We start from the raw sequence: 261,819 nt of genomic DNA, 5'->3' as shown, positions 1-261,819 counted from the left end.
TTTGGTCTTAGATGTGTGCTACTTCAATGCAAGTCTTCACAAGAACACCCTTTTTACCAATTGCTTCTGACTGCAGAGAAACAGGTTGAAATAAAATTGGAGACAGAATGTACAAAGATGGCATAAGAAGAAATGTGGAATACTACAACATGGTGCTGCAAATGTTTTTGATCTTAGTCATTAACAATATTGCCTTCTCAGTTTCCATGAACTTACTGACATAGGTCTCAAGAAACAATAAGGAAAAGTCTAAGCGCAATTTATAGCTCATATCTGATGCCAGGCAAAAACAAAGCAACATCTGAGACACTAAAATATGCTGGATTAAAGTAAAAGGCAATATAGGCTTTTCCTCGTTCTCCCTGTGACATTATCATTGGAATATATATCTAAGTAATATAATGAAAGGTCTTTTAGAGGTAGCACAGGTATTTATAAAACTCAAAATTGTGTAAGGAAGAATTTCATGCTGGAAGCAGATAGTAAAGCAAGATCTGACTGAACAGCACCTGACATGCCTGCACAGAGATAAAAACAAATATTTGGATGATGGTATTGCAGCTTTTGTATTATTAAACATATCTACCCTTTAGAAAAAACATGTCTTCCACAGTGGAGGAGTCTGTACTTCCTAGGGAATCCAGCTGAGTTTACTTCAGTGTCTTCCTTGAACATTGTTAGGGCAGATTTTTGTGTTACTTCTGTTGGGAGAGAGCATGGGATGTTGCATTGTTGAGAGGGTAGGCATCTCCTTTGAAGATTCCTTTTTTGTTGTTTTGGGGCTTGAGGGGTTTACTTTGAAGGCTGGTGCTAAATATGTTTGTGCGCACGCACCCTTGTGTGTTACATTGATCTGAGTAGTCTTGCCTGGGCTATTTGAATGTCAATAGCTTAAGGAAAGAATGAAGCAATTCTTTCAACCCTCAAATGTCTGCACAAGGGTGGGAGCCATGGAGATACCTCCTACAGCATAGGGGATATTGTGCAAGAGGGAGGATTTGTGGAAACAAGGCAGCACATGCATATCCTCTATCTTGTGATTAGTGTGGAGGGGCACTCGTGCCGGGGACAAATGGGTGGAGAGGAATGTGTGGCTGAGTATGAGGAGCATGCCTCATATCAGGACTCCATTTTGCCACGGCTGGGCATCCTGCCACATCTCCATGAGCTGCCCATCAAAATCCCCACATGTCCTCGAGCCACAAGATGAGCGTGTTGGAGGGCAGGGAGAACTCCAGGAGGTACTTGCCCATGGAGAATGGCCATGACTTTCCTGGGCCACCTCTGCTCACTCCTTATGGGAGAGTCCTGGCATGTGGCTGGGCCTCTGGGCATCTTAGGCATGTTGACCTTGGCAACTCTTGCCGGCTCACCTTCTGCAACAGCTTGAGATTTGGGTTGCTTGACTATTGCTCTGCTGCCATGCCCCAGCTGCAGCATGACTGACACTGCAGGTTGTGCAACACGGCGCGGGCACAGGAACTGTGCATGTGTCATGTATGGGTCTGTATGGAGCTCAGGAGGGCCGTAGGCACCTTCAGGTCTCGTCATCTATGAGAAGATTGCGTGAAGGGCACTAAAATAATTCTCTTTCATTTCCACTTTCATCAGCCCTACATCCAGCCCAAATATCATGTGCAACAGGGAGCTCTCAGCCCTAACTGAAGAATTATTTCCTTCTATCATTAAAAGAATTTTTTATGCACAGCAAGCTCCATTGAAGTGCAAGTGAAGTGCCCATTTCATAAAAGATTTAGGCACCATCTCCATGCATACTTTTGATATGTACAGCAGGGAGCTCACACTTGGGAAGAAAAAGGTGGTGGTGGGGATTTGCTTTAAATGGCAGCTTTTTTTTTTCTTACTCATTTTGCATTCAAAAGCCCAAATATATTTTCTCTCTCTCTAGCCTTGATTTATGACCTTATAAAAATGAGATAGAATCAATCCTGAAAGAAACAAAGGTTAGGTCTTCCCACAGCCTGAAGCTTTTGTGCATGTCCCTGAAGGACAGCTGTGCAAATTACATTTGCTGCTATCAGATAAAGTGGAGACAGAGCATTTTTTTTTTCCAGCAGGATCCGGATGAGATTCCATTTTATTTTGTCATTCTGAACGCAGGTTTGGTTTTGTTTGCTAGTAATTATGGTCTTTAATGTTACCTTCCTAAAAATGGCTATTGCGGGAGAACTTGCATCAATATCGCATCGGTACAGGCAGAAAGAGAAACATCCTGTTTATGTGAATGTCCCTAACAAAAGGAGTCAAGATCCGAACAGATAGAAGAGAATGCTAGTAACCATGAAACAAACTATGTGCCAGATGTTAGTCATGTTGCTCAGAGCACTACTATAAGTTGATCAGATATTATGTTGATGAGTGCAGCTTATGAACCTGTATAGAAGGAAAGCAACAGTTGCCATTTGCATAATTAAAGGCTTGTGTAGTACTTCTACGTTAAATCACAAGCAGTTTCATTTTACTTGATTGTATGAATTAAAAGGTTATATTTTAAGGCATTCACTGTCCTTTCTTCACAAATAATGCAAAGCATTTTGTAGAAGGAAGAAATTACCTTTATTGTATAGATGAAGAGAGTCAGAGAACTGGAGAAAAATTGAAGTTGCAGGAGGCTGAGGAAGCTGTTTGATCCTAGCCCCTGCTCAGAGCAGGATAGCTTGAAAGTTAGATCAGGTTGTTCAGAGCCTTGTCTAGTTGCATTTGTGCAGATGCTGCAGCCCCTGGACCTGAGCTTGGGCCAGGTTTTTGATCTGTTCTTTACTGGGGCATGTACAACTGGATGTACTGACTTCACAAGCACAAAGAAGAGTAATCGTCTCTCTCAATCTGCCGAGTACATTGGTTTCATCTCTGAACTAGCCAAGAGTGCCCTCCTGCCCTTCATTTAGGTTGTTGATGAAGATGTTAAACAGTAGCAGTCTGGGTATCAACATTCATAAACAGCTGCCAGTGAGACCTTACCTGTTGAACACTGTCTTTTGAACCCAGTGGTCCACAGAACTTTTCATCCATCTTGTATTTATCCTCTACTAGGCTACAAGATTAGTTCAGGAAACCATGTCAAAAGCCTTGCTGAAGTCAAACTAAACAATGTCTACATGCACACAGGATGTTTATGCATCAGTTGAATCGGCCTTTTTTGTCAGTGGTGGTTTGATGGTTTTATTGTTATCAGAAAAGAAATTTCTTTTATACTTCAGTTATTTCAAACACATGTGTAAGTTCTATTGTTGTTTCTCTCCCTGTGATGGAGATACTTGGTGCAGAATATTCTACACTTGCAGCAGATAACCAGCTCTCTGAATAATGATCAAATTTGGATTATTCATCCTTCTTTCTGTTCTGAGACTCTTTTAAGAAAGCAGCTACATTTCCCAAAGTGTAATAGGAGTTTCTTTTTCTTGTTTAAGTCTCCCTTGGCTTTCAAGACAACTTTGAGGAAGTGGAGTGTGGGAAAGACCCGAAGCAAAGGGACTGGGGCCAAGACCAGCAAAAGCATGGTGAATTTGTAGAGGAACTTGACCAGTAGCATCATAAATGTGCTTGTAGCTAGCAGACACTAAAAGTGTTATTGCTACACACAGTATGTACCTTCACTGTTTGAGCACAGAAAGAGACATTTGCCCTGCAGCAGTATTTGATTTTTTAATGAAACATTTTCAGAGAAACTTTTTTGATTTTGATAGATCTTTTGATGAGGCTGAAAAAAATAACCATTGTGCTTAGTTTCATTGATATTAGGTAGTTTGTTTCAATAGTGTCAGATACTATGCTTTAGTAAATAAATAAATAAATGAAAAGTATATTGTGGGAGCTTTTGAAAGTCACTTTTCTGTTTCAGGCAGTCTTAAAACTTCCTGAAACTAAAACTTCCTGTTGAGAGCTGGGGCGGACCTCACACTTCTAAGACTCCTAATTCATTGCAGGGTGAGATTTTACAGTTGTGACTAGCCAAAAGTGGTGGACATATACATTTTTCTTGAAGCAGCATTGAAGCAGCTCTTTGATCCCTACTCTCTTCTGTACCTTAATCCGATAATAATGAACTGCTGTTCCAGCTCCTTATTGCCTGGCATGGAATAGTGGAAGTCTCCAAGTTACACCAAGGTCACAGTTAAGCCCATCCTTAGAAGCGGTGAGGATGGTAAGTGGTAACAACCACATCACATCCTATTGACTCTTTGAGGGTGCGGGCACCTTCATGGTGGTTTAAGCTAACACATTTTACTTTGCAATTGGGGCGTGCTGGGAACACACACATGGTCAATTATTGTGATTCAGCTGATGGGCAGGAACTGCCTATGCCACAGAAGCTCAGTTCTTTTTAACCTTGTGCCTCTGTTGTACCATTTTATATTTAGCACTTGGCACTGGACAGTCCTTTAAAAGGTTACCTATAGCGGAAGATAATTGTCTCTAGTGACATAATCCAGATTGATGCATATATTGGAGTCAGAGTGTTGAGATATTCTGTAGACACTTTACAGGAGCTAGTCTGCTCCACAATCTTAGAGACTGCTGTAGCAGATACTTTCTTACTACTGTTATAAACCTGTGAAGATGTGTGTAATGAGTTTAAATAAGGGAACTTGCCAAGAGACAACAAATACATCTGAACACTCCTTACACTTTTCACAATCTTGTCTGAGCATGTCTGTACACTATCAGTGTGTTCACTGCACTTTTTTTTCTCAAAAACTTTGCCATCCAGAACAGACAGAGGGTGACATTTTGGTATGGCGTATATATGTATTTATTTTTTTCCCCTAAAACACTTCTCTATGGGGGCTTAGGTTTTATCTCTTCTTTCTGTCAAGACCCTTTTGAACACAAACTGATTCCAGGTTGGGTTGTTTAAAAGATACATAAAGAAAATGAGGTACCTGGGTGTGACTTATCTGTGAAACTTTAAGTGAGGGAAAAGAGAGCCTGCACCAAATTACTAGCAGGAAAATGTATGCCAAGGGATTAGAAAACCATTTACTGAATCATCCAGAGCAGCCCATACAGTGACTGTAAGCACCGCAGCAATCATGTTGTACTGATCCCACACTGATATTTTACTACTGACCCCATATTCACCAGAGCAAAAGAGATTACAGACATTTGTAGAACATGATGAACTAAGTTTTTGAAAGCCAGGATGCAGAGTTCAGATCTTTCTGAAAACAAAACCTCAGTGGAAGGCAGTGGTTGTGCTGTACGCCACACGGAAGCAGAGCTGAACACATGCTCGATCACTCAGAGTGCCGAGCCAGCACCAGTGTCCTGTTCCTGATTTTGTCAGTGAGATGTGAAACTGAAACAGTCAGGTTGTTTGTGATACAGAATCAATCCAGGCAGTCTACTTGCAGTGATGAATTTGAGGGTCCTTTCTGCCTCCTGAAATAATCGTGTTCAGTCTACGGTTCTTTTCTGTTGAGGCCTTGGGTGGGAAGGAAGCAGGAGATGGAGAAGGGTGGGCGAGAAGGGGACACAGGGGGCACTGTGGGAACTGCAGCATCTGAGATGGCTCCTGGCCTGCCTGGTCACACTAGCATGCACTGGGCTGGTATCAGAGGAGAAATGTGTCATTGCATGTCTGGATGGCAACCCATGGAGTTGCCCCAGAGTTGCACAGCATTTAATATGCTGGAAAACAGCTTCAAAGAAGAATACAGCTCAAGTTTTATGACTGTAAGAGTAGCCACTGAAGTTAGTACAGAACATGAGGCAAACCTTTTCTAACTTTGCCACATGAAAATAGGAAATAAAAAAGGGTTTTTTCTTTTTTTTTTTTTTTTTTTTGCTTTTTATCCAATGGTCCTGATTGTCTACATGTTATCAGAAATAAGGAAAAACTCTGAGAGAAGAGAACAAATGAAACTCCTTGAATCCTTTGCTCTGGAAGACAGGTTGACGGAGATACAGGAGAGATGGTTGTGATGCTTCAAATGTTTTAGGAAACAAGCAAGATTATGGAGAAATACGAAAGATTGGAATTCCTCATATGGATGAATGTCAGTGTAAAAAGCACTGTTATAATAACTGAAATCTGTTTCTATAGGTCCTATTGAGCAAAGCTTAAGTAGGTACTTAAGTATATACCAAGCCAGCAAATCACGTAAGTGTGGGTTGAAGTTCCAGCTGTGTTGCTGATTGTATGTTGCAGTGTTATGATTCTCACTGCATTCACAAGCAGATTTGCTTTGCCTTAACAACTCTCTGCTATATCAAAATCCAGTAAATAAAGGTGACAAACCTTAGCTGGAACATGATTTTAGGTTATCTTGAACTAATGAAGGTAAAGATAGATATTTATGCTGTCTGATTCTAGACATGCATTTTGGTGCTGTGAGCCATGCGTTAGGCTCCGTATCTCTCCTTTTGAATATGCAGGGAACTTACACTCCCATGCTTGCCTGTTCTGATTCATGGTTTAATTAGATGACTAAAATACATGTTATAAATATCTTTCCAAAGAGCAAAGTTTTAACTGTAAGCATGATTAACAGTTGGGATCAATTTCAAAAGCAATTTCAATTTGTCGTGACTCAAAGTCTTTCAGTTGAGCATGGAAGTTCGTAAGCACTTATCTGCCATCCATTTCGGTAAGGTTTTTGTGCTGCATGGCATTGCACACTTGAGCAATGTGCTGAGCGAACTGAGTCCTGTCACCAGTATGTTTTCACTTTGTGTTCTCCCTGAGAGGACAACTACGTACAACAGACTGGCTTGTTGTGGTAGCAAAGTCTGGCATGCCTGTGGTAGTCTGTATTTCTGAGAAGATGCACTGCAGTTTTTTATGCTCCTACTAAAATGGTTTCACATCCATGTCATAGTTAAATGAAGCAACACTAGATCTTTGTGGGTTTTTTTTTGTTTGTTGTTTGTTCGTTCGTTTTCTTCCAAAGAATGGAGTGCATATGAATGGAATGGAGAAGGGTTGACTGTGGTCAATAGCAGACTGTTATTCACATACTTTGGGTACTATGAATGTTCCAGGTTCTTTGGAGAAGAAAGATTTCTCCTATCACTTCGTGTCAGCTATTTTGGTCCTATGGGGAAGGAAGAATTGTTGCACTCACAGTTCTTGGTTCTTGTCTTCTCATGGGTGTGTAAAACCTTATACTGATTGAAGGTATTAGGCCTTGAGGGCCTTGATGGGCTAGGGTATGGTTGATGCTATTTTACAGTGCCTCACATTTCTGGCCCTCATTCTATCACCAGATCTGTCTGCTTAGAACTGATTATATCTTCTGTGAACCAGAGAAAGGCTTGTGGTGAAATCTAGCAGCATCAATGGAGGCAGGTAGGTAGGAAGGTTTTGTGGAAGAATGGAAAAGCCTCAGATATGTTTTCCACTACTCGGCCCTCATGTTTCTTGCCTCTCACAGGGGAGTCTCACACCTGCAGCGCCAGAAAGTTAGGTAAGTATGTGTGGAAGAGTATGTGTTCAGTGGGAAGAAAAAGACAGGTAGTAGTGTGCAGACTGACCGTGGTTTTAATGGCAGTACCCCACCATACTCTATGGCTTTCTTCCTGTGGAAAACATGCTGTGGTTTTAAACAAACTTTGGCACCTTTTGATGTCTTTGTGGTAAAGTCAAAGTCTCTGGCCTTAAGACCATTGTCTTCATGAAATGGTGGTCTGTCAATGTAATGACTGGTTGTGAGGTCCTTAATCTTGACAGCCAGGCTAGAAAGCAGAGTGTGACTAGCTACATCAGCTGGAGATTTTCTGGGACACTTCTACTAAAGAAAGAAAGAAAAACTGAGGGGCTTTATATCAGCATTCTCACCAGTGTTGTTGAACTGTCGGAATTATTTCACTGTCTTCAAAATACTAGGGGATTCTTATATTCTGGAGTCTCTTACATTCAGTATTCTGTGTGATTAATTTCTGTTTTTGCCCCCGCTCCCCTCTCTTGCTGCGCCTATTGGCTGTAACTGAAAAATGTAATAAATCAAAAGTGTCCTCAAACTAAGTACTATTTATTCAGCAATAGAAACACATATGCATTGTATGCAGCTTTCCTTAAAGATAGTGTTTTGCTTGTAACTTAGGCCCAAGATTTCAGGTCTAGAGTCTGTCTTTTGGGTCTTATTAAACATTTTTCTAGGTTGATATATATAATTTTCATGAAAGATACAGCCTACTTATTTTATTAAGATGTTATTGATATCCAAGATAATAAACATGTAGGGCATGTGTAGTATACATTTACATGAGAGATTTGTTAACTTTGCTTGAAGTTATTCAAACATGTTTTTGTGTGTGTATGTAACCAAGCCAGAAGCTGATATACTGATAAACTGTCAATCACAGCTGTGGTACAATGTATACGAAATCCGTACAACTCTTATTCAAAATAATAAACTTCTTGGCACATAGGTTTGTATTATGGGATGTTCAGTGACAAGGAATTAATGACAATTAAGGGATTTTTGGATTGTGGAAAAGAAAAAAAACCCTAAAACCAGCAATAAAAATAATAAAACTACCTAGGCTCTTCTCTTTCCGCAAATCTGTGCAGGTCTTGGTTGGAACTGAGTAACTGTGGAACAAGCCTAAATTGCCCAGTTTGATAATTCCTTGAGCTGTATATGATCAGTCTGTATTACCATTGCCAAGTTGGTTGGGCTAGATGATCTCTACAGGTCCCTTCTTCAGCCGTTCTGCGATTCTGTGAGATAGAGTAAAACAATTGCTCCTGTTTTAGTTATATTTTATCCTCGTTTTGCAGCAATATGAATGAGAACCCACAGCAAAATTCATCTGACCAAACCTAGGTGTCTGCAGTGCAGATGTCTACATTTGAGCTGCTTGTTTTAGTGAGCTTTATAGTCAGTGGAGAAAAACAATTGTTTGCAAAATGTGTTTCTTGCAAAATATATCAGCTGAATCCAAACCTGTAAATACCCAATTCTCTCCTTTGACAGTAAAGGGAGCCTGGCCAATCAGTTCATATAGAGATGCATTAATGATAAACAAAACTCAATGTGGTGATTCCTCCGCAAAGGTGAAAAATCAAAATGATGAATCTGTACGAGCCTCTGAAAAATCAGGCTGCTGGGGCCCATCCAGTGCCAGAGGAGCTGTGTTAGGCAACCACAGAAATCGTGTCACAAAAATCTCAACCCTCTCCTTAAAAACTGTTCCCTTCTTTCTTCCTGTACTGTTGCTAGCAAGACTCTTCCAGAGCTTCTCACTTCTGATGTAACCATCACCTCCAGCTCTCCTGCTTAAGGTGTGGGGAAGTAGCTCTGGATGTTCACAGCCCTGGTTGCTTGTCCCTTAATTAACTGATTCAGCATAGAAATAACCCACAGGAAAAAAAAATGTCCACAAAGAGCTTTTAACAGCCCAATTGGGGGCCACTGAACTGTGTCATATGGAGCAGGGAATAAGTGGCTGAGGACAGGAAATCTATCAAAGTGATTTCAGAGATGAGGAAAAAAGATACACTAAACTCAAGCATGAAAGCTGTACAGGAGAGGGCTGATGCTGCTCACTTTTGGCTATTTTACATTTATAATCATGGAGTCTGTACCAGGTTTTTACAGCAGTAGGAGTGGTTGGAAGCATGGAGTTCTGTTTAGCCACCAGATCTTTCCTGAGATAAAATACTTTTCCAAAATATTTAGGATGAGTGTAGTATCCAGTGGGATGAGGAGAAGACAAAAAAAACTTGATGGTTTTATAGTAAGAAGCTATAGTTCTGTTCAGTCTGAGGGGCCAGGAAGTTAATCTTTGAAAGTTTTTGTCTATAGGAGTAAATGGGAAGTATCTGAAAAATAGATTAAATTGGAAGAATCTGAAAAATAGATTAGTTCTGTTCCATTTTTGTCAATTTTGCGCTTCTGAAATGCATTTATGTAGTTTTTAGTGAGATTGGATGTGCAAAGAAGTTCTCAAATGAGAGTTCTTACAATGTCTACAAGTTGGCTGAACTTTGCTTGCAGAGCTCACAAAACAAATTGTCTTATTTTACAAGACCCATTTGGTTTTACTAATTTTCCATGCAGCCAGTATTCTACCTTGCCAAAACAGAATTTTTTGTGAATTACTTAATCAGGACTTACTGAGTGGGAACATTAATGTAGGCTAATAGGAAGGTTTTCTTAGTCTGTAATACTAATATATTAGTAATACTAATATAAGCCCTAATATAAGCTTAGAGGAAGTCATTATAATTGATCCTGTTTAGATCAACCTATCAACCTTCTCTAGCCACTTATATTTCCTTTTTTCAGCACTTCTTTTTAATTATGTTGAAAGATATTGCCTGAATTAACTTGTCAAGGGACTATAGGAAGAAAAATGCATGAAACTCCAAAAGATTTGAAGCAGGTATTTTCTCTCCTTTAGTAGTGCTATCTTCTCCTCATAAACTATATGTGAAGAGGCCTGGGTTTCTTCTGGTATGACATTAACAAGCTGGAAGAAGCCAGCAATACTGGAAAAGAGTCACAGCCAACAGGTAAAACAGGTATCAGCCCATTAGTTTAATATTACCAGAAAACCACCTATATCTTAACTGAATAGCAAGTCAATATTATTGAGACAAATGCAATCTCACAAGAACTGGGAAGCAGAAATCCAAATGTCTGATGAAATATTTTTCTGTTTACTTTTTTTTAATGTCTGTTACAGCTTTTTTAGAATCACTGCTGAAGACACTGTTTAGCAATGAGTTGTATACATCTGACTGTCTTGAGGAGGTCACTTATATGGTTGGTGAAAGAACACACTAGTCTAATTATTAGCTTAAAGGTTTGAATGCTAATTACAACATAGAATGCTGGGCTGGCATGTAAGTTGTGCACAAATTGTGCTGTAAATGTGTAAAAATGCTAGAAGAAAAGGAAAGAATTGCTATTACCTAACCACAACAGTCTAGGCAAGCTGCCATAAGAGTATTAAAGCTGTAATTCAAAAATTAGTCTCAGCTACAGATGTATTAGTTCAGCCAAGTCCTCTAGCTGGCAGAAAGTCTGTGTTAAATTTGTTTAGTTACATGCTGTTGTTTGGGCTGTTAGCTTAACAGTTTATTAGATAAAGCTTAGGATTTGCGGGTCCAGAAGGTTAATATGTTAATACTGGTATCAACTTGTTAACTGGACTAATTGTTTAAACTAATGGTTTAACCTTTGCATGAGTTTATAATTTGATTTCATTACCATCACAGATATAATGTTGTTTACAATCAGCACATCCAAGCCTTAGAAAACACTAAAAATATCACACAGACGATGGAAAAGGTCTTTTTTCTCCAGGGCTTCAGTGAAAGGGATTCATTTTTTTTCCCATGGGCAGGAAAAATTCATCTTACATATTTCTTGCGCATAGATCCAGAAAAATGCTGCAAGGTTGTTGTGACTGTCTTCCAGATGGTTTTGCATGGATGCTGATGTGGTTTGCCAGGAGACTGGTCCACAAATGCCCTGTTTTACAGTTCTACATGCTCCCTTGTGACCTTTATGCATTCCACTCAGCTAAATGGACATACACCCCAGAGCCAGCACTGTACAGATCAAAAAGCTGTTTTGACATAGAAGTACAGCTGAAAGATCAAAACTCATGCATTAATAGCCTCTTAAGCTGATGCTCTCATGGAAACCCACTCCTCTTCACAGCCCCATATTCAGAGCTTTCCATGGATCATTTCTACTAGTCCCACTAGTTTAAGTCCTAGGGTAACTGTTTGGTCCTCCTGATTTCTTTAACTCCCCTGAATCCTCCTGCCTTTCAGAAGGATCCTGTGGTGTTTGTGAGCAGTTAGAGGAGGCCAAGGAGGGAGGAGACTGGGAAGATGGGATGTGGCTTATTTCTTCTTCTCTACAGGCGCTCTGGAGATCTCATTAACTGCTCTGCACGGGGGTAGCTGTGTTGGGCATCCACGCCTCCCTTCCCTTCCCTGCTCCTGCCTTCTACCACTTCTGTGAATACCTCTTTATAGAAACTTTTTACCTCTTTTTACCTCTACTGGTGTTAGTGTGCTTAAATCACTGTGCTTTTAAAACTGTACCAGTAGGAGGTTTTATCCTGAACAAAACCTCTCTAGTCACTGAAGGAACCGAAATCATCCCTTGGGCACATGAAAACGCTCTTCTGAACATCCTCTCGGAGGGGAGCTTCTGTTTCAGCTCCCTGTCTTCATTGGCCTGGATCCACGGTTGTGGTCTCCCTATTCAGCATGAGAAATCGGGCACATTAAAAACACAATGCAACACAACACAAACAAACCAAATTTAAACCCAATGTTTTAAAACATTTCATTGCTTACAAGATCTTGTGAAATGACTTGATGTTCAAAGTTGCAATATTATTTCTGGCAATAGGTCGCGCACTATCTTTCTGTTGATTTTTCCAACCTCTCAAGAAATTGGAATGAAAATATTTAGCTCATGTTAATGTCCCTGGGAAAGGCTTGTCAACATAAGTCCAGGTTAATGTTGAGAACGTTAAATATTTGGCATATGGTTTTGTATTTACTTTTCATCAGAGAAATGATATGAGGATAAGTTCTACTCGCATAAAGGCTGTGAAAAATATTGAATGGAGGAGGCCTTTGTATATATTGTGTGCTCATATATGCAAATACCTTTTTAAAAATTATAACATAATTGGATGAGAAAGTCATTATTGTGACCTTAGGGCAGGTTGCTAATATGAGATCTGGTTGGATACTTAGGGATGTATATGCTTTAGAAACATGTCAAAGTTCCAAAACAGTTCTGTGAGCAGGGAATCAATGATTCCTGATTTTCTATGCATTTGTGTCTTGAGGTTGAGACCCTATCTGGACTTTCTGAGGCCTGCTAGGATACTGAGCTCTTTTTGCCTCAGGTAAGCATCAATCATAGCTCTAACCAGCTGCCTATTGAAAAAAAAAAAAAAAAAAAAAAAAAGGACATATTACTTTGAGGATTTCTATACCCCTGTGAACTGTGGCTCACATTTCAAGGACATAGGCTAAGTGTTCGAAGATTCATAAAGAGGACTCCCATGTACAAGAAGCCAGCGCAGTGTCTCAAATTCTGTTGCTACAAAGTCAGGCTAAAGCATCTTCACACTTATACATATGGAATAGAAACATAAAATATGAATTAAAGCAGAAGATATGAATTTAAACATAAATATGAGATTGAAGAGCTAAAGAAGAACAGATAAATATGCAGATTCCCCATCAATCATGGGGAGATTTTTCATTGACTTTCAATGTGAATTTTGCACCTAATTGCAATTTGTGTCTTTCAAAATCTCCTACGCAATATCTTCTGTAAATATATGTAAAACTTACCACATTATACACTTAAAAAGCATCATGCATGTGCTCAGGTACCCAGGGGTAAATGAACCTGAATTCTGGTTGCAGCTGTCAGAAAAATGTCCAGATTACATTTATGCATTTCTTTTACAATTTTTAATTAAAATACATTGATCTGTCATTTTGAGATTTTTGTGTTTTGTTTAAAATAAAGAAACACATAAACTCCACTGAGAATCTTACTGGATTTGGAGTTTAAATGTGGCCTGTAAGAGAAAGAGCATAGTTCAGTGACAGCATTGTTTTGACAGAAAAGGCCAGACATGAGAGCTTTAAGAGTTTTAATTTCCCTGAGGGGTCATAAGGTCCCCTGCTTCGAAGTATGTTAAAAAGACAAATCAAATTGAAGAGCTGAGTCAGGTTCATTAGCTCTGGCAAATCATAGCTGCCATAGCAAATGCATTGTTCCTTTTATTTTTATTAAAACAAAAGTCACGTTGTGAACCAAATGATGCTTTGGGCTGTATTTACGTTGTTTTGCTCCTGTCGTCATGGCCCAGGCAGTCTTAAAAATGATCAAATGACTAAAGTAAATGCAAAAAGATAGGCATTTAAGATTACAGTCCTCCTCCTGCATGTATACTAACTCCTCCTGCCCAGTGCAATAATTCCGACTCAAATAGCAGCATTAACAAATGAGGTGGCTCAGGGTGATTTTGAGCGCTCTCCTTGCTGGATGCTCTGGAATCGCTCGGGGAGCAGGTGCCGGAGGAGGCACAGGCAGGACCCAAGCTGTGCAGTCACTCAAGATGCTTTGGGTTTGAAGTGCTGAGCGGGAGGTGGGGGCAGAGGGCAGGTCCCTATTAGCACGATGGAGGATGGGAAAGGCTCGGAAGCTGAAGTGAATGGACTTGGGCCATCGAGAGAAAAATGGGGGCTGTATGAATAGAGATAGCTTCAACCTCTTCAGCTATGAGCCATACGAAACACAGAACTACTTGAAATATTTCACCTACTAATACATCTCCTTTATCTTTCACCTCTTTCCCCTTTTTTTGTAGTTATTCTCCTGTTCGGCTACCTTTCAAGTCACACCCAGCATTGATCTCCTGCTTCCTGGCCCCCCATTCCCACTTTGGTATCTTTCCATTGCTGAGCTTACATTACATCTTGCAGACTTTCCAAGGCTCTGAAATGCTACAAGCAGTGCTTCTGAGTTTAATTCACTGATTTTTTTTTGGCCTGTGTGATGACACCATACCAAAACAGCTGGAAATCTTTCTTTTCAAATAAATGTATTGGGAAACTGAATTAGAGATTTAAAAAATATATATGGATATATGCTCCTGATATGTGCACCTCATGTACATGCCCCCAATAGTTGATTTATATATTTTATTTGCAGTAAGTTGGCATTATCCAACATTTAAAATGTAATCGAGATCCCACTCTTTGATCAAGTGAAAGGAAGCTAACAACTTAAAAACATGGAGCAAGTTATTCAGCCAAAAATAACATCTTTGGCAGCTCTCAGCATGAATAGACTGATTTTGTTTTGTAGTTGGATGAAGCAAAAAGCACTTTCCAAAGCAGAGAGCCATGTTTGGGTGAAAGAAGCCCACTCTTTGGCAGCACGTGTCTGCAGCTCGCAGCATCGTGCTTGGATGGTCATTGGCCATGCTTGTGCCATGCGCCAAGGGGTGAGGTGTATGTATCTCCCTTGCTTCTTGTGGTTGTGGAAACCACCTCAGAACCCCTTTGAGGCACCAAAGCAGTAGCATGGTGCAAAGCCATCCCATGCATGCTACTTGCCCCATTAGTTGTGTCTACTTCAGAGAGAGGATGAGTGAGAGACTGCAGTGTGACAGGCAGTGGTGTCAGAGTAGCAGTTGTCAAATTAAAACCTGTAGGTTATGACTCTCGAGAGAGCTGGGGACAAGGCCCACGGAAGAGGACCTCTCTTGAGGTCAATGAGGATGTGGTGCAGGGAGGTGGGCAGCACATGGCTTGCCTCTTCCTGCATGGCAGAAGATGAGGCAGACATGACGGTTCCTGCAGACATGAAGCACAACCTGATTGCATGCTTTCTTAGGAGATGGGAAGAAGAAAACAGACACGATCTCTAATAACGTAGAAAAACATTCCCCCACCCACCCACCATGCTCTGGCAGGGCTGCCTGGGAAAGAGGAAGTGATGTTTGGCTGCTCGTACATGGGTTGTTTTTGCTTTGGAAAAAATACTTTATTTTGAGCAGCTCCTGCCAGGCCAGGGAAAGTTTTTGAAAGCAAATGGAGCAAGTAGCTAGCTCAGGATCACAGCCTGTTACGTAACTTATGTGGCTTCCTCATATCTGGCTCTTGCACTCCAATATGCACTAGATCTCCTAGATTCCTGCACAATCTGACTTCACTTTACAGAGGCAAAGACCACAGCTGCATTTATTGATTATTTTGATAACGTCAAGAAGTTGTAATGCTTTAAGTCCTGAGTGAATTATTACACTTTTTTTTCCTGCCTGATCCCAGATAATCCTTTTTGCAATTATCTACTTAAAAACTGATATTAAACACTCTCAGGCATGAAATGGCTTGTACTATTTTTACTGCGTTTTTTGACTGCATTACAATGTTAAAGAAAAATAAACACATATATAAAAAGCAGACACTCCCAGGCCCCACATCTGTAAAGCCGTAGTCTACTTGCATAGTCTTAAAGACTCCATCCTGTGATTTTAAAACATATATGTTCCTATATAGAGAGAAACTTTCCTGGAAGTGAGAGAACGGCACCTTGTCCTGACTCTGCTCTGGGAGGAGTATCCAAGTCTAGGCATTCTGGTTGGACTATCTGGAGACAGTTTATATCAGATGAAATGAAAAGTGTTAAACTGTGGAGAACTGGCTGTTCCTCAGCTCTGGCAAAGGGTCAATAGGGCCGATGTCCTTTTTGTCCTCACTGCTGATGCCTGTAAGGGGCAGGAAATCATGCCCCTGTGGGGCCAGCTCTGCCAAGAACACAGAGCAGGTTCCCTCTGAAACCCTGTGCTGGGTTCACTGGAAGTTCATTGAAATCCAGATATTTTCAACAAAACATTTTGAGTGCAACATACTGACTTTTTTAAAAATAAAACTGTTCTGTCAAGTACTTCCTGACCAGATCGAGTTTTGAACTCCCTTTCCCCTTTTCTCTAAGGAAAAAGAATGAGCATCATACTCAGTTGTCAAACTATAAAAGGTCTTCTCTGGTTTTATAAAAAAGCAATACGAGATTTTAGACAAATGCTACCAGGATCTTCCAAAAACTGGAATGATCCAAATTGGAGTTAGACAGACCTAACTACTATCTAATCCCTTTTGCTGACTTTTTTTTTTGCCTGAATTATGTTATTCAGTAGCTACTCATTTTTAAATGCTAAGGAGCATATTTGTTTCTCTTTAGACACCATTCACAAGTTATATTTATCTTGATTGGCAAAAAACAAACAGCGATTTCTGAGCATGAGCATAATTTTACCCTTTCGTAACATAATCACATTACTTCTGGTTATACTCCAGTTTATCACATTAAGCCACACTTTATTGAATTGTCTTGTTGCTGCTTGTATTACAGCAGCGCCTAGAGACTTGAGCAGAGAACATGGTCTTTTTGTGAAGCCTATACACTAAAGATCCATTATCCTTTCGGGTAGTGCAGATACATCTCCTTCATAATTGCATCTTGAGCTGTGACAAAGTGGCTGCCAGGCAACACAGCTGTCAAAAACACATTGTGGGGCACTTGGAGGCACAAATCAAAAGAAATAATAGAAATATTTGGGACACAAAGCATTGCGCAGAGAAACCAATATACTTTGTGTTCCTTGTATCTGATTATGCAGTACAGCCTTGGTGTTTTTGGTGTAATTCCACTAGCTTTTGGAAGTGGAGCTCGAGTTATGTTGCAAATAGGGGCTCACGGATCCTCTGGGCACTTTGGTGGTTGAGGAGCCTGCAGTACGCTTTTGATCTAACTTATGGCGGCCACTGTCCCTTTTCTATCTTTTGTGTCTCAACAAATATGTCTCATGTGATCCCGCATTTCAGTCAGCTAACACAGATTTTTTTTTTTTTTCTTTTGTGGTTTAATTTCAGCTGGATTAGTTCTCTGATTTGGTTCATGTTATGTCCTGTGATTGTTGGTGCCAGTCAAGTTGATCTAATGATATAGTGGTTCTGCTTTCTCTCACTGTCTAGATTCTGCCTCCCTAGATCTTGCAACTGTGGGGTCATGAGGTGGACCAAATAACCTCTGTGGGCAGTAGAAATCACATTTTTTTTTGTGGAGTTCTTTTTTCATCAGATTGTCCATCAGGTCAGATGGTCACTAGATCCCAATAAGAGATGGAAAGTGAGTACACATCTATTGGTTATGGGAAGGATTTTAGCAGCTGCCTCCTGTGAGGTCAGTGTAGCCAAAAGGTCAGGTTACAACTACTTCATTCATTTGACAGATAACCTAATCTAACGCTGATGCTGAAAAGGTCCCTTTTCTTTACAGGGTTAGCTTAGTGAATAAACTAACTCACTGTGGATATTGATGAGTACTAGGGTCAATACCCTGAAACTAGAGAGACTAGAGCTAGGGACAGAGGGACTGCTTTCTACAATGTGTCTGTGAGACTGGCTTGACTATAAAGACACTTATGGAGATTCAGGCACTGGTGCATTCAATCTGGAAGAGCAGGTCAGCCTTATTTGTAGCTCTGAGGCAGAAGATATATGTAAGGAAAGCCACACCGTGCTGTCAGTTCTCTGATTTAAATTGCGAAGGATAGTCTGGTTGAAGGGAAGCAACACCTATATCACAGAGGTAAGAAAGTGATGCTCGCAGAGATCAAATAAAGTCCATATAATTAAAGATACTGAATCTTTGCCTAGTGCCTTGAGCAGAGGGATACTTTCCTTGTTATACAAAAAAATGAAAGAATGGGTCCCTGGCATCTACAGGTACCTTCTCAGCTCTTCCAGTGATCACCTGAAAGAATATAAGGGAGTCATTCAGCTGTGAGGAATAACTCAGTTTCTGTGGTATTAGTTGTGATAAAGAACAAAACACCTTCCTGAGCCAGGACCCCATTGTGAAGTGAGGAGGGAAGAACTGCACCTCCGAAGGCCATAAATAAGATGCAGGGATGATAGGCTAACTCATCTGGAAACAACCACAGAAGGTCTCTAGCCCAATGTTGTGCTCCAAGCAGGATCGACTATGAGATGAGAACACATTGCTCAGGCCTTTATCCAGCTCGGTCTTGGTATCCTCCAGGAATGCTGGAGACTGCCTACCTAGCCCTCCAGGAAGCCTGTCCCACCACTCGCCGGACCCCTCAGTGAGAGATTTTTGCTTATACCCGGTGTGAACCTCTCAGGTTATACTCATTGCCTCTTGCCAAGCACCACAGCAAAGGTATCTTTTCCATAGTCTCCTTGCAGGTCCTGGGGGGCTGCTGCTGAGTCCCCTCAAAAGCCATTGCTCCTCCAGGCTGAAGACAAGCATTTATCATGGATACTGGGAGAGTGAAAGAGTGAAACCCGTTACAGTGCTGTGAAGCATTTGGGTCTCCTTCCACCTTACTTTCCAGAGGCAGATGCTGGAAGAGGGGACGGTGGCTCCGTCCCAGGGCAGGATTGCCAGGAAAGGTGGGGATACTGCGGGGGGTGGGGGCACAGGTGGGCAGCTCTTGCAGGCCGGGCTGTGCTGAGGGGGCTCCGGCCGGCCCATCCCCACGCGTGTCCGCGGGCGCGGGAGGGCGGGCGGGAGCTGAGGAGTTAACAGGACTTTCTGCCTCTTCCCGCGCGCGCCCTCCCCGCCCTCCTCGCTACCTGCCCTGCACCAGCGGCGCCGGGCGGGCCGGGCCGGGCGGAGCGGGAGGGAGCCCGGGGGCTCCCTGCGCCGCCGCCCGCGGGGCGCCTCGTGCCCGCGCGCAAGGTGCGCGAGCGCGGGCGGCGGGGCCGGGCGGCGCGGGGGGCGGCGGGCGGCGCGGTGCGTGCGGCGGGCGGGGATGCGGCATGGCCCTGGGCTCCGTCAAGATGCCGCCGCCGCCGCCGCCGCCGTGCGAGGGCGCGGAGCTGGCGCGGAGCTGGCGCCCCGCCGGCGGAGCCCACGAGCCGCCGCCCGTGCAGCTGCGGCAGAAGCTGCGGGAGCTGCCGGCGCTGCTGCGGAGCGGGCTCACGCTGCGGAGGAAGAGCAGCGCCGCCGCCGCCGCCGCACGGGTGAGTGTCCGCGCTCCCCTGCGCGCACCCGCCGCGGGGAGGCCGGGACGGGCCCCAGCACCGCGCTCCGCTGCGGGGGCGGTTAGGAACGACCCCCCGAAGCCCTGGCCCGGCCTTCGGCGCTGCCTTTGCCCGGGTTCCTCCTCCCGCGTTTTGCTGTCTGCGCGGGGCGGCTGCCCAGGTGCCCTCGCACAGGTGCGCCAAGTGGCGAGCGGCCCCGCGCCTTGGCGCCCACTGCACCCGTGAGCCCTGCACCCGTGAGCCCGCACGTGCGCCCAGCCATGGGCGGCCCCGCGCGCACATGGGCAGCGGGCAGGTGCCCAACAGCATTTCCCTCCAGTTCACTCGTTTTTGGAAAGGTTCACGGGCAGCCTGACCTGTGCAGTGGGAAGTTGGACCCCAGCTAAGCACTACGTGACCCCCAACAGCTGGAAACTGGTGAGGAGGACAACGAACCCTCCCACTGGTGACTGCGCGGTGTGGGTGGCATGTTGGTACCACTGAGGCCAAACTTGCTTGCTATTGAAATCTGGTCTGAAAACGCACTGAAATGATGGGTTTGGGTTTATCGAGCAAGGGCATAAAGTAATCTGCCCTGTGGCGTTGGTGTGCTGATAAATAAATGCCCATGTAGGGAGTTAGCGTGGAGCAGTTGGCATGATGTATGTTTGTAACCGAATCAACTTTGCAGTAGTTTACCTGTGTACACAAGTGCTGTATGCAGGGGAAGTTCCTACAAAATGTGCCTAGGTGTGAATTTAAAACTTCCTGTGTGAATGTTTTAGTCTAAAAAAATAATATGCCAGGAACTTAAATAGGATGGAGGTGGTGTGTAAATTTAAAGCAGAATAGCTATTGCTGCATAATATCTTGAAGCAGAGTAGTATGCTAGCATAAGGAGCTACCTTTTATGAGTTTTACCCTCAGGATAAAGACTTGTCTATCTGGAGATACATATATATATTTTTAATATCCTGGTTGGTGTACATTTTAATTCACTTCTTGAGTGTCCATATGATATGAAGTGGCCTGAACTTGATTTGCTTGATTTCATTCCAAAAACTGAAGCTAAGGAGTTTCAGTAAATTTCAAACAGTTGAGTCTGGTTCTGTTCTAACAATGTTTGAGAGAGCTTCCAGGGAAGATAAGACCTTTTTGGAGTACTTTTTGTAGGTTAATTCATCCCACTTTTAAATCATTCCACCAGAAAAGTTCAATAAAAGTGTCTAGTGAGGAGGTAAGAAGTAGTGCAGGATCGCTGCTGGGAGCTGTTCCCATCTGTGGACCCACTAAGGTACCGCATCGGACATAACCAGTCCAAGATGCTTGAGGGAGATGCCGTGTGGAGGATGTTTACGTTTATGCTTGCAGCTAATGCAGTATTTGATCAGATGAGCAACCTGAACGTTTGCTCCTTTCATATTTGAGGTGGGTGAGTTGACAGCCCAGCGAGAAGCCTGAGTGGATCTCGGCACGTTTTGCAGGAGCGCTGACTGAAGCCTTGGGCCATGTCACTGGGTGCTGTCCCAGGTGAGATTCTCCATGGGCCAATGCCCATGTGCAAATTTAGTGGTGGTGTCATTAGTGTTTTTGCCTTGCAGTACCCCGTGATAGACCTGTGATAAAGCTTTTGTCTGGCTGTCCCTACTGGCAGAAAGAAGGCTGGAGAGTTAGATGCTCAGTTTGTAGGTCTGTCCTAAGTGGGTGCAGTAGCTTTCAGGTCTGTGGCGAGGGTTGTGCACAGGTTGTGTGGTCTGAAGGTTGTGCATGGATGCTGCACGGCTCCAGCAGGAGCTCCCCGGCCCTGGTGGCCAGGCACTGTCTAACTGTGTCTGCTAGAATAACAGAATTGATCAATTATTTCATATTCTCCAATTTAAGCATAAATCTCAAAATAAAAAATGCCTAAGAGAAACTTGGACAAAAGGTTGAGTAGCACAGAAATGAAACAAAGCATTGTATTTTCACCTCAAGATAATACTGCAGGTTAATCCAAAGTTAATTTTTGCAGGTTCTTTTGTTTGCTTATGAAATCTCTCCCTTCCTCTTTAAATTTAAGAGCGATCTTAAGTCTCCGGTGACTTTTTCTTTGTGCTTTTTTGTTTGTTCAAACACCAAGCTGAGTCTGTTATTTGTCCAGCTGGATCCATCAAGAATGTTGCTCACATAGGTGAGCTATTTTGAACCAAATGCTGACCAACTGAAATTCTGGTTTATTTAATTTCCTAGAAAAAATATTATGACCTCTGAACAGGGGTTCTGCCTCTCTGACTTACGGAGGGACTGCCTGCAATTTGCTTCCTCATCTATAAAATAGGGGTAATATGCATGCATGCATGCATGCTTGGAGACTGTGCATAATAAAACATAATGGAAGTGTTAAGGGTGCTATAATTATTTTAAAGATACACTTCAGTGCATGCTGTTAGAATATTTTCCATAGTGGGGGAGAAAAGCATTGTGTGGGAGAGGGTAGTGCACAAAGAATGGAATAAATTTTGCAAAGCAGCATGCGGTGGAATAAATTTTTTAAATCTGCTTCGGCCTGCCAGTCCTTTGTGGTCCTTAGCACTAGAATATTAGAGAATTTGTGACTAGAGATGGGAGTGATTGAAGAATGTAGACTAAAATTAAATGGTGAAACAAAACATGCATTTTCCTCTCAGTTCTGTGAATGCAGAAACTGGATTACAAGTGGGCGTCTGTGGCCTTCTGTATCAGGATACAAGTGATTTTAATACAGTCAAGGAACTTAGAGGTGGAAAAAAAGTCTTGCAGAATAACTGCAATAACCCATCTATGGGTCCATAGACCCATTTGCCTGTTGTTAAACACCAGCACATTCTGCTGTTCAGTCATTTAGATAAAACTAACCTCTAATTCCCTCACCAGGGAATTTTTTTAAAGCTCCCGAACTTTGAACCTGATGTTGGCCTCGTCCCCAACAGTGGAGTTTCCTAACGTCGGTGTAAGGGCAGGTCTGTCACAGGTGTCTGGGCCTGCTCAGGGAGTTATGCTGCGCTGGCAGGGACAGGTTTCCCTGCTCTTCCTCTGCTTGATGCGGCTGCTTTCCTAATGCAGAAGACTCATCTTTTGTTGTGTTGGTTTTATTCCTTTTAACAAGGGTTCAAGGTAGTCCCACAAACCAGAGCTTGTGCAGAGGTAGAGAAGTGATCTGGCTCCCTGGGCCTGGTGCATCTGTTCCCCTCTGTTGTGTCTGTGTGTTTTTCCGAAATCCTTTGGAAAGCAGGATCCTTGTGGTTTCCAGTTTGCCTCTTTGAGGTATGCCCTGGAAGTACATGTAATGGGCATGGCTGTTGAATTTATAAACTGCTTTTGCTCTCCTCCTCCTCCTGGATGTCTTTCTCTCCTCCTTTTTTTTTTTCTTTATTTTTTTCTTTTCTTCAATAAGTAACAGAATATAATTCAGTTTTTGTGTGTTTACAACAGCAAAGTCCGTGCCCCTGGAAGCATGGAGGTCCTGCCGACACATCAGTACCGCAGTCACTGCGTCTCACAGATAGCCCTTTTCTCCTGATAGAGCTGATTTTGCTTATGTTCCTAAGCAAAAGGAAGAAGCTCCTGGGAACCAGAGGAGGAACTACCTTTCTCTCTTTCTCTCTCTCACTCACACACACACACACATTTTTAATAACCTCTTCTGCTTTCTAGGATCACATTTGCATAGAAGCTTTGTGTGAGCCTGGATGCTGCTGTTCGTCAGGCAGTGGTGTAGCTGCCGTGCCTTTTGTACACGGTGGTGTCAAACCCCATTGCTCTGATCTTGTGAAATACCCTGCTGGCCTGTACAAGCCTTTGCCATGCTGTTTGACTTGCTCGAAGTAAAAGAGACACCATAAAGATTTTGTTTTCTTAGATCCAACAAAGGCTTCTCGTGCTGTTTCTAGATGTCTTCAGCCAGACAAGTGTGCTCAGGCTCTCTTTGCACAGAGGGAACCTTACTTGTGTTTTGGGTGACAGCTTGGCCACATGTGGGTGTTGGAATGTAAACTTATTTCTGGCCGTGGGTTGCAGGTTGAAAAGCATGCACCAAAGGAGTGAACCAAACCAAAGAGTAAACCTGAACTGAAGGAGCTGGATGAGAATCATAGGTGCTGAAAGTTTACATGAGTTCAGCGGGAGACTAGAGAAGTTCATGGAAGAGAGATGTATTGAACCTACAGAATCTACATGAGACATAAAGTCCCTGGGCTGAAAATAGTTGGAAGATTGTACAGTATTAGAGAAAACTAATTTTGGCATTGGTGGCTGCCATGGTGTTGGAAAAAAAGCTATTATTTGGCAGAGGAAAAAGAAGTTGTATGCAATCTATTTAAATTAAAGGAAGCGCTGTCAGCCTATGCGCTCTTACCTACATTTTGGTAAACTTTTAGTCACCTCTCCTACAAGGCTTTCAGTGGCTTACATCATTCAGGTTACTTTCCTTCAGTGAGTTCATGCAATTCCTGTGATTGGGGAAGCTGTAGTATTGCAGATAACATTTTGCCGGGACATTAGAAATTGGTGGTTCATAGTTACCTTTTGATTGCCCTAAACATGCAGGTTTGTTTTATCCTCAATTGCCTCCCCGCATCTTCTGACATTTTTAGCAGTCCCTATTCTTTGTACTTCCTCATCTCGTTAGTGCCTAAGTGCAATGACCTTGTATTTCATGCTATTGAACTACATCCTTTTCCTAATATTCCAGTTCTGAGAGTCAACTAATTTTCCCATATGTCATTATGTTTACCTTTGTTTTGCCAGTGTCTCCAATCTTGTGTCATCAACTCATTTCATTGGCCTATTCTGCTCCTTTGACTGTTGTTGTTGATGAGAAGAGCAGAAACGTGATGTGAAGGACAACTAGTCTGATGTCTATGCTTATACATACTATAGATATCTATCCACTGTAGACTTTCCTGCCTTAAAAACATATGGGCTCTGGTATGTGGCCACTGTTCTAACTGAAATCTGTGCACAAAATACTGGACTGTTCCAGTGGATTGGAAGTTTTATTGGCAGCGCTGCTATCAAAGCAGGCTGATTGATATTGGTGACATTTTGCTTTAAAGCCTGCCACAGTGCTTTTACTCAGTAACTTAATACACTGATCATCTTGGCAGTTATTATGTGACTAAAAATAGTCTTGGTAAGTAGTCTTGAATTTTTCCCATTGTAATCAGGCTTATTATATATTCCTGCTAAATGTATTTGATTAAGATAATTGTCTTTCACAGTATCCTTTAACTTGTCAGGTCTGTGACTGATGACACATGAAATGTTGAGTAATGAATAAAATAGCTTAGCGACAGTGACCACAGTAACTGACAGGGAATCTCAGTGTCTCTTTTTTGTTTATTTGCATAATAATTTGTTTCACAGTCAGTGTTCAGTGAACTACTAAATTGAGAATACTTCTTAATTAGACCAAGCCCTGTGTCTTTGGAGAAATTGTGCTGGGTTTGATGAATAACTGCAGCTGAATGAAATCTGAGGCGATCTATAACTCTGTCCTACTGAGTAAGCTCTGGCAGGATGCAATGCCATTTTTCTTCCTGAGGCTGGGGATGGATGCAGGTTGATGCCCACTGCCTGTGGTCTTAGCCTGGCAGTGCCTGGCCTGACACCTGAGCTGCTTTCCAGGGTGAGTGTGTAGGCCCAGGTGCCAGCACCTGTGAAAGAGATGCCATCCATTGGCGTTAGCTCATGGGAGATGCATAAAATTCACCAACTCCCTTGCTCGAAGTCATAGGGCAGGGCATGAGCTTCTGAGTCGCCTGCCTTGGTCCTGGCCAGACAATAGCCTGTGAAGTCGATATTTTCATCCACAATTTGCTGGTATAAAAGACAGTCTTGTCCTTAATCCTTCCTGCAATACAACTTGAACTTGAGCTAAAAACATCTTGAATAAATTTAGCCCATGTTCAATCTTCAAGTGCTACTTTTCTTGTGTTGGTAATAACATCTTCAGTTAGTGGCTTTGAAGGAAAACATCTTCTTGTCCTGCACGTTTTTGTAATTCTGATTGAACAAGGATATTGCTTTCACTTCTCATTTTGTATAGCCCACAGGTTGTCAGAGGTGATGCTGCAGTATGTCACCTGGAAACCTGTCCAGGAAATGTGTGTATGAAACAAGTTCAGCTCCATTGAAAGTAAAAGGAAAGTAGTTAAAATTCTGCACGTGTTGCATCTTGATAGACGAAGGCTTGATTTAAGTGTGAGCTAATTGTATCCTGTTAGTTACGTATTTTATAAGTAAACAAAATTCACTTGGTAAAATTGTGTACTTTAATTGGCTCTCCTGCAAACCTGCATTATTGGGTAATGCACACTAGATTTCTCAGATCCCACGATGAATGAGCGAGTGCTGTACTGTACTATTATGACAAACTGTGTTAAGGTTTGTATCCAACTGCTGTTATTTGTATAACCTTAGTGATTTGAATTCCATTCAAAAAAAAAAAAAAGGAAAAAAAGGAAAAAAAAAAAAAAAAAGGGAAAGCAGAATATGCTACCTTTTCAACCTGATTCATGGAAAGCAGTTGCAATAAGACAAGATGTTTTATCCTCTCATTCGACCTACAACAATTAGACTGGAAAGGAAGTTGCTGTTTTTTTATGGAAACAGCAGGCCTTATATTTAAGATTCTTTATCTTTAAGGTGGTTTGTATCTCCTTTTCTGATTTACTCATTACAAGCATCTTTGAGAGAACTAGGATTAAAGATGCATATCAAGAGATGGAATATTCACCACTATAGAGTTATTGCACTAGTAGGCTGAATAATTAGACAGAAATTGCTATTGCTTGTACAGTGGTATCTGATCCATTCTGTCCAGCCCAGATTTCTGATTTCCCATCAGGCTGGGATAGGAGTAGCAGCTGCTGCAGGAAAGGCTGAAATTCAGGGCCTAGGCTTTCGGTGTGGCTCTGCTGAACTGCTGCAAGACCCTTGACAGGTCACTGTGTGTTTCTGTAGCAAATCTGTGTCTGCTTACCAAGTAAACAGATGTGGTGCATGTGTTTCCACAGCACTCTGTAGGATGCGAGCTGCCTTTTATTACGGGTTCATAACAGCGTTCAGCATAAGAGCCTTGTGTTGGTTGGGGATCAGTCTGGTGCTGTAATACAGGAAATAAATATTGGACACCTTTTAACCCTGGCTGGTATGAGAGTGCCCTGCGAGCCTTCTGTGCTGGGTCACTTTTTCCCCAAGTCAGGCTGCCTTGCAGATCTCTTCAGATCTATGTGCATCATGGTTCATTTTCTTTAGAATATTTTGCATTGGCCTTTGGGATCTGTAGTATATACTTTATCCATGTGAAACCTTTTGATTTAAACATTTTTTTTCATCGTATCCATGCTTTTGGCAAAAGTTTAAGGATAAAAGTAAAGGCAGTGGGGCTCTAAAGTTAAAAGCCATAGAAGCAAGATCTGAGTATTTTCTTTTTAACTTCCAGGTGTAAAAGGCAGCAGCTATTCATAAGTGTCATGATGTCTTTTATCTCAGTTAATTTATGGTTTGACTTGGGTTAGTCTGACCTTGTAAAATGATCTACCTGTAGTTGTTGGATTAAGCTATTGTCAGTTACTAAAATTTAAGTCCTACAGTGTACTTCCTATTGTGATTAATTTTAACAAGGTATTTTTGGAGAGGACTTAGAAAGCAAACTGAATAAAGTCTATACTTTTTTATAGTGCAAGAAGAAAATATTTCGCTGATTGCCAGACAAAAACTTCGGTCTATATAAATACCAGTAGAACTGTATCCATAGCATCAATAGCAACTTTTGCCTTCTGTTTAGAGATGAATTAACCTGTTGACTTCAAATGTTGGATGCTTTCCAGTTTGCCTTTTTTTTTGTTGTGACTGTGCCAAACTATTCAAAGACCCTTTACCCACCGTGAAGTCTTGGACTTCCTAATTACTTTTCAGAAGTAGTTTGTTTGTCCCTGGCCTGTATTTCTTAAGCAAGTTGGTGTTGAGAAGATGACATGACACCAGGAGTTTGGGAGGAAGGGAAAGGGATTCCTGTTAAGGGAGCACTCCATGGCTTGCTTGGGTCAAAGACATCTATCCTATCCCTGCTTCTGCACCTCTGAACAAAATCCTCATGTGACTGAGATGCACATGCATTACCTGACCTGGAGAAGTAAGGGAAGGAATATTTCAGTGTTGTTGCTTAATTATAGGGTGAATGCCATGAAGATGTGTGTCTTGGTGGTAGCTTCTCTGCTGCTGGCTCCTTGCTGTGTCTCTGTGGGTGTCCTGGCAGCATAATCTTCATGACTGAGCAACAAGCAACACCGACTTGCTTGTTTACATTGATAGTGCTGGCCAAAGAAACATGTTGAACGTGCCCTTCGTAATGCAAAAGATGGTCTGTAGCCTGCAGGTGAGCATTGAAGAGCGGTGACTCAGAGGAAGCACTGCATGTTGGATGAAATATGGAAAATTGAGGCCCAGACCACTCGTGAGCATCACAAATTCACGAAGCCCTTTTTTGGGCAGGGAGGGATGATGATTTTTTTTTTAAGCTGATAAGCTTTTTTTTTTTTTTTTTTTTTTTCCTGGCCAAATTATGGCTTAGATAGCTAGAGTCAATGATCCTAAAACTCGCTGTGATTTCAGATGGATATGGTAATCATTTACTGTCACAGACTGTTACTGCACGCTGTTAAGCAGCTGCTCCATTTCATCCCATAGGTGAATGCACTTTTGTGATGCATAAATTGATTTTTTTTTTTAATATGGAAAGAAGAGGAGAAAGCAACGAGCATGCATGGTTAGCTCTGCAAGTCCCAGAGCATTTGTTTGCTTACTGGATGACTGAGGAAAGGAGCTAAGCAAGTCCACTAGATGGGCTCTGGATCCAGCTTGTGGCCAGTCCAGTGTTTCGCTGTGATGTGTCATTTCTGCACTGCCTGAAGCCACATGGCCACTCAAACTGATCTGGGGTGCGTGGGATGGAGGTGTTGCTGAATCCATGCTGCAGGGAAGGCCAGGCTTATGGGAGATCCGAGTCCTAAATGAACAAAGGCAGAATGGAATAGCTGACAAAGAAGAGAGGTAAGGACACAGCGTATCCCAGGCTTGTGTGTGTTTTGGCACGAGAGTGATACACTGTGTAACATCTGGCCAGTCTAGCACTGAACTGTGCTAAGTAAAATCAGTGCAGGAATTCTTCAAAGCTGTGCTTTGACACGGCTTCCTCGCTGCTGTGTGGAAAAATGTGCTTGAGAAACAAAATATAAATAATCCTACTAGATTTAATTATTATAAACAGTTTGGAAAGCCTAACTGGACTTTGACTTTTATTCGCAAAGAATGGCATAGTTATGTCCAAAAATGGAACTTTGGCGCGTCCAACGCTTCCAGCCTCCATGCTGTCCTGCAGCTGCCCCGTGTCGGCTTGGTGGGAAGAGTGTTTGCAAATGATGAAACCGCCTGAGTGCAGAGAGTGTCAGAGAACTGGCAAAGTTAAAAACAACAATGAACGATCAGTCAAAACCAAACTAAAACAGAAAACCCCAAAACATTTAAGAAAGGGAGTAACTGATGGGTTTATACTTAAGTTAAGATTACAGAAGCTTGTTTGAGCTTCCCAAGATACAATTACCATTTTTAGCAAGTGATCTGTGCTGTTTATACCTCAGTATCCACATGTATGGAGAAAGTGGATAGGACTTGTCTGCCTATTAGAACAGAATCATTCATAAATATTGTCGTCGTAATTGCCCATGACATTGGTTGCAGGAATGAAATACATAAAATGCAAAAATAATAATGACAGTTAAATTAACACCTTTATATTTATATTTATATTTATATTTATATTTATATTTATATTATTGTGTTGAAGAAGAACATTCAGCAGCCATTTAATTTCTAGTTTTATCTCATTAAGCAGACAGTCCCAAAACAAATGGGTTTCAGATTGGTTTTACCAAAGCCATATATCTAATTATGGCTTTCACTGCACTTGAATGAATGTCTGCAAATCAATAGGTCCCTCAGGTTGCCAGGGCATGCATTAAAGCTGGTGGCTCTCCAAGCTGAATAGCAGCAGTGCTGTTTCCTGTTTTTTCCACTGAGATGTCTCTTCTGCCTTCTTACAGTGTATGCAGAAACTGAGAATTTGCTTGAAGTTCTTGCTTAAAAGGTCCCACTTTCAAGTTGTTTATTTACAATTCGGTGTGGCAATAAATATTCACATTTTACTGGTAAAGGTTTTATTAATTGCAGTTATTTTGAAGGAAGATAGCTTAGAAATAGAGTATGTTGGAGTGGGTCAAGATGATGGTTCATCTAAACCTTTGTTTTTAAATTTTATGGTTAATTAAACAGCTAATTATTTTAGCCGCAAAAATAAAGCTTGTTGTACTCTCAAGAGAGCCTTAGAGTAAATGTAGTATAGTCTGCGTTGTACATTCCCTTTTCCTGGATTTGAGTATCTGGAGATGCCTTATACTCTGATGCTTAGGGATTGTTACCATTAGCCATTTTAATTATAGTTGTTGGTGTGATTCATATACCAATTCATCCTTTTAATGAATCTGGCTAATGTTTTGTCTTCAAACCCGTATTGGAAGGAAAATTATGTTTCATGTTCTTCTCTTGTTAGTTAGAGCATTTCTTTTTGATCAGTTTTAAATTTCCTACTTTTAATTTCAGGATCTAGTCTGCTGTCACCAAAAAGGCTTCCTAAGTTATTAGGCAGAGAACTTTTAATTTCCCTCTTCTGCACAGCTGTTTTTATGCATTCCCTTTTACAGCTACTTTTTACGGCAAGCAATCTCAGTCTTTCTAGGTGACTCTGTAATCATCTCTGTTACCCTCTCCTGAACTCTATCTGCTTCTGCAGTAGCCTTTTGAACTTGTGATGGCTTGTGCTGAATGTAATATTCCAGGTGAGACTGCGCCACCGATTTATATAAATCATGCAGTTTCCTCCCTGTCTTCATCATGGATGCATTTCATCCTAACAATTTGCTGTCTTCTTAGAATTCCTGGTGGTGCACGTTAGCCCTTCACGGAAACATCCTCACGGCTATGCAGATTGCTTTTTTTTTAGGTTGATACAGTTAATTTAAATTCGTATAAAGCGTCAGCATTATTTTCCTTTCAGTGGGCATCCCTTTGGATTTAATGTTAATGAATATTATTTAACTTGAGTGTTCACTTCCCTGGCTGGGTTAGGTCCATCTGAGGTTGCTTATAAACTTTTGATTGTGACTAACCAAAATACAGGCAAGACTTCCTTATCTTGATATTCACATCACAAATATGTTTCATTAAAGAACATTAAGCCCAGAATGTTACAATGAGGCATCTACCTATTTTCGTTGTCATAAAGAAAACAGGCTGTTTAATCCTGTTCTTTTCCCTCATCACTTTGCTCTTGTTTTAACAATTACCATGTTTTGTCTCTCAGCCAAAGACTCCTCTAATATCTTTAGAAGTCCAAGTGTTAGGGTGAATCTCTACTATCTCTGTTAAAGTTAGAGTAAACCTGTAGATTATCACTGTGTAGGGGGTCTCTGAGCATAGAAGAAAAACAGATAATATCGTATAAGTCTTGACCTTGTTGCATTGTATGGTGTCAAAAGATTTATTGTTCTCATATGAAATTTGAGCATATTCATGACTTGTAAACTACTATTAAATGAACACACAGCTATTTGGAAGACTCTACACAGATAAGTAGCCAATGACTTGGTCAAGTAATCACAGGATAGGGTTTTGCAAGAGCATCTTCTGGCTACCAGTGTTTCCTTCCTATCTACTCTCTGTGTTTCCTTACAAAGTGCAATGAAGAAACAGAGATTATGCTCATTAAGGTTAAGCTATCTAACAAATCAAAAAAGGAAGAGAGGAAGAAGAAGATTTTTTTTTTTCCTTTCTATTCTGCTATGGCTACCTTAAGGCAAAACTGCTACTTGGAACAAAACTCTAGCATACAAATCACTTACCAAACGCTTTCTAAAAATGGATATATTGAAATGTTTGTATCGCATTACACACAACTGTTCTCTAACCTTGCAAAGCTCTTAATTAAAATCAAAAACACAAAATAAATATCCCCGTAGTGGAGTGCTGTGTGTAAGAACAAAGTGTAGTTAATAGTAGAGGAATATTGGTATTAAATACAAGTTGTATTCTTATTAAAATAATGCAAACGTTGAGAATTATTCTCGCCTGTTGCTTCACAAAACAGCACTTTATGAACCTGTTTATTGTGGCTGTAGAAAAAGACCTAATCCTTTCTAAACATGAAAACACATTTCAGGAAAAATTATGGAAGGATGATAACAGTGGGAAAGGAAGTATAGCATTTTACTGTTCTGTAAATAAAAATAATTGTTAAAAACTTGTCCAGAGACGGTAGCAGTTTTTCTTTTTAAGCCTGAGTTGAAAACTGCTTGTATGACACTGACAGGCTAAAGATAAATTTTGTGAAACTTCCAAAATAGGAAGAATATATATATATTTTAATTAAGATTATTTGAAAAGAATTTACACTTACTTTGAGTTAAGCAAGAAAACAGACAGAATGTTTATCCATTGCTTTAGCAGTGCAGGGTGTTATCTGACTTTCAGAAACAAAGCTCAGTACTGGGGGTCTATGAGTCATCTCTGTGCAGCTTGAGCCAACTCCAGTTCCCATATGTGTGTGTGCTTGTTTCTTTATACTGTGACTTTTTCCCTCCCGGGTTAGTCATTGTTATCTCTTGGCACAAACGGAGAAGTTAAAAGCATCAACAAGCATGAGCTATGATAAAAGCATGCAAACAAACCTCCCAAGTAATCTTCCAATCCTCAGTGTGCTCCCATTCCCATTTCTTTGCTCTTCATAAACCCATCTGATCTTTTCATGAGATCCCAGTGGACAAAGCAGGGACATGAATTCCAGAGTGAAGGGGCTCTTATAAGAAATGCTGTCTCAGAGGCCCCCTGCAATTAACTTGTGCTGATCTGTCCAATGCCTAAAATTGTAAATACTGTGATGTTGTGTAGAGAAAAGGAAACAAAGAGATTAAAGATGAAAAATAAGTTGTTAGTCCCTTTGCAAGCTCTGCTCTTGGTAAACAGTATGTTTCCTGGATTCAGCTTTGATCTTGTGCAGTCCTGCATGGGCTGTGCTACATTTCTTAGGCTTGGACTAGAAAAATGTATAGGATTCAATAAAGCAAGTCAAAACTCAAGGAGTATAGCGCAGGTCTTTAATTTGTCTCTTACGTGACAGTGGGGCTGGAGGGAAGTGTCCTTGTTAGGTTCACACAACATGATGACAGTCATCTCAGCACTCTAAAGTAAACCAGGCATTTCCCAGTTTCACCCATCTTTATATTCCATTCCTGTTCTCTTTCTTCCCTTTCTCCACATAAGAAGTCTCTGTGTGTACATCTCCATGGCAAGAAGGTGCTGAAATTCTGTTTTGCTGTAGTCATCCTGGCACTTGCGAGACAGTTGAGTAGACGTTACCCCTGCTGTACTGTGTGAAGTCAGAGAAGCCTGTGTGGTTCATGGTGGTGATGCCACTGAAATAACCATCTGTTTGAAGGCATCTCTAAAGAGCTGGTGTGGGAAAGGACGGAGCAGTCAGCAAGTCAATGTAAGCTGAGAATAAACCAGTTAAGACGATGTATATCAAAGTGAAGGTCGCTTACAACAAGCCTGGCAATTTGGCATCACTCTGCCCTAGCACAGGAGCTTAACCAAAGTCTTACGTATGGAATGGGTTGTCAAACTGGTGGGGTTTTGGGAATTGCCAGGGTGAGATGTGGTGGGAATGTGAGCAGACCCAGCCTGTTTTCGTAGGGCGTCTAGAATGGCCCAGTCCTATTTGATGAATTGATTAGGCCAGAATGGGTGTCACAGCAGACTTAAGATGTCACTGACATCTCACTTTTTGTGAAAATATATATAGCTAGAATATCTATACTAGTTTCTGTCAGAACTATCACTGCTATGGGGAATACTATAGTGTATGAATTATCTTTTGGTTCACTTTTCATCCCTGCTTTCAGGCTGAATTCACAAATGCACTAATAGCATCTTTCACAGGCATAGTGCTTGAATAACTTTTAAAGTCAGCGGTTCCCCTTCTCCCCCCACCATTTGTGTAGATCAGAAAACATGTGCTGACTTATAATGACATTTATTACTGACTTTTTGAATGTGGGTGGGCTGGTAATCAAGATACAGCAGGCAACTGGGAAGAGGGTAACAGCATGTTCAAGTGAGCAATGCTGCAAGCACCGACTATAACACAGAATAGTAGAGAGGAGGAAAGTTAATTCTCTCATCCCCTTTTCCTGAAAAAAATATGGTCGATTGCTACCTCTGAACCTTTTATTCCCATGGGACAAGCATTTTGGGGTGAAGACTTAATCTAGCGAATCAGAAAGTGGTGACTGATTAATGATTTCGTGCTTTACATGGATGTGCAAAGGAAGACCCCAGATGAGTCCTGGGATAGGGAGAGGATGAAACAACACCAAGCAGCACAGAGACCACTCTGCTGGTTCCCGGAGGTTGGGTTATTCAGTCCATGCTGTAGCTATAATTTGGCTGTGAATAATGCATATTCAACTTGTGTTCGACTTATATCAATGGTGATATATGAAGCACAACTGATAATTGTGTTCATGTTCATATTAGGCCCTTCTGCTTGTCTCTTGCATGTCCTGATGAGTACAACTTTTTCTAAGGAAATTATATCATTATACCTCAGAGTGCTACCACTGCTGTCTTTAGTGAGAGGCAGAATAATTCCTGAATTGTTATTTCAGATTTTGCAAATGCAGGCCATGGTTTTTGCCTTATATATGCTTTGAAACAGCAGTAAAAGGATGATCCACAACTATCACGGCAAGGGACTTGCTGTTTTAAAAGAGAATCTTAGAATCAGCTGATTGGGAAGGGCACACAAAAGAGCTTTCAGTGGATTCTTCCAACCGTGGATGAACCCTTACATGCTACTTATTTTCTGAACTGTCTCTATATTTAATTGATTATGTCTCCCATGAGTTCTGGGGCCATAAAGGTCCAGGCTTCCAAACAGTTCCTCCATAGAAGGTAATCTTCCTTACACCACCTGTTCTGCAGAGAGCTTATTGCAGTTGTGGAGAATTTGAACTCTATGTCAAGATATGTCTGATACAGGAGTGTATGTTCAACTTCATAACATAGAATTAATTTCAGATCTCTATATTGCTGTAAATTGCTTGGGTATATATAATTTCTGCACACATGGTTCTTATGCTAATTTACACTCTGGCACTGTTTTTTTTTTTGCATAAGTCTTTGAATGCTGGAATGATATCGACTAGGATGTAGACATCATATGGTGGCACTTATGTTGGGATGTAAAGCTACATAATAGTTCTAGTTGCAAATGCAGTTAAAGGTTAATGAATTCAGATAATTTAATCAGACGTAAAAATAGAGAGATCTTTGAATCCTTTGACTCTCAAGCTGTTTTTTGTGTGTGTTTAAGGAATGGAATCTTTCCTGTAAAAGAAAAAGAAAATACATTGTCCCTTTATACTTGTGTGATGTTTAAAGGACACTTAAAGCATACAAGAAATGAACCAAAGAGAGAAACTTGATGCTGTAAATACCAGGTCTTGTTTTGCTGGAGGGTTTTTTTTATCTATACTGTGGAAAATTACCGGAGTTACTGACCTCATGTGGGACAAGAGCAACATGGGACTGGCTGAGGGAAGATACATTTATTTATTTATTCACTTTTTTATAGTTAGATTTCTAAAATAACTTTTTAGAATGTACCTTCATTAAAGAAGTTCAGTGCAAATCTTCCCTTGCACACAGAGGGCATTTATCTCACAAGAACAGCTTGTCAAATTTTCAGCCCTTAATTTGTTCAGGCGCCTGAATTCTTAAGGCTGTGGGAGGAGCAAGGATCAGGTGATCCTGACCTGACCCACAGTGCTCAGAAAATGGTGAATATGGAGAGCTATTATAAGTACCGATTCTGTTCATTTCCAATGTCTAGCATTGAAGCAAGGTCCTGTCCTCCCAATACTGTTGTCCTAAAGGGGAGAACTTCATGGTGCTGACTCCCTACTATCAGCTGGAAAATCACAAGAGATGAAAAGTCCCCCCTTTTCCATGGAAAGATTGAACTTCCACAGCAATGCAAGGACTTTTTCTTTAAGACTTAATTATGCATCACAAAGAGTACATGTGGAAAAATGCAATGCAGATATGATGTGACTTATTCATGTGCTTCAGTGGCATGAAATGTATGCAAACAATTGTTATATGAATAAAGAATGGAAATAATGATAAATGCAAGGAGAAAGGCAAGTTATTAAAATAAAAGATAAATAATAGCAGAAGGGAAATCTGTTTCTTTAGGGCAGAAATCTTGCCAAAGTTCAGAGACTGTGTTCCTCAGTCTTCGAACCTATGTTCATACAAGAGGTTTCTATCTAAAGATGCCCGGACTCTTGGATACAATGGGGGTCCTGGGCACATCTTTTACTTTCTTAGTATCTTAATCTATGTAAGATATATTATATGATATGATCATACCATGAGAAGTAAAACTTGTACCTTTTGGGTATGTGGCAATTGAGCTGCTTTCCCCTTGCAAAAATTTAGAAGACTCATCTATGATATTTTCTAATTCTACAGTTACACAATCTAGTGAAATCTAAATTTACATAAGTTGCCTGTACTAGTTGTTCGTATATGATGAATTCCTATTCAAGTTCTAATCCTATCTTCTATATCTAATGGTTGGTGTATACTGCTTCCTATGTTACTGTATGTATCATACCTAGGTCAACTAGTACAATCCTGATTAAATGAAATGGTCCCGGAGACACTGGCAGAGAACTTTGGACTGCCCTCTTTCTCAAGTCCCTCCTCATCCCAGTGGAAACACATCCCTCTTTGGAGCTGGAGTGCACTTGAGTTCATTTGTTCCTGCTTCAACTCCCAGACCAAAAGTTTTCAAGTGCAAAAAAAGATGTTATCAAGGTTGAGGTGATCATATTCTGTGGAGTGCTTGAAGGTGCCAATAGCTGACCTCCAAAGAGAGTACAAGCTCTGCTGAGAGCAGATGAGGAGTTCTTAGATCTACTTTTCCTAGAAATTAGTAGTGTGATCCAAGGGAACAAAATTTTCTTTTCCTTGCATTCTCGGTGCTACTTAAACTCTTTGAACAGTGAGACCTTGACTCCTTCACCAAAATGAAATGGTTAAATTTTGATAGTTTTCCCACCAAAAAAAAAAAAAAAAAAAAAAAAGGTAAATCACAGCATTACAGCTGTTCTTCTGGGAGTAGTTAAAATTCCCACTGTTCAGTCCATAGTTGGTTGGCACTGAGTTGTGCCAAGAGCTACTGTCAGAGAATTAATGCTGTTCCTAAGAGGTCATGCTGGAGCCCTGCCAGTGCAAACTCTACATCTGCAGCTTCTCACACTGCTCAGGTGGTAAGACAAGCTTCTGAAACGAGACCTTGCTCCTGCAGCACAGAGGCCACTCTCGCTCTCTGGAAAGCCAAGAAAGGAAATGGAGAGTTCTACTGATGATTGACTGTTTTTTAGATGTCCAGCATATACATATTTGAGCTTAGATTTGGGCTACTCTGGGGATTTGGCGAATAACCACAATGCTTGTAGCCCTTAGGGTAGCCAGTGGGTGCAGATGAAGGGGACCAGCCATTGGCATTTCCATTGCAAAGAGAAGCAGATTGAGCTACAAGAAGGCAAGTTACTTGCTACCAAACCTGTGAAAGATTGAGCAATGAAACTGAGAAACACCAAACAGTTTGGTACAATGCCCAATGGGTCAAACACTCTCCACAAAATCATACAATCTCTCTTTTCTTTTTTTCCTAGAAAGAAATGCATTTTTCTTTATAAATTATGTTCAGATATCTCAATTTGCAAATGCAGAACAAGTCTTGTACCTGCAAGGAATAAATGTGCTCTCCTTCAAAAAAAAAAAAAAAAAAAAGGTTTGGGGAAATTACCAGGTGACTTGTGTTTTGTACAGACAGTAAAATTGGAGCTCTTTGAAAGAGATAAGAATAGGTACATTAAAAACATATCTTTGCACATTTGCAGTTCATGGACTATTTATGTGCAGCTCACACAAACAAAAAAGTTCCCACAAGTACAGGCATATTTCAAATAATAAACTAAACTGATGGAATTTACTGCAAGGTGTTTACATAAATTATAAAGAAACACTGCATTTTAAATTTGTCTTTTTCTGCTTCAAATACTAAATACACTATAATTATTGAAATCTAGAATACTGGGTCTTTATTTTTGAATTGCTTCTGAATAAATTATTATTTTAATGACTTTTCTCATTCAACCATACATAGTTCATATTGACATTTGATCTATTTGTTCTGCCAGGACTGCTCATAGCTAATTTGCGGAATATTTGCTAGTGTTAGAAGTTTTATGCCTATGGCGGCGGGCAGGTCTTCACTTGAAGAGCGAAGTGATTGTAGATGTTTCTGCCCTTCAGCTGGGTGTTACAGCTCTGCTGTCCGAGGTCAGCGCCCTTCAGCAAGCTCACCGGGGCAGCGCACATGTGAGCTCCCGCGCCCGCGTTGGCGAGCATCGGCTAACTAACTACGTGGATTTTTCCTAGATATGATTTTGCCTATCAAATGTGATTTACTATAGCTGTTTTGAGGGAGGCAAAGGAACTTTGCGAGGTAAGAAACTTGTGTATGAACACTTTGGGGTGTGCAACTTCCCCAGAATTTTTACGAGTGTGTTAACTGGACTGACAAATCCTGTACATTGGTAAGCCTTTGTCTTCCTCCCGCACCTGTTTACTGTAAATTTGTGATTAGAATAAATTCATCATCTTCATTATTATTATTATAAGACTTGCAGCTAATTAGGAAGTGTAAGGACTGAGAAAGTGGAAAGAACTTTCTCTCTGAAGAGAAAGAACAAATCAGTGCTGCTGGGTAAGCTTTGTGTAGCTAAAGTGGTTCCATAGGTTCTATATATATATGGCAGAAATCATGCTGTATTTTTGATGAGTGACTTTTTCTTCATACTTGTCTTCCATGATGCCATTTTGCTGCACGCTACCTTGTTTTGCCCAGATTTGTTCTAGTAGTGTATCCCTGTGATTCAGGCTGCCTGGCCCAGGTTGCTTTGCCAAGCTGGGTACCGTGCTGCATTCGCTTATTTGGAAAGATGTCGTAAGAAAATATTTCTGTGCCAACACAGGAAATGTACCAGAGGTACTTTGAAAAGCTTGTGAGTGTGCAGATGATCCACATTTTCCTTCTCCTGATCTCCCTTTTCACTGTTTTGTTAGTGTTTTTATTTAGATCCATATGATAAAAGATTGTAACCTGTCATTGGGAATGTCTGTTTAATTACAATGTGAAGAGTCCAATGTGCATTCCTTTCAAAGGGCCAAATAGTTTATTATTAAAATTAATCCATATAATTAGAAATATTAATTGTTGTGTAATGTTTTTAATAATCCTTAAAAAAAAAAACAGCCGCTGTTTCCTGGTGCCCTGTAGATCAAAACGAAACCAGGTGGTCAGGAGGAGGGGGTAGATTACAATTTAGATTGTAGATTTATTAGGTGCTGAGCTTTAGAGGAAAATATCTGCATATATTTTGCAAATTATGTACTGTGACAATCTGTAAGGGGCCTATTTTGCACTGAAAAAAATGGAGGATGCTTCTTGGCTGGGAAATGTTGACAGCCCAGAAGAGTGAAACGTTGTGGGAAGTAACATTAGGAAAAGCATGACAGAAAAAGCCAGCTAAAACACAAATATGCAAGAAGTGAATCAGATGGAGGACCACAAATAGTTTAGCATTAAAAAAGATAAAAGCAGTAAAATCCTGATCCTTTCTGCTTTTGATATGAATAAGTTCTTATTGCAAGCATTGTGTTGACATAAGAGTTAAAAAAAAAAAATCCATCCTATTTTTAAAACAGAACAGAAAGCATGTTTGAGCGCTCTCCCTACTTGGTCAGTTATGGCTGCAGCCTGTTCACTTTATAGGTCTTTGGTGTTAACGGAGATGGGACTTTGTTTTACTTAACTTGATGCCCTTACGTGAATATGCAGGTGAGAGGTGAAGTTTCCTTTTGCTGGTCTTCCCTGGAACACCCCTGAGCTTTGCCTTGTCATCTTCTGTGGTTATAATTCATCCTCTCCATGTTAACAAAGGTAAAGATTTATTAGGCCTATTTCATGCCATAACTCCTCGAGTAGCTGAATTTAGCATAAACAAGTGCTTCCCCTGAGTGCAGCTGTCCCTTCCTGCCCTGCTTGCCTTCCTGCTCGTGCCCTTCTTGCTTGCGTGTGACCTGGTGGGTTAAAACTGATGGCTCTTTGGCGAGGAGAGGCCGGACCCTCTCGTCAGCAGCCTCATCTGGGGATTTTAAGCAGGTCATGGAAATGCATCGTTAGCCAGAGCCTCCTTCGCACTGAGAAACGTAAAGTTTCTTCAACCCAGCCACCCCCCTCTAGCAGTTCACTTCTCCTTCCTTGCTCCTGAACTCTTTGGGTTTCAAGCGTCAAACCTGTTTTTCTCTCTGTTTCAATCCGGCCTCTCTTGTTTGGAACTGGACATATTCAGGGCTTTCCTGGGGAAAAAGGAGGAGAAAAGAGGGCAAATGCTGCTGTAGTTTCATCTGTGAAATTATTTATTTATTTATTTAGCCAGTCTTAGCGGAGGGAAAATAGGGACTCACAAACAAAATTTGCTCTTGTCTTCTAAGTTCCACTTTTAGCCGCGGTACAGAGGCTTTAAAAGTTTTAAAGCATCCATCATCTTGCTATGAGTTAACTAAAATAAGATTTTTCTTTTACGCATCAAAACATGCAGATACATTTTTTTTTGTTAGGTCCCGGAAAATACTGAAATGCTCAGAATGTGCCTGGCTTTAGTGTCTGTTTTTGTCTCAGAAATAGGTCTTTTAACCAGGGAAACGTTGCTTGTCTTTGTAAATAACAGCCGTTCCCTTCTTGGCTGTCTCTGTTCTGGTGGCAGCATGAATAACTGTCACTAGCGAGCTTCTCTTTTGTGAAATAACTTACTCAGATTCGTTGCAAGTCCTTTTTGTACAGAAAGCAGGAGAGAACACGTTCTTCAGTTTCCTTCCACTAATGACCCACTTAGATATCTCCAGAGAGCTTTTTAGTCTCACCTGGGAACCCAAAATTGCAAACTGTGATGAATATGTATTTCTCATTTTATAGCTTTTTTCCCCTTTTATGCTACATCTAAGTGTGAGAAGTTTAAGAGGACCAAATAATTTCCTGTATAAATAGTTTTGTATTTAACCTTAAATAAGTATTAATGGAGAAACCTGTTTTATTGACAGTGCTCCATTATCCTTGAGTTCGGGGGATGGGTTTTCGGAGGAGTAATGGGGAAAGGTTGTTTTTTTCTGAATATTATTTGGCAGAAAGTCAAGCAGATTCTACAATTTCACATAAATTATATCATCTGAAAGTCAGCTAGCTTCAGAACCAACTCTACTTGCTGTACCTTAGCAACCAAGAGCAGAAATCTGTTGCCACATGGAAACGGGTTGGGATTCATGACAATACTCCTTACATCCAGCCACAGTCATACAACGGGAGCATTGCATGTGTTATACACACACCTGTATCCTATTTCTGCTTAGAAAGCCTATAATTTTGGCAGTAGCAAACAACAGTGAGTGCAAAAAAAATTGAAGGTGGTTGAGTGACAACCCAAATTGTTCAGTAATTATTTTTCCCTATCCCCCACTCCTTGTTTGGCATGACTAAGAGGTTAGAATAAATGCACATTTAGTCATGCAGAAATCACAGCCTCCTTGGGTTGCAGGTTAAGAAGGGTGTGTTGGGAAGGTACAACAGAGCCTTGTTTCAGAATTCATTTTCAGAGCAGGGCTGGAACGGAAACTCTCTGATTATTTCAGCTCCGCGCTTGCTATTTGCAAATCCAGCAAATCTTTTTGAAGAAAAGGCACACTGACATCCATTGGTCCATCAGTTATGATAGTTTCCGTCATTATGGCATTATCATTTTCATGGTTTGTAATGATAGAAAGAAATCTGTCTAGGAAAAAAATAATTACTTTTTGATTTGTGTGTGGAGTGGGAGATGCCTAAGGGAAATTAAGTAAACAGCCCTGCTGGATTTTTGTTTGTTTGTTTGTTTGTTTTTCTCCTTAGCTATGATATTATTAGAGTTGAATGCTGAGCAGAGAAAAGAGAAGCACATTTGATTGTACTTGAAAGTGAATTTGAATTGAACTTTATTTGTGATCTTTCTATGTGTGTCTCTTGTGGTTGGGATGTGGAAACCCTACCAGCATGAATACTTGGAAAAGTGCACTTTAGGCTTGGATGCCTAAATGCTTCTCGGAAATCGGTCTGAATTCCCTTGCAGCTGTATTAGACAGTTCAGGGTGTGTTGTGTAGTCGCTGAAATCCCCCTGCCAGGGAACAGAAGCCATCTCATTAGCAGGTAGCGAGTGTTATACCATGTGCATTTCACAACTTGATTTTTCAGTTGAGTTTTCAGTTTTTCAGTTTGAGTTTTCAGGCTATTTGTATTAAGGGAAAGAAGCCCTGATGCAGCACAGTGCTGAAGCACTTGCTTAATTGTAAGTGTACTGAGTAATCCAACTTGGAATGCATAAATGCTATATTAAATCTTTAGGGAAGTAGTGATAGTGCCCTGAAACTACAAATGCTTGTTTTCTTAGTTATACACAAAATGTTTCTGGAATTGCTTGTCGGAGTGAATTTGATTGTGGTCATGTTTGAAAATTAAGCCCTGTTTAAACAAACAGATACATGAATGTGTTGTATACTGACACCAAAGTTTGACTGCCCATTACAAACTTTCCATATAGCCTCATGTACACTTTTGGATAAAATAGTCAGTTAAAAACCTTGTTATTAAAAAAAAAAGAATAAAATGGAAGCTTAAACAATTTGCTGTTTGGATAAGAGCGCTGATTCTCTCCTTGTTTCACTGAGATTTAAAACAAATCTTCCTATTCCTTTTTTATAAACCTTTTACATTCTTAATTAAAAAAATCCTTACTTGCCTATTTTTCCAAAGCTTTCTTTTCTTGTTAAATGCTCAGCAGTATCAGTTATCTTAGACGAGGGGCAAAATATTTAGATCCTGTATTTGAAATTGCTTTGAATTGGTTGCTGTCTGCTACCACTGTACTAAATCCCAGCTGAGAAGATGCCTTGCTGAAGCAGAGCTCTAAGCACTTCAGCTTTGTTGTTGTGGCTGTTGATTATCTTTCTATTTTTACTTTTTTTCTGAGCATAATGACTAAACTGTTGGCAGTTTGGAGCTTTGCTGATGCTCCTGTGCTTGCAATGCTGGCAAAAGCAGGAATAGTAGCAGTTGTTGGAATGTTTTTTGGGGTAGGCAAAGCACAGGCAACTCAGGAGCAAAGTCATCCTAAGTAGAGATAGGAGCAGACTGAAATACTATCTAAAAACTAGGAGAAAATTCAAATATATCTCAAAAAAGTGTGAATAAAAACATGCTCTATAATTTCATTATCTGTTGATTAGAACATTAACTAGTTGGTAATAAATGCAGAGGGAAGAGCCATAGTGGAGCCAGTTCAGTACTCTGAAGAGTAAAGAACGTAACATCTCACAGGAACGTAATGCTTGATATTTCAGATGAAGATCAAAATATCCTCATTAGTGCACTTGGCTTGTTGTGTTGTATAGTATGGGAACTTATTTCCAAGCCTTTCAAAAATCAGATCGCAGTCCTACATTAAAATATTACCATTCTTATCTTTGCATGCTTAGCTGAAAATACTGGCTTGACTTGATTAAAAAAAAATTGTTCAGTTGAAGCAATACTAATTGAAACCCAAGTACAGATCTGGCTCACTACGCGTTAGTCATAAACTAGCTGTCACTTCTAAAAATCTAGCGGAAGTATTGGACTCTCTGGCTAGTAATTCCATAAGCTGGTTTTAGGGACTGTCAAGAAGATTTCTATCTAGTTGTTTTCAATTACCTGCTGGTCATTTTATTCTAACCCTCTTATTCTTTTATTCTGCATTTCTAGTAAATCTAAATATTGCAATGAAATCCTGTGTGAGGATGGCGGTGCCTGGGAGGCTGTACGTGGCACAGACACCTTTCTTCCTCCACTCCACCTTCCTGTCCTTCCCCTCCAGCTCTTCCATGCGTTTTCGCTGGCTCCGGGGAGGAGCAGGGAGGTGTGGGGCAGGACGGCAGTGGGGCTGGTGTCCCCTGCCCTCACCGCTCTTGGCAGCCCTGCTTCCCCTGCTCGAGGTGTTTCCTCCAAAGTGGGGCTGTGGCTGGGCCAAGGGCTTGCAGTTGACTCTAGCGTCCCTGGAATGTGCTTGCTGGTGGCAACAGTGTTACACCAGCCCAGGAATTGAGTGGGGAGGGGGGAAATCTGCTGACAAACTGGAGCTGAGCTGAGGCAGTTAGGGAGGCTTGTTGAATAAAAGGCTTGGAAGCAAACTAAGGGCAATGTCACAACGAAAAGCTTCTGCAGACTGAGGTGTGAGTGACGTGCCTACTAGATGAGGTGGGAGCTGAAGAAACATCATCTTCCTGGGCCATGTTTGTTGGCTATGAGTGAAGGGAGTGAAGCTTTTGCATTGTGGTATTCCCATCCTGGGGCACAGTTACAGGTGGGACTGCACTAACACTTGTAACGAGCACAGAAGTGAAAACAGTGATGAACACTCCCATGCGTCGTTGCTGTTTCCCTTTTGTTCCTAAAAATACAAGAACAAGTGTATGGGGTGGAGGTGGGGGGAGCAGGTGGTGTTGCTGAAGTATGGATTCTATAATTCTTACACTGTACAAAGGACTTTATATATATATATATGATGACAACATGCAATGTGTGAGTCGGATCCTTCTCAAAGCAAGGAATTAATTATGTTGCCTTTAAGGAGGGTTCATGTGAACAAGCACCTCACAGTCTCCCTGTTGTTCTGCCATTGCACCTGAACGTTTTTCTTCTATTTCAATTCCAGACTTCTTTTAGGAGGTATTTGTTTGTGTGTTGCATGACTTGTAGTAAGCTAGAATTTGTCAATATGCATGAGGATAGACGATATCTTATCTTTTGACACGGACAAGATACAGAAATTCGTAATAAGGAAATATGAAACAGTCGGACTCTTGTATTGGGTTTATCCTATCTCTGTTTGACTTTCAGAGTTCTTGTTCATTGATAATTTTATAATGAAAACCACAATACTTATTGAACACCAGTAAGGTTTTGGCATTTAAATTTCCCTGCAGTGAAGAGTTATGTCATTCTCCTTTCCATCTCTTCAAACATGGAATTTCTTTAACTTCATTGACTGGTATCTTATTCTCCTGCTATATGAAATAGAGAACAGAAATCCTGTCTTTCCTCTGTGCCACTCATTATTTTACATACTTGCATTGCATCCCTTGAACTGTTTCCTTTTTAAGGCAAATAGTCAAAGTCTTCTCTACCTCTCCTCATCCTCGTGCAAATCCTTTGTTGTTCATATCATTATTATTATTATTGTGTGAACCCAATCCAACTTCGGAGTACCATATGTGAGATGCTGTGACTATTGCAACATGTGGTGTGCCAGAGATAAAGCTGATCTTCATTAAAGCAATATTACCTCCCTGTAACTCACTTAGCATGTTATTGCTAATTTATTCTAATACCTGGTTTCTTTCTCTGCTTTCTCTGCTTTCTCTGCTTTCTCTGCTTTCTCTGCTTTCTTGCTTTCCTGCTTTCCTGCTTCCTTGCTTTCTTGCTTCCTTGCTTTCTTGCTTTCCTGCTTCCTTGCTTTCTTGCTTTCCTGCTTCCTTGCTTTCTTGCTTTCTTTCTTGCCTTCTTGCTTTCTTTCTTTGGTAAGAGTGATCTTCCTTGGGAAGTATTCTGTGACACTGAGGTGGCTTTACAGAACTAATAGAGTTTGTTGTGTAATTATATTTCCCTCCACCCCTAAGACAGGCTGCTTTTGATGCTGAGCTCATCTGGATACTGTCTTTTCACCTAAAGTTTTTAGGTTTCTCTTGAAATTATTCACTGTTGTTTCTGGTCCTTACTGAACCAGACAGTTAATTCTGTGTTGTTTATCGCCACCTTAATACTCATAACCTTTTCTAGGTCCAGAAAAAATAATAGGACCAAGGAAATAATATAAGACCAAGTTTGATAAAATATCGTTTTTCCCGATGTGATAAAAATCTGATTTGAAGACTTTGGTTATACTACTTGGATCATTTGAAAAATGATTTTTATCCAGATTCTGATATCTAGGAGTCCTACATTGCTGCAGCTTTTGTTGTTGTTGTTTAAAAGCATAAAGAGCAGAACTAAGAGTGTTCCAACCTCTCTTACAGACCCTGTCCAGAAGAATTTCAAATCCATATTTGGAAACACCTTCAAACAAGGTACTTGTCAAACTTTAATTCAATTTTATAAAACAATATAGCAGGAATCTTTTTATTTTGGTTCAATTCCTTAATCACAGATTGAAGACATTTCTGAATGTGGCCTACAGTTAAATCCAATTAACATTATAGTTTTTGTGTGTTAAAAACCTGCTTATTTCTATTATATAGTTAAATAAACTGAATTGTATTAAATCTTCATGCACACTTACTTCAGAGCCATTTAAACAGTTTTGCGTAGTTTTGTGATTTTGTGGAGTTTGAGAGCTCTGTTTTTGCATTTCTCAAGACTTTAGTGTCTTCGGTTTATTTCATGTTCCTTGAAAGATTCCAAATCATAGGAACCAGAAAAGGTGAAAGGAAAGCTTTTTTTTTCTTGAAGTTATTTTTATTATTGCTACGTTTGTTGGTACCATCATAGGTTGGGACATCATTACAGAAATTTAAGTTAATTTTCTCAGTATCCTTACTAATAATAGTAATATAGAGAGTCCAGGTAGAACATATGTAAATGGAAGATGGGAGAAGGAGTCATTTTCAGCCTTAAGGTTCAAGGTATGAATCAGGTGTGAGGAAACTCAAAGATGTGTCCACTCGGAAAGACAACATCCTTGCAGCAGGGTGTAGATGGGCTGACCTCCAGCTGTCAGAAAAGCTCCACGGTTTCTAAAGAACAAGAAAAAATGATGAAGTAGCAGCTCAGGATGTTTTAGGCTTGTTTTAAATGGTTAAACCAAGATACATATAGAATAATGTTTGCTTTTTGTTGTATTTCTGGTTTTGCAGTGATAAGACGGGGTATGTCAGACATCGGGGTGCACTGAGTGCTTATTGCTCAGCAGGGGAGGAAGCGTTGCCCGGAGGGAGTGAGAATGGGAGAGTGTACAGGGCAAGGTCATTTACTACTTTGGGAATAAATAATCCCTGTTTGTCACAGTTTACGATTTCTCTTTTCATTTAGATATACGGAGAAAGCTCTTCCTGTGCTGGGAGAGCTCTCAGGAATATTTTTACACTACAAGCTTCCGACCTGATTAAGGACAGGGTGTACCTTACTGGAATATGCAGGTAACCCCAGCATCGTTCCCTTTAATCAACTGGATATGTTTTTGTTTACATTTGTTTCGGCTCTGATTTGACAGCACAGTAAATGCACAGGGTAGGGGGTTTTATCTGTGTTTCCTAAGCATCTAAAATATTTTCTAAATTGTTTTTCTGAAAGTCTCATGTATTTAATGTTATTTCCTATGTTATTCTATCAGCTGTCAGAAAGCAGCAGTGGCCTGATTGTATGTCCATTAATTTATTTGCTTATGATTTCATATACAGTTCTGTTTGTCTATTCTTTTGTTAAAATGAATTTTGTTAAAACATAGTGCCTTTGCACATAACTTGCAGAATGTTTTGTAATGAAATTTACCCATTTTTTGTTACATTGCAGGATATATATTTCCCCCAATTTTCAATTATGCCAAGTGCACAAGGGTCTATTATGGCACCATTCATTCATATCCATATATAAGAACAAGCCCAAATTCTGATTTGATGAATTAAAGAGAGATTTATCAATAATGTGCCAGATGAAGTACATCCTAGAGAAATATTCAAGGTATTGCATTTGTATTGTGTAGCTGTACTGCCTGTAGAAAGTAAATAAAATCCAAAAAGTTGGATTTTATTTAGTCATAAACATCTTTGGATGACTGCATGGAGCACATATTGATAAAGAAAAATCTATACTGTCAAATATGCCATGCAAATTAGGTATGTAAAGGAGTATAACACTGAAGTCCTTTGTAACTAGGGTTATCCGACTGAGATTTTCCAGAACACTTTCTTCCTTGAAATGATCAAATTACAAAAAAATGGAGTTTGCTTTGGTGAACGGAGGATTCCCCTGGGTGACTTATAATAACTAATAATATCATTAAATTGCATGGTAACGTTACTGATTTTGCATGTTTTCAGGAGAAGCTGCATTGGGTCGGAGCTGGTCGACTGGCTTCTGGAACAATGCCCTTTTGTTAAGTGCCGATCGACAGCCGTGGGTGTGTGGCAGCTTCTGCTGGATATGGGAATTGTGCTGTCAGGTCAGTGCTGGTGGTACTTCTAGCATAAGAAAAGTTGGCAGATTCTTCCCGAATATTTGAGAGTTACATTTTTGATGGAAAATGAAAAATGGGAAGAAAAAAAAATGTGCTGATTGTTTCATTTTTTGTTAGGGAATAGTTTATTTTAGTATCTATTCTGCAGGGTTACCTCTGTGACCTTTCATTTCATAAACATCAAGATCTCTTTTTTTTTTTGATTGATTTCCTTCTTTTTACCTCTGCAAATGTAATTGACTATTGCCGAGTTGCAGACTCTGTGTGTCTATTCCAGCCTTCTTTCCCCTTGAGCTCTTTTAGGTTTTCCGCAAGACAGTGGATTCCATTGCAGCTCCTGGATTCACCAAATTACTTCTCTAGGAATTAGTGATCTTTCCTAATTTTCATAATTTTAGAATACAATGGTCTGAGAAGGGGATTCAGCTCCTCGAGAATGTTGTGATGATGGATCCTTTCCATCTGTCCCCTCTTTCCTCCTAAAATTCTGGGTCTTGGTCCAGACTGTGTGGTTGATGGTCATTGCACTGCTAAGCAATCTCTGGAGTTCTGTTGTAGCTGGGACCACTTTGGTAGTTTAAGTCAGTGCATATCCAGCCCTAAGGTAGGCATTTACCTTTTCTCCTTGCAAAAAGGTGAGGTGTTTTGGAAGACTTCCACTTACCTGAGGAGACATTGAGCAACTTAAAAGTATTGCTTATTATTGACCTTTGTGCATCCTAGCCTGGAATGGATTAGATGCTAATGAAAACTGAAGCTCAGAAATCTGACAAGTCCTTTATCTTACAGGCATGTCCCCTAATTCTAAACGCTTCTATTGATCAAATTGATAGTTTTAATGCTTGAGTCTCAGAAGGCTGGAGATCTTCAAACTGAGATTTTTGGCTTGAACTGTTTGGAGTTAATACTAGAGGACAGGGTTGCTACTGTCTGTTTGAGCTCCTTTTGCTCTGTATGGGGTTGCAATGCAGGGTTCGGGTCAGGTGCAATATGGAATGCAGTGAGACAAAGAACTTCTATTTGCTAAAGGGATAACAGATGTCTAATATTTATTTCAAACAGTGGACAGACAACTGTATTTTCAAGATACCCATGCTTTCTACCAGTTCTCAGCAGATGAATGTACCTACCTATTCTGTGAATTTGAGAGAGATGAAGGATGGAAGAATGGTGTAAAGCTCCTACTTCAACTACTGCCATTATCTCCTCAGAGAATTGACATGTGCAATCTGTAAGTATGTACATACACCTCTCTTCAATTTCTGCTGACTAAAAGTAAGTCATTGGCCGATAATGACATTGTTCTCCCCTGAGCCACTGTACAAATGAGACTGTTTTCTTTCCAGCATTGGCAAGCTTTGTAGAGATGAACTCTTCTATGATCTGCATTAGCACTTGCAATTAGCACTTGGGAACGTCAGTGTCGCTAGATGGACTGTGGCACTTCAGTTGAGTCTCTTGGAGTTTCGTGGCTCTTACACAAGCTCTGACTCTAGCTTGCTGTATTACCCGAGCAAGTTGCTTCACATTTTTTTGTCTCTTGCATTTGAAGGTTTGACATGAATTTGGCTCTATGCACGCTGTGGAGCTGATTGACTAGCAGATCAGATGCCTGTGTCCTGGGTCAGGACCAGCTCTCAAGTGGATATAGAAGGCTGCTAGGAATTTTGCAGCTTTTGTCACCTGATTTTGTTTGTCACTGCATGTTTTTCAGAGATCTGTAGTTTCAAATTATTATTCTTTTTGCAGACTATGCTATTTAAGAGTTTCCCTTCCTGTGTGCCTCCTCTGCCACCTGACTGTTGGATGTTAACATCCGCTCTGCGCTGATCCAGCTGTGCTCTAAGCTTGGTCTGTTTAGCAGCTAGAAAGAAACCATAGCTATTTGTACCACAGTGGGAAGCCAAAGTACAGAGAAAAGGTGTCAGTGAGAAGTCTGAAGGCTAGTGACCCCTCATGCCCTGGAAAATCTTCATGGGCTGGCAGTATAGAAAAGATAGTGTGAAATCTGTTGTTCCTAGCATGATAAAGCCTCAAATCTCTTATTTATATTGTAGAGAGTTATTCTTGCAGTAATAGGATTTATCCTCTTTCATGTCAAAGACAAACCTGTAAGTGCTTTACTTTCTACTGCTTAGATTTTAAAAACACATTCTGACAAGTAAATGCCTAAAGGGCATATTTTAAGTGAGTGCAGAGCCAAATTCCCTGTAAGCTGTTTCCAGTTTCTTAAATTCCGACATTCAATCTGATTTTTAGAGGTACTCATTGAGAATTTTTCGGTAATTTCCCTGCATGACTCGGGGCAGAAACTTCATAATTTCTTGTGTTGCTGAGGACCATCAGCAAACAGAAATTGCCAGTTCTGGAGTGATGATTCTCTTGGTCAACTTGATGTTTCAGGTTTGAGTTAAAAAGGTGTCTTGACCTTGGTCAGAGAGTGGCACTATTTTGTAGTGTGCTTTGCTGTTTTATTATTTCAGTACAACTGTCATTTCTAGTGCAGGATTTTCCCCATTGTATGAATTTAACAATTATTCATTAATGTACATTTCTAGCTCCTTCCTGCCTGCATTATTCAAATTTTGGTTGAAGTTGGATTTCTTTTGGGAACATTGTCACTGAAGAATTATTTTCTGGAGGCATTATGTGTCAGATTGTGAGGGTGCTTTTTTCTTTTCGTATATGTTGAAGGAATATAATTTTAAATAAATCTGCAGCCTCTAGGGAGTGTGATCTTAAAGGAAAAGAGGTTTTTTCAGTTTCAAAATTCTCTATGCTCGATGCAAATAATAATAAACTGCTAAAATGCATTCTGAATAGGAAGTAGATGTGATGAGGTGATTGCTGAAGTTATTGACCAAGTTAAATAAACCCATATATTCTCTTTCATGAGGCAGAGAAAGGCAATTCCAAAAAGCTCTGTCTTGGAATGAATGTTTGCTTTTTCTCAAATAAAGATATAAACTGTTTTTCTTTATGCTCTAACACTTTTTTATTCATTTTCACGTCTTTCAGTTTTTCTTGTAGCCTGTGTATTCTTATTCACACGAATGTGCATATGGACAGAACGGTTCTTACTTTCTTTATTCATGAGATTCCCTGCTTTGATAAAATCTGAGGAAGCGGCCTGCTTGTGCCCCAGCAGGCCGAGCCGGACATCCCAAGCGCATCCTACCAGACCGGCTCTGCCTCCTGCGCAGCTAGAGGAAGGTCTTGCACATGGGCAGCCTCCTGGGTGTATCCGTGATGTCTGGGATGGATCTGCAGACAGGAGGTTGTAGCTGCTTTGGGGACTTCCCTTCAGCAGGTCTTCTAGAAATGAGCAGGTCCCCTTACCATTAAATACGTGTGGCAGTGTCTTGGCTCGACGTATGTATTTTTAACAGATTTGTGCTTGTTTGTTTCTTGGCAGTGGCTTCTGACCTATCTTGATCTTGGTGCTTCTGGAATCAACCCAAGCATTAAAAATTCTCAGCAGAAACACTATAGTAAAGATCAAATCCTGGCATTTGGAGTGTGTGTATAACATTTTGTCTATAAATATCTTCTCAGAAGCTATTGGAAAACCCATTTCCAGCAATACCAGCAACCCCATATTTTGTTTCACTGAATATATTTATATAAAAGCTAGCGTGAAGGGAATCCAAATAATACTACAGTAAGTTTTATATTTAAAATGGTGTTCTAAGGCCAGAGAGTTGCTTGCAATTCCTGAAGAAATGTTCCCTATTCTGGGCTTCAACCTTGCACTGAACACAGCCTTTCCTTTTTTGGGTGGAAATCTACTATGAAAAGCAAGGCGGGACTCTGGGGGCTTTCCCAGCTCATGCTAAACTGGAGGTTAGTGTTGGTGCACTCTTCCACAGGCTGAAAATGGTGCTGGTTGAAGGATGTGGAATTGATACAGTAGCCTTTTGGGATCATAAAACGCTCTCTGTTAATCACAGCCCAATTCTGCTTGGATATAAAAGAAGTGAATATTGCGTGAGCCTGGGAAAAGATCTGTGCTTAGAGCTCTGAACTTCCTTACAAGCTTGGGCAGTCGCTCAGGCTCTCATCCAATGCATTTTGAATTCTTTTTCCAGAGATGGCAATGGCATCGTATCGGACTTTTAATCTTTATGTGCTTCTATTTCCTGCTCTGCAAAATGGGGGTGTTTATAATAACACCTAACTCCCAGGACGAGCGCTAGACCCAGTGGATGCAAGTAAAATGCAGTGAGTGCCTCAGCCTGCTGGACTGTGTCTCACAATATTTGTTTAGTCATTGGAAAACATGTTAACAGGGAACAAGGATTATTTTCCTTTTGCTAATATTTCTCATTGTTTTCTTTTCAGAAGTGTTACACTGTATTCTGCGTCTTCTGCCCCGAAATAATTGTTTCCTTGATGTCTAAAAACCAACCCCTTTCAAGAGTGAATTGTTTTTAATGTGAACATCCAGGAGTGTTCATATAGTTAGTGCCTTTGGGACTGCCTGGAAAGCTTTTGCTGGAAGCAGACATCTCGGAGATACTCTTGGGTCTTTCACTCAGGCTGCGGTGCTGCCTTGGCACCTGGGCTCCCGTGTGGAGCCCGTGCAGCCGGTGGCCCCTGGGGCAGCTGCTGGGGAGGCAGCGCGGGGGCTTCGGAGCTCCGTGGTGGAGCGCGTGCCACCCGGCTGCAGGCAGGTCTGACAGGCCGCTGCATCTTGTCCTGCTCAGCATGCTGCAGAGCACAGCGATCGCTGGCTTTGTGGCAGTTAGACCTGGCCTGCGTTTTGGATCTGCTGTTGAGTACCAGCCCTGCTGGGTCTTGGCTGGCTCCTTTGGAAAGATATAAGGTGGTACCTGTCCTGGTTCTGCTCCTTGATATCTGTTCTACCTTATTTTTCCTACTAGTTTTCTGTTAACTTCAGTGTTCCAACATCCTCTTGGTCTCTGATGTTGGCTTGATGCCTGAAATCACTTTTTCATTAATATTTTCTTAAGTGTTTGATGCTTATATGCATAGGAAGATTGGGAGTACGAAGAGATAAAAATCTGGGATGGAAATAGCTGTGCTGTATGCTGTTCTGGTATTGTAGATTGTATCTGTAGCTGTGTCTGCTCAACTGCTATTTTTTGGCCTTCAGTAAAAATAAAAATACACATTATCCTGATACTGAGAAATCATGGGAGATCAGAACAGATCAGATGTGTGAGAACATAGGCATCTAAAGAGGTCAGCCATTTTTATCGTGTTTCAAATTGTAAGGAAGAAACTGAATCAATCGGTCTTTGTAAATGAAGCAGTGTTCATTTAGTTCTTTTGACTGTTTATAGCACTTAAAATGTTAAATCACATTTTTCTTTGAATAGAAAAGTCAGCCATGAAAATAATTATGATTTAAAATCCAGGTTACCATTTTGGTCTGAATATGCTTACCCTACAGTGAAGGCATGTGTCGTCTTATGCTTTCTGACCTTAATTTTTTAATTAGAGGAAGAAATTTTTGGACATGGCATGTAAGAACCACAGTATACCAGCTGCATATTCCAGACGTGTTGTGTGCTGTCTCTCTAAACACATCAAAGCTTATAAGCAATTAAATAATTTAGTCAAAGATAGAAGCTTCTGCTAATACCTGGGATTTATGTTTATCACAACAGCTGCAGTTTTGCATATCTGCTCAGCTTGCTGGCACGCCACACTTCTTGAAGAGAAAGAAAAGGAAAGATCTCAGGACTTTTTTCTTCTTCCTATTTATATAATCCTATCATACTTGTATCTTTCTTCCTATTATCAATAACTCTTTCAAAGGATTTAATGTTTTGGTGATGGGAATTAGACTGTTTTAAAAGACAATTACAGTTTTACTCCATGCTGTCTGCAGCAACTTTTGTTGGGGTGTTTTGTGGGGTGTTTTGATTGTTTATTTTTTCCTTTTCTTTTCTCCATGTGGGTCGGGGTTCTGTGACAGTTGCTAGAAAGGTTCTTCCTACACTTCCCTATTTTTGCAAAAGGCACAGAGAATCACTGTCCTTTATAAGCTGGTGTAAGCTTAACCTGTAAGTTTAACTTTGTACTTAGTTTGCTAGTTTATGGCTTGTTCCATGTATTCATTTCATTTTCATATTTTCCTTTAAATATCAAGATTCACAGGTCCCATAATGATTTTCATGATGTTTGCTTTTATATAGATGAGCAGGCAGTCTATAGAAGGTGTTGCACCACACGTCATCGAAACTGAGTAGTCGGCAGATGGAAAACTCTATGCTCTGTTGACAGATGTATTTTTAGCAGAGCAAAACGTACATTCTAATATGCAATTCGGAGTTAAGAAGGTCCTGCATTCCTCAGTTCTGCATATTTTAGAATGGAAGAATTGTCATCACTGTTTTACATCAATCCAATCAAAAGAGGTCTTGACAGCAAGGGACAAGGGGTGTACTCTATTGTTACTGACACAATTAATTACTGTCATGCTGCAGTTATCTTTTTGATCAGAATCTCAAAAATCCTTTTGCTTTAGTGCCTTTGGCCATATGCTTCTTTGCTTTCTAGGAATCAAAAGATGTTGGAAGAGAATGACAGAAATAATGTTTTTATTTTTTTTTATTTTTAAGGCCTGATCAAAAAATAGAAGATAGAGCAGAAACCAATGCTGAAATTCTCGCTCGCCTCACTTCTGCGGTAAGGTCAATGCATCAAAGTTGGTACTGATCCTATTTGAAATATTACTGTGTTTTGTATCCTATCAAATAAGGGCTAGGTCTCAGTGGAGCAGATGTTTGTAATGCAAACTACTTTTTCTTTTTTCTTTTTTTTTTCCTCTGAAAAGAGGAAGCTTTACTGGTGTCTTAGTGTGTGGTTTTACAATTATTTAAATAAATAATTTGTAATCCATGCTATTCCTGACCCAGGGAATACCAATTTGGGTGATCACAGTGACTTTTTTTGCTAGCTCATGTTCATTCAGTCAAGCGAACATCAGTGTAAGCATAAGGTTGGGTAGCGGGCAAAGGGAGAGGAAGAGCCTCAGTAGCCTTGGCTTAGGGTGTTGTTAGCTTCTAAGGAGTTGCACCTGGTAAACCTGGGTATCTGGCTTCCCTCCTATGTATTGCTTCAATAAACTACATTGAAATCAATGACAGCTTATCCTGTCTGTGCTGGATTTTGGGGTATCTTGTTTATCTTGTTCTAAGAATTGGATAGGACTAGTGAAAGTGAAGCTGGACTGACTAGGTTTAACATGATCTAATGACCTGGAGGATGGGATGAAGTGTTTACCCTGCAAGCCTGCAGGTGCTACAAAACTGGGAGAAGTGGGTGATACACCAGAGTTGTGCTGTTATTCAGAGGGATTTCAACAGGCTGGTTAGATGGGCAAAGAAGAATCATGTGGAGTTTGCTGAAAGGCAATGAAAAGTCCTGCCCCTGGGGAAGAATAACCCCAAACATCAACACACACTGGGGCCAGGCAGCTGGTGAGCAGCTTAGCAGAGAAGACCCTCCTTGGGTCTTTTGGTGGGTAATATGAGCCAGCAGTGTGACCTTGAGGTTTCCCAGAGGGTTTGTGGAGTCACCATCCCTGGAGATATTCAAAACTCATCTGAACACAGGTACCTGTTCTGTGGAACTGTGCTTTAGGCAGTGGGATTGGCCTGAGTGATCTCCACAAGTCTCTGCCAAGCCCAGCTATCCTGTGCATCTGTGAACACCACCCTCATGGAAGAGGGTGATGCACTATCGTCACTAGCACATGGATTCAGTTCTAGTTCTGTTCTGGGTACGTGAGGTAAAGATTAATCAAGCAGGGTGAAGAAATGGTCATGAAAAAGGCATGAAGGTAAGAGCTATTTAAGTAAAATGAATAAAGTACCCTTTGGAGCTTGCTGAAAACTGAGAGGAAAAATGAATTTATGTTAAATTCTGTCAGCCATTTTTATTTTGTGGCTTTGGAAAAATAGTGTTTTTATATGTCCAGAATCTTATGCAAAAATAATTTAAAATGTATGAGGTTATAAAACTTTGTGTTTTAAAATTATTTTTTATTTTCTGCTTTCCCTGTATTCATTCCTTTTTTTTCCTCTACTTTTTTTCTGACACTGAAAACAAAAGAAGGGAGAACTCGAAACCTAGACTTGCTTCATTTTAAAATGTATTGAGAAGAAGTAGAAAAACATAAAATACAAACCTACCAGCTTGATAATGCTAAAGTATTACATAGTTGCCTATAAAGTTTCCTTCCTCAAAACTAGAAGTTAAGAAAAAGGTAGGACAACAAATTGACCTTAAGAACTGAACCTAGCTTTTGCTAGGTTCACTTTTTGCTAGGTTTACTTTTGCTAGTAAAATGCTTATCCCTAAGCACATGAGTAATTGTCACAGAGTTCATAGTGCTTCACATCTGTCTTGCAGGGTCAAACATTTGAAATGTGTCATTAGTGATTCCAGCAGCAGGGGACATGGATTTTTTTTTTAAATTGAGCCATTTTACAGCTGTAAAGAAAAAAAAATAGTCCATTGCATTTCCAGATGGTCTGAGAGCCATCCATTGTCACAGAATCATAGAATCATAGAATGCTTAAGGTTGGAAGGGACCTCTAGAGATCATCTAGTCCAAACCCTCTGCACACTCAGGGTCACCTAGAGCACGTGGCACAGGACTGCGTCCAAGCGGGTTTTGAAGATCTCCAAAGAAGGAGACTCCACAGCCTCTCTTGGTCATGGCCAAGTCAAGACAAGTGATCTTTGCTCCTGGGTTTTCTGTTTGTCCACAGAATTGTAATTGGTCTTTGTTCCCAAAGAGACACATTCAAGCTCTCTGTAACGATTTTCTAGTCTAACCCTACAGGACAAAAAAACCGTACAGACAAAAAACTCCCCTAGTCCAGAGTCCTTCAAATATTAACACCTGTAAATGAACTTCTCCCTCTAAGAAAAGCTGAAACATAATCAGAAAACATGCTTTCCTGCTATCTATCTATGTAGCACAATAAGTTTCTGTTATTTTGCTAACAGCCTCTGCTTGTTTTCTGGAACAAACTGTGCTCAATAATTTTAAGGCATAATAGGTAATAATTACTAGAATATGAAACATGTATATTTTAAGCTATTTAAATCTGCCTTCTTAATCAACATATCCATTATTTTCTGAAAGGTTACTTAGGCTCCATTGGTAAGGCATTCCCTTGCTGTAAAGAAAATATAGAGTGGTTAGCACCGACATATGCATTTGTGCAAGTTGGGTAAATTCCTCCCTCTACATTGTGTATTTTTTGTGTGTGTGTGTTTTTTTTGTTTCTTTGCTGATTTTCTGTGTAAGCCTTTCTCTTATTACTTGTTCTCTATATTTGCTCATTCTCAAGTGGTGCTTCTTTTGTACACTTGCACTTTTCACATTCCTTGCACAATTTGTGATTCTCTTAATGATTCAGCCAGTCTAGAACAAATTAGTTGGAGAGGTGTGCGCCTGGTTTTAAACAACAGTGATGGAAAAAATAGCAATGGTTGCTATGAACGATGCCAAGTTAGTAGGGCAATAGGAAACAACTTCAGTTTTTCTTTTCTCGTCATCTTATTTTGTAAATAATGTATAGACTATGTATCTTGCAACAGGCTCTGTTCTTCAAAAAGATGAGAAATTAACTTTCTGAGGGTCTCACTTTTTATCTACACTCTGTTCTATGATGGAAGAAGCAGAATCTGTCAGAATAACTGAATGTAGCCTATCGAATCCCTTGCTTATATCCTCCAGTACAGCGAGGCACTGACAACACTGCCAAACTTAATTTTGTAAAGGAACTGACATGCAAGCAGTGTGAAGTGCCATTTGAAATGCATTTTGCATTGGATAATCTTTTTAGTCATGAATTCTCAAGAAAATGTAATGATCACTTCTGGGTTTAAGGAAATATTCCGAGGCTCCAGAGCATTTCAAAAAGCAGCTTCATAGCCCATATCTTGTTGTACTGTCTGCTAAAACCAGAGCTCTGTGGAATGGCTATGAGTTTACACTGCAAAACTCTTCTCTTGCCTTGTGAGGGAATAGAATATCGTGATGTTTATGCAGTATATCTGGGAAATACAGTTTCCAAATCCTTTGGGAAGTCACCCAGTACTACCATTGTTTGGAATACATAAAACTGTCATTAACATATAAAAATGTGAATTAAATGTGCTTTTTTTTTTCTTTTCACTCTGAACTCTGCTGTTTAGAGCTTCCTGTAACAGGATTTTTGCTTTGAGATTCTGTAAGGACTGCCACTTTGTCCATAAATTTCCAGTCATGTTTGGCACATTAAAATCTAGAATATTCTTTCATAAAGGACTACTACAGGCCAAAAAAAAAAGAGAGAGTGGAAAAAAAGTGGAGATTAATATGTGTTTCCTACTAGATGCACATCTATGCCTTCTACGATAAAATGACTGGATTCATGGACCACAGGAGATCAGTAGATGTTATTTTGCTTTAGCAAGGTTTTCTATACCACCTCCTGTAATATTCTTGTATTGAATGAGCCAGCAATGTGCCCTTGTGGCCAAGAAGGCCACTGGTCTCCGGGTCTGCATTAGAAGGAGTGTTGCCTGTAGTTTGAGGGTGGTGATCAGCCCTGGTGAGGGCACATCTGGAATATTTTTTGCAGTTCTGGGCTTCCCACTACAAGAGGACATGGAGCTGCTGGAGAGAGTCCAGTGATGATTAGGGAGGGGACCGGAGCATCTCTGCTATGAGAGGTTGAGAGAGTTGGGCCTAGTCAACCTAAAGAAGAGAAAGCTGAGAGATGATCTTATCCTACCTTACGGAGGATGTGGCCAGACTCTTTTTAGTGGTGGCCAGCAATAGGACAAAAGACAACATCCACAAACCAAAGCACAGGAAGTTCTGCCTGAATTTGAGGAAAAACTTCTTGACTTTTCAGTATCCTGGAGGAGGCGACTATGGTGCTTGCTTCTCATGTTTCCAGGTGAGAGCAAGTTGAGGAGTGCAGTCCATATTCTGGGGGATAGAATAACCCAAAAGGGCTGGGGGAAAGGACCAATGGGAACCACATGAAATTTAGCAAGGACAAAGTGCTGACTGGGATGTACTGGCATGGTCCAGGCTGGAGACTTGCCTGACTGGGGAGCAACTCTGCAGAAAAGGATCTGAGGGTCCTGGTGAACACAAGCTGAGCAAGATATGAGCCAGTACTGTGCCATCACAGCAAAGAAAGCCAACAGCATTGTATTAACCAGGCGATGTTAACAGGGTTATATTAACAGGATCATAGCTAGTAAAATGATGGAAGGGATTTTTACCCTTTACATGAAACTTATTAGACAACATCTAGAATCTGACACCCAGTTTTGGGCTTCTGGTATAAGAAATAAATCGATAAACTGAGGAGCTGGAGCCATCTGTGCAAGGCGGGGGATGGCAGGCAGCAGGGATAAGGTGGAATAGGGGAGAATCATAGAATCATAGAATGCTTAAGGTTGGAAGGGACCTCTAGAGATCATCTAGTCCAACCCGCTTGCACACGCAGGGTCACCTAGAGCACGTGGCACAGGACTGCGTCCAAGCGGGTTTTGAAGATCTCCAGAGAAGGAGACTCCACAACCTCTCTGGGCAGCCTGTTCCAGTGCTCTGTAACCCAGATTGGATATTAGGAGAAGGTTTCTCAAGGTGAGGACATGGTAGCAGCGGAACAGGCTGTCCAGGGATGTTGTGTCCAGTCTTCATTTTGGGAGGTTTTCAAGACCAGATTGGAGAAAGCCCAAAGCAACCTAATCTGCTTTCATAGCTGCTGCTTTGAGCAGGAGATTGGTTAGAAACATCCTGAGGTCTCTTCCCACCTGAATTATCATACGATTCTGTGGAAACAGAACTCCAGTTCCCCGGTTTTCACATTTTTATGCCTTTTAATTGTAGTGAAATATTTTTGGGAAAATCTCCACCTCTATCCTTTGAAGTTGGGAAGAATCTCCATGTAAATATGCCATTTATTTTTAGTTAAGCACAGCGCTGAACAGCACTATATATACATACTTTTGCTGTTTCATACTGCAATAAGAAAACTGAGTAAGTTGTGGTAGCATACTAATGTACTCGGTCTCTTTTAGACTGTCATATTTTTTCTGTAAATTCAATATGGTAAGCTGGCTTTTAAACTACATCAGTTTTGACATTTGCATTGTTACCAAAAATGGGATACTACTTGCATAGTATTTGCTTTGTAGCGGCAAATTAAATGTGTTAACTGATTTTTTTTTAATATCTATTATCTCAATTTATTATGTTAGGCATAGCTCTTTGAATGTATATTTTACTTTGAGTTCAGATTATTATCTGCAATGTGATGTGCAACCATCGATTTTGTCAAACAGGCAGTAACTGAAATCCTATTAGGAAGAAGCATGATAATGTGTAGCATGGGTGCAGTGAGGGATGAATGCTGTACACAGATTTCCATCGGTGTAATGGTGCATAGGAATTGCCCATACAGCAGAGATGTCAAGTGCATTTACGCTAAAATAGGCAAAAGCATATAGATTATGAAATCTAGGGGCACCAGGCAAATCCAGGAGGATGTTCAGCAGTATCAGTTCTTTGTGATTTGATTGAATCCTATGAGAGAAGCTCAGACAGAGAGGGTGAAACCCTTTGATGAAGGAAAATTTGCTTAATACTAAGACCAAAGAAAATCTTTCTCTCGCTTTTTTAATTTAGAAGTTTAACTCTGATTAAATAGTATACCATCTACATTCCAGGCACACAACAGAAAATGAGGTATTTTACATAACGCAAACAAAAAACAGAAAAACAACTTTATTGTGACCTGTGACCATTAGCACTCTCTTTCAGGCTTAAAGCAGGCTAGCAGCAAAATTGATCCTGTAAATATAATCCTAGAATTCTACAAATGCTTTTTTTTTTCCAGTTACTAAGAATATGATCTTATCTAGTTTTCTCTACACACATGGAGAGATTTGCATTTTTTCAATTCTGTTTGATTTGTTTGATTGGTCATCATTTGTTTGATGTTTACAACTGTTGCAGATTATAGTGTTTTGTAAAATTAATCCTGAGGGAATATATTTATTAAATACTAAAAGATGAAGGTGAGACATGACTGCACTGTTTCTTATTGTCAGTAGTCTGTGAGAATAGACCAGGTTGGGAGCATGGACATCCTCTTGGATTGATACCTCCTCTAGTGTTTAATGCTTGCATCTTGAGAGGGGTCTGTTTAACAAAGTCTGAGCAATTTAACCAAGAAAAGTACTGGTGGTGTCATCCAGAAACAACATGTTGGATTTCTTTTTTTTTGAAAATTCACTCTAACTCTGAATAGCTTGTATGTGTTACTACTAGGGTGTAGTAATTCCTGCAAGTAATCTTGTAAATTGTTTTACCAAAAAAGGACCCTTCTTTCCCATAGTATTTGCAGTTTATGATTATGTTAGGCATGATTAACAGCTCTCAAGACATGGGAACGGGTGTGCAGGAAGGAAGGAAGTGAAGGTAATGCTGCCAGCTTGCACAATTGTGCTGGAAACAGGATGGCGTTTAGGAAATCTGTGGCACTGCCTGCGTACTCTACTGCTCCGGGTAGCAGAAAACCCTGTCCCTCACAGTGGGGCAGTGTCAGGGAATAGCAAAGATCCTTGTGCTTTGCAAGGACAGCAAAAATGCTCCCAGGGCAAGACCCAAGGAGAGATGGGAATGTATTTGCGAGGCCTGTGGTAGGATCTCCATCTGCCACAGACAGAACGTGTTGTGCAGTGGCTGCTGGACAGCCTGTCCGCGGGCTCTGGGGTTATCATGGCACAGAGATGTCCCAAGCTATTTTGTCTTCTCCTGACACAGCGGGGCCCATCTGCCTCTGCTCAGACCAATATAGTATTACATATTCTTGTTTCACTTTTTAAAGCTTTTCAGAGACGACAGGGTGAGATGTGGACAGTTGTTTGTAATTGTGTTACATCAGGGACTTTTCCTGGGCCAGTGCCTTATTCTGACCTGTATTATAAGTCTTATGATTGATGCTGTTTTAAATTTCACATGCTCTCAGAAACTGGATATCAAAAAGTGGTATCTCAGAAATTGGATATCAAAATTCCTACTTCCTTTTACCATAGCTGCAAGGTGATAGTGAGGAGGTATAAAGCGTGAATATGAAATATTGGACAGCATAGAATTTTAGGGATAGGAATAGGAAAAGACCTATGGAGAGAAGTGGATACAGGGTTAAAGAGCCTCTGCCTGATAATACAAAAAGTATAGGGAAAGCACAGAGAATGCAGAAATGCAGACAGGAGGTTGAGGAAGGCAGTTGACTAGTATGGCAGCATTATTCTGTCACAGGCTAGCAAGATAACCTGTAAATCGGATAACTCCAATTGTGTGCGTTCATCTCAAGTTAGATTTTGGTCCTGAAATGCTCAGCCAAGCTCTTAGGAGAAGTTGCTTCCCACTGAAGGCACAAAAATAGAAATGTCAGTTATATACATGAACCTCAGCATGGCGAATTTGCCTTAACCTGGAGCCAGACAATAAATCCAGCATTATAGTGTGTTCAGCAGAGGGAAAACAAACATTTAACATGAAAAGGAGGGAGTGTTAAGTGTGTGCTTGTGAAGGAGACACACTGAGCAAATAAAGTACAGGTCAGGCTACTGAATTGCTCTTTCCCCAAGGAATGCACAGTACTTGCATGAAATTAAAGTTAAAAAATATTTGTCATAGAATTCCCAGATGAAAAGAAAATAGATTTAATAAGTGTAACAATAAGTGTAGTTTAAAAACTATCTGTAAAAGTTCATATGCACCTGACTGCTCCATATGATTCATATCCTGTATCTTACCAGTGTTGCATTTTTTCCCGTTTGACTGTATATTGGTAACTATAACCATCCTCTGTCTTCCTGGTATTTTAGGTACAGAGAGAACTGGCTGCTGTCATTGCCTTGAAAGCAAGGAAGTCAGGTGAGTCAAGTTGGACTTGAGACCTTTTGTTATAGGGTTCCCTTTTGTCATTTACTGAAGTATTTGATTTTTCATTGACGTCTTAATAACATTAGGAAGCAAAGAAAGCGAACATTATTCCTCACTGAGGGCATTGTTTAATGGAGAATGTGTGTATACAGCACAATGCGATTACTGTTCAAGATTTTCTTTCCTTAGCATTTCACATCTAATGACCTAGCTGATAAAATCTTAGTGTTGCAGTTCCAAATGTGAACTTGGGTCTTTTTCTGGGCAGCATCATTATTTTCTTTCAGCTTGTATTCAGCAGGTACTTACATTTGAGACAAGTAAGTTGATAAATTTGATATATTTTATTTTACAGCCTTGTATTTCATGCTGTCTCCAGTGCATTTTAGCTGCCCAGTCAGGTACATTGCTAAAACTAAAAAATAAACATTAAAAAATGTAATTTAATTAATGTAGGCCTGAAATCTTGTGTTATCTTTATCAGCATCTAATATTAAAGAACAGATGTTCAACCTCGATTATTCTGTTGAATATGAACTACGATTATGCAATTTTTTTCAAGATTTAGACCAAGATGGTGGAACGATCACCTGTAGGAAATAGGATCATCAGAAATTTAATTACCAAGTCAGGGTGTATTTTTCTGACCTTGATTTGCCTATCCATAAAGGTACAATGATGTGTACCTATAAGTATAAACAGATGTGCCTCGGAATGAATCTCTGCAAATGGTTGTTATTCTTCTCCTAGGTTTAGGTGAGTCCAAGTGATATTTTTTCTTTCTTTCTTTCTTTCTTTCTTTCTTGACCAATAAGTGCAATTTTCAGTTGAACACATTGTGTAGTTCTATTTTCAGAAATTTGATTTTCATGGAGATGCTCCTGGGAGAAAAGCAAGAGGCCTCACTTGCTTTTTACTCAGTAGACCAATTATCAGTATTTTGCCCTAAGGTGTTGGAGGCATTTGAATCACTTCCTGAATTTATGGTTTCCATATTTGTTTTAAATTCTCTAAGTCCATAAAGGCCAACTTTATTCTGAGGACTTGTTTAGCATATCCAGATGACTGAATAGGCAAGGTTGTTTTCAGGGCAGTAAAAGGGAAAGGTGAACAGAAATTGAAAAACTATGAGAATTTGTGTTACAGCAAATGCTGGCAATACAGTGCAAAGATAATAAAACCCTGAAAATACTTAATATACTTGCAGACAATAAATCATTGCATTGCTGCACACCTGCATTGCTGCTGGTGTGGAAGCAGCAGAGCTGGGTTTGCCTGGTGCTGAGCAGGAGCTGACCAAGGCTGCTAGAGCAGAGCTAACTGCACAGGTTGACTCTCTGATGTCTTCATCTGTATCCGTTAGTTTGCAGCCAGTGTAACGTGCCTATGGCAAAGTGAGAGTTGAATGTATTTCTAGAGTAAAACAGAAGTGGAGTTGACATACTGGCATGTTCCCAAAGTCATTGAGGTCTCTAGGAGTATTTTCACTGACTTCAATGAGCATCTCTTGTGAATTCAGTGGTTTTGATGGGAATTGAGATTACAAATGACGCATTTCAAGCTGCTTGCCTGAGATGTTGTTAGTGCTAAGTGGTCATATCTCTGTCTAGATATCTACATCTGTGGCTTACAAATATAGTAGAAAATTTATTACATATACACCCCCTCCCATGAGATCTCAAAATGAAGGCATCAAATGCTACGTGGCTTGCATGTGAGCAAATATAAGTGTTACAAAAATATGTGGGCGCAGTTTGATACACGCTCATCTGGAAATAACAGTACTCATAAGTTATATCCACAATTGACTGTAAGTGTAAGGTTACAGAAAGTATATTCAGATCTAAGGGTGAATTCAGACCTAAGCTGTTCTGTGAGGGTAACAGAGTTGTTTCTGAAACTGCTCTAGTCGTTTATATGCTGCTACCCCACAACTACGTGCTCTTAAGTGCTATAACCCCGATTCTACCTGAATTTAATAGCCGACCATGGAAATGGTTCTGTTTTGTTTCTGAGAAAAACAGGTTATTTTAAGAAATGCTTCAGCATGACCTTTTGCTTTGTGGTAAAATGGCCTTATTTCTTAGTGTTTATACAGTTCTAGAAAATGCCTTTGCCTAATTTTTCCCTTTAGTTGTGTCAGCAAATATTACTACTACTGCTAACAAAAAAAAACAAACAAAAATATTCCCTCAAAGGGGTTGTTTTTAACCTGAATTAACCTCTCACTTCTTTTTGGTGGATGGCTACATGGTGGTGTTGAGTGTTGGTGGATCAGGAATGAGCTGCAGGAGATAAAAGTGGAAAAGGTAGATAGTTTTTGGAGTCACCTTTACACCAGGATAATTTTTACCCAGGTTGAGCAGATGATAGAAATATTTTAGTTAAAAATCACCCCCTTAAATAAACAAAACTCTGTATAGAACTTTGAAGTGCTGTCCCGTCCTTCCTAATACATTAATGTAAACACTTGCAATAACAGCTTAGATTTGAACAAAAGATATCTCTTTAGTCAGTTTAACCAGTGTACACTTGTTTTTGAAATTTGAATTTCTTTATGCCTCATGTTGGGATTCCTATGTGATAAATGAGTACATGGTAAGGCATAACTGTAAGGTCTAATTTAACTTAATGTCTTTCCTACAGTAGGAGCAAAGTGAATTACAGTGGTTGATTATGCTTATTTATTTTATTGCTGGTGGTTAAGTTCACAGCCTAACAGTTACAGTTAGCAATGAAACTATGGTATACCAAGCCTGGTGAAATGAAGCATATTTCGGAGAAAAATACTTCTGGAACTGAAAGCCACAATATCTTTCTAAGACAGTATTTTTCCAGCCCTGTCCAGGGCTATGTATAATTCCAGGAAATAAACCAACAAAGGCCAGAGAAAGCATTTATTTTGGCATGAAAGCAGGGGAACATGGCTTTGGGGCCAGCTGCCCTGATGTGCTTGCAGGCTCGTGAGAGTATCAAGGGCACCTGGCGTGTACGCCTGGCACCAGTGAGAGTGGTGAGTGTGGACAGGCAAACTTCCTACCCTGAGCAGGACTTGGATGTTAGGGGGAATATCTCCATTAGCTGAAAGCTTTCCTAGGGGTTAGATGAACCCCTCTTGAAACAAAGCTGTTGTGTAGAAGTTCTTGTAACATTTTAGTGGTTCATTGGCTTTTAAAACTACAGTATTTCACAATATTTCCTCTAGATAACTGGTTAGCACTGACAGTAAAAGCAAAACTTAGTATTTTTTTCCTGATTTAAGGACTATGTAATTTGTTCCTGAATTACTTTACATTCTGCATCTATCTCTGCCTACTCTAAGAGACACATTGCAGTGATTTAATTCCACTAAAAAATCGGCTGATAAAAACTTTTATTTTTTTTTGTCTAGGACAGAAATAGTAATCACTAGGTTACATGGCTTAAAAATTACTATGTAAGCACACAAACACTGCAGCTTCCTTTGCAAAAGGTGAGTAAGGTCAAAACAGTGAGGTCTGCTGTGCTTGGAGAGGGGAAGCATTGCCTTTGGCTACCTGGGTGAATTAGTTTAGCTTTTTCAATGAAACATGGGTACTTAGTAGTCAAAGAGGTATATGAAAAGTGGTAATCACAGCTATTTCAGTTCTTGGACCAGAAGGACTGTTTCAGTTCAGAGATTTATACATTAACGGTGTCTAATGACAAAATGCTTTGAGACATGACCCTAATGTGGATAGGGCAGAGTATCAAATTCTTGCTAGTGCAGGACCTAACTTGAGGGAGGATGTCAGAAAATACAAATTCTGCAGGGTGTGGAGGAGAGAGCTCTTCTTCAAGAGGTTCTCTTTCATTTTTATTGTATCTGTGAAGATGAATATGAGAGAAATATAAAACTGACAGATGGCTGAAGGAAAAATGCAATACCTGAAAAATGAATAAATTCTTTCCTAACCACAGTGGAAAAGAGCTCCAGTTTCATGTTTCAAATGTATGTTGCACATACACCACTCCTATCCACAAAGTATAAGCAAAGGTGTAAGATAGGGACCTTGGAACCCTCCTTCAAGAGGGAACTCAATCTTGTTAGTTTCTAAAACTAAAAATATAAAACCCAGTAAAATTAATGCTTGTAATCCTGAAGCTTTGGTAGAACTCAGTAATGCCGTGGACTGGAAAGTTATATTTATTTAAAATAACGCCCTCGTGATAATGTGGCCTAAGAGGGGAAAATGAGCTTCTGCATTTCTCTATGGCATATAATTAAAATTCTCTCGCTTAGTCTTAGAAATAATGCACTTGCGCCTTCCTTGGAATGGGGAAGCGTTTTGGGAAGGCGAGAAAATGGAGCAGAATATTGTTTTAATTTGTTATTATTTGTTTTTAATAGTTGACTCTTGGCATTACAGTTGTTCTGTTTACTTGCACCTTGCTGGTTTCTGATAGCTGCCGCAGGTATGTGCGTTGCTTTGTGCCCATAACAGAGAAGCAGCCTCTCTTTAAGCTTTACGAGGGCTGGCACGCATCGTGCCTGCTTGTCAGGGCTCACATCGTGGTTGTCTGCTGGGCCGCCCGTGAGCGAGGAGGCCGCGCACTGCTATTTCCTCATGAGCACGTATCAAACTGTGTCCGCATATTTTTGTAACACTTGTGTTTGCTTGTATGCATTAACTTTATATGACAGGTCTTTTAGGTGACCTCTCCCCTGTCCTGGCACCTACGTGTGCATGTATACCCTTTCTCCCTCCCTTTTCATTTAGTATTGTTTCTGTCAGGCAGCACTTAACAGGCAGTGAGTATTTTTATTTGAGGGCAAAAGATGCAGTCTGAAACAGTCACTGGGGCTTGAGCTTTGCTGACATGAATGAGCAGCTACTCCTTTTCCAAGCTGCTGTGCTACCTCTCAAGCATCGCTGTCAGAGCTGATTGCGTGACTATACTTTAATGCACTCCAGGCAATGTCAGCCCGGTTAAAAACATGAGAACAGCCAGGCTAGGTCAGGGTAAAAGTCCACCAGCTCCTACCCTTCTGTGCATGATGAGTTTTGGATGCTTTAAGTAGAAAAACAGAGTAAGTACAAACAACCCTTTTGATGGACACACTCAGCTTATCACCAGTGTGGGGTAGAGGGATTCTGCTGTATGCACACTGTTGTGTTGGGTGGACCTTTCTTCCAGGTCCACCCTGCCAGGACCTTTCTTCCATTAATTTGTCTAATTGCTTTTTGAAACCACTTTTATTTCTTTGTCATATTGTGTGGTTGTGCTCCTAACTTATATGTGTGTTATGTGAAGACATATTTTTCTTGCCTGTTTTAAACACATTCCCTGCTGCTCCCCCTGCTTGGTGATACGTCTTGTGTTGTAGAATACAGTGAATAATCAATACCCAGATTCATGGTTTTGTAGATCTCTGTCATACCCCTGGGAGTTGTCTCTTTTCCGAGCTAAAGTGCAAGTCATTCCTAATACAGAGTCCCTCCCATTAAAAATCATCATCCTTGCCACATCTCCTAGGTCTACTGGTGTTTTTGAGGTGGTGCAGCAGGGAGACCATGCAGTATTCAAATGTGGAAGCACTCCAGTTTAGACAGTAATTTTCCAGTAAATTTTTCTGTGTTTTCTGTTTTAGAATGCTGCAAGTAATTACTAATCCTCCTCTCTGTTTTAAACTATTTATCCTTTTGATCTGTGCTGAGTTTTGTGCTAATATTTTGGAAGATTATCTATAGTTACTCTAAACCTTTTTTGAACAATAATTTTGAACTTGTTCTTGCCTACATATAGCTGGTTCTGATTTATCTTACGTGCATTATTTTGCATTTATCAGTATTGAACTTTGCTTAATTTTTCCTTACAGCTATGCTGTGTTATCAGATCTTCATAGATGTCTTTATATTCGGCCATCTGAGGTGGACTTTGCATCACTGAAATCTTGTGTATTTGTGTGCTTTACAGCAGAGCAGGTTTAAAAGCTTGCTGTTTCCACAGGAGCTGCTGCTGACCCCAGGAGCACACCCCTAACTGCTCTCCTTGCTCTTGCTCTGGTGTGAAAGTTTATAACTGTGCAAGCTGAGCGTGCTTAACTGTCTCTAGGGCTGAAATGTGCTGCAGTGGCTCAGAGGCTGGGGGGATGTGTTAATACACCTGACCTGAATAGCAAGATGTTGAGTTGGCTAAACCGATAAAACAGCTTAATGCTGCCCAAAAAGTCTTAGTCCTCCATCCATCCTTCCATTTTCCCAAGTAGCACAGATATTTGTAGGACTTACCTGTAACTTCTCTCCATAATAATTAGCAAAAGCTTGCTGCTACATAAAGGCCCTGTGCTAACAGTTTTATTTGCTTGTAAAACAGTTGTTAGGCAGTGCATCGAAATCATTATGAATTACATTTGTACCAACACTTCAAAAATGAGTTTATAAGAAATTAGTCCAAACTGTACAAATAAAGACTATTGGATAGTGGAGAAATTCAGTATTTTATTTAAAACTGGAACACATTAAGTACGCTTTGAATTTACAGCTCTTGTAAGCAAGTAGATGTGCAGTACCTCTGGTGTGAATAAGCTTATTATTGCTTATCTTAAGCAACTGAAAACGTTTAGGGCCTGAAAGGACACGTTCCACTTTGCAGAGTAAAGTGTGACTTGTATGCCATAAAGGTGTGCATTTTCCCCTATGGAAACACTGAGAAAGCCTGGGAGTTGAGCAGAGGTTAATGTACAGTGTGGACATCTGTAAGACCTGCCTGCCTTTGTATGGCTTTTATATCTCTTTTCAGGGAGTTGATTTACTGGATATGGGTAAGACCTTATTTCATTACAACATCCAATTCCTCCAAGCATCACGTTCTTGAAAGCAAAGATTGCCGAAATGTGTGGAATAAGACAGAGCTCTTTTATGAGTGTTAATACCATCATTCATCCTGCAAAAATAGCCACCCAAATCGAAGACATAGGGGTGTTATGTGTGAGGTAGGTCTCAGTAACACTGGATCACAAGTAGCCCTTGAGATAGGTTATATTTTTTTTCTTTCTCAAAAGCTTTGCCAAATTGTGGTTCAAAATAAAAGTTATACCTAAAAATATAGCCAGTAATAATTTAAAGGCCACATTGTGTTGTAAGGCTTTCATGCCTTGAAGTAAGAGGGGTAGTCATATTGGCTTCTCTAACTTACCATTGTTAGTGTTTTGTTCTTTATTGAAAGCCCACCCCTAGCGACTAATGCCTTGTGGCATCCTTGGAGATTCTTAGCCCAGTCCTGGGATCAGGCTCTCCTGTGCACCTGCAGCACTTCAAAAAGAGTGAGCAGACTGCTTCCAGCATCAGGGGATGGAGCTCTGTGCTTCTGCAGTGAGGAGCAGCGAGGAATGATGCTCTGTGCCTGTCGTGTGTCCACTGCGGGCAACGCCGCTGGTGAGAAGTGCCCTGGACAACGCTGATGTACAGGCTCTGTGATTGTGCTCAGTGGCCTTTGTATATTCAGTGGTTTACATAAATCACGATGAATTCTAAGCCTTGGAAAGAAAAATACGAGCTCTGGAGAGCTCTCTCTTGGAGTTCTGATGAGAGATTTTCACAGTTCACTGTCTGCTATTTGCAGTTATTTTGAAACTTCTGGCATAGGTCTTTCTGTGCAATTTATAAGGTACTTGCACCTCAGAAACAAGCAATGCAAAATAACTGTATGGATGATTTGTCTTTCACCTACATAAAAATTGATTACGCAGTGAGGTCAAAAAGGCAGGAATTGTGCAGAAATCAGTTCCCACATGGATATTCTGTTTTCAGTGAATGGGGGGAGGCCTTTACAGAGAATTTGCAGAATATGTTTATTCAGAGTCCTCTCTGTTTCCTGCTCCTTTCCTGGCCATGCCCGCAGGCTGTTTCCGTGGAAGAGAGAGCAGCGTTTTGCTTTGCAGCAGCCTGCTCAGGCACCTTCCTTTCATGACCAACTTGTACCTCCGTGTTTGAGCGGTTCCCAGCTCTCCCCTCCTGCTCGTTGTGTGAAGGTCTCTTCTCCACCCTTCCAGTGTGTAGCTGTCGGGCTACACTGTTAGAGATGCATTCATTACTGCTCACTTTTTAAATTTTTAAATACCTTGCACGTGAGAATTAATGTTTAAAAGCATGGGTGAAAGGCAAAGCTTTTTTTATTCAACCATTGAATACATTTCTGCAAAAGATATTATTGCTACAAAGAATATTGCTCTCTTTCATTTCTGTAATAATCCTATGTTGTTTGCAGCTGATTTACCACTTTTTCCTCCTTGATGAAAAACTGCATGATTTCATATTTTGCCTACCTTGTTTATCCAGAGAGGTTTTACAAATGATTTTCTTTTAATGCCCCACTGTCTTATGTGGACTCTGACCTTCAAACTCAAATGAAAGGGTTCAGTCCAGATAAATAAAACAAACACAACTTGGCAAACAATAACAGTTGCACTAGGAATGTGAAAAGAAGACCAGTGAAGCCGTTTTCCCGTAATATGAGAATACTCATTCTTTAATTTGCTATGGTGTTATTTAAAGTGAGGTTTGTCCTTCTTATGGTCATCCAGATGCAGTGGAAAGGAGCAGTGCCTTAGCAATATGTGGATCAGAAAGACCAAGTCCACATCTGTTAGCCTCCTTTCTTCGCACACTGGCTTTGCTCTGTTTAGATTTCAGATTCCTACCCATACTGTTATCTGTTCCTTTTGATAAATTCTGCAATGAGAGGAAATGTTTTTGCATAATTTTCAGGAGTGCTGTTTCCCATTTGAGATCTGAGAAATGGCTTCCAGCACTAAGACCCCTGGGAACTTATTTTTCTGTGTGGAAGCAAGACTGGCATAATGAGTGCCCCCTGTGCAAATTCAATATTAGTTCTACACATAAGGTCAAGCAAAAGTTAATGACCATTTTTTTTACGTGACAAATGTGAAACCGACATTGCATTTTATACTCCTGTCATTTTAAAAGAAAATAAAATGCTGGAGTCGATATTGAATTGATTTAAAACACAGAGCATAAAAATCAAGAATACCCATACGAGTGCTGGAGAGAAAACTGTCACCATTGTCACTTGTGGAACAGTTTGTTGCCCAATTTACAGGCACCTCTATGCTCTCCCATGCTTGCTGCGCACTCCTAGATGCAGAGGTGCTCAACAGTGCTGCGAGCAGGAGTCCCTCTTCAATAATTTTTGCATTTTCTTTGTTTCTTTAATTAGCTGATTTACTCAGCTGATTGCACAGCTGTCTGGGCAACACCCCCCCAAGGGCCTGCCAACTGTTTCAGAGATATGTAGGGTACTCAGTGAAGGGAAATCTGCACAGTAATTTGCATATATATATGCAGAAATAGTGGGAAAGAATGAGGAAGCTCTGAGGCAATTTTTGTGTTGTGAATAAAAGGAAGCATGTTAAGGATGAGCTTAAAAACCTGTCTCTTTTCAGTAATTTCTAGGAAAAGATTACAATTTCATGGTAAATAAGGAACCAGTTCTCAGTTGGAGGGTTTTATTTCTGGGATTCTCACTGTCTCTTGCATACAGCTTTTCAGGATGTGTTCAGATGCGTTCAGCACTTGTTATTTTGTTTTTACTCTCTTATTTGGAAACAGCACTGGAGAAATATAGAAGTATGCAATGGAGACCTGGTCTGACTTAGAACGGTCCCTATATCTGACATTTGTAAAGAATTTAATCTTTTCTCATCCTCCTCCTTGTTGCTCAGCCTTACTGCCTTGCACAAGCTAGAGGATATGGTGTTCAGTTTCCCCAGGAGTAGCAATATGAGCCATTCATTTTTTTTCCACTCTGATAAATTAATAGGCATCAGCAAATATTATAACACTGTCAGACATCTCAGAGCTGCCATAGTAACCAGCCTATGTGGAGCTCACTGTATAACCTCCACAAAGAATAACAAGGGGTATCTCAAGCCCCTTTGTGGAGAATAATAATAAAGTTTTCAAAGATCATGAAACTGGCTTAGAAGCATGCGATTTAGAGAGAGAGAGAGAGAGAGAGAAAAGCTTCTGCTGTTGTTTGCTTCTTACAAGCTTCATCCCAGAAACTTTGTTTTGTAAAGCAGGAAGAAAATAAAGGTGCCTCTCTTGAAAAAATTGACATTTAAGGAAGCTCACAGCTTCTGTCCTTCTTGGAGCTGGTGCCAGTCAACTGGTGCAGGTGGATTGAGGGGGCAGAGAAGCGTCTATAACTACCCAGCAGAGAAGAGGCCGTGAGACTGTTGGCTTGACAAATAAAGCCAAATTCTAGTCCACAGTGGCCCCTTGGGAGCCTCCCATGGGACGTGCAGATGCCCTTCACTTGCTGCCTATGAAAAAAAAAAAAAAGTTTTTTTTTTTAATTTTGTGGTAGTGAAAGGATTGAGATTTTGCAGCGGGAGGAGTTTGCCATTCTAAGACATGAGCAGGTTGAAGAAACTCAATAAATAATAAATGAACATCCTCATTGCCCAGAGAAGTACCGCAGTGCAACATAAGGAGCTGGCTCGAGCTCTCTATTCTGTGATGGCCAGAGCAGCCCTTGGGGCCTGGCCTGTGTTTGAGGCTGCTGTTTGGCACCAAAATGGTTAACGGAGACAGCGGTCCTCCCTTCGCCATTTAAATAATGAGCTTTCAAAGCTCACACCCTATTAAGCCAAAGGGAGGAAGTTCACACCTCTGCGGGAGTTATTGTTCTGGTGGGGCCGGCTGCCGAGCGCCGGGGTTTGTGGCGGGAAGGTTATCTCTGCGGCCAGAAGGGAGGAAGGAGAAACCGCGTTTGTGTGGAAGGAAGAGCCGGGGCAGCCGCACAATGAGGCAGAGCCGCTGGGAAGGCGGCCGGGCCGCCGCTTCCATGGGCCGCTTTATGGGTGCCTCTTACCAGCTCCCTTCCACTGGCACTTACGTAGGAGATTCTGCCATTTTGAACAGAAAAAAAATGTATTAAAAATAAAACAACGTGCATTGCATTTCGAGGGTAAGTTTTTTTCCTCAGACATAATTAATTCACCTTCACATTTGGGAATGCACAGACTCGTGTATCACAGAGGCATGTGAGTAATCCTGAACCGCCTCATCCTAGCTTGGCAGGGTTCTCTGCAAGCAGAAGGAGGTGACTTCGTTATTTCTCTGCTGGCTTAATGAGCTTTCTTCTGTCCCTGCCCCAAATTTGGTCGCATACATCGGGAAAAAAATCTTAACCCTAAACAGAAAACGCTTTCTTGAGAAAGACTGATGATATCTTGATTCCTAAATTGCGACTCTGCAGTGATTCTGCCCTTGACTGGAGGAACCAGGCAGAGAAGAGGTTATAAGGGAAACGCTGGATCAACCTCAGTTACAGTCACATTTATTGTACATATTGTACACTTATTATACACATTTATTTATTATAGAATTGTGCATATTCCATTAGGGTTAAAATGAGTTACTTCTCCCTGTAACGAAGATCAAAAGAAATTAAACAAACTCTACTTGTAAAAAGTGATAATCCCTTTGCATATAAATACTCAGTCTCCCTCCTAGAAGGTTTCTCTACTCCAAGATTAGTTTTTTAGAAAAATCTTCCAGCAAATCCCCTCTCTGGTCCACAGGGGAGCGAGGAAATTAGATCAGATGATAGCCCTTATGATCCTTAAGTGACCATTAAAAATCAACATCTTGAATTCCCCAAGCTAATTTGCAAATGGACACATTTGAGTTGCTCTTTAGCAAGCTAATGTGCTTTTTATGTCTTCACTTTCTTTCATTCATAGTGACCTTTTTTTGTAGGTCAAAGGAAAATAAATGCTGCAGTAAAAAAAAAGAAAAAAGCAATTTACTTATATTTATTTTTGTCTTTGGTCTCAATGCTGGCTCCAACATAGCATTGAATAGATTTGTGTAGGTCAGGGTAAATCAGCTTTGCCTTTCACTACTGTTGCGGCTTTGTAAGAAATCCTGAAATATTTCTATCCCAAGGAGAAAAGCAGGGTTTCTGCTGGCAGAAAATGAAGTATTTGGTCAAGCTCCAAAATTCACAAGTTTTTCTATGTACATTTTACAATTCTAGGGAACTGTCCCAGAATCAACGCTTGCCTGGGAAATGCTTTCCCATCCCATCCTGAACTTCCGTTTAGTTTTCTTACAGTTGAATTTGCAACATCAAGCCTTTTTATTAAAAAATAAATAGCCAACTGACAATAAGCGGGAGATTAACCTTGTGTTCATATATTTTATGACTGAACTTAGTATGCGTGCACAGAAGTATGCTTAGTACGCTGCTAGGGCAGCACCTAGGCCACAGCCATACATTAGTTTCCAGTGTGAGAATTCAAGGAGATATTTGCAAGTTGTTCCTTTGTTAGGAATCACACTGTGATACAGGATACGAACTGTAGTTTGTTTCCTAAGGGTATGTGTGAGAATGTATATATACATAATTTTCAGGACTACGTAGGAATACTAAAAAATATTATTTCTTTATTTTTATAGACAAAATATTCACTAGTTTTATATAGAAACCATGAAAATATAATTAAGGACTTTTATTCCTTCATGTGGTCACCTCAGTCTTCAAGGGGATATATTCTTGCGATGAAAAAAATGTATTTGATGGTGTGGTTCCTTATGAATTGCTCCCCGGGTGTTGTTAAAGGGTTCAAGTTGTGGCTGGTTCTTCTGTGTTTGGAGAACAGACAGACAGAGAGGATGTAGAAATGAAGGTGCTTGTGATGGAAATTTCGTGAAGAGAAAGCTGTTTCTGCTCTCTCTCCCCCAAGGGGTCTGGGAGGACATCAGTGTGAGGTCTGGGATTTTCTTTTCTGTTTCTTTTTCCTTTAAGAAAATATTTACTGGTTCTTTTCTGCATTCCTTGTGCAGTCTAAACAACACTGAAGCCAAGGACAGCTGGGTTTGGATTATGAACTTTGGGGGCTTTTTTTTTTAGTGTTGAACTGTTAAATTGCTAATAAAAGCAGCTTCTTAATTTCTTTTTCTTGAGACATTCGTTTAGGCTGAGTCTGAACTGGAGTGGTTTCCTCCTCGGTTTTAAAACTGCTCCTGCCAGCATTTTCCAAAACCCGAGCTGCCTGCTACCATGGCAGGCTGTGGACAGCTTCCCTTTTCCCTTGTGCTGGGTGAAAGATGTTTCTTCCCTGGGTGGTTGTTGCTCATCGCTTGCATTTCTCCAAGGTCCCCAACTCACAGCCGCCCCTCCGGCTGCAGATGCGGGTTCAGGGCTGGAAAAGTGCCCCCCTGGAGCAGGGGCCATGCCGAGTTGCTGGGAATGGTCATCAGCATGGCTTTTTGCAAAGTGCCTGCCTGCCAGGGCTCCTAGCACAGGCTGGTGGGCTCCTTGTAAAGCACTTGAGCCTGGTCCTGTGGTCCTGCTCCTGCACTTGCTGAGTGCTGCCTCCAAGCAGCGTGATTAATAGCTGGCATTTGAGGGGATGCTTTGGACGTCCGTGGCAAGAGCAAATTGATTATAGGAGAAATGGGGAAATGGAGAGTCGGAGAAATGTTGCACTTCTGCTGCCTCTTTAACGCAGCCACGAACCCAAGCATTTTTTGGTGGCTCAGACAGCTGATAGATGGGATTCATTATTGCCTGCTGGTATTGCAGCACTGCTGTTTCACATCTGTCTCTGGAGCTGGATTTGGTGGGGGAGAGGGGTTGTCCAAGGAAAGCCCAGCCTTGGATCAGCAGTGCACTTGGGGCCACACGCAACTTTAAAGGTTTTGACTCTAGTTGCTGCTTTGTCGAATCTGTATTTTTGCTAGCTAGATTGGAGATGGGTTGCTATACTTTCTCATGTCACTGTTGTGTTTGGTTTGCCGCTAGCTTTAAATGCTGCTTTGATTTAACCCTTATTATAAACCCTTGCTGTTGTAACTATACATTGACTTTGTGTTTTCAGCATCACCTTGAACTTCAGAGGCTGTCTGGGAAAGTGAGGCCAGCAAACCCAATAGTGAAGATTTATGCAAAACCTCTGTTCTCATATGATAAAGGATTTAAGAAGTTCCCTGAATGCAGGGACTGCATTCACAACACCGCATTCACAAAACTGCACTGACAAACTGACTTTTCAAAAATTTTTATAATTACATTTGTACTTTTTGTTTTTTCTCATAGCATAGCTGCATCCTTCAAGGGTGAGGCAGGAAGAAGAATTATTCTCTGTAGGGCATAGCAATATCAGCAGAAATGCTGCAGCAAGTAAATCTCTGTGCATTACTTAAGGGCTCAAGCAAAGTTTACAGTAGCATTCCTTAAAAGTTTCCTGGATAGTGCCCGAAGTTTAGGCTGACTTTATGTCACATCTGCAATGGGCTCAGAGCACATGTGCAGATACCCAAAGCCAGATCTCATGGCCCAAGTGATACCTACAGCATGGCAACAGTAATCTGGGTGTACAGGTGGAGCATCAGGCTGAGGCTGGAGGAGAACACTGGTGAGGATGGGTCAGCCCTTCTCCTGCTACATGGAAACCTGACCCGTACAATAGTCAAATCCTGGGCTGCCCAGCTTGAAGGCAAGGCAGGTGATATTTGTCTTGAAGCACAGTTTGCATGCAGATTGAGGACCTGCTGAGGATGCTGGGGTGAACGAAAGAGGAGGTGAACACGAGCGAAATCCTTTTTCTCAGGCTCCTAAGCTTCAAATGTTGCAGTGGCCAGGAAGTGGATGATCAAGTTGCACTTCAAATCATTTAATGATTTGAAATAATTCTGTAACAAGACCAATAAGGTTTGAATAGTTGTAAGGAAAGTTGCTTCTCAGGCTTTTCATCAGGTCTGGCATACCCATCCTCTCCTGTGTCATGTTTTGGGGGGCCTGAGGGACTTACTGCCCCCCTTAAAATGCAGCAGGCAGGCACTGCCAAAAGGAGGGGGAAATCCTGTGCTCTCCGTGTGGCTCTTCTGAATACAGAAGTCTGATGGGTTCCTCCAGAAGTGGCCTTTTCTTTTAGTTAGGTAATTTCATAATGCTGGTGTAGACCCTTCCAGAGATAATGTGTTCGAGCCAAATCTCCAAAATTAGTGTTAAACAGGGTTAATTGAGTAAGTGACTGGTCTGTCTTATTGTACCAGTACAAAGCAACCTTCAAGAGCTTGTATTCTGCCAGCATTTATTTCTGGAGATGATTTTTATGGAAAATGATGCTCTTTGTTAAGACTGAGATCGCTTTGCTTACACACAACTTTCCAAGGCTGAGGTGTGGGATAAATCTGCTTATTTTGCTTAGTTCAAACTGACCTTCACCATTTTATGCTGAAAGTAGAGGTATTTCTGCTCTTTCCTTCTGTATGAGTGATCAAGTCAGGGCTTGTTATAGTGGAAAAGATTGGAATTTCCTTAAATTCTACTATTTTATCAGGAATAAATTAGTGGTAGGAATACAACTATTTAGTACATTTATTTACTACTATTTACATTTTTACAAACATTTTACTGCCTGGGAAAATGACATATACAGGATTTTATCTGAAAACACTTAATGAGTTAGTTAAAAAGTTAAAACTGGAACCATGTTTCCTGTATGGGAATCCTGCTTGATCTAGGCTGGGCCATCCTGCATTACATTTTCTTATGATTTGAAGCTGCCTATTTACAATACGTTCTCACTTTCTTTAAGCAATTCATCAAAATGAAGAAAACAGCAGTCAAGAAATAGGAGGGCTAGAAGAGCTCAAGGATACGTCTGATACTCAGGTAAGTGTCTAAGATTAATAGCATATCAGAGACTTTTTCAGATCTGCAAGTTGAAGGTTTTACTCTCGATGGCTCTTCAGCATTGGGAAATGGATTTTCTTCAATGTCCTCAGTAGGGAGCTTATAGGAAGCAGAAAGTCTACTGGATCTCGTCCTCTGTGGCTATTCATAATTAAATTGATGATCATTCTGGGAATTAAGCCCATGATGCTGAAATTGGACAGCATTCTTAAACTACCTCTGTTCTTTCTAGATAGTACACATAGCATACACCAGATGTGATATGTTTTAGGAGGCAAGGACATGTGACATTTGGATTTAATCTTAATCACTGTACGTAGGCATGCTATGAAATGAGGATACTTATCAGTCACTTGAGTGCAAGCAACTTTTTTCTTTCCTTTCCTGTCTGCCCCCATTTGCAACCAAAGCATGCTTTTAGATATAGCTGAGCAGAAATGTAGCTTTCTTGAGTATTTTACTGTGGATTTTCTTACCATTTTGATTCTGTGAATCTTTTTGGATTAATCTTCAACTCATTTATGTGCCGAAACTCTGCAGATATAGATGTATGGCTCATTTTATTGGTGCTGATTGCCATTTTGAAAAATCGGTTTCTCCCAGTCTTTGTTTTTTACTTCTCTGTATGCATACAACTTAGCGTTCCTATCTCTGATTCCTCTTCTAACACCTTGACAGCTAAAATGCATTATGTGAGAAAAACAGGGTTTCCATTGGTGTATATGAATGTGCCTGTTCTAATGGGTACAAGCAAATCCATACGGCCAAGGTACATGTGTATTTCTGTGGGTAGACTGACTTGACCAGGAGCCGTAGGCAGCTTTGTTAGCAGACCTGGAATCAAGGGAGCTCCGAGAATGCTGGGAGAAGACTTGAGGTAACATATGGATGTAAATCGGTATTTCTAGCATTCCCTTCACGGTAATGCTTGAGTAACGTGTTTGGAAATGGCCTGTTATTCTACTTTTTTCTTTTATTATTATTATTATTATTATTATTATTATTATTATTATTATTATTATTATTCCAAGTAGTTACAAATCTTTTTAAAAAAAGAAAAACAAAGTGTAGAAGGAGTCCTAATATATTAAAATGTTGTTATCTAGTTTTAATTCCTGATTCACTGCAGTGGAGAAGAGATTCAATCCTCTTAAGTGTCCATTCCAGACCCAAGGGGAAATCCTGACGTCACTACAAAAAAAAAAAAATCTGTTTTCTTCTTTGCATTCAGTATCTGCTTTCTTCTACATGATTATCGTAGCTGTTATTATTTTTTTGAGAATGTTTGTTCACAGTTATATTAAAATCTAAAAATAAAGGCAATAATACATGTGCTTCAAACTAATAAGCAATCAGCTAAGAAGATTATATAGGCAGATTAGAGATAAAAAGTAAGACTTTATCATCAGGATATTAATTCACTCATCTTTTATTTGGCTACAAACCATCATCTAAAACTTGGAATAATGTGAAACCTATTTAAAATTAAACAGTCATTAAATGGGCAGTGAACAAGTGTTCAAATGTACAACTGCGAGGAGGGCAGAAGCATTATCAAAGTGGCTGCTGCTCTAATTTGTTTGTCAGTCCTGTAAAGATGACATCCTACAAACACTGAACACAATTTGCAGTAAGTGTGTCAATGATTTTTTTTTTTCTTTAGTGAGACTGTGCGTGTGACTGGAGTAAAGCAAATTATTTTTCTAGACAGTGACATATGGTTTTTAGTCTTCTGGTTGATCAAAGGTGAAACCTGTAATAATTATATTGTTTTCAGCAGAAACAGAAGGAGGCAGAAGTTCAGTAAAAAAAAGGAGCTGTCCTATTAGCAGATGGAGAGGGTTTGGAGCCTGCTCTGAATGCTGGACAGGGTATTAACTTATAGTGATGTTACGTGCCAAAACAGGTGGAAGTCTAAAGAAGAATCAGTGCAAAGCTGTTTAAAAGGAAGCATACCATAAATAAGATGCTGTCCTGTCTGCCTAGGCATCTCTTATTTCGCTTCCATGTTACTTCCAGCATATTAATTTATCAGTGTAACGGCCTTTCCAGAGGGAATTTAAGAAATGGATGTTCAGAAACAGAAATTGTGTTGTCAGCATTCTTGCTTTTACAAATCAATTAATTTACTTTTCTTCCCATTAATCCTTTTTATGCTGTTTTGAATATTGCATAAACATCTTTAATGTAATTTTGTAATTTTGTAATTTTGTTCTGTGAATGGCAGTAAAGTCTTGCTATAAAACTTCTACATTCTTTAACCATTCATTAAATTAAAACCAGATAAAATATGCAGCTTTATAATTTTAGCCTTCAGATAAGTTAGTACTTGCATATCTGTCTGCATTCATGAGTTGCAGCAGTAGGCGCTAACATTTGGATGTGCAGGATTTTGGACCATATGTGCCAGTGCAACATATAAACGCAATTGCCTCTTGCGAGTAGGGAGGCTTGTTTTTCCCTGTTCTCTTAAGAGCTTTAAAGGCATTGCTTGAGAGTTCAATTTATACTGACAAGTGAAAATGACCAGTGATATGAAACTCCAACAACATCTTCTCAAACAGCTTTTAGGGGCTGTCAGCAGTTAATTAATTAGCTGAACTGGATGGTTTCTTACATTACTTGGCAGAAAGATGTAAAATGTGAAAGCCAGCATAAATGATGAAATCAGAATTACATGTGAAGAATTCATATTTTTGTTTTAATTTTGAAAAAGGGTATTTAGCCTTTAATATTTTAAGTGCATTATTTATTCACAGAGCCAAGTTTTAAAAAGCCTGTACATTTAACTTGATAATAGCCCAGCTTTCCCAGGAGGTTTTTAGTTGACCTTCTATCTTCCAGAAGCCCCAAAAATACTTCTTTTTTTTTTTTTTTTTAATGTTCCCTGCAAAAGATTGGGGAAATGGGGATTTTAAAAAGCAAGATTTCTTCTTGGTGATTGTTTGAAACAGGGCAATGAGATTCTCTCATATAAGTGCTGATTTGAATGAAGACAGTTTTTGTGTCAGGGATAATGGGATTGTGTCTAGAGCTCTTTGTTCCCTGGGGAGCTTAGCCATGTAGAAAACCATAATACATTCCCTCCTAATGCAAAGTGTAATGGTGAGGTTGTGTTTTTGAAAAAACATCTTTTCCAGGAAGTTGTTCTCACTCGGTTCTGCTGAAGTAGGTTCAACGCAGGTGAAAAGGGCTTCCAAAGTAGGCAGAACCTCACAAGATTTGGGGTCTAAATCATTATGGTCCCCAAGACCTAACAGGTCGCAGCAATTCGAATATCCTTAGCCGAGGAGCCCGTGGGGATCACAGAGCACAGATGCTGTGCGCTCTGCTAGCAGCACCGCTGAGCCGTGGAATAGGCAGACTTGGCTCTTGCGGATGTCCCCAAGCAATCCAAGTATTGCAAACATCTGTCCGCAGCCGAGTCCGTGATAGTTCCTAGACTCCCTATGTAAATTACCGGAGAAAAATACGAGTTCCAGGAAACAATTTATTTGGCCATTTTTTAATGTCTGTTGTAAAGTTAAATATATTTTTTTCACTTAGTACCTCTTTTCACTTTTGATTTTGAGAGGTTCTTGCCAAATAAATTTAGTAAGATTGGTCTGCAGGTGATAACAGCATGCTGGTACTGTGGTTTACAAATTCGTACCCTAGAGATGGAAAATACTGATCTTATAGAAAATGTAAGGATCTTCAAATTAGGTGCTTCTATTCCTTATTTCATCATGGATTTCTAACCTTTAAACCAGTGTTTATGTTTCTTATACAGCATACGGAAAAGCTGAGAAGGTTGATAACTAGGCGCAGGAAATGGGAAGCTTCCCACTTTCTTGGAGAAAATACCAGACTGTAGGATAACCTGGATGGGCACCCTGCAACCTGTAGCTGTTGTAGAAGGAGATGCTGAAAGCCGAAGGGAATTGAAGCTGGTGCAAGAACCTGCTTGACTTGAGGGGTTCATGTTCAGGATACCCCTGCTTTTTGGTCCTGGCTCCCAAGAGGATTTATGGATTTTAGGGTTTTTACCTAAATTTTTACCCGTTTTGAGGGATTTTACTAATTGAGTAAAACTCAGGATGAGCAGGAAGAAAGAAAAGGGTGGAGGAATTGAGGAAGAAGGTTCATTTGCAGATTGCCCTTCAAGTAATTTGGCAATAAGAGAGCCATACCACATCCCTGGCCCTCCCAGGACAGATGCCATTCCCATCAGGAAACACCTGGGCTAATAAAGGCCCTGTCAAGCAAGGTCTCGGTTATGCAAAGGCTGTATCCATGATAAAGTTGTGGACAGTGTTATTATCCATGGATTTTGCAGTGAGGAATTTAGCCCTTGTTAGCTAACATGCTGAGGGATGGACCTGATATGTCTCTGTGCAAGCGTGAATGTGTCTTTACATACATGTAAATTTTGTAAGACACCAGAGTTAAAGGTTACAACAAAACACTGAAAACAGGAGTATATTAGTCATAAAAAATGTTCTAACATATTTTAGACCTGTTAGCTCTCAATAGCTCACTAACATCACTAACATTTTAAAAAATATTTAAAAAACAGTTTTAAAGCAATTCTCATTTTCTTTCCTAAATAGAATTGGACGATGTTCACTTCTTATTTGTAGAATACATAAACATGACAAAACTTTATTTTACCTCTTACTGCTGGCATACGTGAAAAAGTGTTGGCGTTGGAGCAATGGGAGTTTTGGTGTGTTATTTTTAGGAGTGACTGTGTTGCACTTCATTCTTTTTTCCAGGGCTGTTCCCGGCTAACTTTCCCATGAGTTTTTAACCTCTTGGTCTTGTTCTCTTATGTAACAGGAAATAGGTTGACAGGAACAAACAGAATACAGGCGTATCAGTCAGTCACACAGTAGCAGTTGATTTAGTTAGCCCTGCCTTCTTTCTTCCAAAGTAGATACATTTGGAGATTCAAATGTGCCTCAGCTCTTCTTGAGCTGTTTCAGGGAAAGCAGCAATTTATTTGTGGTCAGCAAGCAGCAGAGAATTACAGCAAATATGATGAAACAGATGCGTTTCTTTTAAGGTTGAAACTTGTGGTGGTGTCATGTCCTGGGATTGTGGATTTAAGTATCTATTTGCTCTTTCTCCCACCCTAAAGGCAGGAGTTTTGTGCAAGCTTCAGGAAAGAGATGACATCGGACGCATTGAGCTAGTCCAGAAGCTGGCAAGAGAAAACTGTCAATTTTTGCAGGCTGATAGAAAACAACCGGAGAAGACAGAACAAGTAAGACATTTCTTGTTTGGGTTCTTTTTTTTTTTTTTTTCCTTTGCTTCTGGTAGGGGAGGGAGATTTAGGTCAGAAAACTGAAATAGCAAAGCTAGTGGTCAAAATCCAGGACACATTAGTCATGGAGCTGTAGTTGTTCTGTTTTGTCATTTACATTTCACTGAAATGTATTAAGTTGAGTATTTTTAAACATATTTAAATAATCATTATGTTGACATTAAGTGTCAATTACTGTTAGTAGTAGTATCACATAGCACAAATGAAATAGCAGATGATTTCTGCATATTTTCTACAAAATTGTTGTCTCCACCAATTATAATGAAATGTTTCTCTTTTTAAAGATGTATTTAAATAATGTATAAAGTATATGAGGGCTTACAGTACTTCTTTTATTTTTTTTTCTTAAAGAAAATTACTTTGCTGATGGTTTATTTGCAAGAAAGTGCCTGCAGCTTTTCAGTGTGGATTAAAAAAATGGTCTGGAGAGGGAATTCAGCATCTTCTAGAAAAATGTATTTTCAACCAAAACTTACCTTGAGGAAAGCAGCATTCTATTTATTGCTTCTGGAAGCATTTATCGAAATGTTAATACCGGATTGAAAATGCACTAAAAGATGACTCTTGTGCTTATAGCACAGTGCATCCTAATTTTGTCTCCTGTTAAAAATTTGCATTCTGTTTTCCTACTCACCTAAAGCTTCCCAGAACAATAACTGGAAGAAAGAACAAAAATCCCACCTGGTCCTCTTGTGTCGTGTTATATATATAAAATCTTCTTCATTTTCTACTTACTGGGCAATAGAACAATATCAGTGCTTTAGAAAAGAATTAGTTTCCAGCTCATCTGCGGGCTCATTGCTACTGAAATAGGGCTGTACAAAGAAAAAGCGGAAGATGAAATCTTATTTCAGAGCTTTTGCACTGCTCTGTTCAGCAGCATATAAGGTCTAGTCTTGTGTAGTTAAGTATGTAATTGTATCAGTAGGTACACACAAGGGAGGAGAGTAATTAGCCGGGCGCAAATCCCTGAGATTGAATTGTTCCTCAGCTGATCCACCAGCCATGGACATCTGGCAGAATTTCCATACATCTTTAAACCGTATCAGCAAAGCACAATTAAAAGTTTAGGAGCTTATGTAAAGAAGATTTTTAGCCAGGAAAGGTTTCTAATTGTGTTTTGGGATTTTGAAGGAGGATTACAGATTCTACGGGCGTACGCAAGGGGGGAATGCTGGGATTTACTCCGAAAATGCAGGAGTGTTTTTGCTGCTTGCAAGTGGTCATTGCAAAGGGTAATGCAGTGTCAGCTCTGTAGCTACACAGGGCACAAAGCAGCTCTAAAAATGGAAAAGAGCGCTCAGCTTTTCTTTATCTCCCCTTTGCAAAGTGCAGTTCTTGGCAATCGCCAGTGTTTTTTCAAGAGATAAATGTCTTCAGTTTAGGAGGAGCAATGTAGCCACTGCGGCACCTGTGGCCCGGGTAGCCCAGGCCCTAGTGCCGGAGAGACGTCCAGTCCTGGTTTCAGAGGAATGGCCATCCAAAACGACATTGCTGAGCATGGGCTCTTCCAGGCACCCTCTCTTCTGAGGGCTACACTGCAGCAAGGGCCGCTGCCGCGCGGGCTCCCTATGGGTCCTGGGCCTGCAGAAGCGACATCAATTCGCTGTCACAGGCCTGTTGCCCCGTGTCCTGTGCTCGTTGGAGGTGTCAGAAGAATGATGTGAGCCGGGCGAGCCGTGCCATCGACACAGCGTTGACCCAAAGGGCAGCGGTCGTGCGGGTGGCAGCGTAGCCCCCGGGCCTAGAGGCTCTCTCGCCACCCTGCAGCTAAGCTGCAGGTTCAAGCATGGAGAAAGTGGGATGGCGCCTCTAGGTGGAAGCCAAATTCGCTCTCCTCCAAGAATACTTGGGAAGAAGGAAAAGCTGAAATGAGGAGTTAAAATTTTAAACATACTTAATTCAAATATAAGTACGTGATGTTTCACTCAGAATGTCCGGAGAAATGAACGGAGGCTCCTCTGTTGCTGCCGCTGTGTTTCTCAGGCAGCCATCCCTAGGCTGGTGTAGCCTTATGCCTTTTCTGATTGCTAGCAGAAAGCACCGTGTGTGATATGATTGGGCTTTGCTGGTTCTTGTGTCTTCCTCTGAGGAAGGACAAGCTCTTGGCCTCATCAGGGACTATGGCACCTAGTGAATTTTGCCTTTTTTTCTCCTGTACAGTGAATGAGGTGTGAAGCTGCTTGGGGAAATGACCTTCCTTTCTTTTGGGGGTTCGTAGCGCTCTAAGCGTGATGGGGGTCTGGTCTTGCAGTAGCACTCCCATCATTGAGATGATTCATGGCCACCTTAATCTGTACCAGAGGATAGGACTTGACTGTCCGAGCAGGGGTAAATGCTGTGCGGGTAACGGCAGAGCCTGAGCTGTCGGTATGCCAGGGGTCCCGGGGCAGGTAAAATTCATGGACATGCTCCACAAAGCGGGATGCTGTGGCTAGGGCTGGCAGCCCACAGAGGCAGGTGAAGTGCGGATTGGTTTGGGGCACTGATCTGTTCAGAGAGAGGTGAAATATAATTATTTCTTCACCATAAAAAGCAGATGGTCTGGAAGAGGGGAAAATACGCGACAGCTGGGTAGGTCACTAGAGGAAACAGATCATTTTGGAAGTATGGTGACAGAGAGAAGGGACAAAGGGATTCCTTTAGTCCGGATCTGTTTTGGAGGGTAGAAAACTGGGACATATGATTATTTTGTTCATGAACATATTTTTATTACATAAACTAAGCACCCAAGTCAGAAAGTCCATATTCCTTTTTATTTTAGATTTCTGATACTCTATCATTTCTCTACAATTTATCACTGTGGTAAATTGTAACTTCAGAAATTTTTTTTTTTTTTTTAAGTTCTGTGCACTAGCTCTATTTTATGTGAACTGCTAGATTCTTCCTGCAACTAAAAGTTTGTCATGTGTTAGACTAGTATCCTGGAAGATGAGATTGTTTTCTGTAGCACAAAATGCCAAATTCCTCTCTGATGAATATAATGTTTGCAAAATGCTCCAACTGCAATAGTAGAGAAGCATAGTTTTCCTCTGCAAGCTTGTAGAGGAAAACAGAAACCAAATTACAGTGATTTCCTGAGATTCTTTTTTAAGGCACTGCACATGTCGTATATGTGTTAGGTTTCCTAAAACTTCTGTTTGCAAATGAGCAGAAAGTAAAGAGTAGTAAAGAAGATTCTAAATCTCAAGATCAGTTCCTTCTCTCTGCTAGCTCATTCCTCCAGGGTAAAAATCACTCTGATAAAGAAAATGAACCAGTTGTCTAAAATGCATAGAAATAATTCTAGTTCCAAATGTGAGCCAGCGTAAAAATAGCTATACAAGCTGGCAGTTACTATTTTACTTTTACAAGAAAACCATGCTCATGAACCTAGAAAAAGGTAAAAATGGATATTTGTAGTTTTGTGTTTTTTAAATACTACATTTTTTAATAAAACAAATATGGAAAAACAATTGCTTTGATAGAACAGAGATTGAGAATCTTTATTGAAATACTCAGCTATAAAATGAATCTGATTTTTCAAGAAGTTGCTTACATTGTTTATAATATAGCAAGTAAGATGCATTCAGCCATTGGAAACTATTTGTCATAGCTTTTTTGTTTTTTGTTCAAGGACTCATTTGAGATGCATTTGAGGAATTTTGGCACTGAACAGTATTTTTTGGAACTTCTTTTTAGCAGACTCACATAAGTAATGTCTTTGTAACAAACTTGATATTGTTCCTGGTTCAACATTACAAGGATTTAAAAAATATATCTGTTCATAATGTTGTTCTCTTATTTTAGCAAAATTGAAAAATAATCAAGTATCTTTTTACCTCAATAATTTGGGGAAAATATTCTAGTACTATTTGTATAGTCAGAGTAATGGAATAATTTTTTTGAAAGTTGACACTAGTGTTCAAAGGATATTCAAAACCTTCAAATTTGTTCAGATCAGCTAAAAATATGAATTCATTATTCAACTAAATAAATTATATTCTAGGCTGGGGCTGTTTGAATACTTCAGTTCATGAGAGGGAAGAGAAGTGTTTCCTACATCTACCTCATAATCTCTTTATGGATTAGTAAGGGTTACATGCTGTATAAAAGTACATGCTGCTTTACTGTATTGATTCTGTGTGTTAGCTATTTTGAGATTAGTGTTGTATCATAGGAGTGCACGTATGTTTTCAGAAAGACAACAGTTATTTAAAAACAGTTTTGTTAATTTATAGGGTACTACCTTTTCTAATCAGTAGTCTCATTAAGAAGACAGATGATTTGCACATTGAAGCAGGTTTAGTGGTTGGGCTAAAGCTGTTAAAAGGCTTACAAAAGAAGATTAATGACGTAGAGCCTGGGGTGGTATAAGTTACTCACGACTGAAGAATTTCGCCAGGAAATTCCAGCTGTTACAAATCAGGGTTATTTTAGGGTGCACCTATCTGTCCAACTGGACACCTGTGAAGAAACAAAAATGAATGCCAAGACATGTCCAGAGTTGCAGTTTTTTTAGTTTGATAAAGCTGTGGCCTTGCATTATGGTGCACTGCTGAATTGGTTGTCAGTGATCAGTGCTATGATGGAAAAATACTCTTTAAAACAGTGACATAATTGTCCGATGTCTGAATGCAATCAGTAACCGAGATCAGAGATGGATGCAGTCAGAGCTTGAGGCTGACTGTGCTTTACTTTCTAAATAAGTCATAGCTGCTTTGGTCGTATCTGCTCTGCCTGGAACTGATGCGTTTTAGTCTGACCGACAGCTTGTGTGCAGATTCGCTCCCTCCTCTTCTACTGGGGCCTCTTGGCATGTCTTGCAGAAGGACACAGACATAACCACAGCTTGCTGGAAGTGGCTGTGGAAATGCTGATGGCTTGAACGGCCATGAAATGGGATAGGTGTCTGAAGTCATTGAAGCAGAATAGGTTAAACATGTAAGCACAGGAGCCTGACATTTGCCTTCTTATCCCAGGGTGATACAGTACTTTGCAGTGCTGACTTAGTTGTTTTTTTGACCTGTCATTGAAGACTATCAGTGAAGCTGTCAGTCCGTAGCCCTGTGTTGAGTAAGAATAAGTAATTAAGAGATCTGTAACATGATTAGTGTAAAGGTAGCCTGAAGTTCAAGTCTCTTGTGTTGAGTCAGGAAGAAAAGGGACTTAAATCTAGTTCTGTCATGTTCTGAGAGTGTCCTGTTCCTGAAGTCTGATCTTTCATCTGCTGGAATGAATACATACCTCTAGGTGATCACCTTTTCTGGGTGAGCCAACATCTTTGTCTTTTCAAAAAAAAAAAAAAAAAAAAGAAGGAAGGAAGAAAGAAAGAAAGAAGATTCCTGCATTTCCTAGGATGTTTTGTCAGGGCAAAACAGATGCCTTTTGAAATGGAAAAAGTTTATCAGAGATAAGGAAACTATTTCCTCCTCTCTTGTAGAACTGGGGTCATCGTTCTGCTAGGAAAACTTTGTTTCAGTCTCTTGAAACACTTTTATTAATATATGTGATATATATATATTTACTATGTAATTTTAAGGGGACTTACTATTCCTTATGTTGAGTGAGTTAATGTGACCACAGTTTTGGAGAAGAAAGCCCTATAACAAGCTGCGGAAAATGGCAGTTAGATGGTAATGTCCTTCTTTCTGTAAAAATAAAACAATTGAGATGAGTAATGTTTGTGCTCACGCAATACTTTGTTAGCCTAATATTGGAACACGTGCAATTATGGGATATTGGGAAGTTCACTCTCTTCCTTCAAGTTAGGTTACTTATTCCTGTACTACTTTCTTTCCTCCAGATGCTTTGCCTAGAATATTTAAAAGAGAAAAGAAAAGAAGCTTAATTTGCCCTTCTTTGTGATTTAGTCTATAACGTTAAAACACTTTGTATAGAAGGAAATTCCACATACATATTTTGTGTGCCGGCCTTTCTTTGGCTTAGAATGGTAACTCATTCTCATATGTGACAATATCTTAGCTAGTGGGGTGAAAAGAGAATGTAGTATTTAATAGGACAGAAAGCTGGGAGTTGGAGTGCTTGAATTTTATTTTTGACCCCAGTGGTTGTTTAATATGTGGCCTTCTTCAGGTCTTCTCACTTTGTGCGTTTGTTTACCTAGATGAAATGGGATCTTAGATCCATAGGACCTTGGAGAGGTTCTATAAAACCTACAATAAATGTTGATGAATTGCTTTGAGATGCTTGAGAGGTGGCTTGGGGATTGCAGGAAGATGGAATTGTGTTGGACATGGACCTGCTACAGACCCAAGAGCACGCTTTTTGGAAAAACGGAGCAAAACTACAGAAAGACGAGAGTGTCAAAGAGTCTCTGCTTGGCCTCTGGCTGTTCAGATGTTTCTCCACTGGCTTCATGAAGGCTTATATGGCACAAAAAAGGGATTAAGGAGGGTGAACATCCAGGATAAGGAAGAGGATAGTTTGGCTATTTTCAGGGACAGTGGGACAATGGAGTTCCTAGCTGCAGTACCCACAACCTGCTTCCAAATTTCTGCTTTATAGCCAGTATCAGTGTGAAAAAGCAGAGAGCTGCTTTGAAGCATTTCGCATGCAAGTCATCACTTCCTTCTGTGTTTCTTTCAGAATGAAAATACTGAAAATCTACTGAAAATCCTTTTTTGAAAATTATAGAATGAAACTCTGTATTTCAAAATTGCGTAGTGCTTCTGCAAGTATGTAACAGAAACTATTTAAAAATATTCACTATGACTTTCTTTATCTGATTAATAGTCTTTTTATAATTAGGAGCTTTTGAATATTTCTGTTACTGTTTGAGGCCTCTGATTACTCACCCTAGAACTTTGTTTTCTTTTTACAAAGTGTTTTGAAGTTTTATCTGTCTACATAGATCTTTTTCCAGCTCAGAGCTTTGTAGTGGCTGATCATATTATCTGTTATGCTTTCTATTTTGTTCCCAAGACTCATTATTACACATTTGTGTAGAAGCAAATTGTGCAAACCACCTATCTGCTTACGTTTCTAGTCTGTCCAGAGGCTTACGTAAAAATAATCTGTCATTTTCTTCTTCTAGAGCAGTAGAAATTAACAATTTCAATTCAAGGCACCTGCTCTAATATTCTGCTTTTAAAAAAATTGCTGGTCAGTGCCTTTCATTGTATGATCAATACCTTTTATGAATTTCTGAATATTCTGTTCTTCATTTGTATGATATATAACATAAGGAGATTCCCAGTAATGGTGATACTACAGTGGCTATCTCTGGCCATCTACTCCCGGTAGTACTACATTTGTCCAAAGAACTCTGAAAGGCAGAAGTGCCTGAGATTTTTGGTCAAGTTAAGGAAATTTGTTTACTACATTCAGGATGATTAAAGGGAAGGTTGATAATATAAACATGCAAATTTAATTAGGAAATTTCAAGCAGTTTTTGAAATGCAAAAGAAATAACTTTGTGCTTCATCTTTCAGTGATGTTCCTTTAGGTGAGGTCATTTGTTGTTTTACTCATTTTTGTCTCAGAATTGAAGCAAATTGAGGATGTCAGACTTTGCCTCACAGTGTGGACCTGACTGAGATGAAATGATCAAGATAAACTGAAAAACTTTGTTGATAAGCCAGAAGCTGATGGGTCCCCACCACAGCTTTGTCTTTGGTGTCTGAGGCTTCATAGCCTGCCCAGAGATCAGAGCCAGGTACAAAAGAATGCAGGGCTTTTGTTTCCCCACCCCTGTATCCTCCCAAATTCAGGAAGAATCTTCAGTCCTGTTGTAATGGAGATGTGGGCTAATGATGCAGGAGATGGTGTCATTAAACAGGTGATTGTGTTTCCTGTGGACTGTCAGTGTTTCTACAGGTCAAGCTTTGCTCCTACTTCCAGGAAAAACTGGATCACAGCATATTCTCCAGTAAGACAGTTTCTATTTAGAGTACTCCCTACTCTCTAAGGTTAGAGGGCTTCCAGGGACAGGATGTTCAGGAGTACGTGAGACCTCCTTTGATTTCAGGTGATTTCCACAGCCCTTGCTGACTACCAACCAACGAATCTTTCCGTAGAGATTTGACAGCCCTAGTCAGGATCTCACTGGAATGCGATGAAAAACGCCACCAGCCTGGTCAGCATTTGCTCCTGCAGGCACATGCTCTGGAGACTGCCTAGGGCAGGCTGACAGGGAAACTGTTTCTCCCACCAATTGTTCAGCCATCTCTGTTTGCTTGGAGGGTTTTCTAGAAAAAGGACTGCTCTAAGGAGAACTTAAGCTCTCTTAATACATCTTTGTCCCTATTCCTGAGGTCTCCTCAGTATTAAGAAAAGAAAGACAGCTTGACCTGTGTTCCTGCAGACTTCTCTTTCTCAGGATTTATTTATTTTACTCACGAGGCATCTCTAAATAATCTCCAAACCTTGTCCCTGTGCTATGGCTCTTCTGTCACTCACTGCCTGCCTGCATTTTAAAGCTTAATTCAGCTCCTACTGATATTAATAGGTATTCTTGTGTAAGAACAGAGTATGGCCCTTGGGGTCTGGTGCTTCTGTCGTGCTGTAGCCATGGAAGGTGGTGGCCTTTTGCAAGATGTGCTTGACACACAGCCACCTGTGGAGAATGCTGATTTGGTAGCAGTTAATACATTCATTTCCCTTGGTTGTATGTGGCAGCTCAAAAAGCGAAGGCACAAAAAGCTAGGCCATTAGTGATATTTTTGCTGACTGCTTCTCTGTAAATCAAAGCCGGTATTCCCCTCTCCTTTCTCGATTAGTGTTTCGGTTGTTGTGCATAGTACCTTCCATATTTTAATTCACAGCATGTGAAAATGAGGTCCCGAGCACACATGCACGGATTTCATCTTAACTACCCAGTGAAAAGGTTTAATTAGAAGTTTCATATGGAAACATGAAACAGAGTTTGAAATTAGTGGTGACCTTGTGGCCTCTCTTGGATATGCTTTGATACCATGTGGCAGACAGTTCCTGGCTTTTTTGTCCCTATCTGGTACATTCACATCCAAGTGGGGACCACTGTGATGTGTGGGAGCAGCAGCAGCTGCTTGTTGCAGGTAGAAGTACCTTTAGCTTCATTTGGTGACTTGGAAAATAACAGAATAACCTAAATCTGAAAGATCATGAATGGCATCTGGTATTTGCTTCAGCGACTTGCTGGAGTGGATGGATTTTCAAAGCAGAAGAGAAAGCATAGAATGCTTTCATCACCTTTTTAGTTTTGTAGCCATATCGTGGTGCCTCTTCCCTTTCTAGGGGAACTCATATTTATTAAATAAATGCAGTCTCAGCTTATCCCTTTTACCAAATATTTTTGATATAATGAGTAGAGGATTATTCACCACAGGAGCCTTTGAAATATGTGTGTAAATACAACTACAACAGTTAAATCAATTTAGTACTTGCAAAAATAATGTTGTTTGGCCACATTTAGCAGGTTAATAAGGAAAATTGATGTGTTTGGGGTCAGGGAAAAGACACTAATCAGAGCTGACTGGAATGGAAAGGCCATAATTTCAATGCTCACATGCAAATAAGTTTCAAGATAGAAATCAGACACATTCAGACCTAGGTTTCCTTGTGTCAGTGGCGTCGTCTAGAAGGATACCAACATTCTAGCTTTTCCTGCCTGTGTACAATACTTGAATCTGTACGATGGCATCCACACATTGATTCAATCTGTCTAAGTGTGTTGCTCCATTCACAATGCCCATAGCAAGCCGATCATTGGGCTATATTGATTTCTTTAGGTTCCTTAGATTTGATGAACTCATGTATAGGGAGCACGTGACTTCTAAACTAAACTCTTTCTGCAAAAAGCACTTTACTATTGCTCACCACAGAGGTAAAAGAAAGAAATTAAGCCTGGGTGGAGGTGTGGGTAGTGTCATACCTGTTTTATCGCTCACCTGAGCTTCTCACCGGAGCAGCTTCCTGTGGGGAATGAGTTGTGCCCCATGCTCTCTCAGGAGCCCATCAAATTCTCCTCCTTGTGAATGGTGGCACCAGCAAGGGGAGCCTTCCTCAAGGTTTCTTTGATGATGTGGCAGAAACCTGCTCCACCGAGCAACATAAGGTGCTTATGCATCCTGCATGTGCAGTAGCAGTACCCCCATCTCTCTCTGCAGAGGTAACGTGCATCTGGGCGGACGTGCTGTACACGGCTAAAGAAGCCTGCCAACCTTGCCAAGAGCAAGGTTGGCCACTTACAAGGACTGCTTATGGGACCCGTTTTCATGATTGTCAGGCAGTCTCAGGAACAAAGAAGCTGCTTTAACCTGATGAGCCATCTGTCCTCCCCGCTTTCCCCCATCAGACTGCATCAATTTTGCAGCTGAGAGAAGTTTCAAATCCTTTTTGGTTGTTTTGTGGTCCCTACAAATTGCTGTGCCCCTGTGCCAGTGCTGTGGGCAACACCTTTCTCCTGCTCACTAGCCAGTCCCTGCTGACAGAAAAATGACAGAGTGGTATAAAGAAGGTGAAATGGTCTCCCTGAACAAACTGCAGCAGGTGATAGATCTCTAATGTGGAAGCCCAAAACGGTGCTTCCCTAAGGATAGCCTTTTTTTGTTTGTTTTTTTTTCTGCCTCACTTTACACACTTCCTTGTAGGAACCTGTGCAGGAACCGAAGGAACATACTCCAGTTTTACAAAAATAGCCATAGTGCCTGTGCTGACTTGCGTGGGATCTGTGGCCACTTGTAGCACAGCCTTGCACTGGGTGGCTGTAGCCTTCCAGGGATCCATCAATGCTCCCCCAGCTGCCTCATGGACACACAAAAGCAGACATACATATGTGGGAAAAGCATTCATCATGAAACAGTTCTGTTCTGTGCAGGGGAAAAAAATGATAGAAATCTCTTGCACCATTTTCCTTCTCAGCTGCTGTTGTAATGCAGCTAAACTGTCTCCAATACTCACCAGCTAATCAGTCGGCACATACTGTTTCACAGCAGTGACATGGGAACAGTTTATTTGTATTAGAAAAATGCTATTCAGTAAACTTGGCACATACATATTATTTTTAAATGCTGTTAGTTTTTAACCTGTAAGCATCCCGTAAGTGTGGAAATGTTTTTTTAAAAAAGCAACGTACTTATTTCTTTATGGTATAAATTCATGCCTTACCTGCAGTAAGAAGAGATGAAGATGTTGCATTCCAGCAGAAATACCAACAAGCTGTAAAAGGTGCTTAACCATTACAATGCAAAAACTAACTAAAATCTCATAGGCATTTGTAATTTTTGATGTAATTCAGTAAATCTGTGATTTCCTGTGCTCTGGTGCATGGAAGAAATCTGCATTAAATGGCCAGTGCTTATCCTGCTTGGAATTGATTAAGATCCAATAATGTTTCCTATTCTGGGGATTTTTCCTTTTGGCAATTTTGCTAATTCATATCAAAATGCTCCCATCACTTTTGCTGTTGTAGCAAATAATTAGTTCCACTTCTTTTTATTTTCCTTTTGATTTGCCGTGCATATGTTAAGTGCTTGCTACAGCAAAACTTCTCACTACCTTAAACAATATATCTAATGAACTTTATCTGTATTGCATTGTTAATGGTAAGGAGCTAACTCTAAACAGAGTGGGGCTTTTATGAAAATGAAAGCCACAGAAAGTTGCTTTATCATGGGAAATCACTGCCAAATGTCACACGAGCTCCTACTTTCCCGGCATACACAATATAGAGAAACATTTGTTCCTTTCCAGACCCTAGCTACATTCAGCGTCTTGACTGCTTTACTATCAGTTGCTTTACCTCTTTTCAGTACATGAATATTTTCCATCAAAATGGATCATTGTGAATTTACCTCTGTTGAAGTAGCAATAGAGATATTATAAAGGTATATAAAAACTAGAGCCTTAGCTCATGCTATACAATTTTAATTGGATTAAATATTTCATTTTTAGAATATTCGAATTTTTAGTGAGCTGAAACTTAAAATCTGATCATTTGGCAATGATTTTGTAATTTTAAAAATCAGAAAAAGTGCATCCTGAATACGAAATGAGTGAAAGTTACTGCTGACTATGATCTCTGTTGTTTATATCTTGACTTTGAAAACTGGGTTAGTTTAATATTCTCCACATTACTAACCTTGAAACATAGTAATTGGGAAGATAGTATTGAAGGTTCGCAGTATTTTTATTTCACTTAGGACTGGGAAACAGTTTGAAAATTGCCGGTGGTGGTGGTGCAATATAGATAGGGGTTTAAGATAGAGCTGACAGCTCTTATTGTCTTTACCGAGTGGGCAGTTACAGTGTTTCCTGCATATTCATTACTTATGAATAAAAATTCCTAACAAATCTTTGGAATGCTAGATTGTGATAATTTGTATTTTAAGGAATCAGATCAAAGTGTAAGCAACCTCTGTTTAGAGTCATGAAAATCTAATTCATTTTACTAAAAACCTAACAGAAACCTTACACTGAGATTTTAAATGCTTTGTCTTTATCTCCAGTCGAATTACTGTGGTCTGTGTGTTTCTGATTGCATTCTCCTAATCCTCCTATGTCTGTGTTAATATTCAAGGCATCCATAAGGCTCAAGTCCTCCTGACCTACTGTTGTAGTTATGATGATGCATAAAATAAATCACGGCAATGACTGAGGCCGTCTCAAGCACTTAGTAACTCAGGCAATTTCTTCTTGAAACATGACTGAGCTGAAGAAAGGTTCATTAGTTATTTCCCTGGAGTACTTGGATATTGTAACCCTCTTCATGGGCTTCTATGAGGGAGTTAAGACCTGGTTGCTTGTTCACCCATCTCATTTTCTCTCCACTCTCCTCAGCCGTTCTCTGGCAGCTGATGAATTCCAGAGCATGTCTCTTCTTCCCCCATGGTATCTCCTTACCCCTCAAAGTTCAGGTCAAATAGCGCATGACCAACCGGATGGGAAGGAAGAGCCCAGCAAGAGTAAAGTAAACAGGTTTAGGAAGTCAGTACTTGAAGGTCTGATGAGATAGGGTGACTTTCTGAGACAGAAAACTACAAAAATCGTTTCCTGAGTCACCCAGAAGAAGTTGGTTAGATGAGATCTTACACATATGCAGAAAAAGAGTGTCTGCTAATGACCATGAAATTCATGTTTTGTTGTGTAGGTTGCTAGGAGCACTGATAACCTGTATTAAGCTATGCAAGCCAGGGAGGAATCAAAGTCAGAAATGGGAGAAGGAAGGTCCAAAGCAGAGATAGAAGAGCTGCAGTGTTTCCTGGGCGTCATTAGAGGAGTTGCTGTTGTCCGGTAATAGGATGTGGTGTGAGGAAGCGAAAGGCATCAAGCAAAGATATGTATCAGTGAATGGCGTCAGGAGAAGATACACGTCAGTGGATGTTTGCATCCCAAGGGGGAGCCATTGAATGAAACCTTTGATATAGGAAGCTGGCGAGTGGCATGGCACTGGTGCCCCATATGGCGACACTGTCCTGCAGTGGGACTGCTGTTACAGAATCACAGAATCATAGAATGGTTGAGCTTGGAAGGGACCTCTAGGGGTCATCTAATCCAACCCTCTTGTCCTCCCATGACTGTCAAAGATGTCCTGTAGCCATTTCTTCCTGTAGGTGACATCATCCAAGGAAGATGTCTTGGGAACCTGTCGTGGATGCTGCTCCTTGTGGTGAATTAAAAGGATGAGAAGGGAGCCTTGTGCAGGCACAAGAATTGCTGAAGAAGAGCTAGAAAATGGCAGCAGTGAAACACAGCCAGAGCATGGGGCCTGAGGGATATTTGGATGCTTTCTGAATGGGACTGGCGGGTGGAAAGATATGGTCTGAGGGGATCTTTCTGGAGAGAGTTGGCTTTCAGCAGAACAGGGAGGAGGGGAGGCCCTCTTGGGGATAGGATATGCATTAGTTACTGATAGCATTGGGGGCCCCAGGAGATGTGCAGCAGCCTGGCTCAGGGCTGAGTCAAGGGTAGATCAGATGTCCTTGTTTTGAGGGTGGCAACATCCATCAGGAGGGTGAGGTGGATGGCTGGAGGCAGTAACCGCTTTGGCCGCCCTGCGCGATGTGCTGCTGCATGTCTCGCAGGCTCCTCACCCATCAGCAAGCGTTTTCCCTGGTGCAGAGTCGGTTTTGGTGGATGATCTCATGCAAAAATCACATTTTGGGTACTTTTGTCAACTTTTTTTTTTAGAAGTCCAAGTAAAATCTGACATTTGCTGCTTTGTGCTGTGCATTCCTCACCAAGGGGACAGTCTGTGCAGAGGAGGACACAGGAATGCACATATGAGTGTTTATTCAAGATGCCTTGCATCTCATTGCAGATATCGTGTGATTTTAGTGGTTGCCATGGTAATTATGCACTTTGCATTCCATAACTTGAATAAATGTTGAGATTGCCCTTGATATAACTAACTTACCTTCTTCCTAAAGTTGTAGCAATTGTATTATCTAAAGATAACAGCGAGGAAACTCCCAACATTCATACCAAAGTACATTGTCACAGAACAGAATTAGTTAAGTAACAGATATATTATTCTGTTTGGAAAAAAATATAAGTAATTTAATTTCAGATTACTTCATAAAATAGGAGAAGTGTAAAATGCTACTTTATAATGTGAATGGCTGGCATTATTGTATATTATTCTGCCATCGTTATTTCTGTTTGAGACAGTTTTGGTATCCTTCAAAACATGTAAATATAATTAAATATATCATTTTGTACATGCCATCTTTACAAAGGCATACAAGAAAACATTTTTTTTCTTTTTTTCACTGTAGTCTTGAAATGAAATTTCTTTCTTGGTAATGTAGCCTCTACTTTTAAATGAAGTATTGCTGATAACAGATGGTTAATTGTTGACTCACAATTTCCCATACTGATTCTTTTTTTTTTTCCCAATTGTGGATGAGAAATTTGTACCAAGAACAACAACAACAACAAAAAAAGATCCTCTGATTTTCTCCTGTGTGTGTTTATAACATGTTGGAGAAAAGCATCCTATATAGAAGCAGCCTGATTTTTCTCATTTCTGTGATGAACTATTTGTTGAAATCACTGAGAAATGCAGAATCAAATTTGCTATTAGATGAAGGGAGTGAGCTCTATTTTTCCGTCTACTCTCTTTTTCATTTCTTTTTGGCAGGCTGATTGCATGCTCTATACTGTGCTCTCTCCTCAGGATACATGACCAAGTCTGCCAGTGATTAGTCGCTCATCTATTTTTGAGTGATTTAGATGCATGAATTAATTAGGAACAAAAAAGCCATTAGAAAGCATCAGTAAAAAGGCTGGTCTTTTCAGGACGTTTTGGAAGGAGTTAAAACCATCATCCAAATAAAGAAAATTTTATTTGCAGTGAATCGTGCTTTTATCAAAAGAAATAACAACACTGTATGTAACTTAGTTAAAACAAAAACAAAACAAAAAAACCCCAACCCCCCCCAACAAAACACAGGATATAACTCTAGTTTATGACTTTTGCTGTTTAACTAGAGGTTAAATAAACAGTCTTAATTTTATATATTTGCTTTTGGTCTTTTTTTCATGCTTTCTATTATAAGCTCCCATTAAATATCAATGCATTTGCGGTATTTTGATTCCAGAGTTCTTGAGAAGGAGCTCCAGTTTTATATAGTGTTCTGATTTTTAGAACTTATCTTAAGCCTTTTGTGAGGCCAGAGCTAGATATGGGTCTTTGCTGAGTGCTCAGTCTTGAAAAATCAGCTGCTTCCTTCTGCAAGCATAGATACTTGAAGAGAAAGAAACGTGTTTTACAATGATAAATGTAGCTAGCAGAACATCAGTTAATAGACAAGTTATAATCTTACAAGTTTGGAATCCTGGGTTATAATGTGGATAGTGTATATCTGCTCCCATTTATTTTTTTTTCTGCTAGAGTAATGGCATTGTCAGTGTGAGAGCTGTTAAGAATTTAAGGCAAAAGACAGAAGTTTCTCTTGTAGACACTAAATGGACAAGGGTTTATTATTATTATTTTTAATAATACTTTACTTCAAATATAAATTGGAGTGAAAGGCAGAGGAAAAGATTAAGTATTGTCGGTTTGACTTAAATTGTAGGCATCCAGCGCTGCTAATTAGAGCTACGTAAGACTGATGGTTTCATATATTTACTGCCATATTTCTTCATTCTTTCAGGAGTCCTTATTTATCACAGTGGCCATAATAAAGGCTCTAACGGCTTTACATGGATGTCCTTACCAAAGTGAATATTAGTCATTATTAATAAAACAGATATAGTAATATTAGTGAGTCATCTTCTGTAATGGTTTCCATTCTTGTGTGAAAGCTGCATGTGGGTAGCCTGAGACACCAAGTAAAAGCCCTTCTGAATGTTAATGAATTTGTTATCTAGTCCCCATGGTATGCCAGTAACTTTTAGAATTTCACTCTTCTGATGTTAAGAATATTCTCAAGTAGGATTTCTGCATATCTAGTCAATCATCTTCAGATTTTTTTTCCCTAATGCATATGGTAATCGTAGTATGTTTTATCAGTGCTGGGATATCTGGGTTAGGTTTACACTCCTCCCAGAATTCTTTCTCCTTCTTATGCAGGAATTAAGGCCTCTGGTTGTTACCACATTTCCGTCACGCTTCCACTGCAGCTGGGGCCCGAACCATTGCCCACTGGCATCGCACAGATGTATTTTTTTGGTAGCTGTTAGTCTGAACTGCTACTTCATACATACATACGTACGTACGTACGTATACATATATATATGTATATACACAAGGGAAATACCTGCCTCTGGTGCTCGAATTTTACTCTTAAAGAAATTTGACACACTGAGGGGAGAAAAAAGTTCCTATTCTGATTAAAAATAATACAATTCACAAATTCCCCCAAGACAGAAATATAAATTTAATTTTCCTGCCACCTACTTGGGAACTTGGGACCTCCAGGCTATAGCTCCCAGCTCGATGAGCTCTGGAGAGGCAAGGGGACCTAAACCCCTGGCAGACTGCAGTGGGCGGTATATACAGATACTGTGGGGAGCCTGGCAGGCTGCTTTCTGTTCAAATTGACATGTTCTGGCAGTGCTTCAGTTCTAGGGAATCCACATTTTTTCCAGGAGAAAAAAAAAAAAAAAAGTTGTACTGGAAAATTTCCAATCAGCTCAACATACCGCCACATTAATTGCAAGGCGACTGGAAGAGCTCGCTGGCATCTCTCCCTTTTGTCCTGCAGTCACATTAATTTGTCCTGGTGTGCTGCAGAGCTCTCTATGCACATGCTCTCGGTCTGCAGTTTTTCTGTATTCAGGTATTTCTGAAATAAGTTATATCCTGCCAGCTATGAGAGAATGATAATAATATTAATACTGTCCTTATGTCTTTTGTCTCTCCCTTGCATTCTCCTGTTCTTTATATTTTTTTCCTTAGCTGTTATATGGTTATAGAGAGAAGGTCTTTTAGGTTGTCCTTGCCAAGGTGGTAGCACTCTGTCAGGCTGTCAAACTTATCTACTAATAGCTTTGAAGCATATGTGTTTAAAGAAAGTGAAAAACAAAATGCATAACCTCCAATTGTCTTAAAAAGCCATTATTTATTACCTAGCAGAGAGTCGAGGGGTGTTAGGTTTGTGATATCATTACTTTGGTGACTGTGACACCATTAATGTGCTTTTTGTGTTATTTTAGAAAGTATGCTCCTTCTTCTATGTTACAAGTACTGCTTTTCATTAAACCCCAATCCATCAAAGTGCTTTCACCTTGAAGGGCAATATTCTCAGCTAATCAAGGTCCAGTTTGGGGTATAGACAATTCAGGATCCATTTAGACATTTCTTGTCTCTAATTTGCTGCACAATGCTCTGCAAGGCTCCTCTTTGCTACTTTTATCTGCCTTGATTTACACTTTTTTGGGGGGGGAGAGGGTTATTTATTTATATATATATTTTTGTAAGTGGTCAGCGCTGCAGAAACCCAGTCTTGCTTGCAGTGGGACTGCTGCCTGAGCTTATGCATACGCACGCAGTTGAGCTTTTTTATGCCCTAGGACGTGACAGCAGGCTTTCTGCTCGCACGAGGACTCATGCTTAGTCGTTCCCTATTCCCATGAGCAGTTTCTTACTTCTTAGTAATAGGGAAAGCAAAAGAATCCTACTCTCAGCAGTTTGGGGATTACAGGAAAAAATTGAGTTCCTTGATGTATGACTGTGTAGGGATATTAATCTTTTCCCTGATGCCTGTTGTCTATCATCTCTGTCTTAACAGCGCTATCCTTTTGACCCTTCTACAAGGGTAGCTTGTTATGAACGTTGTCTTTGCAGCAGAGACTCAGTATGCAGATGATAACATCAACAATTTCTGTAAAAGTGCTTATTCTGCGCATTATTGTACGTGATATTGAAAATTGTTTCTGGCAACAAAGGATTTCGATTCTCTTCCTGATGTGACTTTTGCTTGTTTTAACCACCATCTGGCAGCTGATAAATACTGGTATTGGGAGGAAGGTCTGCTAAGCACAACGTCGGCTCTTTGCTGTGCATCTCTGAAACAGGGAGCTCAGCAGGAAACCACCGGGAAGTTTTGGTAGCATCCCTGGATTTTTTCTTGTCTTGTTTCTTTTTTTTTGATGGAGAGATAATTATTGCATCATTTAAAGTGTTTTATGAACTGGTCAGTTGTCCCTGAGAGCCCCAACAAAAGCACCATGTAAGCTATTTTAATTTTTCTTTAGTGAAATTCTCTTTCTCCTAATATGCTGTGGATTAGCACTTCTTTATGAAAGGAGGTTTAACAACTGCACAGGGAAACAAAAATATTAGAGTATAATGAAAAATTGGGAAAGAGTTCTTGGGGTGTTTGAGTATTCCATGAACTATATTTTATAGGAGAATAGAACAGCATATCCTTATATGAGTTTTTTTGATTCTTAAGCATTTTCATATGAAAAGCTGCTGATACAATCATACACACAATATTTTTTTTCCTTGAAATTTGGAAAAAGTGGCAGTCATCAAATTGAATGTGAAATAGGCTGTCTCATTTAAAATGAAGTTTTGTGGTATGATATTTTAAGTAGAATTGGAATAATAGCTATTTTTTTATTTTTGTCTTTCTAGAATAAAGAGAGGGTAACCATTTCAGGGAAAAAAAAAATGTTTACCAGTCTTTTTGGTTGAGCTGTGCTTTAAAATGCTGGTGGCTTTAAAGTGCTTTTCTCCTGCTGTAGCTGAAAGTGAATCAAGCCTATTAATGCTGAATTTGGTCTCCGTTGAAACTCTCTGAAATACAGCAGCATATTCCAAGATAGATTATCCACAGAGAGTAGAGATACTGTAGGCCATCCCCCACCTCAATTGTGATGTGTTCATTTCCATCTTCTTGTCAAATAAAGAGGAATAGCCTGTAAGGACTAGGGCTATTTCTGTACAGCTGTCTGTACTTCGGTGATTTTAAATCTAATTCTGCACTATCCACAATAACTAATTCTAGTGAAGAGCATAATGAAGTGTAAGCAGGCAGTCATCTCTGGTCTTTGATAGATGCTGTCTGAAGAGAGGCTTACAAGAGAAGCTGTTAATAGACTTTTTTTTTTTTTTGCTTTATTTGATTGATGTAGTATAAATATGTTTGTGTTTTATAGTTGGACCAGTCTCATTGTATACGACTAGGGTTGGAAAATGTCCCACATTATAAGAATCCATTTTCAGTTGCTTATAAGAGTTGTCACATCTTATCTGCTCATTTTGAAAGGTGTCTGCCTCAGCCTATTTAATTTCCTAATGAAAAATGCAGCCAACATGATTCAGCGGCTGCTAAGAGTAGGGTTAGAGGTAAATACTGTTTTGATATATTTAAAAAAAAAATCTGGCAGCAGTTTCACTGAAAAGCTCTTACACCATTATACTTCTGAAGTGGGATCTTAAATCTCCTTGGGGAACAGCCTTTGTTTTTTTGCCATCTTCATAAATATCCACCTAAATCTTGCCTAAGTTAGAGGCCAAAAATGCAGTTTGTACATGCTTTGTATAGAGTTTTCAGAGCTTTGCAGGTTAATATTTGAAGATTCACTAAGTGCTGAGCATGCTTCAGCCTGACCTGAGAAAGGTTTTCATTAGAGCTGCAGCTCTTGGCTGTTAGGGCTAGGATCTTCCTGCAGGACATAATGAGCCTGGACAGAGCTCTGAGCTGAAGCAGCTTTGATTTTTGCTGTCTCCAAGCCCATTCCCAGTGAGCAAGTTTGGGGATCTCAACATAATTCTGGACGCAGGAGTTTTCAGCCTTGCAGAAGGTAAAGCAGGATTCCAACAGACAAGAACTTCTTTTCTCAGGCTCTGACCCAGTCCCAGAGCAAATGTTCACCATGTGTTGAAGAAGGCAAAGTTGTGGTGAAGGAACAGGATGTAATAAAAAATCTTGTCCTATTCAAAGGAGATATATTAAGGAACAACAGTCAGTGTTTCCCAGTTTTCAGGCTCGATCTTTTATCCTGTTCTCATGTGTCTTTTTTGAACAGGCAATATGTTTCATTAAATGGAGGGACTGATTATAACATCCAAGCAGAAATATACTTGTCCAGAAAAAAAAGAGATAGTTTTCTGAAATGAAGATCTTGCTATTCTGTGGCTTTTTTCCTGCTCTGTCACCTGTGGAACATCTTCCCTGCTCCTTACACATCTGTGTTTCCAAACCCCCTGTCAGCCTCCACTCTTCGATTTCACAGAATCACAAAATCACATAATCAATGAGGTTTGAAGCGACCTCTGGAGATCATCTAGTCTGACCCCTCTGCTCGAGCAGGGTCACCTAGAGCACGTTACAGAGTTGCATCCAAGTGAGTTTTGAATATCTCCGAAGAGGGAGACTCCACAACCTCTCTGGGCTGCCTGTCCCAGTGCTCTGTCACCTTCACAGCCAAGAAGTTCTTCCTCATATCTGATGCCCCTTTCACAGAAGGATTCCCCTGTGTACCTGGGATTTGCATGCGGGGAAGTTCCCTGGATTCTTCTGGGAGCAGAATCCTCTTCAGAGCCAGAGCAGCCCTGGGAATTCTCCAAGTTTGCCTTTGCCCCTACCACTCAAGGGCATGCCCTGGCACCAGCATCAAAAGACACAGAGGCAGAAGTGATCAACATTGATTGTGTCGAGTCATTTTTTTCCAAATTACGCTGTGAAAATGAAATGTTCTTGCTCTCTCTAGCTCCTACAGGAGGCACTTTCTTTGTTATTTTATGTGATTTTGGAGGAGATAATCTGTAGTCTGTGTAAAGCTTGCTTCGTTTCACGTTGCCTGAGGAAGATGCGCTTTGCCTTTGCTCAGTTGTTGTTTGGCAGCGAGGAAAGGTGTATGTGTAGACACCCTTATTTGGGTTGTCTCTGAAGTGCAGTGCTGCTTCCTTACTCACTGAAGTCAGGAGTGTGGCGGTCTCTCCAACTCTGCGCTTTGCCTGCGTAGATTTGGGTCTGTCCCCTTTTTAAAAGAAGCAGATGTAGAGATACTGAAGGAGACTTCTGAGGTTGGGAAGTATATGCTTTGAGTTGCTAAGTCATGAGGTTTCAACATAACGGACAGGTTAGTTATGGGTAAAATTAATAAATATTTGCACATGTGTCTTATCTTATGGAGGAGTGGTAGGAAAACGGGAGGTTCTCCTCAAAAGGAGAACCTTTATTTTTAATGAGGTGGTTTATGATGATATTGTGTCTTTTGCAGAGCATGCTGTTTTTACCCTTGCTGGAGTGGGGCTGCAAAAAGCTGTTAGGAGGTAAAGACGATTTCAAAGCTGTTTCTAGAGGTGGATGTTTCTAGTAAGAAGAGAGGAAGCAGCACGTTCTGGATGTTGGTTCCTGTTTTATTTAAAAGACCAAATTTAGGCATTCTAGGGACATGGAAATATCCTTGGGTGTTACGAATACACGTTGCTTTGGCAAGCACTTTGATTCCTCCATGTCAATCCCAGATAACCCAGAAAACACATTTCCCATAATGAAGCTGGCACCCCAGGGCTATTTTCAACACTATCATATGTACTTCTGTTTGCTTTTGCTCTAGCAGTAATTCAGAGGGTCATATTCCTACTTATGCAAAGTGTAACCTGCACAAGTTAAGGCCCGCTAAGCAAGGAGTTGCAGGCGTTTCATTCCAGTAAGTACATAAATATTTATACTGAGCCAGGGTTTCTTTCATGCTGAAAATAAAGGTAGTATGTGTCTGCCTTTAAAATATATTGCCCTGGAGATAAAATGGCTTAAGCCAATAGCAGAAAAATAGACAAGAGTACTGGAATTGATTGCGAAATCAGTCAAAAGATCTGCCAAGTCCAGAGGGCCTTACTGTTTACTTGAAACTCCTGCTGGTAAGGTAACATAGAGGTTGACATCCAGTTGATTAATTAAAAGCCATAATAAGAATGAAATGCAACAGTTAATACAGATGGAGCGCTGCGTGGACATTAATTAGGTAACTTTCCTAGCACGTGTGCAACATAGAAGAAAACAGAGGTGTTGAAGAGACAACTGGGACCGAGAGAGTCCGGACAATTGACTTGCTCAAGGCTTCGTAGATGATGATTACTCTCCAGGGCATCTCTGGAGCTCTTCACCCTGCTGCCTTTCCTCCAAGCGAGGCTTCCTCTGCAAGCACAAATCCAAGCATATTCCGAGGGTCATTTCCCACTGGAGTGGATGGAGCAATGTCAGATAGGCAGCTCTGAGGGCTCACCACTGAGGTGCCAGTGTCACCAGAGTTAAACTTATGCTGCTGCTGCTGATCTGCAGCACACGCTGTCCCTGCAGCCTTTCTGCCCCAAATTCACCTGCCCATCTACGAGATGAGGGAGTTGTTAATGTTGAGCTGGCCTGTCCCTGGTCCGTTGGTGCTGGTTGCTTATGGACAGGTTGCCTAGTGCTCGAGGTGAGAAAGCATTAAATTACTTGGCAGCAGGATGAAAATACCTCTTGAGTCAGTCTGTTGATCTTTAGGAACTCTTCTTAGCTAGGGTGCTGCCTTGTGCATAAAGACTTACTGCTGTCACGAGCTCCTAGTCTCCTTCTCTGCAAGTGGCTTCAGATGGAGCAGACTGAGAGCAGCCCAGTTTTCTTCCAGCAAGACTTAATTATTTCCGAGGCCATTCAAGATTCCAATAAATGAAGCATGCCTTTATGTAGCTTCAGAATAATAGCTGTAGCCTTGGAATCAGAACTCGGAAAAAACGGGGAGATACACAGGACTTTCCTTTGTGCTTTGCTTTGTTCGGGTTAATTGTTGTTGCTTGTAGTATGATTCAGGGGTCAAACTGAGCATGCAAAATTGTCATGCATAACCAGGATTTTAATGAGATAATTCTTTCCCTACAACAAAATATTTAAAACAGAAAATAGCCAAATAAAGATGTTTTTGATCCTTTTTTTTTCTTCGAATAATTATTTAGGCAATCATAATCCAAATTCAAATTGACTGTGCTTGGGTTTTGCACAATTTTTGTCCTTCTTGTTAAAATTGGTTGATTTTTGTCTCCCTCTAAATTGATAAAACAGGCAAGGACAAAAATAAGAATCTTAGGAAAATTCCCCATTGGATCTCTTTATGCGGTTAGTTTGCATAAAGTTATCCCAAAGGTTTTTGGAAATGTCTCTGCTTGGCGAGATGTGAAAGTGGGGGCACTGTCTTCCAGAATAGCTTATTGTTAATGTCCTTCCAGTATGACAGGGCTTTCACCCTGCCACTGCTTGCAACTCAGTCGCTGCCAGCTGCTCATGTATGTAATGTATATGGGTGTGCTAAAGGTCTATTTCCAAATATGTGAAAATAGATGGTTTGTAAGGATGCAGTGCCATACATCACATATAAGCACTGTATATGCTGCAGTTCAGGATGTCAGTGAGTGGAGGGAAATGAGGAGGGAATGGAGGATCAGGGCTCTTAAAGGATGTCAGGGAAAGAAAGAGAAACAGAGAGAAATGGAGAGGCTTGTTTGTATAAACCTCCCTGTTATTGAATTGCTTTAATACTGCACCTGTTTCTAGTTCTTGCTCCCCTTCTCTTTGTTGCTTCTTTCATTGCAGCTTTGCAAATATGTAGGGAAAGGAAAAGCAAAAAAGCCACGTCCGGTGAAATGGAAGATTACAATTATGCATCAGTATTCCTGTAACGTGGCTTCTCAGTAATGTCCCCTGGGAATGTTACAATGACTATCTGACATTAATTGGCTCAGTACCTGTATGTCTGACCTTGCAGATATTTAATAGATCAATTCTACATGTTATTTACCAATAAAGAGAACTTTTTCAGGGCAGGGGATGCATTTTTGGACATGCTTGCACCACATTGACAACCAGAGAGAATGATCATGCTCCTTGGATTTTGGAATAAGAAAGAAAATAATAAAAAACGGGGATCCAAAAGTGATCAGGGGAGAGGGGAGGGTGTCAGAAAGTTCCCTATCTTGTTTTGCCAAGATCTGTTTCTCAGCAATTTTTAAGCTACTTGAAGTCTTTGTCATCACTGGATACTGTGTGCTTGACCCACAAATGCTGGTTTTTCTCCCTTTAGCAGTGCATGTACTGCCTTAATACATGTGTAAATGAATGGATCGCTCACATGGTGACTGACACAGTTCTAACCCGGGTCACAGCTAGAGGCACAGGTGCTGCTGTGGGTACCGGCCTTGCAGTCGCCCGCCTCTTTCGCGCGGCTCGCGCTCCTGTGGCAGAACGCGCTGGGACGAGCGGGCTGGCACGAGCGGTGGCCACGCAGCGCGTTTCAATGCGCCCTGCCCCGTCAGCAGCGAGTCCTCGCCGCCCGCACTGCTCACTCAGCCACTTCGGCACGGGGCCTGAGTGTGCAGAAACGCAGGGGAGCTGAGACGGGGGCAGTCTGTGCACTGACACATCTCTCCTTAGCTGAGGTTTAGGCGTGGGGTGGGCACGGGTCTTAACTTTCCACGCTGCAGGTTGCAAAGTTGCTGAAAGGGAGGGCATAAAATTTGTGCGTAATTACTGAACAGGATGCTTTAGCGGCACGTACTGCCTCTCCGCCTCACTGTTTTTATTGCCTTTGTCTAAGTGCGGCAGCGAGGCCGTGCGGGATGTATGGGCTGTTTGTGCAGCGTGTAAGCGAGCTGTTAGAAAAAAATAAATAAGTAAATAAATAAGCAAATGAATGAATGAATGAGTGGGGATGCTGGAAGGGCCCTGGCGGGTGGCAGCCGCCCTCGGCTTCCCCGGAACGCCTGCGCGCGCGCGGCCCCCGGGGCGGGCCCGGCCCGGCCCGGCGGGCGGCCCGCGGGGCGGCGCGGCGCCCCCAGCTCCCCTCCCTGTGCCCGCAGGCCGGCGGCGGCGGCGCGGGCGCGGCGCTCGTGCTCCGGAAGGTGTGGCCACGCAGCCCGGCCCCCGAGCGGCGCGCGAGGTAAGCGGCGGCCGCGGCGGCAGCGCGCGCGGGCGGCGCGGGGCCGCGGAGGCGCCGGGCGCCAGAGCGGGCGGGAGCGCGGGCGGGAGGGCGGCCATGGCCCCCCTGGGCCGCGCGTAGCGCCCTTGCTCGGCGGCGGCGCCGCCATGGGCAGCTCCCGCGGGCGCGTGGCGGGGCCGCTGCCCACCTTCGACGTGCCCTACTTCAAGTACATCGACGAGGAGGACGAGGAGGACGAGTGGAGCAGCCGCTCGCAGTCCTCCACCGAGGATGACTCTGTGGACTCTCTGCTTTCCGACAGATACGTGGTGGTGTCCGGGACGCCCGAGAAGATCCTGGAGCATCTCCTCGGCGACCTGCACCTGGAGGCCGCCCAGGACAAAGAGACCGGTAAGGAGCGAGCCCGTCCGCGGGGTCCCCCCGGGGACTCCCCCTAAGCGCCAAGGGGTGCAGCGGGGGACGCGGGACCCGCGGCGAGCGGGCGGTGGCAAATGGGGGAGCGCAGCCTCGGGGCAGAAATACCGGCAATTGGCGAGTCCATGCAGGAATCGCACGCTTAGCAACAACTTCTCTCTCTCTTTTTTTTTTTTTTTTTTAATGTATATGTATACAGCTTACACTATGCAGTCCGGGCTGCAGCGTGTGATGTGCAGCACTCCTGCCTCTGCAACTAGACACTGCAATTCCTTGCAGCCCGCGGCTCTTATTGCAGTCATCGCAATTCCTGATGCACACCTCAGTCGTGCGTCTGAGTGCACCTTTTGCCACCACCCAAGCACTTTGGCACATTTTTCGTTTCCTAAGTGGGTTCATAAGTGTGGCTTGTGAATTCCTTGCCGCACAAGATGCGTCGCGCAGCCTGGTGCTCTGCTTGCACATCTTCACCCAAAGACAGCAATTTGTTGCAGCCCGGGGCAATTATTATATTGATTGGGCTACTTGACATGCAGTTTAATTTTCAGCTGGATCTCTTGGCCGTATGCACAGCTTGCTGTCAACGGAGGTCCTGTGGTAGTTCATCGAGAGTGCCTCCAACCTGTAATTTATTCATTGTTTTAATGAGAATAGCCAGGCTGGTGACGCTTCCAGAGTTTCCAGATTCCGAAGAGAAGGCTGAGGATGCAGCTGCATCTGAATGGAGCTGAGCTCTACTGATCGCTCCCCATAGGGTTAAAAGGCATACTCTTGATGCCTGTATACAGATCTCTCAGCAAATGAGATTACTGAGAATAAACACACTTTAATCCTTTTAAGCGACTGAAAATATAAATAACATCTGTGATTCCCAGAGGTACGTCGGCATTGGGTTCTCAGAACAAGTCATCACTTTAGTGTGGGACAATAGGCATATTCCTAGCTATGATGCATAAATGCCCTGAAGAAATACATAGTGTCCAGTGGTGATAGTATTATATTTCTAGTGCTGCTTTTGTCTGCCTAGGCATTAATATGTAAGTGCAGAGAGACTCTGCATTGCTCAGATTGCTTCGCTTCCACGAATGCAGTCAGGCTACTTCTGTGTAGGATTTATCTGAACCAGCTCCTGGTCTTTTTAGTCGAATTTTAGATAGATTTAAAAAAAAAAAAAAGAAGAAGAAATGGTAATCACCTTCAGATTGAAGGACATGAGCTGCCCACTGCTACAGTTCTTTAGCTTTGTTCAAAAGCTCAAAATCTTGCTGGGGAACAATGAGATTTTCACTAGTGTTATGCATTATATTTTAGTGTTTTTAAGTGCAAAGCCCTCCTTATGTAAAACAATAGATACTGCGTATATCTGATACTGATATTTACTACCCTTTTTTTCTCTCTTTACTCTCTCACTCATCACTGTGTCCAAACTAGGCAGTTTATTAGCCTCTGCTTATTGTTTTAGAGAGGAGCTGACAAACTGCCCTCAGATCAAATCCTAAAGACACTGCTTGAGGGTTCCTTAGCAGATGGTGATGTATTTAAATGCTGGCTTCTCCTCGCCTCTTCTGCCTTACTGCACTTCCTTTTGGAGAGAAACAACCAGCTCATCTCTGTAGCCAGGGTAAACTGGATCCCATGGATGGAACCTAGAAGTAAAGGGCTGTGGTTTCACTTTCCCGCCATCACAATGAAAAGTCCTCAAGTTACCTGAGTGTAGTTCATCATACATTGTTTTTGTCTTGCTTAGCTAATCTGGTAATATAGTATTTCTTTAAAATAAAAGATTCTTTGTACTATGTTTTTAAATGTTTGTGTGGTAGATAATTGCCAATGCCATAATTGCCATCACTCTGTTTTGCAGACCCCCGGTGATACCTGACATGAGGAAATAGGTGAAATGTGCACCTACACCTTTGTGTGTGCACTCGATGGCCTCCTTGTGCCATTTGTCTGGGCTTTCCTGTTCCTTGTAGGAGATTTTTGTAGTTCCAGTCTGGCCCATCTCAGAGCGCTGCGGAGGGGCAGAGTCCTGCAGACTTGTATCTTAGCAGGCAGAGTATTGTGGAGCATGAAAGGACGATGTTGTTGCTCCCAGCTGCTGCTCCTGCTGTCAGATTGCCACTTACATGGTGTCTTCCTTGGCCTCCTGGTCTCCCTGCAGCCTCCCTCCCCTTCTGTTTGCTTATCTGTGTCTGTGGAGAATACAAGAAAAAGCCAGCCTTACGTAGGGTAATGCCTACGGGGTTGTTGTTCTACTTGACCCATTGCATTAGTTTCCAGGGAGGGATGCTCCACATGCTCTCACTCCCGTTCTTTGTATAACAAATCATGACTGCAACCCTCAGTGGTCATTAAAAAAAAAAAATCACTAACTCCTGGGGCTAGCATGGTCACGCAACACCAGTTTTTATTAACAACGACTCAGCTGCATGATGTGCCTTGTATTGCTTCCATCCATCCTTCGTTTTCAGCCCAGGTCAGCAGGTACTAGTTTATAGCGGTGAGAGTAAAGGGAAACTTTGGAAATGGTCTGGAGTAAATTTAATCTTGGTCCAGCCCAGGTCTCAGAGTTCTCTTCAGTTGCTTGTAAACTTGTAGCAAGATACCTTAAGCATCTGCTATGACATCCTCCTTAAACAGTTGAGGGCACCTTCCATCACCCCTGCCTGAAGAAGGACCTGTTACCCATGACGTGGTAAAACATTATTCTAGCAACTAAGAGAATAAAGAGGATATTGCAACATGCACAGCTAGATTAATCTAGTGTAGAGCTTACAGCTCAGGTGACTGCTGTAAGCATGTCTTGAAAGAATGTCTTGATAGTAAGGAGTTTACACAAATCCACGAATGTAGGCAGTTAATAACTGTTCAATAACTACTGCTTTTCCTGATGATTGTGGCAGAAGTATATATGAGTCCTTGCAGCATTGTCTTGAGGAAGGACTTGTCACTAACCATACACTCTGCTATCTCAAAGGGAGAAAATTTTCATCTTTTGCACTGCTATAACTTGTAATGTACCACCTTCTAAGAAGGCTGTACTTGTTTTCTAGAACGAGTAGGAAAGCATATGAAATACTGGGAATTCTTTTAGTTTCTGTAACCAGGAATGTTTTCAGATAGCCTCTATGCTTGTAATCATCTGTGAATGTCTGCTGAGTGCATGTCTTAAAGGGCAGTTTGAAGTCTTAAGAGTGCAATAGAGTGAAACCTTTCGAATATGTCAATATCCAGGCAGAAAATGTTAGGCTTACCTCCTGGGAGAATCTTTGCCCGGGGTGATTTGAATGATTAATCTCTAAAAGGCCAAATCTTAAGGTCTTAGGATCTTTGATCCATTCCTGTTGACTATGATTTCCCCTTTCTCTCTCCCCCTGCTCCCTCCGTCTCCTGGCTTGTTATTCTCTGCTGCTAAAACCTTTATTTCTTGGGCATTAGCAACATTTGCTTCCCTGGATATTATCCTGATCTAGTCTTTGGAAGATCTGCACCCTTGTGTCTATTCAAACTTGCTGTCTTGTCTCATGGAGACCTTGTTCAGTGTTTGACAACCTCTGTGACATGGTGATTATCAATCCACTCAGTCCATTCCCACGTGCTGGGCCACCTCTCTTGGGCAGCTTAACCCAAAGGTTGCTGAAACAAAGTGTTTTATCATCCCTCACCACTCATCATGACTGTACTTGTCTTTCAGCTTCCTATTGTGGGATTCATTTTAGGGAATGAGCAGGAGGAAGAAGAAACTGATTTGTGAAGGTCATGGAGATCAAGAAACAGTGGGAAATGAAGACCCTTTTTTAAAAAAAAAAGAGGAGTGAAAGGATTTGTGGCAAGGGAGAGGTATGATGACTTTTAGGATGGGCAACAATAAAGGCTTGGAGGTGTTAACTGAACAGAAACAGAAAAAGAACGAATCTTCTTAGCCTGGTGAAAATAGATATAGCCAGGGTATATTAAGAATAGGAGGAGAGGAAAGGTGTTAATCACCTTTCTGTCATTTTATGTTGCTTTATCTAAGAGAGTAGATGGTCCTTAAACCACAGTGAACTCCCCCATGTCGTACAGAAGCAGCTGGAACTTTGGGATCATGACCTAGCATCTAGAGGAACCCTCAGACCCTGTCTGTCTGTCCCAGAAGTGCTATGTAAGGAAGGGTTACTTTTGTTTAATCCATTCTTCTTCCACACTTCCACCAATGATACTACTTCAGTGTTGGGTAATGGCATGTCGTGAGGTACATGACCTTTTAGGAGAATGGTACCCTCTTGTGTGAGCTAACTGGAGTTAGATAGCTGTTGAGTGGTGCTCCCAGGAAGGGCTACAGCTCTGCCTCTTCCAGGTGTTGTTTTTTGGCTAGTAATCCAAGAAAAAATGCCTTTTTCCTTTTGTTTTACTTTGTTTCTTAGCTATAATGAATGCTGTTAGTGTTCTTGCTCACTGTGCCTTATTCCTGATGAGTGGAAGATGGTAAAAACTGGTACTCCTGTGACTGCCACAAAATCAAGATGAGTGTGTCTGGTGCATGGCAACTGATGTCAAGGAGGGTAAATACTTGCCTAATATTTTGTGATTGTATCTCCCAGCATTTAAGATGGGGGGAATAAATGTCTGCTGCAACTAAATGCCTGCCCCTTATCAGTCGTCTATTATCATCATTCTGAGAGATTGTTAACTTCTCAGCCAGCTCTTAGGAAAACTTAGTGAACTGAGTAGGAAGAAGGCATATTATTACAATGCGTATTGAGAGGAATAAGAGTTTAGCAGAGTTAACATGCATGGAGAAATATCAGAGTTAACAATAGAAAAAATATTTTGTTTTATAAGGAAAATAATCTCAGTGCACAGTATTACGAACTTGGGGAGGTTCCCACACACGACCATTTCTACATACAGAATGACTCTAAGGAGCTGCCTCAAACTGAAGTATCAGTAGAAGTCAGTTTAGAAAAAATCAATAAAATGAATAGTAACAAATCACCAGGATCAGATATTACTCCCCAAAGACTTCTAAAAGAACTCAGATATGAAATTGCTGAGGTCCTAACGGTGGTGTGTAATCTATCATACAAATCAGCTTCAGCGGCAGAGGAAGGTGGAAAGTGTGATGCCAATTGAAACAAAAGACTCTATTTGGGGAAGCCCTAAGCAGTAAGGTTGTCATTTTACCCATATATTATTCCAGCAAAAACTGGCACTGTAGTCCAGCCTTTTCTAGTCTCTCATTCCTGCCCCATCCCCCATCACTGCCTTGTATTAGTGCAACTTTTTGTGGGATTCTGTAATCATCCTTGTTGAAACTAAGTTAGAGAATGGTAAATTTCTAGTTTTAAGATGTGTTTTGGATCCAGGTAAGCAGTTAGTGGCACAAACTTTGCTCCTGGCACAAGGGAGATGAGGACAAGCAGAGAGATGGACTAATCCCTTCAGCAGTTGGGCTTGCATGCAGTAGTTTGAATTACATATCAAGCTGCAGCCTAACTGTAGTTACAACTTTATGCTGGGAAATTGAGTAGCATTACAATAAAAGTAAAATGCAGAAATACCATGCCGAGGGAAAACAAATATTGCTTTTGGAAGAAAATATTCAAGCCTTGTGTATCTTGTAGAGCTAAAGATTCAAAGAGTATGAGGATATATATGATTTGGTGTGTCTGTATCTTGCATTTGGAAGGCCCTTGCCAAAAATCCTTAAAGAAATTTGAAGAACCTTCTTATAAGAGAAAAGGTCCTTTGCAGGACTAATAAATGCTTAAGAGAGAGAAGAGAAAAGGTAAGGGTAAACTGTCAGCCTCTGAAAAGGAGAGAAGCTCATCAGAATGAGCTGATCATGTTAAATGATCATAAATCTCATGAAACACGAAGATGTGGTTTTATCTTTGATGATCGTGCAAGATTATGTTCTTGTACGCCTGACTATCCCCACCTCTGATGGCTTGTTTGAGCTGTCATGTTGTCCTGTCAGTGTACTGATAAACATTACTAGTTTGTCTGCAAGTTAGGTTAGATCCAGAAGCTGATCTGACTCAAAATAACCATATGCAGATAATAAAATGGGAGGGCTGAGAATAAGGGGTGGGGAGCAGACTGCCCCTGAAAACCAGACCTGTGGCAGAAGGGAGGAAGAAGGAATAGCAATTGTGTGATAAAATTGTGGATGAGATCCCACTTGATAAATGCAAAGTAATGTTTTGTCCAACATGGAGAAAAGGAAGTCCTCACTATATGTATCCAATGTAGACACTGAACAAGGTAATCCTATGCAGAAAACAGATCTTTGGAGGCCATGTGGATAATTCTTGGAAAATATTATTCAGCATTGGTCAAAATGGGAAATAGTATTTGGGAAAATTAGGGAAGGAAAGAAGACAAACAAGAACTAAAATTGCACCATTGTATAACTGTGTAATATGGTACATATAATACAATTCCTTCTATCCCAGCTCAAAAAGACTTTAAATAAACCAGAAGAGGTATGGAAGGATAATAGCAACTATAGATTAAATAGATCTAAGACTAAATAGTCTGCAGTTATTCAGCATAGAAAGGAGGTATCTATAAAAGAGGGATATGATATGGTCTATAAAACCATGAATTACATGGGGAAAGTAACTATGGAAAGGCTGTTCGTTTTTTCTCATAGTGCAGGAAGTGTTTCATAACACAGTGAAATTACTGGGAATATTATGAATAAAAAGTTGGGTTTTTTTAAATATGATGCATAATTAAACCGTGAAATTCATTGTGTGAGGGCTTTGTGGAAGCCAATATTTGACAGGCTGTAGAAACAAATTGGGTAAAAAGAGAACTTCCGGTCACTCCAGTGATGCGGATGCAACCCAGTTTGAGAAATCTCTTCAATATCAATTTGTAGAAGCTATGACAATATATCAGAACAGGAGAAGTCCATACTTGTCTTTTTCTTAGGATTTTTGTTTCCCTGGGCGTCCTCTGTTGGCCTCTGTCGAAGACCTAGTGCTAGACCCAGACCTAGAGGCTGGGATTGAGACAGTCAGCACGGACACCAGCTTCCATTCAGACGGGAAGATCTTCTACCCTCCATTTGTCCTTCTGTGTCTTGCCATGTAGCCCGTTCTCCTCTAACATGCTTGGTGTTGACCTTGCGCCAAGCAGATCTAAGCATCGTAGTAGGAAACCACTCTTCTTTTTATTTGCTGGGATTATTTTCTGTCACATTAGTGAGCTGAATCAGTCTGCAGAAAGAGTGTCACGTCTGGAATTCACCACAGACAGCGTGTCACACGCTGCAGTGCCTAAGCTAATAGGAAATGCCAGCATGGGGAATGCGCCTTAAACGCGGTTTCCTGCTGGAGCTCAGACACTTATTTGTGGGAAATGGGAACTCAAAGCCTGAAAAAGGTGGGGTTTTTTTGTTTTGTTTTTGTTTGTTTTTTTCTTCCCTCAGGCGTGTTTAAGGCAATCTCTTGGAAAGGCAGAGTCCTAGGAAGCTGCTCTGGGATTGTTTCACTGTTATATCCATTGACCAGGAAGAAGTCTGGGAGCCAGCCCCCAAAGAGCATGACCCTATCAATGGCGCTGCAGGTGGACATATCTGTATTCCCTTGCTTCCGTGAATCTGGTGTTCCTGCTGTATGGTTTTCTAAAGTCAGCAGGGAGAGCAGTCAGTGGTTTCATCCTGTTGTCCTAGTGATCAGATCTCTTTCTGTAAATGTTAGTGCTGTTTTTTCAGTTCGTCGGTGATTACTTTTCACCATCTAGTCACGACTAGCAAATTGAACCATTTCAAGGAGGGAAAGGGACAGAAGCAGCCATCAGACAAAGACATGGTTTCAGTGTGCAGAAACACCAAGGGACCTATTGGCACCTCAGGCACCTAAAAAGGGTTTTTCTTTGTAAAAATGTTTTATGTTTTGTGCTAAAGCAGTGTTGGTAAATGTTGTGTTCCTATTTCTGTCCTAGTGCAAGTTTTTCTTTTTTATCACCTGAGTGTGTCTGGTCAGCATCGAATCTAGCAGATATAAATAATGTTCCCAGGTCAGATGATTAGGATAGAGGTCCATAAAGATAAAAATAAAAAATAGATCCTTGCACAATTTTGGTACCAAATATAAATCTTGATAAGGGAGGTGTCATCTCAGATGTACAAATATGCCAACTGGCTTAACTGTAATACTGAGGAGTTGGTCTACTCAACAGCTGTAAGTTCAGAAACAAAGTAGGGCAGGTCCCTTTTGTTGCAGCTAATGTCGTATCTTTCACATGCAGACTAGAGATTAGCCCTGTTAAGTATCCTAATGGTTAAGTATCCTAAGTGTTCTTACGGTTGGTCTTAATGATCTTGAAGGCCTTTTCCAACCATAATGATTCTGTGATTCTCTGAAGCTCATGAATTATAGAAATGTATGCAGCTATCTCAAAGCTACTGTTTCTAATAGAGAAAAATGAGACATGATTTATAAGGGAGTTTCTTATATTACAGCTATTGATTTGTTGTGGAGATAGGGAGGGAATCAGATCGCATTTGGACATTCAAGTGTTTCTTTAAGTAGAAGACAGTATTAGCCCATTAAGGAGTAGCAGCAGACTGTGCGTGGGTTGGCAGGTCAGTTAGCTGTGAGAGCAGAAACCGGGATTGCAAAATGGAAATATCAGCATTGCTGCTTCACTTCTTCCACAGTATCCGCAAGTCCCGTTTCTTCGTCAGGAGCAATCTTTCAGCTGCCTCCGCCAAAGGTGTCCCATCTCTCATTGCTGCTTACCCCTCTTCCCCATTTAGCACTGTTCTTCTTAAGGCTGTTTCTACCAAATCCTGACCTACAGCCTTCCAGCGCTGCAGGCCATTGAAAACCCAGACATTGTCTTCAGTACTCTGTTTTTGTGTTTCTCTGGCACAACACAATGATTCACCACCCACTGAGATAAGTGAGGGTGTTTGTACAGTAATGGCTCCTGTCACGCATGATATTAGCACTTTGATAGCTATTAAGTAGGAAGCTCAGTTTCAGAATAGAACAAAGCCTCCCAAGAGCTGTCTCTCTTTAGTGTTACAAAACTTGGGTATGATGCCCTAAAAGATTCCTTGGGAAGCAGTTTGAATGGGGTGAGGGAGTTGTGTAAGAATGCTGAAAACACACAACTGGGTCTTGAAATACTTACTGCATCTTTGAGTCCAAGAATACAGCTCACCCACTGTCTTCAGAGCTTGAATTCCAATGTTTCCAGTGTTCAAAGTTGCTATAATACAATGCTTTTCTTGTGAGATTAACATTTGCAGAAAAGTATAAAGAGCATGTTCATTCCCCGCCCACAGTGGGGAAGGATGCATTCACTGACAGACTGAAGACCTGCATTTACTTTGAGGTCATGTATTAAAAATCTGAAAGAAATCTGCTCTTCAAAGCTGATTTTCCCCTCCCCCTGCCCTTGTAAACTAAATTTACTCTCGTGCTTTTAATTCCTCCTTCCCCTGCAATCCTTCTTAACATGCCCTCAGTTCAAACAGTCTTATAGTAGTATGGAAGAAGCAGTCTTGGCCCTTTTTTTTTTCTGAGGAGAAGGAACAGGGCTTTTCTTGATTATAGCCAAACTGCAATTATAGTTACTTTTCTAGGCTCCTTAAATGCAGTTAGCTACTGCTTTGTGAAACTTTTATTGTTTGGTGTGTTGACATAGTTATCATCTTTCCCACCTTTCACGTTAGCATTGTCTATAAATTCTTGTGCTTGGAAGTTACCTAAGAGAAATAAAAAACCAAAATGACCCAGTACAAGACCTATTTGTGAACCATTTCATGTATGTGGTACCTGGCAAGTTTTTCTGCAGGGGCTTTAGATTACCCTTAGTAACTGTGCAAAGCCTGAAGTGCACTTCGGTACCAAATGCCTCTGCTTGCTAAATGGTGAAATAAGCAGTGTTGCAGGGGAATGCCTGCCTGTCAGATAGGCAAACTGTTGCCGGAATCGTGGTTGTGCTTCACAAATGGTGGAGCTGCAGATCATTACTGAGCGAGGACTGTGCTGTGTGACTGCTGTGCCTCACAGCAGTTTGGTGGGGACACATTTGATCCCCACCAAAGCTGTCAGTCTTGACTCCTTTTATTGCAAGGTGCTCGAGGTGATGAGGTGCAATGGTGCTCAGCCCTGCTGTGTCCGAACTCCGGGTGCTGCTTCCTCATCATTTCTGAGGCAAAAAGGGAGAGAGAGCAGCTGTGCCAGTTACTTAAGGCAAGATTCTTTACATGCTGGAAGGGATATCCTGGTGCTTCTGCTGCAGTTTATGCTATCTTGCTAGTTTATGATTTCAGTGGGCAAGTCAGACAATCTGCTACTGAATTTAGGAATAGCTAGTTGTAGGAGGAGTGCTTTTATGTGAATTGAGGTGTCTATCTAAAAAGGCAATAATGGACCTGAATGCTCTTGGCATAAATTCAGAAGCCCTGTGCATTAGCTGAAAGTTGTAAGCTCATAATGCAAGCTTTAAATTGCTGTAGCTTTTTTTAGCAGGAAAGGCTTGATCCAGTTTAGTATCTGTTGAGGACATATAGCACCTTTTAGGAGAGTCTTTGTGGTTGGCATTGGAGACAGTCCTGCGTTTTTTTCAAGTCAATTATCATCCTTTCACAGATTGAAACAGGAGTAGAATTACACCACTTTGTCAGCCAGTGTTTTTTCATGACTTTTGAAATATCAGTGTCAATTACCCTCACAGAATACAGCTGATTCTGGCAGAAAGAGCTTTTCAGAATAGCATCAGTTACTGCAATAAAGTAAATTGCATGTCCCATCTTTGAGACAAGGTGAAAAATACCTAAGTGAGTTGTAGTTGTGGCAGCAGCTCACATAGCGGTCTCTTGAGTCAGGCTGAGAGTATGAGATGACCTTGTCTCAGTTCAGAAATGCGTGTGAGATCTTTCTGAAACCAAATTGTGTAAATGTGATGGCTGTTTTCAAGGACACTAGGGGCAAAAAAAAGGGGGGGAGGAGGGAAAGGAGAGGAAAGGGGGAAATAGATCAGTATAAATAAAGCAACAGCATTGATGGATCTCCTTCTGATGGAAGCTAATTGTGTGAAACTTATGTTTCCTTATGACAACATTTGGGATGAATTATGATTTTATTATGTTGTTTTAACTTGAGCTTCACCCAAACTAGAAATGTAATTATGGAAAAATCATGCTGCCAGACCTGGCACTGCTGGAGGCCTTTATGCCTCACCTACTCCTGCTTTTCACTACATTTCTATTTATTTATTTTTTCTAAACCCTGCATCCCTCCTCTTGCCCATAAGGCCTTATTGATTCAACAGTCAGCTTTTCCTTCAACTTCTTGCACCCTCCAATTTTTAGGATTTAGGGCTTGTTGGCTTATTTCTAGGCACTACTGAAGATAGAAAAAGAAATCCAGATACTTCCTTTTTTTCTTTCTCATTTGGGATTTTGGAGCCTCAGCATCAATACAATAATGAAAGCCTTGTTGGGTTTCATTCCCTATCCCACCGGTCAATATGAGCCTTATAAATGTGATTTTGTTTGTAGTGCATCATAGGGAATACACAACCACAGGCTGGGAGCAGAAAGCAAACAAACAGCAACAAAAAACAGCCACAGACAAATAGCATTTGTTAGGTCCCTGATGTCACCCCCCTCCTTTTTTTTTTCCCCATTCAAATTCTTAAAGCAGCAAAGAGCTACAACATTGTTTTGCAGGGCCTAAAGCAGGGAAGCCACCAATGATAGACAAATGACAGCATTTAGACTATTAAGGTAACTACATCTTCTCCTCATACTGCTGCACTCGATTCAGCATCTCAGTTTAAAAGACTGGAAATTTGCTTAGGGATCAAAGTTAATGAAATCTGATTTGGGAAGCTATAACCGTGTGTGTGATTACAAAGTGGAATAAATCATTGATAACAATTTTCTAAAAGCATGTGGAAAACGTGAAAATGCCATCAGCTTTGCAAGAAATACTGTCTTGACAGACAGAGAGAATTTAGTTACTCCTGGAAAGTGCTGTGTTCTCTGTCGTGGAGATCTGGGATGCGGAGCTGGGAGCAGTGGGAGGAAGCAGGTCAGTGTCAGCACCGCTTCTGACCCTGCAGAACCTGGGCAGGAACCAAGGCAGAGAGACTCGGCAAGTCTGACACTAGCACTGAATAGGGTGCTGATTGCCAGCCTAGGATTTGGTTTGTGGGCTTTTGGGGTATGTGAGAGGAGTTGGTATAAAGGAAGCCTATTGTCAGTGTGCTCTGGTGTTGCCTTCACCTTCAATAGCAAATGTTTAGGGATATCAAAACTAGGGATTTAGAGCAATCATTAGGTCACTTTGTTTTGGGCCAACATTTCCAGAGGTGGAGAGGCTCTTTTCATGTTTACTGTTACAGATTAACAGATTGTCTGGGGTTCACATCAAAGGACGTCTTGAAATTGTTCTATAACCATCATGTGGAGAAGTATCAGTTAGAAACTCCCCATTTTGTGTTTCTCACTGCAAAGAATGACAACTCGTTATGGTCAGGTGCCAAACTGGACAAAAAACTGCAGCTTTTGTATTTATCTTGATGTTGTTTATAATTTTTGAACTCTCTCATTTCAAGCAGAAGGGAACACCCCCCTCCTCTGCTAATCTGTGGATGCAGAGATGGCAGCTTTGGACTTGACTGTTCATGATTTATTTGCTCTTTAAAATTCAGACATAGACATGTGTGTGATGATTTATTCCTCCTTGTAATTGGATACGGTGATTAGATGAGCTTGTATATTGTACTTCATTGTCCTTCTGGGATGGGGGCTGCTGTGTCTTTAAAATAACAGCTCCTTGTGGAATTAATTCCAGATCCTATATGTTTACTGTAACTGGTGATGTATTTCTAAGAATTGTTTTAGAAAATTGTTTTTAAATATATGTTCTTATACAGGAAGTGTTTAGCTAGCTGAAGAATTATACTCAGCAGAGTCTTTCTTTAACATGCAGTACTGCTTTCGCTCACAAGCACTCTCCAGTGAAATAAATATGTGTTCTGTAACTTGTAAGACGCAGTAGTCAAGTATTGTGCCTGCAGAAGTCTCTGAATAGACTGTGTGTATGGACAGGTGAGGCAGATGGTTTAAGGCGAGAATCATTACATATATAATCGGTTATTTTCTGTAGTATAGCCAGGAATCATATGGAAAGGGCTCTGCTTCTTAGTCAGAAACAAATGGAAGAACATATTTTCATGGTTGGCCCTAATGGCCGACTTGAGTGAGCAGTGTCGTTCAATGAAGCAACTTGCTTGCAGAAGCAGATGCAGCAGGATATTGAATTCTTATTTTATCTATATTTTATGGGCATTCAGAAATCAAAGTGTCTGTGGTTGGTACTCTGCAAACACTGAGTAAGCCTCTGCCCTGAGGAACTTGCAGGACACAAGACCCAGGAACTTGGTGTAGCAGAAAGGGAGATGTGATGAGAGGAACAGCAATAGGAAGCCTTGTTAGAGAAACTGGGGTATGGACACAGTGCAGAATTTTAAATAAGGAGAAAATCTTAGTGATGCTAGTAGTCTCAGTCCTTGAGAGTCCTTTTTTAAATTATTATTTTTAAAGGATATAAGCAACTTGATGTTCTATGACTTCATCTCTTCTGCCTGAGTTATTTATGTCTAAAAAGATAGCTGTGCTTGTACTGCGGTCTTTACTTCAAGGGGCCAGTAAATGACCTCTCATCTACAGATGCGCTTATTTCCATTACTTGAAGGAACTTAATATCTTTGAGCATTTGCTGTCCCTATGTCAAATTTGGCTGAAGCTGCTGAACAGATTCAGCAGTTACAGGGATAAGGGAGAACAAGATAGATAAACTGCTGGACGGACAGCTCAGCTGCATAAGCCATAGTCCTTTAAGGAGCATGCTGAAGAAGATAATGTGTTAGTAGTAACAGTGAGGATGCTGTAAGAAGTTTACTGATTTAAGGCTATTTAAATTGAAAAGGATTTGAAAATTTGAAAGTGAAAGGTTATTTGCACTATGACTGCTCTCTGAAACCCACATTCAGGGTTTTGTCTCCCTGGCAAGATGCCAAAGGTGCTGGTATTTTCTGCATGGGAGGCTGCATGATGCAGTCACTGGAGCAGCTACACAAGGGTGGAGATTCCTTGGTTTGTAATCTTTGCTTGGCAGGTGCCTCCTGTATGAGCTGGTACAGCCACTGAGCCCACGTGTGCTTTGCTTTCTCTGGAATGTGGAAAAACAGAGCACACACTTTTTACTGAAGTTACTCTGGCATTTATGGCCAGAAAAGAGCTATAGAAATGAAGGATGGTGATGAGTGGTAGTCATTCCTGGATGTTGTTATATGTAGTACTGAAATATAGTCATAGACCAGATGAGCCAAGAGGCCGAGTTTAATAAAATACCTTATCTATTAATGCATTTTATGATTATTGGGTTTTTTTCCCTCTAAGCACTACACCAGATTTATTTGTGCTTATATGGAAAGGTATGATTTACATCTCAGCCAAGGCGATTCCTTCGTGCCCTGTGAAAGTCCAAGAAACAGCTGGCAATATTCATGGAGTAATAAACTGAACAAATAATTTCTATGAGGTACAGAGTACATCTCTTGCATCAGATGTTTCAAAGTGTATACATGAATGATAGAGTATCCATAAGACTGAAAAAAAGAAGAAAAAGATCCAAAAGATAAAGCTGCACTGTACCAGGCTAAGGTTATGCCTCTTCAAGAGCTGTATGTGGAACATGTTATTTTGTGAGTAAATCAATAAACAGCACTAAAAATCTGAAATCATGGCAGAAGTGAATATACCTTTTTAGAAAATCACCCCACAGGGCATTCATCCAGGAATGGCTTAATATCCCCATCTTATTCAAATGAAATAAGCAGGGCCATCAAATAAAATCCTTGAGTAACTGTACAACAGCTAAATCACAAGTCTAAGACTGAATTCCCTCGTAAGTGCAAGCAATTTGAAGTTTATCCAAATAAAGGAGTTCTTTAAAAAGCATAACATTAAACTACTGTGTGTTTGAAGCAGCCGAAGGGTCCTTGCACAATAACACAGCTCTGCTGCTACAGGTATTTTAATACTTACAGGCATCTGAACTACAAATAATACTTTTTCCTCTTGTGCCTTATATGTGGATCATCTTTAAACAGTACAAGCAGAAACCTTTGTTATTTCTTTCATTATACTGTCAGTACAAGGCTGTACTGACAAACCCTATAGTTTGAAGTTGTTAGATGTTCTTAATACACATACACGCTATGTGCAAGTCAGGTTTTTTTATTGCTTCTCCTGTTATAGTTGTCACTAATAATAAGAGAAAAACTGTCTTTAATTACGTCTTACCAGTCTTTGGAATGGTATGAATGTCTCAGTATATCAAGTACAATTTTAGTACGATTAAGGAGATATATCATGTATACAAGTATTCAGTTAATGTGGCATTGTGGAGTTAAAACACATCCTTAAGGAAATGTGTCAGTTTATTTTTGGAGTCCATTCATCATTTAAGAGAAGCAAAATGGACTTGTCTTATGATCGACCTTTTGGGCACCATCCGTAACTGTGCTCCGACCGTCCTTGTTCTGGTTTTATTCTGTAAAACTGTGCTTCACTACCTGCAATGCGGGCAAAGGGAGGATATGGGACATTTAAGATACAAGCATGTCCTCTTCCAAGTGCTGATAATTCCTTGTAGGCACTTTGCATTTACATTGGGCTATTGCACAAGTTATTTAAACAGTGTCTGAGCAGTCTTTGACCAGCAAGCTGGTCTGTCATATTCCCTAGGGGAAAATGCTGGAGGTGACATCCTGCAGGAATAAAACTTCCCTGCATTGACTGCAACACATTTATACCCATCAGGTGTCATGCACCGACTGCAGGACTTGCACAGTGATCTCCCTCTTCCTCCTCCTTCTCCCTGCTTGCACCACAAAAAAGCCTGCGATGAGTTTGAGCCAGGTAGCACTTTTGCCCCCGCTGGTAGTAGATGTTGGCTAAGGAGTCGCTGCTCTTGAGGTTACATGGTTCTTGGCTGCAGATGGGACTGGGAATAAGGAAACTATCAACCCTGCCCTGCCCAGGACGCCAGAAATACCCTGTTGTTTGACTTGATGCATTGCTGTCTCGCCTGCTGGAAGCGGGGGGCAGTGAGTGGTCTGTGCAGTGGTCTAGTTACTCAGCGCGTGTTACCGCCGTCGTATGCAGAGTTTTGGACCAAATCGAACAGGTCGTGCTCAGACAAAAATGCCATCGTTCCCTTATGGACAGTTTGGCTAAATCTAAAGAAGCTGGAAGCTTTCTACCTATCGAGGCTTTGTCATAGGAGCCTTAGGGCTACTGTGGTTACTGCACATGCTCCAGTGCCACATGTTGTGGAGCCTCCCCTGCTTAGCATATTTATGATAATTTGAGTCCCACGGGCAAAGAATTTCCTTCTTACATCTTCTTCCCCAGGCTGGAGCACAAAGAAGTTTCCTCCTGCTTCTTTGTAGGGGGGAAATCATGGATCAAAGTTTCTTGCTAAGCACTTTTAAAAATACACAAAGTAGATCTGTATGTTTCTGTTCCCTTAAGGGACCTATCCCTCCAGTATGCAGCAGATGATATGAATAAGACTAGGCTTTGAATTCTAGTCATTGCACCTGACCTGCAAAGCTTTAGGGATGGCATTTCCACATGTTTTTGGCTTGTTCTTTACCTGTGTTATGTATCAGACAAAATATATTATTTTCCCTGAACTATAGTTGCCATCACATTCAACTAGCCTGGATAGTATCCAAATATATTGGATTCTGGAACCTGTCATTAGGCACTCAAGTTAAAAGCTTTTGGGCCAATAGTCATAATATATGTATATTAATGTGTTAATATTATAAATTATTATATTAATATATATATTTCAAAATACTACCAATTAAGGTTTTTTAAAGTTTTTTTTTTCTTTTATAGATGCTATTTTGATTCCTCAGTAGAAGATTCAGGTTCTTGTCTGGAAAATGTCTCTGAAAGCTAGGCCCAAAAATGGAATAATAACCATAATTTTTGAAGATTTTTGTTATTATTTCTTTTTTTTGTTAATCTGAAGGATTGCGGTTTCCTAGGCTTAGATATTGCAATTCAGCAATGAGAAAGACCTAACTAATATAAAGTAAGATGTGCTTAATCTTCATTCTTTTCATCTTCACTGACCAAAACTGGTATTGCACTGAAGACAAAATCAAGTTTCACCTTAACTTTCTGAAAGTCAAATGGCCAACCTAATTCCAGCATTCCCGTGAGAGTCAAATGAGAGAAAGGCACCTCCAAGCAGCAACTTAACCTACCTTAAAGTAGAGAGTTAACATGCCTAAATCCATTGTAAGTAACAGAGCACAGGATTAGCGCATGCACAGCTCATAGCATTTTTGAGATTTGATCAAAATGTTCAAATATCTGAGGGGTGATTGTAGGGAAGATGAGGCCAGGCTCTTCTCCATAGTGGCCACTGACAGGACAAGGGGTAATGGGTGTAAGTTGAAACATAGAAGTTTAATCTCCATATGAGGAAGAACAACTTTGCTGTAAGGGTGAGAGAGCACTGGAACAGGCTGCCCAGAGAGGTTGTGGAGTCTCCTTCTCTGAAGATCTTCAAAACCCACCTGGATGCCACCCTGTGCCACATGCTTGGGGTGTCCCTGCTTGAGCAGGGGGTTGGACTAGATCATCTCTAGAGGCCTCTTCCAGCCTTAACCATTCTGTGATAGCAGGTTTAATGTCATAGTAACGTAGGAGTCCATCGCAGAAGGAAAATTCATCCAAAGAAAAAAATACAGTAAATTGAGACCCCATTGCTGCAAAGTGTGGCCAGCCTGTGCCAGTCAGGGCTGGCATGAGGCTGCCAGCCTGTCCTGCCTGTCCTCGTCACTTGTGCTTTGTAATTTCCCTAACAAACTTTCTCAAGGACACACTGAGGTGGTGGATCCAGGAAAAGACTTGAGCAGCTGTGAGCCCCTTGCAGCATCTAGAATTGCCATGGTGCTGAGGGTGACTGTGTGCTGGTGCTGCGCAAGGTCCTGATGGCCCTGCTGGGACAGCAGCAGTCGTGGTGTTGCTGGAGGTTGTGCCATGGAGGGGTTCAGGCTGTTGAAGGAAGGCTGCATCTCTTTGGGTGCTGGTAAGGGTGATGACAAGGGTCCTGGAAAATGCAGATGCAGGAAAAGTCCCGCTGTGCACTTGCCCGAGCTGATGCCTGGGGCAGCAGCCTGTGTCTGTGCTCAGCCGCGCTGCCGCTGCTGCTCTGCTGCTGCTGCTCTGCCTGGTGCCTCGCAAGGTGGCTGCGCTGCGAGATAAAAGGGAGCCGTTTAATCTTTGCTCCTCCATCCTGCTGCTCCAGGCAAGCCTGGCCAGGCTGGCTTATTAAAAGCAATCGGGAAGGGAAGATGGGCATTTTTTTCTAGTTTTGGAAGACTCCTGGCGTGAACAAGGACAGTCTGCCTCCTGCAGCTGGGCTCCTGTGAGCACTCTGCGTTTACTTTAAAATATCTCCCTTTCCTGTCAATTAAAGTTTCAGTGTACGGAGGGCTTAAGTGTTCAGGTTCAGGGCTTAAGTGTTTAGAGCAATGAAGATGATTAAGGGACTGGAGCATCTATCGTATGAGGAAAGACTGAGTGAGCTGGGCCTGTTTAGCCTGGGGAAGAGAAGGCTGAGAGGGGATCTTTCCAGCATGTACAAATACCTGAGGGGAGAATGTAGAGAGGATGGAACCAAACTCTTCTTGGTTGTGGCCAGTGACAGGACAAAGCATGCAAGTTGAAATACAGAAAGTTTCATCTCCATATGAGGAAGAACTTCTTTACTGTGAGGGTGACAGTGCCCTGGAACATGGGAAGATGGGGCCAGATTCTTCTCCATAGTGGCCACTGACACGTCAAGGGGTAATGGGTGTAAGTTGAAGCATAGGAAGTTTAATCTCCATATGAGGAAAAACTTCTTTGCTATGAGGGTAACAAAGCACTGGGACAGGCTGCCCAGAGAGATTGTGGAGTCTCCTCTGGAGATCATCAAAACCCACCTGGATGCCACCCTGTGCCCCGTGCTCTGGGTGTCAAAGGCAGGAGTCAAAGGCGTCTTTAACAGGAAGTGGGAATATTTTACAGTGACTGCTATAGGCAATATTTCTAACGCTTCAGAATGTATAGGGCATAATAGATTTGTCCATTAGCTTCAGAAAACCCAGACCATTAGGGCATTGTAGCTGCACCTTAATCACCAGGGCTCTGTCCTACCAGCAGAAAAAAAATCTATTCAGACTTCTGTGTGGGAAAATCAGTGCCTCGTTAAAGCTAGACAAGTCTGACATTTGCTTTCTGGCTGCAGTTCCAGGGGCCTTTTGTCCCTCACACAAAATATGAAACTGCTGCAGTAGATGTATAGCAGCAACTGGACTGCACCTTCAGAGGGGTCTTTGACCTCGCTAGACAGACCCTCTGATTCATCCTGCAGATGATAAAGTGCTGTAAGAAATCACTGGGAGATGACCTTAGAAATTATTCCAAGTTTGGGTTTTTGTATTCTAATAAATTTCTGGCTGTACAGGTTAAATACCCTGTCCTTATGTATTTTCCTTTTCTGTCCCAATGCCATAAATAAACGACTTGCTCGTTATTTCTTTTTTGCATTGGTTTCTCAGTGCTTCAGGGAATAGATGACATAACTACTATAATTTTTTAATACTTTAGCAGCAAATTATATATTGATGTTTTTTTCCATTGACCTTTCTTTCTCTGCATAATTTTCACTTTTTGCTTCATTCTGTGTAGATGGTGCCATAGCATTTGTAGTCTATTTGATTTTGGTTTAAGGGCTAATCCTGAAAGATCCTGAGTGCCATTGCCATCTGCTGAACTAAACAGAAATTTAAGACTACTCGGCACCTTGTAGGATGTGACCAATATCAGCCAGATCAGTGATTAAGGATACTGGTTTGCATTTGCTGCTTGTATTTAGAGACATCGCAAGATCTTTAGAAAATTACTAGAGAATTACAGATTATTGAGAAATTTCTGTTCTGAAAAGATAGTTACCCTTAATTCCTTTCACCGTTTCTGTAGAATAAGCAATCTTCTGATTACTGGCTACAACTTGCTGGACATGCATTTGCATTGCTGAAAGATTTCAAAGGATTGCATAGTATTGCATGTAAAAAAGCTACATTTGTCAGTTTCTGCCTTAGGGCATGATTATAATTTTTCTCGTTTTTATGAGTAAGAGTAAGAGGGGTGACAAAAATATATCAAGCTTAAGAGCTTTCAGCACTGAGAGGCTGAAAAACTTTAAAATGCTTTGCTGTCACCCTTTTCTATTTTATTTTAAACTGAATAAGTGACTATTTAAAGTGGTAAAAAGTGACTCTTCCCTATAATACAGTCAGTAATCAACATCTGTTTTACAAGGATCTCCTCTTTCTGTTTGCCCAGCTGTCACCCCCATCTCATAGGGCTGCTTTTCTGTGATTGTGAGAAAAGCAAATTTTAACTATTTCTGGGTAGTTATAATACTACTAACCTCATCTGTGAGTATTTTTTTTTAAATCCTTCCAGTGTATGCCGTTAAGCCGCAAGGTACATTAGTGTTGCAGAGCCCCACTTCTCAGTCGTGCTGGAAGCTATAAGCCCCAAGGAGTTCCCTGTTTTGGTTCTATTTGTTTCTTTTTTCAAATACTGGTCTTGAGAATAAGCCTCACTAAATCTGGTGGGTGGTTCTGTAAGGTAAGGATGATGCAGGAAAATTTTGAGAGAGCAGATTTTGAAGTCAGCAGTGTTTTTTCATTTGAAATTATGACCAGCACTGATATGTAAGAAAAGAGTGACCATATGGGCATTCCCCACTCTGTTTGCCATAATCACGAATAGGAAATGAAGTAACTGAGAAGTTTTAGAATTCTTGTTACTATGTTACTGAAAATACATTTGTATTTATGTCATTCAGGCTCTGGTTGATGCTAGATATTGACCTGATCAGATGAGGAACTGCTTATCATTTTTGCACAACATAGTAAAGTCTCCTTTGCAAACAACCACAAACAAAAGATGTGAGTGTCTGAGAATGGCCTGAAGTGCTAATCTATAAATCTATAAGCCTGGGAGTCTCATTGGTATGATTGTACGTGGTTGATCTCGTGTTGCATACTGTGAAGCATAGGTGTATGTATTGAAGGCAGGAGGGAAGAGGTGCTGAGGAAAGAATGATAAAGGCCAGGAAAACTAGGTGTGATGCTTACTATAACAAAAGTTGAGCTAGTTTTTAAGATATCAAGAAGATACCTCCCAACGCAGGGAGATTTTCTTGCATAAGACTACTGCAGAGTTTCCTGCATCTCTCTTCCTGAAACATCCCAAGATCCTGTTGTCCAGGATCTAAGGGAGGGTACCATACTAGTTTAACCCTCAGACAGATCCATGTGTGGCAGTCACAGACTCCTACTACATCCTGAACTGACATCGAGGACACAGAGTAGAAGCTCTCCATGGCGATGCTGCCTCTTCCAAAAATACCCGCAGACTTTCCCTCCTCCCAGTTCCTCCTGGAGTAAGGAGGAATCCTCCAAAGGTGGATAAAGCTGTATCAAATAGTTAAAGGGCAGGTTCAGATCTTTTCCTTACATCATCTGTGGTTGTGTGACTCTGGCCCAAGCTCAGGTTCAGAGTTTTTCTTGGTCACAGAGAGGCACCCAGGAGCCTCAGCATGGTGGTTAGGTTTGCAAAATTCAAGCTGGGTCTTGCAGTGTGTGCGGGTGGTGGGTACAAATATTTAAAAGGTGTTCTTTTATTTCCCTAAATTTGGTTCAAAATTTGTGACTGAAAATCAAGTTATTTAGCAGAGCAGTATTTGAGATGGGATCTTTCTGTGTTTAAAAATTAAGCTTCTAGTGGATGATAGGAAAAGATACACACTTCCAGATGCGCTAGTTGCCTAAGATCTCAAAAGCTGTCCCCAGAGACTAGCGGGAGTCTAGGTAATGAAACTCCTAACTTGTAGATGCTTCCAGTCAGATGGGATGAATCTCACTTTCCTTGTCTTTGAACACCTTTCCATTGTCATTCTAAGCTATCAGTATCTTCAGACTGAGGAAGGAAACCAAGTGAGGGCGAGGGTTTGGGTGAGTCACGCACCATTTTTCTGCAATAAAAAAGCATGAGGAAAATGCACAACTTCTGACCAGCAGGATATTACTGCATAATCAAACTGCTGAGCCAGGTGTCTTCTAGCAGTTGTAGGGGGAAAATAAGTGCTGTGATACAAATCAAATAGTTAAAGTGGTATCTCTCATAAAATATCTTCCAAAACACTGAAGAATTCTCATGATCGCGTAGAACTTAGAGTTTGCATTGATGTTTCAGAAATTCCCATGAGGGCCACTTCCACAAGTTCTGCTGCTGGATTTCCTACATGCTGCACAGGAGTATTATATGCAGTATTTACATGCTCCACGATGAAGATCTTGGGATTTTCTTCTTTCGTATGTTTTTGAGATTGAGAGAGAGTTTGAGGAGTAATTGCGTTTTCCTTGGCTTGGAAACTAATGAGTTTAGAGAGTAATTGTTTTTTAGTTCAGGACATGAGTCTTTGCCCACTTACTTACTTTAATTGTCACATATTCATTAATGAAGGCCACTGCTCCTATAAACAAGTGGCAAGGGTTTCTGAACTGATACTAAGAAATTGCATTGAGGGTAGTTTTAACCTAACAATTTACTGTGAATTCTAGTGGCTTGCTTATTTGAGTAATCTTCCTTTTTTCATTTTTTTCCTTTTGCATTCTCCACATAGGTTTAGCCTCCTCCAGCAAATCTTCAGGAAAAGCTGAATACCTACTTTGCATAGAGTGAAAAAAGACTTGCATTCTAGTACTTTATCTAAATTTTCTTATAATCCGATTTAGTGTAAAATGCAAGTCTAAAACCCTTAGATCTTTTTGTAATTCTTGCACAGCCATTCACAATGGATTTGTACAGTGCAAAGTGAGAGATTTGGGTTCAGAATGATGATAAATTTTCAAAGAAGATGGATGAGTTGTTGTTCTTTGTAGTTTAACAGATTTCATTATTATTACCGTCACTCCAACTAACAATACGTGACAGAGACAGTCTCCAGATAAAGATGTACAATGTAAAGGTTCCACGTTTGCTGCATATGCAGAATCAATATGGTTATATTCCTCTATTCCTTTTGCAAACCATGTAATTACATGAAAAATAAAGAAAAACGAGAAAAAGGCTAGCATGGTTTGAATAGGAGACAGCATCAATGGAAAAGAAAGAAAATAAAATGGCATCGAGTAAGAAGAATAGGATGTGAAAATTGCTTTGTGAAGTCAGATACGAAAAAGAATCATTCTCCTCATCTCAGCCATCCCAGTTGGTTTCATCAATGTTTTTATGTTGGTAGACAAGTAGCAAAACAAAAGCTATTCAGTGCATAACAAGATGATCAGAAAACCAGGACAAAGTGGAGTTTGTCTTCAACTTATGTCTTCTTGTGGGTATAAAGGGGCTTAATGATTCTGAGACCTGGCATTGCGAACAGTTTTATCTGGCTTAGCTGGACTGAAAGTCTAATATTAGCAATGGAAAAACAGGTGTGTTTTGAATATCTTTGATCTATTAAACATTCATAAAATAAGTATGTATGTAGTTTTGTTGTAGCTCTGATGGTCTTAAGACTCTGGTAGCAACACATGCATATTAGTGTAAATATATAGGCATGCAAATTAATAGGTGAGAAGTTACAGAGGTGTATCTATCTGTAACACAGCAGTATTTCTCTGCTTCTCTTTCTTTCCTCATTCCATATTATAGCTAAACTGATCTTTTTTTCATAAGAAAATATCCTCAGATTTATTTAATAAAAAACATTTTGACTTTTATTTCATTTGACAAGGTGCTTCCCCTTTGGCTTAAATCTCTTTTATGTGTGTATTTAACAAGTGATTTAAGTTATGCACGTAAGAATGCTCTCCTGATGCCTTGTCCTGCTTTGTTAGCTTAGAAAAATGTCCAAATTTGAGAACAATTCACAGCTCTTAAACGTGGAGATAACATAAGGTGTACTGCATGGTTCTGCTTTGCTAGCTGTGTGTCGTGGAAGACTATTTGGCTATTGCTGTATATTCATTTTTGTTCTCAGGCTCAATAATTGATACCCTATCCAGAGAAGGGTTTGCAGAGAAAGAAGATAAACAATAGAAAAATAAAATTTATTTTATAATCCCACATGAGAAACTCATTCTACTGTCCACCAGTTAAAATTATGGATATATAAAAATATGCTCCCACGCTGTGTAAACATTTGTTGAATTGCTTTCTCAGAGAGAAAGGGAATGGTTTGGTTAGCAAGGAAAGAGGACATACCGAAAGCACCAGGGACTCCTCTGGCTTTCTGAAGTCCATGGGAGTCTAGTGTGTGTTGCTTATCCAAGTATGTGATTTTCTTTGTGGGGCTCTGGGTCCTTTCCAAGCCAGAGAAACTTTTTGTTGTTGTTGCTGGCTATCATTGCCGTACACTGCAGTACATTTATCCAGTGTGCTTGCAGCTTCTCTCGCAGATGTATTGCTGCTTCCTTTAGTTACAGCTTGGCACAAAGGTTCCCTTCATGAGTCTCTGAACACCCTCTGTCTCTTATATTACCCCATGTATCTTGTATGTCTGCTATTGCTCTTTCCATCCATCACCCATCCCAAATGTACCTTCTAGAAGAACTTCAATACTGTGGCAGGATCATAAGAGGGGCACTAAAAGCTTCTGGGGAAGTTGGTGCCCACGCTGCCTTATTTCACCTGGGGAAAGGGGACACATACAACCTGTGAGAAGTTGTCTCAGCAGAAGTTGGTGCCCATAGATTATTTAATACCAAGTAAGCATAGTGCCTGCTTTTTCATTACTTTTATGCTTACAGTCTGATATTGAGAGCATTCATTTGCTGTGGTGAGATTGCTGCCTAAGGCAGCCCCCAAAGAGCTGCAAGAGCAGTAGCCCGTTGCACTCATACTGTTTCTGTTGCATGTCTTAATGAAGCTCTAAAATGCTTGAAATTGTCTTTGAAATGAAATAATCTGTAGCTGTTAGCTAACTGCATACTTTGTAATAATTGCTTAGCCAAATAAAGGAAAATTGGGAGGAACAAAGAAAGATTAGATTGATGGCTAAAAGAAAATGATTAAATAAAAAATTCATAAAGAAGAGAAATTAAAAGATAGCATCACAGACTTTTGCACAGTGAGTGATCTTCCAAAGGTAATTTTCTTCTTTTTCAACTGCTAGCATGCATTTTGTTCTCCATCTTTGCTGGAAATACTAAAAAGACCTATTCTATGAGAAAAATGGGGACGGTGGTCACGGGAGAGATCAAATGTGTTTGTTGACTTCAAGAACAGCAGTTTCCAAATAAAAGTTTGTCAAACCTCTGTTAGCTTCATTGTATCTTCCAAAGGTTGTGCAACAGCCTTTGGGTAGATGACCTTTTAGACAGGCCGTTCATAACGTTTTTCATTTACTGAGGCAATATATTCTTTATATACAAAGATAATGCTTTCCAGTTTTAAATAACGATGTTGATGAAATATAACAAATTTAATGGCCTTATTTCTGAGCACGGGGTTTTAGCTGCACATCTTCATATCAGGAATCTTTTTAGAGACCAGCTGTGCTGAATACATAGATCTAGCTAAGTTTATTTTTACTGTGATGATGTATATTTCTAGGATAACAAAAATATTTTGGATCCTTTGCTGATAGGATGGAATATCATTATCTATCCATCCATGTGATATGACATCTGTCTTTGAATGAAATATGGAAGAAGTCTTCTCATCATTCTGTGCCATAGTTGTGGCATCAATAATTTGCTGGAATGGTCCAAGGCAGCTTTAACTGAAGGGTCATGGTAAAATTTGTGAAGCTACTGGCATGCTGTTGGTTTCAGGCACACACACCAGCACCCACTTTAATTGGGAAGGTGACACACAAACAGTGAGATGACCAGAATATGGAAGGCAAGGCTCAGCTTTATCTTATTCATGTGGGATATGATTCAGTCTTCGCAGTTTTAAATCCCCCACTTAAGTCACAGTTGAGGAAGAAACCACTGAAGTATTTTTTGCTCTACAATATAACAGACATACTTCTGTTAACCTTCAGGCTCTGTCCATAATCCTTTTCTCACCTGGTGAAACAGCTGGTGCAAGGCTGTCCTCTTGTTAAAGGATATACATACAGTATATTTGTTAGAATTCAAAGGAGTATACTGAATGGGAACTATTAAATATCTAAGAAAATCGCAGAGAAAATCTCATATTTTTGCAGAAGAAAATACATTCTCAGGTTAAAAAGACTGATACAAAATTCTTCTGTTCATTTACAAAAAGCTGAAGATTGTGTTGTTGGAATAGAAGTGCAATCCTCGATTGCATATCACATGTATGAGTAGTTTACTAAAATTTGTTGTTCAGTTTAGAATTACTAGATAACTTAGGTTGAAAGGAGCCCCTGAAGGCCACCTGGTGTAACCCCTACTCTAGGAAAGATCCAGTCGCCCAGGGCTGGTCCAGGCAAACTCTAAAGATAACTCGTGTTGCAATCTATCTGAACAACCTGTTCCAGTGGTTGGCCATCCACACAGCAGAAATTTTACACTTTTATCCAGGCAAATTTTCATTTCCTTCGTTCTGTGATCATTGCTCCAATTCCTGCATGCCTCCAGGAAAAGTCTGGTGGAGTCTTACCTTTACTCTGCTGTTATGTAGCTGTAGTTATGTTTGGAGGACCAGAAGAATCCTATTCTTTTGGTCCTCCTTCATGTATCTATTGCATGCTCTAAAGGTTTGGAAGAATCCTAAAATTATATGAGATGGGAATGAGGAAGTTATATTGAAATCAGAATTGACAATACATTCTGCTTGAAAACTTGGCATACTCCAATTGCAGTGGGTAGAAATGTTAAATCAGGAAGGGTCTTCAGTCTGCTGTTATAGCAGTGCCAAAATACAGATGGAGGAATGGACAAAAGTAGAAAAAAATTGCTTTTGCAAATAAGTAAAGCTTAGTAAAAACTTCTCAGCATTTAAAGTGATGTCTACAAGACAGATCAGCTGAAAGATTTAACCCCTTGTTTATTCTCACGTCTCAAATAATCTCTCTAAAAATATTGCATTTGCATTTCCAGAACAATTTATCAAAGCTGGTGGCAAGATTGCTTTGCTGGGACTTTCTGGCAGAGCCAGGCAGGATCGTAGTGTTTATGATAAGGACTCTTACTTATTAATTACTGAGCTGTGGCTTGTTTTGCATACATTCCCACTTGTGCTTTCTTTGAACATAGGGGATATGTTTGTTTAATAAGGATCTCATTTCCTCTATGACAACATATTGTGAACTGCTACAACCTTAGTTTTCAAATCAGTAATTTATTACTTGGACTTGAATTCTCAAATTTTTTTTTAGAGTTTCTATTCCTGCCATGCAGACTAACAAGAATAGATACTCTTGTTCTCACCTCATTAATATATTGTACCCTGGGATTTTTTGTCTTCCTCTACAGAAACTCTTCTGGATGATTTTCTTCTCACATACACAGTCTTCATGACGACCGATGACTTGTGCCAGGCACTTCTGAGGCAATATCCTTTATTAACTCCTGAATACACAGGCATCTTGCAATTACACTTAGATCTATGTATTTTTAAGCCCTATTATATGAAAAGTAGTAAATTGCATGCCTGGGAGGATTAGCTCTACTTTTTGCATATTGATGTTATTGAAATACAAAGTGCCTGTGACAGTTTTGAGGTTGCCTGTGAAAATGAAAAAGGAGAGCTCTTATCTAATGGTCATTATGGTATGTCTAGGAGATGGGCCGACTCTATGGGTTTTTTTTTAGCATCAGCCCCCCAAAAATGTGTAAATGAATTGGAAAAAAAAAAACAGTAAAGTGCAATGAGAATGATCAGCATTCTAGACAATATGATGTACAAACATGAATTGGAAGAACTAGGATTCTGAATTCTAAGGGGGGAATCCGTAGATGTCTTCAGATCTTCAGGTGCCTGGAAAAGAAGGAAAGAATCTGTTCCCATATTGGGAATAGATAGGAGAAGAGGCTCTGAGATTAAATTGTTGTAAAGTTAGATATTAGGACACTTTTTATGTAGAAAATTGAAACATTAGAGCAGACTACTTGAAACATGATAGAATCTTTGATATTAGAGATTTTCATGGAGAAATCTTAAAATATATTCCAAAAATAATGTAAGTATAGTTGATTGTCTCTTAGAGTAGGGAAATGGAATACCTGATCTTTCAAGGTCTCTTCCAGTCCAGTTATCCAGAGTGATATTATGTGATCACATGTCTGAAGAAAATTATTACAATGGAAAAATATAAGAAGTAAAGGGAACTGGTTGAATGCAGTACTTTGCCTCCCTTTTTAGAAGTTCTTCCTGTCTGAATATATAAAATTAGTATATTAATTTTGTCTCCATGCAACCTCATAATAAAATGTGTATAATATATTAATGTTGTTTCCTCTACATTCTTAAGTTTCTTACTCAAATAAAGATATTTTCTATTTTTGTAGAAAATATTATATTTTAGGATCTCAATTTTCCATTCTCAAATATTAATGTTGTATGTGCATTACTAGAAAGTTTTATTCCTGTCTTCATAAATACATGTTTGTGTATGCGCATACTTACTGCACAAGAATTTTTGAAAGATGTATTGAAGCAGATGCCTAATTTACAATAACAAAGCAGATCTTATGAATGCTTCTTTCATTTAAAGCCATATGTATATTTGTGTATATAAGGCTATATATTAGTGATAACATTTATAGAATAACTTTTAAAAGTAGGTTAAAGCTTGGATAGGTGAAAACCTACCCAGACCATATATTAATTATTAGAATACCTATATCTGTGTAATACATTTAAAAATATGTGAAAATAAAAATGAGGGATAAACATTTTACAGTTACTGTTCTTTTATTCTGAGGAATAGTACATAATTCTAACTCTTTTGTAAATAGAAGATTTTTCGTATTGCCAATTATTTCCATAACCTATGGACTATTATTTAAATTAACTTGTACCTGTAACATTAACTTGTTTGGTTTTTTTTTTAATTCCTGTGTAAAATAACATCACCAGAGAAAGGACAGGAGCAATGTATAAAGTGGGAATATTTTGTCATTTGATGCTTCTGCTTTATGCATATAGAACAATGCTGGAAATGGATTATTTTACCCTTTTTCGTTAGTGTTTTTTATGCTGATGACATAATTTGTGCAGGTAAAGAGAAACCGGCTTCCTCTACTCGTTTTTTTGTTGTTGTTAATGATGCATTGTCCTTCTTCCAGACATTGACGCTTGCATCTGTGTGTAGGACAAGAGTTCATCCCCATTTTGCAGAAAAGATATGACTCACCATTGTATAATTCCTTTTAGTTCAGTTTTCCTTTTATAGACTTGTCTCTCTAATTTAAAAAGGAAAAAATCCTGTTGGCACAGAGGTTGAACTCGTATTTCTATTACCAAGCATTTCATTCCAAAAAGTTGATGAATCTCCTGAAGCTCCAGACAGCATTTCAAATGGAGCAGTGTAGTGAAGCAATCTTTTATTAACTGAATAAAAGATGGTTAAAGAATCTTTTCCATCACTTAATCTGTACATTTCAGTGACACCATATCATTTGTTCCTTAACCTACTGTACCTATTGTGCTAAGAACCAGCAAGGTAAAGAAGAAGACTCTGATGTATCCTGTAGGAAACGAAAAGTCTTGCATTTGGTGTCTCAATGGACTTCCCTCTACAAAGACTGGTTACATGAAGATGAACATTTAAAACAATTTTTAAAGGTAATGTAACCCTTCCTGATGCATTTCAGCATTGTCTAAATAGAACATTGTGTCTACAAAGCTCAATAAGGCATAATTTCTCATACTTAGATTTTCTTCTTGGAATCTTTGATGCAAAGTGATTTATCTCAGTCTTCCTCCAATGTCTTGCAGATGGTCAGTTTGCACACACAGTCCCTTATGTCAGTATATTAAGTAAAAAACGTTACATTCAAATGTGAAACTTTGAAAACTGCATGTTGTCCTGAAAATTGGGAGAATGCAGGCAGGCAGAAGTAAAGCTATGCAGATAGAGAGAGACCTTGGAAAATTCAGGCTTCTCTTCTAGAACAGAGCCTACAGTCAGTATCCAGAGGAGCATAGACAAAATGACGGTTTTGTGGTCCTTGTACCTGTTTGTGCTATTTTACCTGGAACACAAAACTCTATTCTGCAATGTTTGTCAGGTGCACATGGCAACTGGGTAGCTTTATGCACTTCTAGTAAATAAAAGTCTGTCCTTGTTTGTAAACATGGACCTGATGATCTTTTTGAAGTTGCTTTTTAAATTGACTTGTAAATTTGCAAATAGTAAAGTCATCATTGTGTGAAGATCCATCTGGCTGCTTTTTTTTCTTCAGACTGTTAGGTGCAAATATTTTGGGATAACGTGCAAGATCGTTCTGTCCTAAAGGCTGCTCCTTTTCTTCAGTGGGAGATCTTGAGGACCTTTTCAGCCATTCAGTCAAGTCGTAGTGAAGAAATGTTGAACTAAAATTGGAGGTCCAAAGCTTCTCCTTTCCTCTTGGAGGAGGGCAAGTTGCCCAGGAACTTAAGGGCAGAGGAAGAGGCCTTAAGATTTTTGCTGTTAGATACGAAGTGTATAGAGTCATACTCTGAAGTGGACATCATGCTAGCCAAGAGTTTAGTTTTACGGTATTGCGAGTATCTTGTTGCAGTGCATATCTTTCTGCCTCTGAAAGTGAGTGACTCTTGCACATAGAAAATCGTGCTTGACATGGCTGTGTGATATTAAACAGAGGTAATATTATCAATGATTGAAGTTATATGTGCAGAAAATAACCTGTCAGCTTGAAATAGAGTGCAAGAGTGTTAATTGGCTAAAGCAAACCTGATGATGCAACTCATACATATGATGCTTGTCTACTCAGAAGGAGAAGAGAAGGACCTATGTGCAGATTCTGCAAGGCAGAGAGAAAACATTTGCCATGGTTTCCATCATCAAAAGCAATAGTTTGTTTACCTTTTATCTGAGGTGCTGGCATTTACACTGAACATAGATTCCCAGTTGATGATACTGAGAAAATGCCTCCCCCAAAAAGAAAAGGAAAGGTTTATTTGTGTATTGATTTAAAAGAGTATCTTCCTTTTTGTTTTTGAGAGATGTTGCTCATTTTGAAATGCATGCAAATGCACAAAGTAAAGGAAAAATATCTTCATTTTTAGTCGAGTTCAAATTAGCCTGTTGTTACCATTTGGGGTAAGTGACAATGGTATCATATGTTCTTGTGCTTGAGAATCTATCCTTCTGGTAAGCCAGGTTTTATATAGCAGCCACAAGTGCCATGTTAAATCTTTCTGTTTGTAAACTAATGAGTGACATTGAGTAGTCTGGAAATTCAAATAGGAACATTCTTTATTTATAGATCTAGTGCAAATATAATGCTGAAATTTATTTTAATAAGCTCGTGCCTTGTTTGATTTAGACTGCTGATGTGACATTTATTTTTGAGTTATCAGATGTTTGCAGATACTGTTTTATTTTGTAGACAATATACAGAAATGTGTTAGATGATGTGTATGAATATCCCATTCTTGAGAAGGAGCTGAAAGAATTTCAGAAGATACTTGGAATGCATCGTCGTCAGTAAGTATTGATTATATCTGTGGTCAAGATTCTCTTTATTTTAGAGTGTTATTTATTCTTATCATCACTCTGATATAATTCAGTAAAGAGTGACAAATGAGCAATTAGGCTAGTATATTCATTTTTACAAGTCATCTTTAAAGTAAGGCTAGATTACTCCATCTTCTCTGATATTTGTGAAATATCACATTGTTCTGCAATCATTCTGATCAATTTTGGTTAGGATGACTTGCAAGTAGAGCAATATGTCTGTGAAGAAGCTAGCAAAATTTGACTCAGACCTTGTAGCCTCTCCCTTGAAATGGTGCATGTTCTCATGTTCTCTCTCTTTCCACATCTCTTTCTGTATAGTCTGCAGAACTGAGAATCAAATCTCTTTTGTGATGGATGCGTCAGTGTTATGATTTTGCCACTAATTTTGATACTTTTAAAACATATTTCCTTGGCACTTTTTTGCGACAGGGTTTTTGTGTGGTTTATCCAGTTGGGAATTGGAGCTGTGACACTGACCAAGACCTGTGCCCCTTCCTGTGCCCAAGCTGTTACCAGTGCTCTGGGAGCTCACAGACTTTTAGGATTTTTTTTTTTGTTTTCCTCCATTGGTTATACAACTGGCAGAAAACTTTTCTGGGTGAGCCAGGCTCTCTCAGCTTTCCTTGAAGGAGCTCTGCTGTCATTTTCTGGTGCCCATTTAATGATAAAATTTCCTGATATTGCAAAATTTTTAATATCTGCAACTTCTTTCTCTTAGTTTTTCAATGGAAAAATTAATTTGGATTTTTCTTTTTGTTTCAGCACTGTGGATGAGTATTCACCTCACCGAAAGGTAACACAGAGCTGATTGCTATATTGAATTCTAGCTAATTTATAATATCACTTCCCTGTCCCTACTTTCTCTTCCCTCTTTTCTTAGTTTCTCATTTGAAAGTGACTGGTTACCAAAAACATGACAGGATATATCAGTGAGACTAGACTGGCAACACTGCTTAAGGAGATTTCTTCTGCCGGCTTAGACTGCATATCAGTTACATGAACTAAGCTAAAGCAGCTGTGACAATATTCGCAGTTTAACAACACACTCTGAGATGTCAGAATGCAGTAGGAGCCTAGGAGCATGTCCTTGTTTGGCTCAATAGATGCAGCAAACCTGGATAAACTGATTCACACACAGACATGGACTGCAAACGTTGGATAGATAGAATAAAGGGGGATTTCTTGTGACAGGGACAGAAAGCAAGAGAGAAACGTGAATTTGTGTCTGTTTAACTAGAGGGAAAAGAAGCAAACAGAGAGCACTGGCATCCGCTGCAGGGAGGTGGATCACTCTGCTCACTAATTTAGTGGACTGGCACCAGGGTGTGTAATAAGCTTTGAAGTGTTACTTTGGGAAAGGAGAAGGCAGAACAGGAGATTGTTGTGAAAGTGCTAAATAGGCCAGTCGATAGTTGCTATTTAGGACTGTGTGTAAGAAATGGGCTAGGAATATGATGGAGAACCCTGAACGTGCAGGCTGCCTCGCTGAGGCATATCTCACTTCCTTAAAAATCCCCACCTTTGCCATTGTTAATAAGGCAACTCCCAGTTTGCTTATCCAAGAATGGGTGGGTGGATTTCCTATGCAAGAACTTTTTTGGACAGACTTACGTGCTGAATGCTGTGTGCCATGAATTATTGCTTTGCAAAGGGCAGGAATGCAGAGTCATTGTTGTTTCTTTTTTCTTCCACTCCCTCACAGAATAAAACATTTTTCCAGCAATTCAGTCTGAAAGAGAACTGGCTGCAGCACAGAGGAGCCATGAATGAAACAGAAGAAAGTAAGTACGATTTAAAGAGTGGAGGAGAAACTTAGTGCAATGCCTTTAAATGTAAGTGCAAAATTATTTTTCAGTAAGAACTGCCTTAGGAGAATAAGGAGAAAGGTTTGCCCGTGCAGTGCTACCTTTCTGCCCCCAGCTTTGCAGGAGTTCAGCAGTGAAATGATACCCTCAGGGCTTTTCCCTGCATCCCATTCCTGCAGCTCCCCTAATGAAGCTGTGTGACTCGCAGAAGTGCTGGCAGCCTCTTGCCTGGCCTTCGTTTCCTGCTCTACTTCATGGTCTCAGTCTCTTGACCTAGATCTTGCTTGTGAAAGGTGAATAAGCCCGTCACATTAAATGGGTTAGGATCCACTAACTCTGCGAACCTGTGTGCATTGCTTCTCTCCTCAAAAACATTTCCACGTGAGATGCAAAATGCCACTGCAGTTTAACGTCAACCATTTCAAAATACAATTTGCCTTCACTGCTAGTAATGCAAGAATAAAGTGAAGCTGTCAGCCTCCCGTAATGCCTTTGAGAGCTGTGAGAGAAAGGAGGCAGAGAGGAGAATAATATCATGTATGTAGGCAGAGAACAGTCAGAAAGACCTCCTACCTGGAAGTCTTCCCTCTCTGACCATTTATCTTCTCACTGGGAATTCAAGTCCAGAAGTCTAGTTCAGGACAGGATGTTATAAATGCTTATTTCTGATAAAAATAATAACTGTATTCCTTTAATGCCAAGTCTCTGTGCATAGTATATGCTGCTGATAGATACTGTTTTTCCACATCTGAAATCCAGGTTTATTTGAGCTTTAGGTTCACAAGCCTGCTTCCAGAAATATCATTTCCAGATGAGAACACCCAGCACTCATTTTTCTTTTTAAGAACTCAGAAACTGCTCGTGTTGGAACAGGGAGAGAAGTGTTTTGGCATAGGAGAGGAGGGGACAGGCAACACGGCCATGGAAAAAGGCATGGATCGGGTCCAGAGATGGCAGTTCTGGTTGGCTGAAGTTGAGTGTGAGCCGTGGGAGACCCTGGAACTGAGGGAACGAAGGCTTCGAAGTTGGGCAGGAAAAACAGGAAAGTTAGGGCAGGCATCCACCCTGGTGCTGTGGTCCTTCAGAACTGGGCGACTTCAGGGCTCTCAGGGGCTACAGTGACAGACTAAGCAGGGCCAGCACAGAGGTTCAGGCAGTGACATATATTGCCCATACTACCTAATTTTTCAGGCATTCCTCTGCCTGGTTTTGATCCATGCAAATTAGCCACACGTTGCCTGGGCACAGATCAAGGAAGCATCTCGGGCTGTGGAATGGTGCCAGGTGATGGTGGTTGTGCAGGATGAGTTTATACAAGCCATTTATCCATGCGGCTTGCCCTGAGGGCCAGGGAACAGACCCGACCCATTTTATCCACCAGTGTAAGTGTCACCAGGGTGCCTGGGGTCAGCTCTGTCTGTGCACCCTCCCTCCGGCTGCGCGTTCCCTCCTGTGCCTCATGGAGGAGCGGCACTGGCTCCAGGAAGGGATGTCATAGCCCATGCCACTAGATACCACAGATAGGACATTTACAAGGTGCGTGGAGGAACAGGCTTTCGGGAAGCAGAGTCATGATTTTTATTGAGAATCTGACCTCCAAGTTGCTTTAGTTAAATGTTAAACAAAAGATACGCCATTAGCCCAATTATAAAGTAATATACTGCTGTCATCTTCCCCTCCTGAATGACAGAGAGATTTCTGGTAAATTCCCTGTAGGCAAGTTGTGTCGCACTCTGCATATGGAGGCCAAATATTCTTGTCAGATTTTTATTTATTTATTTTATCTATCCAGTAATTTAGAGCACGGTTTGATGCGTTTATCTTTTCATGAGTTATACCCATTCTAAAGGGAGATTCTTCCATGGGATGAGCATCTGATTTACTGTCTGTCAGCAAAGAAAAAACTACAAAATATATTTTTTTAAGAAAAAACTACAAAATGACTTTTCTTTCCCAAGCTTAACATTAAGTTCCTCCTTCCCCCTCATCTTCATTTTTCTTTACTAGAATACAAAAAAAAGTTTTTCACTAAGGTTGAGTTCTTACCAATGCTTCTAGCAGAGTATCAGTTAATGGAAGTACCCGAAGCTGTCAGATTTGTGGGACAAGCACAAACCTATTGCTGCATCCATCTGCCAATAAAAATCACAAAAAATATTTCTGAGGAGAAAAGGATTGTCTTATACTATTACTGTAGCAGCCTGTCTGCAATAAAAAGTACTAAAGTAGAGGAAAATGGAAAATTTAATTAAGCACTTAAGTGAGTATGAAATCAAGGGTTGTGGTGATGATGATGATTCTCATTAGTAGACGTTGTCGTTTTTAAAAATATTGATGCCAGTCTGCTGCTCTGTTTCTTCCCTTTTAAGTGTAGCAGCTGTATTTCAAATAACTGGCTACTGCAAACTCAGCAAAAGTTGCAAACCCAAAGTTGTGGAAAGCCGAGGGAGCAAACACCACCTTTGTAGCTGAAGCAAAGTACTGAACTGGCTGCATTATTGATGTGAAATCTCGCTCCAAGAGCTCTCAGAGCCTAACCAGCTCATCGACTTCAGGGGAAATTATGAGCCTAGAGAGTTTTTCCAAGCCAGTCCCTTTTATATGTGCTGCAAGGGATTCAGAAAAGGCTGTTTGAAGTAATCATGCTGCTCCTTGGGCAGCCTCTGTTTGTACTAAAATACCCTGGCAGTGCATGTAGTTCAGATGTCTAGACAGATAAGCTGGATGGAGTGGTTGCAGAAGGCTGGGGAGAGCTCTTCTGAGACGCTCGCTGGTGGAAGTGCAAAATAATTACTGCAAAGGATATGAAGTGTCCTGAAAAGCAGTGATTTATCTGAACCTAAAAGGGACAAAAGATGACAACAGCTGAATCTGCAAAGAAGTTGGAAGAGAAGGTTGATCTCTGAGAAATCCTTGCAGCAGGAGCTCTGCCTAGGTCTCGCTGAACCGTGGGGTCTCTGATTGCCCCTACTGTTTCCCAGGGAGAGGAGATGGAAGTGGGGAGTAGTGATGTTTGTGCATAGGGTATCACATTCCTGGATATCAGCTTGCAGCAGCAACCACTGTTGCTCTTTAGTGATATTTGGGCAGCCGAAAGCATTGCTGTGGCTGCGAGTGTGAAATTCTGCTTTGAATTTGTACACATTTCTGACCGTTGCTGAGCTTGTCTTTCTTCCTTTGTGCAGTTTTCTGCCGTGTGTATATCACAGAGCACTCTTACGTCAGCGTGAAAGCCCAAGTATCCACTTCAGCTCAGGAGATACTGAAGATCGTGGCAGAAAAGATCCAGTACAGTGAGGAGGAGCTGGCACTGGTTATAGTCACCTTCTCTGGTGGTAAATAACTTTCCTTCATCTAATCGCTTATCTTTTACTGTACCACGTAAGGGAGGGCTGACATTTTCTGGAACAAGGATGCAGCTGTTCCTGTTCAGGCCCACAGCTGGATGGCCACGGGAACAATAAGGAGCTGCTTCCCAGAGAGTCGTTTCCATGGCAACAGCTCATTCTTGGGTACCGTCGGATACGGCATTTCCTCACTGGAAAGGGAATGTAAAGGACTGTCTTCAGCATGCTGCAAGATTTCTTTTCTCTCAGAGATAAACCTCCCACCTTCACATTTAAATTAATTTGGAAGGTGGTGAAGCATGGTTTGCTTTAAAAATAAAAAAGGGAACAGTGAGTACTATGTGTGTGGTTGTTCTTTATGCCTGGGTAATGAATGTTCTCTAATGAAAAGGAAGGAAAGAAATATTTGCACAGTTGAGATGGTGAGAAAGTCTAAGCAGCATTTTGTTTTTATGAATCTGGCTTACAACTGACATTTTTGCCTATTATTTTAACATTTCTCATTTAACAGGAAGGGCTTTTTATCTCTTCAAAGGAATATCAAACTGATCACAGGCAGATACTAATAACCTACCAAACCTCAAATATTTTGTTTGGTGTCTGTCAGGTCTCAAGATCCTTGGGAAGTTGTTTGCTGCTTGTGGCATCTTTTGCTCTTAGTAAAGATAAAACAAGGAATTTAACTAGGTACATAGAAATGAAAAGTTGAATCCACATAAAAGGGCTAAGACTTCAGACCAGCAGGGCCGTATCTTTGGCTGATGTTAACTGGCATCAATCCTGCGTCCAAGGATGGACCCTTAAAGACAACACACTCATTCTTACTTCTTTGTCAGTCTGATTAAGTGAAATATAGACAAGTGCTGGGTTGTTTTGTTTATTTATTTAATACAGAAGTGGAAGGTCACATTCTTCTCCCCCATGCCAAGCTCGATTAGATAGCCATTTTTTCTACAGGGAGCTGGTGTGGGTGGCGAGGAGATGGCATCCTGCCCTGGCAATCCCAGGCATGGAGCAGCCACACAGCATTCCTTGTAGGCATCTTGGCCAGCTCATCTACATCGTTTGCAGGCATACTTGTCTTATATCCTTGCATAGAGCCAAATCCACCTGCAGTGTATTTTTCAGCACTGCAAAATCACTGCGTTACTACTGTTTCTCAGGTGCTGTGGAGGAGCAGGAGAGCAGGGTGAGTTTTGCCCTGATAACAGGAAAACTGATGCTAGCTGCCTGCTTAGCTAAAGAAAGCCAACAGTTCATAAATAATGAAGCACCCAGTTATCTCTAGACCATATTCATTCCTGAGAAAGCCCCATGGTTGATATGGTTGCCACTTTACTGTTCAGTTAGAAACAAAATAATTAAAATGCAAACACAATAGGACTGTCATTTGTACGTGACCATTTGTAATATCCAAAATGTTATTTTGTCACATTAAATTAATTAATAGGAGATACTACAATTGTGGTGCCCTCGTTGTAAAGCATTGTCAGGCATGTGCCATGTGCAATAAATGCTGACCTGCCATACATTTTCCTTTCCTTATTGCTTTGCTGTTTGCATGACTAAAAGAGTCTTCTGTCTTCCATCTGCAGGGCAGGAGTATGAGCCTTAAAGATCTCATTTTTAATATACTGCTTAAATGAACAGAGAAGCTGTTTAATTCAAAATTACCTTGAAAAAGCCATACTTCTGGTTAATGGAAGTGTATCAGGTGCTGCTGTCAGTGTGAGCGTGATTAAAGGGGACAGGTAGAGAATAATGATAGTTTCTAATGATGTTTGTCTCAGAATCTGCTGGTTCTGACCCCTCTCTTGTGGACCTTGGAAAGTCCAAGACAGCTTTGCAGCACTTTTGGAAGCACAGTTTTTCAGCTGTATTACTGTTCAGCTGTTTTAATTCATTTTTTCCCACAGCTTTTGCTGATGTATCCCAGATTGCCTAGTGGTGATCATTGATTGACTAGGGGAAAAGAAGACCTTCTTCTCTGATACCTGATGTTGTATTGTGCTCTTCTATCAGAGTTTCAGATTACTAAAAAAAAAATTGCACCAGGTCTGGATGAATTTCTCTAAATACAATTGTACAATGACTTTTCACCTCTTCCTCTGCTGCATGGTGAAAATTTCATCTACTTGGGATCCTTTAATTATCCCTTTCCATTGACTGGTCATGGCTACATCTTCTGCTGCTGTCTGCTTGGGGAATACAACAGTTTGGTCTCCTTAAGCCTGAGACACTTTAACGAATGTCATTTCATTTACTGTAGATGTCTTGGGTTGAAATGAAATGGTTGGTAATACATAGGAGGTTAGACCAGATGATTTAAGAGTCTCAGCTCTATCCTATATAAAGGCTAAGCTGAAAGCAGATTCTGGAAGATATTTGTGCTTTAGTCCAAATGGTGACAACTCGCCTTCATTGTGTCTGAATAGCACAGAGATGATGATACCATGCTCAGCATATGAATAGGGACTGTGTATGATGCTTAGTTTCATTTTAAAAAATTGATGCACTTTATACTTTTTTTTGTGATGCTTGTCTCACATACATACACATATAGCTTATATTACATTTCTGAAGCTTTTGCATTTTGTTTTCTATTTTTAAAGAAAAGCATGAACTACAACCAAATGACCTGGCTATCTCAAAATCTTTCGAGTCATCCAGTCGTATGTTTGTCTACCGAAAAGATCTGACTGATTCTTTGGTAAGGCTGTATTATTTCTACTTTCCATTTTTGGTTTGTCTGACTTCTGATCAAGGATTTAGTATTCCTCTAAGAAGAATTTTTCAACACAGAATTTATCTTTAATTCCTTAATAAAACTTACTGAGCTGTGTTATATGTGAAAAAGAATCTGTTAACTGCCACTATTCTGCTGAACAGTAATTAAATTTGTTCATCAAAGAGGCCAAAACTTCTATATGGCTTAAATCTTTCAATCTACATCAGCCTAGAAAAGCTGACTTATGCTTGTGCCAGCCTGGTGGTCTGGGAATTACTTCAGGGACATGTGGCTCTCTTTCTTGTGCCTTTGTTACACTTAAAACACTGGTGGGTGGTGTGTAATCGTGGAAGGAAATGCATGAATACCATGGAATTGCTGCATGTAGAGATGGATTTCATCACTCATGCAGTGTGAGCTCTACCAACATTACCAAGCATCAGGATGACCACAGGGTATGTGGGAAATGTCTTGTCCCAGGAAACACCTGTGGAGAAGCCAGGAGAGTGTCCTGAGTATCCCCAGGGCCACTCACTCCTTGAAGCTGACCTCTCCCTTCCCCTCCACACAACAGTGTCTAGTGTCCTCGGGCACCACGTGGGTGGAGGGAGTTGGCAATGCCAGTTCCCAAAACCTCAGTGAAGGAGGAATAATCAGACCCTAAAATTTAGAACTAGCTTTTCAGTATTTTTCTGCTAATTATCCATATATGTTTAAGTGCAGGGATGGACAGCATTGCAACTGTTTTTTTGTGTTGTCACTGAGATCTGTGCATTCATCCTAGGAATGAGACATGTCTATTTATGTTTTAATAGACCCTTGTGTCTTTAAGAGTTGACGTGCCGGTGTCATTATGATTTGTCATCCTCATTGCATCATTCTCTAAAATGCTAGTATTAAGAAAAGATTTCCAGTGTGGACAGGTGACTGCCAATCTAATTTCATTAGTTACGTAATAATTCCAGAACTTGATGTAACTGTCAAAAAATGTAGCACCAAAGCAATGGCTTACCTGATCAGAATAATCTTCCATTTTGGCTGATTGTCCCACAGTGGGACACTGTGGGAACTGATTGTTCAGGGAATAATGATTCCACATTGATATGCCCAGTAACTTTTATGAATCAGGACCCACAATGTTTATTGGCAATTGCTTTCAAAGAAAGACAGTCATAGAATTGATGGTTTTATGCTATTTGTAAATGTATGTGTATTGCTGGCAAGTCGAGTGTTTTTATTCAAAATCTGATGTATTTGCAGAATACTTACTTTATCTTTTAATACAAAAATGTACTTTATAGTGATTCCAGGGGTTTTATTCTCATGGTTGGTGTTTTATGCTCAAGGTTTAGAGAGAGAGAGAAAGAGAGGGAGCAAGCCTAATCCAATGAAATTATTGATCCAATTTTCCTCTTTCAAGCTATTTATTAAATAGGCTATAACGAATTGATTTTGATTAGTGTGGGGAAAAAAAACGTCAGAGTGCACTTAGAGAAGATTACTTACTCAGCCTTGCTTTGTACCTCAGTCTAGTAGCTATTTCATTGCAAGGCTTTTGTCATTTGCTCAGAATTCTTTTCTTTTGGCTATTGATTTAGAACCCGTTTGCTGAAAACGAGGAATTGCAGCAGAGATCTGTGAGAATTCTGGGAGTCAACACCTGGGATCTTGCCTTGGAGTTAACAAACTTTGACTGGAGTCTCTTCAATGCAATTCATGAGGTAAGAAGTGCCAAGTCTGCCTCCAAGAACACCACTTATGCAGCACTGTTCATTTTTATGTCCTGGCATTGCATCAGTATCTTGCAGAATCTGTATTGCATGGCTCTTGGTTCATCTTCACGGTAGCAATTCAGATATTTTGCCATCTTTCATACTGAAAAGTGTTTCAAAGGTTTGTAACTTCCCTGTGCTGGAGCACCTGATAAGTTCCCTGTGTACTTGGTGGGTTTTATTCAGATTTGCTTCTGAGTGTAAAAGAACAAGATTATTTTCTAAAAATATCTGCATGTATGTGTGTTGCATATAAAAACTGTCCTTCACACTTGATAATATTCTAGTAAATGTATGGCTCCACAAATTGATATAACTTTAACAATAACATAATTCACAATTTGAGCAAATTAGTTGTTTATATTACTTTTTTTGTAAGATTAAAAAACTGGGAAGCTTTATAAAATGGTGCAAGAGCCCGCTCAATGCCCATTAAGATGTGTCAATGTAGTCTTAAATACGTTTTGGTGTGAGCCACTGAATAAAAGATCCAATTAACATTGCAATGGTGCAGCACAAAATGTCATTTGAAATTATCAAATGAAAAGGATGATTTGTTCTGCAAAAATGGACAGGATGCCTCTCATCAGCTGCTTTCCTTGAGTTTTCATTTCAGGTTCTTTTATTCAAGTTTCACTTTAAAGCTAGAGCTGGCACGATTTTTTGCACAGAAATTAAGATCCACACCTTTGTTCTTGAAACATTGGCTATTTTCAGAATTGAATTTAAATGGAAATTTTTCAAATTCTGGAATGTTCTCATATGGGCTACTTTTTGTACGGAAGTGAAACAGACGTGAGGAAATGCTGAAAGAGACAGATTGCTTATATCCTATATCTAGCTGAAACCAGAAGTGAAGGTGCAGGAATTCTCACCAAAAATACCCTTGCAGGACTTCCAAACTTGCAAACTGCAATAAGCCTCTAGACTTTTTTTTAAACCAGACCTGGACCCTGAGTCATCTGTGACTGGCTCACAGACAAGGAAAAATTGCATAATAATTCCTTAATATTTTTGTCTTCCAGCAAGAGCTGATATACTTCACCTTCAGCAGACAGGGCAGTGCTGAAAACACTGAGAATCTCAGTCTTCTGCTTCAGAGATGCAATGAAGTCCAGCTTTGGGTTGCCACCGAGATCCTCCTCTGCAACCAGCTCTGCAAACGTGTACAGCTAGTGAAAAAGTTCATCAAGATTGCAGCTCAGTAAGTTAGCAAGTTTCCAAAAGTTTCATTGAATGCACATGCTTTATTTTCTGGGAAAAGGGAAGTAGGTGCAAGAATGAATAAAGGAAACTGCTTGTCATCATGTATTTGTACAAATATAACAAGCATGCCTAGATAAAACATCCCATAAATAGCAACAGCAAACCCTGGCCAAAGCTAGCTGGTGGTGGAGTATATGCTATGCAACTCTCCCTTAGCAGCTTAGACAATATATCTGCAGCATCAGCTGCAAAGTCAAGGATTTTTGCAACAGATCTCTCCTTTCTCAGTGGAGATAATCCAGTGAACCATATGAGAAAACTGTTTGAGCTCCCAGTTATTTGCCAAAGACTACGTGGAAACCACTAAAGCTTATTTTAAACTTAGAGCCATACCTGTAGTGAGGAAGCTAGATGCAGTAAGCTATTGCCCTATATAGCCCTCTCTGGAATGCAGTTTAATTTATGTATTTTATTTGCTGTATTAATTAGATTTGTCTGTCTATACTTAAACTATTACTAATCAGTTATGGCATTTTTTCTATGCTTTGAATCAGAATCATATTCTCTACGCAGAGAGTTCTTTTCTCTGTTATCACTCTTATTTTGGTAACCAAAGGATTGGAGCAATTTAAATACGTGCAGCCATTCTCCTCACTTCTCTCTCTGCCTGTTCATCTTCTGCAATATTTGAATATGCATGTTCATGGAAAATGTATAATTTCTTCCCGTCACTGACTGGGTTGATTTAATTTGTTTCAAGCAAGGCAGTTATATACAAAAGACTGTTCTCTGCTGGAGCGGTGCTTTTGGTGAAATGAATTCTAATCTCATCTAGTGTAACTCATAAATGTGATTTGATTTGGTTTGCCAAGTTGTATGCAATCCAATAATATGTTCTTTTTCAGTGTTATCAGTGGTCAAGTTTGGTCCAATTATGTCAGAAATGGTTGGTTCTGTGTGGCTTCCTTGCACTACAGTAGTATTAATTCGCATTCCAGAAAAAGTTTTATATCTGTCCTGCATGAATAGAGATATATTTGTCTCTAGAATAAAAGGTTGCCTTGTCTAAGCTAACACCATCTCTGTTAAGTGAATAGTCAAATTTGCAAAAACTAAATACAATCGCCAGTAAATGATACAGCATCTGTCTATGCATTTCAGTGGCACCCATCATTTTTGCATGTAGGTGCTGAAATAATGAATACCCACATAGGCAGTGTGTAGCTTGCTCAAGGTTCTCTTTTAATCAGAAAAGCAGAAAAGCAGTTATCAATTCTGGGACAGTTAATGCAAGAGGAACAATCAGGGTGGAGGGATAGTGTGCTAGCCACAGGAGTGTCATCACTGAGGAGCCCCTGGCAGCCCTCTGACTGCTCCCTCTTCTCTGCTCCCATATTCAGCCGGGACTGCCCCTGACATGGAGATTGTCATCACAGGACCAGGTCTAAGATCTTGTGTTCAGCGTTCACATGCTCCATTAAGTAGGAACAACTGAAGAAGAGGGAAGGCCTTTATAAACATATAGCAATACCTAAAGGAAAGGGAGGGGTTTTGATTCTTACGTTTTTGTTGATGAAATAGTCTAAGATAGAAACCAAGTAATTTGATAAATGAATTTGCATGCAGTTAAAAATGAATATCTTAAGAAGGTATAGAAGCAGTTCAACATAGGCATCGAATAAATTGGTCATAATAGAATCTTTCCTCAGAAAACTCCAGTCTAAGTAATTGGAAAAACTTTTTAAATTTTTGTTCTTTCCCAATCAATAGCTGACTAATATACAAACCCAGTCTACACTGGTGGCCCACATTCTCTCCACAGTTCTTTGAGACATGTGCCCCTCCAATAGGCAGCTTATCCAGACTGTGTTAGACATGCGTCTTATTTTGGAGCAAATTGCTTTTGGAAAGTGCTTGATGGATGATAAAAGGAGTCTGAGCCACAAAGTTAGGATTAACTTAGGATAGCTGAAGCAAAGTGAGTTGTATGCCATGTAAATAGTATGCAGTGGTATGGGCAGCTAAAGTGAATGTAAAAAACTGCAACAATACTGGAGAGTTTTCAGTCTAAGACCTTAGCACAAGCTTTTACCAGAAGATTACTCCCTGTGAAGCACTCCTATATCTTAAAAGGGGCTTCTAACACATACACACATATACATGCACGTACACGTTCATGTTTATAGTGGTCTTCGAGAATCTGCATAAGCAGCTGACGGACTTGCTTTGAATAAGAATCTATTTCATGATTTCAAGTTTCTGAATGTGCTAGAAATAATCAAGGACTGATCATAGATAGTAAAATATCAAATAGAGGTATCAAGCAAATTCCACAGAGACCACTATTGGAACCAGTGCTAGCTATAACTCATTTACAGGGCTATGTAAATTGAACATTAATCAGATTTTCAGAGAATAAAAATGATGAGGGATTGCAAATGCACTGGAGGGTAGAAAATACAGAATGATCTACGGAGTCTAGTGACATGTGCAAACAACAGTGGGATAAGATTTAATTTAGATAGATGCAAAGTAATTTCGGCTTGGGAGCGACGATACCAAGATGAAGAAATAAATACGTTATTATAAAGAGCAGTATTGTGGTAAAGGTCATTGGGTGATAATAGATGACAAATTTAAGGACATGGATGAAGTGTGATGATGTTGCAAATAAATACATTTGATATTTGTTTAAAGATGCACAGGAGAAAGGTCTAAGAATGGGCAGACAAAGCAGTAATTGTGCTTCTCCTTCTCTCCCCACTGTCACACTATATCTCCTTGAAGAAGGAAATGCATGGGAGAAAAGTTAAAATAAATAGCAAGTAATTCAATAGAGGATAATAAGAATATAGAAAAGCAGATAGGAGACCCATGGCTACAAAGAGAAATTGAGGCAATCGATGTACAGTTTATAGAAAAAATGAAAGAGGAGATGGAAATATTTATAATAGAACAGAGTCAAGGAATTATTCTGTATGTCACTTGAACATTGAAAAAGAAAAATTTCTTTTGACAACAAAAGGAAAAAAATAACCTGCCAACAACAAGGTTGATAAGCCAGTGGAACATTTGCTAAAAACTTCTTAGAGACCCCATCACCTAGACTGCAGGTGGTTAAGATGGCACATTTAATGAGTTCATTATATGAAAGATGATTGCAGGTTAGTGCTGAGAGTCAAAATGGGACCTAGGATGCCTGTGCATTCCATTCATCTCTGGTTCTGAGGATAAGAAATCAGAATACACCATTCGTATTTTCATTTCACAGCTGTAAAGCCCAAAGGAATCTGAATTCTTTCTTTGCCATTGTTATGGGTCTGAACACTGCGTCTATCAGCCGACTGTCTCAAACCTGGGAGGTAAGATGCATCTTTGTATCTTTTAGACCTTGTCAAAACTGTTTCTCGCACAGGTTGTATACTGGCAAATTACCTTTTCTTTCTAAATTTTGGCTTCTCATGGAAAGAGAGTACAGAAAAGGGGGGAGTACAGAAAATTTTATGTGACCTAAAACCTCAGATACATGACATGAAATAAAATATGTCCTGGTGGAAGGTTTAAATAAGAACAAAGCAAAGATATCTAACCTTCTTAAAAATCAAGTACATAATCCTAGCATTTTAAGCAGGTGTCAGAACAGAAGGTCTCATAATAGGAGTTCCAAATGAAGCTTACCTTAGTATGGAATAATTTCACTAAAAGTACAAAATAGGAAAATAAACCCTTACTAATTCCCCTTGATGAGCTCTTTACTAGCTGCTCATTTTGAGAAATGAAGTTAGGAAATGGGCTGTGAATAAGGAGTGTATTGGAAAACAGAACATAGAGATGAACTGCTCAAGAGGCAAACAGTTGCTGGACAGAGCATAGGATATTACAAGAAGGGTCCCTATGGGATCTTCTGTTTTTTTTTTTTTTTCAATCAAACTAAATTATTGAATAATAATATTTCCAAGCTTATTATATTTGCTGATAACCTCAAATCAGAGAAGGAGTGATTTAGTGTAATATGGAGGGAAAACGGACCTTTGGCCTTGGTACCCAACATTACAGGCAGGCAGTGACTCTGGCGCAGCAATTGACAAAGTGCTGCTGTGGCCTCCACAGTTAAAGATATTCTTGAACACAAACAGCTGAAAACAACTGGCACCAGGAGCTGAAAACAAGTGGCCATCAGGAGCTTACAAAGATACTTAAACACTGTCCAGATTCCCCTTAGTTGAATGGGACACGGAAATACCACAGCGTTGTCAGTAGCAGAGAGATAAGGGCACCAACTGTTTCTGTGGGAAGGAGCTTACAGAGGCACAGATAGGCAAGGATCAGCTATTATGAAATAAATCAAAACTCTTCAGAGGAAAAATATGTGCTTGAGGTTAACTATACAGAAAGCAGGGTCTGTCCTGCTTCTGAAATGCCTTGTCTACCTGCGACCATTTGCCCTTGCCTGATCTTATGAATTGCCTCCGTCCCTTTTCTTTGGGCCTTGGTAGGAATGTGGAAGAGAACTAAGTATTTTATTGGAGGTCCCTGGTAGCTCTTGCGTAGATCTCCTGCCCAGAAATAACCCAGAGCTCCCCTCAGTGGTGAGAGCTCTCCAAATACCATGCTTCCCTGTTGAATTTTGCTCAGGAAGAACAGACTATATTATTTATCTGAACAAGGAATGTCTGCCTACACACTGCATAAATATATCTAGTTTCTGTGTGTAAAGTGTTTATGAAGTCAAACTTCCATTTTTTTTTATTTATTTATAAAACTTTACTGGAAATTTCAAAAGCAGAGGGTTATTTGCATTAGTGATGTGACTTCTAGAAGGTAGAGCAATGTGTATAAATTAATTATAAGTACTTACACGTGTAAACAAAGTCACCAAAATTTAAAGAACCATTTAGGCACTAAACTAGGCACTTGATTTGTTAAATGAGTTGCATACACCCAAGCACATCTGCTTTCTTTTCCTGATTGGAGAAATTAAAAATGTACAATCGCAATTCCTATATGTCATTACTTTAGCATTTTAATCATACAACACATCCATATACTGAATCTGAATCTCCTTTATCTTGGTGGTTTCACAGTGACTGTGATCATCTAAGGACATAGGTGAGGCAGGCTTTGCAGTAAGAAGGAATGCTAGACTAACTAGTATAATTAAAAAGAATAGACAAGCTTTCAGGCCTGCATGCCCCTCTTAAGTCTGAAATACCAGCAGGAAAATTCAAAGTGAAGAGTATTCTCTGAGTATATAATTCTCTGAATATAGTGAGATGAATCCCTTAAAGCATCTGCCGGAGCAGAGTAATGCCTGCAAGTGTTAGTGTACTGAGAAGGGAGGAAGAAGGTCAGTTTGCATGGGCTTCCTTGGGAGGTGTTTTGTGAACCATCCTGTGGGATTAGAATGAGATCCTGGAGATACTGTGGTCGTTTTGTAAGGAAAGTTCTCTCTGCTGTGGCATCCTCTGCGCACTGGTGGGAGGAGGTAGAGCAATGACAGTATTGTACCTCTTGATTTCTAAAACCAGCAGTTTAGGGAAGGAATGATTGCAAGAAATGATTTAACTGGAGTATGTTTACAACATCTACAACATCCTCAGCCTGTGTTACTATTTCTAACCTAATAAAGACACTGAAATAAATGTGGTAGACATGGAAGTTAGGAAAGGAAATAAAACAGCTGCTAACAGGCAGTTTCGTAAGGGACTGTGTGCGTGCGGGATCCCAGGAGGCAGCTGCGTAGTCAGATGTGTTGGCGTTGCTGCACTGAACATGGTCTCTAATGAGGACTTGGGGAACACAGGTTAACTCCCAGAGCAAGCGGCCTGGTGATACTGCCAATAGGCACGTTGCACATGACAGTCTCATGGGGGAAAAAACCTTCAATATTTTCCTGTTGGGGCTTGTTTTTTAATCTTTTTTTTTTCTGCTTTTTCCTACTTCAGAAAATTCCAGGGAAATTCAAGAAACTTTTCAGTGAGCTGGAGAGTTTAACAGTAAGTACAGCGTTGATAGCAGCAGAGAACAGCTTGCCTTCTTTTGACTTACCTTCTTTTTGACTTATTTTGAAACTGCCCATCATTGTCTCAAACTGGAAGTTCTTCATGTCAGATTAGTGCTCTCCTATAGGCCACACAGCCCTCCTGAGATCAGAGGTGCTCTCCAAAAACGAAAAATAAAAGGTAGTCTTCCTGACGGCTAGAGGAAGGTTAAGAGAAAAGCAAATTTATTGTCTGTTCCCCAGCATCCGTTTGGAAACAGTTCTGTTGCTGCGAGGGTTAATCTTTTGCTATCCGCAGAAATGTGCTGCAGATCAGGAGAAAATGAGGACAGCTGAAGGTTAAAAAAAAATCAAACTCAGAGGCTAGGGGTCTTTGTCACCATTATCAAAGCTGAATAAACAAGTGTTTCCTGCGGCTGTCATGGAACTGTACATGTGGTGAGATCACTGTCTATTGCAAGGGACATAAAAATCCATCCTTTAACAGTTGTCATGCTTTTACACTGATGCATTAGCATGTTTTCATTCATAATTTAGCATGTTTTCCAGACTGTGCATGAGCTTGTGTACAAAAACACATTTATAGAGCAAAATGAGATTAGTTTTTGAATTACTTGCACAACACCACTGAGCAATATTCCCTAATTTTATTTTGAAAATGTCTCATATATGGTATGTTGTTCTAAGAGCTTTTTAAAGAAATTCACTGACAGGACGTTTTGGGATGCAGTTGGTGCTAGCAAGTAAGCTGAAGAGATTTTCCTAACAGAAATTGTGTGGGAAAATTTCAGAGCACTTAAAGAGCGAGCGAATCCTCCTGCAGTTTACTCCAATTTTAGAACTGTTTCGCTCAGAGGAATGTAACAGCTTTTGTTTCTTCCATTGTTTACATTTCCTGTTCAGTTAGTAAGTCACCTACCTTGCAAAACTGCTATCTACCTCATTTCCTGAGGAAACCTTTTATATCTAAATCATGTTCAAATCATAAGCCCATAATGGATTTAGAATTGCTCCTTTTACAGCCTATTGATTTTTCTCTCTCTTCCCCAAATGGTTTTGTAGGATCCTTCTCTGAATCACAAAGCCTACAGAGATGCATTCAAGAAAATGAAATCTCCAAAAATTCCTTTCATGCCCTTACTTCTGAAAGGTAATGTTAATGCTTTTCTGCTCTTTGCCATGCCAGTGCCCATATAGAAATTTGCAATGATTAGTTATGATAAGTATAAAATGATTTTTTTCCTTCAAGTGGTCTTATGATTTGTGCCACGGATGTAATGATATGTGTAGGACAGCACTAGCTCTAGACAATAATAAACAGCTGCCTTTTGAAAACAGGGATGATGGCATTTTTCATTCAGATTTTTAAACTTTAGCACTTTTCCTGATACCTAAAGATAGTGCAGTATGCCCTTGCTTTGATTACATGCTTTTCAGGCTAGAAGAGCCTGTGCCTGGCAGCTCACAAATCTCTGAGCAGAGCCATCTGGTTGTGCTTGGTACATACAAACAAACAGCACTAGAATTGCTGCGAGATACTGGGGTGCTCGCCCTGCCTTAAAGGAATAAAATTAACTGGTACTCTAATGAAAACAGAATCTGCCCCTGCTGTCTGTTCCGAGTGGAGAGAATTTTCATGACCTTCTCTTAGAAGTCTGAAAAATAATAGAACTGCTAGCTTAACATAGTGAATTAGGCAGATAATTAAGTGGCAGGTATTTCGAAGATCTCATTATCTTTGATTCATTAATTATTAATAATCTCGTCTTTGAACCAGACAAGTTCATATGATATTCCTTTCTTCCAAAAGTATTCTCTTCAGGCTGTTTAGTCTAACTTGTTACTGTTGCAAGTTTAAAATGAAGAGCTAGTTCTCCAAAGAAGTCAGTGGCAGTTCAGGAGCCATAAGGCACTTCCCCTCTTTACTCACATCAAAAGAGCTTGCTTTAAGAAGTCAGATGGGTGTAATGATCAAGGTTTCAAAATGACTGTTTTTAGGTGTCAATTGAGTATCTCATCTGCAAACAAAGAGGGGAAATATATATAGCTTGTTAACTATGTTGTTTGCACAGCAGTGCAGTATTGTGTATAGGAACATGCACGTAAGCAACATTCATTCAGCATGACCTCAGGTCTCTGAAATGTATTGGAGAGACTGAGGAGGCTTGCAAAAAAAGAGTAAGCCTGTTCATTACAGAATGATCCATAAGGAGGCATTGCCAAGGTTGGTAATACCCATTGTACTGAACATCACTTTTACAGGGTGTTGACTCTATTCTGTACCTGATGTGTTTTAACTAATATTATTTAGAAGACCAGTAAAATAAACATTAATAACATAGAAATCATTAATAACTCAACATGACTGAATTTCAACACAAGAGGAACAAAAGTAGTTTCTGGAAAAAAAAAACCAGAAAATCTGTAAAAACCTTTTTTTTCTGATTGTCAGGCACAACTTTTGCAAATCAGAGAGACTTTTTCAAATATTTGATAAAACGCAGCTTTGTCCCCTTACAACGTAGCTCAGATGCAATTTTCTGCTCCACTGAACTTATCTAAACTCTTGGCTGTTGGCCGCAGAGCAAATTTCTGTTCTTTTTCCCTCAGAGATATGCATGGCAGTCATGGACCTAACTGCCTGGAAATTTCTGTTTTTGGTAGAAGTTCTTCATTAGAAGTGACAGAGTTTTTTAAACTGCCTTAATATTTTCCCCTGGGTGTGTGTGTGCATTTACACATACACCCATCAGTGTGCATGCATGTGCATACAGCCATGAGGGACAAGTTCTGCCTGTCACTCAGCTCCTGAAGCCGTGTCCTTTCTTCAGCCTTGTGACATGCCCCAGAGCAGCCCAAGGCAAGAGATCAGGCCAGTCCCGCTCCCTGATGCTCCCTGATTTGGCCTTGGGTCGCAGGAGGACCCCGTGGGCAGGGAGGTGCTGCAGACATCCTCGAGGATCCCTGTGCATGTCCGACTTGCCAGGGGTGCCAGCAGGGCTCACCCCTAATGCGGCCTATCGATTGCCAGCCCTGAGGTCCCACCAGCCTGTTAAGCCGTTAACATTTCCATTTGGAGCAATTACAAAATGCCCTTCAGGCACAGGGCGAATCTGTGAAACAAAAGGAAATAAATGGGCTTGGCTGGTTTTGCCCGCTCTGCAGGGAAAGGAGGGAATGGCAAGTGAGCCCCTGGCATTGGTTGCAGGCTCCTAGGCCAAAAATCCCCAGGAACAAGTGCTCTTCATAGCCTCACTGCAAGTGACAGGAATAAGTTTCTGGGATGTCCTAGTGATGACTCCAGCACAAATGCTGAGATAGGAGGTGGGTGGCTGTGTCTCAAGGTAGTACCTCAGCCAAGAGAGAGTCATTGCCCACTTTGCTGAGTGCCGTTTGCCATTTGCAAATTCTCTCCAGTAGTGCTGGGCATTTGGGCTTCTTAGGGCTCCCCTAGCCCTAATGCTTATTCCAAGGCTACAGGTCCATGGCCAGCTCCCCAAGGGGTAGAGAGACAAGATGCTGTGCAAAAGCCCATCTCGCTATTGATGTTTAATATGTATCCAAGCAACAAAGTCATAAAAATAATTGTTTTTCCTTTATTTTTTAGATGTTACATTCATCCATGAAGGAAATAAAACTTTTCTGGATAACCTTGTTAACTTTGAAAAGCTGGTATGTTCATTTTGTCTTTCAATTTTTTTTGAGAAATCCATGTTCTCTTCTTCCCCTTCACTCCTTATCCTAGAAGACTAAATGGTTTTCTTTAGGCTGAATCAGGAAGAATTAAACTGAAGTAAACTCTGCTTCAAATAGCAGATAGGATAAACAGATAAGAGTTCAATTCTTCCCCATCCCTTCCTCTGCTCCTCTTCCTGCTCATTCCTTCTTCCCCTACTTCTATGTAAAATGGTTACGTGAGGGGTAGCCAACATCAGTTGGTAGCCCTCCATTTGGTTTTGTCCTGACTTAAAACTTGCCGTTGGTATACTAATCCCAGAGATATTACATGAAAATAAAAGTTATGATCTGAAATGATTAAAAAAATCCTGAACTGTAAATTAAACTGACTATAAATATCACTGTTCCAACCTTTATGTAGGGAGCACTTACTGACATTGTATCTTTGGCAATGTCTGCTGTAGACATGGTTAACATTATGTGACATCTACTCTGGCATGATATTACTGAGAGAAGTGATGTTTTTCTTCAAATTTGCATTATTTAATTTTTGTTAGTGTTTTTGTAGTACGTAGTATATATATCTAAGCAGTTTGGGGATGGAGAAACTGTGATTTTGTTGATTTGGCTTATTTATTCAAGAAACCATAGTGCTCTCCTGATTGCTGAAGATGTGTTGTGGGACTGTTAGTCCAAATGGTTGTTCCTTATATGTTGTTCCTGACTGTTTTCTCCATGTGCCTAACCGGATTCCAGAATGAACATTAAAACATGGAGTTTTATATGAATCTACTATTGAACTTCAATTTCACATCCTCTCATAGTGCATATTCTCTTTCAACTTAAAAGCAGATGTAGACTTTAACTTCTGAACCATTGATATTCTCTTTTAGTATTTTCTTTAAGATTCCTATATGTTTTCTTGTGGTACAAGATCAGTGATTTACATCTAATAAAGGTTTTTTTTTGTCCCAAGTCTGTTAACTGCTTCACCTTTAGTGTCTACGTAGAATTCATTACCTCTTGGAGGTACATCTAATTAATGTGTAAATTAACCAGCCTTTGATGCATGGTAATTGTTACTAAAGTTTCCCCACTGGCCCATATATTAATTTAGTGAATATGTGGGGTCTGATTCGTATTCCAGTTTTAGTCAAACTTTGTGAGTTTGTTCATTGTTCAATCACAAGTGGATTTGAAATATGCTGGGCTTGCTTGGTAAGATTTCCTGTCTGTGCTGTCAGCATTGCATCTCCAAAGGCAGTGTGGGCTTTGCTAACTGACTTCAGTGAGCAGCATTTCACCCTTTCCATGCAATTAGATAATGGGTGGTTAAAATGGGGGAGAGCATCTGAGATGATGGTGATGAGGTGAGGGTTGTTCTGACGGACCCTTTCTCCAAATTATAGCTCCAGGTAGCTTTCTGGAGCCCTGCGTATATGAATTCAAGCAGCAGTGAAAATCAGTGGGAGGCTTAGAAGAGATTTAAATGTAAGAGTGTAGAAGTAATATTTTACTGGTTCGTGTGTGTGCTAAGCATGGACATAAAAACAAGATATATCACACATTGCCCATTCATACGTCAGATCATGTTGCTTTTCTCATTTTAAGGGCTTTGCCCCAAGGAAGTGGGTCTTTGGTGTTTATACAGTACTGAGCACTTTCTGATTGCTGTTCAGAAAAATTAGGATTGACACTGAGTCCTGCTTGCTTTGGATCAAGCCACTGAACCTTACCTGCAAATTTGCTGTGGAGGAAAAAGAAGAAAAGAATTATCTAGCAGAATTACAGTTTTGAGGAAGCACCTTACTCACTGTCACAAATGCAAAGTTTCTAATTGTGAATTTCAAAGCAAAGATGTTTTCTTACGTCTCCATTTGGATCAGTAGGATGAAGTATTTCATTCCTTCGTGAAGTGCCTGACTTGAAGAAGGACTTGTCAGCCTGAACCAGTGTTCTTTCTAGCTCTATCAGTCAGTTTACTGAAAGATATTATCTGCAATTCTGCAATTGCTGTTTCCTTTATAACCTTAGACCATTGTGGCCACAAGAATCTCACCCTAACTGAGCTTGCTTCAACATGATGTGATTGTAGTGAAGTCAAAGTTAATTCAAAATATAAAGAGGGAAATTTGCAAAGAAAAGGAAAAAATCAATTTTATCTAGATTTAGCGAAAGTTTAAGGGATTGCAGTAGCTATTTAGTAACTTAACTCCATACAGTAGTTATTTAGTATCTATTTAACTCCATATTGGATAAAATCTAGGCTATAATATTGTTAGATCAATATTTAGTATCATGCCCTTTTCCTCTGCTAAATATGAAGAAACAGTGAAAATTAGCTCTTATACTGTTGCATATCAAGATTTTTACCACGGTATTTACTAAGCTGCTTCAGTGAAGTGATTTTCTTAGTTTTTTTCCCCTCTAGTCAGCCATCACCCATGTCTTTAGCAACAGCATGTCTTTGCCACACTCCAGCAAACTCTTAATACAGGTCAATGGCCATTACCTCTACAAATAGGGCATTTTTACAGAATAGTCTCTCCTTCACTAAGAACTGTACATGCAGCTGAAGATTTTCAAAACACCTCCAAAATATCTGTGTAACTCCCAAACTTGATTTTGATATCATTAGTTAATGGAGTGCTAATGATCCTAGGTAGCTGGTAGGCTGAAAAGCTGCGAGAAATGTTCCTTGTTATTCATCACAATAATGTTATGCAAGCGCCCGTTAGAAAGTCAGAAAATAGCATTTCCTTTGCAGGTAAATTAGCTGATTTTCTGTATTACAGTTGTGTGAGAGCTGGAGAGCGGCAGAGTGAAGTGCCTAATTAGATTGCTAAAGAAGGGAGATTTGGGATTCAGCTCTAAGAGAGTTTTGCACAAAGAGGGTCTTCATCCTCAGGCATCAACTTCAAAAGCCAGTGTTGGATGTGTGGCCCCCACACTGAGCAACAAAGGAGAAACTGCAAAGAATGGCCCTGTGTGTCACTAGTGGGGTATCTCTTACTTCTAAAAGCCAAATTTGAGACAAGGGTTTCAGCTGGAAAGCATCCCGACAGCAGCAGCACTGGTGGAAGCTGTAGCACTCCCAGGGCTCACACCATTTACCATGAAATCTAGGACATCTTATTGGAACTTCATTATAATTAGTGCAAGAGAGAGACATCAGCACAAGAGATTGCATGATTTCATGGCAAATGAAGCACAGCAACTAACAAGAAAAATGATTTTGTGTCACTGGTGTTTGAAAAGAACACAAAGTCCTCATTAAACTTGTACTCTGTTTTTTTTTTCTTTTTTTTGTGATAAATTTTTCTGTGGACAAACCACTCTGGGTGTTGATGGATGAGCTGTTTTACATTATTCACATCTTAAACATACTCTACTCAAGACAGCTAATCTTTTCCACCTCTGATTATTTTTGAGGGAAATGTGAGGAAGAACTTCAGCTGTTGCCCTAAGATGCTGTATCATTGCTGCTCAGTGCAGTTTAAAGACTCCTCTTCACTGGTTGGGAAGGTCAATAAAACAAACAGAAAAAAATCATCAAGTATTGGCTCATGTGCGCATTTTCTTCCTAAATGCAACTTGCTGTTAAAATTAACTTGGGCTGAGTTTTGTTCTGTTTTCTTCAGGCAGGCAGCTCATGGGTGTAGCAGGGAGCAAATACCTTATTGTATTTGCACATGGATTTGTCCACATGATATAATATTCAGTGAAGTTTAATGTGTCATAAAAGGATTAAGTTATTCTCAGAATCATTCTGAAGAGGGAATGAGAGTAATATCTTTCTGTTAGTACTACCTTTTCCTAAAACAGTATACCCATAGCGTGGCCTTCTTTTGTACATGTCTGCAGCGATGTCAGAGTACTCTATAGCATTTAGCCTGTGGGCTGTTATTTTTGTGTGTTGGCATCACACTGCCAAAAAGACCTGGCTGGTACTGGGACCTGACTGTGCCAGGCACCCGTACAGCTATATGTAGAGGTGTAGCCTGTGCCACAAAGAGCTTACAGTCTAGTTAGACGAGGGAGATGGAAGAAGACATAGCAAAATATCCAACACCCAGGATAATGCATTAAAGCCAAGATATGAATCCAGAAGCTCTAAGTCAACTAGCTTTTTTTTTTCCAAAAGACTTCCCTACTGTAGATTTTCAGTTTAATGAAAATCACAGGAACAAAGTTAAGTAATTATATGACTGCTTTCCATGGGCTCCTACGGAGTTCTCATTTGGTCTATGTAATGTCAACAAGGGCCTTCTGGACTAACCCTGTTTCATTAAATGGTATCACTAAGCCTAAGAGCAAAATGGCCTTTCTGTCCATATCCCACTATCCTCATTTTTTACCTCATTACAGGGTTTTGTTGCTGTACAGTGTAAGGCAAAGAAAGGCTTTTTATGATTTTTTTTTAATTACAGAATCCATCTGAGATTTTTGCACTGACATTTTATGTTTTCTCTTTGCAGCATATGATTGCAGATACCGTTCGATCATTGAGACACTGCAGAAATAACCAGTTTGGTGAGTAGGCAGAATTTGCTACTTTTTTGTCTTTCTCCAGCCCTGACTTTTTGTCTTTTGTTTCTACTTTTTAGTTTTACTTCCTCAGTAAAACATAGTTGCTAATTATTTAAAAAGCCGGCAAAAGCAGGGAGTCATTGATGGAAGGTCAAAAGAGCAGTTTCAGCAGTTTTACTTTAAAAAACATTCATAGAAGCAGTTTCTAGATTTTCATAAAATTATTTTTCTTAAAAAATTATCATCTCTTCATAATGTTGGATAAGGTCAGTGCCAACTACACTTAAATGTAGTTTCTTACTTTCCCAGTTACAACTGAGTTACCTTAATCTCTTCTGCAAGTCCAAGAGTTATGGTAATAGATTCAAAACTGTCATAACATCCAGTAGCTGAGAGAGGGTGTTCATTACTCTGGCTTTTCTCTGAGTTCTACGAAGACCAAACAGATATTTATGTTTTGTTTGCTTTGTTGGGTTTGCTAAGGACATTTCACAAAACAGCAGAAGTCTGGAAGATACTAAGATTATATGAACTAAGGATCCTATGGAGCTGTTTTAAACACTAGAGACTCTATGCAGATATGTGCTTTTTTTTTGTTCCCCTTGCTTTTGATGCAGGAAGTGCTTTCTTTTCTATTTTACTAGACACGAGAGAATCCAATCCTTAGGAAATGTGCCAAAAGGCTCTAGCATTCTTTGTTCTGCTGTTCACAGAGGAGAAATCTTGTTTTTCTCCTCCTCTGCACGACCTGTGCTGCAAGGAGGTTAAGCACAGGAAGGGGACAAGCACAACACTGCTTTAAAAAGTAGTTAGAGGTTTTAAGCCAAACACACTAGCCATATCATTTACCGAGGTCGATAAAATCCCTTTTCCAAAAAGAACTTCAAAACTGTGTTGTAGCCTTAATGCAGAATCTTCATGGATTTAAAAAAAAAAAAAAGGAAGCTGAATTGTTCGGGGTTTTTTTTCTGGCTAGATTTTCAATAACTGTCAGCTGGATTTTTGACAAAAGAATAATAATAGCTTTGTGTACAAATACCTACACCTTGGAGAACAAGAGGTGCTGTTAGTAGCTCTGCTGAATGTTTGTTCTACATAGGATGGTCTTGTATACTTACCAGCTTTTTTTCTTTATAACAAAGGCTTCTTATTATTACAATTCTTTTGTTATTTATATGGAGAAAAGAGTATACGCACAGACTTATGCACTATATATGTAGATGTATGTGTGTGCATATATATATATACGTATATATATATGCACACATGTCTTCTTTTAAACCTGATACTGAAAGAATATTAATTGATCCAAATCGTATCTTTATAAGTTTGAATTTCTCTCTTATTTGGCATTTTAAATGGCAGTCTTGTTTCCTTTTAATGGTGTGGATTTTTACTGTTTATTTGCAAAGAAAAAAAAATCTTTCCACTCATTTTTGCTTTTTTTTAAAAGTAGTTTTGCAAGTGTTGCAACATAAATCCAAGGTTAATACCCGAGATTTATCATATAATATGGTAGTTTGAAGTAGATGATTGTTATTTTATCTTACCGCAGACTTGATTTATTGTGAAGCTGGCATTTTAAAAGCAGCTTATACAGATATCCCTGTAGGCAATATTTTTTTGTTAAATTTGTTTAGGCATGAAATGAATTCGCTGAATATTTATTGAGACTTTATGGACAGCTTCCTTTTCTAGTGGGCTTATTTTGTTATCAGGAATATGAATCTTTCTACTGTATCAACTCCCAGATTGGCCTAAGAGCAGCAGGCCTCTTAACTGTAGGAAAGAATTCAAACCAAATCAAATCAAGCAAGGAATATTATTATTGTTTATGAACTATATCATGTGTATTAAGTAAGCAGGGCCGAGTCTTTCTGGATTAGAAGCTGATTAGGTTGGCAAGTGAGGCTGAAATGCCTTTTTAATGGAAGTAATACTTTAATACATTAAATCCTGAAAACAAATAATAGCACTTCCAAAATCAGGCAAAGCAGCCTGAACAAATCACATAATTGAAGCTTTTGTAATTTCAGGTTTTAGTTAGAATGTAAATAATTCTCAGTACGCTCAGTACAGATGCCGCGAACTTACTCCCTAGCAAGTCTGACATTCTGACACATACTTATCACGTTATCTGATTCTCTGCCACGTCCCTGAGGTCAGACAAACACTTAGAAATCGCCCTCAAGAGTAGCTGCCCAGGAGCACCTTTAGCAGGGGCACAAAAAGTGGGCTGTATTGGCACCCTGTGTTACTTGCACAGCTTCAGATGGGACTCCTTACAAAGTAGGGTGGTCATGTCCTGAAAGACTTCTCCTTTAGCTGCAGTATATGGAAAAGTGGATGATAATGAAACAAGAGAGGGAGGGAGCATGCAGCTAGGCTCATTGGTTTAGGGATTTTTGCATTTTTTTTCTTTTCTTTTTAATTTATGGTAATGGCATTAAGAATTCCTTGAGGACATAGACTAAAACAGAGCTCTCCAACTGTGGATAGCCTGCCAGGCTTCTGCAGGCAACGTGTCTCTGTGTCTTCCCTGCCAGCTATACTGGGTCCCAATAGCAGTGAGCTTAGCTCTTCCACCTCCATTTCTGTGGGTGGCCAGCAATGCTGGGAGGCTTTGGGTTCCCACCGGTCAGAATTGGGCCTGGAGATGGTGGCACATCACAGCTGCTGCTGCAGCCACCCTTTGGTGTGTCTGCTCCACGGCTAATTCCTCCTGCCATGCACGCTCCCATGACACAGCAGCCTGACTGTCATCTCTCCTGCTAGATCAGAAATCAAAAGCATGACAGATCAAAGCCCAGGGACCTGTCAGAAGAGCTTTGAAGAGCTTTAGTATCCATCTGCTCTGCTGTCACCTTTCCCCTTCTCCCAAGGAAGTGATTCAAGGCCCTGCTGTCTTGTGTATTTGTGTTGAGATTGTTTAAAAGTTACGAGCCTGCTCAAGGCCTCTCTGTGCTGCCGGAGCAGCACAAAGGAAACGTTGAACCATTCTTACAAGGGACAAATTGTCCCAGCCCCTGGCAGGAGGAAACCGTCCGCGCAGGCACAGGCAGCCCTTGCCATCCCCTCAGAGCAGCGTCGCCTCCTATTTGCATTGTTCACCCTTTTTCCATGCCTAGCTGATACCTCAGGTGTTGTAGTTAAGTAGCAAGTCCTTTTGGTCACTGGCAGCCTTTTTTTGTGAGTTATGTGTCATTGGACACATTGGCACACCCAAGGCTTGCAGGTGTGATGCCAGTGCACAGAGCCCTGAAGTTGGCACGGCACAGCTGGCTCATCCCCTGTCTCCTCTCTTGCAGGCAATGAAGTTCCTTCAAAAGAGCATCATGAGCTGAAGCCATACGTCCATCACCTGCATGTCATCGACAACCAGCAAGCTCTGTTTGAGCTCTCCCACCGGATAGAGCCGCGAGCGTGAGCGTACGCAGCTTCATTTAATCTTGTAACTGCAGCACTTTGAATCCTGTGAATGTTTATGCTAAGCATGTTGCTTCCCTATATACGAAGAGTTTACTGAGTTTTATCAGTAGCTCCTGTGGCACACAGAGGAAAACTGATCAGAGCAAGAAAAGGAGCTCTTCACAACACTGCAGGGTGAGCCTGATGCCATCTCCACTTGTCACCGCAGCAGAAGAGAGCGGAGCAGCTGCCTTTGAGCTCGGGAGCTTAGTCTCTGTGAAAATATTGTTTGGTCCAGTGTAGCTTTCAGTGCAGATTCTGACAGTATTAGAGGGAAAGGAAGCACCATGTGGCCGCCACAAAACATTTCAGCAAGCAACATGCTGTGAAGGGATTCGCAGTTCACCACAGTACGCACCTCACTAATTCAAGGCTGCCAAAGTTTTGTTGCCAAAAATACTGTGCAATCCGTGCAGCTTTCCTGAGTCCAACAGAGCATCTTATTTGAGATAAGAGTGGACAACCACGAATGGGAGTATAAAAAGACAGTGCACCATATGAGACTCACTTGTGTGTCATAATTTGGAGGGCAGAAGTGAACAGTTCATGCTGTTATAGTCCCTTAAGAGTCTGCTTTATAAAACACACTATCAGAGCTAACCTACTTTTGTTGCAGTTTATGGACAGAATTGTTTGTATACTAAAACTTTTATTTTCTCCCTTTTCTCAGTACTAGCTCCTTCAGTTAACATGCTGTAAATTATTATAGCGGGAGCTGTTTTGGCCTCCTCCGTGTCTATTCAGGGGCAATGCCTATGTCCCTGTGTACCTAGTAACATCCTGGAAATACTCTGTTTTAACTTGCACGCACTTCTAGTTCTTAGGGAACAAGTGAGTGCATCTTACAGGCTCTCCGTGTCGTTACCCACGTACACACCAGGCTCTCAGTGTTACAGTCCCTTCAGTACCGCTGTCTCTCTCCCTCACCCGTCTCCTAGCCAGTTATCATGAGCTAAAAGTAGTACTTATGGGCATGTTCTGAGAGAGCATTTCTTAAATTGGCCCTTGAATACCCACCTCTTAGCATCCTGCCATCTTAGCTGTGGTCTTCAGCGCTAGGGAGTTACCCTGAAATACAGATTATTTTCAGATATGGTTATACCTGTAACAGTCACAGATAGTTTTAGATATTGCCACAGGCAATGTGCAGTGTGCTTCTCTGCTCTGTGCACCAACATACAGAAACGGTCCCTTTGCAGAGCAGGGAGGATGCGATGCCTTGCTTTCCTGTGTCTATTGTATATTTTCCACATCAGGAAGAATTCCAAGAAAATGCTCCCTTACTGAAAGGTGGGCCCCCTAAAGTAGCATGCTCTTTCATCGGTTTGTAAACTCTGGTGTAGGGAGATTTAAGAAACACAGCTTTAACAAATAGTCTGTCGGGAAATCTGTAGGATGCATTCAGTTTTCCCATCTGTGAAATATTGTATAGAACTACTGTAAAGGAAACAAATGTTTCAGAAATGTATTTGCTTGTACTTTGTTATTATCAAATACTATATGTTACTTTTTTTTTTTTTTTAGAAAAAAAAATCTTTTTACCCAGTAAAAAGAAAAACAAATAAACTCTTGCTGGCCATGGAGTAAAAATTTCCTATGTTCTTCTGTAGATGTGACTGCACATACTGTAAATAACTCCTTTTGTGCAAACAGACCGAAACTGTTCAGATCAGGATACTAGCTGGAGTGGACTGCTTTTTGCAGTGTAAGAACACAACCCACAAACAGTGCTTGTTTCTTGTTTTGCTGCCGTTCTTCCTCTGGCTACAGCACTCTCCGAATCCACCCTGCATTGCTGGGGCTGTTGGCTGGTTCTTGAGCTCCCCCTTGTGAAATCCTGTTTTCTGCAGCACAGCTTTCGGGAGCCTGAATGTAAACCTGACTGTGTGCTTTGGTTCATATGGAGTAACTTTATTCCACAGATTGTTCTGTTGAAATCTGTGGAGATAAGAGCATAGGAAGGTTTCCAGTGTAAGAAAATGGGCTTGACTCTCAGTTCCCTGCACTCGGTTCTGCAGTAGTTCTAGTAATTACAGCTGGTGCAGCAGCCAGAAAAAAATTTAAAAAGTGAATTGAAAAAAGAAGAAAATAGACTCCATGCTCAAGCTTTGATTTGAAAGTCTGCTAAAGCCAGCTTGAGGGCACCTCACTCTGCCAGTTCTGAACTACGTTGATGGGCCAACTGTGTTCCGGCACGCTCCAGGCCAGGGTAGGAATCAGCTCTCTGCAGCACTGTAACTAAATACTAACCCCGGTATGTCTACCCATGGCAGCTGGTATGAAGTCTGTTTGAAGGTACAAAGACAACCTTAACTCTGCAATCTGTGTCCTGGCTAATTGGACTGTTGTTTAAAACATTACAAACCAGTCTTCATAGTTGCCTTTGCTGTTTAGATACAACTTTCAGGTCTGAGGGGCCGACTTGGGTGCATGTGTTTCCACACTGAGAATGTGGATCTTTTAACTGGATTAACTGTATAATATAAAGGAAAAGCCTGAATCTTCAGTTCATGTGCCTAACAAATAAAGGCCTATCAGAGTCTTCATTTGACAGCCGAAGTATTGCAGAGCTGGACTTCAGGCTGGCGAGCAGACTGAAGATGTGACGTGTGGGAGGAAAGTTAGAAATAAACCCTGTGAAAGAGAAGGGAATGCTACAATGCCTCTCCCATGTTTACAACTGGCAATACTGTGGTTTTTAATTGTACTCCCCCCCGCAGCAGCACAATTGTGTTGCATAAGATAAAATCCATGAATCTCTTATATTCAGTCCACCACAGTCACACCCGGGGTTATATTTTCTGCATGTTTTCTTGAGTAGCTAGGAGGAGTAATGAGACAAAACAAAGTAGAAAGGTGGGTCACTCTATAGTGATTTGATGTGGGATTTTTCTGCATCAAATTTAGATGTTTCCATGTCACATCCTTTTGATTCCAGCCCCATCCTGAGATAGTACTAAATTCCATTTGCATGACAGTGGCAAAAAGAAAAAGTGTTACTAGATACAAAAAGACGTGCGCTGCTGTAAAAGTACAAAGATGTAAATACTAAACATTTTAGCGGAGAAATATTTATTTCCATAGCCTATTTATTGCCATCTTATTACACTGTTAAGAAATACTGGGATGAAGTCAATGAGCTGAGGTAGCAACACCTGCCTGTTATGTTCTCTCTGAGTGCCATAATGCTGTCATCTTGCATTAACAGTGATAAAAGAGAAAACCCCAAATTCTCAGGGACTGCAGCTAGTACTTATCCACCATTACGGGACCTGGTATGTATGAAATAGTCTGATTTACCAGAATCAATGTTGCCAATGTTTTCTTTTTCATATTTCATGCTTGTCTGCCTCTGTACATATTACTGTGTTGTGTATTTATGAGAGCTAGTAAGCAATAATTTATATGTCAAAATGGCCAAGCAATACAAGGTTAAAACTTGTAGAAGCAACTGTTACATTTATCTTGCATTTTTCAGTGTTTTTTAATATTGCTTTTCAAAATACAAAAACTACCTTAATGAACTCTGGGTTCTGTGCCTTCATGCCTATCACACTTGGTTATTGTTCCTACCTGGAATATTTTATGCTTGTCCTGCTTTCAGACATTCAATTCTGCCAAACCCGCACTGTTTGCAAGGTGGGTTCAGCCAGCAGGCACCTGGTTGGAGCCCGTTCTCCTTCAGAGACGCTCACCCACCTCTGCCTGGTTGGACTTGCTGATACCAACATGTGTTCCAGACAGAGTCAAAAGTGGAGGTGATGTTAACAGTGCCCTTGGCCGTGCCTTGTGACCATGGTAGAATCTTAGAGGGACATGGAACCACTACAAAAGTGCCTGTGGGAGAGGGGAGGGGTGTCTTCAGACCTCCAGAGTCTGTGTAGGAAGACGTGGTCCTCTTGGTGAGAAGAGCAAGTGCTTTTCTCTGAAACGGTGATCCTGCTGGCCTGGCATCCCCTCCCTCCTCTCAGGGCATCTGCAGCAGGCTGCACGCAGAGCCAGCCGGTGCTGTGTGAGAGCCAGCGACCGGCCAGCTGTGGTGTAAGAGAGCTGAAGCTCTCTGTCCTTCTACGCTTCCTATTGCAAACCCTGTGAACAACTAGCCCAAACCTGGCTACTTCTCAAATGCTTGGTACTTAGGGCAAATGTCCTCTAAGTGCATATCAAGCCTGCTCCACAAGGTGTTTGTGCTAGTGTAATTATTTGGGTAGAGTGAATTTCCACTGCCATAATTAACCCAATTAAACCAGTACAAGCCCAAATTGGTGAGACTATACTAATATTTAAACATACTTTCTGCTACAGCCGGGAGGGAAAGGGGCATCATCTTGATAGCCTTAGAATATTCCCTTTGTTCTGAAAGAAGCTGCTCTCCCTTTCCACAGCCACTTTTCCAAGGGAAATCCTCAGGCCAAAAAAATTCATCCTTATCTTCCTGTTGAGAAAACGCAACAGTCATGGAGAAACCAGGCAGGTAAGGCCCAGGAAAACTCATTTTGGAAGCAGAAAAGACCCATACAGGAGAGCTCATAAATCTAGCAGACAAGGAGGAAGCTTTGTGATCTGCTCATTGATGTGACTCAAAGCATCGGTATATTCAACTGCTTCAGTTGCTACCTTTTAGGGCGAAGGGAGTAGCACTGCTTTTGGACATCAGTAGGATTGATTCCTGTTGTGGACCTGTGGACCAGCTTTAGCAGTCAGCACAGTCTTGCTGTTCTAGTTTTCTTGCAGCGAAGTTTCAGCTGCCAGAGGTAAAGCAGTGCTGGAGGTGTTAGGACACAGTTAAGAAGAGAATCTTAGAGATGACAAACAGCCTTATTGTAAGCTGCAATGACCAGACGTAAGGAAATAAATTGTACTGCAAGTGATGACAGATCCTGCCACTGAGTCCTGCTGGAGTGTGGAGCCGCCTTCCCAGGGAAGCAGGTTAGATGGGAGCATTACTGAGTGTGGAGAAATGACAGCGACCGAACTTACCCCACTGACCTGGTGGGAAGAAGCCCTTGGGAGAGGGATCACCAGCTGGGAACAGATGGCGTGAAACACCACACTGCAAACAGCTGTGCTTTGCTGCCCAGGAATTCGCCAGAAAAGGTAAATAGGAATGACTGAGCCCTAGAAATGACAAAGAACGGGGGAGCAAACCCCAGATCAAGTGCTTGCTAAGTTATACTGGCTTTTGACAAATACTTGAGAGCTCTTGCTCTTCTTTTATAGTAGGAAAAACACTTGTCTTGTTGAAAGGTCAATAAACTGCTACTGAATCTGTGTGGGAGGGATTCCTGCTTTGGCTGGCCTCCAACAAACCATGCCCGGTAGTGGGAGATTAGTCAATAGTACTAACAAACTGTTCCTGAGGAATTCAGCTCAGTAGCTCCAGGTGATCATCCCTAAGCCATAAAACCTTTGAAAATACTTCTAGTGTTTGATTTTTTCAAGTTATGTCAAGCAGCTTGGAAAATATTCATCAAAACAAACCCTATTGTAAAGGTGTCTTTGCCCTTTCTTTCAAACAAACGCACAAAGTTACATTCCGCTTCTGTTGATTTTGGTTGGGTTTTAAAAAAATCCGGATGCACAAAGGCCAGTTTTTCTGTTGGGTCCTTGGCTACACTACAAAACTGAACTTACTGAATCCAGTTTCATACACCCCAAGGCAGCAAACTACTTTATTTGCTGCTGATGCCAGTCTTACGACAAGGCCAACATCTCCTTTCATGGTGCAGCTCCAGACAACAACCAGGCAGAGCTGCCAGATGCTGGGTACCTCATCATGATCCCAAGGTTGATAACTGTGTTATGGCTGATACCACAAGCATCAGACTCAGCTCAATGCTATGGATAGCTTCAGCTTATACTGCTTGTTAGAGGCCACCACTGAAGTCCAAGTAGAAGCCCATGTGATGGTAGGAGCTGCTAGAGAGGAACGGGAAGTCACTGGGAATGAACAGCTCCAAAATACCAACTCCTGGCAAGAAATAGCATACAAACCTTATGAAAAAGCTGAAGAAAAGTTATGAGGGTTGTTCAAAACTCAGGGACAGCACTTGCACATACATATTTAATAATATCTTTAAGAAGTCACTGTGCCTGCAATAAGTGGTTATAGTCCTGGCCTCACAGTTCAAGAGAGGTGTGTGGAACTTGTCTTTATAGAAGCATCTAGAAAAGTTAAAATGAATTTGTTTTTATGTGGATCAATTAAATTACATTAAACCGCTGTGTAGATGCACTTGATATCTACATTTTGATAAAGTTTACTTCATTCTAAGTGGAGTAATTCACTTTACTTGTAAACAAGAGTTTCTATGCAGGAGTATGATGTAGTTTAACTAACCAAATTTAATTTCATGCTTTTTGCTCATTCCTATTAAGCCTCTGGTTAATCTCAGAAACTCCTGTGGACTTGGTCTGAATTTATACAAGCTCACATCACTACTTTGGCTGAGAAAAGGGAATTGACTGTTGACTAAGGTTGTTTCCAGCAAAAGTTGCTGCTGGCTAAAACAACTTTTCCGGCCATACCAATTCCTTTCCTTTTGAAAGCTCAGGTAGCATTGACATCTAGTGGTGAAATCATGTGCTTGGAGTGCACACGCATCGAAACTGCCTGTGTGACCTCAAGGGACTACAAGGAATAATGAGAGTGCATAGGAATAGTGAGAGTCTTCTCTGCAGTGTGTGGTCCAGTGACCCAAGGTTATTAGATTTTTTTTACTCGGATTCCCATTTAAGTGGACTGATGGGATTACCCGTTCAGCGTTTTTGTGCACATTTCCCCATGGACTCAGTCCTCAGGTTTTGTGATGAAAGTGCAGCTTCGCCTAGAAGGAAGGCTAATGGGAGCAAGGACAGTTGCCTTCTGCCCTGTCCACAGCCATAGCGGCTGAGGCTGCATGGTGCAGTGCGATGCATGCTCACACTCATGCATGCTCACACTCATGCATGCTCACACTCATGCATGCTCACACTCATGCATCCTCACACTCAACACAGCGGAGCTGTCTGGGTGAGGATGGCACAAAAAAGCAAACCCCCTGCCTGCTGGGGATGGCACAGTACTGAATCGTGTGTCTAAACAAAGTAGCATTTTCAGGAACACGAGGAATGGGTATCCTCTGAAAGGTGTTGCTGCATGTGTGTCCTTGCAGCCTTGTGACGGTTCTCACACCACTGACACTCTTTTATGTAACACTCCTGGCTCTGATTGCAAGAAACAACCTGTCCCGAGCCAACTGTACTATGAAATGAAGTCACGGTGTTCCTGATTTGGAGTCTCTAGGGTGTCATTGTCCTTGGGGCACTAAGCAAGGCTGTGCTGGTGTGCTGGGCTGCCACACAGGGTGTGGGTGCAGGGTGCTGTGCTGTGTTGGGGAAGGGGCTTTGGAATGAGCCTGTGCCCTCATGGTCACATCCTCCTTGCCCTGGGTTCGTCCTTCTGTGGGACCCCTGCGTGCACCGCTGCGGAAAGGACAGGCTGCACATGGGGACAGCCAGCTGCACCTGGTGCACAGTGTCACAAGGAAGCTTCTGCAGTGACTCCAGATATATAAGCTCTAAAAATATTAGCTAGTAGCACATTTGCCAATCAGTTGCTTTCTAATATGCTAATATGCTCTGTGCTTTCTAATAATATAACCCAGTGAGTACCAAAAGGAGTAAAAATCAGAAAAGCTGAGCATTTCTTCTCTTGTGACAGCTGCAGGTCTTAGGGACTTTAGAAAAGTTGAAATTAATCAGATTTTTTGTGTACTTTGGGAAGGTAGGAGGACTATGAGTTCTTTCAAGTGAATTCTTTACATTCACATTGTATAGTTTTGAGGTAGCATCCAAAAACAAAAGTAGTGTATTTGCCTAAGCTGGAGCTGTTTGATAAATTCTGAAATTCAGCAAAAAGCTAATGTAGTATGTTTGGAAGTACCTTCATGATAAATTGATCTCAGCAGTGAGCTGACGCACAGATAACTTGCAAATTGTATTTTATCCTGCCACGGGACTTAATGCAGGCAGCTCAAAAGGGGCTCTCCACAGGGAGACCAGTCACTGTAATACGGTGACTGTGGTCACAGTGACAGTCACCAAGTCAGTATGGGGTGGTATCAGGGACCACTAACATTTCCTTTTCCCGGGACTCGAGAGGAGGGCTGCTTATGAACAGCTGCTAAAAGAAATGTCAATAAAGCTTGTTCACTAGTGTCACTGATACAGATCTGAGACACAATAAACGTTCTAGCGGCTTAAATTCTCTCACTTGCCACCATATACGGAGGCGTTACTATGCCTGTTTTGCAAAAAAAAACTTAAGAAACAGTGAGCAGAAGAGACTTGGCCGAGACCTTGCAGAGCTAGGGATATATTCCAGATTGCTTTTCAACCGGCCTAGAGCTTTTCCAGACCATTGCTGCTTTTCCATGCCCGCTCACTAAGCCAATTATAAAGCGAACAAAAGTCAATGAAAGCAAAACGGGCGAGAGCCCAGCGAAGCCAAGCACAAGGCTGAGCGCGGCCAAGCATGGAGCGTTTGTCACTGTTCCTCCCAGCTGGCAGCGCATGGCCTCGCTGTCTCCAGACAATTGTACAATTTTCTGCTTCGTGCAGGCACTGGGTCCCGCAGTGTTACTTGCACTGGCTGTTTACACTGTGCGCTTTGAGGCTTTTAATTCTTTCTTTTAAAGAAATTGGCACGGCTTGGAAAACCACCTCCTCTACATTAGAAACTCCCTGCTCAGCCACAGTGTCTGCCTCAGATGCTGAAGTTTCCACAGTTCCCCTTTCTCTGAAGCCCACTCTCGTTTCATGCTGCTGGCTGATGTTCTGCATGAAACTATTGCTCAAGAAATATGATCCATAAAGAGACTCTGGAAACTGAAATTATTTTGTCTGTGAGAATGAAGCGACACACACAGGAATCGATAAACAAATCCACAGATCCTACAGATATGGAGAGGAACTTTGGGGGAGCAGGAGTAGCCTGAAGCACCTTTCCTCCAAGTGACCTCCCCTGGCAGACAGGGACCCCCATTTTTTCCAGGAGCCATTTCTCTTGCAGGTGCCTCCACACTTACTACAGGTAGGAACATCGACAGTCTGCCCTCTGATACCTTTCTTGATGGCCTGCCATTAGCAATATGTTATTCCCTTAGTCTCCTATTCTGCCAGAATTGTAACCAGCTTTCAGTGGTTTTGATCTTCTTAGAATTAAGCTTATTGGTTTTATTTTTTGCTATAAACCCATTTGTTGGAAAAAAGGAGGCTACTTTTGTATTTCTAGCTTTTCAGATCCCATGCCTAATGCCACCAAAAGCATACAGAGACTAAATAAACAGATAAGAGCACCTCTAAAACAATGTCCTGCCTTGTGTACCTTACCGCACCATCAGCTGACAGGCAGAAGAGGGAACTGTGAGACTAAATTTTGCTTTTAAGCTTTGCTATCCTTTATGCCAGCAATCACATGTGGAGTAAAAGGCAGCACTGGTGGGAGCGAGAATTTACTGCTGATAAAATTGATTGGAAAGAAGATGCATTTTAAACTTAATTTCTAAAGAAAAATGACCCTCTTTATCTTTCTAGGTGCTTTGGCTGTCCCTCTTTTTCTTCTTGTCCCTCTTTCTCTTTCTAGGTGCTTTGGCTGCTTTCAACCATGTCTGAAAGAGGAGTGAAAGCCTCAGAAATATTTGCATGCCTGTGGAGGAGCTCAGAGGAGAGCTGAACCGAAGGTTGCAGCACCATTCCTCAGCCCTTCCGTGCTCTGCCGCTGTCAGGAAGCCAGCTCTAGAACGATGGTGCATTTCACTTGACTACAAAGACTTTGTGGGTGGTAGGAACCATCATGTGGGCTCAATTGAGCAAAGTCCCATGAGTGCACCTTGCTTTTCCTCCTAGTCATTTAATGTCTGGTGGTGGTAGCAAGGCATTGGTCTGGGGTCATAATCTTGTTCCTGCTTTGACCACATGCTCGTGTCACTGCAGTCAGGGCATTTCCACTCATGTCCCTTGGTTTTGCATAATGATCTTTTCCTCCTGCCTTTCCTTGCATGGAGCACAAAAAAGCTGAATTGTTCCTTAGCGTATGATGCAGGAGACATAATTTGAGAGATCCATGCATGACACTGGTATCCTAATGTTATTGCTGTCTAATTCCTAACTGATTGCTACCAACAAAACATCAGCTGCCTTTAAAATACTCTTTAGATTGCTTGCTTGCTTGTTTTTTCCTCAGGTGTATTATGGAGAGAACAGCTGCTCAGGGGAGCAGAAGCTCAGCATCAGTCTTATCTTTGTTTTGAGTATTTTTCATTGCAAAAGACTGGTGCTTGCCTACTTCTGAAATATTATGACATTCTGAAATGTTATAAAACAAGACAACCTGAGTATGACAGAACAGCCAGGAATGTGAGGCAGAACTGCTGCTACGCAAACAACACATGTGCATTTAGCTACAGCAAGACGTTGGGTTGGCTTTTAATCAACTAAAAGATATTTCTGGCTGGAATGGGCTGGGGGAAGGAATCAGATGGAGTTTTCTGCCTTGGTTTCAAGAATAAGTAATGGAAGTGAGCTGAAGTGAACTGGTGTTTGGGTAGCGTTTTTTCTCCATTCTTTTGTGTAAAAAGCGGGGGAAAAGTTCCCTCTACATGAGTTTTCAATGTTGATGAGCAGAAGAGAAATCGTACAGTGCCATCTAGGGGCTTCACATTTTGGTGCTGCAGTTTCCCACGAGGTGAGAACTGGAAGTGCAGTTCAGCTGCTCACATCCAGTCCAAGTAGTTACAAAAATGGATGAATATATTTTATTACTCAGCCCACTCTCACACGGGAGAGCCACATGATATTATAGAGAAACATTTTCAGCATAGATGCATACTTCCAAGCCTGGAAAGATCCCTGATATCTTCCACATCTGAAAACTATGTGGATCAATGTCTACTGTTTCCCTAAATGAGCAAAGAGGGATCTTAGTTTTTGCAGGTAACCTGATCAAACTGTTTTCTTTCTCCACTCAGTGCCAAGGGGTTGGTATTAAATGACCCGTTCCTCTCCAGGGAAGGTTGTCTTCACATCTTTCTGCTCTTGTTCCTGTGTGTTGGCTTCTCCATCGCTTTTCTGAAAGCACATGGTGTGTCAAAATCATTTGTGTGTGCAGTGAGGCAAGCACCTATGCAGAATTCAATATTGGGAAGTGGCATCATCTTAGTTTGTCTGAGGCAAAAGTGCTGGAACAAATATTTCATATCAAATATCACCTTAGCGACACTGGCAGCAGGGAGGAATTTGGACCACAACAGTTACAACTAGTTATAGTAGGAGAGGAGCATTTGGCATCCAAGGCCACTAAGCAATTGCAGAAGCTACTTTAGGCTACTTGTTATTTTTCTAAGTTAACACTTTTCCTGCTCAAATTCTGTAATCCATAAGTAGGAAATTCTTCAGGGAGAAATTGTATTTGCGGTATTTGTGATTGATTGGTTTGACATCTCTGAATATGGTTGGCTTGCCTGTTCCTGATGGTTGCTAGACATGTTCATGTCACCACATGTGTTCTCAGGAGCCTTCCACTCCCAGAGCTCATGGCTCAACCAAAGTTCCAGTAGCAGATACTAAAAATTATGGCAAACTGATTCCTACCCCCTTTTCATTGATACCTGGTTAAAGCATATCTTCTGCTATTAACAACAAGCTAAAGCTACTTTCTGTGAGATTGCACACACTTGGTCAATCTTCTTCAGAAAGAGAAGAAATGGAGAAGTACCCTGTAATATTTGCCTGTAAATATAATCAAGTTCTGTGAGAGGAAACATTTAATCTTGATCTTAATATGGCATAGAATGTAGCCGAATGAAAATTCACTTTCCGATGTGACTCACTGCATTTAACGGAGAACATTTATGTGAGGAATTTGTCAAACAGAGCAGTGCAACAATGACACCTTCTGTAAAACAGCAGAAATGTCATGTCCTATCGCTTAGGCTTGTGTCCTAAGAGATTTCTAACCTATGTGTTGGCAGAGAGCTGCTCATGCAACAACAACTGAAGCAGACATTTTTACAGTGATAACTTCCCCCCTGGGCTTCCCAAATGCTTCTCAGATTTACAGGTCACAAGCTGTAACTTGACAATAATAGGAAGTCATCTATTAAAAAAAAAAGAAAAGAAAAAAGCCCTTGTTAAAGCCCTCTGTGAGTTCCTATTCAATTTTCTTATTCATTTTTCTTTCTATTTAAAAGCATGTTTATCCATACAAGTGGTTAAGCAAGTCAAGCTGAATGATTTGAAGATCAGAGCATAGATGAGGGGCCCATCTAGAGGCATTTCTAGCCCACCTGGTAAAGTTATTCCACTGTATACTATTTACTAGATTAATTTGTTAAAAGCACAGAGCACAAGAGGGAGCCAGACTCTGCATCCTTGAGAGGCAGGAGGGGGCAAAAGGAGCCTGGGTTTTGGTACAAGATGTTCCTGGATTTATTCAGTGACTCTAAACTAAGATGTACAAAGTGCTGTGGACACAAGATCAACACTGCAGAACTCTGCAGCTCCAGCTGATGCCCATGGACCTGGTCCACAAAGTCAAAGCTTGTTACTCTCTCTCTTTCAGCATCATCCAGCTCAGCGGATGATGCTTTGCTTTCTTTATGATGATGTGGCATCAAAGGAAGTGGCGGGGGAAGCGGCCAGATCCAGCCCCAGGGTCAGGCAAGCTGCAAGGAGGTGGGAAATGTGACACTTAACCTGCTTCCTGCTCAAGAGGAATTACAGCTGAAGTCTCCTGTTTTGTTCCTCTGACCACTAGATTCTCAAGGCACTGATAGGAATTTGTGGCGGCAGCAGCACTGACTTTAGTATAGTGCATCACGGCCCTTCCTCAGACCCCCAGGAGCTCTGACAGAGACATGCAGCTTCCTAGCTAATTCTGGTTTGCTCGCTGGTCAGTGCGTGCGTTTTCCTGGAGCTGCCCTGTTTTGCAGGGCCTGGTACTGCCAGCACACTGCATGGCAAGCCAAGGGGACAACCAGCTACATGATAGTCCTTAACTTTGCTGTGTTACTGCAGAAAACATGATGAGATCTGATTTACTGGAAAATTAACCAGATTCCCTTGCATTCTGCACAGTAGTTACATGATAGCATGAGATTAAAACAAAGGTTTAGTACGTAAGCAGTTACCTTGTGACAGGGTAATTGCACCCACAGATATTTGCATTACATACAGTGTAGTTGTACATCACATATGTATTTTTATATATTGTATTAGTATAATACATAAAATGCATTCTATAATACATATATAACACATAGTATTATATAATGTATACATTATACTGTGTATATTATATAATATGTAGTGTATAATGGGAGTGCTCTGTGTATAATTCTGTGTACATACTTGTTATAAAGTAGCTCCTTTACCATATAGCCTCAAAAGACATCAGAATGATAGGGGAAGCTCTGCTCTGTTAATACAATTTCTTTCAGCATCATAAGTTTCAGATCACAGTGCACACGACTTTGTCTGGGGTACACACCACTTCCTTATTTATTTATTTATTTAGATAGATAGATAGGCTAAACTGGTAACTCAAACTCTGGTCTCCATCATATATACCTGGGATTTTTTTTTCACTGTAACTCAGCTGACTATGGCATTGCTAGTTCTGATTTTTTTTCTACTTACCTGCCACATAATCCCTCTAAAACTGTCAGCCTTGCACAGTTAAAATTCCAGCTATATAATAAAACTATTTATACATATTAGAATGCTTAAAGAAATTGCTCTACTGTTCCCAAGGTTAAAGGAGAGTCTCTCTGCTCACCTGAAGGAATTAGGTGGGCTTTGCCTCTGCTTCTGTGACCTGCACCCCCTTGGGCGAGCCAGATACAGTGAAGATAAAGTGCAAAGAAAATCGAGAAGAAAGCGAGATTTAATAGCATTTAATGGATGTAGTAATACAGTGTGTCTGCCACCTTGCGGCCTTGGTGGCCGTGGTGCAGAGCCAGGTGGGCTCAAGGTGGCTGTTGAGGCCAGTCCAACACTCCTCTGTGGGCTGGGGCTCTATATTAATGTGTATATGCGTCTATTTCTTTTCCCTCCCCTGATCTGGCACTCACAGGCGCTTTTGCATCTCTCATCTTAATGAGAAAAGGGTTGTCTATGCACAGGGGAGCAGCTGGGCCAGGCTCAATGGGGCTTTTTGTTGGCGCACGGTGGGGTGCCCAAGTGCTCTGCAGGGGTGTGAATCCAGCCAGGCAAGCAACGCACAGCATCAGTGCCACCAAAAAAGGGGTATTAATTAAAGGGTGTCAGGAGAGGGAAGAAAAAAAGAGGCTTGCTTTTTTTTCTTCTTCTTTTTCTTTTTTTTTCTTTTATTTTTTTTTTAGGAGGGGGGAGAGAGTGAGAATAAATTTTCTAGGCGGAAGGAGATGAGGAGAGACACCTACAGTTGCTAATTTTTGGAGGGAATTTGCCTCCAGGAAGTGCATGTCAGACCCTCTGCCCGCTTCTATACAACATTTATAGACAGCACTGAAAACTGGACAGCCTTCTCCTTATTTATTTTGCATATTTAATAACAATAGTTTAAATAAATATTAAATATATTACAATATAGTACAATAGTAGAACAAGAAGATTTTGAGGAAAACAAATGCCCTGAGGAAAATGCAAAGTAGTGGGATGTGGAATGGAAAGGGAACTTGGTCTCTGCAAAATGACCAGCAGAAGGTATTTTCTTACATACATTTGAAGATTAAAAAGACCATACATGCACTTCAAGCCCTGATATTTTCATAAATAAACTGTAAACCAAGGGGCATTTTTAAGGAAGAAAATAAGCACAATGTATTTACAAATTATTTTTTATTGATTTCTAAGATCGTGTTCTGAGGCTTTCAAAATTCATTTAGCTATTGGTGCTACACGTGTAAATTATGAAATGATAAAGGTCTGCATAACCCTCATAGAAATGCAAATACACTTGATTAGTTGATTCATTCATTTTTTTTTTCTCATTTTCACATAGCAGTCAGGATGAAAGCTCATTTCTTAGGTATAGCATTTGGTATTTTTTTGAGTGGTTTGGAAACGTGATTAGACATTGGCATAGTTAGAGTGGGAGAAATCAGAGCTGGACATTGGACAGAGGCAGAAACTGGCTCAGGTTTAAGTCTGTACTAAAATATTTACGCAATTCCTGTTTGAGATTGTGTGAGCTCTTGGAGGAGAATTTGGATTGTCACTGGTGGCTGAGTTGTCACACAAGCAGCTGGCACTTCTGTACTGTGATATAAAAAGTCAACCTTTCAATAGCTGTTCAGTGAAATTGCACCAAATTAGAATGTTGGCAGAGCAAAATTTGATGATGGGAAAAGCAAATGAAGTCAGGATGTGCTGGATAGCCACAGGCTCATATTTAGGTGCCGCTGGCCTTGAAATCTCTATTTCTAAACTATGTTGACCAAAGTGGAATGAAATTAATGAATAGTTTCATTAGGAATAAGTGAATTTACATCTCCATTTGAAGGCACAGAGTGGTCCCTCAGCAAGTTTGCTGATGATACGAAACTGGGGGGAGTAGCTGATACCCCAGAGGGCTGCGCTGTCATCCAGAGGGACTTGGACAGACTGGACAACTGGGCAGTGAAAAACCTCATGAAATTCAGCAAGGCCAAGTGCAAGGTCCTGCACCTGGGAAGGAATAACCCCAGACACCAGTACAGGCTGGGGACCGACCTTCTGGAGAGCAGCTCTGCAGAGAAAGACCTGGGTGTCATGGTGGACGACAGGTTGACCATGAAGCAGCAGTGTGTCCTCGTGGCCAAGAAGGCCAAGGGATCCTGGGGTGCATTAAGAAGAGCGTCTCCAGCAGGTCGAGGGAGGTGATCCTGCCCCTCTACTCAGTCCTGGTGAGGCCACATCTGGAGTATTGTGTCCAGTTCTGGGCCCCACAGTACAAGAGGGATGTGGAGCTGCTGGAGAGAGTCCAGCGCAGGGCTACAAGGATGATCAGAGGCCTGGAGCATCTGCGCTATGAGGAGAGGCTGAGGGAGCTGGGCCTGTTCAGCCTGGAGAAGAGAAGGCTGAGAGGGGACCTGATCAGTGTCTATAAGTACCTCAAGGGAGGGAGTGAGGAGGATGGTGCTGGTCTCTTTTCTCTGGTGGCCACCGACAGAACGAGAGGTAATGGCCACAAACTGAAACACCAAAAGTTCCACAGAAACTTAAGGAAAAAATTCTTGGCAGTGAGGGTGACAGAGCACTGGAACAGGCTGCCCAGAGAGGTTGTGGAGTCTCCTTCTCTGGAGATCTTCAAAATCCCCTTGGATGCAGTCCTGTGCCACGTGCTCTAGGTGTCCCTGTGTGTGCAGGGGGGTTGGACTAGATGACCTCTAGAGGTCCCTTCCAACCTTAAACATTCTATGATTTCCACTGAGAATTTTCGGACAATGTAATGGCCTTCTCCTGATTGCTAACACATCCTGTTTATATTCATTTGGGGAAAACGTTATTTCACCCAAGCACTTCCCTGGCTGGATATAGGAGGCACAAGCCAATTTTCCTGTTTGAAACACTGTAAAAGAAGGAGCTTTCTCTGTTGCCTAGTATAATTTTCAAACTTAAGTCTCTTTGTGTAAATAAGGAAAGTACATTAGGAGAGATGATTCATATAATCTTCCCTTTTTTGCTCTTTGCAGGATTAGTACATTAGTAACCCAATGACAAACTGTATCATAGTTAGTCTGCATTCAAATCCTCACTAAAAACCTCTGTGGAGGCTGCAGTTTGAGAATCCTTAGGAGTTACAGGACAAGAAACGTGTCATTCTCAGTCCTAGCTGTATCAGCTTGTTTTCTATCTTTTCACCTTCTTGCTTGTGACCTTTCCAAGCTAGAGAACACCTCAGCTTTGTACTGTACACTCCAGTGTGGTGGTACAAGGTCAACCACAAGTAACAATAGTCATATATTTCATTAAAGCAACTGAAAGGGCTGAAGGCATAATGCCAAATGGTCAGGAAAAGTGCGACAGGAAAGACTGAAAGCTTTTCTGATGAAACTATGATTTATTACTTGCACAACTTGACTTTAGTAGGGCCTTCCCACAGAGTGTTTCTCTAAACTGAAATGCTAAAATCCCAAATGTACCATGTTTTATGTGTTTGTTAGTAGTAATAGAACAAAAAAAAAAAAAGTGTGGCAGACCTCCTTATGTAGTTAATTATGTAGCTGATGCAAGTTTCCTTAATTTCCAAATCTAATCTGCATAGATACAGAGATCACAGAACAATCTGGTGACTTGTTCTTTAACCAAAGAGGGAAAAACACAAAGGGAGTAATTAAAGAAGAAAAAATATATACAAATAAGATAGTATCTGACAGAAAACCACGGGGGGCGTCTTTCTTTGTAATTCTCTGTTTCTTCCCCTCCCCCCCCTTTTTAATGGCTGTATTTAAAGGAAAAGAGAGAAAGCAACACAAGTCACTAGGAAATATCTTTCATTTTTAGTTTGTTAATAGCTATGAAGTCTTTTTTTTTTTTTTACTTTTACTCTGTATTGCCCCACTTAATCATTCTTGACCCTCTCTTTAAGAGATTTAAAATATTCTTAGATTTTAATTTGTTCTGTGACTTCCTCCAAAGCTCGTATTACAAGGAAGGAAAAAAAAGCAAACAACATGTTGTGGAAATGGTCAATATATGTTTTTCTCACTATTGCAGTGACTTAGACAAAGAACAGCAATTCTGGGGAAAAAATGCATTGTAGAAATGTTTAATTCCTAAAGGGAATCTTTGCAAACCACATCCTTCCATGCTACTGAGAAAACACTAGGTATGTGGCATGCGGAAGTTGTAATTGCAGGATGATATTAATAAATTAATAAATCTTTAGCACCTGTGTGGACCACTGATGTTATAATTATATCATATGATATAAACAAAGGGTTCCTTTGCTATGCTTAGGTAGGTAGTAATGTATGCTGCTGGAAATACTTTTAATTTCTTTATAATGATACCAAGGTGCCTAATCACTGAAAAATTAATGGATTAAAGGGCATTGGCTGTTTTTTATGATCATTTTATCTGGTATCTGGAACAGCATATATCATATCACTTGCCCTTTGAAATATAGCTTTTTTTTTAGTAGAAAATCAGTCAAATCAATGTAAGATTTGATCGTGATCCTAAATCTGAATGCTTCTACTTCCAACTTTTACATCATATTATCTTTGGATACTAGTTAGTAAAGGGCTATATTACTGCAATTCTGCAGGATGCTGGACAAATTTGTGGAAGAGAAATCCACGAATGCACAGAAGTCACCCAAGACTCAGCAAGACACTGAAGCAAAAATGCTTGGGACTGGGAGAGTATTAGACAGAAATATTGTACCTGTTTGCTCTGCCTGTATACACTTCTCCTGAACGATCCACTTTTGGCGCTGTTGGATAAAGGATATTTGGCTGAATGGACTTTTATTTCATCCATTCTAGCTGATTTTAGAGTACTACCATAGGTACTTAAAAGTTTTGTCAAATAACACATTAGTTTTTAATCCGTTTTATTCTTTGTATATTAAATGGCAGTGATCTCTTGAATGCTTAACTGCTTAATTGCAAGGGAAATTTGACTGTATGGCACGTTTTGACCTCTCCAAATATGTCAGCACAGCTTTTTGAATTCTGGGAACCAGAACTGCAGGTAGTATTTCAATAGGAAAAACACAATTTAACTTCTCTGCAGTCATGTGACAGTCTTTTCTTGATGTATACAAAGATCACATCAGACTTTTGGTGATAGTGCTCTGTTGAGAAGTCACATACACCTCCCCTGTTTACAAGGACTCAGAGTTTTTGCCCTAAGTCAGTGTTTGGGAGAAGCAGATCCCATTTGGTAAAGATATGTTGCATACTTTATTCCTGAACTTAAACTGCATATTTGCAGTTGAAAAGCATGTTATTTGTACCCATTTCACAAACAACCTCAACTACTCAGTATCCATGGCCATAAAATCATACTTGCTTTGCAACAAAAGGATGTTGTGGACGACGGTCATCTACTAGGATTTGCAAAAAGTCCCAATTAGTGTTTTAATCTGTTAGAAAATTGATCTATAAGTATTCATGATCCTCTACGTCTGAACTGTTAAGATTCAGAAATTCATAAAGCCATTTTGACACAGAGTGGGATACCCTTTGCCTCTTTGATCCTTGTTAACAATTGATTTTCGGATTCTAATTATGCAAATATTTCCACTGGGTATGAGAAATAGCTATAGGATGACATTTATTCTGGTAGATGAATTATTCTAACTCTTTCTTGTCAATACGCCTAATATTGACACATTAGCCATTGAAGAAATTATTTCTTTGTCTCCTCGTTAACTGTGACTGCAACTTCTCAAAATCTTGATTCGGGTTAAGTGAATGTGTTCACCATCCCTTTAGATTTTCTGTGCTTACTCATGTTAAAAAACAGACTAGTTTAGTTCATTTTTATTCTTGAAGTTCTTTTCGCTTCAAAGAATGATTTTGAGTAAAATAGTGAAGAAAAGGAACTTTCTTCTGGGACAGAGGGTCCTTTATGCCTATGCTGAAGAAGATAATAAACTTAAAGAACCTCTTTGTTACCTTATCAATGAGATACTAGCTGTGTGTATCTCTGAGCTTTTATACAAACACGGCAAAAGTAAAACAGATAACTAAAAATTCAGCAAATTGCTTTAGCTGCTTGAGGACTTTATCTAATACTAAAAAACTATAATGGTAGTAGATGAAATTATTTTTGTTGCTTTGAATTTAATGGACATAAAGAAACAATTTCCATATTAGTTTTGAATACTAGTATTTGGTTTTGCTCCTTCCTTGGAAAAATAATTCATTAAAACAAAATACCATTTGCACACACAGAAAGGAGAGATTTAGGTATCTACTTTTGCACATGTATATCTTTCCACTATCAATCAGAGACAATTTTGCTCAGATCTGCATAAAATATGCATTTTTGGGGAACTTTATTTAAGGAGCTTTGTATTTCTCTTGATGAGCTTTGTGTATCTTATGTGTGTTGGGGGACTTGGTAATCCAGTAATCAGTTCTGAGATCCATACAAACAAAATGCCCAAACCAATAAGATAACTAAGCCTTTAATTACTATAATGTATGTATGGAACATTTCTCCTCCTCCCTACTTCTCTTTGCCCAAACCATCCTTAGTTCCCCTGGGCACCGTCTGCTTGCTAAAGCATTGAATCCGTCACAGTGCACTTAAACGACTGCAGGAAATTTGTTTTACAAGGCTGGTTTTAACTGAACTACCTGCTGTGCACCACATTGCTACTGTTTGTGAAATGAATGATGGGAAAAGCAAGTCTGTGATTTCATTTGTTCAGACCGATTAGTCACACATTGCATATGGTATCATTTGCTTGTCACTTAATGACTGACCAGCCTGCCTGAATCATTAGTGCGGCAGTGCAATGAAAGGAAGACATAAACATAATGATGAGCTCAAGGAAGTGGAGTGCTGTTTTACCTAAAAGAAATGGTGCGCAGAAATCCAGCACAGCTGCAGGTGCTACGATGACAATGTGGGAAGCAGTTAGCTTCCAATTTAGCAGAAAATTAAGAGCGAAAAAACTGTTATTTGTGAGAGAAGATACTCATGGCAAGCAATCATCCATGCTCTATATCCACAAGATGAGCATTCAGCTGTCTTTGTCGTGACTTAAAACAATTGGTATCTTGGGCTGCATTCAACACCAGATTGGTGCTTATTATCTGCAGTTTATTCTTTCTTGGGATATTTTGTCCCCCCCCCCCCCTCTTTATTTTATGGTTAATTTGCTTGCTTGAATGTAATGCCATTTAAGCTGAAAAATCTGGATTGTGGTTCATTATTGTGCCAGTGCTCTGAGCTGTGTGATGCAACATAATTGGCAATTTTCAAATTCATAATCCATTTTGTTTCATGCATCTACACACACACACACCCCACCCCATCCCTTCGAACTGGTAAAAAGCACGATTAGAGCATGAGGATTCCTTTAGTCAAATAACACAAATCAGTGTGAGGCGTATTTTTATAAAGTTAAATGATGAAATCCCAAAAGCCAAGCAAACATCATTCCCAAGGAAGAACTAGTCTTCTCTTCCAAGCATTAGCAAGACTTTACGGTTGCGAGATATTCTCATCCTTGGCTAAAAAGGCTTCCATCAGTTTAGATAGAGTTACCCGTTACAGAAAAAATGTTGACAAATCTGAAATTTACAATCACCTCCTTTTTTGGTGATTTTGGTAACAGGCTACTGGACTTTCTGGAAAGGAAAGTGTGTTGGAGGCAGAGACTGGTACTTCTTATTGAACAGGGAAACACAATCGTTTCTTAAACACATTGCTACGTATGCTGATACACATTGCTATTGTTCAGCAGAACATTATATAAAGTTTTTATAAGTGATGATAAAATGCAAAACAGTGAGAGCTACATTATTTTGTAAAAAAAAAGTGAAAGAGGCAGGGAAAATTAATTTGCTTCTCTCTTCCTCATGCATTGTGCTTTTTTTCTGCTATCTGGTTTCTCTTCCTAGAGAAACTTGAGGAATTTGGGCCAAAGGAATTTCTTTGCCTCACGGTTTTACCAGTAATGTGCAATCTTGACAGGATTGGGCAGGACTTTTTTGGGGTGGGGGGAGGTTTATTCCTTCAAGAGTAAGTTGAGTTTCTACAACAAGCTCTGCTCTGCCTGAGCGTTTCATTTTACTACTTCCTTGTGCTCCCTTTCTGTTTTCACCAGCTGGCCAAAGTGAATGCTCAGCTACACTCTATTTCCCTCTGCCTAATGGCCAGTCCTCTCCTTGCCAATTCTGCCTATGATCACTCCATTTTCTCTCTATTCATTACCAATACTCCTGTCAGCTTGCAGCATCTACTTCATTACGCATATTCTCTGCTTTATCAGCAACAAAGGATTCTTTATGACACTGGGACAGAAATGATCCTGGTCCATCAAACATTTGCACATGGTGTGGTACATGCCGGATCTCCAGGATTTGCCAAGTTGCATCTACCTGGGAGGAGATCACTCTGAACTGTTTTCCTATTAGGTTGCTGTTTGTTTGTCCCAGTATGCAAACCTTTATATCTGAGGAGATAAATTCCACCTAAAACTGATAATGGTATTTTACCTTTATAGTCAAAAATGTTTAGTCAGTATTATAGATCCACACTTCCCTTGTTTGAAGACTCAGAGGATTTTTCTCTTATCACAGGATCTCTCTGTTAGGTTCTAAATCACCAGGCATATGTGTTCTAATTCTCTTCAGTTTCTCCCAAGATACCGCAAACTTTAGACAAGTGATCTCCTATGAAAGACAACCGCCATGACTAGTTCATGTCTTGCAATATCCGAGTACTCAGAAGGGAGCTAGAAAGTTAGCAATTACTAGGAAAGGAACTGAGAACAAGACAGAAACCATAATACCACTGTTCTGTGACATATTGAGTTCAACAAAGTAGAAAATGTGATTCATACCATCAAAAACAGGGTGGATTACTCTGGATTTTTTACAGTGCAGAAGCAATATCAGAGAGAAATTTTAAAACAAATAAAAGGCAGCAGTTTTTCAACTGGTGTATGGAATCATTGCCCAATAGTTGTTGTGGAAATCAAAGTAGGAATAATTTTTTAAAAAAAATAGTAAAGTTTATTACTGTTTATAAGTTGTCAGGCTTAGGAAGTGGGTCAGAAAGTTAGTGGTTCACTTCCAACTGGAAAGCTGAGAAGGAAACGATCACTGTGTACTTACCTTCCCATCTGCCTATAATCTTTTCCTGAATCTGCTGCTGATGTGAAATAAAACTCTTGATTAGATAGGCCTTGGATTAGACCCAATATTCTAGGTTACTGCTGCATGGATGAAGCATCCTTAAAATCTCCACTGATTCTTTCCAACTCTTCTATGCGGAGTGTGACCCACCAAGGCAGCCTGGACTAATGTTAGAATGACATTTATGATAGAGCTTGGCACAGAAAGGAAAGTTTGACTCAGATTCCCAGGCCATTTCTTTATCTACCAAACCATATTAATCCCATAATTTCAAGAACACAGATCTGAAAGACGGAGAGGTTAACAATGAGTGCTTTATACTTGCACATTCATTTAGACTTGGAGGTAAGAGGGCAATATGTTTTCATTGTCTGCCTAGCAAATTTTAGCTTCTTGTACAAGAAGTCTTACATACTCTGGGATATGCTTCCGATCAATAGTGTTTTTAATTGGGACTGGAATAGCATCTCATCACCATGGTGTTAAGACAGGAAATAAAACACAGCTCTGCCCCTGAAACTGCTCAGTTATCTAAATTTAAAGAAAAAATGTACAACAATGTTTAAAGTTTATTTTTGAGACTGGTGTTTGTAAGAATTGCAAAGAGATCTGAACAGTTGCTTAACTCAAATACTGTCATCAAAATTGTGAAACATTTAATAGAAGTTGGCTTTTGTGGAGTTTATTAGTTTTATGTACTCATGAAACTAGATGGGGAGCTGAAGCCTCCGCATTCTAACTGATGGTCGCACCACCTGACAGGTGCTTATTATAATGACTGATATTTAAATGACATTTTTGCAGTTGATCTATGTTCTTTTCCATTGAGAATGTCTCCAGTGGAACAGTTCCTTTTAAAAAAAGAAATTCTTTAAGCAAGCAGTAAGCTAAGTAAAATAAATCCTGTAGAGTCTAAAGACTGTCTTCAGAATCCTCATGAGAGACTTTTCCTATGGCCTACATTTTGTTTTATGGTCACCAAAAGTCACATATGAAGAAATGAAAGCTATTTGCAAACTCCTCACTAAACAATAAAATGCAATGAAAGAGAGACAAAAAAAAATGTAAGGCTTAAAAAGGTTTAAGCAAAGTATTTCAATGTTTTTGCTTCAAACTTCACTCAGAAATGAATTTGAATTTAATTACAAACAAGTCAGTGCAGAGTCCCCATGTTTCAAGTCTAATAGATCGCAAAATAATTTTATTCAGAAATTCACTACTCAAATCAGGGTTTTTTTTTTTCTGAATGTTTTCATATTAGTGACAGGTTCATCCTTCAAAGTCCATTTCTATCATTAAAATGATTCATGGCTAATATGCAAAGAACTATTTGGCTATCTCCAATGCTCAAGCTCTGTTTTTCTAGGGATGCTGGATTCAAAATCAGAAACATGCTGCACAGCATATTAGCTCCACACGTATCCCCAAAATAACCAGAAAAGTTCAAAAGAGGAACATCTCCTTATTAAGTTTTGTACATATGGCAGTGAGGCAAATAGCCACTACTGTTTTATTTCCTATAACCTAAGACAGCTTGCAAAATAATCTTTTCCTTCAATCCCCATTTTCATCTTCATGGATATAGGAGAGTTTTATATATAGTGAACTGATGTTCTTGAAAATGTCAGTCATTATTTCTCTCTAAGGTTTGCTATTTTAATTACCTTCAATTCTTTTTTTAAAAAAGAAAATCATTAATGCTTGTCAATTTACTGTTCCAGAGAGAAGGGTCAAGGATAGCAAACAGTCAAGAATAGTAGACAGTAGTAGAAATATTACCAGTTGTCTAGATAGGCTATGTGGAATATAAGATAATATTCTGACACACAATTCTGGAGCTTGACTTCAGGGCTTATACTGTGGAATCGGGAAATATTCATGCTGACATAACCACACTGAAACGGACTGGCTTATTTTAAGCTTCAGGTGCTTGCGAATCACAGATAACAAAAAATGTGTGAACATCAAAATAAAACTAATAAAAATAATTTATTTCATTGTGAAATCAATCCAAAATGACAGAGAAAAGGACTTGGAAAAATGTTGGAGGGGGTAGAAATAGATAACAAGAGCTGCCTAAATGAATAACTACACTTACCCTTGCACCAAAATAAATACTTAAATATTAGAGTTTGTCTAAATTTCAGATGCTGTGACATAAACAATAGAAAGGCATGGTCTGTTTATCAAATGAAAATGATGGCAGTATTCAGCCAGATTTGGGCTCGCTGATGGAAAACATTGTCTTCTCTTAATGTGGTTACTGTGAACATGTTTTTACTTTCCTAAGCAAAGAACTGTGAATGATATTCTTTGCACCTACTGGCAAGTAGTAGCAAAATAACCTGGAATCAACTGTCAATATATTACATATCACTCCATAACCTATCCTCCCCTTGCATTTAGACAAGGAAACAAGTGAAATCAGTGTGTACATCCAGAGCCTTGTTTTTCTTTTATTTACTTGAATTCAGAAAAAAAAAAGTCATATGGAGATTAACACAGAGAGCCAGCATGTGAACCAAACAAAAAAACTGGAAAAACAATTATACTGCTGCTGCTGGCACTGCTGTACAATGCTCAAATTGCATGGCTGTCAGTGCTTCCTGCCACATTTTGTATTTTTTTTATAAACCACTTTTGTCTACAGCTAAAAGCATTAGTATATTTTGCATTTATTCCATATTCTGTACCATTGTAATTGAGACCTTTTACAAAAAAAAAAAAAAAGAAAATGAAAAGAAAAGGAAAGGGAAAGGAATTTGAATAAATCTCTTAAGCACTGAAGTGCTGTACAATAGGAAATTGTTACACACATGCATTTCTATATCCAGTCTAATTCTATAGCTACATGAATATATCTTACAGGGTAGCTTGGGGAAGTCTGACTCCACCAGACACGGGGTAAAATTCTAACTTTTCTGAAGTTGTTCACTTCTTAATATAAGGAAGTCCTTAATAATTGTGATGTCTTGTCTATAAGGAGTCTAGTAGAGAACCTGATCAACACAAACTGTTCATGATCAAGAGTTCTATAGGCAACTGAGCCTTCCTGCTCTCAAAGGTCAAGAGCTCCAGGTAGGTCATTGCAGCAGCATCTGGAGGTACCAGACAGTCCACACAGCTGTAATGCTCATTAACAATGTGCCTTTCTATTATTACAGAAATCTAAATGAACAATAAAAGAAGTCAGAAGACAAAAAAAAAAGGAGAATATGGATGTCTCTCCATAAGACTTGAACTAGAGTTAAAAAAAAATGCCAGTTTGATCTGGGACACTCTAACATCCTGAGTCCTCTTTGTCATATATTAGAAGAGAGTTCATCGCTCCTCATGTGCAATGGCTATGTCCTGCAGAGCTGTCTGAGAGAGTGATGTGTTTCTTGCAGGTAGTTCTGACTTACTGCAGATTTCTGCCTTAGGAGTACATGAGCCCCTCCAAAATGGGCCTGTTGCTCATTATTGCTTGTGAGGAAAACATAAACGGAAGTTTGAATGTAGACATACCAATCCAAACAGGTGAGCCTACCCTGATTGAACTAATAGACTTCTAGGGGCAATGCTCAGTCTAGTAAGCCACTGCATCAGAGAGGGGAAATCTTGGAGAGAGTAATTTATTCTCCCTGAGATCCCTCAACTGAACTGATTTATGCACATCAGATGTAGCTTCTATCAAGGTGCTGAAATAATGTTCTGGAACAATTCCTCAGGTGTCCATAGACTCCTTTTCTGCACAGTGCAGACGCAGTGGCATATCAAAGTCTATTAAACGTTATGTACTGAAAGAAAATGAAATATCTTCACTTTCTGCCAAATTTAGAAGAGTGTCTTGATTCTGCAAAACTAGAAGATAGAGAGAAAGCAAATGGATCCACTGTATATGAGGGAATGATACAAAGTTAAGTTAAGCATTTTAGGGGAAAGTAATGTTAAAATGATGCACTGATGAGATGATGGGGTTGCAGGAAATGTTTTGATAGAAGTTAGAAGCAGTCTTCTTTAATTTGACTGGGCTAAGGGAAAGAGCATCTGGTGCAGAGTAGACTGTCTTGTTCCATCATTCTGGAGCAGCTTCTTTACAAGAACTTTGCTCTCCCTCTTTGATTCCTGATGGGTTACTGTGTCTTCAGCTTTCTTCATTTTTTTCTGAAAATATAGAGAGCAGAGTAGATGCTTTTGTTTTTCCCTTCCTTTTTTTTTTTCTTTCAGTAGCTCAGTAGTCTTAGCATTCCCATGCAAAACCTGAGTCCTAGAGGTCATCCTCTGTCTTCCCAGGGAGGAGTCTAGGAGAGTTATTCAAATCACTGCATCCAACAATTTATAGAAGGGAGGTTGACTTTTTGCATACTGCTTACACATATTTGTTAATGTATGAGGATAGCAGAAGTGAGGGAAAATCTTTGAGAGGTGAAAAGTATTTTAAATTTAAATGTCCTTTTTTCTGGGGTTAGTGCGCCAACGACTGATCTCCTGAGAAAACAAATACTGTTTCTTCCTCTTTTGTGGATGCTGGCCTTATTTTCTTTCAGGAGCACTCAAGGAGATCATTATGAGGTGACCGGACTGTTTTGGGACAGATTACATTTTCAGATTATTTTGTTTGTTTCAGTGAGAGGAAAATATAAGTTTGATCTAAGCAGAAATATGTGCCCAGTCCCAATCCTGCATAAACTCAGATGAATTATTTTACCTTTCTTCTTCCTCAAAGGTGTCCAGGAACTGGGCCATACATACATCTTTGTGAAAACTAAATTGATAAAGTGGAAGAAAGGAAAGTTCAATCAACACACAAACACTTGTCTGTGCTACTGAGCAATAGCATCCATTTCCTCTTCTAAAGCCACATTCTCTTCATTTTCACAGGCAGAGTTTTAGTGAAGTAATTGAGAGGAAAAAAGTTGCCCCTGCTGTGGCAAAGAAAAGTAAACAAGGCTCCAGGAAAGAATAGCAGTTGCAAGATGGGGAATTTTCCCACAGCGTAAATTGTTCGTAGGAATCACATGGTTACATTGTGATTGTGCCCAAGGTAGCACCCTTCTTGCTGGATTGATGTTGTGAGTCAGCCTAGTAGGAGAGCGAGCCTTGCAAGAAATGGTTAGCTAAGTGATCATTATGCTTCTTAACTCTCATTCATCAGTAAGAGCTATGCTAATTTAACAAGACCTTCTCCTATAGCTGTCTAAATTTTCACCTTTAAGAATTTAGCCTTAAAGCTATTTGCCTAAAGAAAAATAAATCTCCTTCCGTACCTTCTTATGATGGGTTTAAAGTCACAAAAAAACAGAGAAAAAGTGTTTATTCTGCTCTTCCTGTAGCTGTCTTATGCATCATCAACATTGATTTTCATGACAGATTTCCTACAGCTTCTGTCTTGGCCATGTGAAGGACAGCTTGAATTGTATGATCAGTTGCATGAGTATAAATTAAAGCCAACTTTTACATCATCAAAGCTATCCCAGATTTACAGTAGGGCTATTCAGAGAAGGCTGTAATGGTAAACCTTCTGTTCATTGCTATAGGTTCAAAGTGATGAGCTGCAGATATTGTGGAGGGCAATGTGCCTTGGTGAGCAAGGCTAGGACATGAGAAATCTTGCTTCTGTTAGTGCTGCCACCAGCCTTTGAGAAATCCTGGCTGTTTTACGCTGTGTAGTACTCATTGCGAAAATAACACTTCTCTGAAGTGTTTTGAGATCTAGAAGGAAAAAGCGTTAGGTCAATGTTGGTAAGAATATGTGAAGCTAGCTGTATAATGTCGATTTTTTTTTTTAGTGAGAGTTCCAGTTTAAATACTGGGCTTAAAAACCTGTTGTGCTTTCCTGCTGGCTACACCAAATTTTACTGTTGTGCTGTCTGCTGTTAAAGGGAGACAGCAAAATAATTCAGAGGGGCTTTAGTTAATTGATATTTTTTATTCACCAGTGAAAGTTCTTTGTGATTAACAACATCCACCATTAACTGGCATGATTGTTATAGGATTGAATTGATCAGTTAGTAAGCAGGAACTAGAATGGAGTTCACTGCTTGTTTCAAGATAAAAATAAAATAAAAAACTAAAATAAAATGAAATAGAATAGAAAAGGGGTTGCTATAGCATTACTACACCCTGAATATACAGGGCACTCTCAACTTTTCACAGAGTGAAAAATACATGTTAGTGTTTCTACACCCTGAAAGTACAGGGGACACTCAACCTCGCAAGGAGTCACCTTAGCTCAGCGCCCCAGGTTAAGGGGAATGAAGGGATACTCACAGCATGTTCCAGCCCAAGGAGTTGTTCAGGTGTTGCTCCTGATTGCTGCTCAACTCATCACTGCTAGACCTGCCCTTGATGCACTTTTTGGAAAGGAGTATGTGACTGTGCTCTGGTCACCCTCACAAGGTGGTCCTTCCAGTATCTTCAGGCGAGTTTGGCCCCTTGTCAGGAGCTTTCCAAGCATATCAGCTCTTTAGTGAGCTTGGTCTTTGGGAAGCTGGACCGTCCTGGCTCTCCATGGCTTTCCCTTTCCCTTTCTTGTTGGGGAAAGCACCAAAAGTCTCACCCTTGCTTTTCTGATAGGCTGTTCTGCTATCCGTCTGGCACGTCTTGGCAGAGCTAGTGTACTTCAGCAGTTTTGCTGTTAACTTTGTACTTGCACATCAATGCCTTCCCTCTTTTCCCTCTTTTTTCTTTTTTTTTAATCTCCATATTAGATGGCAGAATGGAATAAAAAAAAAAACAACTGAATTAATCTGTTATATGAGCTAAAAAAAATTAGTTACACTATGCCCCTCCTAAAACACTGTATCAATGGTGGAGGTTTGCAAGAACAACAATATTTTTTCAGGAAGTTATCAACTGACAAGCTGTAGGGAAAAACATGTCTGGTAATGATTACATAAAGGAAACATAGTACTTTGTGTGAATTCATTCCCTAAAGACTTCAATAGAAATAGAAAAAAAATAGATAATATGCCAAATATGTGGTATGCAGCAGGAAGAAGAATTAGGCATTACTGCTGAGTTAGAAATTACCTACAAAATAACTTAAAAGTGAGCTGCTTTCTATTTCTTTAGGTGAAAACGTCTAAAACTGGCCCTGAACTGAAAGAAAAAATAGTAAAGTTGCTATAACTTCTGAGGGCAACAAAGGGTAAAGATGCCTGTGAAGCAATAGGGCAAATGATAGTCTGAAACTGATTTCGAAAAATCAAATACTATATGTGTTGTAACAGATGGCATACCAAATACATTTGGTGTGAATGTAGGATTAATTGCAGTATTTGAAAAAGCATTTGGACATCCATTTTTGGCATTTCAGTACATTGTGCCTCAACAAGCACTAGGAATGAGTATAATCAAACAAAGCTTGAAGAAATGAGAAAATTGTACAAAAAATAGTCAACTTCAGTGTCTCATGTGCACTGAACAACCACCAGTTCCAAATGTGTTGGAAATAATCGATTTACTATATTTGGGGTTGGTGAAACATGACTCTGGTGGTTTAGCTACTAGTGTGCAGCTCAGTATGGCATTTATTATTTGGAGAAAGAGAGACTACACCTGGCCTCCAATGATCAAAATAATACACAACTGTCTCATCAACAAAAACTCATGACCTAATGGTTTTGTTTATTTTAATTTGCATTTGAAACACATTTTAAGCTTCTCAAGAGAAATACAGATTTATGGATACTGATAAACTTTCCAGTATAAAAGCTGCATTTAGGAAGCACAGAATATTTCAGGACAGCATTGCCAGCAATAGGCATATTTAAAGGACAATATATTCTTTAATTCACCTTCAACTTCTATATTTAATAAGTTTTGGTAGCAATCTAATTTATCACAAATCCAAACTCAGCTGACTGAAATATTTTGAGTTCTTTTTCACTGAACACCTTTAAGATGAGGACAGCTTCATTTTCAGTCAAAAATCAGTTTGGAAAACAAAATAACCAAGCTTGGCAAATAAAATTTAAGAACTTGATTAGGAGTTCTTAAATTTCAGTAGCAAATATGGTCAGACTCAAAAACAAAATTCAAAGAGCTTGAGAATATTTGCCTACTTGCTCTAAGACAATGACAACAAGCTATGTTTGTAAAGCAACATATCCCTGCAAACAGTTGTTTTAACCTATGCAATTTGTGAATTTTGATACATGACATTGTTTTACAACTGAAATGTGTGCGGTATATATCCCACCCAAAACAGTCAGGATCAAACCAGTGAATGCAATGTTTCCCACAGATACGCCAAGTGACACACAAGTGAGAAAAATATTCTCAGGCAGAGAGGGAATGTTGGTCTTACAGCATCTTTGACTGTGCATACAAGCTGCAAGAGCAAACCAGTTGCCATATTTCAGAAGGAAAAGCAGCCATGATATTTGTATTTGTACGTGAGCCTATGCTTTGAAAGGACACCCTGAACATTGACATGTGGCTCATGGACCTGCAGCTGCCATATGTTCTCCTGCCATATGCTCTCCTTGTAGGCCAGGCTGGGTCATCGTCCCAGCTGGCTGGCAGTTCACAAGTGGCACCAGACCACAGAATGGTCAGCAGGGAGAAAGATCTTCCAGATGGAGTTACGTTCACAGAGTCTCACGAGACGAATCACACTTCATAAGTCTAATCATGAGCCATGCTGCCTCCTCTGGAAGTTTAGACATCTCTCCATCAAAGACAAAAAAAATGGCTCTAGAAAGGAAAAGTGATTAGCTGTACAAGAAGCTGTTCCTTCCTCCACTTTAATATGCAACATGACCAACCATGACCCCACCAAAATGGCTAGACTTTTAAAGGAAAGACAAGCCTTGAAACAGTCAGGATGTCTCATCACATGATATAAAGTGAAAGAAACTCTGAGATACTCACTGACAGCATATCAGCATGGTGGGCTGAGGGGCCATAGCGCTAGCCTGCAGACTTTGTCATGTCCAGGGCACTGCATGCGAGAGTCCTCTACATTCCCCTCTGCCATGTAGTGACTGTGCTTGAAGACTTATGCCCCAAAGGATAAGTGTATCAAACGATAAAGCAAAAGGTGGCTGTCTGACCTCCTTACGGCCTGTTCCCCACTGTTGTCCCCCTCACTCTCCTCAGGATGAAGCTGGAGACTGCAAGGGTTCTTAGAACTGGATTTACAGCATATCAGGGCAAGCTGGGATGCTGCAGAGAACAGTCGTGGGAAAGGCAAAGCCAATTCACCCACGCTATACAGCTGAGCACAGTAATTATAGACAGCATGCTTGTTTATTTGCTGCTTTATATCACAAACTGTGTAATAGCCTGCAGGAATCCATTCTGCCCCTAATTCAGTCATAATTAAGATTATGCCTTTACCTAAGTAAACAGCCAAAAAAGGTGAGAAGGTTGGGTGGAATAAAGTCATAATTAAATAAAGCAGTACATTAAGCCACTGCCTCAGCTGGTGTCGGCCAAGGCTCCTCATATATCCGAAATTCCAGAGTGGTAATAAAAAAAAAAACAGATTTTGCTCTGGGTATGCCATTGCATCAGTCTGACTTTCAATCTAAATAAACTAATGCCCAATGCAATTAAATGTGCTTGGTAGATGGGTAGGAAAAGGTACGTGTGCAGAGACCTTTTACTACTTCATGACCAAGACTTTTCGTAAGTGCGAGTTGGTCAGTTCAAAAGATCATCCTGTTTTGAATAACATCTTTTTGGTACTGACTAGAGTGTTGGGAATTTTCAACAGAGGATACTAAACTGTCAGAATATGGCAGGATTTCTGCACTGTTTCACTGTAAAAATATTCCTGAATATAGGTACCTCTTGAAGGGAAAACACCCACCTCAGAAGAGCAGATCGCTCTGTGACTAAGAGACAACCCCCTCAGAGTCCCTGCTCTGCCTCGTTCCATATAGAAACCTCCCGCACTGGGCTTCATGACCCCAGAGAGTGCCCTACCTAGAGAGCTTTTGACTACTCACTAGGGTATATACAGGGGTTGGGAGGCAGGGAGAGGAGATCTGCTGAATGGTGAGAATCACTCCATAGCACTACCCCATGGCATGGTAAAAAGAAACCAAGGAACCTATTCAAACCTGTTTACTACATGTATCAGGACCATCTTTTTATATCTGCTTTACTCACTTTGGACTTCAATTTATGGGAGCAGCATAGAGTGGAATTATTTTTTTTTCTCCAGGGAAAGAGAATTTAAGGAGGAAATGACTCATCAAGTTCATATGTGAACCTTTTCTTGTTCTAAACCTGCTGTTTTTTTTTTTTTTGACTCCTGAGAAGAATTTTCCCTCCTCAATTGTCTATTTCTTTAAAATTATATTAAAACAGGTAGCCAGCAACGATTCCCAGATGCTGAGCACACCTGCTGGTCTCATCTTGGTGAATGATGATGAATAAAGCAGGTGAGGCAACTCAGATTCAAACTCATGGCCACGGCATCATCCAAGGCTTTATCTTTAGTGGTGTTCATGTTTCTAGATGACAAAAAGATATCAAAATAGTATAATTGCTGTGATAAATAAAGAGTTGGGTTTTACTCCATTGGGTTTTAGTTACCAATGGCTCTGATGTATAAAGCAATGGCCTTTATACTCAAAAGAAAATGTGCTTATATCATTCTCTGTGCAGCATAGAGCATTTCTCATCTGAGCAGGTCGTTTGGCTTTCAGTGAAGCAAACGTAAGAAAATGCTCATTTCACTTCAGTGAGACAAAGTGCAGGAACTGTTCCAGGGGAACATTTGGCTTTAGATTTTTTGGTAAGAGTGAATGACAATAAAACACCATTTACCTGCAAGTCCCTGTTTTATCAGGATGACAACAATAACATGCCAGTTAACTATTTACAGGTATAAGAACCTATTGTCTTGTGGAAAGAGCATCATGTCATGCTCTGCTCCACACTCTGCTGTGAGAGAATTGGAAGGCAAACCGTAGCTATGGATCTACATAGCTTTGCTGTTATTAGTGACCATGCAGTTACTACATGTAGCTAATGCTAGGGACAAAGGCAATGCTGGTCAGCTTCTGAAGATGAAAATCTAAACAAAGCAAGAGAACTTGGGATCTCCAAGTGCATTTTGTTTCCAGTGGTGTTTGTCTTATTTTCTTTATGTCACCATTCGGATGCGACCTGTGTCACATGCTCTAGGTGTCCCTGCTTGAGCAAGGGGGGGGTTGGACTAGACGATCTCTAGAGGTCCCTTCCAACCTCAACCATTCTGTGATTCTGTGATTTGCTTTCCACAGTGACAGTCAGACGCGAGTAACCTGTCATTATGTTTTAAGGCCATTAAAGCATTTTCAGCAGTATTAGGCAAATCCAACTATGAAAAGTGACTTTATTTACCAGAAAAATGGTTTCTAGGGAAACCTCTACTCTTTTCAAAGGAGAGAGGAAAAAAACATGCTGTTTATTAGAAAGGCTCACAGCAGACCTACTACAGGTGAGGGTCTGTAGCTCATTTCCATTATAACCTTAATTCTCCAGGGGTTAAGATGAAGCCGTCCAAATAATGCGCATGGTTAGAGAGGTTCTGACCCTCAGCTGAGGTGTTCTGAATGATGGATACTTAAAGAGGTGCCACTCGGAACACAATTTTCTCTTAAGTTTTTTTTTAAATCTCTTCAACGGTAACGAAAAAGTGTGTGGTGTGGTGGGGGGGAAGCAAAGGAATAGCAGCATACACTCCCCTTACAAAAGACTTAACAATAGATCAAATAACTACCTTTAGGTTTCTTAAATAAAATATTCCCTATTTTGATGGCTAAGCAACTTTTGAAAGCAATAAGATGGCATATTGTTTTCCCTGCTTTCCTTCCATGTTCCTCCCCACCACACAGTTTTCACTCTGTATTGCTGTGTCCACAAAGGAATGGGCAAAGGGGTGAGAGAGACATTGTGCTTTAGTCTCCCAACGAAGCAGACACACAGCCCAGCTGGTTGTCCCTTACTGGGTTGCCCAGTGCTCTCTGCTTCTGCGCACCAGTGTTACAGGCCCCCTGAGACCTCTTTCATGCTGTGCCTTCAAAGGCAGCACTGTCTCAGTCTTAGTAGTCTTCAGCACTGCCCCAGTGGCAGAAATTTCTAACTGCAAGTCTGACACTAGCGGGGCCACTGCCTTGCCAGACTCTCCTCTCGTATGGGATATAAGCTGTAAGAGGTGGCAGGACATTGGAGACTGGGAGAGTAAACACAGAACATCTGTGATTTTTAGCCTTTCTACATGATGAACAAAAATGTAACCCTTGACTGGACACAGTATTTTGTATTTTTTAGACAGGACCAGTAAAAGAATTCCACTTGAACGGGCCAAAAGTAAGCACAACATGGCCCTCCCTGAGAGGGCCCCCAGCAGCAGCACTGAAACTCTTACCCCTACATTGGCCTCTACAAAGAAACAAACTGAGCCAGCCCCCTTCAAGCCAGAGACACGACCTGGATGACCCATGCCCTTGACTGAGAAATGCCTTGCTTGCTAGCCTATGTCAAAGCTGTCTTGAATTCAAGTTGATTTCCAGTGAACTGAGGAGCAAGGCTCTGCCATGGCCTTCCAAGGGAAGATGCAGGAAAACGCCAGAAAACCTGGCTTGGATAACGACAGCTTGAGCTCATCAAAAGCATGGGTGGAACTTCTGCAGGAGGGTGGCACACAAAGCCCTTCCCAGGTCCATGGACCCCCTAGAGACCTCAAAACCCAGCTCCTTAGATAGACTTAGATGGTTAAAGACTGTTAACAAACCCCTGATCTATTTACATTCAGGGAGATTAAATTATGTTTCTCACTTTATTTTAATGTATTTTAATGTTTATTTCTATATATGCACGAGTACTTAATTTAGCATAATTATTGAGATGAATTGCAGCTAACATTACAAGAAAATTGCAACTTGTCATAAAACAAGAGGGCCATATTGTAGCAGAGCTGTTACCACACAGAAATGCTCTGCTAGAATAGCTTAATAATACAAATAAATCCATACTCCCCAACACGATACTTCCTTGGGGATTTGATTAATTATTAGGAAGCAAAATGGCTAACAAAGTAGTGTATATAAAAATATCTTCTCACAGCAATAAGATTGTAAATTTTAACTTGATTGCATGACAGCAAGTATAAGCAAGAATTACACACAATGCAACTAGCTGAATGAATTAATATGCGTCAGGCTTTTGTTGCTAGAAATACATTGCTCTGTATCATAATCAGCCATTGTAACTCTGCTCAGCTGCAATTTAGGTTTCTCCTCACAGTTTAATAAGTGACATTCTAGCGTGCAAAAGAGAATTTGCAGTAGTCATAAGGTTGGAAGGGACCTGCAGAGGTCATCCAGTCCAATCCCCCTGCACACGCCACACAGAGCACGCGGCACAGGACTGCGTCCAAGAGGGTCCTGAAGATCTTCACAGCCTTCCTGAGGTGTCTGAGACTGACCATGAAAATCCATCATTGTTCCCATGTGGTAGGCAGCTCCAAGTCCGATTGCTATTTTGACCTCTTTCCAGTTCCTGATTCCTGCCGATTATAGTCCATCATTTTTCTCTCATTAGCTCCCCTAGTGTTCTCAAGTATAGTTTAGCCACCTAGTTATGTCATAGCATGGATTATAAGAAATTGGAAGAATTGTGAGATTGGGAAAAAAATCTACATATATTTTCCTACAGTGATTTGCTTACCAACGGATCGAAAGTCTCTAACAGATCCTGGAAATGCAATCCAGGCAGTCTCAGTGCCAGCCAAGTGCCTTAATCACATAGCCCTCTTCCCTCTCACCTGTCAGGAAATGGAAGATTAAAGGTCAGGCTGTTGCTTTAATAAATATGATTCTTGGAAAAGTTACTTAACCTTTTAAACACACTGATGCAAAATTCATGCAAAAATGCAGCTTTCCCATATCATATTTCCCAATATTGCTTTCCCAGTGGATTATGGTGGGAGCATAGGACAAGCACATCTTTGACAAAGATTTCTATGAGATGTTTACCTGCTTATTTTACTTTTTTCTTTGGAATAGATAGGCCTGTGAATCACATGACTTTTTTTTTTTCATCCATTCAGAGGGGTTACTCTCACTCTTCAGTGACTGCTAAGCATTGCTCCTTAGCAATATGACAAGTTCTCTTTTCCCTAAACAAAGCTCTGAATAAAAACTTGGTCATCAAACATCCAAAAATATTTCCTAGCCTCCAAAGTAATGAAATTGCCATAAAAGTCAGGGATTCAGAAATAAAATATATTTTGAGCTTTTACTTTCTGCTTTGAAAATGTCGGCCTAATTTATTCATCATTTCCAACTTCTTCCCCAGAAATGAAGGCTGGAAATTTCCTTTTTTTATTTAAGTGGTTTGTGGTTCAATCACTATAAACTATTGAGCCACTCCATGAAGGAGATTTGTGAGAGCGTGTAAACACTGAAAAGGTCACAAGGAAAAAATCAGAATTACTAGAGCAGGTAAAAGCCACAGAACACCCTCTCTTTGCTATCACCAATACGACAGCAGGCAGCGTATTATGGCCTGTTTGTTGCTGTCTATTAAACTGTGTAAGCAAACAAAAAGTACGCTCTTTGCGAGCAAGCTTGCAAAAAGTCTATCACACTTTTGCAAGAGTCATGGCCGAGTGACAGACAGAAGCTGTCTAGTTTCACCACGCTAAGTTTTGTCACTGGCTGCAGCATTATGTGGACTGTGATTGTGCCCCCTCCTGTTCATATGGGCCAGGTTGCCATGGAATCATTTGATCCAGTCGTTTTTCCCAGCCATGGAGGATGCCAGCATTTTTCCTTGGCATTCTATTGCATGGGCATCTGGTCTGAGTGTTGCTAAGTGTCTGATTTCACCAAGCCAGTCATGTGTCTCCCTATCATTCATTTAGTCCAGAAGTAGATAAAGGGGGAAAAAAGCTTTTAATAGCAAAAAGATTACTATTATGGGAAAAAAAAATCCTCCCCATTCAGAAGCTTGTGTGTTAATGACGGAAAGTCAGCTATGTGATTAAAAAGATATTTTAAATTAGCTACATTTTATTTCTTGTGCCACTACTGTTAGTTTTTTTTGTCCCCATATGTCTAGCCAAAGTTGCTGGAAACCGTGGCTTAGTAATGCATCTCCATCTTCATTTTATGTGTCCTTGATTTTGTACCTAAGGTGAAAAACTCACTGAGATTGATATTGAAATATATTGAAAGACTTGCATTGTAAGAAAAAAAAATGCATTGATTGTCATGAGAACAAATAAATACAGACAATCCAGCAAGACTGAAGCAAGGCTGAAGCCAGATGAACTCAAGGGAAAATGCAGTGATTCATGATCCAGAGTATACAAGATTAAATTGGTTATTGCAACAGACTCCAAAATATAGACAGACCTCTTTCACATAATCCCACAACGCTACAATATGACCAAATGGTTAAGAAAATGGACTTGAAAAACTAGGTGATCATCAAGGCAGACAATTTCAGGTCCTTGGTAGAAAGACTGGGGCAAATCTTTCTCAGCTGCAGGTGCAAAGGTATAGAAGAATCTCATAAGGGTCATCACCAAATGTTGCACCATAAAGCTCTTGAGACAGGAAAAAAAAAGACCAAATAAACGCATGTGAACAAGAATATGTACCATTGCTTACTACTTAGAAATGCATTTAATGGATCTTCATAAGAACATATAAAGAACAAATTATAGGCATTGCCAAGCCCTTAGCCTATAGGCAACATGTGTACTTCCATGGATTTCACTAGTCATGTGCCACAGTACGGTTCAACATATTTTGCCTGGACTTGCATGTTCTTGTTCTGCATGTGTCCACCAAGATCTCCACAGCATCAGCACATCATGCTCTGTATCTTGTACCTGCACCGTTTGGGTCTGTGGGAGTCCTGCCCACCTCTAGTTCATTACTGGACCATTTCAGCATTCACCTAAATTAACATTGTGCTATGCCAGCAAGCATGCCTAGACTTATAAGGCAAGGTGAATGGCCTAACATGCAGAAGCTTGCTTCTTCATCGCCTGTGGCAGACCGCCTGGTTTGCTGGTAACCTATGCCATGGGTGCAGAAACATTCAAAGTTGCTCTAGCAAGGATGCTTGGGTCTAAGTGGCATATGAGCCTATGTCTGAAATTGCTGCCCAACACCACGGTGCTGCTGCTGAAGGAGCAGCCCTTAAGCAGCCACCTGCAGTGCCTGGCTGCGAGTCCAAGGTGAGAACTCTTGTCAGTGCTACCTTCAGCCTGGCAGGGTGGTGCAGCTCAGCCACAGTGCTGGCCAGGCTCGTGTCTGGCCACGTGTCAGTCTCTGCTTCGCACTCCTCCTTCCGAGGGGCTTCCTGCCTGGAATCAATGAGGAGAACGTGCAGCTTGGCTGGTGGCGGACCTGAGTTGCTGCCATGCATTTAGGTAGCCTCTGTGTGAGTCAAGGAAGTATGAGTTCTATGGGAGAGGATGGAGAGTGTCACCCAAATGGCTTTCAGAGAAGCTCAGGTCTGTGGAAGTATCCAGCTTTCCTCGTTTTCTCACTCCCTCATTTCCCAAGAGAGTTACTAGAAAGGCAAAACTAGCAGCAGCCCTGGTTACTCAGTTTTACACTTAGTTTGTTCCAGTTCTCCTACCCTTCTTCCTTTTTGCCCTTTGATCACTGTGTTGCTCAAAAAAAAAAAAAAAAATCTTTGCTGAAGCCAGCTTGAAAAACCAGAGCCAACCTATTTTAGCTTTAAGCCTAAATGAGCAAATGAATAATATGGTTACACAAGACTGGCAGGGTGCCATCAGTCACACACAGTGGTACTGTTCTCTGGCATCAAGCAGAATTGGCAGGGAAGACTGGAAAAAATAATAAAGACATTTATATTTTTATTATGGAGGGATCAGCTGAATAGCATCCTAGTGATGTACAATAATGCTTTGGCCTTATAGATTCAGCTGTCAAAGGAGCTCAGCAAGGTCTAGACTCTGATGAAAAAGAGTTAGTGAAAGCAGATTAGTATTCAGCAATAGGATAATATTGAAACAAACAAACAAATGATATCTAGACCTTTAAGATACGATTCTTTTTCTCCTTCTATTTTTTCAGTATTAATTTCTCCCTTGCTTGTTAGAACTGTTACCTCCATCAGTGATGGTAGCATTTCTTCTTTTACTTTGGTCTTTTACAGTGCAAAATTCTTCATCATGGTACAATACATGCCATGTAAAGCATTAAGTTAAAGACTATTCTGAACTCTGTTATTCAAATCTGAGATACTCTGGAGTATGAAGACCCTCAATTTCAGGATTTTAAAAGCAAAACTATTTTGAGGTGAAATTAATTCACAGAGGCCCTGAGGCTGTTCAATGTAGGAGTGACAAGTATCCGCCAATGAGCTGTGACTGTCCTTGGCAGAATAAAAGGTCAGATTTATGAATCTCTTATCAGCAAGTCTGATGGGTTTTCAGTGCTGAAGTGTCGGGACTTCTGGCTGTGACTTCTCCAGAAGAGCGTACTGCTACGCTCTTGGATTCACACAGTTTCTGCTTACAGAGGCAATATCCACTGCAGGTGAAATAATTCCAATCTTCCATTCATAAGGAAAAGAGCAGGTGTTCCTCTATATGCAAACTTCATTTGGAGTTTCTCCTCATATAGAAGGAGCTTGTTCCTTCAACGAGTTTGGAAGCAGAGACAACACTCCATTCCTGCAAGTATGAACTCAGGGGAACAGAGTGCAGTTGGGTTGCTTCTGGGACACTTCTGCCCATGGAGTCTGACTTTCCTTCAGCAGTTCTTGGGATCTTCCTCAAGACTCTGGGAACCCAATGTGTGGGCAGTGTTGGCTGGAGGAGTTCACCTGCCTGAGCCACTTATTCATTTCCATGGCGTGGATATAGGGAAGCTCCTGTGATACCAGGTCACCTGGAGGAAATGACATGAAAGGTGAGCAGAGAGTTGTAGCCAACAAGCTTTGTATTTTTACTATGTTGTGCAGCTGTCACTCTTTGTCTTCTTAGTGTTTTTGGTCTTCCTTAGTCTTTTTAAAAGGTAAGCTCTCTAGGCAGGATTTGTTCTGTGTGTATTTTATGTCTAGATAGCACATACAATATAGTAGAATATAAATAATAAATGAAGGTGCAGAAACATTGGCCAAAGAGTGCTTAAGAGCACTGATTGAGTAGTACCCACACTCTGCAAAACAGACTGGTTGTCATTTCATGTCTGAAGATATGGATTTGTCCTTAACATTTTGCTCAGGCTTGCCTTTTAGACATTACTGCATTTGCATGTACAAACATTTTTCAGATTACAAAATGACAACCTTTGCCTTTTCTAAACTCTCATGAGTATTAAATGTACCCAGTGTTTGGGGAAGTACACTTTGGGCCTCTATCTTGGGCCGCAAAATGTAGAACTACCCTTAATATTTAAAATCTGAGAAGTGTATAGGGAAATCTAATTAAGAATAGATAGTAAGAAAGGGTTAATTGCCGTGAAGATCAGCATAATCCTGAGGTGCATTGATTGTAATAAGGTTTTCATTAGCAAATAATTAGCAACACCTACACCAAATAAAATGAATTTCTAAACAACAGGTAGTAATAACAAAATACCCTCCTTTGCCAAAAGTCATTAGGAGGTAGAGAAGGATTATCCATAAAGAGAGGATTAGAAAAAAAAAAAAAAGAGAAACCCCTGGTGTAGCAAAGGGAGCCCCAGCAGGCCAGCTGGCTAGATTTGAGATAATAATCCCACAGTTTTTCAAAAAAATAATAAAAGTAAAAACAAAGATCAAAGCAAATAAAAGAACCCCTTCACATGATACAGTGCACTGTGGATAAATGCATGTGCCTTTTTAACAATCAATTCTAACAGGCAAACAAAGAAGGAATCAGCAGTAGGTTTCAGAAATATTTAAAAAGACCCAGGAACTGATAAAGCCAGTTGTATACCTAGGTAACTCTGCTGGCTGCTTGATTTATACCCGTATAAGTAGGAGGGGAATTTGGGCCCTTGTAGGATGTTGTAGGATGAATTGTTGTTCACTGTTTCTTTCACTGTCAGAGGGTGGATAGAATGAACTAATAGGTCTCTCAAATTTTCTAGGGTTTTTATTTTTTTCTTAAAAATGCTTTAGATTCCAGCTACTTTCTTGCCTTAGTAGTGAGCCTGATTAGAGCTCTGAAGAACAGAATGAAAGTTTACCTAGTTTCACTGTTATGTCAATATATATATATTTTTCCTGAAGCGGTATAGAACATACAGCTCAGAGAAGGGGGAGAGGTGGCCAGGAAGGCCAGACACAGTGGCCTGGAAGGCCAGGAAGGACAGACACAGTCTCTGCGTATGCAAAGCTCTGAGCGCTGGCTGGCAGGACCCACCTCATCATTTTGACTCCTAGGGCGGTGTTTGCGGTGACAGGACAGGGAAAGCTCCGGCCTGCTTGGCGGTCACACTGCTCCGCACCCCTCGCGGCAGCCCCTGCTCTGTGGCGCTGGCCCAGGAGATGGCAGCATTGCAGCGCGGTCGGGGCAAGTGTCACCTGCGGCACCCCCGAGAGCTTGCTAGGGAAAAGCATCGAGGCCAAAAAATGCCTGTGAAAAAAGGTAGAAGAGGAGTTGACCTTTCTCCTTTTTATATACCATAACTCATCTTCTTCTCTCTGTCACGTGTGGCTTTGACTAGAAGAGCGTGTTCACATCTGGCGTAGGTCAGTCTGCAACGTGCGATAGGGCTAGTGGGTTGTCTCCTGCCCCGTGATATTCTCTTGATTCCCTCCATCTCTCTCTGCAAGTATCTGCTTTCCAATAGTGTCCTCAATCACACAGAGATGTCTGAAACAGCAGAAGCAACTTAAAACTTTCTCTGATATTGCATCGCTTCTCAAGGCTGTCATCCTAGCAGCTGCATTAACGGTCCCGTGTGTACTCCCATCCCAGCCCAGGGCAGTCAGCTCCACTGTCTGGGAATATTTATGGCAGAAGACATTGATGCTATTGCAGTCTCACCTGAGGAGAAATGGGTTTTGAACAAAAAAGTTGGAAATAAGCAACTAGCAACAAAGTCCCTCAAACCAGCCCCCTCATCAGCAGGCCATGCTGCACTGTGCCCAGGTGTTCTGCTCGTAGCACTAATCCTGCATAGGCACATGCTCCAGCCTAGGAAAACATCTACCAGATTCTCCCAGCTTCTAAATTGCCCAAGCTGGAGGAGACTTTGAACTTCTCCTGCTTCACAGCTCTCCATAGTAAGCTTCTTTCAGTCTTCAAGGAGAGATTAAAACTTCACAAAAAGTGATAATGAGAAACATGAGTCATTTAGGTATATTGAGTTCATTGGTGGCACACAGACCACCACAGATACTGCTCTCTGGAAATGTTTAGGTCATTAATGCTAGTTCTACTCAAAATAGGGTGTCTACATTTGTGGGAGCAGTGAAGGAGCAGGGGCTTAAGGTTTAGAATCAGAAGCCCGAAGCCATTTTATTGAGCATCAGATCAAACCTATATATTCTCCGAGTATGTGAGCATGCAGCGTCCCTGTGCTGTCCACGCGCTCCCTCCCCCTGCCTCCAGCCCATTCCTTGTCTCTATTGCTATCTGGGTCCAATCCTGCTAACGGTCAGCAGGAAACCAACCAGAGACCGGCACGTCCAGCCTGTGTTTTAGGTGTCTCTACCTGCTAATCTGCTATTCAGCACATTCCTAACTTTCACAGTTTCTCACTCCTAACTTTCACAGTTTCCCACAGTTTCTCACAGTTTCCCACATACATCCTACTACTTGGTTGGCCATGGCCATGGAGCCAAGACAAAGCTCTGTTCATCCTTCATGTCCCATGGCCCTGGAGAGAAGAAAGGTCACTGTGGGAGGTTATTCTCTCTATGTATTCTGGGATCCACCGGTGTAGTGGACACTTGTGGCGGCCTGAGTGGCCACAATGTTCCAGGGACTGCCTATCTTTCCTTCCTTGCCTCAGGCTCTCTCAAAAACCTCCTCCACATGGCTTGCATTTTTACACCCCCATTCACATGCATAGAAAGAAAGGGCAGCATAGGGAATAAGCAGCCTCACACCCAAGAAAAAGCCTATGCACGGCGTTGACAAGGAAAACTTCCTGGAGATTTCCTCCCACTCTGCTCCCTCCCATGGCTTTTCCCAGAGAAAGGGGCAATCAGGCCCATTATTTATTTAACATCAGATTGCTCAAAAAAGGTTTGAGCTGGCTGTATAAAGGAAAGTAGGTTTCATTACCTATAGCACTTCTCATTTCAGAGGAGGTTGTATTGTTACGCAGTTTGAATTGTTTGACAATATAATTAGTATTATTAGTCCATAATGTACACTAACAGGTCTGGTGGTGAAAGGCTGTATATTAATGCAAAGTAACTATGTTTCTCTGGAGGGGGTTAAACAAAACTGTAACTAGGGTCAAAGTCATGCCTCTGCCTACATCTGCTAGAAGGGAGACACACTCGCTTTAATTTTAATTACAAATTAATCAGACAAAATATGGCATATTTTGAACTGGAGCGGTAAATGCTAATTTTGTAGCTAACCAAAAAATGTGTAATATGGAAAAGGTTTAATGGTAAAGGTTACCATGGTTCGCTTTTGAAAATACACCTGATAAGATCCCTGAATTTGAACTGAACATTAAAAATCAGAGAAGAATAGCATGGCACAGTGAGCTAATTTTTAGACCTTCTCTTTTTCTGAAGGTTCAGATAATTTCCTGGCAAGGGCTGTTAAACCAATATTTTTCTCCTAGTAAAGACTGACAAGTTTCTGGAGCTCTTCTATAGCAGCAGGAGTTCTGGTAAGGTGAGATAAGCCCTTTCCTATCTATCTGCCAAACAATGAGAGCAAACAAAGCTGTATTCTGCAGGAAGCACATGGCTTTTTTAAAAAATGTGTTTTATTTGTTCAGCTCAGGGTTGCCCTGCTAGACTGAACAGGCCAACAGGTTTTACAGACTTTTCTCTCTATCCAGTGTTCCGGTGTAAAGTTCAGGTATAGAGATGGTTTCAGGATGACTGATATGTTTTTGTTGTTGATGATGATGATGTCGCTGATGTTGTTTTTTCCAATAAAAGATTTGTGTGGTAATAATGCAAGAGACATAGCATGCAAATAAGAGCCTGGAAGGTATATTCCTCATTCCTAACCTCCTGCCATGGGAACAGCCTACAAAATGTTCATCCTCTGGGAGATGCAGCAACTGATTACAGCGTGTCACCCTTTCTTATGGGCTATCAAAAGCATATAAAACCTAACACTTTCTGAACAGAAGTGGTACCCTTCAAGTAACTAGTGAAACGGAGGCAGAAATGGGCATGAAGTAGATGGGACCGGTGGTTAGGGCATGTGAGTCTAGCAGATGGAAAATCAAACATCTTTGTCAAGGACCTCTGTGAAAATACCAGTGAAATTATTTTTAATAACACACTTCTGTTTAGGCCATTACAAGTCTTAATGCCTCCTAATCTATGCAGTGTCCTCCTGTTAGAGGCATCTGTGCCTTCTCTTCAGCAGGCAGGTTGTACACACACAGCCTGACTCTTCAGCTCCAGAAGACCTAGGGTTTTGCTGCTTTGGACTGTGCTGAGTGACACCACTCCTTATGTAGATATGACATATCTTTAACTTGGGGGCCTATCTTGGGCTGTCAGTATTCAACAAGCTTTACATGAACAGATCTTAACCACTGCCAAGACCGGAGGGAAGACATATGTATAAGTGATGATGGCCCCATCACACAATTATCTTGAAGGAATCTTCTTCCTGTCAGGTAATTAATTTTCTACGAGCTAAGAAAACCCCAGTGGTTACTGCAGTCCCCAAGAGCAGCTCAGAACACTTCTGAAATATTTCCTCAAAATGCTCTTGCTGTTGCTGAGCTGTTTTTGAGGACATGTATTACTTCTGCTGTGGCTGTCACCACCTCCTCTTTGCTGGGATGTGAGAACTTAGCTTCTTCTTGGTCTGCCAAAACCCCACTTTTCCAGTTAACCTCTATCAGTTAGCTTCCTGGTTACCAAAGAAGAATTCCTAGGAAGCCAGGACAGAAGGAGGGAAGGGGTACTATGCTGAAGTGTTACTCCAGGATGACTCTGGTTAGTAGAGAGAAGAAGGAAAAAACACCTGTGCAAAGCCAGCCCACTTTCCTCACATCCTGTGAATGGAGGGAGTTACTGCTCCACCAGCTGAGTAGATGAGGGTAAACCAAACTGCAGTCTGCCCAGTATTCCCTAAGAAGAGGCAGGTAAGCAGAGAGACAGCACTCATGCAAACTTACTCCCATTCTTGCATTCTCCATGTGACTATGAGAAAACAGTCAATGCCTCTTTTTTTTTTGCATTTCTGCCTGTTTCCCGGGGAGTAAATATTTGAGAATATATACTTGAAGTCAGCCAAATGTTCAGGTTTGATGAGGACCACAGATGCATTTGTTCCAGAACCATCACCTAGAACCTCACTCTCTTTGATCAGAGTAGGTGCAGAGGTGGTTGTGGAGGTCAGTCAAGCAAGGCACTACCACTGTTTTAATAGCGTTTATCTCTGGGGAAAAACTCCGGGCTCTTGTTGCTGTTGGCTGTATTATGTTAGTAAAGGAATCATCTTTTGCCCTGGGGGACATGGGAGGCTCGGTGATGGCTTTGCCAGTTTTGTAATAGGAACACCCTGAGAGAAATTTAAGCACAGTGATCTGCCTCTCTGCATTCTATCAATCAATGAATTTATGTGTGTGTGTTTTAACTGTGTTGCCGGAATGCCTTTAGGTGTTATCTTGTTAGGCTCTGTTTAAACATGTAAAAGTATTGTCCTTGCCATGGGGAGCTCTCTAAATCGATACGGGTATTATTCAGGCAAAGGACTAGCCAGCAAACAGGGATACAAAACTCTGCAGCTTTTTGACTATATTTTAATTTCCCTCAAACTGTTCTCCTTCCTCCATATACGAGACTCAGAGAGTACTTGCTGCTTTATGAATTGCTCAAAAAAAAATCTGCAAAATGTAGGCGTGTTTTTAATGTTGGGGAAAAAAAAATGGCACTACCAAAAAGCTTCCCTTGTCCTGTGCATCCATCCCTTGCTCCTCTTGGGGAAAATCTTGGTGCTTTGGAGCATCTGTGAGACTATGATGCCATTTGAATCTCTGAATCTGCCTTGGTTGCCGGTTCCTGATTTTTGCATCTCCTCAGAAAGGGGTATATTATTTTCACATACAACTACTCAATGGGAGGTACAAGGAAGAGGGGTGATGTGGGCTGAAATAGCATTGGAAATCATAAAATAAAAGCTGGACTCCTAAGCAGCATACAGGAGCTTCTGGCTGTTTGCGGGATAAGCAGCCTTTTCTTTAACCATCCTTTGGACTATCCTTCTGGTAAGCACAGGTGACAAGTGTGTGCACTTCACTTATTTGCACCTCTGGAGTCTGGAGCAAGCTCTGTATCTAAAGAGTTCACTTCTGTGAAGAACTAAAAAAAGAAAAAAAAAGGAGAGATCTTAGCAAATGACATAAAGACTTTTAAATATAGAATACTTTCCTAATTGCATGGTAGTATATACCTATATACTCATAATAGATACACCCACAAGACTTTGGAGTAATGGATTAACTGTTTTCATTTACTAGGGATAAGGTTTGATCCGAACTGTCTTTGAACTGATACAATGGAGAGGATAATTGTAGTTATCAATACATAAACACAAAGGAAAGGAATGAAGCTATGCTACCCTAGGTTGTATTTTTACTTTCACAACTTCCTTGACCCATAGTGGTATCTTGATTTTGGCAAGAAAATGATTTTAAAATACAGCAGATTATGAGGAGTTTGGTTTTGTGCTTTATGACAGAAAACCCACACAAAGACAAAGTGGAGAATCCTACACTGCTCCTTCATCTGGTCAGAGAGTATGCGTATATTATTCCACAGGATCCTGGCCACCTCTGAAGTCAGCAGTCAGATGCTTCTGGAGGGAGCAAGGAAGTAGCCAATACTTCTGGAGCTACGACAGGAGCTTGTTTTGGCCCACACCGTTACAACCTACTTGGATGAAAAGAGCCCAGAAGTGGATGGTGTCTGCCCAGATTGTTACAGATCCCTGCCTAATGGGTTTGCTATTGGCACATCACTTATTAAATCCATCGTGATGGATGCTTGCTCAGGGGAGTTATTGTTTTGGTTCACTTGCAGGTGGCAAAAGATGGGCAATGTTCCCAAAATAATTGCAGGCTTTCAGTAAGCTGCAATGGGGCCACAGAGGGCACACCTGAGGCCATTATCTGCTTCCCTCTGGAGCCCATTAACGGGAAAGAACCTCGCTCAGTTGCTATACAGGTGTTGGTTTGAGCACTGAAAGAAGTTTTTGGGGCACTTACTTATGGGCAGCTTCCAAATGTCAGGAAATAATACTTGAGATTGTTGAATCTTCTTTGCATGCTGTGATTTTTCTACTGTCTGATTCTTTGGGGCATGAAGACCAGCTTGAAATGTAGACATGCAGCTGGAGATCATGATACTCTGAGCAGGTGTGTGGTGCTGGCAGAATGTTCACTCAATGATCTTGCTGAACTTATGAAAAGGGGAAACTGTCAGCTTTGCTTCTTTCATAGGCTAGTGCCAGCAGGCTGTGAGTTGAGAAGAGGCTAGAATTTAGACTATATTCAGGAGAATTCAGGAAACAATGGCATTCCCACAAGATTGAGCTAAGAGATATTTTACCTCAAGTACCATTTTTGTGCTCCATAGGAATTAATTTAAGAAGAATTTGGAAAGTTGGGTGAGGGCCAGAGTTTCTTACTACTAACTGTAGTCATCTTATTTCCAGTTGATAGAATTAAATGTAAGTCATTAATAAAATGATGATTTCTCTAAGAGAATGCCCCTAACGGAAGCATTTATTAGGGCATGGCTCAGCTGTCAGAAAATAAAGCACAGATGCAAATGGGAAAAAGCAATGCATTATTTAAGGAATCTGAGACCCAGAATAGCAGAGTGCAGTGGCCCATGGGATGGCATTGCACACTGTCAGCGTGTTGGTCATCTTTCTAGTTTGCTGGCAAGGGGAAGCTCACTGTGATCTCATGCAGCCCCTTCTGAGATACATTAATGCAGCCCCTAGTCTGAGTTCCCAGCTGGCTGACATACCAAGGTGGAAATGCAGTGCTGTGGCCAGGACTACGCTTGTTTTCCAAGGTTTAGATATTCCAAGGAATGTGGCAGCTACCTTGACTGCCAGAAAAGAGGAGAGACAAAGGCTGTAGGAGCTTATATCCTACTCATGCTCTTTAATCTCTTTTATCAGTTCTTTTCACCATTCTGAATCCATTCTGCTGTGGCGTGATTTTCTAGATTCACTTTGCACTCTGTTGAACCTACTGGTAAGTTGTATTTTAGTGTGCTGTGGCAAGTTGTCTCGGCTCCTTTGCCTCTCGATGCATAATTTAGCTCACTGTTAGCAACTTCCAGCAGTAAGTTAGTATCCACCTTTGGTTTGATAGCTGTGCAAAGTAATAAGACATCACACATTTTGGAATTTATTGAGAATCCAGAATGCTATGCTCTGAGGAAGAGATCAACGATACGCTTGTTTATTATATATTATTTAATGTGTGATGACATTTGCAATATTACATTACTGCTTGTTCTAGGTACTTCTGCTGAAAGGACAACAGTTTAAAACATCCTATTTTAAACATCCTATTTTGTTTAGATGGGACTTTAAGCACATTGTAAGTAAACAGAAATGCACAAAAGAAATACCTAGTTCTTATCTTCATCGCTCTCCTTCGAAATGAAACGACTTGTGAATCCCTATGCTTTCAACTCATTGCTTAAATGAGAGTTGATATGTAAGTGAGACCCAAAAGGCCAAACAAAAACCTGTTACATCAAGAGGCAATTGAGTTGAAGAAACGCCTACCTTAGGTGGTAGAAGTGCTTGCAAAACACATATATTCACTAAGATGTTTGAAACCGAAACTGCAACTGAACTTGGTAAAAGTAGTGAAAGTAGCAGTGTCTCAGGAACTGATGAAGGGTGATGGTTTGTATCAGAGAAAAGTACTTTTGCTTATATCTGGTTGTGTATGAGAAGTCAGAGGATGTTGGCCTCACAGTTTAAAAGGTCAAAATGGACTGGCAATTGGCATGGACACAGCAGATTTTGGGGGAAAATTTATCCCAGGTAAATTTGGGGTAATGTGGAGTTTGCTAAAAGTGATCTTCAGCAAGGTTTATAGAACTGAGAAATCAACATCAGAAATAAATTAAAAGGATGAAGAATGTCTGGGAAAGCAGAGGAAAGAAGGGCATTCCCCATATCCAACTAAAATGGCCCAGCTTTGCTGATGCTGCAGAATTTACCACGGGAGGAATTAGCTGGCACTAGAACAACCCCCTCATGGGCTGTTTGGAAGCAGCTGTCAGTCAGAGTGGGATGAAATATAGCTAGGAATTAATAAAAAGTGGAACTAACAGATGACACCCCCTAACATCAGCAAGGAATCTTAGGATCATTTAGCAAAAGACTAACAGATGGCTGTTCACCTTGACAGGAGACCTGTGGAATTAGATCAAGAATGCCAAATATGTTCTCAGAAAGCTGGAATTTGCCTCAGACTTTTTTTTTCCTAAAAAAAAAAAAAAAAAGAAAGAAAAAAACTCCTGTGAGGAAGATGGAAGCAGGTGTTCAACAACCTGGTAAGTACAGCTTTGCTGCCTAATACGGGTAATGGGAAGGGAAATTCTGATCTTGGTTCATCTTTTTGAAAGATTGGAAACGAAATATCAGTTTCCAGTGTGAAACAAGAAAATTAAAATCTCGACGATGTATATTTTATTTACACTTAGGCACTAAAGGCCTTAGTGCAGATCCTCTGAGGGAACGGGGAGCATGGGAAGACTTTCTTTAGCTGGTATTCAGGTTACTACTGCAAGAAAATAACCTGAGGCTTCTGTATTCAGTGAGATCACACAAACTTTGTCTTCAGCCTATTTGTTGCAACAAACGCTGCATGTGAGGAAAAGGTTTTGAGATGGTTGGGTGGGAATCAAGGTTGTAGGGATGTTTGTGCTTGTGTTCCTGTGTCAGCTGCTGACAACCCGCCCTCAGCAATCAAACCTTCTCCACCACCTGTGGTCTTAAAAACCACCTTTTGCAATCTCCCCTGAAGGTCCAGATGGTCTTTAGTTTGGAAACCACCGGTTTTTATAACACGTTAAAAGAATGTTTCTAGGGTTTGCTGTTGAATACCTAAATTAATATTAAAAAATGTGTTCAAGTTAAGGCAATCAGTAGCTCTTTGTAAATGCTTTAGAGACAATTGTTTTGTCCTGAGCACTATTCATGTAGCATGTATTCATATAGCCATTATAAACCAAAACACAAAATATCAAAGCCCCAAAAATAGTGATGGAAGATGCCAATGAGTTAATACACAGGGACACAGGTCCTGGACAAGCGTGACCACAAGTAAATCTTAGATTTGTTGTTTTCTTCTATATCTTCTGAGATGGTGATTTGCCCTGCACAGCAGAACAGATCTTGGCCTTTCTTTTTCACTTACTAGAGGATTTGCAGAGCAGGAAAAGAGGATTACAATTCCTCTCAGCAGAAAGTAATCCTTTTAAGTTAGGTATGTCAGCATTCATTGAGAAGTGTGGGAAAGTGCGTGCTACTTAAAATGCTTGACAGGTCTCAGAGAAATGTGGTGGCAGGAAGATAGGAGCGAAACCCCCAGTCATGATTACAATGGACCCCAAATTGGAGACCTTTGGAAGGAGCAGTGAAAACACAGTCCAGGAGTTAGGGCTGATTTTCACATTCATTCAGCTTGGTGAACTGGTAGTATTAAATCCAGAGTTACAATCTAGGATGGTATTTGTTCATTTGAAATTAATGGTAAATGTATTCTCATTTACAAGGCTGCTTCAGAGAGACGTTGGTCACATCCACTAATTTTACCGTGTATCATTATGTTGGTGAGGAGGAGCACAAAAATGAAAAAAAAAGATAGAACTACTATACTAGGTACATATTCAGGGCAGCTAGTAATTCCTTTGGTACACATTTGTTCTGCTCAGAAAGTTGTAGACCAGTTATAATGGTCACCCTAAGCCTGAGACTTTTATCTGCATCAAGAATCAAGACTGCATGGCGACATCATCAGCAATGCTTTCACAGGATGAAGAGCAAGCTCAGAGGCTCCTCTGGACATGGTCGTCGCAAAATGAGTCACGCAATATATAAGGCTGAAGGTAAAGAGTACCTAATATCTAGCTGTGTCTCCTCTGAGGAGCTGATGAGATTCTACTGACAAGGCAATAATACAGAAGCTATTTGGAGTTAGATAAACAAACTTTGAAGAAACACGAAAGAAGGCAAACAAAATGAGAACAAATTCAGTAACAGAAAATCCACAGCATTTGAGTTGGAGTATTTGAAGAGTATTTGAAAATTAAACCAAGCAAAACAAACAAACACCTCTGAAAGAGCAATACAAAGAGCAATATCTGACACAAATGTCTGGAAAATGCTGAGAAGGAGAATGACTGTGAGAGAATAATGATTGTGAAACCATAAAATTAAATGAGAAGTTAACAGAAACAAAGCAACAAATTGCATAAAACAGCACCAAATACTATCGGGCAGTTCCTACTATGAACATACCATATAGCACAATACTCACACATCTCTACTAAAACAGAACACAATTTTATCTAGTCAAGTTTAGCACAAGACAGTCAGCGCAATCTTTCCAAACTCCTTGTTCACAATACAAGCTATGGTCCTGAAGCTTTTAATAAGCAAATTGCTTCACACTGTAAACTCTTGGGGACAGGCAAAAGAACGAAAAACAGAGTCAGCAACAGAATACATAAAATACAAGTATTTAAAGAGTATATGGCTAATGTATAGTCCAAACAAGAGATTTTATACATTTTCACATTTTAAGAAGTCTACATTTCAATTCTGCTGATATTATATGTAATTCCCACACTTTGTCATCTACTGAATTCCCTTCTCCCCTCCTCCCTACCTCATCCACAAAGCTTATTTCTGCACCCTGAGTGACAACCGCAGGTGCCTCTATAGTGGATATTGCAATGCAAACCAGTATTTAAATGGCCTGCTTTAGCCAAACAGTTCTTTGTCTGCATGTAACTACTTTGCCTCAGATTCAGTTCTAACAAACACTCTCTATAGGGCTGCAATATAAAAGCTTGGAAGTACTTCTGTGGCTCAACTGGGTAGTCCTCCTTGGGAACCAGCTAGTGTGTGTTATACTGAGGATCAAATACCCTATGCTACATGGGGAGGCTCTTCCACTTTTTTTGAGTGGCCTTTCAGAGAGCAACAGAAGACAATTGCCTTTTTTTTTTTTTTTTCTTACTTTCTTACAGGGAGATAACATTTCTCTGTGTTTTACTGTAAGTTAATATTTACATTACACAATTGAAAAGTCCTAATGAGACTTAATCAGAGAATCCATTGCGGTAGGCAGGCTGCACAATGGATGTTGGAGCCTCCCTAAATTAAAACATATATGTAACATATAATTTGCCGGCATTCAGCAAGTAATAAAATAGTCAAAGCATTCTGAAATTGTTATTCATGTGGCAATTCACATTTGGGTTTGAAGGCGAGCTACACAGGAATATGATCGCTTCACTTTTTTTTTTTTTTTTTTTTTTTCCAGTCAATGCAGGCACTACAAAGACAGCTAACATGAGACACGGGGTAACAGGACAGATGGACACCTTGCTTTCTTGGGCCAAATGTCCAGACTAGAGGACTTTTGGAAACTCATGAAATTTCTGCTAGACAAAAACCTGGGGACGGGATCATGCCCCAGAATTTATCCACCCCTGCCTTCTAGTTGAGACACAGCCAGTGAGCATTCTCTGGTTTCCCTTGATCCCACAAAATGGTAAATAGGACTTATATGTATTTCATGGAATTGCACACACTGGAGATCTCCATTGCCAGTTCCAAGAGGGCTTTCTGAACCCCTTGCAGAGGGCATCCCTTCGAGATCACTGATCACGAGCTGGGGAGGACAGTGGGGACTGGACTACCCTCAAGATGAGGGGTGTTCTTCCAGCTGGGAAGACACGTACAAGAGGGCTAACCAGTACAAGAGGGTTGTGAAACTTCTAGAGAGGGTCCAATGCAGAGTGACAAAGATGATTAAGGGACTGGGGCATCTATCGTATGAAGAAAGACTGAGCGGGCTGGTCCTGTTCAGCCTAGAGAATAGAAGACTGAGACGGGATCTTTTCGGTGTGTACAAATACCTGAGGGGACAATGTAAAGAGGATGGGGCCAAACTCTGCTCGGTGGTGGTCAGTGACAGGACAGGGGATAATGGGTACAAGCTGAAAGACAGGAAGTTCCACCTCCATGTGAGGAAGAACTTCTTTACTGTGAGGGTGACAGAGGCTTGGAACAGGCTGCCCAGAGAGGTTGTGGAGTCTCCTTCTCTGGAGATCTTCAAAACCCACCTGGATGCCACCCTGTGCCGTGTGCTCTAGGTGTCCCTGCTTGCGCAAAAGGGTTGGACTAGATCTTCTTTAGGGGTCTCTTCCAACCTTAATCATTCTGTGATTCTATGTTCAGATGGAATGATTGGGGGAAAAAAAAAAAAAAAAAAAGGATGGAAATTTTTTAAACTGCAGCCTGAATACAAGATATTGGTGGCCAACACAAGCAACCAGGCGGTTTTGTGACCCCTTTCAGACTGCCTTGAGCAAGGGAGGTTTTTCAGGGCCAGCTGAGCAGGAACCATGACCCACCATGCACATGGCTGTGATCAAGGACCTCCGGGAGCTGGACTCTGCCCCATGGGCTGTTTTGCTTACTGAACTACTCAGCACTCACCAGATAAAATGGCTGATCCAGTGTCCATTTGATTAATTAAGCTCTGCCTATCATGCTGTACATCTCCCTCAAAATTAGTACACCTTACCAGAGAATATGGGAGCTTACTGGGGCAGAAGTTGACAAATAAAGTTTCTCCATGCTTGTGTTCATTTTTCTTCCTGCTAGCTGAACCCAGGAAAAATGTAATAAGGCAGGAAACCACTTGTGGGACCATACTGATTTTTCTTTATTTCCCCACTTAGTATATTCCCATTTTCCTCCATCCTTTATTAAAATACTGCACTTACAAAGCTGCCCGATCTGGAGGTCGGGCGGCAGCTCCGCCAGCCACAGGCGCCGCTCCGGGCTCGCCCCCCGCCGCGGGCGGCCCCGTCCCGCCGCCGCGGAGGGGCGGCCCTGCGGGCCGGGCCGGCTCCCCGCGCCGTTCCCGCCGCTGCCGGCTCCTCCCCGCCGCCTCGCCCGCCTCCCGCTGCCCGCGGCGCCCCGCGCTCCTCCCCGCCCCTCTGCTCCCGCCCGCAGCAGCGCACGGCGGCGGGCGCGATGGCGCGGCGCGGGCGGCGGCGGCGGCGGCGGCGGGGGGCGCCCGGCCGGGGGGCGGCGGGCGCGGCGGCGAGGAGCCGAGGCGAGGTGAGGCGGCGGGGCCGGCCGCGTGCCCGCAGGCCGCGGCGCCGAGGACGGCGGCGGGCGGGGAGGGAGGGCGGCCCGCGCTGCGGCCCGGCCCGGCCCGGCCCGGCCCGGCCCGGCCCGGCCGCGCCGCCACCACGTGGAGCGGCCGCCGCGGGCTCGGTGCCCTCTCCGGGCTGGGACACGGCGGCCGCGGCCTTTGTTCGCCGCGGCCGGCGGCGCCCTTAAAACGCCCCGGGCCCCGCATCCACGTGGCGGTGCCGCGGCCGGGGGCCCGGAGGTGGCGGCAGGACCTCCCCGGGAAGGCCCGGCCCGGCCCGGCGCTGTGTGAGGGGCCTCCCGGCGGGAAGAGCCCGCGCGGCCTCAGGGCACCTCCTGCCCTGCCTGCGTTTGCGGCGGAGCGAAGCTGCTGGAGGGGAGCTCTGCAAGGAGAAGCCTCCTCCAGCAACACGAGAACAGTGGCTTCTTAAAGTTGTGTGTGTGTGTGTGTGTGCGCGCGCGTGCTTATCTCCCCTTTCTTCCCCGTGTTTTGGTTTTGGAGTGAATTTATGCCCTTGCAGATGGGAATGGCCCAAGTACGCGTGCCTGTTTGTAGTGTTGGAGGTCCAGGCCCTGCCAGTACATGCGTGCTGTGATCTGCGTCTCTTGGCAGGGTTTTGCCCAAGAGCGACGATAACCTCCACACAGGAGACCAACGCTGTAGTCTTGTTGTGTGCCACGGAATGGGGGCAAAGCCAGCATTCTCATTGCTTTTGCTGATAAAAGCTTTGAGTTTTACCCAGGTTTCTGTGGAAGGAGAACTGGGGAGATGTTGTAGAAGGGCTGAAGCATTTGATGGTTTTTGTCTTGCGAGGCGCTTCATGGCCTTCCCACCTCTGCATAGTGTGTTCCTGGTGTTCTCCACCTGCAAGGCGGGGACAATGGTGACATGGGTTTGGAAAGCACTTTGAGCAGCCTTGATTGACAGGGGACAATCCACGTGCATGCATAGCACTTACTTGTCATATCTGATGCCACAAAGAGAGAACCAGACTGTCTGCCAGGCACCTTTCTGCAGAAGGGCTCAAAGCGGGTAGAGTTTGCTTCCTTTGAGGCTCAGCAGAGGGGAGGAAGATGTGGTCTTTCCTCAGCGACACCATCCTGCTTCTTGTTGGACCGGATGGGGCCTGGGACCTCCTGGCTCTTGCTCCATTTTGTGCCACACTGGTCAGCAGCGGGTTTGCTTCTGGCTGGCCCAGAGGACACAGATTTCCCCGTCTCTCTGAAGCAATGTGTTGCCTCGCTGGTCAGGAAGCGAGTTTGTCAGTCGCGGCATGGCCCTGTTGCAAGTAACTCCCGAGTAAGTCAGTAACACAAGGCTGCTGCGAACTGCAAGCCCAGCGTTGGTCTGTCTGTCATCCTAGCGTCTCATATGAAGGGTTTGTGTGCAGCAGTTCCACTATTTGGGGTTTGTTGGAGGAGTGCTGATGAGTTAAGCTGTGGAGCCCCCAAAGACCAGACACTGGCAGTCCATGTGCTCATGGTAAATAATTTGATGCTCCCGGGTTTATTTAATTACTAACTGAAGTGAAGCAGTACAGAACTATTCTGAACTTAGCTAATTTACTAAAATATCATGGAATACTTACATGTAGCGGTAGGTTGACTACGCTGAAAGTGACCAAAACTTCTCATGGAAAGGTGAGCCACCCTGAAAGTTCCAGGAGTCTTGCTGTGACAGATGGACAGGCACAGGGATAATCCGTGTTCATCTCTGATGGAATCAAAAGTATTACTCAAAATCTTGAAATTGTGTGATGACGACGTCTCTCTCTCTCTCTCTTTTTTTTTTTTTTTTTTTTTTTGGTGCCTACCAGGGCTCTGTCTGGTCCCTCTGCTCCTGTCACACACGTGATAACTGTCAACCCGGGACTGCTTCTCCCTTCGACTGCTATTTGGGGGTTGCTGGCTGAGTACAGTGCTTGTGAGCCTTGGGTAGCATCCCCGTGCGTTTGTCTGCACACCAAACCCTAAACATGTCAAGAGGTCTCCGCAGCGCTGTTTGAAGATGTGGTTTTAAACAAATTTTGTTTGTGTATATATATTCATTTGAGATTAAGCTTGGTTTATTTCAGCCTGACTGAAATAGTAAATAGGAGGTTTGAGCACTACTGAAATTAGTTGTCCTCTGCTTGAAATAGGAGCATCTGTGTGTCATGTAAACTTGAATAAAGGCGGGACATTTTGCTCGATTTTTTTTTTTCTTTTGTGGTGGTGGAATCAAGATAGAGAATTACTTTTCCTCCTGCTTTCTCCTACTTTACATTCTCCTGATAGTGTTTTGCTACAAAAGAACATGCTGGGTTAGAATCATTGGCAATGAGGGCAATATTTAAAATGGTTAAGAGGTGCCTGGGGAGATGGTTGATAGTGGAGTACAGGATCTTGATTGTCATGATTTCCACCAAAACAGCGGGTGTGCATGCAAGCGTTCTTTTTTTTCAGCCTGGCAGAGCACTGACATGCAAAAGGGGAAGTTGCTTGTATTTTTGATGTTATGTCTACTTTGTATCAATGAAGTTGCTTTTTTGTTTGGGACTTTAGCATTCCTACTGTTGATACGAGATTGTAAAAAAATCTCACCTAAAGCTTTTTTTTTGCTTCTTGCTTAATGACATGGGTAAAATCTGCGGGCAAGGCAGTTAAAAAACTTCTTGTTGTGACTGGAGACATCAGCTATGTTACTGTCTGGTGCTGGAGTGTCACTGAACGGTTTTTAGAGCATCTCCTGGTCTTGTTTTCTGCCTCCGCCAGTCTTTGTTTTTGGCCACAGGTCTCCCCATTTGCATGGGGGCAAATGAGCTAAACGCTCTCTGAATTTCACTAGAGCAGTAATTGTCTTCAGTTTGCCTATTTTTGGTGTACTTTTGGGGGGTGCTTGCAGTATTTTATTACTTCAAATTTAGAGAAGGGGAAAGAGCTGAGGATATATTGAACTTTGATCTTTTGGTGAAAAAACATCCTTGGACATGGTCATTCTGGGAGGTTTTGGATTGTGTGCTGTTTGTAGCAAGGAATGTTTTATTGTGCTTTTGAAAAGTGACTTTTGGGTATTCCAGCAAATAGTTTATGTGCAAGAATAGCTTAAGTCAAGAGATATTAAAAGGTTACCTACAAGAAACGATATTTAAGCTTTTTCAGCACCTGTAAATTGTTCCCAGCTTTTTCTAGATTTTTGGTATTTTACTTTTTTGAAGCTAATGTCTTTGAAAAGCAGTATTTTGCACATCTCTGCAGTGTTTGTGCAGATTTCCATTTTGTCTGAACCTGTGTTTTTTCATGTTGAAATGCTTTCTTCAATCCCACTTGAAGTGTTCAATTCAGTACCTCTCTGGCCTCCTATCTTTTTTTTTTTCTTGAGGGGGTATAGTAGCAAAAAGACCCCCTCCTGAAGTGCCTGCTTTTTTGAACTGCTTAAAATAGATTACTGTTTTAACAGATACATTTGGGCAAATACATATTTTCTCACTTGATGTAGATCTACTTTGTTGTCAGAGCTAAGCCGATAGGCTATGATGTTGATTATTAATCGGTTTGTGAATGTATTTAATTAAAACTTAGGGCTGAAGAAGTCCATGGACTACACAAGGAAAACAAGAATGCATCCTAGGAAAGGTCGTTGGAGCTGGCTCGTCTTTGATGTCTGTCTGCCTGCTGATGGCAAGGGGCTCACGCTGGCAGTACACTTGACATGGTTTTTTGTGTAGAAATACTGGCAATGGGTGATCGCGAGGACGATGCAGGGGTGTGTGTTAGGCTACGTGTGCACCTCGGCTCTGGGGCACGTGAGCTGCATCTGTGTCCCTGGACAAATCTGCAGTCAAGACTGCCTTGCAGAGTTAACAAATGTTTACATGAGCATCTAAACACATCACTTTTTGCAGTGAATTAGGAATTGTAATTGAAGACCTGCGCATATGTAAAGAGCCAGAATTATTCTTATATTCACATCCTGTTTTGCTTCTGAGGGTGGTTTGAAGCTAGACTTGTGTTAATCACTTTTCTTGATTTATATGAGGACCAGGTGTTTTAGAAGCATGAGTCTTAATTAGTCTTTTGTAAAATATCTGTTGATATATTTAAGACTTATTTGCTTTAAATCTGGCAGCATTTGGAGGAGATAGCTGAGACTTTGGTTGAACTTTTAAAGAAGACGGACAAAAAAGGGTCAGCTCGTCGTGCTAAGATATAATGTGCATTATGAGGGTGACCTTTTTGAACACCTGTAATATGTCCGTACCCAACATGTATCAGGTGTTAAGACTGAGGTGGAATGGGGATTCCTGAACAACTGAATGAAACTCTTGATAATCAGACTGTGGGGAGCAGATCACAAACTGAAAATCTTCAAAGTTCTGCAGTAAGTTACCTAAATCAGTACCTCAGGTATTCAGTAAAGATCAAAAAAAAAAAAAAAGCCTTCTACAGGGAAAGTATTTTCTTCCTTTGTTCAAAATCAGTAATTACACCCCCATAATGGCCCCTCTGATGAAGATGCAGAAGTAATAGATGGAGAAGAAGAAATTAGTTAGGCACACACAGTAGTCACAGCAGTTCCCATCTCAGCTGTAACAATAGCACAGGAACTAATGCAGTGGCTCCTGGAAGCAATGTATTCATAGCAACAAGGCCTGTAGCTCCTTGTACTTTTTTTTTTCTCCATTACACCATTCAGATGCTTCGTTTTTGGCACTGCTCTGTACCGAGTGTATTCCTTCGCAGGGATGGCGCCGGACTCTGGCTGCCTCTTAAAGAAGTGGAGACAGGGAATGTCCAAAAGGATTCTCGTATGGACAGCATGACTTCTGCATCAGCACGCTGGATGGGGCTGAGGTTTGCCTGCAAGGGTCATCTGTTTACAGATGAATTCTGCTCTTGCTCAAGCCATTGTAAAACAGTTTTAACTCTGTTTACATCAGTTCTATAAGAGAAGAGAAGGAATTTAAGCAAGAAATTAGGCCCATGTATTCCTGTGACGTGTTTCAGGGAGTGAGGTTTGGGTCAGGATGCTGCTTCTTGTTCTAACAGAAACAGTGTTTTAACAGGAATGTTAATTTTGGAGAATGATCTGCCTGTGGCATGTTTGTCTTGGCACAAAAAAAATGCAAGGAAAAAATATTACATGAAGCCGTGTAGGAGCACCTTGGCTGTCTGTGACAGTGGGCAAGTCCAGGCTGCTCTCTGTTTCTGAGTTCATCTTGGGGATGTTCTCTTGATTTTGCCATCCTGGGGAGCCTCTTTGGAACAAGGGTTCTCTCACCCTTTCAAGTCTTGCATCTGTATTCTGAGATTTAATGAGAGCAATGGAAAATCTACTTGCAGCCTTAGTGTACAACATGCAGTGAGGGAGGCTCTTATTTAAATATGAGGAGCAGGCATGAAATGTATGCCCCGTGGACGCAGAATATAAGTGTTTGGTCCCTGGTGAGCACTTCAGACAGACATTGTCTCCCTGAGCATTTCTGTAACGGCAAAATAGTTTTGCAAGTGGTATTAATAAGCATAAAAATGTATTCTGAAGCTCATGGTGTGAAATGGGCATTAAGCCGTGCAAAATACTTTCTGCCCCGTTTTTCTAAGGTTGGGTCTGTTCATCCTGTTCTTCCACACACACAATCCTAGAATAGCCCGGGTCAGAGCTGCCTGGAGGCTTCTTGACTCTCCTGTTACATAGTGCGGCTTATCTGGAATGCCTGATAAAGTATGTGACAATGGGAAATCCTTAGACCTGGTGATAAAAGTTTCCTTTGCTGTTGAGACTGATCCTCTTGAACTCGTAAGTCATGAACTTGGTCACTTCAGAAAGTGCCACTCTCTGCCAGTGGCAGAGTTTCCTGGCTGACTAAATCTTGGGCTTCTAGCAAGCAGGAAGTCTTCTTCATAAAGTGGGTTCTCACTATCTGACCAAAATAAGTGCTACCATAAGGACTTACCAAAATAAGTGTGTCAAAATAAGTGCTGTGTAATTACTGACAAAAGAAATGAGATGCTCTTGTGAAGATTAGGCTTGGACATATTCTTGTATTAGAGACATGCACTGCTGTGTGGATTAAACATCTGCATTTTATATCCCTCTCTATTCCCCAATCTGGGAGTCCGTATTTAGGGATTAAAACAGTCTGTACAGAATTTCCTGGAATTTAGCTAAATAAGACACAGTCTTACTGCACAGAATATTTCATAATGCTTACGCCTACTTGAATAAAAGTCTAAAAAGAAATGAAGTTGTACTATTGCCCATTTAGGTTTTCCTAATAAATTGGCATGTCTGATTTTATCTTCTGTCTCATTTTGAATTGGAAGCAGATACCCAAAGAAGTGGCTGACATTCTTAATGCCCCCAGTGACGGTGAAGATTTTACGGGTTTCCAGAATGATGCTCCTGTGCAGACATTGTTATCAGAGGACAGATGTGGTAGCTTTGATTCCCTGCAATCAGGCAAAAAGGTAGGAACAGATTTAGATGGCTCAGTTGATCTCATTTGGTACACTAGTATTTCTTTGAGCCTATTTTAAGGCTGCTCAAGCCATAACTTACCACAAAACCCCAAAACTGCAGTCCTCCTATTAAATATAAATGAGCTTTCTATCCTTTTTAGGATTTGGTTACTTTTTAAGACTTTTTCATAATATAGACAGGAAAATGGGTTTCATTAGAAGGTAAAATTAAGTAAAATAGGTATCTGTAACTCTTTAATACAGTATTTAAGAGGGAAAGAAAATGATCATCCAGAGATAGCCTGCAGTGGGTACGTAGCCTAAGGATAAATGCGTGTCAAGAAGTGATTTCTGTGTGAATCCCTGCAGATGGACAGGTAGTATTTCTTTCAGAAATTCATATCCACCTATTGCTGTTTCTGCATTAAAATAGCTGTTCTAGTTGTGGTGACCCACAGAAAAAAAATAGTTCTTACTCTGATTGTGAATTTGCTAATTCTGGTATTGTATTAATGAAATAGCTGATAATGATCTAGTGTTTTTATGATTTTTTTTTTTAGTTTGAGTTGATTACAGGAAGAAAAGAGAAATGCTACTCTGTTTTGGCTTTCCTAAAATTTTCTCTTCCATCCTTTTGAAGTTTATGGGCTGTAGAGAGAGATGGGCTGATGTGCTAAGTGGTGTCTGTGTTGGTTATGTCCTAGCCAGGGTTTGCCATCCTGTTAATAACCAAGTTGAAAGGACTTTACGTTTTTAGCCCCCAGGTCACTACTTGGTAAAGAGTCGCTGAAGACGAGGAAGATGATTAGTGTTGGTAAAGGAAAGGAGTGGAATGAGGCTTGTGTGGCATCATTTACTTGCCAAGTCCCCATCACAAGGATGCCATCACAAGGATGTGGAAGTCTTTTTTTGTTTGTTTTTGAGTAGACCTGCAGGCTGTGATCTGGAGAAAGGTAGTCACTAAGATAAAGTGAAATATCCTGGACTTTAAATCACTTTTGTAATCTTGGTGCTAGGCAGTGGTACCAGTAACTGCAGGAAACCAGGAGGCAGGCTGCTGTATTCCTGGGCTTGCATGGAGCGTGAGGAATGGTGAGCGTGGGGATGGTGGTGGGACAGGCCTCGCGCAGGAGCCAGAGCTGCTGCCTCTGCCAGGTGACTGCGGGCAGGTTGCAGTAGCTCCCTGGGCTTTGGCCTCCAGTTTGTAAAGCAGGGGTTGATAACGGCCTCTTCTGCATTTCATCAGAGGACTTTAAAATCCTCTGATGAAAAACACTTTGTAAGAGCTAGGTGCTGTTAGTTAGTATGTGGTGCTGGGAAAACTGCAGTGTTTCCTGCCCACAAATGAAAGTTGTCCAGAACTTACAGCAGGCACAGAGAGCCTTCCTTATCGCTTCTGTGTGTCCCTTAGGCTCTGAATTATTTTAACTTCCCAGCAGTATTGATCTTAAGTCCTTTGCCACTATGTGGTAAAGACCACTTTTTTTTTTTTTTTTCCCCTGGGTCCCATCCTGTATGATGCCAAGTAAAACTGTTGCTTTGAAAGACCATGAGTCCATGTTCTGCAGGAAAACAAAAGGCTTGGTGTGAAAGAGCAAAATGATGGGAAGTTAAGGGAAAAAAAAATGCAGTGATTAGAAAGCCAGGCACTTATTTTACAGGGCAGTGAATGGCATGTTACTGTGGACAAAAAAGGTGCCTCAGTTCTTACCTGGCTGTGGATGCATGAGTGCTTTTACAGCTCTCAACTTCTGCATGTCTGTTTTTTGTCAGGACTTTCTGCAGTCCTGTCCCTGTAATCACCACACTAGTGTCCAAGTTTCAGAGGCTTCTCCTAGAAAAGCTCCTAGAGCTAATCCTGATGATTATTTTACCATGCACAGACCGTTCCTTGTAGGTGTAGCATAGCACAGCTCTAGGTTTACTGCTTTCAGTCACTTTAGCTAAGGAACAACTTATGTTTTATTTTTTCCTCCCCCCTCTAACCATCAGTGTGAAATTTCATGAAAACACAAAATGCATAAAAACTTCGGTTTCCCTCCAAGAAATGCAATTTAACTTTAAAGTAACTTCCCTATTGTGTTTGTTCCTTTCTCAAGCAGCTGCACTGCAGCTATCAACAAAAGAATAAAGTAATTTTGCTTAGGGAAAACTCATTCCAATTACCCATAATAATTTGTACATGTTTTAAGTGCAAAGAAACAGCATATGCAGTAGCTCCCCCTCCTATTCCCCTGTAAGTTTTTCCACTCATCTATTGTATCTGTTTGCACCAGATATTATCTTAAAGTAAAGAAGTCTGTAATTAAAGTCAGAAAAGGGAGGAAATTGAAAGGAGAAATAAAGATATTTAGCAAGTGCCTCCTGTGAAAGGTCACTTCTGTATCTTGCGTGGGAGGAAGAAATAGCACAGGAAAATTGGGGAAACAAACTTATCTTAAGTAAATGTTGCTGACTTTCAAAAGGCAGGTGTGGTATTAACATGTGTATGTTACTGCCATTAACAAGTCTTTCAGAGGACTAATAGGGACAATTAGACAGATTCTCTAATACTGATTCAAATTAAAAGTATGGAAATGAATTTCTGATTTAGTAAACGCATTGTTTTTGTGAAGAAAACACTGTATTTATGCCTTATCGGTATGCAATGTGTGCGCCCTGAAAAGGGTTTTGATGGGACTGATTTTTTTTTCAGGGAATTACTTTTTTTTTTTTTCTTATTAGTCTGTATGAGAGAAGTTTGATATATGTCTAGTCTAGAATATCTTTGAATGATAAAAGGATGTGTGCGCCCTGAAAAGGGTTTTGATGGGACTGATTTTTTTTCAGGGAATTACTTTTTTTTTTTTTTCTTATTAGTCTGTATGAGAGAAGTTTGATATATGTCTAGTCTAGAATATCTTTGAATGATAAAAGGATAAACCACAACACTTAGGCAGAGATTTTGAACATATTTTGAGAGGAAGGTTTTTAATTTGCATGTTCGAAGCTCTTTTGTTTTGTGTTGGTGTCTTTTACTTTAGAACAGTATGAGAGTGAACAGACTCCATCTCCAAGAGCTACTAGTGCTTCTGCAGAAAGCTCAGAGAAGAACTTTGTTTCTGTCTTTAATTTTAAAAAGGAGGGCTCTTTCTTACTGTGATTTGTGTATGGATTTCCTTTTTATTTTTTTTTCTCCCATATCTAGAAGAAACAAACCAAAAGGCATCCTGATAGTTTACAAAAAAATAAGGTAATTTATCTTATTGGATAGTGAGGAAGAAGAGATGAAGAAAAATGTTTCTCTTATGAGAAGAAGCTCAGTGAATATCTTGTGCTCAAAATGACAAAAATCCTATTGATTTAAAATAACTTGATCATGGAATTCTAGATGTTTCCTATTCTGTTTTCTTTTGTCCAATTTTGCCTGTTAAATGTTTTCATGGAACCTGCCCTCTAGCTGCTATTTGTGTAAATCTTAGAGTCTTTTTATTTTGACTGTACATGACTAGTTGGTATATCCCAGTCCCTCACAGCTACGGGTCGGTGTTTCCACAGGATGTTCGGCTTCAGCCCAGATACCTTACTGAAGAGCTGCAGAGGATTTTCACTGAAGACACAGACTCTGAAACTGAAGTTTTCGCAGGTTTTCCTTCAAATGAGGTGGATGTGAACAAAAAACGAGTTCTGGTAAAGGAAGTGGTATTACAGTACCACCTATGCACGTGCTCACCTCTGAATGCATATGTTGACTTTTATTTTTCCCTGTCTCCTCTGTGTAAACATGATATTCTAGTAGTCTAGTTTCTGATAAACTATGATGTTCATTATTCATGCTGAAGAAAAATATGTACTGTATGAAAAGGGAAACTTAATTTAACATAGTATGTTGTATTGGAAGTGAGGGCATTTCCCCATGCTTGTAGCATTAAGGACTGACAGTGCTAGGCAAGATTGCTGTCTAGAACTAGTGATTGAAAAACAACTTTTTCTTGTGTCACAGTTGGTAATATAACATGAAACTATTTCTGCCTGTAGACAGCAGAGTCAGATTTGAGTGATGAAGAACGTGGTAATTTATTGGCTAGCGAGGAAGAAGAGGAGGAAGAGGAGAAGAAAGTTTCTCCCAAGAGAAGAAGCTTTGGTCTTCGTGTTGCATTTCAGTTTCCCAGCAGAAAGTCTTCTGAAAAAAAAGTGCCTGAACCAGATTTTTGTAAGTTACCTTTTAAGGACAATAAAGACCTCGCACCTCTTTCCAATGAAAGAAGTCCCAAGCGATGGCACAAACTAGAGGGATCTGCTTCAGAATCTGAAGAAGACATTAAAGAAACAGATGAAGAAAATTCCAGTGCTCTGCTTAAAAGAGCTATGAATATTAAAGAAAATAAAGCTATGGTAAGACTTAGAAAGAATATTTTGTTTCTGGTGTCTGCATGTGAATACTTAGCTTCACTGTATTTGAATTTTGGGGTGCTCGCGGATGATGTGCTGGGATTTTCAGGAAAACCTCATGGTGGTTTGGGATGAATTCTTGCCCTAGGAATGCCCAGAGGACTGTCAGCACTCAGGTGTTTACCTCTAAAATAGCCTCAAGTAGAAACAGCCAGCTCAAGTTTGAGAGAAAAAAAAAAAAAAAAAAAGAATTGAACATCTTGTGTGTGGTTGTGAATACAGATACCCAAGTCCTATATTCAGAACATGCCAAAAAAAAAAAAGGACCTCTTGTATGCTTCTTAGTGTCACAATAGCATTTCTAATTTCCATTTGTGGCTGAGAGATCTATTGTAGTTACTAATTGCAAATACTGCTAAGAAATAAGGATTGTACATGAAACTTTTCATCTGTGTGAGGTGTGATGTTCACAGTAATACTTCACTATCTAGTTAGTTGAGGTATGTGTACCTGGGGGAGGAGAGAGAAACTAATTATCACCTAGTACCTTTTCCATCTCTTGTCCAGAATTCCTCCAGCTCTCTCTGTTAACACACTGCTGTGCAAACCCAGCTTCAGTTTGAGTCCTGAGTTGATCCTTCAGTTTTAGATATACTGGCTTGCAGTTCCCAAAACTTGCTTTAGTTGTGTATTTATTTCTAATCTGTCTTATTTTCTCACTACTGCTGTGCTATTCTTGCTTCTCCTCCTTCTTCAGCCATTATGAAATTCATTAGTGTCCTAGTTACCGTACTGTATAGACATTAAATATATCTTAAGTGCTACACTGAACTAGTAACTGAGAAATGCTGTATCCAGCTTTTAATCTCATGGTCGCTGTGGCTCTCTGCGAGACAACTGCTAGCCAGGTTCACCTCTGCTATTGCTTGGTTTTCTGAAGGAAACCTCATCCTGGTTTTCTAGAATGAGTCCCATTGTTTTGGACCTGTCAGTCACTCTTCTCTTAAGAGGCAAAGGTGCATTTGGGTCTCCCATGTGGGACAGCAGAATCTTCCTGCCAAATGGCTTGTGGTGCTGCCTACACTGTGGCTGGGGAAATGACCTGAGCAGAGGACTTTGCAGGTGAGTGTGCACATGTCCCTGTGTGTACATGCACCTAGAGGGGACTCTCAGCAGTTGGTGTTAGGCGTTGTTGATTGGGGTTTGCAGCATTTGTGAAATAAGCAGCAGGTCTTTTGCTGGAAGAAAAAGAAACTCCTTGTCTTCCTTACCAGAGACCTCTGCAAATTACAAGCAAAGTGAGCCTTATTTAAATGAAGTGACTACAGAAAGGTTTCATGCATTTCATGCACTGAGATTTAATCTATTTAGAAATAATTCTGAGTGCCTGTGAGAGGATGATGTGTATCAAATATTTTGAAGTTTGCAGTGAGTTTTCAATACAATATTACTGTTCATTTCAGCTTGCCCAGCTATTAGCAGAACTGAATTCCATACCTGACTTATTTCCAGTGAAAACACCCACCTCGACTCCTTCGGTAAGTCTCTATGACACACTACTGATGACAGATATTTTCGCTAAACTTTTTTATTATTATGCTTACTGATGAAACGCCTTTACCAAATTTGTTCTGGTTTTATATAATTTTGGTCACTTTATTTGTACGGTCTTGCTATCCACCAATATTTAAGTACCAACAATTTTATGATAATGGAGATTTATAAGATACTTATATCAAGATAAAGAATGAGATCAGATGCTGCTTTATCACTTTTTCCCCAGAATGACTTCTGAGATGCTAGAGAGATGTCTGTGTATGTGACAATGAGGGAGTTAACAGATGAGTAGTTGCTTTCCTTTGTGTTTAGATCCTGTTAATTCTCTCTCATTTGCTTTTCTTATAAAATCCACATTTCCCATTACAGCTACGATGACAAAATTCAACCAGTCTAACATAAAAACTGGGGTGATACTATAGTCACTTTGATCACCTTTTTGTGGTTTGAAGCCGAGTACCCCCAGCCACTGTAGGCTTACCTTAGAATAGTATCAATCCACTAGTGTTGTGAACTGAAGATATTTGAGATAGTCATACCTTTACTAAAGCCATGTTGTAAAACTGTTTCTGTGATAATTGTCATGTGGAAACAAATTTTACAGTCTTTAAGAGGCCGAAACCTTGATAGCTGTTGTTAAATGCTTATTACAGAATATTAAATATTCTTTTAATATGTAAATTTTATTTTTATTTAATATCTTTATTTGAAGAGAGGTGAGGGAAGCAGGTATACACTAATTACCTCTTCTGCTTGATTTTTGACTTCTAGCACATCTCCCTGTAACATGAAAGTTGGTATCTTTCATTCTTTTTAAGGAGAGTATGGCAGCAAGCAGTGTTACATTCTGCATCTTGTTTATGTTGTCGCGTTTAATATGGTCACATTTCTATAGATGTCTTTATGGTAGGTGGCCGTGCAGTTCTCTTATGTCAATTCAGTCATGTACAATGGACAGGTGTGATGATAGTAAGAGGATACCTTGTGCCTTCCAGGAATGTGGGTGGCCCATGCATGACCTTTTCAATTTAAATATATAAACTAAAATAAATTAGAGCTTGAGTTACTCCTTGAAGATGTATTCAGATTGTAGACAAGTCTGAACTGCTAAAGATCTTGAACTGCTGAAGAACAGTGAGGGCTTCCATCCTAAAATGCCTGCTGTGAAATTTTTGCACTGTTTAGTGATGTTAATTGGTAAAGAATTTGACTGCGAATGTGGTGGTCTTAAAGGAACAAAAACGTATGTAGGGAAAAATTCTTAAGTATGCTACAAATTGCAGAGGTTTGGCTTAGCAAATAATGAGTGGAAGAAGAACAAATTGAACCAGAATTCTACAATTGTCAGGCAGCTATTTTGAGATAATTGTTGGTGTTTAACATCACAAACATTTGTTTCCCTTTTTTTCCTGTCTTTTTCTATATTTTTCCATCTCTAGAAACAGAAGAAAATCCCAAGGAGGACATTTACTGAAGGCCAGATAGAGCGTCGCATGAACCCAACCAGAAATGCTCGTCCTCCAGAGAAATTTGCCTTGGAAAAATTTAGTGTGTCTGCTTCCAAATTTGCAGAACACTTCCATAGCTACAGACAGCAAAACCTCTTGAAGAAAAGACTCAGTGTGGTATTTGCCCAACTTTAATATCTCCAGAAATCAATGATTAGGAAGTATCCATTTAAATTTTGGTCCAACATGTAGAGCAGGCATCCCATTTTACAGAAAGTTGATGAGAATCTGTGTTTTGGTATTAGCTACAGAAGATGTGATATTGCAGGATTTTTTTGTCTCCTTTTTCATCCGTTAGCTGGGCTCTGTTTGTGAACACTGTGTTACCCAAATGCAACAAGGCAGCTTGCTCATTTTGTAGCATTTATTTATCACTGAAAATGGTTAGAGCTAATACTGTGTGAGGCCTCAGAGTGGCAGTGCCGGGTGCTGGTGGTGGTAAAAGGACAGATCTTTCTTTGGGTCAAGGAAAAGCTAGCCAGAATCCTCCGGAGACAGCAGAGGGAGGATAGGGAGGAGTTACATAGCTGAACTTTGCGTGATTAAGGGAGTCTGTACCAGCCAACTGCCGACACACTGGTCAGACAATCAAAGTTTTAGATTTTATTCTCCTGCCTCCCCCTGCTTATTTTTTTTAAATCACCTTTTGATACATTCTGTTGTATCTCCTGAATTCTTCCTTCCTTTGGCCAATGATGGTTTTTTTGCCTGATTATTATTTATTGTGTAGTCTTTATGAGGAAGATTCTTAAGTTTCTACCTGTGCATCGTTGATGTTGACTGATCCCAGGACTGATCCTAGTCCTGCTAATGGGAATAGCCGAAGCATTACAGAGGGAACTTGGCTGTTAAACAGTAGAGTAGCAGTGGTGGGGAACCTGGTCTGGTAAATGGAGAGAAACAACTGATTCAAGGTCAAATAAGGTGTTAAGAAGAAAGTAGGAGGAAAGCTAAAAATCAGATGTGTACATGAAGTTTGAAATCTGGGAAGTGTGGATCACCTGTGTATCAGAGTCAAAGAGAAAAATATTGGAAGAGAAAAAGAGCACTTAACAGTGTGGGGAAGACTTTTTTTTTTTTTTCCCAAGTAGGGAAAAGGATAATAAGAAAGGCCTGGGTATGGCAGCGTAGCCCAAAATTTCCTTAAGTTTTTTTTTGTATGATATGAGAGAATGTCATTAGAGAAATTGGGATAGGGATTGTGGGAATAGAAGTAGCAAGGAGATAATTATGGGAAAGAAGAACTTACAATCAGAATAAATAATAAACACAGTAGAGAAAGAGTTGAGGAGGAGAGGGAGAGAAAGAGGTGGTAATGATTTTGATGGAAACCTAGCTCCGTTCCCTGTTCTTCCATTGGTCTCTGTAGTTTGCCCCCTCTAGCCTGCCTGTCTATTCTAAAGGAAAGAATTTGTCACCCAGTGTGGTGACAGTCTTCGTGCCACCAGACAAAGGTGTTGAGATGAGTTTGTTTAGCAGGGGGATTGTGGCGTGCGCAAAAGGAGGAGGTCATCAAAGTACTCGTCTTGCCGTCCTGTAGAGGATATTACTGCGGAAGAGTTGGACAACGTTGCAATCACTGTTAAAGACAAAATCTATGATAAAGTTATAGTAAGTGGCTGTTACTTCCTTTATGCTGTCCATCCATTTTAAAGTATTTTTGAGTTCACCTGGTGCTTGCTGAAAGATGTGGCTTCCCGGGGTTCCTGAGAGCACAGCCCTGCATCGTCACGCTGTGCAAATGCAGCTTGAAGGCTTTGCTGGGCTTCTGTGGGCTTGTCCTTGCTGGTTTCTACCAGCACCATTTTACAGTCCCCCTCCACCCCCCATCCTTTCTGGCTCTGCAAGGCACTGCTGAGACCAAATCTTTCCTGCCACAGAGCTATTAAGTGTAAATGGATATAGCTATGACTCACCGCTGATAAGAGTTGAAGTCCCATTTATCTTTCATTCTCACATCACATAAATAACTGTTGCTGTGGTTGTACCATTAAATAATACTGAGTCCTGCTGCTTCTTGTATCCCGCAAAATGACATTTTTGTAAGGGTTGGTTAGTTTCCAAAACTCTTGAAACTCTTCCTCCTCTCCCTCACCTGATTTGGCTATTATTAATGATCATAAAGATCTGGATGAGTTTCTTATTATACATTTCATGCCTCATTATACTTGCAGAGATGAGTCACAAGCTCATTTTCTGACTAGTTTGAGCTTTCTTTTTCCCTTGGAGCAAGGAAGGGAACAGAACAGAACAGAAGGCTCATATAGTTTATGAGACTCCAAAGCAACTGAGGACAGGCACTGTCTCTAAAATCCCTAGCATATCTCCACATACTATATAATTGATCGTAATAACAGCAGCTACATTTTGTTAGCAGTTTTTGCATTGCTTGGTTTGAACTGAAGCTTGTGCTTTGCTGTTAGCAGAGAAAGGTATAGTAGGAGACTTCTACAACAAGCATTTAAGATGTCTTTCATAAATATGTATTTCTCCTCCTGTACAACTTTAGGGTAGTACTTGCCACCAGTGTCGACAAAAGACAATTGATACAAAGACAATCTGTCGTAATGAGGGCTGTGGAGGTGTAAGGGGACAGTTCTGTGGCCCTTGTCTTCGAAATCGATACGGTGAAGATGTGAAATCAGCACTGGTGGATCCCGTAAGTATCGTTTCTTTGGCCTGGAAGGACAATATACTGGATGTGGTTTTGTTAGTAAGCTGTGATGAGTGTAAAGCTGTGATAACTGGTGTTCACTTTTCTTGCGATAAGATGCTACATACATAGTACTGTTAGGACTAACACTGCTCTTGGAACTCGAGTGGAATTCCCGGCACGGAGAAGGAATAGCTACTGTCCTGCAGGGTGGGCTTTTAGCCCCTCCACGTGCGCCTTCCAACAGCCAGGAAGCGCACGGCTGTAGCCTGCGGAGGGCCGTCTCGGGAGTCCTTCGCTTGGGCAGGTGGCTCTCCCAGCAGATCTGATGAAACTTGCACGTGTGGGTGCCCGTCTCTTTTTGGAAAGTTCACCAGCATAGGAAGTATCTATCATTAGGCAGTATTACAGACGCTTTTAGTCTGTTTTAAAAACTGAGCAGATCGTTCAATGAGCCAGCGTCGACCGAGTAAGAAATATTCAGTCAGACAGGCTAGAACGTGGTCACTTCTTTAATCCTGCAGAAATTTGAAAGCATAACAATTTTGGTTGGCTCTCTGATTCTGGCTTTTAAAATCTTGCCCTGAATAACGAAGTGGCAAGGAAGCCATACACATGCCTGTTTGGGTAATGTGAAGGAGAATATAAACCTTCTCGTGACTTGTCCTTACCTCCCCTTTCAGGACTGGATCTGTCCTCCGTGTCGTGGGATCTGTAACTGCAGCTACTGCCGCCGGCGCGATGGCCGCTGCGCCACGGGAATGCTCATTCACTTGGCAAAGTTCTGTGGCTACGACAACGTGAAGGAGTACCTTGAAAGGTGAGGGCTTCACCCCGTGGTCCTCCTGCGAGCCGCAGCCTCCCTCGGAAACTACGACCCGAACTCGAGTTGGGCTCTCGAAATGTTTCTGTCAAATATAGTTAGTGAGTACGAGCGTCTCGTAGCTTGTCATTCTAAAATAGCTTTACAGAAGTTGAAAGCCCTTGAGTTACTGTATGACATTAAACCTAGTATGAGGCTTGGTCTCTGACAGCAGATAACTCTGTATAAGATGTTTCACTGCTTGGGAGTCTCGCTGGTCGTTGAGTATGGGTGGTTTTACTTTAATAAGAAATAGTCACTTTTTAAACTTCAAACCAATACGATACTTGTGCTAGCTTATTTTTGAATATACATCCCTTTAAATAATGCTTGTGACTTACATGGCCTCAGGCAGATCCTTCAGATTACTTCTAGGCTGAAATCAACCCCCACAAAGTGAGTCATAGTCTCTGCATAAACAGCTAATTTACTTTAGAAAATGAAATGTTCTTCCATGTCTTGAAATCAGTATTGATTGCCTCAGGCTTATAGTGGTGGTGGCTTGGAAACTGTCATATTCAAACGTGGAAATACTCTTTTTTGAGTTTCCTAAAAGCACTAACTATGTTTTCTCATGTGTCTTCTAGTTTACAAAAACAACTGGCGGATAACAACTGAGAACACTGCACTCAAGCTGCGCCTGCAAACAGTTAATATGTAGACAAGTTCTGACTTTTGAAAGGTTATTACTGTGTTTTGTATAAGATAGATTTGTAGGGTATAGTATATGCATTTTGGCATTTAGAATCTTTTCTATTGGTTGGTCTTACACAGAAGATCTCAGGAAAACGTCTCAGTAGAGAAATCTACCTGCAGTACATTCATTTATGCACAGACCTGTACATTGAGTGGAATAGCACTCTTGAATCTTGAGTGGTTAACTTCTAATGTGGCCACACAGCTACGTGATGGAGACTTTTGTAGATTTGAGCAATATTTTTATTTATGTGAAAATATGCAGCAAGGGTGTTTAACAACTACCCAGAAAGTATACCCCCTCTTTAAAACAACAACAAACAAACAAAAACTTTGTAGCCCAGACTTGAGCATAAAGATTCAATTTTCCAATCCTTGCTTTCAGCACCTGTCCCTCCACCCCTTAGTTCATGGGCCTTGTCCCTACAAAGAAGGGACACTTTCATCTGAATGCCATTATATTCCAGCCAAAGCTAATGCAGCCTGCTAGCAGGAGGATATTATTCTTCTTTATTCCAAAGTGCAATTAACCACTAAAACATGAAAGTGGAAGAGTGTTTTTTTTGTATTTAAAAAAAAAAAAGTTTTATATAAAAAAGGAAAATTCATCCCAATAAAGAAAAAGGATTGCTCACCAGCATTTTCTATGTCAGTGCATCTGCTGCCCGAGCCAGCCATCTTAGAGTAACCATACCTGGTTTAAATCAAACAAATTCCAGACTTTTTAAAGATATAATTCTTGCTTGGATATTGCTTTTAAAATGTACGACCAAATTTTCAGACAGCTTTGTTTAAATGCAACATGCTTGTATTGCAGTCTGATTATGTTAACATTCATGTAGGATACTTTTATGTAGAAAGAATAAAGAATAATCAAGAGAAACATTTGCAAGATCATTTGCATTGCAGCTCAATAATTCTTATATGCAGAAATACCTGCACACAACACTGAAGGACAAGGAAATAACATAGAGCACATTATAGTGTTTCATTGAGGAATGTGCTTTTGTGAGGCAGATTAGCTGTGCCAGCTAACTGTGAGCAGTATTTATCTCCTTTTGCTTTAAGTACAAGGCAGGCTCTGAGCAAGCGGCAGACACTCTCGTAGGCTTGGTACTAAACTGCTGCTCTGGGCAGAACCCCCTAGCTGGCTTCTCTGGGCTTTTCAGATGAAAAGTTCACATGTAAGGATGCCCTTTGCTCTTAGCTGTGTGTACTGGAAGTTTTTATTTTCCTATCGATTCACTGGAATAGCCCTTACAGAAATGACTGACATGGATGTTCGTTGAGCTGGGCTTCAGCTACGGGTCCCCAGTTGCATATCCCACCTGACTCCTGTAATAACTGTGGGCACGTAGCTTAAAGGGTAGTGCTGTAGCTGTAGTGCTATATCAGCATAATTCGGTTTTAAACAGATGCTTATTTTTAAATATGTCACAAAGCTATGTTTAAACATAGAGTCTTAGTGTAGACTGTATGCATGTGAAGATAAATGTGATGCTCAGGGTAGTACTTCACATTAGGACCTGCTGGCTGGGACGGCTGGTTTCACCAGGGTGCCCTTCTAAGGACAGCAGTGACTACACACTACTCACAGCTGGGGCTGTGGGTCTGCCAAAGCAGAATGGTCAAAAGTTTTCTGCTTTTTTCCTTCTTAAATGCAAATTGTCTGATAGCATCTTCAGTAGTGTACATAAATTTCCAAGATAAGGCTGAGCAAAGTATAGGCAGGATAGAAGGAACAGAAGATGCTGAGCAGCCCTAGCACTGATCTCAAAGGGAGGTGACAAAGCCTTACTTCAGCAAAGTGCGTAATATTTCTGCAAAATTCTCTTCAAAGTAAAACTTGATTTGCATGAACATGACAAGTTTTTAGCAATGAATGGAACAAAGCTGCCATTTTTAGGTCAGAAGCATAACTTTGCGTAGTAGCTCAACGGAATGAATTACTGTTGGTAGATACTGTAGCACACTTACCAGGGAGCAAGGCCATGCCTAGACAGATATACTAGTTAAGCCCGTGTGTCTTTCAAAGCACCACAGAAGAGTGCAGGCTGCAGGATTTTCATCTGTGGAGAAAACATCAGCTTCCCTTTTGTTTGGAGACCACTGAAAAGCATACTGGCATCATAAAGAATAGCTATTCTTTCATGTATATAAAAAAAAATCTAAACCCCCCAAAATACACAGAAAATACACTGCTCTTAAGAAGTCACACTCCTTCAGACAAGGGTCCAGTTGTTCAAGAGACCTACTCATCTTTGAAATGAGAAGGTTCATCCTCTCACATTCCTGAAAGCAAAGAAGGGCATAGAGGGATGAGACAGTCTGCTGCACAGTTTCTGACATGTTAAACTCCTCAGGAAGCTTCTCCAGAACAGCATTCAGGACATTTTTGTATGCCAATGCAAATAGAGCTGTTGCAAATCACTGCAATCAGGACCTCTGCTTGACTCCTCTCCTTGCAGGTCTCATTTTTTCATCAGTAGTGATCAAAAGGTTATTAGGGTACAAGACAGCAGTGCACCACCACCTATGCCATCTGCTCAGCAACAGTATTGGGAGAAATGATCACAAGCCAATTAGCACTTAACAGACTCTATTAATTTAAAAAAAAAAAAGTTAAATTGACCCCCATAGCCCACCAACCTGAGCCAAGGATGACTGCTGTATACTGGTGTACCCTTAAGATTGCACTGCTTTTTGCCAAGCATGATCAGTAGTTTATATTACTGTTAGTACCTAATAGCTTCTCCCAGCCTCCACTCCAGTCCTTATTGTCTGAGAAAACAAAATACAGTGTGCACTTACACATGCACACACAAAACACACGTCTCCCCCCTGCCAAAAGTGTCTCTTTCCCTCCCTGCCAATTCTGGAATCCAGTACCAAAATGAAAAACAATTCTTAACAGTACTAGTGAACAGGAATTGGATAGAATAGAGAAAGACAAGAAAGAAAGAAGGAAAGAGCAAAAGAAAAATTCTTAGTTTCCATCTGAGACATAGTGCTGGCAGGATAAATGATGAATGCCACGGAGAATTCTCCCACGCTCTGATGTGGACAGGAAATGTAAACGTAACGTGAAAGCCACAAGATCCCTGAGGAAACAGAAGAATGAGGCATTGTTTTCTGCTTGCATAGAGAGCTGTCATATTCCTCTCCACAAAACCTCCATGATCTGACAGTGGTAAGAGAAAAGAATAGTGTCCAGACAAAAAAGAGGGAGTAAGGAAAGAGACAAAGTTACAGAACAAGGAGGAGAAACGTCATAGAGCTCTGGTAGGGAGGAGGAAAACTAGAAGCTGAAGTCTAAACTCCAGGTCACTGAAACAGTAACTAAGTCTGGATCTGTTGTATCTCTCTGATGACTGCAACCATCTCCACGAGACCTCAAAATCAGAATCCTCTTACAGGACAGAATTGAATGAATACCATACTATGATGGTAGTTTCTTATGGTCTGGGTAACTGTCCATTAGGATCAGCAATTACATTTCTTACAGTATATACTGCAGTAGTCTCCAGGTAGCCAAGCACAGCAATGGTTTTGCCTCAATATGCACAGACAGAATGGCATACCATGGTACCTCTACACAATATTCTTTTGCAAGATGGTTTTACTCATCCTACCCTACCTATGATCAAGAGAGAATCATAGAATCATAGAATCATAGAATGCTTAAGGTTGGAAGGGACCTCTAGAGGTCATCTAGTCCAACCCCCCTGCACTAGAAAATGAGTCCGTTTGGGGAGTTTCTTGACTTCAGATGTAACCTGCTTATCCTTTTTTTTTTGAGCTAAGTATTAAGCATGAACACTAGTGTTCCCTGTTGAAAAATCCAGTGTTTTTAATTTTTCTGAAATCAGCTTGGCTGTACTAAGATTATTATCTGAGCTCTCTTGACTGAACAGAAATACAGTGTTCCACTTGGCATATGAAGTGACAGTGGCTATGTCTGTATTAGTGCTCCCTTCTACACGGCATGCAATAGGTTAACATGGTTTCACAGGTTAAGGCCTCCAAAAGGTAAATGCCACTGTACTACTCAAACTACAGATTTGGTGCAAGAGAGGTACTGGGGCTGAGAGACTGACAGACGTCCTCCTCATCTAGACTTCTCCTGTTCACACTGCCACAGAAATCAAAGACCCTGAAAGTCTCCTTCACAGCCACTGCTGGCAACGGTCAGTCTCCAGCGGGCTCAGAGCAAGCCACAAACGAGGCTCCTGTTTGGATGAAGGGCCAAGGAAGGGGAGCAGCTGGAGAACACTCTGCTTGGCTGCTGGTCCTGGCACGAGCAGCCTGCGTGTCCTGCCTGGGGAACGGGGCAGACACAAACCAGGGCCGCAGGCTGGGAGCCCCTTCCCGCGCTGCCGGAGCCGGGTGGAGCAGGGAGCCCACGCAGGAGGGATTTCTCACACAATGAACTGGAGCGATGCATAGAAGGCACTAACTTGGCCAATCTTAACAACTGCTTTCTAAGGTAATATTGCTACACTTTTTTTTTTAATAACAAAAAAGATTCATTCTTTGTTTCCCACCTCATGCTAAATTCACAGTGAAAAAGAAATGGACTCTGTAACAAATTAAACAGTCTGTCAATCCTTTCTTTTGGTCCAAATTCTTCCCTACTGCAGTACAGTACACAGGCCATCATTCATCACTAATATTAAAATGCAACTGATTTTTGTTAATCTGATCCATCTTTTTTTGAGAAATAAAATCTCAGGCAGAAGATGAAGACACTTTTCGTTTGCAGATTTTCCTGATCCTTCTGCAAATAAAGGGGTTCGTTTCCAAAAAAATGTTTTTAAGTAATTACCTGATGTTGCTGTCACGTATGCTATCTCAGCATTGGGGTGCAGTCCATATAGCGCTGGGCTTTGTGGTGGAAGGATTTATTCTATGTATTTATGGTATCCAGCAGAGCCCAGGCTTAATGGGGCCAAGAAACTTGCTGCTGGAGCCAGTTCCCCTTCTAGCTGCAGTAAGAGGAAAAAAAAAAAAGTCATTTCTTGGTATGTTCTTTCATACAAGGTTTCAGAAATCTGTCTGGAGTCTATTGGATATGTGGAATACAGTTAATCAAAGGCCTTTCAGCACATTTAATATTTACTTTTCTGATATTCCCATTTTCTGCACTACTGAAGTACTGCTATTTAAAGGACTGCCACTACTCAAGTACTTTTGAGTACTGAGTTTCTGCATCTCCTTGGAAATAACAAGCCAGGATTACTATCTCATTTTGCAGCCTGATACTGAGTCATACAGGACCGAGGACCAGGACCAGAGCCCTAGTTCTTCCAAACATCTATCCCATCACAGCAGTCACAACTGTAGGATGTGCAGTTACTTAAGAGCAAACATACTGGGCTCTAAATAACCTTTCAGACGGCATCTGGATTAAGGAGGCATCAGATAGATGAGACAAATACATGCGGTTTGGTAGCACTTGCAGAAATGGGAGAGCACATGTGCCAGTATTTGAGAAATTCTCAGCTTGTCAGAAGGAGTGATCCCAATGCTCTTAAATGTTTGTCAGGACATTTCTTTGTGTGTTGTGGCCCCTTTCTCTTCTGCTGGGCTCTGAAAATCCAGGAGCTGGATTAGACAGGAAGAACATGCTACTCCAATCCATCTTTACAAATGTTGGAAACTTGGGACAGGGGAGGTGTACATTGCATCCTTGACCTTAATGAGATAGATGATGATGATAGTTTTCACAGCAGAGAAAATTAAGGTCTCGGCCAGCTCAATATTGAATAACGTACTGTGAACTGCACCGTTCCTGTAGAACAGGCATCTCCTACCCCCTTAGATAAAGACAAGACTGGGGACTTTGACGCAGGTCAGGAATTAAATAGTAGCTGGATTGCGATGGTGAGATGTGCTCTCTCTCCCTGGCCTACCCTCCTGAGGACAGAATAGGAAAAAAAGCTCCATCAATCATCAGGTTTGTTTTTCAGTATCCCTACTCCTGAGCAGCAAAGACTTCTCCGGATTCAAAGAGATCCTCTGAACTTAATGTCATAGAAATGACTGGGATTTACTCCAGTCTCACAGGCTGTTTTTGCTGAGAAACCTTTCTGGCTGAGTAGCTTTGTTTTCACAACAGCTGTTTCTCCCTAACGCAAGGTCCACTCCACACTATCACAACACATTTTAAAGGCTATTGGCATTTAGTCAACAACAAACTGCCACTTGCAGTAATATCAGTGAGCACTTATTTTTGAAGTCATTTTGGCTCTGCAGCCAGCCGTTCATCAGCACCAGCATCACCAACTTCACCTATAATAAGCTATGTCTTAAGACACCACTTTAAAGTAGTGCCCAGTAGGTGCTGAAAAAAGCAGTTATTCACCGGAGTGAAAGACCAAACTATCAGACAATCCGTGCTTACCATTCTCTTTGGTGGCACTTAAAATAGGTTTTACTGTATTCCTGGAGTCATGCCCACAATGAGACACTGAAGGTTATTTGAGTTCACAGCAGGAACTCACTGCCCTTTTGTCCACTTGACAAATCCCAGATAAGGTCCAGCAAAATTACTGCATAGTGCTTTATTTTAACACAGTTGTGGAATGAATTTATAGCTAAAAGATATTCATCATCAAGCTAAGCAGGTAAAAGACAAGGTAATCTCCCTAGTGAACATAAAATGTCAGCGCTGATGAAACGTGTTGCTACCCTGTTTGCATTCATTTGGCTGCCAGTAAGTGAAGGAATTTCTGTTTTCTTGTCAAAAACGTTGCTTCCTCAGATTACAATTACAGCAGAAAGCTTGGAAAGATATCTAATTGTTTAAAGTAATAGTGGATCCACACTCAAGGTTGGATCCCTAAACTTTCCAAAGGCTTTACAACAGCAGTGATTCTCCTCAGGTTTTCCCACCTATACTTATTTTACAATTGACTGAAAGCTCAGGCTTGCGAAGGTTAATGGACTGCCCGAGATGGCAGCAGTAATTCTTTACTTACCCATAGCACAAACCAGAGCAGGAAGCGGCAGCAGGAGCTCCCCGCCATGCCCCCGCGCCCTGGGCTGTCATGTGGCGCAATGGGCCTCGCGCAGGGCGCGCGCACAGGAGCCGTTAGCCGCCCCATCTCCATGGCAACCACTGCCGGGCCTCCGCCGAGCAGCCCCTTCCGATCGCGCTAATCTGCGCGCGGCCTCCCGGCATGTGGAAACCCGGTTAGGGACGGGGGAGGCGCGAGCAAACCCGTTTCACTCGGAGCAATGAGGCAGACTCCGGCTGCACGGCCGGGCTGGAAAGTGCAGTCTCCCTAGCTTAGCCAAGCTGCACAAATGACCAACATGTTAATATTTTTTTTTCCCAAATCAGCTTTTTACCTTCTGACAAAGAGAAATAGTAAGTCTGAAAAGGGCGTTTGAAAAATACATCAATTATTCTTAGCAAATTATGTATTCAGTTCTCTAAAGTGACTAGTTCAGTGCTGTAGGAGAATCCATCAGTTTATATATATACACGTATATATATATACATATATATATATATGTATATACACATGTACATATACATGTGTATATATATATACACACACATATATATATGTATATGTATATATATATACGTGTATATATATATGTATATATACATATATATATATGTATATATACAAAATATACATGTATTTTGTATATACACAAACAGATATGCATATATATAAGAACTAAAGTAGTTCCCAAGTTTTTTTTTTTAAACTAAATTAGACAGAGCTGCAGGTTTAACTTTTCTTCTTTTCTTTTTATTCTCTTCACGCTCCGTGTGTGTGCATGTGTGTGTGTTTGTGTCTGCTTAAAAGTTCAGTCATTTGTTTCTGACTCGTAAAACCTTGGACATTTGTTGCCTAAGGGGCACTGGTGAAATTCACACCATGCAGTATGTATCAGCTGGTGGCGATCTGACAAAACTACGGATACAGAGAGATGGACTGCGAAAAAGGCAGAAGCGATGTTACAAACTGCTTTCTACACTTTGGAAATAGGTAAAAGCCAGGAAAGGAATTATGTTTCCATTATTTGTACAGAGAAGGAAACATACAAACAGAAAAGCTAAATTTTGAGGATTTAGTCAAACTGTGTAACTTCTGAGTCTATCATTTTTAGCAGGTTAATAAAAGATACTTTCCCAGGTGCACCCAGACCTTTCTAAACACCACCACTTTAAAAGAGACTATTAGGAAAAGGAATATTAGACTATTAGGAAACTTTAATGCACCATGCCCTGTGTCATTAAGCTGGCTGTTCCAGCAATGCTACAAAACACTGTTTTCATGTTGCCGTGTAAAGGTGCTTGCAGAGTTGTTTAAACAAACAACAGGCCAAGTCACAAACCTTAGCAGACAAAATCTGTTCATGATGAGTCTTGCTACTCGTTACAAATTAGATAATTTATTCCAAGACAGACAGACGAGAATATGGGATCCCATTATCTTTTTTGTTTGTTTGGAAAATCACTTAATTGCAACATATTACTTTTCCAATCAGGTGAAAGATGATGGTTAAAATACCAAAATTATTACTAAAATTCAGTAATGGTATAAAAGCCGTATCATCTAAGCCTCATGTTTTCTACCTTACCCCTTATAAAAAGATTTTAAAAGCAAAGTACATTTTCAAAACACTGCATGACATAAGGGAACATAACTTATTAACAAGTGCATGTATTTTCCCATACGAACCTTTCAAAATGTAATCCTTATGAATGACAGGGAGGTAACCTACTGTGCCTTTATCAGAGAAGAAATAAAAATCTTATATCTGATTGCAGTCTTTTATATGTCCTCACTAGGAAACACCGAGTAAGTGAAATTCTACATTATTTGAATTTGGGATGCATTCAGGAATTCCGTTAAAAATTGAATCAATATTAATCCCATTGCTACCACATCATGTAAGCATTATGTTTACTGTAGAATTATAATACCATCCTCAGAGCTTGTGATTAGTAGCAGTAACACATTTCATTCAAGGAGCTACTGTCTTTCTGTTTTATTTGGCTTCACAAAATTTGAAGCTTCTTTTTGCTACCCTCTGGTTTGCAAAATATGCCAGTTTGTGATGAAGCCTCTACGGATAGGAACCTTTGCACCCTAGGGGGCAGTATTTGCCTCCCAACAGTTCAAGTAAAAACTTAATTACAGGCTTTAAATATTGTGTGATGTGGCAGAATAGAACAAGTAAAATAGCTGCAGCTATTCCAGTGCGCTTCCTATAAGTCTACCTCAATTTGAATGTGTGAAGCACTAATCCATCTTTCTTTTCAACTGAAATGAATGAAAGAAAAAGGCCACCAGAATATTATAAACAATGTGATGAGAAGACTGAGCAGAGAATCTTTGTAAAACACCAACAACTTTGGTTTAGAATAAAACATTCTTGCAGTTAAAATACACCTGTTTTTGTTGGCAAAAAATGTGTATTTAGTATTTTTCTAATTTAATATATATTCATCCCAAGAAATGTATTTATTTTTCCTCCTGTGTCCTTTAGAAGAGTACAGCAGTATTCTAACCGAGTACAACCTCATTCAGCCACACATCTCTGGGGACATTGATTACACTGTGATAATGCTTGTGATATGAAGGACATTTTTTTTTAAAGTGAAAAAATAGGCATTTTGTGTTAGAAACATTTTGGAGCTGTCAGGTTTGCATAATTGCCATCATACTCTTTAGAAAATTGGTCTATTTCACTCAAAGAAAGAAACTGATCCTCCACATCACTCAAACGTTGGCTGATTTGGTCTGCTTCTTCACCAGGAACATCCCTCCAGCTCCTATATGTGCAGGGAGGGTTTCACTCATGTTTAGTAGTCCTAATACATTGAGAAATGGATATGAAGGGGCTGGAGTCCATTCATAATACTGAGTAGTAACTTCATGAACCTGTGTATGGAGATAGGGAGGTAGAAGGGAAAGAGCAGGACAAGAGATAGAATCAGGCATCCTGCATTCCAACTGAAGTGACTTTAAATAGAAGGTCAAAAATGCTTGTAAGGCAGATTTCATCTACAAGGAAGTGGGATAAGCCAAAATGAGATACAAGAGGAATATATATTCATAGGGAAGTACCAAAACCTGGCACAAACGATCACTGCTCCACTGCTGTCAGTGAAGTTAGGACAACTTCCATTAACTGACAGACTAACTCAAATTTTCCAGTTTGTGCTTTCTGGTCAGTCCCTGATGGGCTAAAGTTGTCCCTAAAGGATACACGAGGTGAAATTATTGCTATATATGCGAATATATATCCATATACACATATACACATAAAGTTGAATTCTCAAGAACTTTTATCACTTTTTCTCTCTACGTTAATAACTATGTTAAAAAAAAAAAAATCTTACGAAGCCATAAAGCGCTGAATCATTAGCCAATACAATGAAAAGGGCCAATACACAGTATTTCTAAAGAGAGAAATAATTCTCTTGCAGATTTTTCCAGTCTTTCCTCCCACCATGATTTCTCTCTTATTAAATAGAACAATTATCATGCTTATGAACTGTAGTTTGAAAATAACTTAAAGAGCTTAAAGAGCAGCAAGAATGAGGTATATTAGCAACGAGAATTAAGCGTTGCAATATTCTGATTTTCTAGACTTTTATTCTAAATTGAAACATTGCTAAATCATCACTCTTGTTTCATTTAGAAATTATTTTGAAGCTATACATATCTTAAATTTCTTTAATTACAAAGATAGAAGGACCTATTCAGTAGCACCTGCATTAAGTAGTGAATTACTATTACTATTATTTAGGCATTAGGCATTACATTTACAAAACTTCTGTAAAGAAGTGACCTCAGCTGAGTATTTAAACCATACAACTGTAAAATATGCTGTGGCTCAGAAATAAAATCACTCATCTACCCTTAACTTTGACTCAAGGGGAACATTATTGAGAAAGTCACAACAAGGTGGCATCCTTAATACATAATAATGACACATGCAGGAAATGCACCATTATTTATACATGTGACGTGCTGTAAATTGCTTCCATCATCAGAACTAATTGTAGTGATTATTAATGCAGTGTTATGAACTGTCAGAATTGCTGTATGTAATTACATTTGTGCAAATGCTTCATTACCTGCCTAATGAATTTGGCATATATGCACATGTAAACCACTGTTTTTGTTAACATAATGAAGGGCATTTTTTTTTTCTCTTAGGCTACTGATGTGGAACTGGCTTGACCTATATTAGGAAGTTCAAGCATCTACTGCCAAAGATCCTGCACCCTTTGATCTGGTTTATGCTCATAGTCAGCAATAGAATCATATAATGTCAGCTACTTAAAAAACAGCTTCAGAAAAAACTTATGTCCTCCTTATTCAGTATAAACAGCTGACCGACTAAAAATAACCTTGGTGGGTGGTTACCTGATCACTACTTCTTACTTTTGTGCATGTCTCTAAATAGTTACAGAGGATGCTGACACAGAGACAGTGAGTTACCTGAGATTCCAGCCTGGAGAGCCAAAATGGAGTCTCATAGGAAAAAAAATGAGAAAAGAGCACAGAAAGGGAAGGAGAGGGAGATGGTGGGGCGGGTGGGAAGGGTGCCTTTAAATTCATGTTCCCTGGTGTACAAAGGAAGGGTATCTTGTCAAAGGAATATGTTTATCCATTAGCAGCTGGCTTTACTCCAGATAGCCATACCTGTCTCAGCTGTAAGAAAGAGCACTCACAAACCTGAAGGAGAGGAAGAAACAGGTTTCTTAGTGATCTATTATTAGGCAATATTTTCTGTAGTATTTACTAAGAAACAGTATTGTTGATGATTATCCCTTTATCTATAAATGTACTTTAGGGAATGAGCTGTTATATTATCGAAACCAATAAACATAAAGAACTTGAATAGAAGTCCATAAATATTACTCTACTACTACAGTTTCTTAGCGCAGAACATCCATATATTTTACTCCAAATAGAAAATCTGCTGGTGTGTTTGAAAAGCACGCTACTCTTTCAGATTTTACATACATTTTTTTCCAAAAAGTCACATTTGAAAAGCGAATGCTGCACATTTTTCTTTTGCATCCATTCTTTGCTATACAATCTGCAGGAGTTCGCTCTTGATTCTTTGACTTTTTTACATTCTTTTTTACATTTTTTAGGTTAAGGATTATTTAACATAACGTTGGAGAAATTTTAGAGACAGAACCTCATAGTTGCCAAATAGCTTGTCGTTAACTGAAAAACAGGTAGCAAAGAGCTAAAGTGAATATCTTACAGAAAACTTTCCTTAGGTCACAATCATGAGTTTTATCATTAAAATTAAAATTTTATCCCAAAGAAAAGAATCACAAAATATGAAAGATATTCCACCTGCTTTCGATGCAGCTGGATTTTTCTAATTACAATTCTTTCTCCCCTGCCCGTCCTCCTGCCCCACCAAAGAAAATAAAAACAAAGAAAAGCATTAACTAGAAGTGTATTAAAGACAGCATCTGCATAGGAATTCGTAGCAACTTCAAACAGCCATGGCTGAAAGCATGAAGCTCAGAAATGAACTAGCTATATATGTAAATATTCCTGAATTGAACGCAGCCTGAAGTGGCACATGATTGCACACAAAATGCCCTTATTAAAGACTTTGTCTGGCCTTTTCAGTGTCCCATTAAAAACATTACTATATATAATAAGCTATAAATGAATGCAAAAAAAATGCTGCATTAAAAGTTATCTATGTAGCCACAAAACCACAATCATTCTCCCTTTCACACAAACATTTTTCAGAGTCATCTCGTACCATTGTAATCAATGTGCCTGCAGCCAAAGTAGTTTTGACACGGCTCATTTACTGTTCTGTGTATTGGTTAAAGGAGTTTTCTGTAAAAGCAATTCTTACCCTTTTCATCCAAGCTATACTTTCTTGTGGCCTATGGTCTACAAATAAATGCTAATAAATTACCTGAAATGGTTGCCTTTACCACGGTGTATTATATTGACATGAACAACCTTGCTATTCCAGCTCTTTCGTGACTGAGGACAGGCTGGCTTACACTGAATTTGAAGAACTGACTACAAGATACCCTGGGTATCAGTGCAGGGATTTGGAGGGAATGAGGCTGGGCATGCTCAATGACACACCAGGTTTCCACATCCTCATGTCTTCTTTCCTCTTGTCCATCTCTTCCTCCTGTCAAGCAGCTCTACAGAACTTCACACACGAAGAGAAAGAACGACAAATCAAGTGGCAGCACCCAGTCCTTGCTCATAAATTGCTTTCTTTATGCCAAACAACAGGAATTCATATTCAGCCATTGCCTGAACATCTAGATGCATAAATCCACTTTGGGGGAGAAGGGGTATGTTGGAACTTAGCAATAATTTAGAAATGAGCAAATTTAGTGAGTACTGTATAACGAAACACCTCTGACTTTAAAGCAGTCTTTAAGGCTATATTTGAGTAAAACTGATGCAATAAATACATTTCTTTCTCTCTACAGATACAGCTACATGTATTTATATCTGGAAATCCAATAACACAAATGTATGCATTATTGCCACTCCTTTCCTTTTCTCCTGCCCCACATTGACAAGAGATATGGAGGCAATGCAGGGAAAAGATGGTTATGTAGCCTGGGGCTTTCAATTTAGTTTGCAAGTACAAGAATCTCCAAGCGCTGGTCTGCTACAAAGCAGTCACCAACAATATCAATTTTCTTAAAAGGGAAGAAGTAATTAAAATGAACAAAGAAGAGAACATCTTGCTTCTACCTGGTCAAAACTGAAGACTGCAGGATGTAGATTAGCTAGCATCCCCATAGGAGGTTCACTGGCAACTTCAATTGAGTTTTCTAGTATTCCTTAAGGAATGATGTGCTCTTCTGGAGTTGGAACCGGTTCAACACTAATAAAGACACAGAAATCACAATGACTTAATTCATTGTTTTGCTCATTGAGTTTTCCAAGGTTTCTACTTGGCTACTAGATGAATGTCCTTCATAAGCTGAATTCACAGTATCACTTTATTATTAACTAAACAGATGATACAAAGAGCAAATCTGAGGATTCTAAGTAAGCTCCTGTCATTTCTTGTTTCTGCTGCAAGAGGGGAGTTTTTACCTTTAGCTTATAAAATTTCCAGCTTTGATTCTGCAACTAACGAATAATTAGTTAAATAATTATAAGCTCAGATCTGTTGTGTGTATGTGTGTGTGCATGTATGTGTGTGTAAGGGGGATAACTCATATATTTAAAGTTAATTGTAGACTGCTTAAATCCCCTGTAGAGCTGGGTACTAAGACAAAATAAGCCCAGTTCATACCAAGGTAAAGACCGAGGAAGTGTTAGATAAAGAGAAGACTAAGCTCACTTTGAAAGACTAAGTAAGTGAGCTGGGCCTGTTTAGCCTAGAGAAGAGAAGATTCAGAGGGGATCTGATCAATATGTACAAGTACCAGAGGGGTGAATGTAGGGAGGATGGGGTCGAACTCTTCTTGGTGGTGGCCACTGATAAGGGTAATGGGTACAAATTGAAACACAGGAAATTCCACCTCCATGTAGGAAGAACCTCTTTACTATGAAGATGACAGAGCCCTGGTACAGGCTGCCTAGAGAGGTTGTGGAGTCTCCATCTTTGGAAATCTTCAAAACCCAACTGGATGCCACCCTGTGCCACATGTTCCAGGTGTCCCTGCTTGAGCAGCAGCGTTGGACTAGATCATCTCTAGAGGTTCCTTCCAACCTCAACCATTCTGTCATTCTGTGAAAATGTTTACAGATATTCTACTTCTTAAAAACATAAGTCATTTCACTTCAGAGTCTTAGGATTCTTAATATATGAAAAGGGTGTAATGTCACTGATAGATCAGAGAAGTTATCCATCAAACTTAATTTTAATGATAAAATATCTGCCTCCAAAGCACCTACTAGTGCTTTGGGAATCTCAGGGAAAAATTCAAAATGGATTTACCGGTGGGCTACGGTGGCTTTCACCACTCCATTAACTGACATTCCACTTTCTTTTGCTACAGTACTAGCAACTCAGTTTGCAGCTCAAACATATGGCTTCTCTCTGGCTCTTCACTGCTGTGCCAGAAATGGCTGATTGCACCAGCTTCCAGCTGCACGTGGTGCAAGAGCAATCACTGTGCCATACTCACCCAAAGAATAAGACCATAAGGTGTCCTATAAATACTGCATCACCTTATCAGGTCACCTGCTGTGGGGATACTCTCAAATTGTCCCCTGACAACCTGGAAGGAGGGCATAAGGGATAGAAAGAGAACCAGACTTCAAAATCACAGGACATGAAAATGGCCTGGCAGCACCTTCATTTCCATAGGCTACACCCACCACTTCCAAAGTGAAAGTGATTAAAGCCAGAATTAATTAATAAAACAACTTTTTGATATATCACATGTCTGAGTTTGAGAAAATAATGCAAATCACACAAGAGGTAAACTGGTTACCAAAAATTTCAAGTCAATCCTTTTCCTGATGGTTTACCAACCACTTGACTCAAACTACTTTCAGTTTTGCTATGAAAAATTCGTTTTTTTTTCAGATCTTATTTTGTTTATCTTACAACGTACTTGTCCTTCTTCCTCTTGCTCTGCCACTTTCTGGACCCAGTCTTTCATTATCAACAGTCTTCCTAGTAAAACTCCCACCTACCTCTTCCCTAAGGAGTGAGGCGTAATTGAAAATGGAGGTGTTCTGTAACATCAAAAATCTCTCAGATGTTTCCTGTTTATTACTGTGACTTCAGATATGCAACACTGCTGAATTTCCACCCTCAATTTTCATGCCATACCCCCAAAACAGCTGAGTATCTTTAAATTCCACTGAAAACCAGCCGTGTGATTTTCCTTCATGATAATATTTCAATGCTCTCTAATAGAAAAGCATGGTTATTTTTAGACTACTGTGTCTGGTTACTAGCACAGCTGTGTAAAACCTGTTTTAAGATCTTTTCACTTTAAATTGAGGCATTGAGTATGTTTGCACTGTGCTTAGCCCTCTTCCCTCTCCTGTGATCTTATGGTGACTTTATTTGACTTGGTAGATATCGCTACAGTCTAATCTATCCCCTTGTTTGTTGCGGGCAACTTGGCCGACAACAAAATGCATATGCTGCTGAGGTTAAAAATAGAGCATTAGGGACTAACCTGGGAATAACTCGGTCCCAGTGACCTCCAAAATAGCAAGGTGTGGAACCCGGGTCTCTGGTACACCCTCAGGACAAAGGGATTGTTGCAGTATACATTGGCTGTTTGGCATAAAAAGTAGGAGGAAAGCACCTTCTGTCAGCAACATTAACAATTGTAGTGCTCCTGTCAACTCTGTGATTACGCCAAGAATGATAGTTTACTAGGGCTTTGTGTGGATCTTTTTGTTTGCTGCAGAGTGGATTCTCAAACCATACAATGCTGGCCAAAGCTGCTATTGCTATCTCTGAAGAACAGCACTTCAATGCTAATCATACAGCTTCCCAAGGGTTAGTCAGTCTAATTTTATTCAAGCCTCCATTATGGCCTACTCAATGGAACAGGAGTTCTTAATTACATGGGTAAAGTGTATTCCTGAGGACATAATCCTACCTAGTCACCAGAGGCTTTCTGTATTATCTCTCCTGTTGCTCTTGGGAATAAAAAGATAGTGTTACAAAATGCAAAGTAAAATATGACATGCACTCAATTAGCATGATGCTTGGCCTATTACAATCAGAAACTAATGCAAAGCAAAGCAAAGAAAAAAGAATTGCTGTTCAAACATTTTGCTGAAATCTCCCTCCAACCGAGTGGACAACCATCATCACAGGGGCTGTTTGACACTCATGTGGAGAATGACTCAATGGCCATGTTTGGCAGCCTCCTCTATGTTATGAAATGTTCTAGAATCTATAATTCTAGAACATTAAACAAGCTTTTTGCCTGTAAAAGAAATAATTAAGAAATAATTGAGGGAGGGTGACTGACAGAAGGGGAGGAGATAAGAAAATTAGTGGAGGGAAAAAAAAAAGAAAAAGAATGATAAAGCCCCATTAATTTCACTATCACTAGTGCAATGCATATTACTTCTTCTGAAGCACTTCACTAAACCCTTACAATTTCAAAAAGCAAAATTGCGAGCTCTCAACAGTTGCCTTATTGCTGGTATTAGAAAAAGCCTGCAGAAATCTGTTCCCTTGGTTTTAAGATAATGAACCTTTTGACATTTTGATAGATGTTCGGCATTGTTACTGAGCTTTAGAAACTCTTACAGGGGGTACAGAGCAATTCCCTTATAAAAAAGGGAGCAACATGTGGTAGATATCACATCAGTTTTTTAACTGATTGGTTCAGTGGGTAAATGCACAAGCCTCTCACCTTGTGAGGCCTGAGTTTAAATTGAGCACAGTGAGGTCACAGCTGTATTAACCTGGTATTCTCAGTATTGTCTGTAGGGAATAGTAATCCTAAGTATAAAGCGACAGAGCCTTGTACAATTGAATATAGTTTGTATAATGACCATTATTTAGTCACAGGGGGCATAAGATTGTAAGAGCATGGAGAAAATTGCCCTCTGGCCCTCATCTAGTCAAAAGGTAGAAAACAGTACAAAGAAAACCTGCATTATGCCAAGCAGAGGAATGCTCAGTCTAAAAATTTCTTCATACTGTAGTGCTTATGGCCTTACACTTTTCATCCTCCCCATTTACCATAAATATGGTGGGGGTGGAAGAAAGTTTAAAACTCAAATCTTCTGCTGAAAATAAACCCTGTCCAACTTTATCACAGTAATTTATACTTTATTATAATCTGGATGGCTTTATTGTGTGTTAAGAAAAAATATATGCATACACATGCATGTGCGCACGCTTGCATATACACACAAGTATATATACTTGTATATATACATACCTCACACTGATACATATATGCCCCCTTGTGTACTCCATTTTCCTCTGGAGCTCCAATTTTATTTCTTTAGTGGGAGCATAGCTGGGTGTTCCTTAAACCAGAAGAGAACAAGAGCCTTATGTAGTGTCTCCATATCTTTAAGAGGGTGAAGGAGGAAAGCCATAGAAGTGGCTAGGCTGCTCTCTTCATATGATTTTGCTGAGTCCATTCTTGCTCCTATTCTGAGCCAAGCTTTTCCATCACAAAGCTTCCATACTTACAGAAAATTTGCACGAAACACCTCAAATTATCCCGTTATGAACTTTAATCCCACACAACATTCTTCAATTTGAGCAGCTGACAGTGACAGTTTAGCAGTAGTTTCATTAAGAAGGTGTCAGGTAAGTGAGCTAAAGGAAAGAAGGAGAGCCAGCCAGTGAGAACAAGACAGAAGATCCTGTTTCTGCATGAATAGGGACCACGTGATAGAGCACAGCAACT

The 261,819-nt window shown here is 40.6% G+C and overlaps 2 protein-coding genes across 3 annotated transcripts; both read left to right on the top strand.

Moving 5' to 3' along the window:
• The first annotated feature begins 19,318 nt into the window (after positions 1-19,318).
• On the top strand, positions 19,319-171,989 carry RAPGEF5 (Rap guanine nucleotide exchange factor 5). Its single transcript, XM_088519690.1, has 26 exons — positions 19,319-19,522; positions 45,930-45,980; positions 46,942-47,048; positions 47,949-48,070; positions 49,148-49,316; positions 54,676-54,742; positions 62,975-63,023; positions 78,628-78,704; positions 83,848-83,973; positions 109,247-109,326; positions 109,628-109,716; positions 137,302-137,380; positions 139,471-139,615; positions 141,385-141,482; positions 142,278-142,308; positions 143,218-143,296; positions 146,506-146,655; positions 149,280-149,377; positions 150,994-151,116; positions 152,193-152,371; positions 155,645-155,735; positions 158,319-158,369; positions 159,437-159,524; positions 161,982-162,046; positions 166,531-166,585; positions 169,891-171,989. Exons 1-26 carry the CDS (start codon positions 19,319-19,321, stop codon positions 170,007-170,009), a joined length of 2,592 nt encoding a protein of 863 aa, XP_088375816.1. The 3' UTR covers positions 170,010-171,989.
• Positions 171,990-231,618: 59,629 nt separating this feature from the next.
• CDCA7L (cell division cycle associated 7 like) lies at positions 231,619-243,707 on the top strand. Of its 2 annotated transcripts, none has more exons than XM_088519693.1 (9): positions 231,619-231,823; positions 235,352-235,483; positions 235,832-236,188; positions 237,649-237,723; positions 239,182-239,367; positions 240,730-240,861; positions 241,760-241,909; positions 242,587-242,723; positions 243,353-243,707. In XM_088519693.1, the coding sequence occupies exons 1-9, from the start codon at positions 231,641-231,643 to the stop codon at positions 243,381-243,383; spliced, it is 1,383 nt and encodes a 460-aa protein (XP_088375819.1). In that variant the 5' UTR covers positions 231,619-231,640; the 3' UTR covers positions 243,384-243,707. The 2 variants fall into 2 exon arrangements, with proteins under 2 accessions (XP_088375819.1, XP_010223205.2); XM_010224903.2 differs by having other exon boundaries at positions 240,727-240,861.
• The last annotated feature ends 18,112 nt before the right edge of the window (positions 243,708-261,819 follow it).

Source organism: Tinamus guttatus, unplaced genomic scaffold (genome assembly GCF_059628265.1).
Source record: "Tinamus guttatus ecotype Peru unplaced genomic scaffold, ASM5962826v1 Tinamus_guttatus_pri_ptg000067l, whole genome shotgun sequence".
Taxonomy (NCBI): Eukaryota; Metazoa; Chordata; class Aves; order Tinamiformes; family Tinamidae; genus Tinamus; species Tinamus guttatus.
Note: the sequence above shows the minus strand (reverse complement) of the source record. Positions and strands in the feature narration are given on the sequence as shown.

Coding starts and splice junctions, on each gene's coding strand:
- CDCA7L (XM_010224903.2), top strand. CDS start 231,641: ATGTCTGATTTTATCTTCTGTCTCATTTTGAATTGGAAGCAGATACCC. Junction 239,368..240,726: donor TGAAGAAAAGACTCAGTGTG/GTATTTGCCCAA, acceptor GAGTTTGTTTAG/CAGGGGGATTGTGGCGTGCG. Junction 242,724..243,352: donor GTGAAGGAGTACCTTGAAAG/GTGAGGGCTTCA, acceptor TGTGTCTTCTAG/TTTACAAAAACAACTGGCGG.
- RAPGEF5 (XM_088519690.1), top strand. CDS start 19,319: ATGGCCCTGGGCTCCGTCAAGATGCCGCCGCCGCCGCCGCCGCCGTGC. Junction 54,743..62,974: donor TCGCTCGCCTCACTTCTGCG/GTAAGGTCAATG, acceptor CTGGTATTTTAG/GTACAGAGAGAACTGGCTGC. Junction 155,736..158,318: donor GACTGTCTCAAACCTGGGAG/GTAAGATGCATC, acceptor TTCCTACTTCAG/AAAATTCCAGGGAAATTCAA.